At 42.8% G+C, this 288,358-nt stretch overlaps 2 protein-coding genes across 7 annotated transcripts; one reads left to right on the plus strand and one right to left on the minus strand.

Moving 5' to 3' along the window:
- The first annotated feature begins 17,564 nt into the window (after positions 1 to 17,564).
- Positions 17,565 to 150,195, plus strand: NCOA3 (nuclear receptor coactivator 3). Of its 6 annotated transcripts, none has more exons than XM_063091310.1 (23): positions 17,565 to 17,679; positions 45,519 to 45,556; positions 119,642 to 119,742; positions 120,617 to 120,789; positions 121,272 to 121,372; positions 123,918 to 124,092; positions 124,442 to 124,630; positions 124,815 to 124,916; positions 129,301 to 129,441; positions 129,714 to 129,861; positions 130,813 to 131,201; positions 131,381 to 132,249; positions 133,205 to 133,337; positions 134,365 to 134,559; positions 134,990 to 135,247; positions 135,346 to 135,472; positions 136,789 to 136,960; positions 140,821 to 141,114; positions 142,194 to 142,298; positions 143,906 to 144,179; positions 144,936 to 145,110; positions 145,630 to 145,771; positions 146,076 to 150,195. In XM_063091310.1, the coding sequence occupies exons 3-23, from the start codon at positions 119,657 to 119,659 to the stop codon at positions 146,085 to 146,087; spliced, it is 4,260 nt and encodes a 1,419-aa protein (XP_062947380.1). In that variant the 5' UTR covers positions 17,565 to 17,679; positions 45,519 to 45,556; positions 119,642 to 119,656; the 3' UTR covers positions 146,088 to 150,195. The 6 variants fall into 6 exon arrangements, with proteins under 6 accessions (XP_062947380.1, XP_062947362.1, XP_062947388.1 ...); XM_063091292.1 differs by lacking the exon at positions 45,519 to 45,556 and adding an exon at positions 77,974 to 78,055; XM_063091318.1 differs by lacking the exon at positions 45,519 to 45,556 and adding an exon at positions 77,974 to 78,055 and having other exon boundaries at positions 143,909 to 144,179.
- Positions 150,196 to 150,259: 64 nt separating this feature from the next.
- SULF2 (sulfatase 2) lies at positions 150,260 to 240,966 on the minus strand. The gene is made up of 20 exons (XM_063091715.1): positions 240,792 to 240,966; positions 220,081 to 220,320; positions 191,497 to 191,648; positions 178,593 to 178,762; positions 173,110 to 173,260; positions 171,838 to 172,013; positions 168,245 to 168,373; positions 166,656 to 166,712; positions 166,021 to 166,150; positions 163,916 to 164,111; positions 158,540 to 158,741; positions 158,342 to 158,438; positions 157,767 to 157,861; positions 156,754 to 156,813; positions 156,131 to 156,300; positions 155,713 to 155,855; positions 154,478 to 154,601; positions 152,528 to 152,561; positions 152,227 to 152,280; positions 150,260 to 151,165 (listed from the first exon to the last, which is right to left on the minus strand). The coding sequence occupies exons 1-20, from the start codon at positions 240,964 to 240,966 to the stop codon at positions 151,135 to 151,137; spliced, it is 2,586 nt and encodes an 861-aa protein (XP_062947785.1). The 3' UTR covers positions 150,260 to 151,134.
- Positions 240,967 to 288,358: the final 47,392 nt, after the last annotated feature.

Here is a 288,358-nt window from a genome sequence, read left to right on the forward strand (position 1 = left end):
TTTCCAAAGCAGCTGCATTTTACATGGTATCTCATCATATTTTCTGTCTTGGATTAGTTTGGAGCTTTTGGTTGCAAGAAATGAAGACTCACTCAGTCTACTTTTGGAGAGGGTGGGCTTTGGTGAGGAGATTCATAGGAATTTAATGTGTCATCATCCCTTAGAGCAAGTCAGCAACAGCCCAATAAAGAGGCCTTGTGGGAGGAGAATCATAAAAAAATCTCATCTCACCAACTCAGCCATGCTGCTTTCTTTGAATACCCCCAAGTAAATTCCTACCTCTGGGCCTTTGCCCTTGCTGTGCCCTTTCCTTAGATATTTTGAGGGCTTCCGTCTTTTCATCATTCATTTGTCACTTCAAATGTCACCTCCTTTTAGGAGCCTGACCTGACATGCTAAAGTAGTCCCACCAGCCTCCAGACTCTGTTATATAACCCCGTATTATTTCACTCATAGCATTTACTACTCTGGTATGATTTTGTTTATTTATTTGTTAACTTTGGGATTATCTATTTGCCTCTCCCAATCTCTCCATCCCTCCCGAACTTGAGCTCTGTGAGAACAAATCTGTCTTGTTCTCCCTTTCATCTCCTGTCCTATAATAAGTGCCCATGAATATTTACCTTATATGGTAAAAGGGACTTTGAAGATGTAGTTAAACTAAGGATTTTGATATGGAGAGATTATCCAGAATTACTTGGATGGGCCCAAAGTAACCACAAGGATCCTTATAAGAGGGAAGCAGGAGGGTCAGAGTCAGAGGAGATGTCCTAAACATCTAGATGCAGAAGTAGGAGTGATGCAATTGCTGACTTTGAAAATGGAAAGGGGTCATGAGCCAAGGGATATGGGCAGTCTCTAGATGCTGGAAAGGCGAGGAAATGGATTCTCCCTGAGAGCCTCCAAAAGGAATACCTGTAAGACTCAGGCCAGACTTTTGACCTTCACAACTGTAGGAAAATACATTTGCATTGGTTTAAGCCACCAAATTTGTGCAATTTGTTTCAGCAGCAATAGGAAATAAACACAGCACTCAGTAAGTACTTGGCAAGCAGGTGAGTGAACGAAGAAGGCCTTATGGAGACTATAAGGTTGCAGGGAGCTCTGCTGGCCCCGACCAGAAAGCTGCCGCACCAGCAAAGTTAGAGCCCTCAACAGAACTCAGTTACTGTCTCTATTTTTGGTTCTCTATGGGTTTTCTTGTTTCCCTTCCTGCCACCTACCACTTCCCTCAGCCTCTATTCTGCTTGGTTCTTTCTCAAACTTGCTTGGTCTTTTTTTTTTTTTTTTTTTTGTCGTTTTTTCGTGACCGGCACTCAGCCAGTGAGTGCACTGGTCAGTCCTATATAGGATCCGAACCCGCGGCGGGAGCGTTGCCGCGCTCCCAGCGCAGCACTCTACCAAGTGCGCCACAGGTTCGGCCCTGCTTGGTCTTTTTTTTTTTTTTTTTTTTTTTTGATAACATATTATTCCTTTCTCATATTTTGGCACCTTCCTTAGTGTCTTTAATAATTATAAGCCTACCTCTTTGATGGTTCTCATCCAAACATCCTATCATCTGAAATTCTAAAGGTCTAATCCTACCTTTGCTTGATCAGCTGACTCCTAGCTCTGGGGGAACTGTTTCTTTGTTGTCATTTCAGGTTGTAGGAGTCCAAGTCCTCATTTCCTGTCTTTGCGTTTGCATTTCAACCCAAGATCCTTGCTTTCTGAGACACTTGACACCACCTCTTCTGACAGTTATAGTATCAGTTCATATTTACTTGTTTGATTTTCAGTTCCACTTCCCTTTTTTGGCATCTGGGGATTTCCCTTACTTTCTTGTGAACTCAGTTATTCTCATGAAAGAATATTTGTTGTCTTATTACCCAGAATTTCCAGATGTTTTTGTGAAGGGGTAGCGTCTTTCAGATTATCTAATCTGCTCTATTGCTGGAAAATGGACTGCCATTCCTTCTCTTTTTTTTTTATTATCAGCACCACACTCTCCCGAGTGAGCCACGAGCCAGCCCCTATTCCTTCTCTTTTTTAGTGTATTTTCTCTACCTCCTAGCTCTGAACATTCACAGTGGCTGTTATTTCATGTCTCATCCCAGTCCCTCCTATCTCATATATCCTTTATCCCTTTAGCTTCAATGTTTTTTGTTTGTTTGTTTGTTTGTTTTGTTTTTAACTAGCTGATGCACTCTACAGTTTCTAACTTAAATTCACCCCAAATGGAAATCTGACAGGGCAGCCCGGTTCCTATTTGGCCAGATACTTTCGTGCCCAGCTATCTCATAAATCAATGACCAGTTATACACTGTCTGCCCGTGGGGCTGATGTCCACATCCTACACAGTCAGCTGTGGTATGATTAAAACTGGCCAGTCACGTGGCACCAAAGATAGTGACTTCTGCCCTTCCTTTGGAAGGGCCCGTGGGTGGGACAGATATCATGGCTGATATGTACAGTAACTTATCCTTAACAAGCTCTGCAATGTAGTTGATTGATTATAGCCAGAGGGTTTTTCTTTTAGAGCTAGAATCTTAACTTATACATTTACCCCTGGCATAGATATTATTTTCATGCCCGAACACCTCCCCTTCTCTGATGTTCCTACTCTATAATTACTAAATAATTGGAAGAGGGTTTATCCGTTTAAATAAGCTCACTGTCATCACTTTAAAACCCAACTTCATTTGAAAAAGAAGGAACTGTGTAATTTCAGGACTGGGGTCAGCCAACCTTTTAAAAGCCCCAAGACACTAAATGATGGGATGTCAAGCAGCCAATAAAACCTAATGAAGCTGTTCAACATGTACCAGTATGATAAAAATTCCCAGATATTTTAAGTAAAAAAAAAAAGGGGCAAAGCAGGGTGTATGGTACGCCATTATTTGTGTTACAAAAATTTATATATGGATATGTGTGTGTTTATTTGTAAATATGTCTCAACACCTAAGAAACTGGCAATACTGTCTTCCTCTAGAGGAGGAAGAGGGTGGCTGAGGGACTTACATTGAATAACCTTTGTGGAATTTAAAAAGAAAGGAAGAAAAAGAAGACAAAAAAAAATTTTTTTAAAGAAAGGAAAAAAGGAAAGAAAGAAGGAAAAGAATAGGAAGGGAAAGAAAATGTAAAAAAAGCCCCCAAGCCAAGGTGGGGAGATTTTGCTGAAGAATAGCTAGTCCTCACATTTCTCTTTGTAGGAGAAGAGTAAGAATTAAAGTAGTTCCTCGAAGCTACCACCTTACAAACCACCGCCTTCCCGCTGGCAGTATGTTTCACTTCTCACTTCAGTTTGTACTTGGGGGTATTGGGTTCTCAGTTATATAGACTAAGCCTGGCAAAAAGATTTGAGGTTATGAAAAAGAATGTGAAGGCCAGCAAGTCACCCTCCTACCTCAGTGTCTTAAAACCTTTGACTGTGAATCCCAGTGACAAATATGTTTTGCATCGTGATTCAGTATTCACACTTTTATTCTATATATACTTGGGATAACAATTTTAAGAACCCACTGTATTTGGTAAAATTCTATTATAGTTTTTAAAACTAGTAGACAAGGACCAGCCCGTGGCTCACTTGGTAGAGTGTGATGCTGATAACACCAAGGCATGGGTTCGGATCCCTATATAGGGATGGCTGGTTAGCTCACCTGGGAGAGCGTGGTGCTGACAACACCAAGTCAAGGGTTAAGATCCCCTTACCAGTCATCTTTAAAAAAAAAGAAAAAAAAAATCCCTTTACCAGTCATCTTTTTTTAAAAAAAAGTTTCTTTTAAGAGAAAGGTAAAAGAAATTCATTGTAATAGAATCGAAAAAGGAAAGACACAACCTGAATGTCTACTAATAAATATGGTTAAATTATGGTACGTTCAGATACTTAACAACAGTTCTTCAAAAAAAAGCAGGACGGCTCTCTATGTACTTTATCCTAAGACCCATACAGTCCTTGTGCAACAGTTTCCATGATATATTATTAAGGATAAAATAAGAGGCAGAACTTTATGAGTAGTATGTGCTTGTTCGTATAAGAAGCAACACACATGTAGGCATAGAATATCTCTGGAAAGACAAGTAAGAAACTGGTGACAGCGGTATCCCTGGAAACAGAGGATCTGGGAACCTGGGTGGTGAGAGACATATGTTTTACTGTTTACTATTTTATACCTCTTGAGTTTTGACCATTACTTTTTAAATTTTGATTTCACAATTGCAAGAGCTACAATGGACACTTAAAAAAAAATAGCTTTATTGAGATATGATTCAGAAAATTTTATGATTCATTAAATTCACCCTTTTAAAGTGTATATTTGAGTGATTTTTTGAGCATATCCAGAGTTGCACAACCATCATCACTATCTAAGTTTAGAACATTCTCATCACCCCCAAAAGAAACCTTGCATATTCCACCCCTGGCCTCCAGTCCTTTATCTTCCCATCCCCTGGCAACCACTAATCTATTTTCTCTTTCTATAGGTTTGCCTATTCTGGATGTTTTATATAAATGGAATCATGGAATATGTGTCTGGCTTCTTTCACTTAGCATAATGTTTTCAGGGTTTACCCATGTTATAGCATATATCAGTACTTCATTCCTTTTTATTGCCTAATAATATTCCATTAAATGAATATACCAGTTGTGTTTAACCATTCATCAGTTGATGGTCATTTATGCTGTTACAACTTTATGGCTATTATGAATAATGTTGCTATAAATATTTCTGTGCAGGTTTTTATGTAGACATTTGTTTTCAATTCTCTTGGGTATATACGTAAGAGTGGAATTGCGGGGTCATATGGCAACTCTATGCTTAACACTTTGAAGAGTTGCCCAAATATTTTCCAAAATGGCTGCACCATTTTACAGTGCCACCAACAATGTTTGAAAGTTCCAATTTCTCCACATCCTTGTCAGTACTTGTTTTTTATTTTAGTCATCCTATAATGGGTACTCTTTAAGCATTTGATAGTAAATGATTTGTTCCCAAAGCAAATACATTTAATATGTAAGTCCCAGAAATAAAAATAAAAATAATGAGTTGGGCTTCAAATTTTTCCAGCTGTGGAAGCTGTGTTCCAGAGTCATTTGCAGGTTGTGGGGTAGGATAAGTCTGTTGCAGCCAGCCCAGGTGCCAATTCTAACTAGCTCATGTGCCATTTCTGGTACAAAAATCACAGGTTGCCAAACCCTGATCTGGATTTAAAGGAAGAGGCACAAAGAAGGTTACTCTAAGTGTAAGGTTTAGGCTGCTCTTTACTACCAAAAATCTGCCTTACATATGATTGTTCTCAGAGGTATTCCCCCCCTCCTTTTAAGCAAAACAGCAAATAAAGTGTTCATTGGCCATACATTGTGTCTGTCTGTCTCTCTGCCTCTCTCCCTCAACTGTGTGTCTTACCATGGGAGTGAAGTGGTTCAGAGTACAGCCTGGGGGTGAAGCCTGGGCTGGTGCCAGCTCATTTTCAGATTAGATATTTCTTTTTTTTTTTTTTTTTTTTAAAAATATGACCGGTAAGGGGATCTTAACCCTTGACTTGGTGTTGTCAGCACCACGCTCACCCAGTGAGCAAACCGGCCATCACCTATATGGGATCCGAACCCGCGGCCTTGGCGCTCCCAGCGCCACACTCTCCCGAGTGAGCCACGGGCTCAGCCCTCAGATTAGATATTTCAAAACAGAGTTTAGGCATGTGTAGGGCTCAGGCGTCTATTCAAGCTATCTATTTTCACTTGCAGGGAAATTTCAGACTGTAATAACTATAACAAGGCAAAATGGGGGTAAAAAGTAGAAAATTGTTTCTAACCATTGGATGTTAACCCCTGCAAACTCCAAGTTTGGAGCTGCCATACATAATCATTATTCACTTTTGCTGAGTGTATACTTAGTGCTTGACATCATCCTTAGGGTTTTCACTATAGCTTTTGCTTAGCAGCTCATAACTTTGGGCAAATTACTTCCTTGTTCACTGCCTCCATTTACTCACCTGTAAAAAGGAGATAATAAGAGACTCACTGCTCAAGCTTATTGTAAGAGTTAAGTGAACTAACACATGTAAAGGACTTCAAAAAGTACCTGGTAAGTATAAGGCTCTATGAGTTCTGACTAGTACCAATTTTTTTTTCTGCCATAAGTTTTTTTCCCCCAGCTTTTTATTTTGCAAATTTTGAAGTCTACAGAAAACTTGAAAGAATAATACAATAAACACCTGTGTGTCCTAAACCTAGATCTTCTAATTGATCACATTTTGCCACATTTGCTCACATGCACTCTGTGTATTTTTTTTCTCCCTGAATCATTTGAGAGTAAGTTGCAGGCAGGTTAGTTGGCATTATTACTGGTCTGATAGTCTGTGATATGTTGCATATGACATGTGATACAAGCTAGATCAATTGAACAAATTCCTCTTTGAAATTTGAATCTTGGAATGGGGTGATGGGAAGACAGGATGAAATGACTAATCTCAGATAAGATGTTTAAGTATCTTCTCTTCCCTTGGTGCTGTGGGTCAAAACAGTCCCCCAAAAGTTCATTTATTGGGAACATGACCCAATTTTAACAATGTTAAGAGGCAGCGGAAATCGGATTATGGTATTTGAAAGGTGGGGTACTTGAGAGGTGATTGGATCCGTGAGCACTGTGCCCTCAAGAATGGATTAATCCATTCATGGAGTAATGAGCTATCATGGGTGTGGACTTGTGGCTTTGTAAAGAGCACATGAGAGAGCTCTTGCTATTCTCACCATGTGACACCCCGCATCACTGTAGAGAGTCAGCACCGAGAAGAAGCCCTTACCAGATGTGTCCCCTGGACCGTGGACTTCCCATCCTCCAAGACGGTAAAAAATAAATTTTGTTTCTTCATAAATGACCCAGTTTCAGGTATTCTGTTATAAACAACAGAAACAGACTAATACACTTGATTTCTGACATTTCTGAGACTGGTCCTCTAGCCTTCCCTTTGATCCTGTGAGTTCTTTCATATCATTTTGCTACGATCCAGAGTCTATTGCTGTTGCTTGCAACCCAGAACCCTTACTAGCAGCCCTCAAGGAAGTGAATACCCATCCTGGGAGCATGCAAGCAGAGACTTCGTACAATCAGAAATGTTGTGGGCAGGATCTCTTCATTTTTGGAGGGCTTGAGCTAGGTGACCTTCTAATTCTATCCTCAGAGAGTTCATACTTCTGGGTCTCCTTGGCCCAGCCAATTTTATTGAGGTACTTTCAGAATTCAAAACTATGCTGGCTGCCTATTGAAAGTTCTCAAACACAGTTCAGCAACAGTCCACACTTATAGAATGTTTCAGTTATCCATTGCTGTGTAACAAGCCACTGCAAAGTTTAGTGGCTTAAAGAACAACCATTTAGTTATTGCCCATGGTTCTGTAGGTTGATTGGGCTCAGTGGGGTGGTCCTTCTTTTCCAGATCTTCTTGGTCAGGGTTGTAGTCACTGGGGCTTCTTAGGACTGGAATGTAGGAGAAGGCTGACTCATGTGGCTGTCAGTTGCTGCTGGCTCTCTTGCCTGGGATCTCAGCTGGGGCTGTCAAGTGGAGTGCCTCAATTTGGCTCAATGTGGCTTGGGCTTCCCATAGCATGGCAGCTGGTTTCCAAGAAGAAGGAAGTGGAAGCTGCCAATCTTCTGAAGGCCTAGGCTTAAAAGCCCCTCCACAATGGGCCGGCCCGTGGCTCACTTGGGATAGTGTGGTGCTGATAACACCAATTCAAGGGTTAAGAGCCCCTTACCCGTCATCTTTTTTTAAAAAAAAAAAAGTCCCACCACATTACTTCCACCATTTCCATGGGTCAAACAGTCCCAGAGCCAATCCAAACTCAAGGAAGAAGAGATAAAGTCTACCTCTTGAGGGAGGAGTGGCCTATGCAAACAGGAAGGAAAGAACAGTGGCAGGCACTTTCACAGAATATCTGAAGTGTGTCACTCAGTTGGCTTAGATTTTGAATCTAGGATAGTGTTTCCCAGATGTCACTCACTATGGATCACCTACAGGTTCCATCAAACCCTGCCAAAGTCAGCACAGAAGTTGTTTCTTCCTGGAAGCCTTCTCTGGGAAGCCTCCTCTTCAGTTAGAGGTCTATTGTTGGTGGTTTTCAAACAACTCGTACATATGTTTTATTGTTAGTATCAATTTACTTTCTGTGAACATATGTATGTTTGAATATGTGCATATGAGTATCTATATTTTAATCAATAAATCAGTTTCCTTCCTTCTTTCCTTTCTTTTTTTTCCCCTTCCTTTTCTTCCTCTCTCCTTTCTTCTTTCTTTTCTTCCTCAAGTATTAAGTACCTACTGTAGGCCAGATGCTAATCTAGGTGCTGGAGAGACTGTGGTGAAGTAAACAAATTTTGTGCCCTCATGGGTCTTGTAGTCTAGAGTGGGAGATGAACAAATAAAAAAAATTCAGATGGTGTTGATCATTATGAAGATAATAAAGCAAAAAATGGGAACCAAAAGGAGACGAAAATATGTGGGAAGTACTAAACGAACCTAGCACTTCTGAATGTTGGCATGTGGTAAGGCTCACTCGTCTCACCCCAATTCCTCAATACTGGTTATAAAATCTATCATTACAAGAGACAGCCCATATCGGGGGGACCAGTCAGTACCTTCTTTTTACAAAAAACATTATAATTTATGCTAACATCCTGTTTCACATAAGACACAATATCTCTGAAGAACAATGGTCAAAAGCTAAAGAAATTATATCAAATAAAAAAGTGGCTTTTACTTATTTAAAAAAATAATAGACCTCTCTGCTTCCACCATCTGGCAATGTGAGACCCCTGGGTCACTGTCACCACCACCAGATGCACTTTGGACTTCTCAGCCACAGAAACTATCCCCTGGGTCACTGTCACCACCACCAGATGGACCTTGGACTTCCCAGGTCAGAAATTGTTATTCTTCAATGTTTGGATTGGACTCAGAAAAGCCAGAGGGCACAGTAACCACAGGTTTGTTCTCTCCTTCTGGAAGTTCAAGATATTATTGTGGACTTCCGGTCAAGATGGCGGAATAGATGGTCCCTAGCATCACTCTCTCCCACAAATCAACCGATTTAAACTATAAAAACATAACATCAAGTGCATATGAAATGGGGAGATGTCCAGCAGGAGAGACAGAAGCTCCATGGAGACCACATGCCCTGCGGGGCTGTGGTCGCATGATCCGGCAGATAGGCTTCACCACCACCACTGGGCTCCATTCCTAGCCCAGCCCAGTGCACACAGAGTGGGGAGACATCCGGCAGGGGAGGTGGAGGCTCTGCAGAAACCACACACCCTATGCCGCTGCCACTGCGTGATCCAGCATGTAGGCTTCACTGCCGCTACCTGGCTCCATTCCCAGCCCAGCCCAGTGCGCACAGAGCGGGAAGACATCCGGCAGGGGAGGCGGGAACTCCAAGGGGTCTACGCTGATGCCGTGCAATCCAGCAGCCCGTCCCAATGTGTACGGAGCACAGAGTCATCCAGCAAGGAAGATAGAAGCTCCGTAGAGTCCACACACCCTGTTGGGGGGCCGCCGCCACGTGATCCGGCAGCAGGTAGGCTTCACTGCTGCCACCCGCCTCCATCCCAAGCCCGGCCTAGCGTGCACAGAGCAGGGAGACATCCTACAGGGGAAGGGGAAGCTCTGCAGACACCACACGCTCTGCGGTGCCTTGGGGCATCCCAGCAGCCTGGGCCAGAGTGCACGGAACAGGGAGAAGTCCAGCACAGGACGTGGAAGCTCAGCAGACACCACACACCCTGCGGTACCGCCCTGTGACCCAGCAGCCCGGCAGAGTCCAAGCTGACCAGAGAGGTGGCTCCCCGGAGAGGCCCAAGACCTGAGACAACCACACACGCAAGGCACTAGTGGCCAACTGAGTAGTCACTGAGGTAGCCATACCAAATTGGCAACCACAGCAACATCTTAGTCAGTCAATAGTGTCAAACCTGTGGACTGTGAAACCCCCTGCCACAATGAATAAACATCAAAGAAAAGATACCAGAAATACGAAAAATCAAGAAAGTACACCACCGAAAGATAATAAATCTCAAGCTCTAGATCCTACAGAACAAGAAGCCCTTGAAATGACTGACAAGGAATTTCGAGTGATAATTCTAAGGAAACTGAATGAGATACAAGAAAACTCAGCTAGACATCATGATGAAATGAGGAAAAGTATACAGGACCTGAAAGAGGAAATGTACGAGGAAATCAATGCCCTGAAAAAAAATGTAGCAGAACTTGCCAAACTGAAGAAGTTATTCAGTGAAATAAAAAACACAACAGGGAGTTTAACCAGCAGGCTTGTGGAAGTTGAAGAGAGAACCTCTGAACTTGAAGATGGGCTATTTGAAATAACACAAGCAGACAAAAAAAAAAAGAAAAAGAAAAAAGAATCAAAGGCATTGAAAAAAATCTGAGAGAGATATCAGACAACCTTAAGCGCTCAAATATCCGAGTAATGGGTATTCCAGAAGGGGAGGAAAAAGGAGATTGCATTGAAAATATATTCAACAAAATAGTGGCAGAAAACTTCCCAGGTATAGGAAAAATCACAGATCTTCAGATCCAGGAAGCTCAACGATCTCCAAACGTATTCAACCCAAAAGGCCCTCTCCAAGACATGTTATAGTCAAATTGACAAAACTCAAAGACAAAGAGAGAATCTTAAAAGCTGCAAGAGAGAAGCGTCAAATCACCTATAAGGGAGCCCTAATCAGGCTAACATCAGACTTTTCATCACAAACCCTAAAAGCCAGAAAGGAATGGGATGATATATTCAAAATACTAAAACACAGAGATCGTCAGTCAAGAATCCTCTACCCTGCAATGCTATCCTTCCGAAATGAAGGGCAAATAGTATATTTCTCAGACAAACAAAAACTGCGGGAGTTCACCACCACGCGACCACCCTTACAAGAAATTCTCAAGGGAGTACTGGGTTTGGTTCCTGAAAAATAACTACCACTGCCATAAAAACCCAAGAAAAATCAAAACCCACTAGTATAATAAAAATGGCATTCATGAAGAGAAAACAAACAAACAAAAATGCTATCTACAACCTAAGGAACCAACAAACACAGAAAACAAACAGTAAATCAGAAAGCAAGGAACAAAAGACACCTAAGACAACCAAACAACAATCAACAAAATGCTAGGAATAAATCAACACTATTCAATAACAACTCTTAATGTAAAAGGCTTAAATTCCCCAATCAAAAGACACAGACTTGCTGACTGGATTAAAAAGGAGGACCCAACTATATGCTGCCTTCAAGAGACCCACCTCACCCATAAAGACTCACATAGACTAAGAGTGAAAGGATGGAAAAAGATTTACCATGCAAACAGAAAAGAAAAACGAGCTGGAGTAGCTATTCTTATATCTGACAAAGTAGACTTTAAACTAAAAACCATAAAAAGAGACAATGAGGGACACTACGTAATGATAAAAGGACTGATCCATCAAGAAGACATAACAATCATAAATATGTACGCACCCAATGTTGGAGCAGCCAGATTTATAAAACAAACTCTATTAGACCTAAAGAAGGAAATAGACACTAATACCATAATAGCAGGGGACCTGAACACCCCACTGTTAATATTGGGCAGATCATCTATGCAAAGAATCAGCAGAGAAACACAAGATCTAAACAATACTCTTGACCAATTGGACTTGGCAGATATCTACAGAACATTCCATCCAACAACCTCAGAATATTCATTCTTCTCATCAGCACACGGATCATTCTCCAGGATAGATCACATATTAGGTCACAAATCAAGTCTCAACAAATTCAAAAAAATTGGAATTATCCCATGTATTTTCTCAGACCATAATGGATTAAAACTAGAAATCAATAACAAACGAAATTCTGGAAACTATACAAACACATGGAAATTAAACAGCATTCTACTTAATGACATATGGGTCCAAGAAGAAATCAAGCAGGAAATAAAAAATTTATTGAAACTAATGAAAATAATGATATATCATACCAAAACCTGTGGGATACTGCGAAAGCAGTATTAAGGGGGAAATTTATTGCATTAAATGCTCACCTCAGAAGAATGGAAAGATGGCAAGTGAACTACCTAACACTTCACCTTAAAGATCTAGAAAAACAAGAACAATCCAAACCTAAAGTTAGCAGACGGAAAGAAATCATTAAGATCAGAGCAGAACTGAATGAAATTGAAACGCCCCAAACAGTACAAAAGATCAATGAATCAAAAAGTTGGTTTTTTGGGCCGAGCCTGTGGCGCACTAGGGAGAGTGCGGCGCTGGGAGTGCAGCGACGCTCCCACCGCAGGTTCGGATCCTATATAGGAATGGCCGGTGCACTCACTGGCTGAGTGCCGGTCACGAAAAAGACAAAAAAAAAAAAAAAAAAAAAAAAGTTGGTTTTTTGAAAAGATAAATAAAATTGAGAAACCATTAGCATGGCTAACAAAAAAAAGAAGGGAGAAGATTCAAATAACAAAAATTAGAAATGAAAAAGGCGATATTACAACTGATTCATCTGAAATACAAGGAATCATTCAAGACTACTACAAACAACTATACGCCAACAAGTTTGAAAATCTGGAGGAAATGGATAAATTTCTGGACACACGCAAGTTCCCAAAATTGACCCATGAAGACGTAGAAAATCTGAACAGATCAATAACAATAAAGGAGATTGAAGCTGTTATCAGAAAGCTGCCAACAAAGCAAAGCCCAGGACCAGACGGATTCACAGCAGAATTTTACTAAACATTCAAAGAGGAATTGACACCGATTCTTTACAAACTATTCCAAAAGATTGAAACAGACGCAAATCTCCCAAACTCATTCTATGAAGCAAACATCATCCTGATACCAAAACCAGGTAAAGATATAACCAAAAAAGAAAACTACAGGCCGATATCCTTGATGAATATAGATGCAAAAATCCTCACTAAATACCTAGCAAATAGAATACAGCAACACATATGTAAAATTATTCACCACGATCAAGTGGGATTCATCCCAGGGATGCAAGGTTGGTTCAACATACGCAAATCAATAAATGTGGTACAGCATATTAATAAAATCAAACACAAGGACCATATGATCATCTCTATAGATGCCGAAAAAGCATTTGATAAAATTCAACACTCATTCATGACAAAGACCCTCTATAAGTTAGGTATAGAGGGAAAGTATCTCAACATAATTAAAGCCATATATGACAAACCCACTGCTAACATCATCCTGAATGGGGAAAAGCTGAAAGCTTTTCTTTTAAGAACAGGAACTAGACAAGGATGCCCACTCTCACCACCCCTATTCAACATAGTGTTGGAAGTACTAGCCAGAGCAATCAGAGATGAGAAGGAAATAAAGGGCATCCAGATTGGAAAAGATGAAGTCAAACTGTCCCTGTTTGCAGATGACATGATCCTATATATCGAACAGCCTAAAGCCTCTAAAAAAAAACTCTTGGAGGTGATAAATGATTTCAGCACAGTAGCAGGATACAAAATCAGCACACAAAAATCCATAGCATTTCTATTCTCCAATAGTGAACATGCAGAAAGAGAAATCAAGAAAGCCTGCCCATTTACAATAGCCACCAAAAAAAAAAAAAAAAAAAAAACTTAGGAATTGAGTTAACCAAGGATGTGAAAAATCTCTATAATGAGAACTGCAAACCACTGCTGAGAGAAATTAGAGAGGATACAAGAAGATGGAAAGATATCCCATGCTCTTGGATTGGAAGAATCAACAGAGTGAACATGTCCATACTACCCAAAGTGATATACAAATTTAATGCAATCCCCATCAAAATTCCAATGACATTTTTCCCAGAAGTGGAAAGAACTATTCAGACATTTATATGGAATAACAAAAGACCATGCATAGCCAAAGCAACGCTGAGCAAAAAAAATAAAGCTGGAGGCATAACACTACCTGACTTTAAACTATACTACAAAGCTATAATAACCAGAACAGTATGGTACTGGCATAAAAACAGACACACTGATCAATGGAATAGAATAGAGAATCCAGAAATCAACCCACACACCTACAGCCATCTGATCTTTGACAAAGGCACCAAGCCTATACACTGGGGAAGAGACTGCCTCTTTAGCAAATGGTGCTGGGATAACTGGATATCAATATGCAGGAGAATGAAACTAGACCCATACCTTTCAGCATACACTAAAGTCAACTCAAAATGGATTAAGGAATTAAATACACACCATGAAACAATAAAACTTCTTAAAGAAAACGTAGGAGAGACACTTCAGGAAATAGGACTGGACACAGACTTCGTGAACATGACCCCAAAAGCACGGGCAACCAAAGGAAAAATAAACAAATGGGATTGTATCAAAGTAAAGAGCTTCTGCACAGCAAAAGAAACAATTAACAGAGCTAAAAGACAACCAACAGAGTGGGAGAAAATATTTGCAAAATATACATCTGACAAAGGATTAATATCCAGAATATACAATGAACTCAAACAACTTTACAAGAAAAAAACAAGCAACCCAATTAAAAAATGGGCAAAAGAGCTAAGTAGGCATTTCTCTAAGGAAGATATACAAATGGCCAAAAGACATATGAAAAAATGCTCAACATCACTTAGCATCCGGGAAATGTAAATCAAAACCACACTGAGATACCATCTCACCCCAGTTACAATGGCTAAAATCCAAAAGACTCTGAACGATAAATGTTGGCGAGGTTGCGGAGAAAAAGGAACTCTCATACATTGTTGGTGGGACTGCAAAATGGTGCAACCTCTATGGAAAATGGTATGGAGGTTCCTCAAACAATTGCAGATAGATCTGCCGTATGACCCAGCTATCCCACTGCTGGGAATATACCCAGACAAATGGAAATCATCAAGTCGAAGGTATACCTGTTCCCCAATGTTCATCGCAGCACTCTTTACAATAGCTAAGAGTTGGAACCAGCCCAAATGTCCATCATCGGATGAGTGGTTAAGGAAAATGTGGTATAGCTACACAATGGAATACTACTCAGCTATAAAAACGAATGAAATACTGCCATTTGCAACAACATGGATGGACCCTGAGAGAATTATATGAAGAGAAACAAGTCAGGCACAGAAAGAGAAATACCACATGTTCTCACTTATTGGTGGGAGCTAAAAATAAATAAATAAATTCACACACACACACACACACACACACACACACACACACACACACACTCACAAAACCGGGGGGTGGGGGGAAGAAGACAGAACAGCTACAATTCCTTGAAGTTGATACGACAAGCAAGCAGAAAGGACATTGTTGGGTGGGAAAGGGGAGAGGGAGGAGGGAGGGAGATTTCGGTCATGGGCCACAATAATCAACCAAATTGTTTATCGACAAAATAAAATTAAGAAAAAAAAAGAAAATAGAAAAAAAAGAAAGGATGATGTGACTGTGTGTGCATGTGTGCGTGTGTGCACGTGCACCGATGTTTAGTGCTTTAGAAGTTCTACCTGAGGAGGAGACATTGCAGCAGAGATCTGAATACAATAGAGAGCAAGCTGGGAAGAAAGAAAATTCCAGAAAAGTGAACAGCAAGTGCAAAGGTCCTGAGGCAGGAATGTGCTTGGCATGTTCAGGAATATTAGTGTCTGGCATGGGGTGAGAAATGAGGAGAGATATATTTATTGAGATCAGAGAGAGAAGCACAGACCAAATCAGTTAGGGTTTAGGTTTTATCCCACATGCAATAGGGTGCTATTGAAAGGTGTTCAGGTTGGAAGTGGCATGATTTAATATATGATTTTTCAAAGATCCCTCTGGTTACTCTCTGGGGAGTGGCTGTAGAGAGCCAATGGGACAAACGAGGAAAGCAGCTGGGAGACGGCTGCAGCTGTTCAGAGGAAAGACCATGCAGGTCTTAGTGTGCCATTCCTGGATTCTCAGCATCTAACACAGTATTTATTATTCATTGTTGGATGACAGAGTGAATTCATCTGTGCAGCAAATATTGAGTGAGTACATGCTATTGCTAAGCTCTGTAGTGGGCGCTGAGGATACATCAAGGAACAAATGAGACAAGACCTTAACTTCATGGAGCTTTTCATTCTTGTGAGGAAAAGAGACAACAAAATACCAAGTAAACAAAAATACGTGGTGTAGTGTTTCCAAAGATAAAAAGTGCTTTGTAGAGAAATGAAACAGGGAAGAAGGATAGGGAAAGCTGGGATCAGAGCAGGCAGGAACTTGAAATAGAGACATTAGAAAAAGCCTCACTGAAGAAGTGACGTTTGGACAATGACCACAGAGTGGGTTATTTGAATTTTCTGGGAAAAAAGTGTTCTAGGCAGAGGAAACAGCAAATGCAAGGTTTCTGAGGCCGGATTATGCTAAGCATGCTGGAGGCATCCAAGGAATCCAGTGTACCTGGACAACAGCAGTGAGTGGAAGAGAAGTGGGTTATGAGCTTTAAGAGGTAAGAGGAGGGTGAGAGGCAGGTTGTGTGGGGCTTTCCAGGTTACTGCAAGGATTTTGGAAGGGACCGAAACTGACTTGGTTTTTACCAGGATCCCTCTGGCTGCTGTGTTGAAAATAGACAGCAGGAAGAACAGTGAAGAGGCTATTGCAATAGTCCAGGTGGGAAATGATGGTGGTGACATTGGAGCTAGTAAGTAGTTGGATTATTTTATTTTATTCACATTCAGGACATTTAATTCTGATTCAATATTATTATCTAATATAAAGTCCACAAATAAATCCCCATTTTTTAAATATGAAAAATTATCCTAGATTCAGTCGAGTCTCACCTATTGTATTTGGTTTTCACTTCTTTCATGTTTCGGTATTTTTAAGAGTCCAGGCTAGTTTTGTAGAATGTTCCACATTCTAGATTTGTCTGATTATTTTTTCCATGGTTGGATTCATGTTAGCTATGTTTTTTTTTTTTTTTTGGCGAGAATAGTAGAGGTGGCATAATGCCTTCCCCATCGCGTCGTTATCAGGATCCATCCATCACTTGGTAAAGGTGGCGTCTGCCAAATCTCTACATTGTACGAGTAAAGCAAGCTGTTCCCTGTTGTAAGTCATAAATACTCCGTGGGATGATACTTCAAGGCTGAATATACTGTGAATATACTGTTGCCCAACAACCTCTCACCCAGTGACTTTAGCATCTAATGAACAGCTTCGTGGCTTCTGACCTTGTGCCTCAGTTTGCTCATACGGAAAATGAGGATGATCACTGTCCCTAAAGGATGCTTGTTTTGAGGATCCGTGCTGGGCATACAATAAACACTCCATGAATGTTGGATATTACTGGACGAAGGCAAGGATGAAAAAAATTAAAGGCAGGGCTAGGAATGCATTCCAGTTCTCCGGACCCCGCAGCGGTTCTCAGGTGGTGGGGAGAGAAGGCGGCCGGAGGGTCCCGCGTGGCCGCACCCTCCGCCACGGAAGCCGGGGTCTAGGCGCTGGAACCCTCGGCCGGCCGCGCAAGGCCCCCTGGGACCGGTAGTGCTGGGCGTGGCCACGGGACTACATATCCCAGTGGCCCCCGCGCCGCGGCTTCAGCCGCTGCCGCCTTAGCCCCTCCACAGCGACAGCGGCGGCTGCGGCTGAGTCGGTGGTGGCGGCGGCGGTGGCGGCTGTGAGCTGAGCGGCGAGTTTCCGACTTAAAGCTGAGCTGCGAGGAAAATGGCGGCGGGCGGTGAGTGGAGATAAAGGAGGAGGCGGCGGCGGGCAAGGGGGTGGAGTGCGAGGCGGGGGGAAGAGGGCCAGTCCCCGGGGCTGCCGCGAGCCAGCGGCTTCGGCTCCGCCGTGGCGCTGAGGGGCGCGCCGGGCGGGGGGCACGCTGAGGTACTTTTGGGGTGTCGGGGCCGCGCAGCTTCCCTGCAGTCTGGGGGCGTCCGCGGCCGGAGGAGGAAAGCCGAGGTCGGGCGGCAACAGGCACGTATGTCCGAGAGGGTCCCTGCGCGGAGGGGTCACCCGAGGAGTTTGGGGGGAAAACCTCCGGGGCCCACTTTCCCCTGCTGTCCCTAAAGTTTTATCTTCCTCCTACCTCCCTCAGCCCTCGGGGCTGCTTTTGAGAGCTCCCCGCGTCCCCTTTCTCCGGCTGCCTTGGGTCCTTTGCAGTTATTCGGAAGGATTGGGGGGGGGGGAAAGCCGCTCGGACCCCCACCTTAGCCGCCAAGCCTTGCTCAGAATCGGGTTGGATTTTGTTGCTGTGCTTCTTCCTGCACTTGGGCATTTAAAAAATATTTTAACACGAATTAACTGCAGGATTTCCATTTTGGGCTCGGGTAGATTCTCAGCAGTTTTCTCAATAAAAAGGCATTTTACTACCTCTGGTGTGAAGGCTGGGAAATAGCAAGTGGGAAGTTGGATTAGATTTGGGGTTTGGCCGTCTTTATTATTACTGTTTTATTTTGCCTTCCCCATTTCTAATCATCTTACGTACATTGATTCAATTTGTGATGATTTAAATTGTTTGCCTTGCGCGTGCCTTAAAAAAAAAAAAAAAAAAAGAGCCACGAGTGGTTGGGAGGCTCAGTTTCTTCCTAGGCAGTTTGAGGGTGTCTAGGTGGAAAAGTTAACCAAAAGAGCAGTTGTGAGAAGGAGAGAGCATCGTTTTGGAATCTCGCTGGCAAGAGATCGGGATTCCCAATTGGAATGACACGAAAGGCATGAGATTGCTTCGAAGTCGAAACTTTTTTCTCCCTCCCGAATGTGAAGACTTCCTTTTTGCAGTTTTTGAGCAGCGCTTTAAAGCCAACCTATTTTTGTTATTAAGCTTGTACTGTAAAGAAACAGGAAGGCTAGTACCAGCTGTCTCGCTGCAGTGGTTTTAAATGGAGTTGAATGAGATGAGTGAGAGGAGTAGTCGTATCGCGTGAGATTGCTGCATCTCCTTGATTTAAATGCCTCTCCTCGGATCCACCTAACCGATCCATGGCTGCAAGGAAGCTTCAGTATTTGTTGCAGCAGGTTGTTTAGTGGATGATTGGGGGGAAAAATCGTAGGTCTTTATTTTAGCAAATGCTGCGTAAGCTAAAATGTCAATGGAAACTCGTAAGTTCGTGAACTGTTGTTTGTTCTTGAAAAAATTTCATATTATTGTTTATTTAGAATTCCATATGATAGCCAATTGGAAAGGTACAAAAACCTTTAAAAATGAATCTTCCACTCCAAACCCTCCAATTTCTCCTTCTCAGAGGTAACGACTGTTAATGGTTTATAGAGTATCCTTGGTCTTTGGAATAATTATTTTAAGATTTTCATTTGTAACACACCCCTGTTGGATACTAAAAGCAGGGTAATAATATGAATAGAAGAAAGGGAAAATGTGGTGGGAATACTGTTTTCTTTTTACTGTCTTAAAAAAAAATGTTGGTAGGTATTAGAATAGCTCGTCTTAACTTATTGGTTTGTTGCCTTATCTATTGACACCCTTAAAGAAATAACAATCTGGGGCTTTAGGATGAAGAATCCTGCCAGGGTTCATTGTTTGTAGGTAAGATGAAGCCTCTGTTTGTAACATGTAAAATGATATTGAACACTATAGCTCCTGTCACTGGAGGTTGCTTCAGGTTCTGCATTTAAATGAGCGGTAATCTAAATTGCCTGTGATCCCAAATTACAGGGGTATTTTATGTATCGATAGAAATGACTTAATTGTCCAATCAGCATTGAAAAAAGAAAAAAGGCGTGTGCTAGCCTTTGGTATATTTGACATATAGAAGTACATTTTGGAGATGGGGATTGTGGATTAAATGGAAGGTTGTAACGTTTCTACAGCAGTTATAGGAAATGTTTCAATCATAAAATATTCCTTAACTACAGAGGCTTTGAAAATGCAAAACGGTTTCAGCATAATCAACAAGGTTTCCATTTTTCTAAGTCTTAGAATAGTTGTTTTAAAAAACAGTTCACTAAAAATTCAGTGATATTAGAGGTGGATTATTAGAGATTATATAAAAATAACTTCACTATATTTTGAAAGTGATTGTACTGTGCATCCCCTCCCCCATGTAAAAATTATTTCTGTAAGCACCCCCAACCCCCTAAGCAGATAAGTTAGCATTCACTCAGTAAGGAGTGAGTGTACTGTTGGACCCTGGACCCTTTTTCTAGGAGATTTGTAAATAAAAAGTTGTTCTTGAAATGGTTGCTTAGTGTTTTCTTGACTGATCTTTTGAAAAAAGCTTCCTTGCTATGTCAGGGACATTACATTAAAGAGAAAAAGTTTTTTTTTTTTTTTTTTTTTTTTAAGAATTTAGTCTTTTGTGCATTACAGTATGGTTTTAGAGTAGTTCTGTTTAACTTGAAGATTACTATGTTTTTGAGAAGTTTTTTTTTTTTTTTTCTTAAAAGATGACCGGTAAGGGGCTCTTAACCCTCGACTTGGTGTTGTCAGCACCACGCTCACCCAGTGAGCAAACCGGCCATCCCCATATGGGATCCGAACCCGTGGCCTTGGTGTTATCAGCACCGCACTCTCCCGAGTGAGCCACAGGCCGGCCCCTTGAGAAGTCTTTTTAAGAGTAATTTAAAAATATCTTTTAGTTTGGACAATAGTGTAAGATTTAAAAAACAAAACAAAACTAAAAAACCCTACTATTGTCCTGTCCCTCATTTGTTGTTAAAATAAATGGCTTTAGGGTTTCTTTTTGCAATGTTTTAGACCATATAATTTTAAATCTTGGCCAGAGGATGTAGGGTACTTTTGAAAACTTAATTTGTTGTAAGTCTAAAATGAGTATAGCCTCCAGTGGCTGATTGTCTACAGAGCAAATTGGCCACAATTAAATACAATTGTTACTGTTAATGCTACCTAGTACTAGAAAAACAGGAGAGTTGTTGATCATGATTGAAGAAGTACTATAGTTTCTCATAGGTTAAATCAGATTACCTGTACCAGTTTGTTTTGAATTTATTATACTTCATGGTACAGAATACTTCTTTTTTGCATTATTAAGCTCTGGGAGCAGAAAATTAGTATTGGAAATGTATGTTAACTTTTTCTTCTTTTTTTTCTCATAGTTCAACAGATCGAGAGAAAAAGGTGACGTATGTTAGCTTAGATTCTCGGGGATAGTTTTGAGATTTGAGTGCTGAAGTAAAATATAGACATTTTCTCCCATTTTAGAAGTGCTTTTTGGAGTGGGGGAGGGGATTACAAAGTGAACATCTCACAAAGTGGAGGAGGCTTTTGTAATGAGGCTTATTCCATTAGTTTGTTAGTATTTGCTGGGTAAATTCATTTGGTCCATTGTTTTTTCTGAGAGGGTCTCTGGGAAAAGATGATTTTGGGGTTAGAATATAATTTATCCACAGCCTAACCTTATTTTCAGCCCTCTAACATATGATGGAATTGACTTGAATTTAATTGTCTTTCCCTCTCCTTCCTTCTGGTGGAGAGTTGTTAAATGAACAGGAAAATGGCCAGAAGATACACAGCAGGAGCAGATAGGAAGACCTACAGTATCGAGAAGGCAGATTTATCCACAAACTGGATAATTTTCTTAGAATGTATACTGCCAGTTCCTAACTTTGTCAACATTAATTCAGTTTGGTAGGTACTGCTGGCCTAGGTCAATTTACAGTGGGAGCGGTAATAAAGGTTTATTTAACTAATTGTGTAGTAAGCTTTGCGGCCTAGAGGCAGAGGAGAGGAGTCTGACCTGACTGTCAAAAAGGTTTTACCTATTTAAAATAATGTTCTAAGAGCAAATGGATTATTAGTGCCTTTTCTTTTCTTTTTTTTAAAGATGACTGTTAAGGGGATCTTAACCCTTGACTTGGTGTTGTCAGCACCATGCTCACCCAGTGCCTAACCGGCCATCTCTGTATAGGGATCCAAACCCATGGTCTTGGTGTTATCAGCACCACACTCTCCTAAGTGAGCCATGGGCCGGCCCTAGTGTCTTTTCTATTTAGCTTTTTTTAAAAAATTTTTTGTTAGGAACATCTGTGTCGTATTTTTTCTTTTCTGTTAATTTTTTGATATGTTCTAGGAAAGGATGTGACTTTATTTGTCTGCTGTTCTTATGAAGGTATTCTGTTGAAATGTTTCATTTCCTTGGTTAGAGGCTGTGAGTGAAGGTTATGAAGCTTCACTTTTTGGAAATCAGCTGATTAGATTACTAAATTTAACTCTTGATTTTCCACATAATGCTGACAAGGGAGTATTGGCTTGGGTATCACAGAGTAATGGATAATCTGCTCCCTGGGGCTTTGCTTTTGGTAGCTATGGCAGCTAAATTGGAGTGGTAGATGGATAGATGGGAAAGGACTGCAGAAGTCAGCATAATCCTCAATTAGGATAAGCCTTATGGTTAATTGAATGTTGAGTGTACAGGTTAAATCCCATTATAACAAACTCCAGGGGACTAGCTAAATTGTTGTACTGGGATTAGGCTTTATTAAATTTTGTTTAAAATTGGTCTTTTTGTTTTTGTTAGAGGTGTTAGAGTTGTTGGAAAATTTTCTATTTATTGTAACAATTTGACAAGTTGTTACTCATGAACCTTCTGTTTTTAATGCTTTTGCCTTTAAGAAGAAAAGAACCCATGTTGAGCTAGGCAGTTGATTTATACCTCCCTCCCCCCAGTGTCTTGAATAGCTGCATTGGTTTATCTCAACAACCTGATAAGTTTATTAGTAAGTACTGCCACCATCAAAGTGTGTCAGAGGAAATGGGAAATTCCCCAGGTTTTCAGGTGACTACTGCTGATAATTTTTTTTTGTCCCCAACAACGTTTAAATATAAATGAATATATTTCATTTTAGTATGAAATTTTCTTACAGTAGTAGCAGACTTGGCCCTTTTCAGCTCAATGTAGTTTTAAACCTTTATGTCTCTAAATGGTATTGTTAAAAGAAAAAAGTGATGGTAATATTGTAGTCTTTAACTTTGAGACACTCTATATAAATATGGAATTTTTCAGAAACAGGTTTAATTTATACATATGATAAAAAAAAAACAACTGTTCTTATGCTTGGTCAGAAATATACTCGTACTTCTTTCTTTTTGTCCTATGCTTTTAGATTGGTGCCAAACCAAACCAAACTTCAGGCATTTACATCCCGCTTTCATATCTAAGGCTAGCATTTTTAGTTTGCTTAGAGAATTTTGATTGGGTGCATCAAGAGATTTTCGAAGTCATTCTTGTAAATAGAAGTTCCATGAAGGAGGAAAAATCTGAAAGAGGGAATTTCAAAGCAACCCAAGCAGTGTTTTGAAAGTTCTCAAGTCTTAAGAATAATGACTGCAGGAAGCCTTCAGTTGTATTGTGGTATTGTTCCTCCATCTCATGCATTTGAGAACTTTAGTACAAAAGAGGAGAAAGCATGGGGAGGGGGAAGAAAGGGTTTTAACAAAAACCAAAAACAAGTGGGGGACTTTTAGAGTAAATATTCTTTGCTCTTCTGTTTAAGTGAAATCTAAAACCAAATTATCTTTACTTTGAGAACAAATGTTTATCATAATCTAAGTGTCCGCTGCTGACATTTTTATAAGTGAAAGTTAATTGTTGTTAGTAGGAAAAGCAGCATGATCGTATGCTGAGTTTAAAACAGAACTTTAAGTTAAAAAAATAATCTGCATGTGAAAACCTTTAAATATTTTTTTTCCTTTTGGTATCTGATCAATACTAGGTGTTAGCTTGTTACTTTGCAAAGAATACTTACCAGTAAAGAGACTAATTTGTAAGCTTGTACTGTAAGCTTTGGGCAAATCAATCTCTCTAGGTCTGTATTTTAAAAAAATTTATTATAAAATAAAGGAGTGCACTGTATGATCTTCCAAGGTTCCTTACCTTAGAAAATTCTATAAACTTATGGCATTATATAGATATGTAGAATGGCCTTTTATTTAAATTTTTTTGATCAGACATTAAATGAATTAAGCTGTTTATACCAGAGAATGGTGTAAAGTCAGATGCAGCTTCAGTGCTGACTCATCATAAAGAGTTTGGGGACAGGGTGACTTTGAACTACAGATTTCACCATAGTGTGTGCTATAAGTGGGAAGGGCACGTGTGTGTGTGTGTGTGTGTGTGTGTGTGTGTGTGTGTGTGTGTGTGTGTGTAATTTTCGATCTCCTCCTCTGGTGTAAGAAATTAAAATATTTTCTTTATTCAGTAAAGCTGTCACCAGTGAAATGGATTATTGAATTTAATCAATAAATTAGAGTAGCTATAGAGTAGGTATATCAGCTTGATTTTGTTTTGAGACTGAAATTTGACAACCCACCAAAAAAAAAAAAATTAAAATTAATTTTTGGTGGCTGGCTGGTATGGGGATCCAAACCCTTGGTGTTATAACACCACAGCTATCCAAATGAGCTAACCAGCTAGCCCCATGACAACTTTATTTGAAAATGTTTTAAAAATTACTCAGTATCTTCACCAAATTGTCTTTAGATTACACATCCTCTGCTCCATCCAGTCTCATCTCTTTCCTCTTTACCTGCTTGTTGGTAGCTGTGTTTTATGACAATACTGTTTGTTTATTTTTGCTTTTTGGTGGCTGGCTGGTTAGATCTGTCAGTTTTTTAATGTGGTGTTATAGGGCCGGCCTGTGGCTCACTTGGGGGAGTGCGGTGCTGATAACATCAAGGCCGTGGGTTCGGATCCCATATAGAGATGTCCGGTTAGCTCACTGGGTGAGTGTGGTGCTAACAACACCAAGTCAAGGGTTAAGATCCCCTTACCGGTCATCTTTAAAAAAAAAAAAAAAATAATGTGGTGTTATAATACCAAGGTCAAGGGTTCGGTTCCCCTCACAAGCCTATGACAATATTTTTATCTCAGTCAAGGTTGTTGTCTCCACTGCTGTTGGAGCAGGTATTTAGTTGCATCTAGAAAAATGTGTCCACCAGTGAGGAAAAAGAACTCATACATTTTTTGCATCCATTGGAGGGTCAGCGGTGTCTTCTTCATATAAGAAGACAGTATATTATTGTGCTGCTTTAGAAATAATTTAATCAGGAATTAATAAAATAGAATTTAGGAAGCTACTTTCAAGGTACAGAACCACATTTAGAATGGTGAAAGCCATAGGTGTATGGATCCCAAGTTAGGTAAACCTGTCATCTCAAATTTGTCCAGTAACCTCCAGTCTCTCTTTTCTTTCCCCCAAAGTACAAAATAACTCCCACATGTGACTCTTTTTTTAAACTGAATTTCCCTACCACCATTCTCTAGCTGTGAGTCCTTAAACTTCAGTCACCTTTAATTGCTACTGCTTGGCTGCTGCCCACTCCCTCCGCCCCCCTCATATTTAATGAGTGTTAAGATTTTTCTATTTAATGCACTATGAGAGTTAATAAGATTTTTTACCTCCAAGTTGAACACAATCAGGTACTAGCATCACTCTAGTACAGGGCAACCTGTGATAAGTCAATTTTGCCTGTAGAGATTGTAGAGAAGTTCAGAGGAGGAAAGGGACTACTTCTGACCAGGTGATCAGGGTGCAGGACTTTGAAAAGTAAGATTTTAATATGGAGAGAGTACATTTGTTGTTTGTGGGAATCGTTAGCAAAGGCACAGCAAGATTTCACGACTGGATCCTTTAAATATTCAGTGAATGCTAAGTGAGTTGATGGTATTGAATAAACTGGTTTTGTTTTTGTAGAATTTTATTGATGTATTTTTCTTAAAAATATTTTCCTGAAACTCTAGTTCAGGCACTTTATTTCTGGATTATCATAATAGCTTTCAAATTAGTCTCTACTTTTTCCTTAGTTCTCTCCATACTTTTGCCAGTTTAATCTTATTAAGAACCATTTTGATTACATTTTTGCTTAAAAACCTGTGGAAGGGTCGGCCTGTGGCTCGCTTGGGAGAGTGTGGTGCTGATAACACCAAGGCCATGGGTTTGGATACCTATATTTTGATGGCCAGTTGGCTTACTTGCGAGAGCGTGGTGCTAACAACACCAAGTCAAGAGTTAAGATGCCCTACTGGTCATCTTTAAAAAAAACCCAAAAAAACAAAAACCTGTGGAATACAATCCAAATTCCTTAACCTAATATTCAGTTCATATCACAGTCTTTTTGTCAGTCTTTCTGACTTATTTGCCCTTGTTTCAGTCATGCTGATTTTTTTTCTGCCTCTTCTCCCTTTCTATCTAGTCTAGTTATTAAGGGCTCATCTCAGATCCCATCTCATAAGTACATTTACCAGACCAACACAACTATGTTATATAATATGAATATTTCCTGATATGAATCTTAATTATCTGTTCACGTGCATATGAGTCAGTATTTATTGATTGGTGGGGCAGATTCTTGAAGGTATTCCTTCAAGTCATCCATTCCTTTTGTAAGCTTTTAAAAATCCTCTATTTTCTTTTCAATTATATTAATTTTAGGTCCCCCAAAATACTGGGTGTTTGAATGTGACAAGTTATTAGAATTCAACTCTCAAGTCAGTTTTTCTGCCTGTAAATTGAGGTAAAATTAAAGAGTCTTAAGGATTTGCTTGAGACCTAGGTCTGCCTCATTGAGTTATCCCAGATATGTCATGTCTGGGCCTTAAAAGTACATTCCACATTTTCCCAATTGCCTGGGATTGGACAGTTCTTCTTTAAGTAGTTCATATGTTTTTATTTAGTACCACTGTTTTTCTTTTATTGAAACATAGTTGATTGTATGTATCTGTGGGGTTCAGTACTACTGTTTTTCAAAGAATTGTGCATCACTTGGGCATTAGAATCCCTTTGTGATCTAGGAGTTTATAATCTAGTTGAGAAACAGTATAATTGAAAAACATAGTTGCATCAACTTAAATAACTGGTTCAGAAGTTCAGAAGAAGAAAAGGACATTTTGAACTGTGGTTGTTAGGGAAAACTTCATGGAAGAGATGGAGTAGACTTAGGGAGAATTAATTGCTGCTTCTATCTCTTCTTTGTCCCATGTCTCTTATTCAGTAGTGCTTAGTTATAGTAAAAAATATATAAAAATTAATATTTTTTGAATTGTAAAGAAAGCATACACATGGTAAAGTCTAGACTGTACAAAAAGGTATACTGTGGAAAATAAGGTCTTTGGTCTTTGGGAGGGGTAGCTAAAGGTTGTTGGTCTTTATAGTTATCTGTCTCTAAGGTTATTACTATTAGAGGATATTCTATACATATGATCATGTATCTCTCTCTTCTATTTCTTTTTCCCTTTTCTCTCCCCCTCTCTCACTATTATTTTTTTGGCAGCTGGCTGGTACGGGAATCCAAATCCTTCACCTTGGTGTTACCAATACCGTGCTCTAACCAAGTGAGCTTGTTGGCCAGCCTTCACGCTTTATTTTTAATGAGCAAATGGTAGCATAGTGGGCTCCCACTATTTCCACTTAACAGAAGAAACAGAAGAACGTGGAGAGTCTTCTCTACTTCACATTTGTAAAAGGCCATATACTTAATCCATTCTTTTTTTTTTTTTTTTTTGGGCTGCTGACTGGTTCGGGGATCCAAACCTGTGACCTTGGTGTTAATACTAATCCATTCTATGAATGGATTTGGTAGAACTTATTTAATGAGTTTTTCATTGCTGTTTCCAGTTTTTCACTTTTTTGAATGCTGCTGCAGTGAACTGTATGTAGATCTGAGTCCTGGTGTGAGTATATCTTAGTACAAAAATCTTGGAAGTGAAATTTATGAATCAAAGGAAATGTATACTTAAAACTTTAATGGCTCTTTTCCAGTTGCCTACAAAGAGGTTACAGTAGTCCCCCCCTTGATCCATGGTTTCAATTATCCTTGGTCAGTTGTGGTCCGAAAATATTACATGGAAAATTCCAGAAGTAAACAATTTAAAGTTTTAAATTGTGCACCGTTCTGAGTAGCATGATGAAATCTTGCTCTGTCCTGCTCTGTCCCTGCTCTGTCCTGTCCAGATGTGAATCATCCCTTTGTCCAGCGAATCCACGCTGTAGATGCTAGTTGTAGATGCTACCCACCCGTTAGTTATCAACATTGTCTGCTCCTGGCATCCAGCCATTGACATCATCCTGACGATGGTCCGGGACCCACCTGAAGCAGATGATCCTTCTTCTGACATAGAAAGTCAATAGTAGCCATTGTGGCACTGTGTCACAATGCGTACATCAGCCACCTCACTTCATCTCATTATGCAGGCATTTGATTATCTTAAATCCTCACAACAAGGAGGAGTACAGTACAATAAGATATTTTGCAAGAAAGACCACATTCACATAACTTTTATTATAGTATATTGTTATAATCGTTCTATTTTATTATTGTTGTTAATCTCTTACTCTTCCTGTTTTTTTTTTTTTTTTTTTTTTGGCACTGGCCTGTAAGAGGTTCTGAACCCCTGACTTTGGTGTTACAAGGTGGCACTCTAACCAACTGAGCTCACTGGCCAGCCCTAATTTGTTAATTAAATTTTATTATGTGTATGTAGGAGGATACTTCACATTCATCATGGAAAGATTCATATTATCTTCCCATTCTGTTTTTCCACAAACCTTTTGAAGTATCCTCTATTGTATAGGAAAAAACAGTATACAGTGTGGTAATATCCACTGTTTCAGACATCCACTGGGGGTCTTGGAATGCAACCTCTGCAGATAAGTGGGGGGGTGCTACTGTGTACTAAATTTATGTCTCATTGTTCATGAGAGTGCCAGTTTCTCCTTTATTTATCTTTTAAAAACTTATCCCTTCATTTGCTTGAACTGCTTGAAGGCTTGAAACCTTCCATTGTTCTTCATTGTCTAAGAGTTTGAAACTGCTTTCCATGGAGCTCCCAAAAACTTTCATAATTTGACTCTATATTTCCACCATCATGTCCTTAGTTATATCTGTATAGCTTATACTTCCATTGCTGTTAAGTCTCCCTTGCTCTGACTTCCACCCTCTTATCTCCAACAAAATTCTCTTCCCTGTGTTCTGATTTATATTCTGGTTCATATTCTTATGTGTAAATGATAAAAGCTATCATTTATTGATAATATTGATAATAAAAGCCCCATTTATTGAATGCCTGTGTGCCTGGACAGTGTTGTATGCTTAATGTACATTATTTCATTTAATTGAGTTTTTCAAACTTACGTGCTGTATAACCTTTTTCAAAAAAATGAATCTCGTGCAAACCTTATTCAAAATAGGAAAGATGGTTCTGTTATAAATCTGTTTTCTCAGTTGAAATTTATACTGTTTACCAGTTATAAAGGCAGTGAGAATAAGACTGTTGTGTTATATATAAAATTTGAAATTGGGTTATGAAGAACTATTGTGGACCTAAATCCATCTCTGCTTCTTCTTTATTTCTATAGTAAGAAAACCTAGACTCATTCAAAGATACAGCCGCAAATGGTCTCAGTTAAAAAATATTTTTGAAATATATAACAGGTGCACATGGGACAGATTCAAAAGGTACCAAAGGGTATAGAGTGGAAAGTAAGCCATCCTTCCTTAACTGTCTTCCAGTCACCTCTCCCTCCCCTGAGCAGAGGCAACCATTGTTACCTGAGTCTAGGGATATGTATACGCATACACTTAACAGCTTTTAAGTCTAATGCATTTTCCCCACATTTTTTGGTAAACTTTATATTGATGTATGACATACATTCAGAGAAGCGCACAAGTACAGCCTGATAAATTATAAAATTAACACGCTTGTGTAACTGGCAGTCAGAAACCCTATTCTGGGGCTGGCCAGTTATCTCACTTGGGAGAGCGTGGTGCTGGTAACACCAAAGTCATAGGTTTGGATCCTGTACTGGCCAGCTGCCCCCGCAAAACAAGCAGCAAACAAACAAACAAACAAAAGACTTATTCTAGACTGTATATACTTTCTAAATGATCTTGGAGAAGGTTTCATATCTGTATGATTTATAGCTGCCTAGAACTTTCTAATGGTTACACGGTATTTCATTGTATGGATATATCATAATTTATCCAGTTTCATATCACTACAAGCAAAGCTGTAAGTAAATATTCTCATACATATTTCCTTCCAATGTTTTGTTATAAAGTATATGATTTTTTTTGGAAGTATAATGCTGAGTCAAAGAGTATGAATTTAAAAAGATATTACAGCTTGCTCCCAGTAGGGGTTATATTAGTTTATAAATCCACCAACAGAGTATGGAAGTGGAATGCACTGTTTTCCTAATCCTGAAGTAATATCAAATTTTTTGATCTGATGAATTAAAAAAACCCTTTCATGTGTTTTTTTTAATGCTTTTTTATCTTTTTTAACATAAAATAAAACAAAAAAACTAACCACAAACCAGTTAGGATGTCAAATTGCTGGTTAGCATTGGTTAATGAGGTGGTAAACTATAATATGTTGTGACTATATATATATTTATTCCTTTTAGTGTGTTTAAAGAACTTTAAATGTACCTGTATAAAATTTAGGTATGTATTTTTTAATTTCTAAAAATCTTTACTGTGGTATAATTTACTAATGATAAAATTCAACCATTTTAAGTGTGCAGTTTGAATTTTGACAGATTTAAACAGTTGTGTTATCACCACCACAATCATGAAACAGAACATTTCCATTACCCTAGAAGGTTCCTTCTTGCCCCTTTGTAGTCAATTCCCGTCTTGCCCCAGGCAATCACTATCTGCTTTCTATCACTATATTTCCCGCCCCCCCAACTTTATTGAGGTATAATCGACACACAATTAACTGTATGTATTTAAGTTGTACATTTTGAGCTTAGACATGTATTCAGCCATGAATTCATCACCACAGTTGCAATGATGGAAATATCCATTACCTCCAAATATCCATATCCAAAAGTTCCCTTGTATTCCTTTATAATCCATCCCTTCCTCATCTCCAGGCAAATACTGCTATGCATTGTGTCACCAAAGATTAGCTTGCATTTTTTAGATTTTTTTTTTTTTTTGCTTAGTACTATTCCATTTTATGGGTATATTACAATTTATTTATTCAGTTACCTATCAATGAACGTTTGTGTTGTTTCCAGTTTTGGTTATCAAAAAAGGAAGTTTTCTGCCTATTTGTGTACGAGGCTTTGTGTGGAAATATCCTGGCATTTCTCTTAAGTAGAACCCAGGAGTGGAAAGGTTATATGCTTAAGTGTATGTTCAGTATTTAAAAGTTAAGAAACTGCCAGCTGTTTCTCAAAGGGGTTGTACCATTTTACATTTCTTCCAGCAATGTGTAATAATTCCAGTTGTTCTATGTCCTCACCAACACTTGGTATGGTTAGTCTTTTTAATGTTAGCTATTTTAATGGGTGTGCATTGGTATCTCATTGTGGGTTTAATTTAATTTAATTTAATTTAATTTTATTTTTTGTGTGTGTTTTTCGTGACCGGCACTCAGCCAGTGAGTGCACTGGCCATTCCTATATAGGATCCGAACCCGCGGTGGGAGCGTCGCTGCGCTCCCAGCACTCCCAGCGCCGCACTCTCCCGAGTGTGCCACGGGCTCAGCCCTTAATTTTAGCTTTTCTAATGGCTGATGTTGAGTGTCTTTTCTCTTCTTTTTCTTTTTTTTAAAAGATGAGTGTAAAGGGATCTTACCCCTTGACTTGGTGTTGTCAGCACCATGCTCTCCCAAGTGAGCTAACCGGCCATCCCTAATTGGGATCCGAACCTGTGGCCTTGATGTTATCAGCACCACACTCTCCTGAGTGAGCAACGGGCTGGCCCTCTTTTCTTGTACTTATTTGCCATTGGTATGCCTTTTTTTGTGAAGTGTCTGTTTATAACTTTGCCTGTTTTTTAGTTGGATTGTTTATCTTCTTACTGAGATTTAAGAGTTCTTTCTTTTAGTTGCAAAACTTTGTTTGGATATATGTCTTACAAATAATTTGAGTCTGTGGCCTGTCTTCTCATTTTCATAAGTGTTTTTGGAAGAGCAAATGTTTTAATGTTATTAGAATTAACTGATTTATTTTTTCTTTTATTGTTCATGCTTTTTGTGTTGCATTTAAGTAATCTTTGCCAAACCCAAGGTCATTAAGATTTTCTCGTGTTGTAACACCAGTGTCAAGGGTTCAGATCCCCAAACTGGCCAACTGCCCAAAAAAAAAAAAAAAAAAAATTTCTCTTATGCTTTCTTGTAGAAGTTTTATAATTTTAGCTCTTAATTTTAGGCCTGTGATTTATTTGTGTTAATTTTTGTATATGGTATGAGGTAAGGGTTGAGGTTCATGTTTTGGTATATAGCTATCAAATTTTTCCAGCATAATTTGTTGAAAAGATTATACATTGCCTATTGAATTGACTTGGCACCCTTGTTGAAAATCAATTAACCATGTATAGGTAGGTCTATTTTTAGACTTTCTTCTATTCCATCTATCTGTCTAGATATAGATCTGTCTATATTGGTAGATCTATCTATATATGCAAATGTATCAGTATCTGTCTCTACCCCAGTACCATACTGTCTAGATTATTGAAGTCTTGAAATCAGGTAGTCTTTCAACTTTGTTCTTTTTCAAATGGTTTTGCCTATTTTAGGTTCTTTGTGTTTCCATGTAATTGTTAGAATCAACTTATTGATGTCTGTAAGATCTCTGTTGGGATTTTGACTGTGATTTTATTGAATGAACTGGTCAATATGGAGAGAATTGACATCTTAACAATACTGTGCCTTTTGTTCCATGAAGACATTATATATATTTCCACTTATTTAGGTCTTTAATATGTTTCAGCAGTGTTTTGTAGTTATCAATGTTCAGATCTTATACACCATTTGTCAGATTTATCACTAACTTCCATAATTTTGAATGTGACTGTAAATAGTGCTGCTTTTAAGTTTCAATTTCCAATAATTTGTTGCTAGTATATAGAAATAGAATTGATTTTTGAAGAGTGCAATCTTGTAAGAGCAAGGTCAAAGGTTTGGATCCCTACACCCACCAGCTGCCAAAAGAAAAAAAAATTGATTTTTGTGTATTCACCTATTATTTTGTAACCTTGCTGAACTCATTTATTTTAGTAGCTTTTATGTAGTTTTCTTAGGGTTGTATATATAGGTGATCATGTTGCCTGTGATAAAAGACAATTTTATTTTTTCCTTTGTATTCAGTATGCCACTTCTTTTTCTTGCTTTATTGTGATGGCTAGCACCCCCAGTACAACACTGAGTAGGTATCTTTGTCTTGTTCTTAATCTTAGGGAGTAAACATTAAGTAAGATGTTAGTTATAGGTCTGCTGATCTGCTTTGTATCAATATAGCTTTAGCTTCTCTAGAATTTCATATAAATCTCATATAATTGGAATCATATACTGTGATGTGTCAGGCTTCTTTGCATAGCCTAATTCTGTGAGATTCATTCATGTTTTTGTATATATCAGGAGTTCTATTCTTTTTATTGCTGAGTATTGTATATATACAATACTGTATATTGATAATATATGACAGTTTGTTTATCCACTTAGCAGTTGAGCAACATTTGTGTTGTTTCTAGTTTTTGACTATTATGAATAGAGTTACTATAAACATTTGAATACAAGTCTTAGTGTAGACATAAGTTTTCGTTTTCTTGGACAAATCAGGAGGTGGGATTGCTGAGTCATATGATAAATACATGTTTAACTTCATAAGAAACTGTGAAACTGTTCACCTTCGTGGCTATACCATTTTGTGTTCTCACCTGCAGTGTCTCCAAGTTCCAGTTTTGCATTCTCACTGGCACTTAGTACTAACATTCTTTTTTTAGCCATTCTGGTAGATATGCAGTGGTATCTCATTGTGATTTTAATTTGAAATTCCTTTCACTTTCTTTGATGAAGTGTCATTCAAATTTTTGCCCCCCTTTTCTCCCCCCCCTTTTTTTTAAAGAAAAGATAACGGTAAGGGGATCTTAACCCTTGACTTTGGTGTTGTCAGCACCACGCTCTCCCAAGTGAGCTAACCTGCCATCCCTATATAGGGATCTGAACCCATGGCCTTGGTGTTATCAGCACCACACTCTCCCAAGTGAGCCATGGGCCGGCCCTCTTCCCCTCCCTCTTTTTACATTAGGTTGCCTTTTTGTCACTGAGTTGTAAGAGTTTTGATTTGTTGTTTTAAAAATACGTATTGTATATATGTCTTTGGTCATATGTAATTTGGGTAATAACAAGTGTTTTAAAGCTTGAATAACAGTTATGTAAACATGTACTATAGACCTCATTCTTTAATCCATATAAGTGGGAAGAAAAAATTATTTATCAGTTCTTAAACATAGTAAATTGTTTTCTACTCCATTTAATTTTAAGTGTCTGGGACTTAATCTTTTTTATTTCTTTAATAAAAATGAACCATAAGTCCTTGTCTGTTTCTTTCTTTATTATTAAAAATTAAAATGAAAAACTTTGACTACGTTAGTCTGGTATTCTCCTACTGAAAAGGTGCTGAAAACCTAACTGAAAACACTGAATCTTGCCTGTGAGCTTTTGTCATTATTCTGTCTTCTAACCCTCACTGAAATACCCAATCTTTATGGCTTACCTCTATTAGTATAGAATATGTGAGAGTACTTCAAAAAGTTCATGGAAAAATTGAATCAAGAGATAATACAAATCTTGCCATGAATTTTTTAAGACCCCTTGTACTCGTTTTGCTCTGTGCACATGTACATACATACGTCTTTTTTCATGTGGTTTCTATGCTTAACTATTCTACGGACTTGTATTAGTTTTTGAATGCCTGCAGTATAAGCTAATGAGAAAATATCAGCTTCACAGTGTGCCTATTAATTATTTAATATGAATACATTCAGTATTTAACCTTAAATTGCCTAAGTATCTCCCTCAGAAATACTGTTTCTTACTTAGAAAGGGTGACACTTACCTTGTTTCTTACTAATCTCCTCACTCTAATTTGGAGATATATATTTTAATTCTTTTCTGAGTTATTATTTCTGTTATGCTGGAATTTTGAAATATTTTGCAATTTATATTTGAGAAGGCTAGTTTAAAAAAAAAAACAGTGGAAATTTCCAGCTTTAAAAAATTTTGACTACTGGTCTAATAACTGCTTTGCAGGAAGAAAGAAATATGAAAAAGAACCGCAGACATTCTGGATGTCAGCCTGTGAAATTTTCCACTATTTCCCATAATAACATGTAGGCGCGCTTATAGTGCTGGATTCAGTGCAACTGCATTTGCACTGTGAATGGAATTTGAAGCTACTCTATCAATGATAAAATGGCATCTAGCCAGCTTTTAGAGAGTAGTGCATAAATTCGCACATGTAAAGTACTGTACGTTTTATTTCTGCCTGAATAGTGTGGCCATGAACACTGAAATTCCAAAATTATTTAAAAGTCTTCTGATTCCAAAATTTCTGTTTTAAATGATTTTGACTTTTTTGTTTTATTTAATTTATTAGGAGTCTGAGAGGATATATAATCATTCTTTTACTGTGCTGTGTAAATAAAATGTTATAGGATTCCATATTGTGCAGAAGAATTAAAACAGGATTTTAAAAAGATTTGCATAAGCTTAATATTCATTTGATGTGATTCAAGAAACATTTAACATTTTAACTATTTCAGATATCTGTTAATCTTTTAAAAGCTCAATAGACTATATTAAAACTGGTATTGTGTTTTTGTTTGGTTTTTTCAAATTTAAAGGCAAACAGTACTCCTGTTATCCCATTTTCCTAATGATGCAAGTCCAGGTTGCCTAGTTCTGTTAAATTGGCAGAGTAGAACAATGAAGAGTAGATTGAGGAATTCAGGTTCTATGAATTAACCTTTTCAACTCTTATGCATTTCTGCAATGAGGAATTTGAGGGTTCAAAGCAATACAACAAATGTACATGTCTTTCTGTGTTTTAACGCTCCTAAGTCACATTCTGGCAATAAAGCCATATTATTGCATAAGTATATCATTTTTCTGTTATGTCTTAGGAACAGTGTTGTGACATAACAATGTCCTCCACTCCTTCCCTGTGATTTGCTACCCTTTTGTACAGTCTCATTCTTCCTCTTGACCTTTCCCGTACTGTAACTCTTTTCTTGACCTCTTCATGCACTTCCTTTCTCAGCCCTCATTCTATCTCCAACTATTTTATTCCTTCCCTCACAGTTTAAATTTCCTCTGGCCTATAGCCTTTTTTCCCCTGTCGAGTTTCCATTCTTCAGTTCCTTCACTTTTTCTAGTTGTTCATAGTTAACCAAGCTTCTTTGCTGTGGGTGTTCTCTGCTCCTGTCAGATTGATTTTCTTTTGGTCTTGACCCCTCAAACACGCACATCCTCACACCTCAAATCCTTTAACTCTCATTTCTGCCTACATGTTTTAATTTATTCAACAAAGATTCATTGAGTGCTAGCCATGTGTTGGCTAATCTTCTGATGTTAGGGATATGCCATTGACCAGAATGGCTATGGAAGTAAAACAAAACCATGTAAAGGGATTGGGGACTGGGATGTGTGTGTTTGGGGTTTACGTTTTAGATGGGTAATTATGGTAAGTTTTGCTGAGAAAGTAACATTTGAGCAGAGTCCAGGAAGTAAGCCTTGTGAATATTGGGGAGTAGGGTTGGGGATGGAGAGCATTCTGTGTAGAGAGAATAGCCAGTGCAAAGGCCCTTTGGTAGGAACATTCTTAGTGTATTTGAAGAACAGCAGTCTGCTGGAGCATAATGAACAGAGGGATAAATAGTAAGAGAAGAAATGAGTGTCGTAGGCAGTTGTAAGGACTTTGAGCAAAATGGAGAACTCTTGCAGATTTTTATTTTTTTTAATTAAAAAAATTTTTTCTGGTGATTGGTTGGTACAGGGATCGAAAGCTGGACTTGAATTGCAGGTTTTAAATTGTATTTTTGTTTATTCCAAAAAGATCATTGATATTTTTCTTTTCAATTCAAGCATTAAAAAAAAAATTGTAAAAGTTATTAAGTCACATCCATGTGGAAAACACAGAAAAGTACAAAGAAGAAAATAAGGATTAACAGTAACTTCATCCATTATTTAAGATTTTGTATGTATATCTTTCCAGTCTCTATTTTTTTGGTGCTTGTACATATAAACACTGCCTCATGCACTGTAGGGTTTTAGCAGAGAGCAAATAAGCTGAATTAGGCTTTAAAGAGATCCTTCCAGCTGCTTTGTAAGGAGTATCCTATAAGAGCACAAGGGTGTAGAAGTTGGGAGACCTATTAGAAGGCTATTATTACAGTAATCCAGGGTAAGACATGATGTTGGCTTAGACAATGGGTATGGCAGTGTAGGTAAGTGCTCAGATTCTGTGTATATTTTGAAGGTAGAGCCAACAGAACTTTGTGTTGGATTTGATTAGAGGTGTGTGGAGAAGAATTAAGGGTGATTCAAAAGTTTTTGGCCTGAGCAACTAGAAACATTTGGCTTCATTTTTCTTTATTGTCAACTACCCATCCAAAGTTCAGTTCTGGTTCTTTTATTCTTCCTGTTCACTTGAACTTGTGATTATTTCTTTCAGCAAGGTTTTTGTACTGTCCAACTTGGCACTTGGTATCACCGCAAAATGCTATATATAATAAATGTTTCATTAGTATTAGTCCTCCTAAGTAGTGAACATCCTTTTACTGGATCATGCCGTGTTTGAGTCTGTTCAGGGACTAATAACTGAGTACATTGTGGGCATTCCATAAACGTTGATTAATTGTGCACTCCTCAGGGCCTGAGAATAAGATATGAAAAAACCTCAAAGTAAATGCCTACTTCAGTTTTACTTTGGATTACCAGCATCTTTTGAGAATGAGTTGTTTTGGATAGTTATTTTCCTCAGTTATTATTGGTATGAAAACCGTTAAGTACTTTTTATTTCCATAATATGTTATATATTTCCTTCAATTCTGCAGCAGCATGAAGACTTACTGCTTGCCTGGTATATACAAAGCTTCCTTGTAGATACAAAGTTGAGTGAGAAATGGTCCGTGCCCAGAAATGATATCTGAGGAAAGGGTCTGGGAAGGCCTAGTAGCTGACCTCAACTCACCCCGTCCTTTAGCAGGTTCTTGACTCCACCACAGAAAAGAATTCAGGAGCAGAGTCATAGCACAAAGTGAAAATAGGTTTAATGTAATGGATAAGAAGTATAGGCTTCACAGAGAAAGTGTGACGTACCTCTAGAGACTGAGCAGAGCCTGCACCAAGTTTAGTACAAAAGAGCAAGAAATGCACACTTACAGTTTAGAACATAATGTAGGCTGGCTCAAGAGAGTGAGCAGCTGCCCATTAGAAATAAGTTTAACACAAAAGTAAAGTATACACACCTCTCCTGGCAAAGTGCAGGTGGGCTCTAGTAAAGCGAGCAACCAACCACAGCAAGTTTAATACAAAAGTAAGAAATACACATTTACAAAGAGCAGGCTGGCCCCAGAGTGAACAGCAGCCTGCTAAAGGCAAATTTGATACAGTAAGAAAGAAATACACACCTCAGGTGAAGTGCGGGCTGCCTCTAGAGTGAGCAGCAGCCTCGCCCTCTACTGTGATTCAACTTTTGTAGGTTTGCTATCTAATACATATTCATGATATTTAACGAATATTTAACTACGGGAGTGGTTCCCAGTTATGTAACATAGTCTTGTGCATGCCCAGTTGGTCTCTTTTAGAGCATGCATATTGGTTAAATTCCATCACATGCATCAAATTCACCCAGAATATTCTAGGTGCTCTCTAGTGCCTTTGGTGGAAGATCCAGTAGAAGTTTATTCAAAGGATAAATTCCTCTGCTGAGGATACTCTGCCACTGGGGTTATATAATTCCTTTTTTACTGGGCATGCTCAGCCATTGGAGTGATACAAATCTGCCTCTCCTGGTCTCAATTTCCCCATGTTAATACTGAAGATAAGTGCAATTAGCAACAGAATCTCTCCTCTAAGGAAGGACTTAGAGGAGGGGCCTGAGACTTTGGGGAATGGCTCGAAACTCAGAAGAGTGTCTTGAGACCTGAACCTAGGGAAAGTTCAGAAAGAAGTTTTTTCTTTGGTAGATAATATAACATATACACAAATATGTCCATTTTATGAATATAACATTGTATAATGACTTGATGCAAAACAAGTAATAACAATTGTTATAATGCCCTTGGCATTTCAAAGGTTATATAGGTTCTTTGCCTCTTTATTAAATGATTGACATGTGCTTTAAGTTCTTATTTTTTTATTTTTATATTTTTAAAGATGACTGGTAAGGGGATCTTAACCCTTGACTTGGTATTGTCAGCACCAGGCTCTCCCAAGTGAGCTAACTGGCCATCCCTATATAGGGACCCAAACCCTTGGCCTTGCTGTTATCAGCATCACACTCTCCCAAGTGAGCCATGGGCTGACCCTTAAGTTCTTATTTTTTGAAGTAGTTTTTCAGACTTATTCTTAATTGTTGCTATTTGCTGATGTCAAATATGCCTGCCCTCTCCCTCCCCCACTTTGCTATTACTTGCATGAGATTTCTTTGGACCCTTATTTTACATCAATATTTTTTTCTTTTCTTTATTAAATATTCTTTTCTTTATGCTACTTATACTTTCACTGCCTTGTATAGGAGCACTGGCTTTCCTTTCTCTTTTAAACTTTACTCTTACCTCTCCAATTCTTAACCTTCCTATTTTTAATTTCTGTAATACATTCAGGATTTTGAAACACACATGACATCTGCAGAAATTTTTATGTAGGAACATTGTTCTACTATTTTAAGCAAGCAAAGTAGTTCTTCGAATAGTCATTTATTAGGTGCTGTCTGGATTAGGGGATATGCTATCTATCTGTAACCAAGTTCTCATCTGGATAGTGAGAAAGTTAGTTGGTGAAAGTAGTGCTTTTCAGTTAATTTATTTACTTGAGTTGTGGCTGTCACTTAATTTTGCCTGTGGTCCTCATTTCTACATGGTAATGGAGTATTTTTCTTTAGAAAGATTATAGAATGTAACTCATGCATATTTTCACAATAATCTAGTTAGTTAAACAAGTGACTACACATAAAAACCAAGAGGATTAAAATATTCTATTTATTTGACTAAGTTGATTTGACACAAATTTTTGGGTCTGGGAAACACTATAGTAATTCATGTTGTGATTTTTAGGCATGTCTTTAGAAACAAAAAAAATATGTAATATTCGTTTATTTGGGTTGGAGAGCAGTGGTGAACCTGAGCTTTTGCATTCTCTCCAAGAGAATCTGATGTTTGGATTTTTAATTGCAATTGTAAGAGCTTTGGGAAAATGACTTGTGGACATGTATTGTAAGACAGTTTTTAAAAATATAATTTGCTCTGCCTCCTGAGAGAAGCTTGTGTTTCATAAATAACCAAAATTGTTATTTCTCTTTCAAATGAATTCTAATATATGCTCTGGATACTAAAGGTGATGTTACTCTCCTCTCCTTTTTTTTTTTTTTAACTGTCAGCATCTATTCTGGTTGTTTTACTTTTCCCCATACCTTTATTTAGAGCAAAAAAAGCTTGGATGCCCTGGTTCCAGGACTTTGCTTTGCCTTTTGGTAAGGTTTTCTGTAATGGTTTGCCTAGGTTGTTGTGTTTTAGTATCTTTTTTTGGGTTGTGTATTAGTCTGTTACTGTTGCTTATACCAGAAATACATGAAACTGGGTAATTGACAAAGAAACAATATTTATTGCTTACAGTTTTGCAGACTGGGAAGGCCAAAGTCCAGGGAACACATCTGGTGAGAGACCTTGTTCTGGCTGATAATTCTGCAGTGACACCAGGTATCACAACGGCAGGAGCAGAGAGACTCCTCCCTCCTCCTTTTAAAGCCCTCACAACCATGCCTGTGACCACCATTAAACCATCAGTGGATTAATCCATTTACCTGGGCATGGTCCTCACAATCTAATCACCTTTTCAAGGCCCCACCTTTCAATTACCATAATAGGATTTCCCACCCTCTTAACACTGTCACAGGGTGCATTATGTTTGGCGTTTTCAACCTTTGGGACAATCTGTTGAGTTGGTCGTGAATTTAGACTTTTCCTTTTTGGGCCATAGAAATGATATGTGCTAATAGAACATAAACTCTCTGAGGACTGGGAGTTACCTGTTTTGTTTACTGCTGTATCCCCAGTGCTCAGTATGGTAGCAGGTACATTGTAGGTGCTCATATATTAAGTAGCAGCAACAGTTCCCATTTATTGAGCACATGCTGTATGGCAAGGTGTTAAACACTTTGAATGGATTTGGTAGTATTTCCATTTTACAGACGAATGAGTTGTTTTCTGCCCATGTGATAGTATATGAATGGGTATGAGGGAGGAAGGAGGAGATGAAACTAGTATTTGCTGAAAATGCTGCCAGCTGTCACCAAATTTTATGAAGCTTAAGATGCCATCAGCTATAAAATATATTATTAGTTTATGTAACACTAGAAAAGAAAATGTAAAACTGACAAATAAACTATGGGATACTATCCATAGCATGACATATTCTAATTTCAACGCTGTAAAAATGAGAAAAAAAATCCAGAAATCTCTAAAATAAGGAATATCAATAGTTTTACATAAACTCTCGTTTAATAGTCATAAAACTTTCTAGAGGTCATTTTGGAGATGAAGAAATTGAAGTTCATGGGTTAAGTTCACAGGCTATCAAGACAGATGATCCAAATTGAGGTCTCTTAGATTTCATAGGCCATGTACTTTTCACCATCCCACAGTACTTTAGGAGTCAGGGGAACAATTCTGGCTTGAAGATTCTTAGTTGGCGTGACATTAAACATTTTCTTAATGGAACTAATTTTTTCCTTTTTTTAAAAATCAACAAACATCTTTGTATTTACTATGTGCTAGTGACTCTTGTGTGTCTGTGTATACAAAATAATGTAAAGTCTTATCTCTTCCTCTCAAAGAATTCATAGTCTATTTGGGGAGATGAAAATAAACAGGAAAGTTAGATAACTAGAGGAGATATAAAAAACATTTCAGAGACTAATGAAAAAGATTTAACAAGCATTGGAGGATTAATTGCCAAATAAATTGTGCAAATAATTGCTTTTGGAGTTCAGAGGAAGGAGAGATTGCTTGAGACTGGGGTAATCTAGGGAAGGATTTAAATGAATTCCTGGGAGATATTTTCAGTTAGTGAGATTATTTACTTTAAAAGTCATATTCATGTTTGTTACGGATGGAACTGCAAACTGTTTGAACATGAAGAACTGTTGTACCTTAACTTTTTTCTCTCTGTAGGAACTATCACCCCCTAGAAAAGAAGTAGTAATGTTTTCTATGTGTATTTGCTTCTGTGGTATCAAGTAGATGGGGGAAGTATTCATTTTTAGAAAAAAGGCCTTTGGGTGAAAAGAAAGGGGAACTCCACTAACTGCCCGAGTGCCACTCTTGTCACATTTACGGTCAATTGGACTTTGTGAGCCATTGGCAAGGTTACTTTTGTGGCTCTTAGCATTCGTGATGAATGTCTAAAGATTGGAAACAAGCATTAACCCCCTTTACGTGACTAATGTCTTCTGTATTTCGAAATATAGAACTATAAAGATACACAGCAAAGAATCATGTTTCAGGAAGATGTGATTGACGGTGTTTCAGACTACATTTCCTGACTCAGACACTCAGAACTCAATGCTGGATTATAACGTGTGTTGCTTGTTTTACAGACCAGCAACTAATAAAGGGTTGGGAAGTGGGAGAACTGCATTTTGGACCTAGCTGGGTAATCTGGGGCATTTTATTTAACCTTCTTGGAGATATCTGAATTAGATCACACCTAAGGTTCTTCCTTTTTTTTTTTTAAAGCAATTTTTTTCTTTCTTACTTTTTAAAATTGATAATGGGACTAACTGGTTGGCTCAGTTGGTTAGAATGCAGCGTTATAACACCAGGGTTAAGGATTTGGATCCCGGTACTGATCAGCTGTGAAAAAAAACGAAAAAATAAAAATAAAAAAAGAATAAAAATTGATAATGTACATGTCTAATAAAAATTCAGACACTAAAATGTTATAAAGTTCAGGTTTTCTTCCCACTTTATTTTTTGTTTTCTAGGTCCTTCTTTAGAGGCAGTTGCTGTTGTTATTTTCTTTTGTGTGTATTTACAAGTATATCTATATACTTGCGTAATCCACATATATATACTTACTCCCTTTTTTTATAACCACAGATTGTAGCATATTAAAAACATTGTTTTGCACCTTGTTACATTTACCTGTATATCTTAAATGGTTTGATATCAATATGTACAGATCTGTCTCCTATTTTTAAGGAGATAGTCATTTTATTTATTTAACCAGTTTCTAATTGATGGACACAACTTATTTCCAGCATGTTGCCATACAACAAGAGTGTGCTGTAGTGAATTTTCTTATACATTTTATTGTAGTTTTAATTTGCATTTTTGGTGTTAGGAATGAAATTAAAATTTTTTTCCCCAAAATATTTAAAAAGGTATTTGTATTTCCTTATTCAGTAAACTCTTTATATCTCTTGTATACTTTGCTTTTGGGTTATTGATCTTTTTCTTCCTGATTATTTTCATATAATAAAATAAATTTTATATATTTTGAAAAGGCATTTGCCTTTCAAAAATATCTGTTGCAAATACCTTCTTTGCCATTAATTTTTTTCTGGTAAGATCTGGCTTTGTTTTTGACAAAAATTGCATGTATTTGCAGTGTACATTGTGATTTTTTTTTTTCACAATGTGAAATGATCAAATCAGGCTAATTAACATATCCTTCACCTCACATACCATTTTTTTGTGGTAAGAACATTTAAGATCTAATCTTAGCAATTTTCAAGTATGCAATACATTATTATAGTCACCATGCTGTGTAGTAAATCTTCTTCAGAACTTATTGGTCCTATGTAAATGAATCTTTGTGCCCTTTAACCAACATCTCCCTCTCGCCGTCCCCCCATGACTTTTTTAATGGTAAGGAAATTGTACTTCCTTGGCTGATAAATATTGCTTAATTTTACATTACAATGCTGAATTTTTCGCTTTTTTTTGTGGCTGGCTGGTACAGGGATCTGATCTTGGGTGTTAAGTTCTTTATAGTTCATCTTGTACATTGTTATACAAGTTGAAGTTATGTTTCTTTTTATACATTTTGTATGCAGTGTACCTAGTGTGTTTTAAAATTTTTTTTATTATAGTGAAATATACATCACATAAAATTAAGTATAAAATTCATTGGCATTAAGTACATTTACAGTGTTGTGCAGTCATCACCACTATCCATTTCCAGAATGTTTTCATCATCCCAAACCTAATATGTTTTTAGGTGGCAATTTCAATTTATGGCTTAATAACTACCTTTTGTATCTAAAAGGATACATGTAAACTCTTAATCCAGAGACACAGAACTTTACATCCTTGCTTGAAGGAGAGGTTTTGAGAAAGGGACATAACGATAATTGGGTAAAAGTCTGTTGTAGTCTGAAGATTCTCTTCTGATGCTTACCTCCAGTTTAAGTTGTCATTTTCTTGATCCTCTTTCAGCAATACTCTTCTTCCTTCTGCTTTTTGTTACGGAAATTTCAAACATGGAAAGTAGAATGGTATATCGATGCCCATGTACTACCTCACTCAGGTTCACCAGTTACCAGTTTGTGGCTAATCTTGTTTTAATCCATTTACTTCTTTCCCCCCATATTGTTTTGAAGTGAATACCAGATAACATATACTTTCCTTAAGTTTCTATAAAAGATGAAGACTGTCTCTCATACACACGCAAAAAAGGATAACCACAATACCATTATTACGTCTAGAAAAATTATGTTAATTCCCTACTAGCATAAAATGAAGTCACCATTCAGTTTTCCATTTCTCTCTTGCTTCTCCTTATTTAATTTTCAGTTTGTTTGAGTCAGATCCAAATGAGACCCACACATGGCAATTTGGTTGTTATGTATCTCAAGTCTCTTTTAATATAGGTTCTCTCTCCATCTCTTTTTTTCTCTCAATTTGTTTTTTGTCCTATAGAGTTTCTTACTGTTTAGATTTCTTTTTTCTTTTGAAAAGATGACTGGTAAGGGGATCTTAACCTTTGACTTGGTGTTGTCAGCACCACACTCTCCCAAGTGAACTAACCAGCCATCCCTATATAGGGATCCGAACCTGTGGCCTTGGTATCAGCACCACACTCTCCCAAGTGGAGCCATGGGCCGGCCCTTACTGTTTAGATTTTGCTGAGAATATCCTTATTGATGGTGTTTAAATCGATCCTCTGTGTTGTTTTTTTATAAATGGTAGCTGGCTCTCAAGACTTAATCAGATTTGGTATCAGTTATTATTTTTGGCAAGTGTATTAGTTATCTATTGCTGTGTAATAAGTTATCCCAAAACATGCCACCTTAAGACAGCATTTATTATCCTTCATAGTTTCTGAAGGTTAGGACTCTGGGAGGAGCCTAGCTCTGGGTGGTTGCAGCTTGAGGTCTGTCATGGGTTGCAGTCATCTGAAGGTTTGACAGGGGCTGTAGAATCTGCTTTTAAGGTAGCTCACTCAGTGGCCATTGGCAGGAGGTTTCAGTTTTTTGCCTGAGGGTACTGAAAGCACTCTGCCATAGCAAGTAATCAAAGAGGGAGGGGGAAGCTGCAGTGCCTTTTATGATCCCAGAAATGACAATACTTTTCTTTTGGTCACACAGAACAACCCTGATACTGTGTGGAAGAGGACTACTTAAGGGTATGAATATCAGCAGATGTGGTGATTACTGCAGGCCATCTTGGAAACTGGCTACTACAGTGAGACTACTTCATATGTAATATGACTTATCAGGAGACACATGATGTCTGGTTCTCTTTATTTTTATTATACTAGCAGCTATTGATGAGCAGTACCCTACATCTGTTAATTTATTAGGGGTGGCAGAATGCTAATATTCTAATTTGTGCCCCTTTCACTTAATTGCTGTAAAATTTCCATAAACAGAAACTTCTTTTAATCAACTATTTGGTTACCCAGTGTGAGTACAATTCACATAGGAAAGCTGGGATAGATGGTCTCTGTCTCTTTACTTACTAGTACAGTCATGCATTGCTTAAAGATGGGAATATATTCTGAGAAATGCCTTGTTAGGTTATTTTGTTGCTATGCAAATATCGTAGAGTATATTTACACAAACCTAGATAGGACAGCCTACTACAAATGGTATAGCCATTACAATCCAATGCGACCTCCATGTGCATGTGGTCTGTCGTTGATTGAAATGTCGTTAATGAGGCACATGACTGTATTTAAAATAACAAGTTGGTTTACTAGCATTCTCCAGTGGTAAAATACATTTTTTTCTCAAAGTTTAAAAAAACTTTATTTTGAAATAATTTGTCTTACAGGAATGTTGCAGAAATAGTAGTGTTCCTGTATATTCTTCACACAGGTTGCCCTAATGTTAACAACTTAAATAAGATCAGCAGTAAGAGATTAACATTGGTATAATATTGTTAACTAAAAGATACATATTACCAAATTTCCTACTATTGTCTTTTTTACTGTGACAGAATCAAATCCTACTCCCTTTTGCCTTTTTTGGGTTTATTTTTGTAGTTTTTTTTTCTTAGGTAGGTATGGGGGTGTCTGTAACAATATATATTTCTTTGCCTTTTATAAAATCCATCTTGTCTTTTTTTTAATTATAAAGTTTATATTTTCTAGTTATTGTCTTTATATTAAAACCTTTATGTAATAGACTTAGTGCCGCTAGCTTTTTTTGGTTATTGTATGTTCCTTTCTTACTTTAAGTACTATTGAAATTACCTAATAACTTCTTTCTCTTCACTGGCATTTGATTTAAAGTAATATTCTTTTACTTTCAATTAATATTTATTAAAGCAATCAATCAGCTTATTATAGTTTTTCTGTTTGTTTGTTTTCTGCAGTTGGTCAGTATGGGGATCTTGAATCCTATACCTTGGTGTTATCAGCACCACACTCTAACCAAGTGAGCTAACCAGCCAGCCCTTAGCCCTTATTATAGTATTTTTTTTTAAGAGAAAATGTAATTTTATTAATATTATTTTATACATGCTAGGATGATGTTGTGGAGCAGTTGGGAGGGAGGGGGAGAGGGGAAAGGGGAAGGAAACAGGATGGAGGAAGGGAGGAGTGGTGGGATTGAGGCCTGTAGAACCCTCCTCATTCCCACAGGGGAGACAGGGGGCTTCCAGCAGTGGCTTGGTCATTGTTTGGCTGGGTGCTGACTTCAGTGGGGTGTGGCAAAAGCCCTCACCCCCCACCATCCCAGCTCGGGAACCTGGGGCCCTTCTTGCTGAAGCTCGGTGGTCATTGCTGGGCTGGTTGCACATGTTGGGGCTGTGTGGCTGAGGCCCTTGGTCCCCCACCACCCTGGCTCAAGAGAGCCCAGGGTACTTCCTGCAGCAGCTCAGTGGTCACTGCTGGGCTGGCTGCATGTGTTGGGGGGGCATGACAGAGACCGTTGTCCCCCACCCTCGGGATTGGTTGCAGGTATTGGGCATTGCTGAGACCCCTGGCCCTCTGCCCTTTCTGGCTTGGTAGCTCAGGGGACTTCCAGTCCTTCTAGGTGTTATAGATGTTCTTTGGTGAAATGAGATCTTTTCTAGTTAATATAAAACTTTGTTTCTGGTTGTGGGCACTTTGTTTTTTCTTTCAGTTCTATGTTGGATTATTTGCTGTTCCCACCACTTACACTCTGTGCTGGAACTAATTTGTTGTCCTTTGCTTACTTCTAAAATGGGGGAACTTCCTGTGGGGACCAGTACTTGAGCTGTGTGGTTTAGATAAATTGCTGCTTTGCTGCTGATTCTCTGGGGAAGGCTTTTTGTGCAGCTCAGGTGTTAATGGTTGTTTTTATAAGTACTTCTGGCTCTCGAGAGATCCAGTGCACCTGGGTTGTGTAGAAACTCTGGTTTGGGCCTTTAGTCTTTCCATCAAACTTCACCCCATGCAATTCTATATTCCTGACCAGTCTCCTCTGAGTGGTCCTTTGCTGATTGTGGTGCAGATCAGTTGTCCTTGCTGTGCCCCAGTGTTCTCCTGGTGGGCCTTGTCTCCCTCACTGCCCATGCTGCAAACACTTCCCATGGGACAGACCTTGCGCTGGTCCCTTGCACTGACTCACTGGCCTCTGAGTGGCTCCTTTTTCTCAGTTGTTGTGGCTCCTCACTCCTGAGTGGGTCCATGGGAACACTATTAGTGGTCTTGCTGGCCTTGGGGGCCACCAAGGCCCTCTTCTTCCCTGCCGCCTCCAAGCAACTTCATCTGAAGGGCACAGCTGTTGCTTTTGTCAGCTCCTGCTCTGAGCACTTAGCAGCTCCAGCCTGGATGCGGTTGGGACTCGAAACTGTCAGAGCGGCTTTTTCTTTCTCTCTTCGTGGCTTCTCCCGCCTTCATGCACTCCGTAGGTCTCTCCACCTCTTCCCCTGAGCTCTAGTGGTCCCAGCTTGGCTGTTGTTGCTTTTTTATATTTGTAAATTGGTTGATTTGTGGGAGAGAGTGACCCTGGGGACCATCTATTCTGCCATCTTGACCTGAAGTCCATTATTATAGTTTTTATCTCTCCTTACTTTCCCCTCATTTTTTGATAGTTGTGCTGTATGTACATTGTCAAAGCATATCCCTACTAGATATATTATAGCCTGTCCCTCATAGCAGCCATCAGTCAGTTTTTTACAGATAAAAATGCTGGTGGAAAGTCCACTTGATGTGGATGTTCTAGTTATTTGGATTGTCTGAAATTCATTTTCTGTTATAAATTCCTTGGGAAGATCTTATGGGAACAGTATTTCTTTCTTTCTTTCTTTTTTTTTTTTTAAAGATTACTGGTAAGGGGATCTTAACCCTTGTCTTGGTGTTGTCAGCACCACGCTCAGCCAGTGAGCGAACCAGCCATCCCTATATAGGATCTGAACCCATGGCCTTGGTGTTATCAGCACCACCCTCTGCTGAGTGAGCCATAGGCTGGCTCCTAGAACAGTATTTCTTGAGTTCCACTGTGTTTGAAAAGTTTTTCTGCAGCTTTAATACTTGAAATCTGGTTTGGCTAAAAATTCTCTTCCATAGTATCTGAAATACATTATTGCATTGTCTTCTGGCATAAAGCATAGATGTTACAGCCTGATGTCAGTCTGTTTTTATGAGTGACTTAGCTTTTTTGTCTTTATCTAGATATTAAAGGACTTTTTTTGGTAGTAGTTTCATTTTTAATTTTTTTAATATGGTTTTTTATTGAAGCATAATTAATTATACATATTTTTTGGGTACAAATTGACTACCATCATCATGTGATGATCCAGTCAACGTTATTAGTATATTCATTATCACAAATTCTAATTATTCTTTGTGCATATAGTGGATTGAATTATGTCCCCCCAAAACTTCCTGAAACTTGAATTGTGTCCCCCAAGTTTTATGTACTAGAAACTTAGCTCTACTGTGACTGTTAAGAAGGTGGGAAATCCTGTTCTTGTAATTGAAAGGTGGAGCCCTGAAGAGGTGATTGGACTGTAGCACCACACAGTAGTGAATGGATTAAAAATGGTGGTGAGGGATGTGGTTCTGAGGGCTTTAAAAGAAGAGGAGAGTCTGTCTCTCTGCTCTCTCTGCTTCCACCATCTTGCAATGTGAGATCCCTGGGTCACTGTTGGCACCACTAGATGGATTTGGACTTCCCAGTTTTAGAAACTGTAAGCAAATAAATTTCATTTTCTTTATAAAATACCCAGTTCCACGTATTTTGTTATAAACAACACAAACGGACTAATACAGTGCCCCTCCTAGTAGTTTTAGTTCATAGTGTTGGTTGATCTGACTCATTTTTGGTGGGGGTGGAGTGGGGGTGGGTGGAACACAGTAAGTTCTTTCAATGTGTAGTTTCAGGCCTTTTCCACCCCAACCCCCTTACCCTCCTTCCTCTTTTTCCCTCTTGCTGTCTCTCAGTATTGGGAAGGTTTTCTTGACTTTTAGATTTTTGTTGGTTTGCTTTTTGTTTTTGTTGTTTCACTGCCTTTGTTTTCTTCTTTGTGGTTCCTACTATACATATATTGGATCTTCTTTGTATACTGTTTATGTGAGATAAACCTCTTTATTTCCGCACTTGTATATCTGTCTTCTCAACCTTTTCATTTGGATTTCTAACACACATCTCAAACCCAACATGTCCAAAGCTAAATTCTGATCTTCCTTGTTAGTTCTTCTTCACCAGAAGCCTTCTTTTTCTCATTTGTTGGGAACTCCATTTTTCCAGTTGCTCATGCCTAGTAACTTTGACTCCTCTTTCTCTTACCTCTATATTTCTGTCTTTAAGATTTATCTTGAATCTGGCCACATCTCAACACTTCCACTGAGCTAACATCTTCTGTGAGTTACTGTAATAACATCCTAGTAGGTCTTACTGCTTTTTACCCATTCCTTTTTACAGTCTGTTAGTAACATAACAGCTGGATGGATCTTTTAAAATCTTGAGCCAGTTTGTCATTTCTCTTCTCAAGATTCTGCAGGGATTCCTCTTTTTACTCAGAGTAAAAACCAAAGTCCTTTCCTTGGTCTGTGAGGGCCTGTGTAACTTGCCCCTGATATATCTCTGATCTCACCTGCCATTCTTTTCTCCCTTGCTCACTCTTGATCCAGTGCTGTTCTTCATCCAAGGCAGACACATTCCTGCCTTTGGGTGTGCCCTCTCTGTGGAATGCTCTTTCTGTCATGTGTCTGACTAACTCCCTTATCTTTTAAAAAAATCTCAAATCTCACCCTTTCTGTTAGGCCCCACTCTTACCACCCTGTTTAATACTGGAACCTCTCCCCTCATGGTGCTAATTCTCTAACATACCAATAATTTACTTATTTATTATGTTTAATGGTCATATGATGTATTAGTCTGTTTTCTGTTGCTATAACAGAATACCTGAAGCTGGGTAATTTAGAAAGAAAACAAAATTTATTGCTTACAGTTTGTGAGGCTGAGAAGTCCAAAGTCCATCTGGTGGTGACAACAATGACCCAGGAGTCTCACAATGCAAGGTGTTGGAAGCAGAGAGAGCAGAGACAGACAGACTCTTTTCTTCTTTTAAAGCCCTCAGAACCATGTCCCTCACCATCATTTTTAATCCATTCACTGCTGCTTGGTGCTACAATCCAGTCACCTCTTCAGGGATCTACTTTTTGATTACCATAATAGGATTTCCTACCCTCTTGACAGTCACAGTGGGGCCTAACTTTCTAATACATAAAACTTTGGGGACACAATTCAAGCTTCAGTGAGTTTTGTGGGGACATAATTCAATCTACTAGATATGGTTTTCCCTGATAAAGTAAAAGCTCCACAAGGATAGTAATCTTAGTCCCTCTTGCTCACTGATATATCTCAAACACTTAGACAAGTGCCTGGCACATTGTAGATGTTCATTATTCATTTGTTGAGTGAATAAATATGCCCTGTGTTTCTTGAAAGGATGATGTCCTTCCCTTTCAAACAATTCTCCCACCCCTGTCTGTGGCATTAAGACATTTTTCCAGGTTGTAGCATATCTTTCATTTTCAAATCCTGTGGTATTGCATTAAGGAAGTCTCTATTTTTTGTTGGTTTTATTTTACCTCCTGGTCTATTTAGGCTGGAACTGTTTCTAGAAATCCAGTCAAAATGGAAGTTGAGTCTGGAATTGGTTAAAGATAAGGGTGGTCTGTTAATATGGAGGAATTGTGAGTAGTTAACCATCTATACAAGGGAATTCCTTTTTTATTTTCTTATTCTGCAAGCCTAATAATAAAGGGTTTCTTTTTACTGAATTTCTTTTTACTACATTTTCAATGGCAGTTTGAGAAGAAGGAGGTGATAGGTATAGACATCAATATGTAATTGAAAATTGCTTTTATGGGGCCGGCCCATGGCTCACTTGGGAGAGTGTGGTGCTGATAACACCAAGGCCAAGAGGTCGGATACCTATATAGGGATGGTTGGTTAGCTCACTTGGGAGAGTGTGGTGCTGACAACACCAAGTCAAGGGTTAAGATCCCTTTACAGGTCATCTTTAAAAAAAAAAATTGCTTTAAAAAAAGTATATATATATGTATTATGTCTTTCCAATGTTTTTGTAATTCTCTTTTGGTAAATCAAGAGAGTTGCAGTAATCCAGAAAGGATTGTATTATGACAGTTTATTTAGCAGTCTCCCCAAGAAAGACCACTCTGTTCTGCACACTGCTGTCAGGTACAAGATGTAGGATATAGCACTGAGGGCTTCAGTTGGTGATTATGATAAAATCAATTTGTGTTATCTCTTAAAAAATACCATTTAGTGAGTTTTAAAAATTATTAATTATTACTGAGAACGTTTATTTAATTACTATTAATATTCTCTTTTGGATTGGATGTAATGCATAAAAAACTTAAAAGATGTTGTAAAACTTCTCATTACAAAATTAATACATGTTCTCTATAGGTGATAGAAAATTTAAATGTTAAAAAACAAACCCAGTAAAGATCATTTTGGTGTACACCTTTTCAGTCTTTTTATAACAGTACATAAGAAACAGAAATGGGATCATATTATAAATCATAATATTGTGAACATTTTTAGAGACTGTACAAGGGTACTTCAGAAAGTTCATGGAAAATGGCGTTAAAGGATAATACGAGTCTTTCTATAAATTTTTTGATGTACCCTTGTGTAGAAATTCATGGTATGGATATATCATAACTTATGTAGTCAATTTTCTAATGTTGCTCATTTAGGTTATCTTTTTTTTTTCTAGTATGAAATAGAATTGCAGTAAAAATGTCTACTTGATGTAGATGCTTGATGTCTTAATTTAGTTGAAGTGAACTCTTTCATGTGGATGTTTAAGTCCTCTCTATTTTCTAGAGGCTTGAACACAGATCAGTCAAAGGGACTCAATTTCCAGATTCATAAGCATTTGTTCTCTTTAATTCTTAAGTTGGATCATCTGAGAAAGCATGCAGAGTCTAATTCTCCAGATGTCTCCTTTCAAAATTGTTCTTCTAGTTGCCAAAAGAAAGGGATGACTTTCTCCTTACTGTGGTGCATTGCAACTGGGCAGGGGGGAAAAAAACCTAGGGTTTGAAACACACGGACAATTAAAAATATTGCTGTCAGAATTTAAAAGTTGAATGACTCTAATGGCTGGTCAGCAAACTCAGGTGGTTTCTGAGTTTGTTTTCATCAAAACTGATGGGGGAGTTAATCAAATTGTTCTCTGAGAAAGATCATGAAAAAATAATTTTTGATAGTTCACCGAGATTTTTGTCATGTCATTAAGATTTCATTGAAAGAAATGAGTGACATTGCTTTCACATAACTACTTTCACTTTTAAAAAATCTACTTGTCAGCTCATTTTATTTATAATTTTACAAACAAAAAAGGAATGCACTGTGGCAGGGAAAGGGAGGGGAGGGATGGACACACTTGCCCATGTAGCTGAACAGATTTACTTAAAGTAAAATGTACATAAAAAGTCCATTTTTTAAATCAAAATTTGTAATATACTTATGGTTTGAACAATTATGTCCCAATAACGATTATAGTAATAACTTAGAATAAAATGCTTTTCAGCACTTAGAGCCTATGATCAGATAGAATTTAATTTATTATTGCAGAGATGGGATGATCAATAAAATACTTTCAAGCATAAAATGATATTTCATTATGATCAAATAACATGGGAGAAGAGGAATAGAAATTTGTATTCCAGGAGAAAGGAACAGTTATAAAATTTCTGACTTAGTGAGGGATTATGGTAATCTAGGTTCCTTTGAGTATGTAAGAGAGAGGTAACAGTTTATAAAAGATATTAATACTTATGATATCTTTAAAATTAATGTTTTGTATCTAGTTAAATTGATGAAAAAATTTAAACGCCAACTTACAAATGTTCTGGGATACGTAGTTTTTCAAGGTTTTTTTGGTACGTACATGAACAAAAAGTTTGAAGTCCTTTGGGACTTATTTGGTGTTAGGCTTTGTGTTGGGTGTGTTGGTGATTAAATGACTAAAGTGTCACATTGCTGGATGTGAAGGTGTAGACTCTAGAAAAAAATACTTTTCAATTTATGTCTGCAGCAAAGACATAACTGTAAAAACATGAAATGTAAAGGTCTTAATGTGTATAAACAGAATTGCAAAAGCATATTTTATATTTGGAATTTTAAGTTAACCCCCTCCCCTCATGTTTTCTTTATCAAAGTGCAGGCTGGAAAAGAAATGTTGTTATTAAGGTGAATGATTCTTTTTGACAGTGATTAAAAGAAGATTAGAATAGTAGTGATTTTGTTGAAAGATTTTAAGCATGCATTTTTAAAAAATAAAAAAACTATTATTTGTTTATATCTTAGCAATTAATTTTGCCCATGTAGGAAATAAAAACAAAACAGAGAAAGAATTTTTGCATGGCTTAATGTTTCACCTTTAAGATAACTTAATGTCTGTGTCCCCCTCCATGAAAAATAAATAGGAAGGCTAAAATAAAAATGTAAAATGTAAACATTTTTTAAAACTTATTTTTTAGGTTTTTGTTTTTGCTTTTTTGGCTTGAAGGGAGCTGTATTTCTCTAGGTTTTTAATTTCTGATGTACCAGGTTGGTTCTTTTTCTGAGGATGAGGCACTTTTGTGGTAGTGTTGCTATGGTGATCGCCTTCCAAGTGTTGTCTCAAGGTCACTCATCACTCATAGCTCTGAATACTTGGATTTTGTTACAGGAAAATATCAACACGAATTGGATAAAATGAAGTTAATTATCATATCACATCACTCAAGCAGATCTAACAAAATAATTATAAACTATTTTGTGTTAATGGTATTGATAAACTATTTTCTTTGAATATTGAATTTTAACCTTCCAGATTAGAAGGCTAATGGTAAATCTGTAAATTTGCCATAGCCATGTATTGCAATATTTTGATTTTATTCCATTTGAGACTTTTTTTAATGCAACAACTTTATTTTATTGCATTTATGTTTGAGGATGTCTGAACCTTTCTCCCTCAATATTCGTTTTTTGGTATGAGACAGGAACAAAGATTTCTTAGCATTTTTTTTCCTTTTGGTAAACTTAACTTGAAATTACTAGTTGCTTTAGCCTTTGTTCATATAAACACAGGATAATCATTATATTTTTCCTGAACTAGGTTTCAGAGATCTATTGTCTACCTGGCTTTTCTATTTCGTGTACTCTTTGTCTCACACTGTTGTTTATTTTCCTTGTCCCTACTTTCTCAATTTTTATCTTTTAGTTAAATGTAGATGTTATACTGGAAAAATTGTTTGTTAAAGGTTTTCATATATTGCTGTCAAACCAGCTTTCAATGAAGGAAAGGATGAAAAGAAATGCCCCTTGCATTAGTTTTTGTTTTCTTTAGTCTGGTTCTAAGGAGAGGAGAATCAGAGATGTGTGCCTCCATTAGGCTGGAAGGTGACTTTGAAATGAGAGATGAGAAACATTCCTGTAAAAAGGAAAGTGCTAATGAAACAAACAATGCTAGTCAAACATATATGGCTAGAAAATTTGGTCTTTTAGTTAATTAGAATCTAACTCGTTGCTCTACTTCTAGGGAATTGGATGAATTGGTTTTCATAAAGCATTTTCATATTCTGCTTCTGCAGAGCAGACACCTTTGCAATGTCTGATCAAGATATTTTTACATGCTTGAAATCTCAATGAATGCAGAGTTTTGTTGATAGTATTGCAAATATGCCAGGTAGTATATGCCAGTTAACGTTTGTTTCTTTTATGCATATTTATGAAGCCAAGTATGTTATCTGATGCTATTTTTACTAATTTATTTGGAAACAGGAGTTGATTTAAAACTGTGTAAGCTATGATGTGAGGCCAACATGATCTAGAAAAAAGAATATTAGACTGTGAGGTCAGGGACTTGCACTGATCCTCCATCTGTCTGAGGTGTGATCTTGGTCAAGTCACTTGCTGTGCTTAATTTTCCTCATCTATAAAACAAGGTGGTCCCATTTGCCTTGTGACCTTATGTGACTCCAGCGTCTGTACTGTTCTTTAAAAACAATTTCATTGTAGTAAAATTTTATCTTAAATTTTATTGTTGTAAAATTTAGATTTCTTCATTAATGGAGGGGAAAATTATAGTTCATACTAATCTGAAATGCTGAATCTTTTAAACTGATTTGTCTCATGCAGATTTATTTGATGTCTCTTTACATAGTGTTAAAGTGATTTTGTATTCTAGGTGCATATTTAACTAGGCCATTTTGAAAGGAGAGGAGGAAGAGTTTAAGAGTGTGACTGGTTATGTGGCAAATAGCAATTTAAAAAATGTTTTGTGATGAACTCCACAAGATTAGAATTGCAGTAGAAATAGAAACTGAAAGGCTGGCTGGTTAGCTCAGTTGGTTAGAGCATGGTATTAACACCAAAATCAAGTGTTCGGATCTGCATACTGGCCAGCCACAAAAAAAAAAAAAAGAAGAAAAACTGAATGAATATCAAATAGATATTGAAATTGATTTGGAATGTCTTGAACATGGCTTAATGTAGATTTTAGACTTTTTCCCATTGGAAAGGAAGGGTTAATGTGCAATGTGTTTTTCTTTGAAGTTTTCTTTAACATGTCTCATTCTGTAGTACAGGAAAGCATTGATCTCAAAAGATGGTGCACATCTGTGTTTATTTTTTATTTGAAAAAATATGAGTTTTAAAAAGTTTACAGAGTAGAATATATGAGTGAAAAGTAAGAGCTATTTATATTTTAGAATTATATCCTTTCATACCTATTTCATGCACATGTAAACACACAGTTTTGACTTTGTCAGATCATATTATGCTTATTCTGCCATTGCTATCTTTTTGTCATTATGTGGATATCTACTTCATTTAAAAAATAATGGCAAATATGGATCTGTAGTCTAATAATAAGCCAGCCCTCTATTGATTGGCTGTTAAAACAGTGCCACAAAGAACATCCATTTCTTCTGTCTTTAACCACTTGTGCAAATATTTCCATAGAACAGATTCTTCAAAATTAATTTCTGAGTCTTTGGATATCCAAGGGATATCCTTCATGTTTGGGTAGATATTTCAAAATTGCCTTTCAGAAAACTTTAATAGTTTATAGCTCTGTTAACAGTGACACCTACTTTTCATGAATGTTTTCTTCAATTGATGATCTTATCATAGCTACTGTTTATTGAGTGCCCACCTTGTGTTAGGAAATGTGCTAGATGCCTAACTTGGCTCTCTCTAATCCTGATAATCCTGTAAGATATTATTTTCATACCCATTTACAATTGACAAATTTGAGGGTCAGAGAGGTGAAATAACTTACTTAAGGCCACAAAAAGTAAATGGTAACTTTGGTGTTTAAATCCCCCATCTGTCTAATTCCAAAGTCTGTATCCCTTCTGTCTAAAACCATTGTCTCTAATACTGCTCAGGGTGAGAGGACCATCTTTGATAGGTGCATATATACAATTAGAATATACATATTTTCCTTCAAAATAAGTGATATGATACGTAAAATGTCAATAGTGCTTCAGATCAGCCATAGCCCAAATAGTATAGATAATGCATTTTACTGAAAAATATGTATATGATATATATTTTATGACTCTGGCTTCAGATTATTATTATTATTTTTTTAAAGCATAAGGATTTTTTTTTTTTGGGGCAGCTGGCTGGTATGGGTATCTGAACCCTTGACATCAACTTGGTGTTAGAAGGCTGCACTCTAACCAACTGAGCTAACCAGCCAGCCCCAGCATAAAGATTTTTTAATTACTCTACATAGTTATTGTTACACTGAGTCAGCTAGAAACTTCATTCATTTTCAAAAAGAAGCACAATATATTTCTAAATAAATATTTATAGCTCCAGCAATACTCTATTAGTTTAATAAAGTATACCAACAAAAGCAAGTTGATTGTGTTCTGCCCTTAATAGTATGCTCCTATACTAATTAGGTGTTTGATTGACTTTGCAAATGTCTCAGTGGTGTCGAGATTAACTTGAGGAACCAATGGCTATTCCTAGAAATATACTGCTAGTCTATAAACCCAATCTAGTTTTAGAAAGAGTAGGCTATGGGTTTGTTAGGGCTGATGTAATACAGGGCCACAGAGAGAGTGACTCAAACCACAGGAATTTATTTTCTCACATTTCTGGAGGCTAGAAGTCCAAAATCAAGATGTCAGCAGAGTTGCTTTCTTGTGAAGCCTCTTTCCTTGACTTGTATATGGCTGGCTTCTTTCTCTCTGCTTCTTTATGTGGTTTTCCCTGTGCACATGTCTGTGTCCAAATTTCCTCTTTTTAAAAGGACACCATCATATTGGATTAGGGCCTGCCCTAATGACTTCATTTTAACTTAATTACCTCTTTAAAGTCCCTGTTTCCAAATATTGTCACATTCTGAGGTACTGGGGTTAGGACTTCAACATATGATATTTGGAGGGCTGGCCCATGACTCACTTGGGAAAGTGTGGTGTTGACAACACCAAGTCAAGGGTTAAGAGCCCCTTACCGGTCATCTTTAAAAAAAAAATAAAGAAATTTTGGGGGATGCAATTCAGCCCCTAACACAGGGCATATTATATTTTGTCTTTAATATTTTAAAGTTTTGGATGCTTTATGTTTGTAATTTTTTGGGGGGTGGGGGTGGTGCAGCTGGCCAGTGTGGGGATCTGAACACTTGACCTTGGTATTACAAGGCTGTACTATAACCAACTGAGCTAAAGTAGCTAGCCCTGTAATGTTTGAATATGTGATTTTTAAATGCCTGTTAGACATTTGAGATTACTTTGAATTAGCATTCTGAAAATATTTATTACTTAATACATTTTTGCTCTACTAAATGTCTGTATTACAATTAATTTTTATAGGAAAACAATTTTGGGGGGAGGGCGAGGCAATTTAGAAGTATTTATTGTCAGAACGTTAAGCTAAGGGAATGAGGAACAGTTAGAGAAAGAAGAAAGCCTTAATTCTCAGAATATAATTTTTGCTACCTGGATCTTTGTTTTCTAAGATTCTTCTTTCATAAAATAGTGTCAATAGTTACCATTTATTGAGCACTTGGTACATGTATCAGGATCTGAGTATTTTAAAGTGCTTCATGTAATTCATATAAGCATCACAACAACTCCATAAGGTGTTTTTTAATGTTCATTTTAGGATGAGGCTCTCAACTAGACAGACTGTCTATATCCAAAGTTTGTAATCTTTAGAATACTGCTGTCTCATTTTCTACTTACTTTAGATTTGTCATTTTATGACAGATTTCTCTATGATATTATACACAATTTCATCTTTTCTGGACAGGCTAGTTTCCTCACATACTGCAAAACATAGAGTCAGAGGTTTTCTCCTGTTTAGCAGAATTCCAGACACCATTCCTGGAACAGAAAACTGAAGACATTTGGTGTTTTATAGCATGACATTAATTTATAAGTGTGTACATACGTGTTTTAAATTCCAGAAACCTGTAGCAGCTGTGTTGGCATCTTTTAACTGTATTTTAGCCTCTTGAATCCAAGAGATTTATACCAATACCACAAATTATTTGATGGCAAACTTCTTCTTTTTCAATAGTGTTTCACTTTCCTTTCCTTTGTGCTTGTAACCAAGGAGATAATCTTATGTATTATAAAAAATATTTTTCAGAGAATTTATCAAATATTAATGCGATTATATGTAAAACCTTCTTATATATTGTTAAGCAGCACCCAGATGTTTTGACCTCTGGATGCTGAATGATTCTTTCCTCCAACATCTCTGGGGATCTTGTATATTCACTGTATGTATCTCCCCCTCCCCCCATTTAATTAACAAAGTTTTGTGTGCTTGCTGTGTGTTAGGCACTGTAGCTAAACCAATGCAAGAGAGGCAGTTACCAGGTGATAAGCACGAGGATGTATAGGTGTTATGCAGCTTGTTGGAAGAGTGTATAATTGACCCATGGACGATGCAGGGGTTAGGGGCGCCAACCGTGTATAACTTTTGACTCCCCCAAAACTTAACTACTAATAGCCTACCAGAAGCCTTACCAATAACATAGTCAATTAACATATATTTTGTATATATATTATATACTGTAATCTTACAATAAAGTAGGTTAGAGATGAGAAAATTATAAGGAAGAGAAAACCTCAAGAGGTCACTTTTTACTACAATATGCAGTTTACTGGAGAGACAAACTGCTCATGCAGAATGACTAGTGTCACATGTTGTTTAAAGTGGGATACTCACAATTCTTGAGCTCGCTGCAGTAACAATAGGAGGTGGCTACAAAATTATTACAGTGTTGCGGTATGTATCACAGTTAATTTTATGCAGTTATGATTTAATACTGCATCTTTATGTTTGGGGTTAATTGAAAAAATTGGTTGTAACTTTCAGAAGTAATCATGGAACAGATTGAGAATCTCAATGAGCAAGCAGGAAGGATGGACGTGTTCTTCAGATTGAAATATGTGGGATCTATCAGAATATTTGCTCTAGTCTGCTGCTACTCAGAAGTGTAGTCTCCTTTCCTGCAGTATCTGTATCATCTGGGTGATGTGAGAAGTTCAAATTTGTGGGTTTTACCCCAGGCCTGCTGATTTGCAATCTCTGGAGTTGGGGCCCAGGAACTTGTTTAACATGATCCCAGGTGACCTGCTCCCAAAAGTTTGAGAAGCACTATTCTAAACTAGACTATAGGGAAGGAGGATTAACTCAGTTTCTCCCTTTTAGAAATATGATTAAACCCCTATGTTTAGGAGCCTGTGTGTCCTCGGGCAGTCCTAAAAAGTCAGGTTTCCTCTATAGGAGTGGTTTTCAAACTTTAGAAGACACCACAGTCACACAGATGGTTAAATCAGACTGCTGGGCACCCCCTTTAGCATTTCTGCTTGTGGTATGGAGTTCAAGAATTTGCATTTCTAAGTTTCCTGGTGATGCTGATGCTTCTGGTCTGGGGACCACAATTGTACAACCATTGCTATGTGACAAATGCAGTGATAAAGAGAAGTTCAGTGAGCAAGGAGTGAGGAGAGGGAGATTCTGATTCTGGCAGGATCTTGTCACCAGCTACTGATTTTCTAGACCCAAGGTTCCTTAATGTAAGTAGGGGATGGGACTAGACTTCTGTATTAGTCTGTTTTTGTTGCTTATTCCAAAATATTTGGAACTGGGTACTTTGTAAGAAGACAATTTATTGCTTATGGTTTCAGAGGCTGGGAAGTCCGAAGTCCAGGGAACATATCTGGTGAAGGCCTTGGTGGTGACTCACATGGCAGATTGGCAGAACAGAGAGAGACTCATGTGCTCTCCTTTTAAAGCTCTTAGAACTACATCCATGACCGCCATTATTAATCCATTCATTAGGGCATGATCCTCAGAATCTAATCACCTCTTCAAGGCCCCACCTTTCAATTACCTTAATAAGATTTCCCACCCTTTTAACAGTCAAAGTGGGGATCAAGCTTCTAGTACATAAAACTTGGGAGAATCCAAGTTCAATCCATATCAACTTCTGATATTTCCTAGTTACCTATTGGAAAAGCTTGATGTTAGACAGTTGCTGGGTGCCAGTTTTCCTGCCTGTGGCTCTCCCTTTCCCCCCATTGCAAAATAGTTGCTATTGGGTAATTTTAGAATTGAAATTTATATAATCACAGTGATTAGTACAATTAAAATTAAAGGGGGGGATAGTACAAAAAGCATGAATGTGGAATTCAGGCTGTTCTGAGTTCTAATTAATCACTGTTGAGAGGCCTTGAACAAGTTATTCTAATATAGCTATTTTAGTTTGCTCATCCATGGCCGATGAAATGTTGTATACCTTAGGAATTTAATAAATGTTTGCTCATTTCCTTCTCTTTATGTTAAGATCTAGTTTAAAATAATTTAAACAATTTGTTTCCCTGGGTTCAAAAATAGCGAATGAAAATAATTGGAGTGACAAAAGGGGTAGAATTTTTTGGGACTAATTGTATATAAAACAGTATTTTAAGACCGGCCCATGGCTCACTTGGGAGACTGTGGTGCTGATGGCACCACACCAAGGCCACGGGTTTGGATCCCTGTGTAGGGATGGCCGGTTAGCTCACTTGGGAGAGCGTGGTGCTGACAACACCAAGTCAAGAGTTAAAATCCCCTTACCGGTCATCTTTTTAAAAACAAAACAAGACAAAACAAAAACAGTATTTTGTCTCATAAAAATGTTAATATGTGGTGCTAACTAGGTTTTCTTAATCTAAATTTCAGTCTAAGGCATTTTAGGGAAACACTGAATAAATCCTTTTGGGCACGTAATGCATCCCCATATTGTTTTTATGAATATAAGCTGGAAGATATAATCTAACAAAGTGGTTCTGGTTAAAAAAAAAAATGGTTTAAGCTTTTTAGTAAATGATGTAGTTGCTGAAAAGATTTTAGCCATTTTAAATTAGATATCATAAAAAATTTTAAATATAAGGATAAACAAATATTATTAGGGGATTTGAAAGGATGCAAGTTCATTTTGGGCTATTCTGAGTTAGGGGATATGTTAGATGCTAAGTAATTGTACTTGTTTGGTATCATTGACCTCAAGGTTGTCTTATTTTTGAATATTATTATTTCTTGGTTTTCATTGATTGGTTATTTTTGAAAAGGAGGATTCTGATTAGAAAATTGTTTATAAGTGGCTTTTATTGACCACGTTTATTTCTGTTTAAAATGTTATTATAGAACTTACGGAATTGAGTTTTTCCTGGGTTTTTACCTGAATGAGTGTAATTATTGGCTCCAGTGTAGCTAAATAGCTTGGTTGGCATAAATCTGCTTAGAATATTTTTGTTATGTAATGATCTACCACTTATCATAGATGGAATCTTAGCATATTTGAGGGTGTGCTCCATCAGAGTGAACAGTCACAGTTTCTGGAGGTCTTCCTTATGTGTGAAATGAGATACTTTCCTGATAAGTTAATGCGTATTATTATTGTAAGTAACAATTTTATAGTACTGTAAAAATACTGTTTGCCATATTTTGGAAATTTTAAGTTCTAATGTGAGATTTATCAGTGTCTTTCTTTTGAAAGTCTGAAGATACTTTCCTGTTCTAGTGCTTGGAAGAACTATGTGCAAGTTTTTCTATTCCCCCAAATCTGTGGTAAAAGTGGCATTTACTGTTTGTGTATGTATCTGAAAAGATATTGGTGTAATAAGCAGCAGTACCTTAAGTACTTACTTAGTAGGTGCACACTTTGTCATTAGAAGTTGTCAAGGTCATTATTGCTTTCCTTCCATGTGAATCTACTCAGCTACTGTTCTGTTAGGTTATCAATGGGAATAAGGAGCTACCTGTGAAACTGGTTTAAAATATTTTCTCCTCTGATTCTTGATATTGAGGTATTGATTCATCCTTTTTATATTTAATCCCAAAATATCAAAGTATTTCATAATTTTACAAGTTAAATTACTTATTGGTAGGATGACTCTGAGGTTTTTGTGTATATCGCTAACACTCTGTAATTTTGTAACATGTTTTGGTAATATTTGAAGTTTGTGTATTTTCTCACTACTTAACAGTCCTCAAAGCAATTCTTATTGGAAGAGATTTTCATTGAATAATCAGATCAGTTTCCTTGACAAGACAAAAACTATCTTATTACAGTGTATATAGCTTGGTTACATAGGCATTTGATAAATGTGTTTGAATTAGTGAAAAAAAATCTTCGAATTTTCTATTATGCGGATGAATTGCAAAGCCTTAGGGGCCAGTCGTATGAGAATTTTAAAGAAAAGTGTAACATATTGATTAAGGTTTAAAAAGAACAAGTTTAAATTTATCATTGAGAGCCAACATATTTGGCCTAATAACCCAGAGATTGCATTAAGTCTTTGAAGAAATTTCATGTTACTTTTCCTCTTCTGTTCCTTTTTCCATTTGTTACTTTTCCAAATACATCGGGTGGCATTAGATATTAGAGGCAAGCATATGGTATAGAAATTCTGCATCCTTATTTTTCAAAGTTTTATGAAACTGAGTCATAAAAAAATTACAAAACTTGATTGCTTAATTTGTGTTACATACTACATTATCAACTTCATTTTTTTGCAAGTAATAAACCAAAAAAACCTTAAAATAATAAATTTTATTTTTTCGAACAGTTTTGTATTTACAGAAAAATTGAGGAGATGGTACACAGAATTTCCATTTCTCCCCCCTTTCCTATTTCCCCTATTAACAGTTTGTGTTAGTGTGGTACATGATACATTATTATAATTAGTGAACCAATATTAATACAATGTTATTAACTAAATCTATAATTTACATTAAGGTACACTGTGTTACAGTTCTGTGGGTTTTGACAGATGTGTAGTGAATATTATATGTCCACCATTACAGTATCATACAGGATAGTTTCACGTCTCTAAAAGTTACCTGTGCCTCACCTATTTATTCCTCCTTCCTTCCTCCCGAAACCCTGGCAAGGACTGGCCTTTTTAATGTCTCTATAGCTTTGGCTCTTCCAGAGCGTAGTATGCAGTCACATGCTGTATGATTACATTTTGGTCAATGAAGGGCTGCATATAGAACGGTGGTCAGAGCAGTAGGCTATACCATATAGCTTAGGCATGTAGTAGGCTATACTATTTAGGTTTGTGCAAGAACACACTGTGATGTTTGCACAATGATGAAATTGCCTAATGACACATTTCTTAGAACATACCCCTGTCATTAAGCAACACATGACTAGTTGAAATCATACAGTATATAGACTGGCTTTTTCATTTAGCAATTTGTGTTTGAGGTTATTCCATGAACGTTTTATTTAAGATTCTTCCATGAAGAAGCATTTTCAGACTGGCTTCTTTTATTTAGCAATTTGCATTTAAGGTTCTTCCATGTCTTGTCTTGGTTTGATCACACATTTCTATTTATTGCTGAATAATATTCCCTTGTATGGATGTACCACAGTTCATCCATTCACGTATTGAAGGACATCTTGGTTGCTTCCAGTTTTGGGGTGATTATAAGTAAAGCTGCTATAAATCGTGTATAGGTTTTTGTGTAGACATGTTTTCAACTCAATTGGGTAAATACTTATGTGATTAGTATAGGTAATACTGGATCATATGGTATGACTATGTTTAGTTTTGTGAGAATCTGCTAAACTGTGTTTGAAAGTGGTTGCACCATTTTGCATTCTCACCAGTAATGAATGGATGAGAGAGTTCTTGTTCCCCTGCATCCTCACCAGCATTTCGTTTGTCAGTTTTTTTTAGATTTTAGCCATTCTAATAGGTGTTTAGTAGTATCACATTGTTAATTTGCAATTTCCTATTGACATATATTGTTCAGCATCTTTTCATATGCTTATTTGCCATTTGTGTATCTTCTTTGGTGAGGCGTATAGATCTTTTCCCCATTTTAAGTCAGTTGTTTTCTTGTGTCGATTATTATTGTTTCCTGTTATTTGAGTTTTTTGAATATTTTGGATATAAGTCTTTTATCAGGTATGTGTTTTGCAAATATTTTTCTCCCAGTCTGTGGCTTATTTTGATTTTTTAAAATAGACTTTACTTTTTAGAACATTTTTGTTTCACAGCAAGATTGAGAGGAAGGTACAAAGATTTCCCACATGTGCATATTCTCCCCCATTATCGACATTCCCTACCAGAGTAATGTGTTTATTAAAGTTGATGAACATACACTGACATTTCATTATCACTCAAAGTTCATAGTTTAAATTAAGGATAATTCATAGAATGCTGTACATTCTGTGGGTAGTATCATGAATGTAGAGTAGTTTCACTGTCTTAAAATCCTCCATGCTCCACCTATTCATCCCTTTCCCCAAACTCTGTGGCAACCACTGATCTTTTTACTATCTCCATAGTTTTGCTTTTTCTAGAATGTCATATAGTTGGAGATGTAGAGCCTTTTCAGATTAGCTTATTTTGCTTAGTAGTATGCTTTTAAGCTTCCTTCACGTCTTTTTATGGCTTGATAGCATATTTCTTTGTAGTGCTAATAATATTCCATTTTCTGGACGTACCACAATTTGTTTATCCATTCACCTACTGAAGGACATGTTGGTTGCTTCCAAGTTTTGGTAATTGTAAATTAAAGATGTAAATATTGGTGTGCAAGTTTTTGTGTGGATATAAGTTTTCATTTCCTTTGGGAGTGCAGTTGCTGGATCGTATGGTAAGACTATGTTTAGTTTTGTAAGAAACTGCCAGGGATGGGCTGATTCATTCATTCAGTTAAAGAGCAGTCTTGTAATGCCAAGGTCAAGGGTTTGGATCCCTGTATGGGCCAGCTGCCCCCCCCCCCAAAAAAAACCGTCAAACTGTCTTCCAAAGTGACTATTCCATTTTGCTTTCCCACCAGTAATCCGTAAGAGTTTCCGTTGATGCATGTCTTCTCCAGTATTTGTTGTTATCAGTATTCTGGATTTTGGCCATTCTAACGGCTTTGTAGGAGTAAGTATCTCATTGTTTCAATTTGTGTTTCTGTGATGACTTATGATGTGGAGCATCTTTTCATATGCTTATTTGCCATCTGTCTTGATTTCTTTCTTTTTTTTTTAGATTTGTTGGTAAACAAGGGCCAGAAATTGGATTTGAGATCTAGCTTAGGTAAGGAGTTAGGATTTTTTTTTTTTTTTAATGATTTGATGGATTTATTTATTTATTTATTTTGTCTTTTTGTGACCAGCTGCACCATGCTCAGCCAGTGAGCGCACCGGCCATCCTTATGTAGGATCCGAACCCGTGGCGGGAGCACTGCTGCGCTCCCAGCGCCGCACTCTCCCGAGTGCGCCACGGGGTCGGCCTAGGAGTTAGGATTTTGTATTTCAAGTGTAAAAAAGTTTAGGAATGTTTATATATAAAGTCTCAACCTTGCTACATCCTCTTTATTAATTTGGTATTATAGAAGCGTAACCAGCTAATTTTCGAAAATTTGGGGCAATTTCAAAGTGGGAAAAAGTACTAGTAATCTTGGGGATTAACATTTTGGGGAGCACAGTGTGTTTATCTGTTCACCAATTGATGGTTATTTGGGTTGCAATGTACATGTCTCAGATCCCTGTATAGGCCAGCCCCAAAAAACCCCACAAAACATTTTGGTGCATTTCCTAAATTTTTCCTCTCTCTCCTTTGTGTATATTTTCTATATTTTTCTTGATCTTTCTTTAACACGTAATTGTGCAGAACTTTTAATAATCTTAAAGGCTACTTCCATTTTATGATTATTAAAAGTAATGTTTATGTGAGCATTTGGCACCACAAGTTCTGTCTGCATTTCTAATAATTCCTTTTGATTAGATTCCTGGAAGTAGATTCTAGATGAAAGATTTTTAAACTTTTACAAATGGATGTTACTAATTGTTTTCCTAATCTGTTCTTTTTATATTGCATTAAGAAGTTTAACATTTTGTACCTTTAAATAATTTTTGATGGCATTGTCTTTAAATTTTTTATTTAAAAATACTGTTCACACAAAGTTATTTGTAATCTTACTGCTGTAAAAAAAAAATACAGTAATTTTGGTGATAATCATGTGTCAGTATAGGTTCATCAGTTGTAACAAATGTTCTACTCTGGTAGAACATTGTCTGTTGATAATGGGGGAGGATATGCATGTGTGGGGCTAGGGATTATATCGGCTATCTGTGCCATCCTCTCAATTTTGCTAATTAAAATTGCTCTAAAATTTTTTTAAAAAGTACATTAATTACAGTATTTCCTCAATTCAGTTGCTTATCTAAATTGTATATAACGTTCTCTGTTTTTCTCAAGTATTAGCAGATATGTCTATGTAGATATGTTCTATGTAGACATGTTCTATGTAGACACATTAATACAATCATGTTATGTTGCTTGCAAGTTTTTTTTGTTATTGTTTCAAGAAAATCTTTTTAAGCGATTATACAAGGGCACTTCAAAAAGTTTGTAGAAAAATAGAATTAAAAGATAGTACAAATCTTTCCATGAGCTTTTTGAAATACCCTGTATATGAAAATCTACTGCATTCTTTTCAGTGGTTATATAATATTCTATTGTTAGATGCCCTTTGTTTAACCATTTATATATTAATTTAGCAAATAGGTGTAGAGTACCTGTCATGTGCCAGTTACTGGATTATTTATTTCCCCTCCCTTACTTTGTTCTTATGTAGGATGTTATATCAAATGTTGTTATTATTTATCTTCTATATGGTGATGTACTTGTACTATATTCCTAGCCATGGGCTCGTTAAGCCTAAAGGTTACAAGCATTTAAAATTACTAATTTTTGCCACTGGCACCATTTTCTTTCATTGTTTGTTTTACATTTCTCTAACCCTCAGTTGTGCATATTTACATGTGTTTATTGGTCATTTGTACTACTGTGAATTTCCTAGTCTGATTCTTTGCTCATTTTTTCTATTAGGTTGTCTTTTCCTACTTTTTTGTGTGTGTGTGTTAAAAAAATTAAATCTTCAGAGGTGGACGTTCTTCAGTGTATTCGAACTTCTTCCTTTAAAGCAATGCACTAAGTATTTTTAATCTTTTTTGATTCAGGACATGAGGAACATTATTATTACTTTTTTTTCCACTGTGGGTGACACCTCTTGTACCTCCTGAGTTAAACAGGATTATTTCTTTATAGGCTGAATGACTCTTAGTCTAGATCTCTATAATTTTAAGAGTTTTTGTATTTGTTATTTTTTTCTATTTTCTTCACAGTTATTTGCCAGGCAATCAGCTGTACTTTCTTGCTGTTGTCAATACTTCATTGCTTCTGATAGTTTCTTCCTCCTAATTTGTTGTGAGGTTGGGAAACCAGATACACACAATTCTAATAAGCTGGGTTTAAATAAGGCAGATCAAGAGAGAGGCCCTGGGAATCTCTTAAAGAATGGATGGGCTGTATGTTTTTCTTCACCCAGAGACGTGGCTTTCGCTGATCTAGAGGCAGTTTTGATGGTAGTGAGGGCCTTAGTCATTCAGACTTCATAACTGCCATTTGAAACAGGTAGCAGAAGAGATGCTATTCTTATTTTATAGAGGAAGAAACTGAGGAGGAGGTGGGGTACATAGCTAGTAATTAGGAAAGCTGGAATTTGAATCTCTTCCCTTTTAGCAGTACTCCAGTGGCTATCCACTAACTTGTTCTGATACTTCCTAGAAAGCTATGTTATATACTGGCTTTAAGTATGATTCTTTTATTGACTTTATGAAGCTTAAGTTTTAAAGTGAAGCACATTACGGCTGGCCCGTGGTTCACTTGGGAGAGTGGTGCTGACAACACCAAGTCAAGGTTTAAGATCCCCCTTACCGGTCATCTTTAAAAAAAAAAAAAAAGTGAAGCACATTACTTTTTAGGCAGATTATGTAGCACATAATTTTCAAGTTCCTATATGTCTACAGTCTGGGTGCCAGACTGGAAGTGGGAAGAAGGTTGGAGCTATTGTACTTAATAATCATTATTATTAATGGTAATAATATAGATAAACACTAATAGATAATGAAATTAATTATTATATACAGTGCCATCTGTCTGGAACACTATACATGGTTGGTTCCTTTTAGCTGTCAGATTAAATGTTGCATCCTCAGAGAACCCTTCTCTGACTTGAAATTACCTCCTTCTCCCTACCCTCTCACCCTTTCTATATAATATCACCCTATTTATTTCCTTTATGGCACTTATCACTTTCTGTGGAAATATCTATTTGTTATTTTGATTTTATCCTTTGTTCATCTTTAGGGTTTATCCCATCTCAGGAGCATGTAATTAGGTCTTTTTGAACTCCACTGAGCCTTTTCACTTGAGAGGTACGGTTGAGGTTTATAGTCTAATGTGCTTTATTGATTGATTGCAGCTGGGGGCTATGGGGATTTGAACCCTTGCCTTTGGTGTTATTACACTAATGTGCTTTTAAAAGAGTAAGCATATGACACACATGATTACTGAGTAGTAATAACAGTTTACATGGTATAGTACTTTGCATTTTCTTAAACACAAATTTTCAGTTGTGGGATAGGCAACCTATCCAGTTTGATGCCATAGGAAATATTTTAATGTCTTTTTTTTTCCCTTTTAAACCCACTCTGGCAGAGCTGGGAGGTGTGTAGGCCACTATTTTTTTTGCTCTTCTTTTATAGTCAATATTTTTTTTCAGTTTTTATTTTTGGCGCAGAAGCTGAACTGGTCCAGGAAGAAGACCAGGCATCAAGCTGCTGTGGCCCCAGTTTAGTTTATCTTGCTTGCCAAGTGTGGAATGCACTGGGTACTTGCATAAAATGAGGGGGAGAAGAATGACTTAGTTGGAGATGTGAGGAAATGATTGCACTTCCTTTATCCTGGTCTATGGTGAGAAGCTAGCTAGCTACTGCTACTGAACTCTATGATTTGTTCTGTGTTATGTTTGGAATAATTCCCATGGTGGAAAAAAAGAAAATACAGGCCAGGAGAGATTGAAGAAAAATTCATCTTCCTACACTGCTCAACAAGGCGTCTTGGGAAAAGGAAGTATGAATAACTAATTTAATTTTACACTTTGTCTGTCTTTCGGATTTGTCCCATTTCAAAGGCATGTGACCAGATCTTGTTGAACTTTTCTGGGTGTCTTTCTTAGCCATACCCAGGGATTAAGGTCTCTCAATTTAGGGTCTTGTCACAGTATGTTTTTACTTGGTTGCCTTCTTTCTTTCAAATTGATTTAAAAAGTCCTTTGCATATACAGAAAGCTCTGTGCCCATTAAATAGCAGTCATTTCCTGCCAGTCATTGAAAGGTAAAAGACTTAAGAAAAAGCCCCCCCAAAAACCCAAGCCTATCAATTTGACCGTGAGCATCTAACATCATTTGTTTAAAAAATTTTTTTTTTTGAAGTTATTGAACCAAGCTTCAGTCAGAAAAAGGGTGGAGAGGACAAGGGAGGGTCAAAATTATATTCTCAATTTATGTAGAAAATAGAAATAATGCCTTGTGAACATACTGAAAAAATAACAGAAGGCCAGGTTTTGTGTTTATTATACAACCATTCAAAAAGGTGCTTTGCTGATAATATGTCTCTGTGGAATATCATGGTTCAAGTGATAACCCCCATTAGATAGGTAGGAAAAATGAGGCACACAAAATCTAATTTATCCAAGGTTACATATAGAAAATTATAAGGAGCATATAGATTTCCTGACTCTTACCTAATATTTTATCCAATTAGTTGAAATGTGTAAAGAATGACAGAGGGTACAAAGTATTTAGTATAGTTTTCTAGCTATGCATAGTAACTGCTCAATAAATTGTTCAGGGAGAGGATTTGTTCTAGTTGCTGATAATACATATTTTGATTTTTTTTTGAGCACAGAATAATATGTATTAATGTTGGTAAGATGAAATTAAGTTGAATTTCAGAACAAAACTTTATCAAATACTTTCTGATATAGTCTTTTGTATTTTATATTTCTACCTTCTTGACTTTTAGGCCACCCTTGGTTTTATTTAGATAAAAGAAATTTGAATCTGATTCTGTTTTCTTCAAGGGCTTCTATCTACCTTCGTGGGAGCTTTGCATAGCAAGTACAGGTTGTAGTTTGTGTTGTGTTGAATGCTAAATTTACTTCAATGTCTGGCATTAACTGATTTTATATAGTATTAAGTAAAATGTTTTTATACATGGTAGCAGTGAGGATATCTTTGATGTAATTTTGACATGAGTGTTATATATTGAATTAAATTTGTTTTTAAATATTAAGGAATGGAAATATTTTAATCTTAATATATCAGGAAGTCTGAGATTCCCCTCCCACCCTCCAAATCTGCTGGTGGAGTGAAATCCCATCTGAGTGTTAATAAATGCCATCACCCGTTCCCTTCCCCCAGCCTTACATGAGAGCCTAGTTTGCCTGCAGCTGCAGTGGTAGGCATCTTTCAGGAAGTGACCTTGGCTTGTATTAATCAAATTCAGAACACACAAAAAAGCTTCTCGCTAACATGCTGACTTGATGTAAAATTTTATCGCATCCATTTTCTTTCAAGATGAGGCCATCTTGTAAAAAGAAGATATACCGAAGACTGCTTTAATTTAATACATATAAAGCTTCTGTAAGCCATATTAAAAAGAAACTAAGTCTATTTTAAACTTATAGGCTTTTAATTGCCAAATATGTATAAACTTAAATCATAAAGGATTGGGAGTTGTTACTAGAAAATTACTTGTTTTAACACTAAATTAAGAAAAAACTGTATCAACATAAGTTTATTTACTATCTTAACAACAGACATTAAATTGCTGTTCAGACTTTATATGTTTTGAAGTTATTTTGGACCCTTTGTTTAGTAAAGCACTTTTGTATGTTGGTTACTTTTGGGTTTTCAGAAATGACAGTGGTGTTTTACCTTCCTTTGGATAAAAACTAATATCCTACATGAAATCATTTTCTTAGGCAGTGGTGGTGCCTACAGGGGCTTCTAAATATAAGCTTAAATTTAAGTCAATAAGACTGTTAAAATTTAACCACCTATTGTATCAGTAAGAGAAATACTGCTAACTATAAATTCACTATCAGCTTATTTAGGATTTAACTGATCATTTTGATAGGAGAGCAAAATGTTTTGCTTTTACTCTGTAGTGCTTCAAAGAAATCTAGTTTTTAAATGTAGTACAGTTAAGGTGTATATAGTAGACGTCTTCATTTTAGCCTTGCTCAGTGTTAAATATAGAATATTGAAAGTATTATTTAATGGGTTAACTTATTGATTTCTGCATTGGAGGCAATTTACATAAATTAATTAGGGAACAGTCATATCTATTGCCAAAAGTTTCACTCCTGAATTTATTCTATAGAGGATTACTCCTGGTTACTATAGTGTTTGGAGAGGAGAAATACAGGAAAAGAAAACTTAAACCTTAGCTCTACCTGCATTTCGGTAGATCCACAGAATGAAATGGATAGGCACCTTGTATATTCATATTCATGATTTGGTGAGAGGGTGGAAAATCTGCAAATAAAGAAATTGGGGTGTAGATAAATACTTTATTTAAATGTTCTCATTATCTGAGTTATTTTTAAAGCATTTACTGGAAACACAACCAGTGTTATCTTTTATCACATTGTAAATTGTTCTTAGAATTGCAGCTTCATGGAGGTAGATCTGTCTACTTAACCTGCCTAAATTCATTCTTTGTCTTGATACTAGCATTAATGATTGGATAAAGAAACTGCAGGATAAAGAAACTCTCCTTTCAAAGAGAAAATTGAAAATTACTGGATCATTTTTCTCCCCAAGCTGTTTAAAATACATGGTCTTAAGTAAAATTGTCACCTTGAACTTAAGATGTTCTTTGCCTTCTCCATCCCTTTCTCTTCTTAATAAAAGGAAAAAGGAAAGCCGTACAATAAAAGGAATATATGCAGTCCTGGTAGCCAATGAGTTAATGTTCATTTGCAGCCTGAGGGGTCAGCATGCAGTCTCTGTTTCCTGATTGGCTGCTAAAAGGTGAAATTGAAACCACTGTAAACTTTTGACCCTGTAGCAATTCTTGTGGAACGCCTTGCACTGGTGGAGCCCAGAGAGCTTTGCTCACCTCCCCACCCAACCCTTCCACCCTTTTCCTGTATTTATTTTGTGTGATCGTGCAGCACTGCATGCAGTTTTTCCAAGAGAGGGGGGAGAGGGAGGCAGAACAAGCACCAGCAAGTGGCTAGCTTGCATGCCTATTTTGGTAACCATATCATTACTAACTTCAACTCAGCTAAAGATATGGGGCCTGTAAATAAACTGGTCTGTCAACTGGATGTTTTAGTTTTCTTCTTAATCTCAAGGGAATTGAAAAAAAAAAAGAAAATACTTCAGTGCTATTGTTCATCAGTGGGAGAGTATTGTTGTGTAAGCAAGATGTATGACACAATTTCCTTGATACGTTGAGTTAAAAATAGCTTTCATTTTCAGCTATCCTTACAACACCCCATTTATATTTCCTATGTCCCATGTAATTTTTACACAAATCATCAACATTTTCCAAAAGTTTTTTCTCCGTTGCCTTTTATTATAAAGAAACTCAAATGGAGTTTTGGTTATGATAACTCCGGACAGTAATTGCAGAAATTGTACATGCTAATTTCATAAATCCCACCACCTCCCCACTTTTTTCCCCTGAAATAAATGGCTTTGGATTTGTCTTGCTTTCACATCTAAATAGTGCTGTACAGTTACCACAACGATCCTATGAAAAAGGCAGAGCAGTTTTTCTCTAGTCTTTTGGTTAATAGTATCATAGGACTCTATGTCTTCACTTTTGGTTTTTTCTTTTATTCCTGGTGGCTATCAGTGTGGCACATTGACGTTCAACAAATGCTTACTGAATGAACATAGTTTTAATTTCAGGAACTTTAGTGGCTCTTTATACCTCTTCTCTTCTCTTCTCCTAATTAATTAATGGCAGGAACCATGATTTGCTTTTATTTCCAAGTGCCAGTGCGGTACCTGGCATCTGATAGATACACAGCAAGCATTTAGTTGAATTAAATGTTTTGCATAAGGTTACATCAAGAAGCTGGGCTTTTATAAAACCTAGGTTTTCTGAAGCTAAGGCTTCTGTTTTTCCTGCATCATTTAAATTTTGATTCCATATAGAACTAAACATTTATTATAATTTATTAAATGACTAGAATAAATTATTACAAGGCAGCTTGATCCTTTCTGGTATATAGATCATAGGATAAGAGGTACAATACATGTCAGTTTTTAAAAATCCAGTCCTTGTTCTACTAGACATGTTTATAATGTAATTTTAAATAATATTCTTCTCCCCCATCAAAAAGGTTATGGTATTTGAAAACGATTGTAATCAGTGTCTTATCAATATTCTCCTGGGTATCAAATACATTTTTACATACTAACTTGAACACATAATAATGGACTAAGTAATAAGTAGTAAAAATTTTTTTTTGCTGAGATAAATGTATACAGCTCTAAAAGTAGCACCTTTTAAAATATAATTTCAAATTTTCATATGATTTTAATTTTACATTTGTTCTTTCTCTTTCAGTATAGCTACAGATTGGTTGCAGTTGATTTTTGCAAGTGAAATCTTGTTAAAATTTTGACAAAGGATATGTTGATCACTCAATAAATAATTCCAACTGCAAAAGAGTGTTAAATTTAACACCAATATTATGCAACCTTAAAGTAACCTGGAATTTAATTGATGAACCAAGTTATCCTGTAATGCTTTGAAGATTAGTGGGCAACAGCTGGCTTTTCCTAAAGGCAGTGATTCCCCATCTCTCTACGATTTTAGGGAAGTGAGAAGGGAGTCCCTGGGAGCAATGCCAACAGCAGCTTGGAAAGAACAATGAGTTTAATGTGATTAATAGTAGAGTTCTTGCCCCTTTCCATGTTCAACAGCAAAAGAAAAACATGTTCATAATATTCAGTGGCTGCTTTTTGTCTTGTTGGTGTTTCCAGGCATCAGCATTGTATAGTTTGGATTTTCCTCTCTATCAATTCCCCTCCCCCAGTTTGATTCTTTGTTCTGGACTGGAGGCACATCTTCTCAGGGTTGCTGTTAACAGAGCTCAGTTCGACCCCCCCCCCCCCCCCACATTAGCTCTGGTGATGCAGGTTTTGATAACGTAAATCTTACCAATAATCTTTCTATTAATTCTAGTAGAAAAATTAATGTTTTCCCCTCATCTTCTTAGATATCTAATTTTTTTGGAAAATATCGTATTCAGTTATGTCATTGTGATTTGGTTTTTGTATTTGGACTAAAGTCCAAATCATGAAAAGAAGTAAGAATAAACTTATTTTTGATAAAGGTAAAAAAATACTGTCCTAAGAAACCTGCTGGGATTGTTGCCTTTGTAGAATCTTGGTTCCAGACAAATTTAATTCATCAGCAGTTTTCCTAACAGTTCCATATTTTACAGGTTCCTGGTATATAGTACTTTTTAGACTATACCCCCTTCCAGGTTCCTGGTAGACAAGCCAATCATTGATCTGTGACCATTTGGGAACCTCTCCAGTCCAGCTATAAACTTCCTGGGAGGGGAGAATTTTGTAGATGACGTGTCTTTGGGTTCAAGGGGTGCAGATCGGTGGAGTCAACATTCCTTTGAGAAAGGAGTATGAAAACCACCAGTATAATACTTGACTATTAATATAGGCTCTCTCACCAGCCTTTCACACTAGGTAACAGTACTTGTTTCCTGGGTCAGTTGTTACGATACTAGGTACTTTCTAATTCAAATTCATTTCCTTGCCTTACCCCTCTTGTTTCTTAGGTGCTAAACGTACCCCAAAGCCCTCCCTTTCCCCCCCAACCCCCCATAATAGAAACAACAACAAAGGAACCATTTCTAAAGTGAAACCTGATTTAAAACCAGGTCAGAAAATCTTGGAAGTTCTTAACTGAAGTTCTGCCTACCTTTTCCCCTCTTCATCTTTTTCTCATTAAATTGGGTAGCATAAAAATTCAAGTTAAAAAGCATGGAATTCACTTAAAAACAAAAACTAATGATTGTGTTTTTTCCTATTTTTTAATTTCAGTGTGCTCGGAAATTCTCAAGTTATATTATGTGTCAACTAGTCTTTCATTTGGCTGATGATACCTTATTTATTGAGCTTATATGTGCCGGGTACTAATAAATAATTTGTACATTTTCACTTGATACTCACAAAAACCTGTAAGTGTGATCTTCATTTTAAAATAAGAAATCTAAGGCCTGAAGAAGTCTTAAGTTGACCAAGGCTGGAGTAAGTGAAAGAGCTGGTAGCTGAGTCTATAACTGGTTGACTCCAAAGCTTCCACTCTTTAATAATATGCCAATAACTAGTTGTATTATTGTAGATTAGAAGATGTATTCCAGGTTCTAAATACAACCAACTTACTTTTGGCACATATCCCAGTTATAAACTGGAGACTGTACTGTGATAATAAATAGGCATTTTAGTGGATATATCAACTCTTTTTACAACTGTTAATTGCATGGCACTGATACCACTACCTGGATTTTTCTCTTTTCCCTTTGTGAACCACATATGATGTGCTTTTCAAAAGTGCAACAGGGCCCGAGCCCGTGGCGCACTCGGGAGAGTGCGGTGCCCGCCGCGGGTTCGGATCCTATATAGGACCGGCCTGGCTGAGTGCTGGTCACGAAAAAGGCAAAAAAAAAAAAAAAAAAAAAAAAAGTGCAACAGACCCATCACATCGTGGAGCTACATTGTGGTTGGCTGTCCCCTGTATACTCCATGTAGACTGGTCATGGCTGTGATATGTTTGTTACTTGGAACTTGTGAATATATTACTTTTTTCCCTCTCTTCCCAGCATACCTGCCAAATTTTAGCATGAATGCTATTAACTTTAGGGTATAGTTATGGTTGTTGTCTTGATGTAGATATCAGTGGAATTAGTGGCAATCAGATTATTGCTTTATTATTACATTTAGAAATTGATAAGGTGAGGTGTAATGTTTTTATTGGCTCACTTTGTTCCACTAGAACCTGCTCCCCATTTCTTCACGTGCAAAAGTCTGCTGTTCATATGTTCATGTATTTTATTGCAGATTATTTTGAAGAACTGCCTCTCATTTCCCAGTTTTAAAATACTTTTTTTTAGTGACCCAAATGCACCCTTTTATAGAGGGCAAGAAAACCTCCGGGCCTTTTTCCTCCTTGCTTGCTTGCTTTATCCATCCATCCCTACCTCCACCCCTCGATCATTTTTGGACTAGGGTATTTAAGCTTTAGCTTCTGCAGGGTATTAATGTTGTCTTTAATTGTTCTCTGAGCATTCATTTTGGACAGGTGAAGACATCCACAGGTTCAGAGTACCTGTCTGTTTTGATCACTTTTCAAGACTTGGAGCTGGTCTCTTCCACCCTTACTTTGCATTATCCACGTGCACAAATTGTGACAAGAGTATATTATATATTGCCGTGCCTGACTTTTAAAGCAGGAGTAGTGATATATGGCAAAATAAGGCATCTGCTTAAATTCCTAGGAAGAGGCATTGTACTTGATAGCTTTTGTGTGTTTGTTTCATATGTCCCAGAAAGGGAAAGATGGGAAGAGTTAATTTGTGTGTGACTAATAATAATGCTTTTATTGAAGAGAAAAAAAAAAGGCTTTAAAATTCAACACCCTCCTTTTTTTTTTTTTTTTTTTTTTTTTGTCCTCAGGATCAAAATACTTGCTGAACAGTGGACTCAGAGACCAATAAAAATAAACTACTAGTTGAACATCATTTGACTGGTTAGCCAGGTAATTGTTTTACTTTAACTTGATCCTTTGTGATATTTTGACCTCAACCTTATGAAGATACACTCTCTTCTCTAATTTACAATTGAATTTAAACTTGATTTATACTTCATGTTTTCTCTTTAGCAATATTAGTTGAATGCATGGGTTTGGAATACTTGAGTAAATACACTTGTACTTATATGTGTATTTGTATATGTGTATATACTTACACAAACATAGTTTTGGGGGAAAGAGGGCAAACTACCATCCCTCCTTTTCCTTATGTGTGAATATTGTAACGGCATTTAATCCATCCTGTGTTTACTATGTTAACCCCTAACAACCTATGTTAACCCATTTTTTTTTAACTTTTAATATTGTATTTTTCCTATTGAAATAGGAAAAATGAGAATAAAAAAAATTGCCTGATAGCAAAGAAATGTTGTTTTGCTTAGTTAGACCGTTTCTGTTAGTAACACCATCATTCTCTTGGTTAGCTAGGCTTGAAATCTGGGTGTCTTTGGATCCCACCCCACCTTTGGTACATTTAGCAAACAGGCCTTATCTGGGTTTCTTTTCTCATGTCTCCTGAGTTTGTTCCATTTTCTCTTTCTAATTTTAGCTTCCTAGGCCAAGACCCTGTAATTTTATGCTTGTATTTGTCCAAGTCCCTTTACTGCTTCCTTATCTACTGTTTCAAGCCACTTGTAATTTTCCTAGAAGATTTTCTTAAATATATCCCATTAGCCAAGCCTCAGTGTGCTCTAAGCTTTGTGCCACCTTTCCCTGGCTTAAAGAAAAAAAGTACAAACTCCCTTTTCTGGCATTTGAAAGGGTCCTTTATCTGGAGAGCTATCTAAGCCAAAAGCCTTAGTTCTTGTGATTTCACTATAAAGTACCTCATGTAATTATGACATATGCCCATTCTGTTCTGAACATAGCAGAGAACTATCTCCATAGTTTTTATTTTTTAAGAAAATTTTTATTTGGAAATAATTTTACATTTACAAAAGTTACAAAAATAGAATATGAAGAACATCTAGATATCCTTTATGCAGATTCACCCACTTGCTTTACTATTTGTATTTGTGTGCTCCTACTCTTTCTCTGCATATATAAGTACACACACACACACACACACACACACACACACACACACACACACACACACACACACACACACACACACTCACTGTCTCTCTCTCTCTCTCTTCTGAACTATTTTAGGGTTACATATGTTGTGCTTCTTTTCCCTAATACTATATTGTATTTCCTGAGAATAGGGTCATTCTTTATATAACCATCGTATGGTTAATGACTTCAAAAATGGACATTGATGTAAATCTGTTGTCCTCATTCCTATTTTATCAGTTGACCTAATAAAGTCTTTTATATCATTTTCCCTGCTTCCTGTATAGAATCCAGTCTGGGGTTAGGCATTACATTTAGCTACCATTTCTCTTTAGCCTCCTTTTGCCTGGGATATTTCCACAGCCTTTCTTTATCTTTTATGACATTGACATTTTTGAAGAATACAACTTCTCCCATCCCCTTCACCCCTTTTAATAGAATGTTTTTCGTTTTATGTTTGTCTGAAGTTTCCTTATGATTAAATTGAGGTTATGTATTCTTGGCTGGATTAGTGCATAGGTGATGTGATACCCAGAGAAAGATGTACAACTTCTGAAGGCACATGAAGCCCTTCTTTCCTTCATTGTGGTTTTAATTTTGATCACTTAGTCAAAGTTTTGCCAGGTTTCTCCACTGTATAGTTTTTTTGTTTTTGTTTTTTTTCCTTTCTCTCTATAGCAAGCAATGAGTCTGTGGGAGGCAATGTGGGAATTCTGATTCTCATCATAGTTTCCCTAGATTTAACATTTGTTGATGATTCTTGTTTGATCCAGTTTTCTACTGTGATGGTTGCAAAATGGTTATTTTCTCATTCCAGTATTCCTTTCACATTTACCAGTCAGCTCTTGGCATTACTCTGTAGTCAAGAGCTCTATCTGTTGGTATGGACTCATGAACTCCTGTTTGTTTACGAATGGTTTATAATTCATTACATATTTTGGAGCTCGAATTGTCCTAGGTTTGATTGGTGAAGCTCTTTTAATTATGCTCCTGTGTCCTTGTGGGGAATAGTATTAGAGACTAAGAATCTCTGGATGGTAGGTGTCCTCATTGCTCCTGGGTTGTCTTCTCATCTTGGAACTTTTATTAAAGAACTAGGAAATATATGCGTGTTTATACACATATATACACATACCTACATACAAGGGTACTTCAAAAAGTTTGTGGAAAATTTAATTAAAAGATAATATGAATCTTTCCACGAACTTTTTGTAGACCCCTCAAATATATACTTGAACATATACACATGTTCATAGAAACATGCATATACATATTTTAGAAATAATGAATTTATATCAATTTGTCCAACTTGACTCCATGTCTACAGGGTTCTTTCTTTGTACCATTTCATAATTTTATGTCTCTTCTTATGCTTTAAGAACCCTGGCTCTCAGCAACATTAGTACATTTACTCATTTTCCCAACCCTACAATTCATCTAAAATAATTTCAGACTTGTTTTGTCCATTTAACACAATAAACAGGGGCTGGCCGGTTAGCTGGTTGGTTAGAGCATAGTGTTTTATATATAACACCAAGGTTAAGGATTTGAATCCCTGGATCCCTGTACAGGCCAGCTGCTAAAACAAACAAACAAACACTACAGTAAACAGACTTAAAATGAGTGGAGAATTTGTAAACCCCCTCCCCCATCCTTTCAAGACTGAGAGTAAATAGTTAAAATTGTGTTCTTAAATTACTTGGATTGTCCCCTTTCCCTCCTTCCCTCTCCATCTCCCCTCCTTCCCTGTCTGTCTCCCCTTCCTCCCTTCCTGCCTCCCTTCTTCCCTTTTCTAGGCTTCCTCCCCTCGCTGCTTTTCTGTCCCACTTTACTTTCTGTATAATCTAGTTATGGTATTAATTTAAAATGAAATTAGATTCATTTATTTGCTTGAGTTTCAAATTTTTTTAATGCCCCCTCCCCTTCTCATTTTATTTTTTTAGTATGTAGAATATTAACATGCTTAAAAACTAAAAACCATATAAAAAGTACACATTCCCTTTGTATCCCTTCCACGCCATTTCCCCCCATACCTGGTAGGTAACCAATTTCAGTGTTTCCTGGTTCATCCTTCTTGTGTTTCTTTTTAAATAAGCAGATAGGTGGATGTTTCCTTTTTCTTTTCTTTTTTTTACCCAAAACATAACATGATATACTCTTTTGTACTTTGCTTTTTTTTCACTTACTGATACCTCCTGGAAATAGTGCCATATTATGCCAAAGAAATCTTTCCCATTCCTTTTATTTTAATTGTGGTAAAATTTTACATAACATAAAACTTTACCATTTTAAGTGTAGTTCTGTGGGATTAAGTATGTTGATGTTGTGTAACCATCACCACCTTCCATCTTCAGAACTGTTTATCTTCCAAAATTGAAACTTGGTACCCATTAAACAGTAACTCATTTTTCCTTCTCCCGGCCCTGCCTCACTCATTTTTATACAAATGTGTGGTTCTTTGAGGTGCACATACCATAGTTTATTCAAGCAATTTCCCTTGTTTGGGTATTATCTAGGTTGTTGCTGATATTTTTTAAGTAAAATAATGCCGCAGTGAATAACCTTTCATATTGTTGGAGTGTGTCTTTGAGATAAATTCCTGGAAATGTCACTGCTGGGTGGAAGGGTAAATGTATATTTTGTTTTTGTGGGAAAATGTCAAATTATACTCCATAGAGGTTGTACCATTTCAGATTCCCATCAGCAGTCATCTCTCATTATGAGAGAGCCTATTTCCCCACAGTCATAATATAACAATTCTTTCACCCAGCATATATTATTTATTTATTTATTTTTAGACTGGTAAGAGGATCGCAACCCTTGGCACGGTGTGGTCCACACCACGCTCAGCCAGTGAGCACACCCGCCATCCCTATATAGGATCCGAACCCGCAGCCTTGGCCCAACGAGCGCCGCACTCTCCTGAGTGAGCCACAGGGCCAGCTCTTTTTTTAAGGATTCATCCATGCTATTGTGTATATTAGTAGTTTCTTTTTATCCTTGAGCAGTGTTCCATTGTGTGAGTATACCACAACTTGTGTTTCTGATTTTTGGCTATTATGAATAAAGCTGCTATGAACATTACAGTAATAAGTCTTTGTGTGGATTTCCCTTTTTTCTCCTCTTGGGTAAATACCCGGGAAGGCAATTGCAGGGTCTTAAGTGTATGCTTATTTTTGTAAGGAATTGTGACGTTTTTCTAAAGTGCCCTCACCATTTTGTATATTCCACCTGCAATATATGAGTTTGATGTCTATATCTTTCACATTCAGTATTGCCAGTCTTTTTACATTTTAGCTATTCTAATGCGGGAGTAGTGGTAGCACATTGTGGCTTTAACTGACATTTCCATGATGACTAATGATATTGGGAATAGTTTTGTATGCCCCCCCCCTTTTTTTTGGTTGGCTGGCCATTATGGGGATCTGAACCCATGACCTTGGTTTCTAAGGGAGTGCTCTAACCCATGGAGCTAACTGTCAGCTCCCTAGTTTTGTTATGCGTGTTAACTTCATTTATCTCTTCTTTTGTTGCATCTGTTCAAATGTTTTTCTCACTTTTTTTTAGTGAGTGGCTTGTTTTTTAATTGAATTATATATTTAAAATAAATTCTGGTTACAAGTCCTTTTCAGATACATCTTTTGAGATTATTTTCTTCCAGAGTGAACTTTATCTTTTAATAAGTTGCTTTCGGGCCGAGCCCATGGCGCACTCGGGAGAGTGCGGCGCTCCAGCGACGCTCCCGCCACGGGTTCGGATCCTATATAGGAATTGCTGGTGCACTCACTGGCTGAGTGCCGGTCACAAAAAAAGACAAAAAAAAAAAAAAAAGTTGCTTTCCTTTTCAATGTTCATGCTATTATGGGTGGGAGTGGGGGTCATGGTAGGGGATGCTACTTAATTAACTTAAACATTGTTAAATTGCAGAAAGTTGAAATTCTTCTACGTAGAAAAATCGTTTTCAGTTGAAGAATTTAAGTATCCCTGAAGTCAGTAATACCACAAACTAATCTTTTTAGATGACATTCCTCCAGCAGTGAAAGTATATGTATGGATATTCAACAGAAAAATTCAATTCTAACCTCAGAAATTTTACTGTAATATCATTCATTATCTTGGAAATTAGCTCTTTGAAGTACAGTCTCTTAGGAGTTGACGGATTTACTTCATGAAGTTTAAGCCAGTTTGTATGTTATCTTGGTTACAATTAGAGCACTGAATAGTTGGATAAAGGAATGAAAACATTTCCAAGACCAGGATAATTATCAAGTGCCTTTATAGATCATTTTCCTAAAATTCTAATTTCTAAAGTTCTGTCATAACTTTATAGAGAATCTTGATATGAATAAAGGTATTACTGGCATAAGAATGGCATTCTGAGTTGTAAGAACTATACAACGGTGCTTCAAAAAGAACATAAAATGTGAACCAAATTCCTTGAAATCTAGTATAGCAGCTTTTACTTAAAAACCAAACAATTTAAATGAAGTGCTTTTAGGTTTATACGAGGTCTTCAAAAAGTTTATGGTAAGACTTATATTATCTTTTAATTCCATTTTTCCACAGACTTTTTGGAATACCCTCGTATTGTCCATATGTAGGAAAATTTGTTACTATTAATTACCTGCCTAGATAGAACAGCTCTCAAATTTAAAGCCAGAAAACAGGCCGCCTAAAATAGCGTTGGCCATGCTACTCTGTTTATTCCCCCATTTATTTTAGCAAGCGACTTGTACAGAAGCAGAATGCATATGTTAAGAGTGGAGGTCAAGATGGCCGAAGAGGAGAGCTGCCTGCTGCTTTTCCGCCACGAGTAGAAGCAGCATGAGGCCCGCGCCAGATGCAGCTGTAGCAGAATCGGCGCAAAGGAACGGCTTCGAAAGGGTGTCTTTACCCTGCCGAGAACTGGGAATCTTCCCCGAACCCGCGTGCGCGACCCGCTGGTGCGCCACAGCCCGCGTCCCAGCCGCATCTGCAGACGTGGAAACATGGAGGCCTGAGCCAGCGTGTGTCACCCCGGGCTGCAACGGTGACTGCAGCTTCTGACTCCCCGCCCCCACCCGCCGACCCTGGAGCTGGAAGTGAATCAACCGGCAGCCGAGACAGGGAGACGTCCAGCGGGAGAGGCAGAAGCTCCGCAGAGACCACACGCCCTGCAGGCCGCCACTGCCTGATCCAACAGGTAGGCTTCACCGCTGCCACCCGGCTTCATGCCCAGCCTAGCCCAGTGCACACAGAGCGGGAGTCGTCCAGCAGGGTAGGCAGGAACTCCACAGGGTCCACGCTGCTGCTGTGCAATCCAGCAGCAGGTGGGCTTCACCGCTGCCATCCGGCTCCATCCCAAGCCCGGCCTAGTGCGCACAGAGCAGGGAGGGAGACATCCTGCAGGGGAAGGGGAAGCTCTGCAGAGACCACACGCTCTGCGGTGCCTCGGTGCATCCCAGCAGCCTGGTCCAGAGCGCAGGGAACAGGGAGTCACTGAGGTAGCCATACCAAATTGGCAACCACAGCAACACCTTAGTCAGTCAATAGTGTCAAACCTGTGGTCTGTGAAACCCCCTGCCACAATGAATAAACATCAAAAAAAAAGATACCAGAAATACAAAAAATCAAGAAAGTACACCACCAAAAGTTAATAAATCTCAAACTCTAGATCCTATAGAACAAGAAGCCCCTTGAAATGACTGACAAGGAATTACGAGTGATAATTCTAAGGAAACTGAATGAGATACAAGAAAACTCAGCTAGACATCATGATGAAAAGAGGAAAAGTATACAGGACCTGAAAGAGGAAATGTACGAGGAAATCAATGCCCTGAAAAAAAATGTAGCAGAACTTGCCGAACTGAAGAAGTTATTCAGTGAAATAAAAAACACAACGGAGAGTTTAACCAAAAGGCTTGTGGAAGTTGAAGAGAGAACCTCTGAACTTGAAGATGGGCTGTTTGAAATAACACAAGCAGACAAAAAAAAGAAAAAAGAATCAAAGGCATTGAAAAAAATCTGAGAGAGATATCAGACAACCTTAAGCGCTCAAATATCTGAGTCATGGGTATTCCAGAAGGGGAGGAAAAAGGAGATTGCATTGAAAACATATTCAACAAAATAGTGGCAGAAAACTTCCAGGTATAGGAAAAATCACAGATCTTCAAATCCAGGAAGCTCAACGATCTCCAAACGTATTCAACCCAAAAAGGTCTTTTCCAAGACATGTTATAGTCAAATTGGCAAAACTCAAAGACAAAGAGAGAATCCTAAAAGCTGCAAGAAAGAAGCGTCAAATCACCTATAAGGGAGCCCTAATCAGGCTAGCATCAGACATTTCATCACAAACCCTAAAAGCCAGAAAGGAATGGGATGATATATTTAAAATACTAAAAGACAGAGATTGTTGGCCAAGAATACTCTACCCTGCAAGGCTATCCTTCCGAAATGAAGGGCAAATAGTATATTTCTCAGACAAACAAAAACTGCGGGAGTTCACCACCACATGACCACCCTTACAAGAAATTCTCAAGGGAGTACTGGGTTTGGTTCCTGAAAAATAAATAAAATTGAGAAACCATTAGCATGGCTAACAAAAAAAAGAAGAGAGAAGATTCAAATAACAAAAATTAGAAATGAAAAAGGCGATATTACAACTGATTCATCTGAAATACAAGGAATCATTCGAGACTACTATAAACAACTATACGCCAACAAGTTTGAAAATCTGGAGGAAATGGATAAATTTCTGGACACACACAAGCTCCCAAAACTGAGCCATGAAGACGTAGAAAATCTGAACAGACCAATAACAATAAAGGAGATTGAAGCTGTTTTCAGAAAGCTCCCAACAAAGCAAAGCCCAGGACCAGATGGATTCACAGGAGAATTTTACCAAACATTCAAAGAGGAATTGACACCGATTCTTTACAAACTATTCCAAAAGATTGAAACAGACGCAAATCTCCCAAACTCTTTCTATGAAGCAAACATCATCCTGATACCAAAACCAGGTAAAGATATAACCAAAAAAGAAAACTACAGGCCGATATCCTTGATGAATATAGATGCAAAAATCCTCACTAAAATACTAACAAACAGAATACAGCAACACATACATAAAATTATTCACCACGATCAAGTGGGATTCATCCCAGGGATGCAAGGTTGGTTCAACATACGCAAATCAATAAATGTGATATACCGTATTAATAAACTCAAACACAAGGACCATTTGATCATCTCTCTAGATGCTGAGAAAGCATTTGATAAAATTCACTCATTCATGACAAAGACCCTCTATAAGTTAGGTATAGAGGGAAAGTATCTCAACATAATTAAAGCCATATGTGACAAACCCACTGCCAATATCATCCTGAATGGGGAAAAGCTGAAAGCTTTTCTTTTAAGAACAGGAACTAGACAAGGATGCCCACTCTCACCACTCCTATTCAACATAGTGTTGGAAGTACTAGCCAGAGGAATCAGAAAAGAGAAGGAAATAAAGGGCATCCAGATTGGAAAAGATGAAGTCAAACTGTCCCTGTTTGCAGATGACATGATCCTATATATCGAACAGCCTAAAGCCTCTAAAAAAAAACTCTTGGAGGTGATAAATGATTTCAGCACAGTAGCAGGATACAAAATCAACACACAAAAATCAGTAGCATTTCTATTCTCCAATAGTGAACATGCAGAAAGAGAAATCAAGAAAGCCTGCCCATTTACAATAGCCACCAAAATAATGAAATACTTAGGAATTGAGTTAACCAAGGATGTGAAAAATCTCTATAATGAGAACTACAAACCACTGCTGAGAGAAATCAGAGAGGATACAAGAAGATGGAAAGATATCCTATGCTCTTGGATTGGAAGAATCAACATAGTAAAAATGTCCATACTACCCAAAGTGATATACAGATTTTATGCATTCCCCATCAAAATTCCAATGTCATTTTTCTCAGAAATGGAAAGAACTATCCAGACATTTATATGGAATAACAAAAGACCACGCATAGCCAAAGCAATGCTGAGTAAAAAAAAATAAAGCTGGAGGCATAACACTACCTGACTTTAAGCTATACTACAAAGCTATAATAACCAAAACAGTATGGTACTGGCATAAAAACAGACACACCGATCAATGGAATAGAATAGAGAATCCAGAAATCAACCCACACACTTACTGCCATCTGATCTTTGACAAAGGCACCAAGCCTACTCACTGGGGAAGGGACTGCCTCTTCAACAAATGGTGCTGGGATAACTGGATATCCATATGCAGGAGAATGAAACTAGACCCATACCTCTCACCATATACTAAAATCAACTCAAAATGGATTAAGGATTTAAATATACACCCTGAAACAATAAAACTTCTTAAAGAAGGGCCGAGCCCATGGCGCACTCGGGAGAGTGCGGCGCTGGGAGTGCGGCGACGCTCCTGCCGCAGGTTCGGATCCTATATGGGAATGGCCCCTGCACTCACTGGCTGAGTGCCGGTCACGAAAAAGACCAAAAAAAAAAAAAAAAAAAAACTTCTTAAAGAAAACATAGGAGAAACACTTCAGGAAATAGGACTGGACAGAGACTTCATGAATATGTCCCGAAAAGCACAGGCAACCAAAGGAAAAATAAAGAAATGGGATTATATCAAACTAAAGAGCTTCTGCACAGCAAAAGAAACAATTAACAGAGTTAAAAGACAACCAACATAGTGGGAGAAAATATTTGCAAAATATACATCTGACAAGGGATTAATATCCAGAATATATAAGGAACTCAAACAACTTTACAAGAAAAAAACAAGCAACCCAACTAAAAAATGGGCAGAAGAGCTAAGTAGGCATTTCTCTAAGGAAGATATACATACGGCCAACAGACATATGAAAAAATGCTCAACATCACTCAGCATCCGGGAAATGCAAATCAAAACCACACTGAGATACCATCTAACCCCAGTTAGGATGGCTAAAATCCAAAAGACTCTGAACGATAAATGCTGGCAAGGTTGCGGAGAAAAAGGAACTCTCACACATTGTTGGTGGGACTGCAAAATGGTGTAGCCTCTATGGAAAATGGTATGGAGGTACCTCAAACAATTGCAGATAGATCTGCCATATGACCCAGCTATTCCACTGCTAGGAATATACCCAGCGGAATGGAAATCATCAAGTCGAAGGTATACCTGTTCCCCAGTGTTCATTGCAGCACTCTTCACGGTAGCTAAGAGTTGGAACCAGCCCAAATGTCCATCATCAGATGAGTGGATACGGAAAATGTGGTATATCTACACAATGGAATACTACTCAGCTATACAAACGAATGAAATACTGCCATTTGCAACAACATGGATGGACCTTGAGAGAATTATATTAAGTGAAACAAGTCAGGTACAGAAAGAGAAATATCACATGTTCTCACTTATTGGTGGGAGCTAAAAATAAATAAATAAATGCACACACACACACACACACACACACACACACACCAAAAAAAAAAAAAAAAACCGGGGGGTGGGGGGAAGAAGACATAACAATTACAATTCCTTGAAGTTGATAAGACAAGCAAACAGAAAGGACATTGTCGGGAGGGAGTGGGGAGAGAGAGGAGGGAGTGGGGAGAGAGAGGAGGGAGGGTGGTATCGGTAATGGGCCACAATAATCCACCACATTGTATATCGATAAAATAAAATTAAGAAAAAATAAAATAAAACAAAATAAAGCCAGAAAACAGGATGTCAGAGTTTTCTAGCATGGAAACTAGGGGGAGTAGTCGTCTCCACCTTGGCATCAGTTTCTTCATAATGATCAGTTCACTCGTTTTACGTATTTCAGGTTCTTTCCAGTTTTAAGTTCCTGTGACTGATGTTACAAAGCTTTTTAGTTAACTGCTAATCTCTTTTCCACCACTCACCATATATGCATAACTAGTCAGATCAGGAGATGAAAGTGTTGGTAAAATAAAGATTTTAAAATTATTTTAAGGACCATCATTTCTCTAATTGTCTCTCTTTTTTTTTTTAAACTGGTGGGAATTTCTTATAGGTGTGGCTGGAAAACAGTAATTTATTTTTGGGAAGTTCAGTTAGACCAGATCTTTTGAAAGTGTTAGAAGAGCTGTAAATGGTGTGGTTATACTGAGAGAGATTCCATGATAAAAAGAGTAAGGCATTTGATGTCATGACATAAGCTTTAAGTTTTCGTTTTATTTTTTTGGTGAGAATGATTGTAAGCTTGGCTCTGAAGTTAGAATGACTTCCATTTAATTTCTATCTCCACCACTTAGTAGATGTTTGACCTTGGGTTGAATTATTTTACCTCTCTGTGTCTCAGTATCCTCGAGGAAAATAGGGATAATTTTGAACTCTACTTGCCTCTAGCCCACTACTCTGCATATCACAGGATGTAATGAGGATTAAGTGGGAGTAATAAATGGAATGCATTTATCATATCTAACTCAAATGTTAGATTATTTACCCATATAATTTTTTTTAAACTTAAAACATTAAAATTATTTAATATTTTATAAAAATGAATATAATATGTGAGTTACGAAGTGTACTTTGAAGGACATTTTGAACTCACTATTTGCACTTAAAAATGGGAATGTCGTTATGTGTACTGGCTCCATGTGTGTTTCTCCCTGAACTCATTCTGCTTCTATCCCAGAAGTAACAGTTATCTTTGAGTTAATAATTCATTTCCTTTTATTTTTTATTTTTTATTTTATTTATTTTTTGTCATTTTATTATTTATTTATTTATTTATTTTCTTTTTTTTAAAAAAATTTTATTTTGTCGATATACATTGTAGCTGATTATTGCTCCCCATCACCAAAACCTCCCTTCATTTCCTTTTAAAAAGTTAATTTTTTTAAACCCTACTTTTTCTTTCTTTTCTTTTTTTTTTTTTTTGGCAGCTGGCATGTATGGGGATCCGAACCCTTGACCTTGGTGTTATAACACTGCACTTTTAACCAACCAAGCAAACTGGCCAGCTCTTAAAAACTTTAAAAACCACATATTTATGTGTTCCTGAAAAATGTTTAGTTTTTGTTTTTTAGCTTTACAAAAATGTAATGACTATGAATGTGCTTGCTTTTTAAAATTAATGATTGCTTCTAATGTTCAATCATATTGTGTTTATTTATTTTTACTATTATTGTAGTCCTTTGTATGGCTTTATTAGAATTTACTTTCCACATCTGTGATTGCTAAACATTAGCATTTCATCTGGCATTTGATGTGTGAACAGTATTGCAATAAACATTTTTGTGTATTATCTCTTGTTGCATCGAATATTTTTATTGCCCTAAAGTTTAAACATAAAATAGTTTTTAACTACTGATATAATAAATTTACTTTCCATGTGGTGGTACTTTTTTAGAAATAATTCTTATTAAAATAACCCTATGTTTTATTAGCTAATTTGTCTTATTTCATGTGATTTATTGTTTATCACAAGATTAGCAATATGTCATTTTTAAGTACTTGATTTATTTTATTATCTTTTTGGTGGCTAGCTGGTACAGGAATCTGAAATGGTGAGCTTGGTGTTACCAGTGCCACAGTCTCCCAAGTGAGCCAACTGGCCAGCCCTAGTACTTGATTTAAATAAATAACTTTTTAAAAGCATAATTTACATAAAATAAAATTCACCTTCCTTAACTTTACAATTTACTGTGTTTTGGCAAATTTAACTGTTCACTACAATCATGATATAAGACATTTCTACCACCTCTAAAGTTCCTTTGTGCCCCTGTGAGATCAGTTCCCTCCACTGGTCCCTGACAACCAGAGGAGGCCTCCAAATGCTCTGCTTTTTGTTACTACAGTTTTGCCTTTTTTTAGAATTTCATATAAATGGTATTCCCATTATGTGTATGTTATTTTTTTGTAATTGTAATTTTTCTTTCTTTTTTCTCTTTGAGTTTCAGTTTTGGAAGTTTGTATTAATATATCTTTAAGCTCACTGATTCCCCTCCCTCCCTCCTCCCCAGCTGTGTTGGTCTACTGCTAAGCCTATCAAAGGCATTCTTTTTTATTACAGTCTTTTTGACTTCTAACATTTCCTTTTGATTCTTTCTTAGCCTTTCCATCTCTCTGCTTATATTAATTACCCTTCTGTTCTTGCATGTTGTCCACTTTCTCCATTAGATCCCTTAGTATTAATCATAGTTAAAATTGCACTATATTTTTCTAGTTTAAAGAAATGTTTTTATTATTATTTTTAAATTTAGGTCCTTTTTTATATCTTCTGTTTCTTTGTTGAGAGTTTCTTTGTTGAGGCTTTCTATTTTTCAAATTTGTTTCAAGTGTGTTTGTAATTGTTTGAAGCATTTTTATCATTGCTACTTTAAAATCCTTGTTAGATCTTTCTAGCATCTATTGATTATGTTTTTAAATTCAGTTTGAGAGTTACCTGGTTCTTAGTATGAGGGGTTCTCAAATAAAACCTGGAGTTTTTCATATTATGTTTTGAGACTCTAGATCTTTGAAACTTTGTTTTTAACTTGGTTTTCTCTCACATCATTCCAGCAGAAAAGAAGGGTTGCCACCTTGTTACTGCCAGTTAGAGGTAAAAGTCCAGATTCCCCATTTGTCCTCCATTGACTCTGGTGCTGCTTGTTACTTTTGGGTGAAGATAGGCATTTTGGCTCCCCACATGGTCTGTAATGACACTGTAGTAGGGGTGGCTTCATTACTTCTGGGCGATGCTGAAAGTCCTGATTCTCCATTTTACCTCCTCAATGGGATATGGGAGGAGTACCTCCCTATATGGTATCCACTCACACTCAAAGAAATGTTTTTAGAGAACATGGTTTTCTTTACTGTTTACTAGAAAACTTTGGAGTTCTCTTTGCATATGCCATCAAAATCTGTTTTCATTTATTAGTGCCCATGATCTCTTATTTAAGAATGTAGATGATTACACAAAAACTTGTACAGAAATGTTCATAGCAACAGTATTTGTAATAGCACAAAAGAAACAATTTTTAAATGTTCATCAACTGATGAATGGATAAATAAAATGTGGTCTATCCACACAATTAAGTATTATAAAGAAATAAAAATAAATTAAGTACTGATATATGCTGCAACATGGATGAATCCAAAAATATTATGCTAAGAAGACATTCACAAAGAACTAAATATTTTATGATTTCATTTCTATGAAAGGTCCAGAATAGGTAAATCCATGAAGAGAAAATGTTGATAATGGTTGCCAAGGGCAGGGGTGAGTGGGTGGTGAGAGTGGTGGGGTAATGTGGGGTGTATGAGGTTGAGGGGTGGGAGTGGTAGGATTGGGGGTATGACAGTGAGGGGTGTATTGGCTTTCTTTTTGGGATAATGAAAATGTTCTGAAATTGATTGTGGTGATAATTGAACAACTCCAAATATACTAAAAGCCAATTACGTACTTTAAGTATATGATATCTCAGTTATATCTCAGTAAAGCTCCTAAGAATGTAGCTGATGTATTCAAGACCACGAAGAGCTCTGGGATGTCATAAAGGAACTCTATGGAAAAATATTACTTTTCTCACCACATTGACCTCAAAAGGTTTGCTATCTATCTCAAACATTGCTAGGTTTCAAAAATAACGTTAAGTGCACTCACCTCAATTATTTTTAAACCTTATTCAGTATTTGTTTTAGAAGGTAACCTGTAAATAAACTAAAAAGAAAAAAAAATCAGAGACAGAAGTAGATTAGAGGTTACTAGAAGTGGGTGTGGGTGGCGGTGGGGAGGAATAATGAGAAGTTACTTCTTAACACGTACAGAGTATGTTTAGAATGATGAAAGAGTTATGGAAATAGATAAAGCTAGTCACACAGCATTGTGAATGTAGTTAACTCCATGCAATTGTATGTTTACAGATGCTTAAAATAGCAATCCTTCTGTTATAAATGTTTTACCACAATTAAAAAAAAAAAAAAGAAGAAAAAAAGTCAACCTGTAATTATAGGGTCAGTAAATTCCAGCAGTGTATCTTTTTCCTGTGTGAAGAGAGTTACATCGAAAAGACTCGTTTTTAAAATTTTTTTTTTTTTTTTTTAAGAATAGAGTCATGCTCACACCTGTCTACACTATTTGTTCATTAAATGTTTGAGAGATACCTATGGCTTTCTTGCACAGTACTTCCAGAAATCAATGTTTGCTATCAAGCTTATAATTAACAACAACAACAACAAAAACCCCCCACAAAAAGCCATAATTTTGATGGATCTGCTATTTATGTCTAATTAAGTAGTACTGTTATAAGTGGAAAAGCCACAGTTATTTTACGAGACACGATCTGATTGCTTAAACTGTCTGCCTCCCCCGGCCCTGTTTTTTTTTTTTTTTTTTAGTTTTAAACTTTTAAGAGTAAAAGTTACTCTTAAAAAAGGGTACTCTTAAAAAGGATATGATATTTAAAATGTGGAGGTAACTGGTTTCTATGACTATATGTAGGTAAATAATGCATTTATAATTTTAAAAGCTTAAATATTTTGAATTTAATGTTGATCATATAGCAGTTTACTTTAAAAGAGTTTTTTCTTTCGGATCATTGGTCACATATTAGGGGATGTTTTCAAATGGAAATTCCTATTGATAGTTGTATTTTATTATTAAAGTCAAAGAACACAGGTTAATAAGCTAGTTTACTTTAACAATGAAGCTTTCAGAATTTGTAGAGAAAACTGTTAAAGTTGTAAAATCAGTCTTTAACATGAACAACAACTACCTAAACTACTTTGTTCATCCAATCACCATTTTCTGGCTTTTGGCAAAAATCGATGGAAATAAGGTTTTAGTAATTCTTTTTTTTTTTTGTCTTTTTCGTGGCCGGCACTCAGCCAGTGAGTGCACTGGCCAGTCCTATATAGGATCCGAACCCGCGGCGGGAGCGTCGCTGTGCTCCCAGCGCCGCACTCTCCCGAGAGCGCCACAGGCTCGGCCCAGGTTTTAGTAATTCTTAACAAAAAGGACAAGTTTTATTGGATGTGGACAAATATAAACATAAAAAAACCATCAGATTGGTCGTAATATAGCTTTTGTAGTACTTAATTTTGTAACTTAATTATGAAATAAATGGCCTAAATATCATTTCAATGATCTAAAAAGTGCACTGCTATACAAATAGCCCAGTTTATAAGTTATAAATGGCCCCATCTCTCATGTGCCAAACTCTTAGAGTAATTACTTTCTTATGATTCTGTTTTTGTTTCCAAAAACTGTTTTGATAAGAATATGTTTTCAAATCTGTGTAATATTTAACATTTAAAGCCTGCATTATTTAGAAGTTGATACTGAAAACCTCTAAACTTCTGACCTTGAATTGAATTTGCTATGCGTAACCATTATATGCAGCTGGTGGATTCACAATTGCCTTTTCTGGGTCTCTGTTTTGTGAAAAATAGTACGTATTGGACATGAGTGCATGACAGCTGACATTTATCAAGGATAACAGGAGCCTTACTCATTTTCACATTTTAAAACAACATTGAAAGCTTTGCATGTGCACACATGCTCAACATATGTTCCTAAGCTTTAAATGTATTTTCTACCATGTATTGCTTGTTATTAATACAAGAAACTAAGTATAAATTTTTAATGAGCTTCATACATTAAACTTATACTCTGAGTACACAAGTATCTGAAGATCAGTGGTGTAGGATATTTAATTCATTTCCATGGAATTTTATCTTTCATAGATTTTTTTTTTTGAACTATTACAAGTGAAAATGTAACACATTCCAGATAGCAAATTTTGTGGGATTTGGCCCTTCTTAAATATCCTTATAAAATTTGGCCCTAATATAGAAAACTGAATTATAGAAATTATATTTTTTCTAAGTCAGTTATTGGTATATTGTTCTCTGTGGAAAGATATATCTTTTAGGGCTAGTTGTTTCATTTTACTGGAGGGTGACATAAATGGAATTGCATAATTTTTAGTCTTGCTTCTTAGCCTTTTAAAATTCTCTTTTAAGTTAGACTGTGATAAGAATTTAAAAAGAATTTTAGAATGAAACTGCAAAGTTCACAATGTGTGGGCAAATTTGTTAATTAAAATAAAGTAACACCTTTTATAGTTGGTGTGGGTTTCAGATAGCGTGACCCTTTGATCTATTGATATGCAGATCACATTGACTTGCTGCAAGGTAACAAGAGACAAGCTTTGACTGCAGAAGATAAATTGGCCCCATGCACAGCTGTAATCCTACTGTCTTTTCACTTCCATAGGAGATTCAGTAGTTTAAGGCTTTGATTCCTAGGCTCTGGGAAGAAAGTTGAAATTTAACTGTGTGTGTGTGTATGAGTTTTTACTTAGATTTTTGGTAAGCTTGCCTTGAGGTGTGAAGGTGTCATGTAAATTGTTGATGGTTCATTACTTAAACAACTCCCTCCTGAGTACTTTTCCTTCCGTTTTCCTTTTGGCAGTGGAAAAGGAAGCCATTTTGTTAAGAATGATGAATATTGAAAGGCATTTTAAATTTAGGCTGGTTAAATTGTTAGTGTCTTCACATTAAAAAAGAAGATCACAGAGCAATCAGTTATAAACATTAACATGAATTTTTGAGGAAGAAATCGTCCTTAGTGACTTGTAACCTAAATGCCCTAATAAAAGTTCTGTTTTTACAAATTCATTTGAAAGATATGTGTAGTATCAGAGAAGTTTTAAGAACATATTTGAAGTGTTTACAGGAGAACCATTCAAAATCACTACCAAAACTTTATTTGTAGATGTTAGCATCTTTGAAAATTTAGTACTTCCCAAGAGACAACACTATAATCCCCTCTTAAGATTTAGACAATTTGCTGAAGTTATTCAGCTAGTATAAGAATTAGATCTTACCGGCCAGCTGCTGGAAAAAAAAATTAGAAAATATGCAAATACGTTGTTTCCTGAATTTATCTGGGTTGTAGACGTAGTTACTTTATAGTTGGAGGTGAAAATCTGCTTTTTAAAATAAACTTTATTCTGTCTAAGTCATAAGATTCTTGAAGGATCCATTTCCAAGAGTCTAGGTTTAGGATTCTGTTCCATTTGCTAGACACTGAGGTCCATATATTTTTTAACATGGTTTTTTAATCCTCTCAACAACCTTGCCCACATTGTAAAGGTGGTGATATATCTATTTTAGAGACACTGAAATTGAGGTTCAGAGATGTAAATTTGGTGATCGTGCTGCAGCTCATGATTTGAAGTCTTTCCCTCTCTTTGCACTATGTTTCATTCTGGTTGTATTCATCAGTTTCTTAGCCAATTCACTGATAGTGTGTGTGTTTACTATATCCAGTCAAGAAATTAACCCTGTTGGGTTTTGGTGTCAGACAACTCTCCCTTGCTAGCCAAATCTATCCAGAGTTTGGCCATTTGGTACTCGGATAATCGGTGATACTACTATCTCTTTTTATTCTTTATAGTTCATAAAAGTTTATAATTCTTTCACATCCATTTATTCTTAATTCTGTTTTTTTCGTATTTTTGTAATGGCCATTGATTCTTTGTATCATTAATGATCATGAACATTTATTTTAAACTCATTTCAAGATTTTATTTTATTGGATAGTGAATTCATCTTTTGGAAATTCTTGGCCATCAGGACACTTTGGAATTTTAGTTTATGGTTTGCGTCTTAAATGTGAAACTAATCTTTCCTTTCTTTTGGTGTCGTCTGTGTGTCCCCCCCACTCCCTGTCACCCATACCTCTATTTTTATTGTCTTCCGTCCATTTCCACCATACCTTCAGTCTAGGTCTAGGATTCTATTCTGAAGTATTATTATATCAGAGATAAGCATGAGCCACATTTTGCATGCAGTACAGGCATACCTTGGAGATGCTGCAGGTTTGATTCAAGACTACCTTAATAAAGCAAATATTGCAGTAGAGCAAGTCACACAAATTTTTGGTTTCTTAGTGCATATAAAAGTTATGTTTACACTATACTGAAGTATGCAGTAGCATTATGTCTAAAAGAACAATGTACATACCTTAATTAAAAAATCCTTTATTGCTAAAAAATGCTAACGATCATCTGAGCCTTCGGCAAGTCATAATCTTTTTGCTGGTGGAGAGTGTTGACTCGATGTTGATGGCTTCTGACTGATCAGAGCAGTGGCTGCTAAAAGTGGGGTGACTGTGGCAGTTTCTTAAAATAAGACATCAGTGAAGTTTGCTGCATTGATCGACTCTTCCTTTCACGAAAGGGTTCTCTGTAGCATGCAATGCTGTTTGATAGCATTTTGCCCACAGTAGAACTTCTTTCAAAACTGGGGTCAGTCCTCAAACCCTGCCGCTCCTTTTCAAGTAAGTTTATGTAATATTCTAAATTCTTTGTTATTTCAATAGTGTTCACAGCATCTTTACCAAGAGTAGATCTGTCTCAAGAAACTACTTTCTTTGCCTGTTCATAAGAAGCAACTCCTCATCCATTGAAGTTTTAACATGAGATTGCTGCAATTCAGTCACATCTTCAAGCTCTACTTGTAATTCTAGTTCTCCTGCTATTTCCACTACATCCATAGTTACTTCCTCCATCACAGTCATCCATGAGGGCTGTAATCAGCTTCTTCCAAACTCCTGTTAATGTTGATATTTTGACCTCTTCCCATGAATCACTAATGTTCTTAATGGCATGGTAAATCCTTTCCAGAAGGTTTTCAACTTACTTTGCCCAGATCCATCAGAAAAATCACTTAAGGCAGCTACAGCCTTAAGAAATGTATTCCTTAAATAATAATAAGACTTGAAAGCCGAAATTATTCCTTGATCCATGGGCTGCAGAATGTATGTTGTGTAAGCAGGCATGAAAACAACATTAATCCCTTTGTACATCTCTGTCAGAGCTCTTGGATGCCCAGGTGCATTGTCAGTGAGCAGTGATATTTTGGAAGGAATGTATTTTTCTGAGCAGTAGGTCTCAACAGTGGGCTTAAAATATTCGCTAAAGTATGCTGTAAACAGATGTGCTGTCTTCCAGGCTTTGTTCCTTTTATGGAGCACAGGCAGAGAAGATTCAGCGTAATGCTTAAGGTCCCTAGGATTTTTAGAATGGTAAATGGACATTGGCCTCAACTTAAAGTCACCAGCTGCATTAGTCCCTAACAAGAGAGTCTTTTGAAGCTTTGAAGCTAGGCGTTGAGTTCTCCTCCCTATGAAAGTCCTAGATGGCATCTTTTTGCTGTATAAGGCTGTTTGGTCTACCTTGAAAATCTGTTGTTCAGTGTAGCCAGCTTCTTCAGTTATCTTAGCTAGATCTTCTGAATGACTCGCTGTAGCTTTTACATCAGCACGTGCTGCTTCACCTGCACTTTTATGTTATGGAGACGGCTTCTTTCCTTAAACCCAATGAACTAACCTCTGTGAGCTTCAGACTTTTCTTCTGAAGCTTCCTCACCTCTCTCAGCCTTCATAGGATTTAATAGAACCAGGCCTTGCTCTGGTATAGGCTTTGGCTGAAGGGAATATTGTGGCTGATTTGATCTTCTGTCCACACCATTGAAACTTTGTCCATATCAGCAATAAAGTTGTTTCACTTTCTTATCATTCGAGTGTTCACTGGAGTAACAGTTTCCTTCAAGAACTTTTCCTTTGCATTCACAACTTGGCTGTTCTGCACAAGAGGCCTCGCTTTTGGCCTGTCCTGGCTTTCAACACGCCTTCGTCACTGAGCTTCATATTTCTAGCTTTGAGTTTAAAGTCAGAGACGTGTGACTCCTCCTTTCACTTGAACGCTTAGAGGCCATTGTAAGTTATTAATTGGCCCAATTTCAGTATGGTTGTGTCTCAGGGAATAGGGAGGCTGGAGGAGAGGGAGAGAAATGGGGGAACCACTGGTTAGTGGAGCAGTCAGAACACACACACACCGTTTATTAAGTTTGCTGTCTTATACAGGTGTGGTTTGTGCCAGCCCAAACCAATTACAACAGTAACATCACAGATCACAAATACAATAATAAGGAAAAAGTTTGAAATAAGAATTACCAAAATGTGACACACAAAGACAGGAAGTGAGCACATGTTGTTGGAAAAACGGTGTTGGGTTGGCCAGTTAGGTCAGTTGGTTAGAGCGCAGCCTTCTAACACTAAAGTCATGCGTTTGGATCCCTGTACTGGCCAGACACACACACACACACACACACACACACACACAGCCACAAACCTTCAATTTCTAAAATATGCAGTATCTGGGAAGTGCAGTAAAGTGCAGCACCAGTAAAAATGAGTTATGCTTATACCTTTTCTTCTACAATTGCAGGGAGAATTTGATATAATCAGTAACTGTAGCTATTGATCTGAGCTTTTTTTCACTTTTGAGGAATTTTTGGTTTGGTTTCTAGTTTTGAGACTTGCTTTTGGTTCTATTATGTTGTGCATAACTTGATTTCCTGCCTGCCTTTACTTATTTCTGGTCTTGGATCTCAGCAAGTTCATGGAGTTATCAATTCATTGTGTTATATTTGCTCTTTGTCTTGGTTCACAGATCTATTTGTCATGTTTCAGGATGGCTGTGTCTTTTGAAATTAATAAGAAATGCATTTGATTTGTCATTATATTTGGAGCATGGCAGGGAGGTATTGTTTGTTGAAAATAATAATGCACCAACTATGTCTTATGAGTAAGTTCCCATGTTTTTTTGATCTCACAAAGTGTCTTTTTTATATAGGCCTCCAGATAGTAGATACTAAATTTAAAAAAAATTTTTTGGGCCACTGGCCTGTATGGGGATCTGAACCCATGACCTTGGTGTTGTCAGCACCACACTCTCCCAAGTGAGCTAACTGGCCAGTCTCCTGTGTTATTTCTTTAATGAATGTGTAGGTATCTTGGAGAAGCCAGACCAGTTTCAAACTCTCAGCCCCAACCTTAATCTAGTATGTGGATCTCAATGTGTGGTTAGAGCATCCCTGAGAACCTTTTAGGGGTGCACATAGTTAAAACTATTTTTATAATAGTACTAATAAGTTATTTGCTGTTTTCATCTTGTTAATGCTTGCACTGATGGTGCAAAAGCAATGGTGTGTAAAACTGCTGGCACCTTAGCATGAATTGAGGCAGTGGTAGTGGACTCTACTAGTAGTCATTATGTTTTTCACTTCCATGTGATCATAGGTGTAGTGGATTGAATTATGTCCCCCCAAAACTCCCTGAAGCTTGGACCGAGCAGGTAGGCCTTACCGCCACCGAATTCCATCCCCAGCCCAGACAAGTGTGTGCCAACCAGAGAGGCGCCACGCTGGAGAGGCCCGAGATCTGCGGAGACCATGCACCTTGTGGTGCCAGTGTGTGACCGAGCAGGTAGGCCTCACCGCCGCCGGACTCCATCCCCAGCCCGGCAGAGTGTGCACCGACCAGAGAGGTGCCTCTCCAGAGAGGCCCAAGACCTGAGACACCAGTGGGCGACCGAGCAGACACTGAGGCAGCCGTGCCAAATTGGCAGCCCCAGCAGCATCCTAGCCAGACAATAGTGTCGAACCAGTGGACTGTGAAATCCCTTGCCACAATGACTAACCATCAAAAGAAAGATACCAGAAATATGAAAAATCAAGAAAGTACACCACTAAAGGGTAATAACTCTCAAGCTCTCGATCCTATAGAACAAGAAGCCCTTGAAATGACTGACAAGGAATTATGAGTGATAATTCTAAGGAAACTAAATGAGATAGAAGAAAACTCAGCTAGACAACATGATGAAACGAGGAAAAGTATACAGGACCTGAAAGAGGAAATGTACAAGGAAATCAATGCCCTGAAAAAGAATGTAGCAGAGCTTGCTGAGCTGAAGAATTAATTCAATGAAATAAAAAACACAACAGAGAGTTTAACCGGCAGGCTTGCAGAAGCAGAAGAGAGAACTTCTGACCTTGAAGATGGGCAGTTTGAAATAACACAAGCAGACCAAAAAATAAATAAATAAATAAATAAATAAATAAATAAAAACATTGAAGAAAATCTAAGAGAGATATCAGACAACCCTAAGTGCTCAAATATCTGAGTCATGGGTATTCCAGAAGGGGAAGAAAAAGGAGATTGCATTGAAAACATATTCAACAAAATAGTGGCAGGAAACTTCCCAGGTATAGGAAAAGACACAGATCTTCAGATTCAGGAAGCTCAAAGATCTTCAACTGTATTCAACCCAAAAAAGTCTTCTCCAAGACATGTTATAGTCAAATTGGCAATCTCAAAGACAGAGAATCTTAAAAGCTGCAAGAGAGAAGCATCAAATCACCTATAAGGGAGCCTGAATCAGACTAACATCAGACTTTTCATCACAAGCCCTAAAAACCAGAAAGGAATGGGATGATATATTCAAAATACTAAAAGACAGAGATTGCTAGCCAAGAATACTCTATCCCACAAGGCTATCCTTCCAAAATGAAGGGCAAATAGTATATTTCTCAGACAAACAAAAACTGTGGCGGTTCACTACCACACGACCACCCTTACAAGAAATTCTCAAGGGAGTACTGGGTTTGGTACCTGAAAAATAACTACCACTGCCACAAAAACTCAAGAAAAATCAAAACCCACTAGTAAATTAAAAATGCCAACAGTGAAGAAAAAAAAGTTTATCTATAACTCCAGGAACCAACAAATACAGAAGACAAACAGTAAATCAGAAAGAAAGGAACAAAACACACTTAAGACATCCAAACAAAAATCAGTAAAATACTAGGAGTAAATCAACACTTTTCAGTAACAACTCTTAATGTAAAAGGATTAAATCCCCCAATTAAAAGACACAGACTGGCTGACTGGATTAAAAAGGAGGACCCAACTATATGCTGCCTTCAAGAGACCCACCTCACCTCTAAAGACTCACATAGACTAAGAGTGAAAGGATGGAAAAAGATTTACCATGCAAACAGAAAAGAAAAACGAGCTGGAGTAGCTATTCTTATATCTGATAAAATAGACTTTAAACTAAAAACCATAAAAAGAGACAACGAGGGACACTACTTAATGATAAAAGGACTGATGCATCAAGAAGACATAACAATCATGAATATGTACTCACCCAATGTTGGAGCAGCCGGATTTATAAAACAAACTCTATTAGAACTAAAGAAGGAAATAGACACTAATACCATAATAGCAGGGGACCTGAACACCCCACTGTCAATATTGGACAGATCATCTAGGCAAAGAATCAGCAGAGAAACACAAGATCTAAACAACACTCTAGACCAATTGGACTTGGCAGATATCTATAGAACATTCCATCCAACAACCTCAGAATATTCATTCTTCCCATCAGCACATGGATCATTCTCCAGGATAGATCACATATTAGGTCACAAATCAAGTCTCAACAAATTAAAAAAAATTGGAATTATCCCATGTATTTTTTCAGACCACAATGGATTAAAATTACAAATCAATAACAAATGGAATTCTGGAAACTATACAAACACAGGGAAATTAAACAGCATTCTACTTAATGACATATGGGTCCAAGAAGAAATCAAAGAAAATCAAAAAATTTCTTGAAACTAATGAAAACAATGGTACATGATACCAAAACCTGTGGGTACTGCAAAACCAGTACTAAGGAGGAAATTTATCACATTAAAGGCTTAATTAAGAAGAATGGAAAGATGGCAGATAAATAACCTAACACATCACCTTAGAGATCTAGAAAAACAAGAACAATCCAAATCCAAAGATAGCGGACGGAAAGAAATCATTAAGATCAGAGCAGAACTTAATAAAATTGAAACCCCAAAAACGATAAAAAGATCAATGAATGAAAAAGTTGGTTTTTTGAAAAGATGAATTGACAAACCATTAGTAGCATGGCTAACTAAAAAAAGAAGAGAGAAGGCCCAAATAACAAAAATTAGAAATGAAAAAGCTGACATTAGAAGTGATGCCTCTGAAATACAAGAAATCATTAGAGTCTACCATAAACAACTATATGCCAACAAATTTGAAAATCTGGAGGAAATGGATAAATTTCTGGATACACACAAACTACCAACATTAAGCCAAGAAGATGTAGAAAATCTGAACAGACCAATAACAATAAAAGAGATTGAAGCTGTTTTCAGAAGGCTCCCAACAAAGAAAAATCCAGGACCAGATGGATTCACAGCAGAATTCTACCCAACATTCAAAGAGGAATTGACACCAATTCTCTACAAGCTATTCCAAAAGATTGAAACAGAGGCAATTCTCCCAAACTCATTCTGTGAAGCAAACATCACCCTGATACCAAAACCAGGTAAAGATACAACTAAAAAAGAAAACTACAGTCCAATATCCTTGATGATTATAGACTCAAAAATCCTCAGTAAAATACTAGCTAACAGAATACGGCAACACACACACAAAACTATACACCGTGATCAAGTGGAATTCATCCCAGGGATGCAAGGTTGGTCCAACATATGCAAATCAATAAATGTGATACACCATATCAATAAAATCAAACACAAGGACCATATGATCATCTCTATAGATGCTGAAAAAGCATTTGATAAAATTCAACACTCATTCATGATAAAGATTCTCTACAAATTAGGTATAGAGGGAAAGTATCTCAACATAATTAAAGCCATATATGATAAACCCATTGCCAATATCATTCTGCATGGGGAAAAGTTGAAAGCTTTTCCTTTAAGAACAGGAAGTAGACAAGGATGCCCACTCTCACCACCCCTATTCAACATAGTGTAGGAAGTACTAGCCAGAGCAATCAGAGAAGAGAAAGAGATAAAGGGCATCCAGATTGGAAAAGATGAAGTCAAACTCCCTGTTTGCAGATAACATGATCCTATATATTAAACAGCCTAAAGCCTCTACAAAAAAACTCTTGGAGTTGATAAATGATTTCAGCAAAGTTGTAGGATACAAAATCAACACACAAAAATCAGTAGCATTTCTATTCTCCAATAGTGAACATGCAGAAAGAGAAATCAAGAAAGCCTGCCCATTTACAATAGCCACCAAAAAAATAAAATACTTAGGAATAGAGTTAATCAAGGATGTGAAAAATGTCCATAATGAGAACTACAAACCACTGCTGAGAGAAATCAGAGAGGATACAAGAAGATGGAAAGATATCCCATGCTCTTGGATTGAAAGAATCAACATTGTGAAAATGTCCATACTACCCAAAGTGATATACAAATTCAGTGCAATCCCCATCAAAATTCCAATGACATTTTTCCCAGAAGTGGAAAAACTATCTTAACATTTATATGAAATAACAAAAGACCATGCATAGCCAAAGCAATTCTGAGCAAGCAAAAAAAAAAAAAAAAAAGCTGGAGGCATAACATTACCTGACTTTATACTATACTACAAAGCTATAATAACCAAAACAGCATGGTACTGGCATAAAAACAGTGGAATAGAATAGAGAATCCAGAAATCAACCCACACACCTACAGCCATCCGATCTTTGACAAAGGCACACTGGGGAAGAGACTGCCTCTTCAGCAAATGGTTCTGGCATAACTGTATATCCATATGCAGGAGAATGAAACTAGATCCATACCTCTCACCATATACTAAAATCAACTCAAAATGGATTAAAGAATTAAATATACACCCTTAACAATAAAACTTCTTAAAGAAAACATAGGAGAAACACTTTAGGAAGTAGGACTGGGCACAGACTTTAAGAATATGACCCAAAAGCACAGGCAACCAAAGGAAAAATAAATAAATGGTATTATATCAAACTAAAAAGCTTCTGCACAGCAAAAGAAACAATTAACAGAGTTAAAAGACAACCAACAGAGTGGGAGAAAATATTTGCAAAATATACTTCTGACAAAGAGTTAATATCCAGAATATACAAGGAACTGAAACAACTTTACAACAGAAAAACAAGTAACCCAATTAAAAAATGGGCAAAAGATCTAAATTGGCATTTCTCAAAGGAAGATATATGAATGGCTAACAGACATATGAAAAAATGCTCAACATCACTCAGCATTTGGGAAATGCAAATCAAAACCACACTGAGATATGATCTCACCCTAGTTACGATGGCTAATATCCAAAAGACTGTGAACGATAAATGTTGGCGAGGTTGTGGAGCAAAAGGAACTCTCATACATTGTTGGTGGGACTGCAAAATGGTGCAGCCTCTATGGAAAATGGTATGGAGTTTCCTCAATCAGTTGCAGATAGATCTACCATGAGACCCAGCTATCCCACTGCTGGGAATATACCCAGAGGAATGGCAATCATCAAGTCGAAGGTATACCTGTTCTCCAGTGTTCATTGCAGCAGTCTTTACAATAGCTAAGAGTTGGAACCAGCCCAAATGTCCATCATCAGATGAGTGGATATGTAAAATGTGGTATATCTACACAATGGAATACTAGCGTGCTATAAAAAAGAATGAATACTGCCATTTGCAACAACATGGATGTATCTAGAGAGAATTATATTAAGTGAAACGAGTCAGGCACAAAAAGAGAAATATCACATGTTCTCACTTATTTGTGGGAGCTAAAAATAAATAAATAAATACACAAACTGTGGTGGGGGGAAGAAGATACAACAATTACAATTCCTTGAAGTTGATACAACAAGGAAACACATATGAGGCTGTTGGGTGAGAGGGGGGAGAGGGAGGAGGGAGGGAGGTTTTGGTAGTGAGCCACAATAATCAATCACGTTGTATATTGACAAAATAAAATAAAATTAAGAACAAAACCAAACAAAACTCCCTGAAGCTTGAATTGTGTCCTCCAAGTTTTACGTGTTAGAATCAGCCCACAATGTGACTGTTAAGAGGGTGCGAAATCCTATTACGGTAATCAGAAGGTGAAGCCTTGAAGAGGTGATTGGATTGTAGGACCATGCGTAGTGAATGAATTAAAAATGGTGGTCAGAGGCATGTTTCTGAGGGCTTTAAAAGGTGAGTCTGTCTCTCTCTCTGCTTCCACCATCTTGCAATGTGAGACCCCTGAGTCGCTGTCATCACCACCAGGTGGACTTCGGACTTTTCAGCTTCAGAAACTGTAAGCAATAAATGTCGTTTTTCTTTCTAAATTATCCCGTGTCAGTATTCTGTTATAGTTACACAAATGGACTAATACAATAGGTAAAGAAGAAAAACAACAGCATCCCACTTAGGATATTCTTTGATGAAGTAGCAGAACTTGTTTCATTAAATCTGTACCCTTGAAATACTGTCTTTTTAATATTCTGCGTGATGAGAATGGAAAATGTGCACAAAGTATTTATACTTACCAAAGTATAATAGTTGTTTGAGGAAAAGCATTTGTGCAATTGTTTGGGTTGTGAACTGAACTAGCCACTTTTTTTCATGGAATACCATTTTTACTTGAAAGAATGATTGATAAACTTACGAATATTGAAACTTAGGTATTTGGAGACATTGTCTTGAAATGGAGTGGGGTGAACCTATCACTTTAGGGAAAGAATCTCATGGTATTGGTTGATAGTGATGAAACTTGAGCTTTCAAGTGAAAATTACAATGATGGTAAACTTGAATCTGGTGCCATGAGCGCAACAGCTTCTCATTAAAGACTTTTCTGATGAGATGGGTGGTGATATTAATTAATCTGCATTAAAAAAATAATTGTATAATGAACTGTATCAGTATTTGAAAGATCTGCTTAACTCAGTGAACCAGTATTATCCAAATGACCAGTGTTTGATATTACAAAATCCTGCATGGGTAAAAGTTATGTTCAAAGTATGAGTTATGTCAATGCATTTTAATGTAACAGCATGAAAATTCATTGATATGGTTTCAGATGCCACTTTGCAACTGTAGGATTATATGCCATCCCAAAAGATGACTCTAGGAGACTAGAATACCCCTTCCCAAAATATGCCTTTTTGGCGCAAGGATTATTTTGAGAAAAGAGACACAGGAGAAGCTCTGAAAACAGAGAAGTTACTCTTTTATAAGGGGAAACATACCTATAAAGGTAATATCCGTTTGTAACATTGTCTGATCTTTACCAGGAAGAGAAGGATGACTAAATCACTAGAGTCTTATCAGTGGAGAAGGCACCAACTTAAATCTGCCTAACACACCTTACAAACCATACTCAGGTTTACCGTGCTTTTCCTGGTCACCTTCAAATAACTACCTCCCTCTGCCCCTTGTTTCTTGTTACAGCTGAAGATGGTATTTAAGTCCAAGTTCTAAGCCACCTCTTTTAAGATTTACTCATTTCTGTGGATATCTACCATATATATGTATATGAGGTATACATGTTAAAAAATGTTTGGTTTTTCTCTTGTTAATCTGTTTTTTGTTACAGAGGTCTGTCCCATCTAAGAACATAGATAGAGGGAAAGTTTTTTCCTTGTCTACACACTTCACTTTTGAGAAACTATCATTTGTCAAATCTCAGTAAATATCAAGGGAAGAATATCCATAATTCTTTGTAAAAGGCTATGAATATAATCCTTCCTTTTACAACTACATGTCTTTGTGAGCCTGGATATTCTTCATATACTTTAATCATAATAACATACTGCAAAAGATTTAATGCAGAAGTAACTGTCTTCTATTAAGCCAGACATGATTTGCAAAAGTATTAAAACAGTGCCACTCCTCTCACTGAATTGTTTTGTTTCAAAAAAATTATTTTTCATAAAAATTTTTATTTATGTTATTGTATCGTGGGTTTTAAAAATCGATTAGTGTTTTAAATGTTTCTAAGTTTTAATTTCTAGTATGGGAAATATTGATAGATATAACCTGCAAAGCATAAGTTCTTTGGTGTTCCTAGTTTTTAAGAGGTAAAGAAATTCTGGAACCAAAAAACCTGAGAATCACTGATCTAGTGAATTCAATCGGAATTCTAGAAGCATTTGACTTAAACCTCTCACTTTGCTTTATTTGGTGCCTTGTAGCACATCCCGTTCCTGCTACAGTTGCCTCTATTCTGCCCTACTTAAAACATGAAGGAGGTCTGAGCTAACCAGTGAAGTTTGGCCAGTTTCAAGGTGTTGGGAAAATAGAATAATTTAATCAGGCCCCCTCGACTTGGGACAGGTTGGGGGTGGTGCAGCATTCTTTGTGGGCTGGTTGTGTGTGGGTGGAGTTACCTGCACTGCGCCATGATGGCTGGCGTTTTACTGCCTCTGGCGGCCACTGTGCGTGCAGCCATGCTTTCCAACCTGCGGCTTCCAAGGACCTGTTTGCTGGTTACCTAGCTCATAGACCTGCGTGTAATGGGTCTGGGTACCCAGCCTGGCATGTGTGGGGTCTACTGACCCAGCCTGGCGTGTGAAGGGTTTGTGACCCAGTCTGTGAACGGGCTTGAGGGGTCTGTGAGCTCCAGACCCAGCCCTAGCTCAACAATCGGCCCACTTGGCAGGTTTAGGGGTGGGTAAAAGAGCCCGACAACTGACATAGTTGAGTAGCTTTACAAGTGGCCTCACGAACAGGATTCCGACATTAGCCCGAGCGGAGCACCACCATTGGCTAAGTTGGCAGGATTCCGACAAGAGCCAGAGCACAACACAAGGGCATTTAGTTGTCATTAATCTGAATCTATATTATAGTAGTAAGAATCAGATTTACTGTGGAGATTTATGCCTTGACTTTGAACGGCTATGTAATATTGTGTGCTGTGTCTGGTAATCAGTTGTTGCTGCTTTTGAATCATAGGTCAGCCGTTAATGTTCAGTAAAGACCTTTTAAAGTAAGTAGTACAATTTGTAATCACTAGTACTAACTGGTTTGTTGATCCCTGACACCGGGTCATCAGCTCCTTGTATGTTTTCATTAACAATTCATCGCAAGCACATAGCATGGGGAATAATATTTCTTTTGTCTATGTGGACAACACCCAATTTGTTGAATAATGACCACTCTAAAATAGTTGCTGAAGTGGGTTTTGGTTTTAAAGTTTAGGTATATGAGTGATTTTATAGAAGTTCATAACTAAATTTTTTTTTGCCTAGGGCCAGCCTGTGGCTCACTTGGGAGAGCGAGGTGCTGACAACAACAACACCCAAGTCAAGGGTTATTGGTCTTTTAAAAAAAAAAAATTTTTTTTTTTTTGCCTCAATTATTTTCTAACAATAATGAAGTCCTTTCCCACTCCCCTTCATTTACTAGACAAGCATAGGCAGGCTTTGTGAATTATACAAAGAAGCTCTTTAAAGTCATCAATCATGCAGCTGACCTTTGAATAGCAACATAGAAATATATCAAATTTGAAATATATCAAATTATTTGAGTGGTGTGCTTTTTGTCCTATTTTAAGTATTTTATATTTTGTTTGCTCCAGATTTCTTCCCTGGAACAATTGTGACTCAGTAGTACAGATTTTTAGCTCCACATAATATAGCAGCTATTTTTTGGAGTGATATGGGGAGGTGGTCAAGGTTTTTGTTGAATTAAGTTCTGATAGCTTTTAACAGTTGTACCAGTGCTGAGACAGAGTAAGGCTAGGCCTGTGAACCAAACTGACTCCATTTTCCTTGCAGAGGACACTTTGTTACTTTTCCACTCCAATGTCATGAGACCCCCCCCCCCCAGGGCACATGATTATCCCAGGGCCCTCCCTGATAAAGTAAATTGAGATAAAAGGGGAACAGATATTCACTGAGTTGCGGAAACCCCTCCCCAAGTCTTGTTTACTGTAATTGTAGAAATTAAGTTACCGATTAACCTTAAGACCCCTTTAGGAATTCCCACATGCTCACAAAAGCTTCAAGATGACTGCTACAATGACCCTTCTGGGGTGACAATAATGAACACCACCACCATCTTGGACCTAACTGAGAAGGCGCAAGGACCAAAGCCTTAACTGAGCATGTGCCCATGATGCAACCAGGAAGAACAGAATGGGCCACCTCCAGTGACGCTGGCTTGCACCACTTAACTCCTTTCTCTATAAAGACCATGAACAGCTCCTCTTGAGGGTCTAGCTTTATTGTAGCTAACCCCTTATGCCTGTTTGTCTCCTCTTTTAATAAAACATTGCTTGCTTTACTGCTGGGTACATTGTTCATTTCTATGACTTTGGGACCCAAGAGCCTAATTCGGTAATAGTGCTGCCCCACTCTCTAGTAGTTAAATGATGTTGAGTGCTTTCTTATTTTCTTTTTGAACTTTTTTTGATATATATGCTGTCATTCATTATTTGTATTATTGTCACCCTGAGATGGATAATGAGTTTAGAGATTTATTTGAAAAGATAAAAATTATGTTATTAGACCTGTAACTTCTAGGGATATAGAAACATTATTTTATAAAAAATGATTCTTTTAAATTTAAAGTTTAAAGAGTTACAGTCTTCAAGGTCGGGGGTGGGGGTGGGGGAAAGACAATGGAAACAGCAAGGTCTCAGCCCCAGATTAATCAGCAAAGATGATGACCCATCCAGGAAGTCTTATGAGTCAGACTTGCCATGTTGTATTGGTAGAGTTAGAGATCATCTGCTCCAACCTCTTTGCTTTATAGAGAAAGCAGTCTAGCTAAGAAATCTAGCTAATCTAATCTAGCTCTTCCACCTTCAGTACTTTTCTTTGAAAAATTAACTCAGTGTACTATCGGCTCTGCAGCATTTTGTTGAATTTCTGTAATGTGAGTGTCACAGGAATACCCGTTATAATTTCTTTATATTTTTTATATTGGTGGACCGTGCTAACTTCAGTACTATAAGGGAAAGTGTGCTGTTACTTTGGTGTTTACATAGGCACTTCTGTTTAGGAATATCTGTCTTGTGATTGACCACAGTTACCATTCTGTCTTTATTGTTTGCTTAGTGCCACTTTCCATACCAGCCTTGCTGCTCTCAGCTGTTTGGTTATCAAGTGGCTAATGTTGTCAACTCTTAAATTTTAACTTTTCATCCTCAATATCATCTTTTCTTCTGTGTGACAGATAGAAAGGACAGGTTAGGAGAGAATGGGGCACATGCTGTGATAATCTCTCCTTCACATTTTTATTGCTTATTAATTAAATCTATATCAGATTTTATTTCTCTTCTGTGCTCATATTCCCTCTTCCTCCACACTACTTCTCTTCATCCTGCTCTTTACCATTTACCACAAGGGGGCTAAAATCTTTGATTTCTGTTTCTCTCTTGTTTCTCTGCTGCTTTCATTTTCATTATGTGTCAAAACGACAACTTTAGGGATAAATAATACTTTTGATGTAGGGATATTTATGTCTGTCAAAGAAAAATTAAACCACAAATCTAGAGGTAAAAAGATTTTTGAAAAAACCCCAGCACTGGGTACTGTATCAAGTACCTTTGAAGATAACTTGGATGTCCTCTTCAGAATCTTCTAAAGGGTATGTATTCTTTAATTATACCTGTTTATCTTAAGAACACAGATTTTTTGAGATATTTTTGGTTTATTCTATTTTCATGGCTGTATGTTAGTTATAGCTATATATGTAAGTTAGTTATAGTTATATATGTAAGTTGAGGATAGCCTGAATAGTTCTGGTTAATTTATTTGTCTGAATCTTTTTAATTGGTTGCCATATGGAATAATTTGTAGCTGTTTGTTTTTCAAATGAGAGCTAAATTAGTGTTGCTGAACATACATCTTTGTTCATGGCATTGTGTACCTTGGAGGGATCACTGTAATTCCCAATGCCAGTTGCTTTGCTGTGTATTGCTTTTTACCCTTACAATAAACATGAATATGTAAGAAATGATTATCCCCAGTTTTTACAGGTGATAAGCTCTTACAGATGATAAGCCTTTATAGGTGACAAAAGTTACTTTTAGTGCAGTGATAAAATTGGGATTGATCTCTCAAGTTTGATCTCAACAAAGGTCCATTGTCTTTGTATGATAGTAAATCAGCTGAAGGATTCAAACCCTTGAGTTTCATTTTATAGGCAGCTTGAAGCCACTATATTTTTGGAATGGGAATACCTGAAAGAAAAATGACATGTCCGAAAGAAGCAAAAGCAAAAGTTCTACAAAGTATTTAACAACCCTACCCCTGCCCACCATGAAACTTTTCTGTATTTTAGGAAGCTGTGGAGTTTCTCAAAGTACAGTTGATGTACTCCTTGCAAAGGAGAACTGGAGTTGGAAAAAGGATCAAGGGGGATGGTGATAGTGTTAGTGAGAAAGAGGAGTTTATGGAAAAATAGTCTTATACAAGTTTTTATAATAATTTACAGCTTATGATGTGTAAAGTGGAGACCAATGAACAGAAGTAGAGAGTAGTTTGTAAAATGTTATAATAATAGTATTAAAAGTGCATTAAGATAAAGAAGGGAAAACTTTCTCGAATTGGGGATGGTTTCACCAGAGGTTACAGTTGAGCTTGACATTAGAGTAGGGATATTCTAGATAGAAGAAGGATGTATGTGGGAGAGATTTAAAAAGAAATGAATGATTTAAGGTTAAAAACAAAATAGGAAATGTTTCAGTGATCATTCTTTGTTAAAAACTCTTTAGTACATTTTGGTGGTTGCTTCTGGTGGTGGTGGTGGTGATGATGAGGAAGAAGTATGACATCATATGTTGTTTAAAATGAAGCTGAATTCAAGTATCTGGAGCTCAGATTTAGGGCTCTTGTTATGTATGAGACAGATTCAGTGTATTAAACTGTAGCAGTCAGTGTAACCTTTAAAACACAAAAGAGTTAACTCAGCTGGTTAGTATGCTGCCAGGAGAGGGTAATTTGATTTAGATGGAATTGGCTTGCTTAACTCCCTCTGCACAGTGTATATCTGTGAACTTCAACTCCTGTTCATGTAGAGGTTGAGAAGTCTCTTGGCAACAAGCTTCCAGTTGCAACTAACACCTGCGTTGGCTAATTGCTATGCCCAGTTCTGGTACTAGAGCCTCTGGGGAGTTTGTGTTTGAATTCAACCTCATTGGGTTTAAATCAGAGCGTAAATGTGAAGGAGCTTTGCTATCAGCCTCCTGATTAAGAATGAAAAGGTGAGACATACAGAGGGAAAAGAGAGAATGAAACCTTGTGCATAAAATTGTTAATTTACATTCAGATGCTTTTCTGTTTTATGTATATATTAAATATAGGATGTTTTACTTTATTACTCTTTGCTAGCCCCTTTTCCAATATGCTGGCATTATAAACTAAAGATAGAGGAAAATAAATTACGAGGACCTGAAGTTATACCATTTTCTTGCATATGTCTCCATCAAGGTAGTTTATTGTGGACATCATGTATATGCTTTTTCTCTTTTTAAAAACTGTAGGCTGGGGGCTGACCCCGTGGCTCACTCGGGAGAGTGTGGTGCTGGGAGCGCAGCAGCGCTGGGAGCGCCGAGGCCGCGGGTTCCGATCCTATATAGGGATGGCCGGTGTGCTCACTGGCTGAGCGCGGTGCGGGTGACACCAAGCCAAGAGTTGCGATCCCCTTACCGGTCACAAAACAAAACTGTAGGCTGGTAGTTTTCCTATTGGCTGTGTTCCTGTGGTACTTCTTACAGTGCCTTCATTTTAATAGCAAATTATAGTTGCTTATATGGTTTCCTTTTTTGCTAGCCTGAGAGTTCTAGCAGTTTGTGGTGTCATTCATTTCTAACTCCTGGGCCTACAGTGGTTTGGAGTATACAAGTGTTTGAGCTGAAATGGAATTAAATTGAAAAATGGATTGCCTTAGGTGGTTCATACTGTATCCTACTAAACGTAACAGGTTATCAGCATGAAGACAAAAGATATTGCCTTTAAAAAAAAATTCAAAAATTTCCCACTCTTTTCCCTCCTACTTGTCTCCTCAGACTCCTTATCAAAGGTTGGAAACGTTCACTGGGTGTCATCCAGTTGATGAGGAAGCTTTCATAATGGCTTCATTTTTTTTTTTTTTTTTTTGACCGGTAAGGGGATCACAACCCTCTGTACGGTGTGGTCCGCACCGTGCTCAGCCAGTGAGTGCACCGGCCATCCCTATATAGGATCCAAACCTGCAGCCTTGGTGCTACCTGAGTGAGCCACAAGGCCGGCCCATAATGGCTTCATCTTTATGGACTTGTCTCCTTCCCTGCCTCCCCCTGCCCCTTAAACACATACACATGTTATATTTCTCTTCAGTTTTTCCCTTCATGGTACCAGTTCTCTTGGAGCTGTACTTATTTTATTAGAAAGAGTATGAACAACAGATTGGGGGGAAAAACACCTCTTAATTCGATATTTTGGAAAACGTAATCTTGTAGGATTAAGCCCTTACATTAATTAGTGGTGACTATCTACTAAATTGTCTGAGTAGGAGTGTCAATTTGGAACTTGAGTGTTGGGTAGAGTCTTTATTTATGAATGTCTCAAATTTTTCCCCAAGAGCATTTTCCCCCCTAATTGGCTTGAGCATTCTCTAATTTTGTATAGTGCTTGAAGCAGTTTTCAGTAAATCAATTCAAATCCACAGCTGTTGTTTAAAAAATTTCCTTAAGTTACTATGATTCTCAAGAGACATCCAAAAACTCTCCCTAATTAGTGTATTTAATCATACCTTGTATAAGTCAGGCAAACAAGTCTGACAGATAAACTAAATTACTGCTGGGATAGTCAAGAGCTCTTGGCCCCAGCGTTTAATTTTAGTAAACTGAAGAGTAAAAATCTGTGACAGGCTATTTTAGGGTATAGTTTGTACTTTTCTGATCTCAAGTTTTCTTCTTGCTGTGTCAGCCACTGACTGTTTATCTCAAGTGAAAATAAGGGACATGGTTAATATTAAACCACCACAGAGGGCAGTTTATTCAGTTACTTGGAGAATAATGATTAGATTCAGGAGCTTGAAGGGAAGAGCAGCATTAATACCCACTGAGCATGAGCACTCATTGCCTCTGTCCATAATACTGCATGTCCCTCCCCTAAACTGTGGATGTCACCACCTCTCACTGTTTTTACTGAGCTGAGAATTTTTTGTGGAACTGATTGGAGGTGGTGTGATTCAATGGTATAAATGGTTTATTTTGGTGGTGGTGGAAATAAAATGCCCGAGAAACATTTGATACCTATTTTGTTGGTTATAAAGTCTGAAAAAATATTGTAGTCCCAGTTCTGCCGTCCAGTATCTCCTTGTGATCTAGTGGCAAGTTACTTCACCATTTTCCAGTCTGTAAAGTGGGAATAATAATATATATCTTGGAGGGTCATTGTGAGTAATTACCCAGTATGTGTGAAATGCCTGGAACTGCATTGCCACAAAAGTTATCTCTTTCCCTTTCCCTTTCCCTTCTTAATTTAGAAAAATTAAATTTAGTGCGTCTGTATGCCAGTTTAGGTTTACTGGGTAACTTATCTTCTCCTATTCTGGCACAGCATGGCTTTTCTTAGGTCTCCCAAATAACTTCTTGCTTGCCTGATAAACACTGGTATTGTTGATTGATATCGTTTCCTTTTGGACAGGAAGTACTTCCTATATCTTTGTCCTTCTGTCTAATTTGATGTAATGTATCAAGCTTTTGATTACATACAATGTATGTAATCAAGCTTTTCCCTCCTGTCTTAACCCCAAATAACCAAAAGGAAACCTGGTTAATGTTGCTAAACTGTACCCCAAAATTTTCATGGTTTTTGAGCTAGCAAGTATGATTTTCGCTGCTTTTTAGCCTCAATTAGAATTATCCCATGAATGTTCACTTTCTAACAATTTATTCTTTGGGAGCTTCAACATGCTCCATAGCTTGATTCTTAGTCATAGAAAGGCCTGTAGAATTTGTATGAAACATTCTGTCCAGTAGCTTCAAGAGTCTTGCCTATTAAAATCTTATCATGGATATTCTTCTGTCTTTTCTGAATAATACAGGAATAGTGTTAAATTTGATAGCACTGAAAGGTATTCTAAATCACTGCTATTCTATATTTGAAGTAATTGCATGGAATATCTTACTTAAATATAATCCTAAATTATGCATGTTATATTTAATATATTTAAGCAATATAGTATAGAACTCTTTTCAGTAGAAACTTCTAGGTAAGGAAAATAATTGTAAAAATGGCTCAAGAATCTGGATGGTGGAGTTCACATTGAAAGATTAAATTCCTATTGAGCCTTTGAATTCTGATTCAATGAACAGTGCTCCACTCTAATCCTTTTCTATACTGTGGTGTCAGAGACTTGAAAAGACTTCTGTGATTGAATTGTGTTCTACCTGGAAGTTCATTAGACAGGCATTTCCAGCTTAAAAATAAATTGGGGGACATCTCTTCATTGCAAACTTCAAAATAATATGTATACATCTCATTGGATTTATGACATGATTTCAAGAGCACAGATTACTTGGGGGGTAAGTATTTATTGTGGTCCTGATTTTTTTTCTATTCAACTGTGTAGGTGATGATCTTTAATTGTAGGGAGTCAGTATTTAAAAGGGGCTCAATATTAATAGACTTTTCTTATAATCAAGCATACTATGAGACTATTGTGTTGTATTATTTCCCCGCTGAAGATGGATTTTACCAACTCTATATATTCTCTAAACTTAGATGGGTTGTAATTTAAGATGTAAAAATGTAAGCCATCTGGTTACTGGTCTGTTTCTTAACTTTTAGAACTTTATGGTTCTGGTACGTAATGCATTCTCCTCTCTCATCCCCATTCTTGACTACTGATTGAAATTGGTCTAGATTTAGTGTGTATATACTAGGCATTTACGTTTTATACCTTAACAAGAGTAATCTACCGAACTAGATAGTATGAGGGTGCTTCAAAAAGTTGATGAAAAGACTTGTGTTATGTCTCAATTCTGTTTTTCTGTGAACTTTTTGAAGTACCCTCATATATATCCTCCCTGAGAAGGCAAGTAAAACAAATGCTGTTTGGAATTTTTTATGTTATGACGAAGATTAATATCAACTGCAGAAGTAAAAATTTAAAAAGTTTAAAGGAATAGGATTGCGTTGAATGATTATATAGATTAGAATGAAGGAAATTCTAAAATATGATTTAGTATGTTGACTATTCCATTTATTTAATCAGCATTTATTCAAGGCACTCATTGACCACCTATTTTAAGCTTGGCACCTTATACTGTACTGAGGATTCAGCTTATATTTAACAGCTAAGTAAAGAAATAATATTGAGACTATAGACTAAAGAATGTCTTTCAAATTAAAGAAATGCTGTTGTTCACGGAATAGTTTTTCTACTCAGTTTTGGGGATTCAACTTATAAACATAAGCCAAAGTAAGGAAAAAATATCTAGAATGTGGATTAAATTACATCTTTAAAATAAAGAAATGTTATTACTTAGTGGATAGCTTGCCACTCAGTTTAAAAATAACCTTTGAATGAAACAAATATGAATATAAAACCAATTATTGAGATGTATCTAGATTATTGAAACAAATACGAACATAAAACCAATTATTGAGATGTAGCTATTTTTGTACTTAAGGAATCACTATTCTTTTTAAATATGAAAATTGGAAAGTTAAAACTGTGAACACGCTTTTGAAACTTAATTTGGAAATAATTTAAAACTTAAAGCAAAATTGCAAGAAAGAGAATAAATAGTACAAAGAATTTTAAGGTTTCTCTCCCATCAAGATTCACCCAATGTCAACATTTGCCCTACTCTCTTCCATATTCCTCCCCTCCCTTTTCCTTCCCCCGCTTCTCTTCCTGTTCCCTGGTTTATTTTTTATATATACCCCTCTCCCCAATTTGAGGGTTATTTGCATAGGTAATGGCTCCTTAAGCCTAAATACTAAGTATATTTATAGTCTCTTAAATAACTGTAGTTTATATATCAAGTTGAGTAAATTTAACATTGATAAAATACTTTGATCTCTTATCCATATTCCAGTTTTGTGAGTTGATCCAATAATATTCTTTATAACATTTTTCTCTCCTCTAGCACAAGATTTAGTTTAGGATCAAATAATTGCATTTAATTGTTACTTCTCTTTAACTTCCTTTAATCTGGACTGTGTACACAGACTTTGTTTTTTATGACTTTGACATTTTTGGAAGGCAGCTATGCTCACCACTATACCACCAACGCGCTCTGACTTTGACATTTTTGAAAATACAGTATTCATGAGATTGTTTGATCCGATTATGCTTTTAAAATCATGATATTAAGCCACTATTTCTTCCCTAATATCCTCACTTGCCTTTATATTGAGCCACTAATACCAAGGTTATTTCAAGTTCTTTTCTCTCCTTTATTTAAATTTATGTCGTGGAAAAACAACAATAAATCTTTAGAACATCTCAGCTTTTTAGTCTTTATATTTTACTACCAAAATTATAGAATGAGGGCCGAGCCCGTGGCGCACTTGGTAGAGTGCGGCGCTGGGAGCTCTGCGACGCTCCCGCCGCGGGTTCGGATCCTATATAGGACTGGCCGGTGCACTCACTGGCTGAGTGCCGGTCACGAAAAGGACAGAAAAAAAAAAAAAAAAAAAATTATAGAATGAGTTTTGTTGGTATTTAATTCATACCTAGTACAACTGTAAGGATGGTGTTGTAATACAGAATTCCTGATTAATGATCATGTGATTTTGATTTTTTAAAAAGATACATTTTAAGTTTGATAAGCATCTTGCATAAATTTTTACTAATTTGTCTTCCTTCTTGGTAGTATTGTGCCACCTAGTGGAAATTTATTTCCTTTAGTAAATGTCTCAGCATCTAGCTAGAATGCAAGATGCATATTAACCTATTGAAAAAATAGTTTAGAATGTTTGAACTTTGTTGTTTGACATGGAATTCTTTGGAAAATGATTGTCTTTTCTAAACAAGAGTTAGTACAGAAAAAATTCTTAGTAAATGCAGGTTTAGTAGATGTCAAATAATTAGCTACAGAATATTAAAATCTGCTCTTTCTCAACAAGAAATACCCTTCACTTATTATCTTCTTCATCAAAGAAAGTTTAACCAAGTCATATTGTTTTTTTATCAGTCACTATTATAATTATTATTGCTATGAGATCAATGTCAAAATTTCCCCCCACTCCCCAAGAGTTTTATTGTTTCGCATCTACTTTCCAAGCAGAATGTACTGGATTTTTATAATGCCATTCACACAATCTAGATTTATTTTGAAACAACAGAAGAAAAACACATTGGATAAATAAACATTGGGTAAATAATAAATATTATTGAAATGGTTCAAAGGAAAAAAGTGCTACCTTGGAAACAGCCTGAATGATTTAGGCTTTTATCATTTGAAGACTTGTTACCAATTTATAAGATAAGCTTTTATTTGTCCTTTACTTGGGTATAAATAAAATTTAGGATTTTGTCAATATTGGAGACTTGGCAGTCTCATTTTCATATTATTATAATATATTCATATTTAATGTTATTATAAGATGATGACTTATTTTTTGTGAGATTCAATATGCACATTATTAGTAGGACTTGGGAAACATTTCTTTCTTGGGGTTGGATATTCTACATAATTAAACTGGATTATGAACTCTGAGGTTGTTTTCAGTAAACTCATTTATGATAAAGAATATTGAGAATTATCCAGCCGTTCAGAGAAAGTAGTTCTGAATTACAAGATGCAGTCATCCAATCACAGAACTCCTTCATAGAGTCATGGGTATTTTAAAATGTTTTTATCTTATTATTCTTAGTTGCTGATATTCAAGATGAGTGGATTAGGAGAAAACTCCTTGGATCCACTGGCCACTGATTCACGAAAGCGCAAATTGCCATGTGATACTCCAGGACAAAGGTAGGTGATTTATTTCCAGATGTTTCACCATATCCTCCCCCCACCCCACCCCCGTTTTGTTTTAAGGAAGACATTTCAACTTCCTGTTACTTACATTCTCTGCTTAGGTTTTTTGTTTTTGCTTTAATGTGATTTTGCTTCGTAGTAAGTAGAATGTTACTGATGAGATGGACATTCTTATGATGTAACAGGAGTTTTTTTTATTGCTGATTCAGGTAGAAGGTAGAATGTTATGTTAACAGTATTATAAGAGTTTCTGAAGGGAAGGGGTAGGAGTTAGGAATACATGACCAAGATTATTATAAGTAAGAATCTTTGATATCTTTTAAGAATGTAAGTTGATATTTTGACATTTGTGAGGTTTCATCATTCTTTCCCTGAGTGATATTAGAAGTTTAAAAACCAGAAAACAAAATACTGTAATTCATGTAATGCTACTCTGTACCTTTTTAAGTACTGGCCAAGGTCAGTGTCGTTTGAATTTTAATGTGTCATTTGAATTTTAATGTGATAGTTGAACACTAAAAAAAAATCTACAATGAATAAAATCTCATAATTAATAAGTAGCTACCACTGTTTTTTCTATTATTTAATTTTTATCCCTATTAGGTAAAAATTATTTATCCCTATTTTCTAGATGAAAGAACTGACGATTACTCTGCCCAAGGCCACCTGACTTAACAAAAAGGTGGAATTGAATTTAGGTTTGCATGAATTTCTACTATGTTGTACTACTTCTGCAAGACAATGTTTTGATAGTTGCTGTTGACTGAGTTTAGTTTGTTATATGAAAGTAATGGTGGTGTTCAGGGGCTGATTCTGTTCACAGCTCTTTTGTGATTAGTTTGTCATGGCTTTAACCCCTCCTTCTTAGTCTTCCCTGCAGTGGTGAAAAGTGGAGACGGGAGCAGGAGAGTAAATATATTGAAGAATTGGCTGAACTGATATCTGCTAATCTTAGTGATATTGACAATTTCAATGTCAAACCAGATAAATGTGTGATTTTAAAGGAAACAGTAAGACAGATCCGTCAAATAAAAGAGCAAGGTAATACAAAGTAAGAAAAACACTCAAGTCTTTTAGAAGGAGCTTGTGTTACTGTGTTTACATTTGCCTTTTTGCCGCCTTGTTTAGGTAGGGACTGCCACTGATTGAGGCTAGCTAGTATGGAAATAAGACAAATAAGTTGACCAGCTTTCTCTTCAGGAGACAGTTAACAGAGAACTGGAAGAAGGCCAGTGTTGCTCACTCTGTCACATGTTAGTTCCCTTTCAGGAAGCCATGGGATAGTACATTTAGTAGTGAAAGAGAATTTAGGGTATCTTCTGCCTTTCTGGGTAACTATGAAGTTTAATTTTAATATTGTAAAATTGTATTATTCTCTTATCAGGAAATGTATGTTCACATGCATGCGTGTGTGTGTGTCTGTATTTTTGTGTATCTTTTTGTTTGTTCTGGGGACTGTTTTTAGGTGGGTTAAATTCATAAACGATATGTGCTATTTGTAGTAGTATCTTCTGTCTTTTCAGGAAAAGCTATTTCCAGTGATGATGATGTTCAGAAAGCTGATGTATCTTCTACAGGACAGGGAGTTATTGATAAAGACTCATTAGGACCACTTTTACTTCAGGCAAGTATACAAGTTTTAGCTCTTCAGTAAGCTGTGTTGCACTTTGGTTATATTACAAAGTGATTAAAAAAATGGATGGGGGCTGGCCAGTGGCTCACTTGGGAGAGCAAGGTGCTAACAACACTAAGATCAAGGGTTTGGATCCCCATACAGGCCAGCTACCAGGAAAAACAAAAACAAAAACAAAAACATAATAATAGAAAACTGATGAAATTTTGGTTAGGAAATGAGAACAAAAAGAAAATGTTTCTTTCTATGAGACAGAACTCAGTATTCTGAATATTATGGTAAAATGCTCTTATATTTACAGTATACATAACTCAGGAGGCCCTGCACCCCTAATAAAAATAAAGTTGCAAACTGAGAAAGCACACATACACAAATTTAAAAATATAAGAAGCAGGAGGGAAAAGACAACCCATAATTTCACAAAGGTAACCCAAATTATATAGAAGTATTAGTATATTCTAGTTCAGACTTTTTTGTGCATTTTTGCATGATTGATCATATGGCATAGTACAGTTTTATATTGGGGAATTTTTAGGTGAACTTGTCAACTTGTTTTTGTTTTAGCTAGTTTGTTCCAGCTACCTTTACGCTGGTCAGTTTTTTAATTCCTCTTTGTAAATTCTTTTAAAGGAATAATGTAATAGTTTCTGTAGCTTGAGTTTGCATCAAATGGAAAATTGGAAAGAGCTAAGGATGATTTTCTTATTTTTTAAAAGCTCCTTTGAATTTGGTTAGGGGCCCCATCCATATAACCTCATTTATTCTTAATTACCTCCTTGAAGGCCTTATTTTCAGTCTCAGCAAGGCTTAGGGCATCAACGTAAGAATTGTGGCAGGGGCTGGGGCGGGAATACAGTTTTTGTTCATAACAGCCTGTTTTCCCATCAAAATTCCAAAGACATTTTTCTCAGAAATGGAAAAAACTATTCAGACATTTATATGGAACAATAAAAGACCACGAATAGCCAAAGCAATGCTGAGCAAAAAAAAATAAAGCTGGAGGCATAACACTACCTGACTTTAAGCTATACTACAAAGCTATAATAACCAAAACAGTATGGTACTGGCATAAAAACAGACACACTGACCAATGGAATAGAATAGAGAATCCAGAAATCAACCCACACACTTACTGCCATCTGATCTTTGACAAAGGCACCAAGCCTATTCACTGGGGAAGGGACTGCCTCTTCAGCAAGTGGTGCTGGGATAACTGGATATCGATATGCAGGAGAATGAAACTAGATCCATACCTCTCACCGTATACTAAAATCAACTCAAAATGGATTAAGGATTTAAATATACACCCTGAGACAATAAAACTTCTTAAAGAAAACATAGGGGAAACACTTCAGGAAATAGGACTGGGCACAGACTTCATGAATACGACCCCAAAAGCACGGGCAACCAAAGGAAAAATAAACAAATGGGATTATATCAAACTAAAAAGCTTCTGCACAGCAAAAGAAACAATTAAAAGAGTTAAAAGACAACCAACAGAGTGGGAGAAAATATTTGCAAAATATACATCTGACAAAGGATTAATATCCAGAATATATAAGGAACTCAAACAACTTTACAAGAAGAAAACAAGCAACCCAATTAAAAAATGGGCAAAAGAGCTAAGTAGGCATTTCTCTAAGGAAGATATCCAAATGGCCAACAGACATATGAAAAAATGCTCAACATCACTCAGCATCCGGGAAATGCAAATCAAAACCACATTGAGATACCATCTAACCCCAGTTAGGATGGCTAAAATCCAAAAGACTATGAACGATAAATGCTGGCGAGGCTGCGGAGAAAAAGGAACTCTCATACATTGTTGGTGGGACTGCAAAATGGTGCAGCCTCTATGGAAAATGGTATGGAGGTTCCTTAAACAATTGCAAATAGATCTACCATACGACCCAGCCATCCCACTGTTGGGAATATACCCAGAGGAATGGAAATCATCAAGTCGAAGGTATACCTGTTCCCCAATGTTCATCGCAGCACTCTTTACAATAGCCAAGAGTTGGAACCAGCCCAAATGCCCATCATCAGATGAGTGGATACGGAAAATGTGGTACATCTACACAATGGAATACTACTCAGCTATAAAAACGAATGAAATACTGCCATTTGCAACAACATGGATGGACCTTGAGAGAATTATATTAAGTGAAACAAGTCAGGCACAGAAAGAGAAATACCACATGTTCTCACTTATTGGAGGGAGCTAAAAATTAATATATAAATTCACACACACACATACACACATACACACACAAACCGGGGGGGGGGGGGGAGGAAGAAGATATAACAACCACAATTATTTGAAGTTGATACAACAAACAAAAGAAAGGACATTGTTGGGGGGGAGGGGGGGAGGGAGAAGGGAGGGAGGTTTTGGTGATGGGGAGCATTAATCAGCTACAATGTATATCTACAAAATAAAATTAAAAAAAAAAAAAAAGAATAAAGACATGGCTTAAAATTAAAAAAAAAAAAAAAAAAAAAAATAACAGCCTGTTTTAACATTATCCCATTTTAGGCATTGGATGGTTTCCTGTTTGTAGTGAATCGAGATGGAAACATTGTATTTGTGTCAGAAAATGTCACACAGTACCTACAGTATAAGCAGGAGGACCTGGTTAACACAAGTGTCTACAATATCTTGCATGAAGAGGACAGAAAGGATTTTCTTAAAAACTTACCAAAATCTACAGGTAGGCTCTTAATGTGTATTTCCTGAATGCATTAAAAAAATTTCTTTTTCCTTGACCATTAGAAAAGCAAGTGGTTAATAGCAAAATTTTCTAATATGGTCTTGGTGAATTCAAAGTTTGGTATACATTTTAAGGGGCCAAAATATACGAGTTACAAAATATACAGTAGGGTTTCTGTTGAAGTTGAAATTATTCAGATGTTTTATATATTGCCATTTTGAAATGTTGCCATAGATATGACCATGGAAAACACAGGAAAAACATGAGAAAGTAGAGCTTGAATTCTTGATGATGGTCATAGACTGAGTTTTCAGCTTTTTAAAACATCATTTCAATTTGTTTTCCAAAGTTAATGGTGTTTCCTGGACAAATGAGACCCAGAGACAAAAAAGCCATACATTTAATTGCCGTATGTTGATGAAATCTCCACATGATGTTCTGGAAGACATAAACACCAGTCCTGAAATGCGCCCGAGATATGAAACAATGCAGTGCTTTGCCTTGTCACAGCCACGAGCTATGATGGAGGAAGGAGAAGGTAAGAGCATGTTTATAATAAACATGCTTGTGATGTTTATGAAAGAAATAGCAGCCAAACTTGTAGTTCTATAACTTCCGTTGTTGTAACTCTTGTTACTGAGTTCTGTGTCCTTACTTGCCTATTGCACAGACATTTCCAAAAGTTAAATGTAATCTTTATCTGGTTAAATTTTTTATTGTAGATCTGCAATCCTGTATGATCTGTGTGGCACGTCGCATTACTACAGGAGAAAGAGCATTTCCATCAAACCCTGAGAGCTTTATTACTAGACATGATCTTTCAGGTAAAAACTTTGTGTGTGTACATTTTCATTTTGGAAATTTTTATAAAAGTTAACAATTTCTATAGTCTGCACTATTGTTTAAGTGCCTACACCCACTGCAATGAATGCTTTATATATATTATTTTTTATGTTTCTTATACAGCCCTAAAAGAATTTCACTAAAACCTTTGGCATTTGAGTTGGGTATATATGGCACTTAAAATCCCCCAAATAAATAACAAAATGTAGAGGAAACTGGCTTTCTCTCCAGATAGCATTTTGTATCAGAATTTAGTATTGTTTTTCTTCTAACTTCAAACCCATTTAACATGAAGTTTTCAAAAATACAGGTAATTTAATGAGAATTACTGGGATTAATTATTAACACCAACATGAACTTCAATCTTGGTCTGCCGTTTTTTTGACCACAGGAATAAAGAATTAAAGATGTTGCAGATGATAAGGCACATTGTTGAAATTAAATGCTGTGGCAATATTGTATTCACCTTCAGGGTTGCTCTTGTGATCATCTAACCCTAATTGGTAATGCCAAGGGTTTGTCACATATGCTCCATCTCAGAGATGAAGAAACAGAGAGATGGTGACAGACTGAGTCATTGTGCAACACCATGGCTAATAAGAGAATTTGCATCTGTGTCTGTCTGATTTAAAAGCCTGTACTCTTTGTTTTGTATAATTTTACACACAATATGGACCCTCAATAAGTGATTTGATAAAATGAAGTAGGGAAAAATAAAACATAGCTATTAGCTATTATGTGTATGTGTATATATTTAATATATATGTAATATGTGTATATAATATGCATATTACATAATATGTTGTTATTAAAAATATGTTTTCACAGACATTTAATCATTTCATGCAAAGACAATTACCTGTCGAGGCATTTTGAGATTTTTACAGATGAAAAAAAGTCAAAAAGTACTTTGATAATTCAAGATACAACCTGTTTACCTGTATGGATATTACTTTATATTGGAAAATTTTCTCTGTATTTACTCACCTTTGGATAAACACAGTGACTGAAATTTTTATGTGATATTTTATCCTTTTAGAGTGGGTCTTTCTCTGCACCTGTTATGATTTGGCAGTCTTGATTTCCTCCTAAATTACAATGCTTTACATTTGCTACTGAAAATACCAAATAAAACATCCTTACGTAAGCAGTCTAGTGAGTAGCATCTTTAAAAATTATCTCATTAATGTTTTCCCTTATTACAAAAGCAGTACATATTTACTATAAAAGCTAGAAATTACCAATCAAGAAAAATAAAATGCTTTTGTCTTGTTAATACCATCATTTAAGACTGAGAGCCATCTTACCATAGTAATAGTTGTGCCTTCCAGTTGCTAACTGTTGTTTTATAGGAGGTTTGTTGCATTTAACACATTCCTTTTTTTGGGCCTCTGGAGAGATTTCATTCTCTGTCCCTGGTGTGTTTCATTCAGTAAACTTTTTCTAAGTATCAATTTTGTGTTTGTCATGTGGCTCAGGGCTAAACTCAGGGGATGCGGTTGAGAACAGATCCTCCCTATTCTGGGCATAGTGCATGAGTGTTTACTTGTTTCTGGAATGTATTTGTCCCTTCTCCCTAGTCATTTTTTCCCACTAATAAAAATTTTTATTTGTCATCATTAAAAGTCTGAATTTAAGAAGGTTCTTGGACTGGTGGCTCATCTCCATCAGCTCACTGAACATTAGTGCCTTTTTCATTTCCAGTGGCTTTTCCAGAGCTACCTTTCACTATGAAGTTTGATGAGTTTTCACAGTCCAAACTTGTTTTCTTTAGCATTTTTACTTTTCTAGCAAATGTACCATGACAGTCCTTTCTTATCTTTCCCAACCTGTCTGGAATCAGTTTATTGATCACTTCTTTCAATTCATTTGTACCTCTTTGGTTGTGATTTTCATCATCTTTGGGATTTGGCAGACCTGTTGATATTGAGTATAAGAGGTCCTCTGGATCTGAGTATTGCATTTTTTTTTTTTTTTTTTTTGTCTTTTTGTGACCGGTAAGGGGGTCGCAACCCTTGGCTTGGTGTCGCCCGCACGGTGCTCAGCCAGTGAGCGCACCGGCCATTCCTATATAGGATCCGAACCCGCGGTGGGCGCCGCTGCGCTCCCAAGCGCTGCACTCTCCCGAGTGCGCCACGGGGCCGGCCCCTGAGTATTGCATTTTTAAGTAAAATCTACACAGAACAGATAAAACAAATAATGATTGGTAGTCTTGACATCAACATGAACTTCAGTCATAGTCTGCCATTTTTTGACCTTGGAGCACGTTTTGTCACAGGCAAGATTCATGCCATGGGAGGTAGTCACAGATTTTGCTCTGGTCATCCTCAGTAATTAGTTTTAATTTTCTAAATGCAACTTTATTGTGCAGATCAGCAAAGCTCACTTTTTTGGGGGGGGTGGGATGGGCGACTGTCGGCTGACTGGTATGGGTAACCAAACCCTTGACCTTGGTGTTACAAGGCTGTGCTCTTAACTAACTTAGCTAACCAGCCAGCCCTGCAAGGCTCACTTTACAAACACAACTCTTGAGGCTATCAGGTACAATTTTGGTTCCTTGAGTCCTTGTGATTAGTGTGTTCCTAGTTGAACATAGATCAGTAAGATGTGAAAATACCAGCTCTCTTACAAAATGGATCAACCACTTCCTTCTTAGCTCCCTTTGTGCCACTTTTGTAAGGTACTTGTTCTTGTCAGCTGCCTTGGTGCTGCTCACAGTGTGAAAAGGCCTGGCTTGTTTTTAAGGAGCACCTTTATGAAACCTTTTATTTCATAGCACTTTGAGTATTAAAATATATTAAAATATATTTTAATACTCATATTTGGTGTCTCCAGTGTTTTTGATGTTAGCAGTATATTTGACATTAAGCAAATTTGTCAGAAACTTCCAGAATTGTGAAAACAAGTATTTGATTAATCCTCTCAGTTTAGAGTGTAAGTATACAAAAATTCAGCCACCACTCAGATGGAAAGAATTGTCCCTGTTAGCTGTTTAGGCAGGTGTTTTCTCTTCATAGTTGCAGGGACAGCATATCTTCAGCCAAACAATTTTACTGGAAGGTGCTTTTTTTTTTCTTTAAATGAGAATGATCTTTGGGTTATCTGGGCATATTATATTCTTTGTGTTCAGAAAGGAAAAGGAGTTAATGTGATACACTCTTATATTTTATACAGTATCTGGGAATACACTTCCTCTACACTTATACAACACTTCTGACACCAGTTGTGTGGATCCCCCCTCCCCCAAACACACACAAACCAGTTTTCCTACACCAGCAGGGTGTCCTACAATTTGATTCTGTTCTAACACAATCTACCTGCAGTTAGTATCAGGTCGCACAAATTAGAGGGCTCATTCCCACAAGACTGCCCTTAGATGCCAATCAAAAGTCTGGGCCCTCCATACTTCTGACTGACTGGTTATAAATTGGTCATGCCTATGACCCCCTCCTCAGGCTTAATGATTTGCTAGAATGTTTACTGGTTTATTATCATACTTCTGACTGACTGGTTATAAATTGGTCATGCCTATGACCCCCTCCTCAGGCTTAATGATTTGCTAGAATGTTTACTGGTTTATTATGAAGGATACAACTCAGGAATAGCCAGATGGAAGAGGTGTGTAGGGCAAGGTATTGGGGATGGCTGGGTGGTTGGGTCTTGGACTTCCTATACCTTCTCTGGGCTTGCAGCCCTCCCAGCACCTCCATGTGTTCACCAACCCAGAAGCTCATCGTATTTCTTGTTTAAGAGTTCTTATAGAGCTTACTTCCAGGTTGTATCCTCCTCCTCCTTTCCTGGAGGTCAGTGGGTGGGGCTGAAAGGTCCACCTTTCTGATCACTTGGTCTTTCTGGTGACCAGCCCCATCCTAAGGCTACCTAGGCGCCCCACCCTAAATCAACTCATATGTATAAACTCAGGTGTGATGGAAAGGGACTCTTTATGAGAAACTAAAGATACTCTTATCATTCAGGACTGTTTTAGGAGCTCTGCACCAGGAACCTGGAGGAAGACCAAATATATTATTGTACCCTACAGCAGAACATGTAGATGTAAGAATATCATGCAAGTGCTGGTTGGTTAGCTCAGTTGGTTAGAACATGGCCTTACAACACTGAGGTCAAGGGTTTGAATCCCCATACAGGCAAGCCAAAAACAAAACAAAACAAAAATAATAGCAACAAAAGAGATCTTGCAGGACTATGTCCTTAAGAAGAAAAGCTCTGGAGTATGCAGAAATTTGGGTCAGAGAAGGTGGAGCAAAGATTTAGTATCTTTTATTTTATTCTTCAGTGCTAAACCATGTGTAGACAGCCAGTAATTACTTGTGGGTTACATTTAAATCTTTATTTTCTGTTTAATAGGAAAGGTTGTCAATATAGATACAAATTCACTGAGATCCTCCATGAGGCCTGGCTTTGAAGATATAATCCGAAGGTGTATTCAGAGATTTTTTAGTCTTAATGATGGGCAGTCATGGTCCCAGAAACGTCACTATCAAGAAGGTAAAGAAGTTGTGGGTTGAATCTTCATCTTGTTAGTCATTGTGTTGGTATGCTATAAAATACTAACTGTACATATAACTGTAGTTGTTATTTTGTGGGTTTGGGGTAGAAAATGCATTCTTTCTTTAGCCTGTTCGTAATTTTGATGCAGGTCTAGTCTTTCATTGGATTTGGAAAATGTTGTACTTGAAGTATATTTCCTTCTTCTCCTCTCCTATATGTATTCGTTTTGCTAATTGTAGTTACCAGTAATGGGATATTTTCCCCAACAGCTTATATCCACGGCCACGCAGAAACTCCAGTATATCGCTTCTCGTTGGCAGATGGAACGATAGTGACTGCACAAACAAAAAGCAAACTCTTCCGAAATCCTGTAACAAATGATCGTCATGGCTTTGTCTCAACCCACTTTCTTCAGAGGTAATTATAGATTACCTTGTATTATCATATTTAATGTAACATCGTTTTCAAAAATGCTTTATTAGTAAAGTAAAAAGGAGGCTGGCTGGGTAGCTCAGTTGGTTAGAGTGTGGTGCTGATAACACCAAAGTCAAGGGTTTCATCCCTGTTCTGGTCAGCTGCCAAAATAAAAAAAAAAGGGGGTGGTGGTGGAGGGTAATTTAGCAAGAGAAAAAGCAGAAAGGTTGTTGGGTTTGGTGAAGTCAGTTTAGATTCCTGGATTATGATATGTTTTCTTTAAGGTTATATTTTTATGTGAAAATGAGTATTTGTTTATTAAATAATTTCTGGGAAAGTGGTGGGGAGGTGGGAAGGCTAGTGGATAAAAGAGCATATAAAATCTGATTACCTGTTACCTTTCATTTCTAATGATGTATTACTTTGTTTTAGGGGCTGAATCTAAGATTTGAAGGTACACTTTAAGAATAAAGGATAGTGACTATTGGTGTTGCTGATGGTGAATAAGTAACACATGAAGGAGGATATTCACTCATTAGTTTATCTTGAGTTTAGTTATAACCCCAAAGTCAAGGGTTTGGATCTGTACTGGCCAGCTGCCAAAAAAATTGTTTTAAAATCTCGAGTTATTTGCAGATACTTCCAGGTTAGTCCATAAATATGTGGCAAGTCTAGTAAAGCCCTGCCGAGATTCCAGTTAATATGAATATGGCTGTTACTCCCTCACAGTGCTGTGGTGGTGTCACTCATTTAGATTCTGTGGCTTATTAAAAAAATATGTTGTTAGGTGAATAATTGATCAATGTTTAGATCGGAATTGTCACTAGGTATTGGAATGGTGCCTAAGAAGTTAAGTTCCTGAGTTATTCGTGCTTTTTAAAAAAATTCTGATTCACGGCCTTAATGTATGCCTATAATTTTTTAGTAAAAGTTCGATGTTCTGTTTCTTTGCAGAGAACAGAACGGGTATAGGCCAAACCCAAATCCTGTTGGACAAGGCATTAGACCTTCTGTGGCTGGATGCAACAATTCGGTAGGCGGCATGAGTATGTCGCCAAACCAAGGCTTACAAATGCTGAACAGCAGGGCCTATGGCTTGGCAGACCCCAGCACCACAGGGCAGATGAGTGGAGCTAGGTATGGGGGTTCCAGTAACATAGCTTCACTAACCCCTGGGCCAGGCATGCAGTCACCATCTTCCTACCAGAGCAACAACTATGGGCTCAACATGAGTAGCCCCCCTCATGGGAGTCCTGGTCTTGGCTCCAATCAGAATATCATGATTTCTCCTCGTAATCGTGGGAGTCCAAAGATGGCCTCACATCAGTTTTCTCCTGTTGCAGGTATTCATGTTGGCATTTCCTTTTTTTGTATTTTTTCTTTAAATAATTCTTTTCTTTTCATGCCACTGTAATTCTTGTAAAATTAATTCATTTTATTATAGAAACTTTGAAGAAGTAAGTGGTGCTTCATTATAGTGTTTGATAGTCTAATTATTTTCCTAACTTTTCTCCAAATCCAGGTGTGCACTCTCCCATGGGATCTTCTGGCAATACAGGGAGCCACAGCTTTTCCAGCAGCTCTCTCAGTGCCCTGCAAGCTATCAGTGAGGGTGTGGGAACTTCTCTTTTATCTACTCTGTCTTCACCAGGTCCCAAATTGGATAACTCTCCCAACATGAATATAACCCAACCAAGTAAAGTGAGCAGTCAGGATTCCAAGAGTCCCCTAGGCTTGTATTGTGACCAGAATCCAGTTGAGAGTTCAGTATGTCAGTCAAATAGCAGAGATCATCTCAATGACAAAGAAAGCAAGGAGAGCAGTGTTGAAGGGTCAGAGAATCAAAGAGGTCCTTTGGAAAGCAAAGGTCATAAAAAGTTACTGCAGTTACTTACCTGTTCTTCTGATGACCGGGGTCATTCCTCCTTGACCAACTCCCCCCTGGATTCAAGTTGTAAAGACTCTTCTATTAGTGTCACCAGCCCCTCTGGAGTCTCTTCCTCAACATCTGGAGGAGTGTCCTCCACATCCAATATGCATGGGTCATTGTTGCAAGAAAAGCACCGGATTTTGCACAAGCTACTGCAGAATGGGAATTCACCAGCTGAAGTAGCCAAGATTACTGCAGAAGCCACCGGGAAAGACACCAGCAGTACAACCTCTTGTGGGGAAGGAAATGTCAAGCAGGAGCAGCTAAGTCCTAAGAAGAAGGAAAATAATGCACTTCTTAGATATTTGCTGGACAGGGATGATCCTAGTGATACACTTTCTAAAGAACTACAGCCCCAAGTGGAAGGAGTGGATAATAAAATGAGTCAGTGCAGCACCTCCACTATTCCTAGCTCAAGTCAAGAGAAAGACCCTAAAATTAAGAAGGAAACAAGTGAAGAGGTAATTTGTATTCTGTATATTTCAGCTTAGTCATTGTGTTTTCATCATTTCATTTCTGTGTTAGAAAGATGATGTGTTATACACAAATTCTTACCTTCTATTTTAGGTTTATTTAATAGAACTTAAACTTGGGCTTTTGTTTCTTTATAATTATTTTGGGCATCAGTAAAGTATATTATGGTGCAGTTTAGAACTCTTTAGTAATCAATTTGGAATTTTTTCATGGAGGTTTTTATTGTTGGAATGAACTGATTGGGTCGTTAAGGGTATGGTAGAAGTAATTAGGGGAAGAAACACAACTTTTGTATTAAGCAATATAATTTTGATTTTTACCTAAAAATCAAGTGTCATGTACAGGATCACATTCTATATAAGCATTTCTGAAACTCCACTTGAGGAACACTTACTGTTCTAGGAGATGTTAACATGTACCTGAACAAATGAAAGGCTTAGAGAAGTCTTAGAGTTAAGATGTGGGTTAAACTTTGTTTAACCTAGTACTTGCCAAATTTATTGACCAGAGGTCTTTTTAGAGCATGGCTATGAATATCTTGTTTAATGTCAGCTTGTCACTGTTATTGTTAATCACACTTGTTTTCAGAAGGTATGTGTAGACGCATACATCTCTGTCAGCTAATGATCGATGCACTGCTAGTAACTGTTGTTAGCTGAAAAATATCCTACAGTATGAGAATTAAGTGTCTAATGTAAATTTTAAAATGCCCCTTTGAAAACACCAAATCCAGTGATTTATCTCAGTAGTTTACTGTTCTTACTTTTAAGGAGGAAGATTAGGGATGGGGGTCATATAAACCAGCCTTTAAGTTGGGCATTATCATTTCAGGTAACTATTGTATTTTACTTGTTTCCATTTCATATATTTTCTTCTGATGAATATGTTTATACTTATGTATCTCGTAATACACACAGGTTAATTTTTAAAATTTTATTTCAGGGATCTGGAGACTTGGATAATCTGGATGCTATTCTTGGTGATCTTACTAGTTCTGACTTTTACAATAATTCCATATCCACAAATGGTAGTCATCTGGGGACCAAGCAACAGATGTTTCAAGGAAATTCTCTGGGTAAGAAAGAACTAGGTTTTGTTTTTGCTGCCTTTGAAACTTTTCTGCACACTTGTGTGCACTCTTACACTAAAGCCAGGATTAAACTAGCACTTACAACTTCAGAACACATATTCTGCCTCTGTTTCTTATACTAATTTATAATATATATGTTTTTAAAAAGCTTTTTGGACATTTTCTTGCTTTTTAAAAATATTTTAAAAAATATTTCCCATTTTGAACTAATATGCCAGTAATCATGTCACTTATAGGAAAATGTTCATCTTTGATTATTCCAGATGATTAGTAGGTGCTAGGGCGTATATTTTTCTCAGCCACGGAGAACTGGATTGAAAAGCAACCAAAACTATAGATTAAAACTTGAGCTCTGGTGCTTATAGAATCTTGTTATTTAACCATGAGCATTTTCTTCTTTGATGTTTGCTGGTTCTTATATGTGTTTACTCATTCATCAGTTTAACAAGAGTGTATTGTGTGTATCATTTGAAAAGGAATAATTCACAGTTATCCACAGTGGTCAATAGTCATTTTTAATGGTATTACTTCCTAAACTGAAACGAATAGGTCAATCAAATAGATTGGAAAAAGAAAAGGGGGGCGGGGGGAAGAAAGATTAGGAAATTTTACATTTTATTCCTTGTTTGATTAGCAAGCAACTTATCTGGTGGCGTTTATTGTAAAATTATAAACTATATACTTAATAACTACACATGTGGAAGAATCTCCAGGAGTTTGAAACATTGGTAAATTTTTCAATATTAAATGAAGCAGAATATGAATGGTCATTTCAGCTTATAGAAGAATGCCCAGTATTTCAGCTAACACTGAGATTGTTTCTACTTTATTTGGAATATGAGGCTTTTTTTTGGGTGGGGCTTAGTATTTATTTTGTAAAAGAAGACAGTGTTGTTTTCATAAGAAGGACATTCTTGGGTAGGGAGTGGTGGTATTTATATCTTGTACTTGATTATTTATGTATTAAATCATCAGGGGATATTTATGTATTATGCTTCTATGTTTTCAACAGGTTTGAGAAGTCCACAGTCTGTGCAGTCCATTCGTCCTCCATATAACCGAGCAGTGTCTCTAGATAGCCCTGTTTCGGTTGGCTCAAGTCCTCCAGTAAAGAGTATCAGTGCTTTCCCCATGTTACCAAAGCAACCCATGTTGAGTGGGAATCCAAGAATAATGGATAGTCAGGAAAATTATGGTTCAAATATGGGTATGTTATTTCTAATTAGTATTTATGGTTAAAATTTTTCTTTTGGGAGCTGGGGGTATAGAAGGGAAAATTTTTTCTTTTGGGAAAGGCAAATTTAAGATGCTTAAAGGCATTTGAATAATTGGGATTGAGTAATAAGTTTTTGAATAACATTAGCATAATGTTTCTTTTCACAAGTGTTCTTCACTTTATTCTGTGTCTTGATTTTTGAAACTCTTTGTCTTTTGGCCTAAGACATTTTCTAACCTATAATGAATAAATGGGAATACTGGCCTATTGAAACTGTTTTCACAGTTGGCTAGCCCTATTCTTAGAATGACAAAGCACTTTTTTGTCAAGGCTGATGTTGTGTATAATGGCTATACCTATATGATATAAGAAGGATTTTATTATAGTATGGAAAAGACCTAATCATTTCTACCTGTTATAGGTGGACCAAACAGAAATGTGACTGTGAATCAGACTCCTTCTTCAGGAGACTGGGGCTTACCAAACTCAAAGGCCAGCAGAATGGAACCTATGAGTGCAAACTCCATGGGAAGACCAGGAGATTACAATGCTTCTTTACCCAGACCTGCAGTGGGTGGCTCTATGCCCACCTTGCCTCTTCGGTCTAATAGCATACCAGGTGCAAGACCAGTGTTGCAGCAGCAGCAACAACAAGGGCAGCAGCAGATGCTTCAAATGAGTAAGTGTCCCCTTCATAAAAAAAGAAATTTAGGTGTTTTAAGGTGATTTTTGCTACTGACTTATTTGAAAATTTAAACTTTCTTTTTGCTCCCCCAGGGCCTGGTGAGATTCCCATGGGAATGGGGGTCAATCCCTATGGCCAAGCAGCACCTTCTAACCAACCAGGTTCCTGGCCAGATGGCATGTTGTCTATGGAACAGGGCCCTCATGGGACTCCAAATAGGTGGGGCTTTATTTTATGACTAGAAAGTATTAGCGATGGATTGTATAGACAAGAGTTGTAGCACAGGAACAAACCTGAAAGAGAATGGGAAAAATTCTCTATAACTGAGGTGCTTGGTTGCTATCTGGGCATATCTAAGATAATTGTGTGTGAAAATGAGTCTGAGGCAGCAAGCAGTGGCGTTCATGGGAGAGGGAGGGGTCAGAACTGTAGTGTTTGGCTGTCAGGACTGATCAGTGGTCAAAGCTGTAAGAGCCTCTCTGTGAGATGATTGTCTCTCATAAAGTGAATCCCATGAGGAGGGGGATAAGTTAGCACTAGTCTGACAAGATAAATACATGTTCCCAGTGGTTTTATCATTGGCATTCAGAGGATAAACCTTAGTTTTCCAGGAAATTCATTTTTAAGGATTAGATAGTTCTTTTCTAAAATTACTTAAAACATTTCAAGTGATGATGGTAAAAGTGAACCATAGCACTCTTCTTCATTTTTGTGAAGGAAAGATTGGATTAAGTCTATATTTCATTTTTATTTAGCTTACTAACTTATTTGCATGCAAGAGGCCACTGTCAGAGTCAACTCTAACCTGAACTCTAGTAAATTAAGCAAAAAAAAATGACTTATCTATTGAGTAGACAGCAATGTAACTTACATGAGTTTATTAACTTAAGTGCTTTTCCACCCAGTAGACAACAAATAGTTTCAAGTTCACAGAGCTTTTCTGTGTCTGGATGAATGTCTAGCTTCATGCCCTTTTATGTGTTGGAGAACTGTGGTACCTTGCTGTGGGAGTATGGCGTTTGTTTCACACTTGTCAATATGAGCTCTGTGGGCCAAGTAGAACAGAAAGAAATTTTGGCAGTTCTTGAGACTCAAATTGTCATTAGCTCAACATTTCTATTTTTTCTTCTGTTCTTCAGTTGATTTTCTCAATTTTCAAGTATCATAACTACTACCACCTCTATTCTTGTCTTGAAAACAGCACTGCCTCCTACCCCTCCCAACTTCCCTCCCCCCAATCTCTGCTATCCCCAAATGCCTAGGATTTGGCAGTTACATTTTGGTGGTGGGATTTGGAGAAGGAGAGTGTAAGCTGTATGTAATAGTCTAAGCTGGCCTGGTGAAATTTAAAAATTGTGGGCCTTAAATTTAAATTGATGCCAGTCATTCTTCTGTACTACTTGGTTTAATCATATTTGTACTTGTAGTATGTGAATTGATTGTGCGTTAAAAATATTGTGCATGTTACTCTGATCTATTATCTTTTTTTTAAAGAGAAAAAGCACCATTGAAATTGATTGCAAGTTTCTTCCTAGGCCCCTTCTTAGGAATTCCCTGGATGATCTCCTAGGGCCACCTTCAAACCTGGAAGGACAGAGTGATGAAAGAGCATTATTGGACCAGCTGCACACTCTCTTGAGCAACACAGATGCTACAGGCCTGGAAGAAATTGACAGAGCTTTAGGCATCCCTGAACTTGTAAATCAGGTAGGTCGCATTAACACGGAATAGAGAAGTATGTGTGCGCATGTGCACATTCACGCAGCCATGCACAAGACCGCCTCTGTGTGTGTGTTTTCCTAGCACTTGTGTCATATCACTACATTTCATGGATACCAGCATTAAATTGCAAAATTATGATTGTGGTGTTACTTCTAGCAACCTAATATTTTATAAAGATGTCAGATATTTAGGCAACTATAGAAATGATCCAGTGAGACTACTATACCATTTTAAAATGCTACTTTTTGTTAGTTGAGCTTCCATTTTTGTAACTGCCTTTCTCTACTGCCTAACCAATCAGTGTGTACTCTGAGGGGGCAAGTTTTTCTATGTTAAACACAACTCATTTACAGTGATAAATCTGAACATCCCAGTATCATCACCTTCTGTCCCTATTGATATACCCAGCCTTATGAAAATAATGCCATTACACAAGTCTGTATTTCTGAAACAGATTTTTTAGTGGCTGTCTTTATTTACTTAAAGGATGCATGGGGGCACTGTATAGGTCTGTACATTCAACAATGAGCAGGAGAGATAATCAGGAGGCTCTCAGTCTTTGTTGGGGAGATAGACATGCTCATAAGGAATTATACTACAATTGACAAACACTGTCATGGAACTTTTTAAAGGGCTAGTGGGAAACACTTAGCAGTCCTGATAGGCACCTCCAGGGGTACCAATGACATATGATCTTGGCACTGAGGAACTGTGTCTAACTGTGTGGGATGTGTGTGAGGGTTACGCAGAGACTGAGAAGCTTGAATGACCATTTAAAATTTTAATTTAAGCTGGAAATTGCTTTCTTTGTCCTGATGTTAAAATAGTGGTCACTATGTAAAATTCTGACAATTGCAGAATGTATATAAAAAATTTTTTGAGTCCTCTGTAATAGTGGCACAGAGAGAATCATTACCAACTTCCTGGCATATAATGCTTTTAGATTTTAAAAGGGCACATATGCAAATATTCATGAGAGTATATTTTTTGAAAAATGGTAGTAGACTTTAAGACACTTTTGTAACTGGTTTTACTTTTGAGTCGTTGTCAGTCATCTTTTTATGTTTAATATATACATCTTTAATTTTATGGCCAAATACTATCTATTATACTGAACACAATTTATATAACCAGTCCTCTATTGCTGAAAATTTAAATCGTGCCTCAGTGTTCTTTATATAAACAATTCCATGAAATTACTCATGTCTCATTCAGTTATTCTGCTTCCTTAGATACAATCCAAGAATGGGTCAGAGTCATCTTAAAGGTTTTGCTACTTATTTTCAGGTTGTTTTCCTGAAAGATTATACTAGCTACTTTTCTGCAAGAATATGATACTACTAGTTCTTCATGTTTTTACCAGTGTTTTGCTGATGTGGCTTGAGTCGATTAAAGAACACACACAGTGTGAATGAGCAAGTGACTAAACACGTACTGAACATGATTATTTAAAAAAAATCTTGGCCAATCTGATAGGCAAAGAAAAAAAAAATTCTTATTTTAGATTATATTTCTCTGATTTGCAAGATTGAACAGCTTTTGTGTTTCTTGGCCATTTGTATGTGTTTTTATAGTTTTTGGAGGGCTTTTAATTTTTTTGATTTGCATGAGTACTTTATATATAGTTATTGATTTACTTGTTTCTTTGTTCAACAAATGTTTGTCTTCTGTGCGCCAATCAGTCTTTTATTAGAGGCTGAGGGAAAAATAGTGAGCAAATTAGTTCCTGCTCCCAAACCTCAGATCCCACTGGACAAGACAAACATCAGGCAAATAATCACACAGATAGAAGTAGACATGGTGTAATAGATGTTATGAGGAAAGGCATTTGGTACTTTGAGACTGGTTATTAAAGGGCGATCTGTTAGATGGGGTGGAGGGGAGGGGTTGCCAATTTTTCTCTAAAAATGTCATGATTGAGTTGCAATTTTAAGGATGGCTATTAACTGTTCTAATATATTGCAAATAGTTTTCTCAGTTTCCTTTTTGGTGGGGGCTTAATTTTAGTTTTGTCCCGAATGACTGGTGACTTAACTGAGTGGTCAGGAAAGCTCTTTTTGAGATGACATTTAAACTGACTCCTGAAGTCAGTTGGTTAGAGTGTGGTGCCGAAAACTAGCACCTGAAGGATGAGAAGGAGCCAGTTATGCTGAGAGCCAGGGGAAGAACATTCCCGAAGAGGTACTACAAACTCAAAAGTCCTTCATCTTTGCTAGAACTTGAGGGTTCTAGGAGGTGGCTGAAAATCAGTGGGGTGTGTGATATAAAATGATGTTGGAGAGGTGAATGGAAGCCAGGTTCCACAAAGCCTTCTTGAGGAGCCTGGAATTTTTCTGCTATGTTGGGAAAACAAGGAAGGATTTTAAGCAGGGTGATGATGAGACTGGCTTTCCTTTTTTTGTTATAATTAATTTTTATTTTTAGCAAAGTAATCTATGTTTGTAACTGAAAAATAAAATGATATGGAAATATTTTTATTGAAGAACCACTGTCATTTGCCCCACTCAGTTCTTTATTTTGGTAATACCTTTACGTAACATGCTTATGCAGCTGTTATCAACTTCAGTCTATATCTATTCCTGATATGACAGTCAACTACACATTCATGGTGCCTTATCTGAGAACCTTGGGTCAGATATATTTGGGAATTCTGGGGTTTTTGGATTTTAAAAAGATAGAATGGTGCATATTACACAATACCCCTAGTAGAGTTTCTTTTCTTTTTTTGTTTTTTGGTGCTGACTGGTACAGGGGTCAAACCCTGGACTGTGGTGTTATCAACCCCACACTGTAACCAACTGAGCTAACTGGCCAGCCCTCCCTGGTTGAGTTTCAGGCAATAGTACAGTTTTGGACAGTAGTCTGTGATCATCCAAGTAAATATGTTATGTAGGTATTTTGCATAAACAAAATTAAGAGTTCAGAGACATTTGGGCTGGGGGCAAAAATTTGATAGTTATGATAGTGGATGAGAGTGCCTAAGTAGAAAGTCTAGTGAGAGAAAATAAGAGAGCCTAGGACTGAACCCTGATGAACTCATAACATTCATCCAAGAAAAGGCCAGAGAGGTGGGAGTGTGTGTTGCTCAAGTACAATGGATGGAGTATGCTTTGTTAAGGGTGTCGACTGCATGCTTGGCATTCCATGCCCATGAATGAGAAGATAAAGGCAAATGCAGTACCTGACAGGCTCTTCCTTCCTTTAGAGTATTTTTACTTACTGTTCTGTCACCTGCTGGATGTTATTTTATACATATCCTTAACATGTAGAGAAGTGATGCCTGGCACACTAACAAGCATTTAATGAATATTTGTTGAATGAATGGTTTTCTTTTTTCTCCCCACGTATGAGTAGTGGTGGATGTACACTCCAGGGGATGTGAATGTTAGTTGAGTTACCTGTCTCTACTGAAATCACCTCTTGCTACCTTCAGAAACATTCTTGTGCAAATTACATGAGAATTCATTGATTACAGTGATTTTAATTGATTTATTTTATACTTGGCTTGGAAGTCTGTGTTTGTTGGTACAGAAATCTGTTCTGGAACAAATAGTATGTCTCCAAGTGTTTTAATACATTGTAGATATTTGGCTTAGAAAATACTTGAGTGTCTGTCTGAGTGAGAGCCTGTGTGATGCTCTAGGACAAGGCTGTGAACAGATAGGGTATAGTCTGTGTTCTCATGGAACTTTAGGCAATAAGACAACAAACATGATTTTGTTTTTGGAATTCTGAACATCATTGTTCACGTATATTTACTTTAATTTTCACCTTCTTTAGAGCATTTGATTGCTGTTGCTTTCATAGATGTACTTCACTGTTCACTTATGTGTTTGATGTTTAAGGGACAAGCTTTGGAGCCCAAACAGGATGTTTTCCAAGGCCAAGAAGCAGCAGTGATGATGGATCAGAAGGCAGCATTATATGGGCGGACATACCCAGCACAGGGGCCTCCAATGCAAGGAGGCTTTAATCTTCAGGGACAATCACCATCTTTTAATTCTATGATGAATCAGATGAACCAGCAAGGCAATTTTCCTCTCCAGGGAGTGCACCCTAGGGCTAACATCATGAGACCTCGGACAAACACCCCCAAGCAACTTAGGATGCAGCTTCAGCAGAGGCTGCAGGGCCAGCAGGTAAGCACCCACATGCCGTGCTTTGGCCCACGATGGTTTCCCTTTGCCCTCTCCTCCAATTTGATGTCAGGCTGTGTTCCTCAGAGCTCTAACCACTGGCTCTCCATCCCTTGTCCATTAAAGAAATTCCTTTTGTTTTCACTTCCACATAAAATTTTATTTGTTCCAATGGCTCCTTGTTAAGGGAGTGATTGTGCTGGAATTGGATACTTTTCTCTAAGAATATTGAAAAGTTAAAAATGTCAGAGAGGATTGCTTTTGGGGGGGGGGTGTGTTCCTTGGTGACATTTAGACTTAAAGGTAGATAATTCCTGTTTTTTAAAGTCCTTAATACTAATAACCAAATGTCTAAGCCTTCATGATTTCAACATTTTTAAATGTGGAACCTTTGCTTTCTAGATGTTTTATAAAACTGGAGCTCTTTTAATATTTGAAGATAAGACTTCTTTTCGTTGTGTCCTTAATGCCCAGCAAATTTTAAAATTATTTCTATTTTTTGTGTCTTGAGTGAGCTGAGGTATTAAATGTGGCGAAACTGAACCATATAAGCAGACGAATGAGTGAGTTTAGAGTCCAATGAGCCAGACACTCTCCAGTCTATGCATACTCCTAAAAGTCAGTTTAGGTACTCAGGAAAGCTGTGTTAATGTGTTCATAGTATTTTACTTTTTACCATTTCTTTCCACTAAAAGTTACTTAGGAAAAGGTAACAGAGGAGTTAGTTTATTCAGTATTACTCTGATCAAGTTAAAGCTGTTTCCCCAAGTGCCTGAATAATCCTAGAGAAAACCTTACTTTATAAATCCTTTGAATTCAATTCTTTAAGCCGCAAAGTTACACTTTTACTTTTTCTCCTAATACCAAACAATAAAGCTTTATAATGCTAGCCAAGGACTTTCCAGCATTAACCTTTTTTCAGTGTGAAAGTGAACTGGTTTAGTTTAGATGTAACTTAGAATAAAGTTAGTGGGTTTGTAGATATCATCATGACCTCACTGGGTGGTGCTAAGGGTTTGGAAAGCTGTTTTGGGCTTATTAACATGCTCCACTTGCATCTTAACCAATCTGTCTCATTTCAGTTTTTGAATCAGAGCCGGCAGGCACTTGAAATGAAAATGGAAAACCCTACTGCTGGCAGTGCTGCGGTGATGAGGCCCATGATGCAGCCCCAGGTGAGCTCCCAGGTGAGGATGACAACCTCTCCATGTTCCCTGCCATGTCACCAGCACAGGGCTTGGCCCATGCTTGGCTCTCAGTAAATGTTTGTTAAACAAATAGAAGTAATTTCAAATTTCTTTCTTTCTTTTTTTTTTTGGCAACTTGCCACTATGGGGATCTGAACCTGTGACCTTGGTATTATAAGGCTGTGCTCTAACTCAAATTTCTTGCCTAAGAAACCATTTCATGGTTCCATCACACTTTTCCTCTTCCATTCTTTTCTCGCTGATGACTGGGGGGAATCAGAGGAGGAGGGGTTCCTTCATTAAATAACCACTGATTAGAGTTTTTTTTTAATTTAAAAAAGATGACCGGTAAGGGGATCTTAACCCTTGACTTGGGAGAGCGTAGTGCTGACAACACCAAGTGAGCTAACCGGCCATCCCTATATAGAGATCTGAACCTGTGGCTTTGGTGTTATCAGCACCACACTCTCCTGAGTGAGCCACAGGGCCAGCCCTGATGAGTGTTTTTAAAATTAATCCCCTTTGTGATAAATTGCTGTGTTGTGAGAACAGCTATCACTTGGCTTTTTAGGAATTTAAAATAATAAATCTTTAAACGTTTCTGTGTTCCTGGATTATGAAACCACATACCTACTGGGTAAAATTTTGAATTTATAAGTATAAAGAAGAAAGTAAATAATACATAATCAAAATTTCAATAACAGCCTTTGAGAGGACCTGTTTCCCACAGTAGGAGGGGATATTAAAACTCTTACCTTCAGCTAGTGGTAGAGACAGTGTTAAGGTATTTTCTTAATGTGCATAAGGCAGATGACTGCATCCTTTACTGTGATTTGAAATATTGTTCATGATTGTTTTAAACCCGAAATGCCTGATTTTCACTGACTTACACTTATTTGGAAGTACTGATGTGTATATTTTCTTGATAGATGTCCTGTATAAGCTGAGCCAGGATGCCCTCCAGAAAGATGATAAAAGTTTGCTTTTTGGAGATGATCTTCCTCAGCTGGTAGAACCCAAATCAGCTTCTTTGTTTAGTACCTTGATTATGTAACCTCTTTAACCTCCACACAGCTTCCTGCCCTTCACCCCTCCTTTGAGAAGATTTTAAAGAGACTGCAAGACCTTCTGAAGTGGGTCCTTGCTTACCTGAGTATAATCTCATTTGCCCTCCCCTCCCCTTTTTAGGCTTCTCTTCTTGTACCATCTCCCCACTGCCCCAGCAAACTCTCAGTCCTGCCCTTTTTTTCTTGTAGTATTTACTTCATAGTTCCTGAAAAGTTTGTCCTTATATTCTGTCCCTAACTGTTCTCTCATGTTGAGGAATATTTCTAGCTATGTTAAAGCTTGACAACTTGTCTACTTTTGTCTCCTAGCCCCAAATAATTTGTAGGTCCCTCTTCTGCAGTATCTCCCCCACCTACCCCCAATAGTCAGAAAAGTTTTTATCATAAAGAATTGTTCATTTTCTCTTCTCCTTAATTATAAAGAAAGGCACTGGGTGTTTTTTCCCTCTCTGATACCTAATGTATTGTAGGAGTACTGTATATATGAAGCTGATTGGTTCTTACTATACATGTGTAAATGCATTCTTTCTTGGGTGTTAGCAGGGATTTCTTAATGCCCAGATGGTTGCCCAGCGCAGCAGAGAGCTGCTAAGTCATCACTTCCGACAGCAGAGGGTGGCGATGATGATGCAGCAGCAGCAGCAGCAGCAGCAGCAGCAGCAACAGCAGCAGCAGCAGCAGCAGCAGCAGCAGCAGCCCCAGGCCTTCAGCCCCCCCCCTAATGTGACCGCATCCCCTAGCATGGATGGGGTGTTGGCAGGACCTGTGATACCACAAGCTCCACCACAGCAGTTTCCATATCCACCAAATTATGGTAAAATTTGACAGGGAAAATATGCCCTCCCCAAAGTAATATTACTAAGGACATGACTGTCACTAGATCTGTTGCACATGAAAAACAAACAAAAATACTATTCACTTCTTGTTACTTCATAAGAAAATGAAATAACTTAATAATGAAAACAAAATGTCTTGCAGCGCACAGGTAATTGAGGCCCCTTCTTACGTGTTCCAGTAGAGTAGAACTCTCTAATCTCTGTACACTTGGTCAAGTCAGTGAAAAGAATGCACCGTGTAGGCTTTTAAGTTCCTTTTCTTGGTTGGTGATTTGGACTTAGCATTAGTTACAATAATGCAGATGCCTCTTCAGTTTAGCCTTTGAGAGGTTCCAGGAACATCATGGGGTAGAGGTGTTTATTGGGGAGCTTACATTTTAGGCTGCAGCCCTGCCATCTGGGAACAATAACTCCTCTGCCTGCTAAAGAGGGACAGAGGAGTAAGTAGTGTGATATGGAGTCCCTTTTATACAGAAAGCCCATTGAAGCAACTGTCCTTCAAGTAATCTAGGTAGCATGCCTGTCTGTAGTAAGCCTGTTATCTCCAGTTGTCATTTTGGTTAGACACAAGAATAACTGCTTTCCAGTTATTGTAGCACTTTATGTCTTGTACTTGTCTCCTCCCCCCTGACCCCCTTTTTAAAAAAAGAACAAAATTACTACAGAAAACTGATACTCTTAAGGAGGTACCATTTGAGCATTATAATGTCTTCTTTTTTCTTTCTTTATATAAGGAATGGGACAACAACCAGATCCAGCCTTTGGTCGCGTGTCTAGTCCTCCTAATGCAATGATGTCATCAAGAATGGGCCCTTCCCAGAATCCCATGATGCAGCACCCTCAGACTGCACCCATGTATCAGTCGGCAGAAATGAAGGGCTGGCCATCAGGAAACTTGGTCAGGAATAGGTAAAGAACAGTGACTTTAAAAGTCATTCATGATCCTAGTGCCAGAAGCCCAGGAAATTAATCTCTGCATTTTTCAGTCAAGCCTGTGTAGATGGAGAGATCAAAAGGCCTGGGTTCATATTAGAAAATGTGTCATTTGGCTTGTACATTTATTTTTGGACCGGTAAGGGGATCGCAACCCTTGGCACGGGGTGGTCTGCACCACGCTCAGCTAGTGAGCGCACCGGCCGTCCCTATATAGGATCCGAATCCGCGGCCTCAGCGCTCCCAGCGCCGCATTCACCCGAGTGAGCCACGGGGCCGGCCCTGTACATTTTAAGTATGCTTCATAGCATGCACATATCCATTAGGGTATTGGGTACGACAACTATGAAAAATGGATGGCAGGCTTTCAGGGAATTTTCTCTCTGATGTTCCCTGCTTAAGAACAATGATACTTGACAAAATTGTGATAGTCTCTGTGTGCCTACCCTGTGTTGCTAAAATGACTCTGGAGATGTAATCATGCTTTCTTTACAGCTCCTTTTCCCAGCAGCAGTTTGCCCACCAAGGGAATCCTGCAGCGTATAGTATGGTGCACATGAATGGTAGCAGTGGTCACATGGGACAGATGAACGTGAACTCTATGCCCATGTCTGGCATGCCCATGGGTCCTGATCAGGTATGGGGATCTACCTTTTTCAAAAAGTTTTTCTCGTTCTGTGGGGAAAACCAAAGCCTCAACTATAATATAAAGGTCCTAGGTAAATTTTAACTTGGATATATAATTAAAAAATATAGTAATTGAAAAACTTTTGGTTTGAAGGCATTGGGCCATTTGATACTTTTGGTAATATGGGATCTAAGGAATCTGAATCCATCAGCCAGAGCTACATTGCAAGCCATGAGTGTAGACGGGTATTTTCTTGTGTTGTCCTTGTACAAAGCACATGTTTTACTCATGTTTTTTTTCTGGTTGCTAACAGAAATACTGCTGACATCTCTACACCAGGACCTCTAAGGAAATCACTGTACAAATGATACTGCACTAGAATTTTTGGAAAGTAAAGAATCAGTGTTCTAGGCATCCAGCTTTGAAGAAAGGACCAGCTTCAATCTCTGTCAAGGGTATTCCAAGTCTTTTGAACAGGACTGGGTTAAGCTGAAGCGCAATATCTACCTGTTTTTTCCCCCTCCTTCTGTGTATCATGGTGTTCTGAACAGTTGAAAAATATTTTTGGTATTCCACTTCCTAGGAATGTGATTTTGGAGATATGGAGTGTTACCGATCACAAAACTCTCCTGTGTCACTTTTTTTCTACCTTACTAGCCAAAGTCTTTCAAATAAATGTAGGTGGGCCAGAGAACATTGAAGAAATCAAGAGATTAGAATGTTTGGTTTCTCTAGTTGGAGTATTGGACAAAGAACATAGTCCTACCCTTCAGATGTTTTTGTCATGACCAAGTAGTTCTTGACCCTTTGTCTAGTGGAATTGGCATTTCTGAGTTCTTGTCTTTTATTGATGGTATTGAGTTGCTCTCTCCCTATTCTTTGCTGTCCTAAGCTTTCTCCTAATGGAGGTTTTCACTTGTCCTTAATATCCTGTAATACTTCACCTCCAGGAATTGTCATTGATGTCAAATGGCTTTGCAGAAGGGAAAATGAGATGACAGTATTTAATTGCAGCAGTAGCAAATTTTTCACATGCTTATGTGCAGCCGAGTGCACTTTATTTAAAAAGTAATGGATAAATGCAATATTCTTGAGGTCTTGAGGAATGGTGAATCACATTCCTGGTTTTTGTCTACACTAATCTGTTGGACAAGAACTATGATTTTTTTTTTTTTTTAAAGTACACTTGTCACCCTTTGCCTATATGGTAGAGCAATAATGCTTTTTGAAAATAAACTTCTGAAAACCCAAGGCCAGGTACTGCATTCTGAATCAGAATTTTGCAGTGTTTCTGTGAATAATTTTTTTTGTAAATAGGACCTTTAAGATATTGTATTATGTAAAATATGTATATACCTTTTTTGTAGGTCATGACAGCTCATTTTTACAGAGTTTGTGAAGCTAAATATTTAACACTGTTGATTTCAGTAAGCTCATTGTGGTGAGGCTACAAACAGAAGAGACATCCCCTGAATTCCATGGCCTGGGGGAGGGACAGTGGTCCATAGCTTTTTCTCCCTCCCAGCCTTAGATGCCTCACTCTTTTCAATCTCGTAATCTAAATGCTTTTAAAAGAGATCATTTGTTTAGATGTAGGCATTTAAAATTTTTTTTTTTAGTTTCTCTATCAGAACTAAGCACTTTGTTAATTTGGGGGGAAAGAATAGATAATGGGGAAATAAACTTTAAAAAACAAAAAAACAAAAAAAGGATATGAGGAATTAAAAAAAAGTCAAGCAGTTTGATTAAAAAAAAATCTTTTGGATTTGAAGCAGTCCGTAAATTAAATAGCAGTTTATGATTTGTTTTGTTTTGTACTTAAATTATGTTGCCTTTTCATCCATTTAGGAGTGCTCTAAGATTTTGGTTGCTAGGACCTGAATCCACATTGAGATCCCAGTAGAGTCCTTGGTGTGTGGTTTCTGGTGTCTGCTCAGCAGTCTTGTGATTCTGCTAATGAGATGTTTTCACTATGTCCCCATGAATTAGAATAGTGTCATTGTTCTTAAGGAGCTTGGTACCCAGAACAGCCAATTTTGCTGTGGTTCAGAGCTACAGCCTGAGCGTGCCTTTGCACCTCCTCCTCCTCCTGTCCAGTGCCACTTTCTGCTGTTACCCCTCCTTGACACCTGTTCTAGACAGTTGGGAGTAGGGGAAAAAAATCAAATTTAATTCCCTTTATCTGGGTTACATTATTAGATTGAAACAGCTGAATGAAATTGGATTTTTGGAATATCTGAATTTCAAATGTCTCTGCTAGCCTTGGTGTCATTTTCTAGCAAAAACTGGGAGTTGTTACTTTTTAAAAAATTTCACATTTAGCCAGTCTTTCTAGATGTCTCTGAAGGTAAAGTCATTTAATTTTTTTGACATGCTTATGAATAAGTGAAGCCTGATATTTCCAGAACCACCACTAGAGTAGATTTTATTTTCCCAACAGTGTGTAGACAATTTTGAGTTTGCCCCTCTTACTCCACCCTCTTCACACCTGCTCCCCTAGGTTCACAATATATCTAGGATCGTAAATCTGTAAACTTCCATCATAGTAGTGTGTACTTTTCAGATAACATAGTCTGTTTGGAGACAGGCACAGCTGAATAAGTCTCTGTCTTTTTTGACTCAGTTGTGTCAGGTGTGCCTGAGCCTTCCCTATTTAAGTTGAGTGTGGGGAGAAACAGAATGGTGCTCTTACCTTTCTTGACTTTTAAAAATTATTAGAAAAACAAAAAAGTAAAGTTTTGTGATTTTTTCCTCTGTCCTGACTCCAGACTAACTGGAAGGCAGCACCCCTTTTTATATGGGAAAAAAATGAAGTTTTATTATTATAAGTTTTTATATTTTCTACTTGTTCCTTTTATTGGTGCAAACTCAAGATTTTGATTTTCTTTTAATAGATGCAGTCTTTGAGGTAATTTGTTGTTTTTACCTTTATTGGCTTGTTTCCCCCTCTTCTTTTCTTTTTTTGGATAATTATCTTTGTATTTCCACTGCCTACCTCTCCTCACACTAATCCATCCCCCTCTTTTTTGAACTTTGGTATCTGTTGGGTGAATAGTATAAGTAAACTTTTCATCTGCTTTTAGAATGTGGGATATTTCCAGTACCTACTTTTTTGCTAAATCCAAAGATATATAAATATAAAAATATATATTTTATAAAGATCAAAATCATATAAAGGAGATACATGTTTCTTCCTTTAAAAAATAAATAGAAGTTGCATCATTAATATTCATATTATGATGCCACTTTTCTAAATTGTGCATTGGGATCTAAAGGTGTAAATATCAATACTTATCTTAGTTTATCAGTATTTAATATCTAAGGTGAAATGTGGGATACTACAGAAGATAATTGGCTTGATGTCTTAGAAGTTTTTTGATCCAAAGGTAGATGCAGCTGGAAAATAAACTGAATGGATTGCCAGTTATTCATATGCCTGTCCAGTTCCCTTTTTATTTGCAGAAGCCATGAGTTTTGTTCACAAGTAGGAAATTCATAGGAGCAGAATCTCTAGGATAGATGAAATTTTCCCCCTGCTACAAAGGAACAAGGGTTGTTTTCAAATCTAAGGTAAACTATTTAATAATGAGCAGAGTGTTTTCTTTTTCTTTCCTCCTTTCTCTTTTTCTCCAATATTATAGAATTTTGAAGAAGGTGGAAATGTCATTCTGAGAGCAATATTTAAATTCTCAGGAATTGACATATAGTATTGAGAATAAATTCAGTTTCAATCAAGTTTACATTAAGTGTTGCTTAAAAAAATTAAATCATTCTTTACGCTGCAAAGAATTGAAACCACATGGGATGACGTGAGATGGGGTGGTGAGCTGTGACTGTTTTGCTGACCATGTTGGATGTCATTGTAAATAAAGGTTTCTATTTAAAATTGGAGCCTAAAGAACTTAAAAAAAAAAAAAATCCCTATTGGATTAAGGGTAAAAGAGAAGGTTAAGAAAGTCTATTTCAAATAATGATAGCAGTTTCTGTGAAGTTAAAAGAAAACCACAACTTTTGCTAGGGAGCCTTGGCCTATTTGGGGCATTGAAAAGCATGACACTGTTTTTACAAAATGTAGGTGCCTAGGGGCCTTCTCTGTTATCTGTTAAATGAGAAATGGGTTGGACTGGTGGTGGCTGAAGTCCCACCTACTTCCCTGTTCTGGAATTCTGACAGCTACCTGCACTTGCTTACACCAGTACATGAAGGGTTGGCTAAGGTGAACTGCTTTGCACTTGATCAGTAGTTTGGAAAAATGAAGTCTCAAAGCTGGTGTAATATGAGACTTACCTGTGAGGTCTCCTGAAGTATGGTAAATTTTGGTCATTAACCTACAACCATCTACTCCCAAAATCCTCTGAACCCAAGGCATGTCTTCCCAAAAAGGTGTTGACTGGTAGTATCTTGAATTCATTTTTAAAAAACCAAACACACCAAAAAAACTCCCAAGCATGGCCTTTTACAAAATGTCAAAGGTTTTTTCATACCAACTGCTGGTCACTGGCTGTGGTTTTGAACATCATATGACAATACTTGTACTACAAAATTTCTTTACAAATACAATTTCGTTAAAACTTGGGACATACATCAACTTCATTTCTTTTCAGTACCTTAAAAAAAATCGTCAGTCCTGGGGTAGATAACAAAGGGAGAAATGATATCTGGGCAGGAATAGAAATGTCCACAACTGCAAGGGATTTTCTTTTACACTGGCCACTGAGCGTTTATTGACACCACCACTCTTGAAAATTGGGATTTCTTATTAGTCAGATGCCCCTAAAGTTCCCATGTTGGTTACATGTAAATAGTCACATATATACAGTGAAGTCAGTTTCTTCGGAGGCAACCAGGGCTATAGTGCTAGGTAAATGTCACTTCTTTTGTGCTATTGACTCACTCTCAAACTCTGGGCACTGTTTTCAGCCTCTCCAAGTTGCCTCTGTCTTGCTTCTTAGTTCCTTCTTTGTGACGAACCAAAAGAAATGAGGATTTAAAACAGGGTTGTTTTCCCCTATGATTTTAATAAATTCCAGTGACTTTCACTCTTGGGGGAGATTTCCAAGAAAATCTTTCTGTTCTTTTTCCCATGTGAACCTCTCAGGGAGGGTTAGTGGTGACTATTTGATATGAAAATGCATTTTGTGCAGCTGGTGAGGTATAATCCAAAGCAAAAGCAGGGGCAAAAATGGACTTCCTGAAGTTCTCTCTGCTCTGATGGTTATCCTCCAGAATTTTCCGGTTGACTGAAGCAAGTTCTGTCTCTTTCAGGCCTCCTGGCCTACAGCCTAGGTCTGCTGGAAATCACATTTGGTTCTTCACTGCCTGCACAGTCAGGTGGTAACTCTCTGTTTTTGGAGGTCCACCTCTGTTGCTTCTTAACCTTCCCAGCCTTCCCATAGTTGTCCCCTACAGAACAAAACAAACTAATCTTAGCATTTGATTATTGTGCTGCTTAGGATTTCTTAATCAGTCCTACAACTGAGTAAGCTTTGCTTCAGGGATGTGGCTGCTGAGAGAATATTTCTAGGTCACTTAGAAAGGGATTGCTATCACTTAATCATTTCAGTTTTTCAGTTGCTCACTTACACATTCAATGGCAGGCAAAGATGACATTTAAGGATCAGGGCAGAACATGAGGGTATTTCAAAAAGTTCATGGAAAGATTTGTATTATCTTTCAACTCTATTTTTTCCACGAACTTTCTGGAGTACCTTTGTAGTGGCTAAGGAGAATGTGAGATGTAGAGATTCTATGCCTTAGTTCTGGAATTAACAAATGCTAAGCTGGTCTATTGTTATTGTCCTGTTAAAGTCACATAGGTTTATATGCATATAAAGAAAGAAATGAGGAGCCCAGAGATTGCAAATGGCAGCCAGAGGGTCTTGTTTGTCAAATTAGTTGCCAGTGTTAAAAAAGAATTCTCACGCATATCTGCATTTTTGGATTTCTTTGAAGAATGAGATCTGGCAAACTACATCCCATTCCTACAGGGAACAAACTAGCTGCTCCCTTTAGACTAAAGGTGAAATTTCCAGGTTGCCACACTCTCCAGTTAGCCTGCTGTCAGTCTGTATTGGCACTGGAGTGAGAGTTCATAGCATGGGCTTTTTGGAAATCACTTAATGAAGTCACTCTACTGCTGACATTGTGGACCAGTTAGCACTTCTGTAGCCACAGCCTTCAACATGTCTGGCAATTGTACTTTTAAGTGGTTTTCAACCTCTAAGTAGTAGCTCAAGTTTATCAAGCACAGATTATTGTAGAGACAAGAACGGTGTACTAGACAAGATATTCATCTAGAACATGAAATGTATTCAGGTAGGTTATCTTACAGGAAAGACTCACATTACTGCTTCCCCTCTCAAAGGAGGATAGTAAATGAGAAATGGCATGCACATAGAACAGCCTTGGCAGAATGAAGGAAGTCAGAACCAGATCTCTGTTCATAAGCTGGTTCCTCAACTCACAGTGATTTGGAAGAAGGTCTCTTCATTTCTGGCCACTTTCGACGCTGAAACTGCCTAAGTTTTCAGGTGTCAAAAGGAGAATGAGTGTTAACCATCACCAAGAAAGAAAAAGTCATCCTCAAAGAACTATACAAAGATGGTCTCCTAGGTGACACCCATCACTGGGGGATGATCCAGGCCCCTGGCAGGCCAGAGAAAGGGCATTCTTGGAACATAACAGGTGCACCCGCACGGAGATGAGACTAAAGCATGGGCCAAGATAGGGGAACTTTCCTCAGGCTCTAATAACAAAACAGAGTACCTGTACTGCTCATAGCTTCCTCCATCTTTAAGTCCTAATGGGGAGAAATGAACAAAGTAAGAACAGGCAGTTTAGGGCAGAAGTGGCAAACTTTATAATTGCTTTATAAAGAAAAAACCCCAGAAAAACCATCTTAGGCTTTTTGTCAGAATCCTATGATGTTGATAGTGTTCCCTAGTCAGAGTGGGCTGAATTATGAGGTGAACTTGCCCTAAGTCTCCTAGGTAGGAAGGAGGCCATCCTTGTAGATGGCCCATAATCCACTGTCACTGTGTCAATCTTAGGACCCTGATGCCTTAGGCATGGTGGGGGAGGTGGACATAGGCATGAACACCTGTGTCGTAGAGGATAGAAAGCCAGGGGCCCTGAGAAAGGTGGGGTGGGAGGGAGGTCTCGGGAGGTTTCCTGAGGATATGGCAGCGACATCAAGTTTTGGAGTCAGCCCACCTGTTCATCCTGGTTCACTTTACTTGCCCATTAAAATGAAGATAGGAAGATGTGCCTTGGATAGTTCTCATAAGGATTATCAGCTAATGCACGTAAAACACTCAGCACAGTGCCCGGCACATAGTGATTAATGCACGGTGGCACTTTGATCATTAGTGGATGTTAGGAAGCCATTGGTGGGAATGCGGATATCAGACCCCTTATCAGGCAGCATTATTGCCACATCTTCTATAAACACATTTGCTTTCCTTTCCTCATAGCCACAGCTGACTGTAGCATCTGCCGTCTTCCTCCTAAGTGTGCAGCCATTTTCCTGACGTGAACTTTAGGTGTCTTACTAGACATAGGTAAGAACTCCTCAAGGGCCTGCAAATACCAAAGGTTTTTAGGCTGCTCTCTGCCTTTTGTTTTGGCTAGTACATGAATGGCTTCCTTTTAGCTTTTTCATCTTAAACTATCTAGTTGGCATCCTAAATTTAGAATTGTTGGTTTTGTCTCACCCCCCACAAAGCCCAAGTGTTCTCTACGACTCCTAATTTTCTGGTACCACCCCGCCCCCACATCATCATGTGCTGCGGGCTTCACCACCTGAACCTGAATTCCATCATCTTCTCTGCTCCTACCCCTAGTCCCAGCACCACCATCTCTCCCTGGGTAACAGCCACTCTTCACTGTTCTCCCTATAAAATCCCATCCTCCACTTAGCAAAGTGAGGGTCCTTTTTAAATGTAGCTGTTTCAGTGCCAAGGTTAAAACCCTTCGTTGGCTTCCTGATACACCTAGAAGGAAATCTAAACTCTCTACCAAGGTCTATAAAGCCCCCAACAGGATGGCCCTCTGACACCCTCCTGTCAGTCTCCACTGCCTTCACTTGCTGCCTTCCACCATGCTGGGCTGCTTTCTGCTGCTCACACCTGAGAGTTTGTTTCCCTCTCAAATCTCCTCGGATGCCAGCCTCCAAGTTTCCTGAGAGGTTGGCCGCTTCTCATTCTTTAGGGCTAAGTTCAAAGGTTTGACCTGTGCTCTTTCTGGGGTGCTCCCTGCCATGGTCACACTGTGTTACAGCATCCTCTTTGACTCCCTCCGTACAAGCCAGAGGCCTTCCTGTATAGACCACTGTCCCTAGTAGACTGTCAGCTACACATGGGGTCAGGGGGTATGGTCATTTTCTTGCTTTCCAGTAACTGGCACGGTCCAGGTTTAAATTCTCAGTAAATGTGGGATGAATAAATGAGTGAATGAACAAAAGGGAGGAAAATGAGAGAGAGTGCCATGTGTTTCCTCTGAGGATGCTCCTCTCTCAGGAAGCACAATTCATTGAAAGCCACCTGCCTGCCGTGGGCAGGGGACATCCACACCCTCTAGATGATTTGTCTTGAATTGAATCTCCCCCTCCTCCCAATTCCAGTGATTCTGGGCTCACTCTTGGGGTAGACATGACCTCCTAAGTTCCTTCCTCTGGTTACCCCGCCCTCCACATGCCCCATGTTCAAGCCTACTCACCCAGGTCCATGTTTCGAGTCCGGGGGTTACACTGCTTGTAACCCTTGCAGCTCCTCAGCTCCATGAGCTGTACGTGTAACTGATTGAGGACATCCCTGTCCAGTGTGTTCACTGCATTCATCAGCTGGTTGGAAAAAAGGTCCACAAGGTGAGTAAGGGACACCCCCTCCCCATTCCTCTTCTACAAACGAGGGGACTTATTTCAAACAGGTTGGGAGTGGAAGGTGCTGCGGCATGGTGTCCTGTTCACCCCAATCTCCACTTCTGCAAGAGTGACTTTTTGGCTTCTAGTCCCACCAAGTCCTCTCTTAATGAGAATGAAAACTTATGAGAATAAAAATCACGTGTGTGTACTTAATGTTCAACTCCCGGAGCCACTGGTCAGGAAACTTACCAAGCTTGGAAAGAAGCCCTTCCAAGCCTTGGATTTTTCAGCAGCCTTCATTCGCAGTCCCTCAGTTCCTTCTTGATTGGAAAGCAGCCATTTGGTGAGAGGATGGGTAAGTGACCTGGATCCTTGCCTACCTAGTCTGGGAGCTTCTAGTGTCTGACTAACCTACATCTTCTGCCACTCCCTTTTGTAAATTATGGTGGTGAACCTATCTCAGGAGGAAGACTGGCAGCCTGCATGGTAATTAAAGCAAAGCAGTTGAGCTGCCGGTATTTAAGAATCAACCTTAAAAGGCTGAAGGTTGGCCTATACCAAGGCCACACTACACAAAAGTTCTAGGGCTGAAGCTCAGTAGTGACTGTCCCTTTACAAGGGCTCACATGTTCCAATTACCAGACACTTGGCTGCTCCTTTTCACCCATCACATTATGTGTTTGGATGACTTAATACATGGAATACTTAAAGTGCTTGACATATAGTAAATGCTGGGTGAGCGATACTTATTGTTACATTAGTTGTCGGGTCCCTGTAGGCCCCAGAATGGGCATTATTTAGCCTGACCCTGTAGTTCTAAACTAGTTCCTGTAGAGCCAATTGAAGGCTGGCAGATGCCTCAGAGGGAAGAAGCTATACGATGTATTACTGATGCAGGAAGGTGGAGGCAGAAAAGGGCTGATTGAACATTGCGTCATTGAAGATTCTCGGTGGCTTCGTATCTCACTCATACTGTCTGAAGGACTCAGTGGGACTTGGAAAATTTATCATCACTTCCCCAGGGTTGGGGGCCTGACTGGCAGCACCTGTGTACCCACACCCCCATTTCTCCAGCTTGTGCTGTCTGTACCTGGTATGGGTCTGTGTTGAGATCAAAGTACTCTAGGAAGCCAGTTGCAAATTCACAGAAGAGGAAATTGTGGGTCTCGTTGATCGTCCTCATGCACCAGTATGTGTTATTGTTGGCGCTGGTACAGGCACAGAAAGGCCCCACTGCCAAGGGAAGAGAGAGTGTGCTTGAGTGCCTGTAGGAAGAAGCCCAGCCTGCCAACACTGCTGTCAGAGACAGAACCCCAGGGCCAGTTCCTCTGATGCCAAGTGACAGTCTGGAGCACTTGTGGACCCCTGATGTCAGGCAACCTGCTTCTGAGAGACATAAAGAGTCTGGCAACGAAGTCCCCACAAACTTGGGGAAGGTGGGTCACTGTGTGAAGTGGAGAAGTCCCTCTGGGCCCCAACCTGCCCGTCCTTGCTCTGGGCTCGCTCACGTGTCCAGAGAGGTGCCGTCTGCCAGTGCTGGTTGTCGTGGGTGAAGCACGTGAGGCCGGGCATGCTGCACGTGTCGTTGTTCTGCAGTCGCTTGAGCAGCTTGCGAAGTTTCTTCTTGCGCTTCTGCTCCCGCAACAGCCACACCTTGTCCTTCTCCTGCAGACCCTTCCTATGGGCATGCAGGGCCACACACACTTTGGGCCTCCGAGGGATCAATGACCCTGAGCCTCCGCTCTTCCTGTCCATCCTAGAGGCTGGGCTGAGACTTCCCAGCGGAGAACCATGGGCATAGCAATTGAAGATTCCAAGTCCCACTGCTGGTCCAAGGCAGCGCTGGGACCAGAACACGGGTCTCCTCCCACCCTGTAGCCTACTTTAGCTCCCAAGGCAGCACAAAGGCAGGAAGGGAGTTAGGTGGCACTTGGACTCCTATTCACACCTTGATCCCCTCCTTCCTGCTTGGTGGGGTTGCAGCAATCCCATGTAGCCACCAGCGGGCGTGTGGAGACCTGCTCAGTGTTGATTTGGGAGGAAGACCTCTCTAAGGAGGCTTCTCAGGGAAAGGATAGGATTTCTTTCCTTTCTTTGTTTGTTCTTCCCCTGGGCCAAAAGCTGCCCTTACCTGAAAGGATGCAGACTGGAGCCTTTGTGCTTGAGGCGGCCTTTGTGCTGGGTTTGGTAACTGAAACAGACCCCCCACCCCAGGTTTCAGAAACGGCTTACAGGGCTACTCTGGCAGGTGCAAATAAGGTTCCTGGGACTCCCATATGTTGCTGCTGCCCCACCCCTGTCCTTCTTGGGGTAGTGGTGGTATGGGTACTGTCCCTACAGCAGTAGCTCTCTGCCCGGCTGGCTCAGTTCTCTAAGCCTGAGCTGGGAGCCCCTGGCTAAAGACCTCAGTCCATTAGAAGGTTGGGGCAGGTGGAATTTAGCCAAGATGAGAAGCTGGGCCTGGCTTCAGCCTGTGCACCTCAAGGTTGGTTCCCCTATCATCCACCCACCTCATGCTTGGTCAGGGCCAGCACTGGGGGAACCAACATTTTGCAAGCCTTTCTGGGAAGGTAGAAGAAAATCTACTGCTGTGCTGCCCAGTACTATAGCCACTAGCCACATGTGGCATTTCACTTAAGTAAGCTTAAAAATTCAGCTCCTCAGTTACACTAGCCACATTTCAAGTGCACAATAGCTACACTGGTTAGTGGCTCCCATATTGGATAGTGCAGATATAGCCCATTTCTATCAGCACGGAAAGTCCCATTAGATAGTGCTGCTCTGGAGTTCAGTCCCTTGGGCCAGGGGCCCCCTGAGCTGGTAAATGGGACCTTGAGCCACATGGGCCATTTCTAAAAAGGCACTCAGCAGAGGTTGCCTTCCTGCCTGGAGCCAACTCTCCATTGCAAGAGCCTGCCTCTTGTTCCAGTGCATAAGTCCAGGTGTTGGCCTGGCTGCCTGAGGGCTGGTCCTGTGTGCCCAATTGCCTGATAATGGGGATATGAATTTTTACTGTTTTTTTTTTTTTTTACCCAAAGAGAGAAGATTGGGGTAAAAAAAGGGCCCAGTGATAAGGGTTGCTGTGTCTCCATGCCCTGTAGGAGAGCTAGGGGCCTGGAGGGGGCCCCTCTGCCACCTCCTCACCTGATTTTGTGGCAGTCACATTCTTCTGGTCGCTTCTTCTTCAGGTGACCTCGGACTTCCCTTAGGTTCTTAATTTTGTTCTGAAGAGTTTCGATCTGAGAGAAGGAGTAGGGGCTGGGCAAGAAGGGCATGGCCTGATGGCTCTCCCGGCTCTGCCTCGTCCATGCTAAGCAGCAGCAGCTGCCACCGCCTGCATCACGGGTGCCAAGGAGGTGCTTGGTTCCATCTGCTGAAGGAAGCCTTCCTGGCCCTCCCCTCCCGCCAGGCTCTGGCAAAGGTACCAAGTCCCTCTCCTGTCCTGGCCTGCCCGAGAAACAGTTGAGCCCGCCAAGGGCTTGAATCTCTCCCTCAAAGGACTAACTGTAGTGTGGACACCTTGTAAGTCAAAAAGGGGGACAGTATGACTGAGAACCTGCGTGGGATAGCTGGCCGTCTCATGCTAGGACTGATGCTCCTGTCCCTGGGTTGTGGATTCCATGGAAACCTCCCTTCGCCTGTCTGCTTCCCTTTGGGAATGGTGGGCCCTGCTGTGCCCATGGTGCCCGAGCACACGCTCCCGCCCACATTCTGCTCACCTCGTGGTCAATGTGCAGCTTGTGGTCTTTCCAGGCCTGCAGGGATTTGTACAGGTCCAGATCACACTGGACCGTGTCATTCTCTAGGATGTAGCACCTGCTCGAAGAAACGGGTCACGTGTGGCCCTGAGAGGGTGAGAGGGACCAGCCCAGGGCCAGCCTTCCCCCTTCACCCTCAGCCTCTGCCTGGACTCTCACCGATGTGTCACTTTAATGGGGTTGGGGGCTGCGTAGTCTGGAAGGCCTCCAGTACCACTGAAGTCCCCACCGTCCTTGTCATCTTGGTCCTCAGGGGCCCCTGGCCAATGCCGTTTGGTAAGGTTGCGGGGCTGGGATGTGTCATCCACCTGGATGGCCACTGAGCGGATGGAGCGGTTACGGGCATAGCTGGCCTTGTACTCTGTGGATGTCAGAGAGGGTGGCTGTGTTAGTGAGGCCGTGAGAGGCTGGTCAGGCTCCCCAGGCAGCAGGGCCTTAATCAAGACAGGGCCAGACTCCTGAGCACGAGGCTTAGTGTTCCCTGAGACTTAAGGGCTCACGAGATCTACCCACCCCAGAAGCAGGTCCTGGAGCCCAGGGAGACTGAAGTCCTAGAGCCAAGAAGCAACTGGCCCAAACGAATTTCAAGAAGGAGCTGTGCGTGGATAAACAGATTGCAGTACATCCGAACAATGGAATATTCAGCCATAAAAAGAATGAAGTCAGTCCTGATTCATGCTAAGTGTGGCTGAATGTCAAAGGCATTGCGCTAACTGAAAGAAGCCAGACACACAAGGTCATGTATCATTCTATTTATATAAACTACCCAGCGTAGGTAAATCTATAGAGGCAGACGGCAGATTAGTGGTTGCCCAGGGATGGAGGGGGGCGGGTATTGAGGGGTGACTGATTCAAGGTCACGTGTTTCCTTTTGGGGTGATGAAAACATTTTGGAACTAGATAGAGGTGGTGGTCGCACAATACTGTGAATATACTCAGTGCTTCTGATTCATATAAAACTGTGAAAATGGTAAGTTCTTTGTTTTGTGAACTTTACCTCAATGAAAAAAATAAAAATAAAGCAGATATAAAGATGTCGATTTGAATTGGAAAATCAAAGTGCTCTGCAGGACATTCCTCTGCATAGAAGAGGGCGAGGCTGGGGCAAGTCGCTGAGCTTCTCTGAGTGTCAGGTTCCCCAGCAGCGAGCTGGTCTCCACTGGGAGTGGGATGGTGGGTGTGAGACGAGGCTGAGGTGCTTTTGCACAAGCTTTGAGTAAGATTTTGAACACTGACGGCACGTGGGCTAATGTCAGACCCTGGATATCTTGTATCTTCTATATATTAAAGAACAAATTTGATTAAGTTGCTAATGTTAAGAAAAAGGGTGGTGATGGTCATGTAGGAGTCCAGATTTCTGACTTCCGAAAAGAAAATGGAAGATGTACAGGGCCCCACAGGTCCCTCTGGACAGGAGGTGATGTACTGTCCCTTCAGTCAGGGCGATGTGATCTGCAGGCAGCCACACTCCCTACCACTCCTTCCTGTTTTAAAACTCTGCCCACTTGACTCATGACTGGCTCTGGCATGCACTGAAGTTTCTTATCCCTCTCTAAATACATGTTGTTTAAAGAGAAGGGCTTGGAGCCAGGTACGGATGTGTCCAGGTTTCTGTTGGGTCCTCAGTGACCACTAGATGGCGACCAAGGCAGTGTGGCTGGAGGCCCATGGTTGGCGGCACCTAAGGTGGCAGAAGAGGGGAGAAACGGACCCCCTTTCCCATATGCCAAGGTGCTAGGGCTCCAGGATCAGGTCTTGCAGCCCCCACTCTGTGGCACATGTTTGGTATCTTTCAGCTCTCAGACTCCTTGTGTCCAAGTGCCCAGGAGAGGCTTCTCTTCTGCAAAACCTCAGGCCTTTTCTAGCCCCTTGGCTTTTTTCCTCTCTGAGTTCAGTCTCCTGGCTGCACTAAGTGTGGAGTAACTCCCCCACGCTGAGCGGGTCATGTCTGGCCAAAGGGGTCAAGAAACAGACCCGCCACATTCTTTCCACTCCTTTGGTCTCCCTTGGCCCAGCAGTCAGCTGCTTTGCATCTTCCCACCCTCCGTCTGCCAGCGATAGACCCATGGGCCCCGAAACTGTGGACTAAGGGCCCAATCTGGCCCTCTACCTGGTTTTGTAACTATGGTTTTACTGGAACGCAGCTACCCTCATTCGTTTATGTTACCACAATGACAGAGCGGAGTAGCTGAGACAGACTGTCCAGCTCTACAGCAAAGGTCTGCCTCTCCTGTGTAAACCTTGCTCTGCACTGAAGCCACACCACTTGCCCTCTCCTCTCACTCTCATGTCTTTGTTTCCTGCCACACAAATGGGGAGTGGGGTGAGGATGGGATGGACTTCACAACCCAGCAGCCAACAGCGTAGGCTCTGGAGTCGGATTGTTCGGGTGCAAATGCTGACCTTGAAGTTCCTCTTCCCCTTTAGAATACTCACTGTCTGGCTGCTCACAAGGCCTGTTCCTTCTCTGTACTCAGCTCTCACTTAAATGTCAACCGACCACCCATTCAAGAGCTGCCATCTGCCTCCACCTGTCACTCCACTGTTGCATTTCCTTCATGTGCTCTTCACCGTGGGAAGTGATCTTCGTGAACTTGCTGATGTCTCGTCTCATCCTTGAGACCCGTAAAGTCCAAGTCAGCGTCTGTGTTGTTCAACTCTGTAACCTCAGCATCTGGCACATAGTATTGCTCGCAGATTTGTTGGGAGGATAAATGAATGAACATCAGCCACCTGTGCCTGTCCCTGGCAACCTCATCTCCTCCTGGTCCTGGGCACCTCCTGCTCTGGGCTGGCTGGCTCTGCCTGGCTTCCCCATGCCTCGGCCAGAATCCCATGGTCAAGGCGGGCCGGGGGCTAAGGCGCTCTAGGCCAGGGCTTCAATCTCAGCACTGTTGACATCTGGGGCCACATAAATCTCTGTAGTGGGGCTGTCCTGTGCATCCCTGAGCCTTTACCCACTAGATGTCAGTAGCACCCCCCCACCCCGATCACACAATTGTGACAGTCAAAAATGTCTCCAGACACTGTTCAGCCTGCTCTAGCCTGACTGCTCAGAAAGGAGGGACAGTCTCTTGCTGGCAGGCACTTGCGGGAGGAAGAATGTTGAGCAGGAGATGGGGCTGGAGTCCCCAAATCAGCCATGTGACCCAGTCAGTCTTTCCCGTTGTCATAGTGATCAGCCATGCCCTGCTGTCGGGCTGCTGGGAGGTGCACTGTGAGGGCTTTGACATCACCCTGCCCTCACACAAGGATGTATTATGGTGGTAGAGCTGAGTCTCAGCTACTTAAGTGTGTTTTTCTTTCCTCTAAGCATTTATGAGGGGAGAAAAGCTTAACTGAGTCGCAAGTTCTCCTATTATTTAAAGATTATCTACTGTGCTGTGTACTGAAGCAAGGAGATACTAGCTGTGTAATTCAATCTGGAAACTAATCGCTTTATTCAGCTAAAAAAAATTAGTAGTTATTAACTAATCAGCTTGTGAGGAAATATAAGGGGGTCATGAACTGGGAAGCATTGTTTGTGGCAGGAGCTGGGTGGGTATGGAGAGGGACCATCTGTGTTTGCCACCTGGCCAAGCCGACCAGAGGAGCCTGGGAGGCCACTGAGCCCACCACAGGACCCCCAGGTCTCTAATTAGCCTACAATGCAGTATTACTCAGTCTTAAAAAGGAAGGAAATTCTGACACAAGCTTCAACAGGGATGAACCTTGAGGACATTATGCTGAGTGAGATAAGCCAGTCACAGACAGACAAATACTGTGTGATTCCACTTATGTGAGGAACCTAGAGCAGACGGGAAGTAGGAGGGTAGTTCCTGGAGGCTGGGGAAGAGGGAATGGAGAGGCAGTGTTTAATGGGTGCAGAGTTTCAGTTTTGCAGAACAGTCCTGGAGATTGGTTGCGCAACAATGTGAATATACTTAATACTGCTGAACTGGATAATTAAAAGTGGTTAAGATAGTAAATTTTATGTTATGCATGTGCATTTTACCACAATTTAAAAAACCCTCAGAGCTAAAATCTCTAATTAGGCTTTAGCTGTCCTTGGGTCAGGGGTCCAGAGAAATGGGCCACATGGGCAATTGCCCAGCTCTGGAGCAGACACCTCTCGCCAGCTGACCAGGCACCCAGGGGCCTTTCACGCAATTTCAAAGCACAGCTTCACAGCCATTTCCTGCTGTTTTCTGAGGGGGAGCTGAGCCTCTGCATGGGGGAAATGTCTAGTCCAGGAGGTGGTAGAGCCTCCAGCAGGTCTGGAAGAGTCCTACCTTCCACGGTCTCCACCCTCTGCCTTTCTAATTGCCAGTTCTCTCCTCCACCCCGCTGAGAGGGAGGCAGGAAGCCTTGGGCAGCTTCACTTGGGTAGGGCTCTTCCCCACTCATCCCAAGTATCATCTATTCTCATTATTCACGGTAGTTTGGTTCCATAAAGTCACCGCAAACATGGAATTAGCGAATACTGAACCGCTGTTCCTAGGGGGAGTAGAGGGTTAGGTTCCCCCGAGCCTCTGGTCATGACATTTTAATCAACTGATTGATACAAAACCTCACGGTACATGTGCTTCTGATTAAAGGCACCTTCTTTCATACATGTTGTGGATCCATTACCATCGAACTCAGCACTGCAACTCATGCCTGGAGGAAGCGCCTCTAACATGCGTGCTTTCTCTGGAAGGCACATCAGAGGCTTCCCGTGCTCAGGAATGCCAGCCAACACTGAAGTGCTGTGCCTGGGGGCAACGTAAACAGTAAAATCACGAAAACAAAAAGGGACAAAAATGTGGAAAGCATGGCATTAAACAGACTGGAAAGGATGCTTGTTTACAGTATGAGAGCTGAAACAAGAAGGCCTGTTCTACCTCAGCTGGGAACAGGGGTCGAGCCACTCAAAACATGTTCCGAATGACTCGAAAGTGCCACAGGGATTGATTTGGGGGCTACCAATCAATTTTAGGAGCAAGTGAATTTGCAAACATGGAATCCATGAATAATAATCAACTGTGTCACACATCCTGCTGGCTGTCCCTTCAGATCACACCCAGAGCCCCACCGCTTCTTCCTTTGATTCTATGGCCTGTCCGAGTCTCCGAGGCTTCTGCTGGGTCTCCCCACCAGAATGGTCTTCTGCTTCTGCCCCTGCCCTCTGACAGCCCACTGAGATGGCAGCTGGAGGGATCCTTGCAGAACACAGATCTGATCTTGTCTCCTCTGCTTAGACCCTCCAGACAAGAGGCTTCTTGTGTGGGAGTGGAATGCCACAGTGCTGAGGCCCATGTGACCCGGCTCCTTCCCTCCTGAATCCTCTTTCCTGCCTACCCCAAAGCTCACCATACCATCTAATGATCTTATTTCGTTATTACCGCTGTTCCCCACTAGAGTGGGTGGCTTATGAGGGGTCTGGCTGTGCCACCAGCTCCTAGACTGCCTGGCATTAGCGACATGTCTGTGGAATTATTTGAATGAATGAATGGGGCTCCCCAGACACAATCTCTCTCCCCTCCTGTCCCATCCGGCCCAGGCCATGACACTTACTCTTCTTGAAGAACTTTTTCTGGCGTCCGGCTAGGCTGAGCCTGTAGTCCCCGCCGTCACAGGTGCAGGCCTCGCTGCCCTGCCCGTAGTACTTGGGCACCAGGTTGGAGAGGGCTCTACTGCTGCCCGGCCGCACGGGGCCCTTGCACTTGTGCAGCTGCAGCTTCCCCGCGGCGTCCTCCACACACTGCCACTTCTGCAGGACACGGCCGGGGCCTCAGACTCCCAGGCTTCGGCCAGCCTGCTCATCTGCCTCCCCAAATCTGCCTGTTCCCACTGTCCCCATCTACCCTGCACACTTCCCTCCACTGCCACTGCTCGACCTTGCATGGAGCCACCGTCATCCTCAGCAAGATGCCTGCAACAGCCTCCACTCCCCTGTGTACCTGCTTCCGTCTGTTCCCAGCATCCTTTGCATGTCTGCTAGAGGAACCTTTTTAAAGGGCAAGTTGGATCATGTCACTCCCCTCCTTAAAATCCTCCAATTGCTTCCGCCGTCTTTAGGATAAGAGGCAAGCTCCTGATCCTGGTCTTTGATGTCTTGCTGACCCCCCAGACCTGTCTGTCTCCTGCTGCTCTCCTGGCCTTGCTCCTCTTCAGCCCCAGTGCTCTCTTCCAATATCCCAAATGTGCTGCTGCCCCGGGGCCTTTGCCTTGCTGGTCCTTCTGTCTACAATGCTTTTCTCCAGCTCTTCATGTGGCTGGAGTCTTCTCATCCTTTGGGTCTCTGCTCCAATGTCACCTCTTTGAGGAGGCTTTCCCTTACCACCTCATTTAAAATCCCCTCTCCCCACGTCACCAAGGACTAGATAAATAATGTATATCAGAGTGTACATGCACATTCAACTCAAGGCATTTGGTCAAAAAATTAAATACAGATAGATACAATCGTTTTCTAGGTCTCTCTTGTATTGAACTTAATTCTTTTTCCCAGTTCCAGCCTCCTGGATCCCCTCATTGGATCTTGCAACAACCTCCTAACAGGATTCTCTTCCCTCCTGTCTTAACTTGCTCTGAGACCCATTGATCAAATGATCAGCTAGGGCCTATTTTGTACCAAAGAGATCTTCCCAAGACATGAACCTGGCCTGTTATGTTTAGCGAGCACTTACCACATGCCAAGCACTGGGTGATGTGTATTAATTTGTTTAGTGCAACTTGCACTACCCTGTAAGGCAGGTACTGTCACCATCCCCACTTCAAGATGAGGCACAGAGAGGTAGAGGGACTTGCCCCAGGTCATACAGCTGGGGAGGAGCTGGAACTACATGGGAACTGTGGATTTTTGCTTCGCCCTCACCTGCTAGCCAAGACCCTGCTGACTTTCACCTGCTCACCTCACCCCTCCCTGCCATTCCATTCTCATCTGGAGGTAGGATTGATCACGTTCACGGATCTCTGCTGCCTTCCCACACCCCCAGTGTGGGCCAGGTGGCACGTCACCTTCTGCCTGTCTCCCTCTTCCAATGCTCTGAGCCTTGCACCCACTCAGGTCATCCCTGTTTATGGGGCCCTGTCCCATCCCTGGTCCTCTGCAGAGCCGGCATTGGCTATCCAGGCCCCAGAGAAGCCTAGCTCAGGCGCTCCCAAACATCAGTTGGTTTCTGCTATCTCTAAATACTACCCAGATTATAATTTCCTTCATATTTCTAGCAATCAATTCACTTTAAAAACTTAAACTTATTTAAAAGGCCATTTCCTGTTACTCTCATAAATGGAAAACCAGCCACAAAGAGGACACTGTGAAAGTAAATACAGTGAAAATTAAGTTATTTAACTCCTGTGACTGCCTGCTGGGGCCTTTGTGTGACAGGGCTTGGTAAGGGCTGGAGGGGAGCCAAAGACATGCTCATGCCCCTGGGACACTTTTCCCCTGACCTCTCACGAGCCCGACAGCTGAGAGAGAATCACCTCCTGTGAGCGTCACTGTGTACCCGCTAGTGGAACTTGGGGTATCACATGGCAGTCAGGGACCACAGCTTGGGTGGCACTGGCCTTGCTGGCTCAGTGGGTCTCAGGGCTGGAGCAGGCCTGGGTGGCAGTGTGGAGGGGGAGCCCTTGGGAGGGGACAGAAGAGGGGAGGGGCAGCGGCCGAGCCCCCTCACCTGTCCCAGTTGTTCGCACGCCGTCTGATACTCGGCGCGCTGACACAGGTCCTTCACGCGCTGGTACTTGGGCAGGAAGTTCTCCTCCTGGGCATCCACCTTGTCGTTGTCCCGCTTGTGGAGCAGTTTGCTGTAGGCGGAGACGCGGGGCTGGCCTCAGCCCTGGAGGAGCCCTGGTGGCACGTGTGCCCCCACTTAGCTCTGCTCCATCCTCACAGTGGAGGACACAGGGCCGGCCTGACCACGTTTCCTGATTTTATGACACTTAATAAATGAGAATGTTATAGGAAACTTCCCAGATTGCATGAGCTGACAATAAATTGAAAAACACTGAAGATATGGTACAGGCTGGACAAAACACGTTGAAGGGGTACAGGTGGCCTCCCGATGCCAACTCTGTATCATCCACAGGAACTGCAAACGGGCTTTGCTTGTGTCTCAGAGGATTTGGGATTGGGGCAGCTTCTAAGTCACTGTTGGGAGGTGTAATAATAGCACTGTTCTGCCCCTGGCAGGGAGATCTTTACTACCCCGAATGCAGGTGGGGCTGCGGGAGCTTCCTGGACAGGGGTGCCTGGGTGCTGCTTAGCTCAAAGGCCATGGGGGGGGGGGTTCTCCCAGGACCCTGCACTCACCCTCTCTCCACCAGGAAGGAGTCCCGCCAGACCCTCATCTTCCTTTTCAAGTGAAACCTGGAAGAAAAGCACATCTCCAGCTTCTCATCCATGTGGGGGCCGTTCTCACCCATTCTCCCAGGAGCAGGGATGGTGCCCAGAGCCAGCCTTGTCCCCAGTCCTAACCACATGGGTCTAAGAGGGGGGTCTCCAAGAGTCAGGAGCTGGGTTTCTCAAGCCCCCCATCCCAACCCAGAACTGCGGGGGCCTGGACGGCAGTCGTGGTGAGTGGCCTGGTTGGGCACCGGAAAGGCTCCACCACCCTCCTAAACAGAGCATTCCCCACAGACTTAGCTCTGAAGGCACACGGGGCAGAAATGACCAAGGTCAAGGTCACTCTAAGTCACATGCTCAGTGCCTCCCAGGAAGTCCCACAATCCCCTCAATGCTGGAAGAGATGGCACTCTCTTCAGTTCAGCCCCAGCTGCATGGTTGTCCTGACTTCAGGTTAGTTACATTGTGTTTTGGGGGATGTTTTCTCTGATCCTTTATAGTTGGGTTTGTGTAATTTGAGTGTTGTGCATTTCGTGAAGTGTCACTCTATCATTTCCCTGTCCTAGGCTGAGAGAGGAAACTTCCACCCTGCAGTTGACTCCCAGGTGTCCTGGCTCCCAAGCCAGTGTCCCATCTCTAAACCCGTCCATTCCAAATGCTTATAGCCCACCCAGCCTCAGAGACCAGGGCAGGAGGGTGAGGGGAGGCAGTCCCCTCTACAGGGCAGCCAGAAGTGGACAGACGATGCCTATCAGGGCTGGAGGCCACTGAGGAGGGGTTCAGCTGCAGGAAGCGCAGGCCGGGGAGGGGCGAAACAGCACCTTGGGGCCAGGAACACGGTGGGTAGTTACTGCGCTGGCCACCAGATGTCGCTACGGCCACACTAGTGGCTGCGTCCCCTTCTTTCCTGTCCCTGCCCTGACTCAACCCTCCTTCCACCTGCCTATTTTTTGCTCCCCACCACTGTTCCCTTTTCTGCCTCCCAGGACACTTAGGAATGTGTTCCTGTCACACCATCTGGCATTAAAGCCATGCAGTGTGGTGAGTCAGAGTCTGAATTCCTGGAGTCACGCCCACACTTGCTCTGAGACCTGGACAAGTCACTTAACCTCTCTGGGATCCAAATTCCGAACTGGTAAAATGGGGATAATAATAACGTCTACCTCACTGGGTTACTGTGAGGACCACAGTGATACGATACCCTGCAAAGTACTTAGAACAAGAATTAATGCTAGTACACAATAAATGCTCAATTAATGCAAACTTCTAAGATTACTGCTATTGGTATTGTTATTATTTCAAGCTTTAAATAATTTTAACTCTGAGAGGATCCTCAGCTGGTCACTTAACTACATTCCAGATGGGAAGATGGAATCTTAGAGAAGGGACTGTACTTCTCTGCCACAGCAGTTAAGTGGTTGGGATGGGGGGTCCTGAGAAACCCAGCTCCTGACTCTTGGAGACCCCCCTCTTAGACCCATGTGGTTAGGCCCTAAGTTTTTGAAGGTAGGGGAGTCACATCCCTCCCCCTGGACCCCACCTTGCGCCCTCCTCACCGATTCACCGGCCGCTCCGTGTCCAGCAGCTTGAGGATAGATTTCCCATCCATATCCGTGGGGATGTCCAGGCCTGCGATGTCCAGGATGGTGGGGGCCAGGTCGATGTTGAGGACAATGTGGGGATTCCTGGGAGAGGCAGGGAGAATGGGCACTAAGCCACCTGGGCAGTGGATGGGGGCAGCTGGAGGGATACAGGTCACCAGGGGCTGATGCCTGAAGGTCATGTCACCCTCTGGCACCTCAACGCTCAAGAGCTACTCTCTGCGGCCAAATGCAGCCAGACCCCATCCTCCGCTCAGACCCTTCCTTCTGTACCTGCAGACATGCCACGGAGTGCTGGCTGACAGCCCCACCCTTCCTCCCCCTCCACCTCTGCTTCTGCTGCGAATGCCCCCCTGCCCCCACTACCTCTAAGGGTAGTGGAGCAAGGGCCACCACCTCTAAGAGCCACCCCAAACCCTGAACCTTCCTGGACTTTTCCCCTGGACCTCTGAGGCAAACACTGGCTCCCTTGCTGTTGGCCCGAGGGCCTTTGCCTGCTGTCTCCAGAGATCAGTGTGGCATCATCCCTCACCCCTTTGGTTCTCTGCTCAACTATTACTAAGGAGGTCAGTGACAGGCTCCAAGTGGCCCCCTGGATTTCAACCCCCTGGTGATCACACTCTGGTGTGATCCCCACACTCGAGAGTGGCCAAGTCTGGACTCACTGCCAACCAATGGAACATGGTGAAGGTGACAGACAGGCTGTCACTCCCTTGGTTATATTATGTGATATTCAACTCTGCCTTGCTAGCAGTCCTATCTGTCTCTTTTCTCCCCTTGCTGGCTTTGAAGAAGCTGCCACAGGTCCACCAAGCAAAGGTGCCTGTGAATAGTCTGGGAGGCAGGTGTGTGTTTTCAAGTCCTCTACTTGCACTTGAGCAACACTGTGAGTGGGAAGTGGGCACTTCCCCAGTTGAGCCTCCACTGAGACTGCAGCCCTGGCCAGCACCTTGATTTCAGCTTAAGCTGAGGACCCTGTGAAGCTGGGCCCTGACTTCGGACCCAGAGACATGTGTTTCAAGCTACTGACTCTGTGGCAATTTGTTGTGCCGCATAAATACCTGATCCAAGTCCCTTCATGAGGACCCTATTTAGAATGGCACCCTCCCGCACTCCCAACTCCTCCTTTGTCTTTCTCCTGAAGCCCTGACACCCTGCCATATACTATCTATTTTACTTATTTATCTGGTTTGTTGTCTGTTGCCCAGTTAGAATCACAGCTGCAGGAAGGCCAACACTTTTGCTCATTTCTGTATCTGCAGCACTTATACACTTAGAACACACTGTAGGTACCCAATAAATGTTAGCTAACTGAATCACCATACACCTGCCACTTCTCCTGTCTCCTCTCTCTACTTGGTGGTGTCCCCAGTGTAGTGGTAAGTGACACTAGGGATGTGCCCAGCACGGACGATGGACACATTCTCCATCCAGGTAATTTGGCGTCTCCCCCTGCCCTGCCTCTGGTTCCCTGAAAACAAGTGGCAAGTCCTGGGTCCCAGGGTTTCAGTCATCCTTGACTCTTTCCCTCTCCCTAGCCCAGCACCTTGTGAACATCGAACAGGTAGCTAAGCATGCTGGTGGGTTGGGGGATGGGGGGTGGTGAGGCTGGGAAAGGTTGCTGGACGGAGCTGGGCTGTCCACGGTCCTACTTCTCCAGGCTGGATGGGAGGGACGATGACTCTTTTCCCAGCCAGCATCCACGCCTTGCTCTGTGGCAACAGCTTCTATTTCTGGAGGAACCTGCCCCATTCAGATTCCTCTACCTGATGTACTCAGCCTGGTCACTCAAGGTTTTCTCTCACCCCTGGCCACTGTGATTGGTTCAAGGATGGACCCATGGCCCAAGCCAGGTCAGTGAGACCAGCCTCGGAGCTTCTGTTCAAACCACTGTTAGGTTTTCTAAGCTGGATGGCTGAAAGTCATCTTTCCTAAGCTGAAAGTCTGGAGCTGTTGACCCTGCCACCAGGAGAGAGAAGTCTGCCTGCCAGTGAAGCCAATTCTGAGGAAGCAGGGCTGAGATGGAAAACGAGAGCTTCCTGGTGGCATCGCAGGACTGCTGGATCCAGCCATACCTGAAGTGAGATCTATCCTCACACTCTGCAGTTACTTTAGATACTGCATTCATTCCTTTTATCTTATTTGCCTCATCTGGATTGAAGGTCATTTCTATTTGCAACCACAGGGGTCCTGGTTGACAGATATACTATGTGTCTTCAGTCCCAGGCCTGACATTAGCACACTTTCTCTTGTTCTTGCGGGGTGTGGGTTTGGGTCCTATGAACCAGATCACAGACTCCCAGACTGACCAAACCCACAGTGTTGTGTTTGTAGAGCCCTTAGTAGGTCAAACTCTGTTCACAGGGGCAGGTCAAGGTTTCTGAGAGGCATGTGGTGTGGTGGATGGGAACAGAGACTTCTGGCTTCAAATATTCCTCTTACCCTTACTTGCTGTGTGAATTCAGGCAACATAACCTCCCTGTGCCTCAGTGTCCTTAGGTATAAAATGGGTAATAACAGCATCTATCTCATAGGTGGTTTTGATGTTTAAATGAATTTTATGGCTATAAAGTGCTCAGACCATGGCCTAAGAATAAGAGCTAAATAAGCACGAGCTATTATTAATATAGCTATTAATCACGTGGGGATTAGTGTGTAATCATGTGGGGACTCCGATGTCCAGAGACAGGGAGTGATTTGTTGAGGTCAACAGAAGCATCACTCTCTCTGGCCTTGCCTCCTGGAATTTTGACCAAACGTCCAAGGCAGTGGGAACATGTCAGTCTGCAATTCCGTACCCCACTGTCAATGCCTTTTCAGGAGGAATTCTGCAGCAAGTGCATCAGTGCCTGCATCGTCTGGGTGTGATGGAAGTCAGAGCAAACGACAGTCTCAATAGCAATGTATCTGCCTTTCAAAAAGGCACTTGAGCTGGCCTCCACAATATCCCATCTGATCCAAGGCAGTTGCTGCTATGATTGCTGGCCTTTCTACACTCTCCCCTGCCCAGACGTAGCATTTCTGCTACCAGAATGTGTCATCTCAAAGGTTAACCCAAGGAGAATGGCTGGCCGAGGGCTGCGGCGCATGTGGTGCTGAGGAAGGATGGGAGGGAGGCTGTTTCCCTCTGTGCCGCCGCCAGGAGCTGGCTCAGCTGATCTCAGCTGATAAGTGGCTGCTGACCAAGGGCCAGGTGCCTCCCTGACAACCACCGGTTCCAGGGACTGCGTAGCCCAGAACAGAAATCTGAGCGCTGCTGGCTCGCACCCGCCGACAATGCACGCACACAGCCCCTGGACGTCCCAGCCCACAGCCCCGTTCTCACAGGTGCTAGCCGCTGCTGGCCTCTGCTTCCCCAGCACAGGGGTGTAAAATGTGTCAGAATCCACCCCGGGTGACACCATTGCTGTTTCAGTTGGCACTGAGGTTCACCTGCCAAAATTGTGTGTGGCACAGGGTGTGGCTCAGGCCTGGGCTGCAGGGTTGAGGCACCCAGCTGAGCCTGGAGACCTCCCTGGGACCCGTCGGGGAGGGGGCGACGCACTTACAGAGAGCCAGCCTCCACGTTGGGGCCCCTCACGTAAAACGGGACCCTGATGTCGAACTCGTACGGCATGGACTTCCCTTTCACCAGGCCAAACTGGCCGATGTGGTAGCCGTGGTCAGCGGTGTACACGATGTAGGTGTTTTCCAGCTCGCCCGTCTCCACCAGCATGTTGTAAATCTGAAACACAGGCGAGGGGGTGAGGCCAGAGGGGACCGTGTGACCTGCCTGCCTGACCCAGGGGTGATGAGGTGCTGGAGATCTCAGGCCCCCCTCCTTCAGGTCTTTGCTCAGCTGCCCGTCACCTCTCAGTGTGGCCCCTGGGACTGCCTGTCCCATTTGTAACTGCAGCCTCCCCCACTCCTGTTACTTCCTGCCACCCTCTCCCCTCTACTGGTCTTCACAGCACACCTCGCCTTCTCTCTTTCCCTTATTTGTGGATTGTCTGTCCCCCTGCATTGGAATGTAGGTTTCATCAGAGCAGGGATGTTTGTCATTTTGTCCCCTGTCCTCTCTATCCCAGGTACACTGGCACTCAATAAATGCTGTCAAATGAATGAAGGATGGAAGGAAGGTGGCCTGTGGCCAGAGTTTGTGACCTAGAACACTGCTGTCCAACAGGACTCTGTGGCCTGCACTGTCCCCATGGCAGCTACCAGCTTCATGGAACCACTGAGCAGGCGGAACATGGCTGGTGTGGACCAAGGTACTGGATTTTAAGTTTTATTGTATTTTAATTAATTTAAATGTAAACAGCCATGGATAAATCCAACGTGTGTTACTATATCCATGCATTGGAATATTATTCAGTCACAAAAATGAATGAAGTGCTGACACGTGCTCCTCCACGGGGAACCCTGACAACACGTGCTAAGAGAAAGAAGTCAGTTGTGAAAGGCCACATACTTGATGATTTCATTGTTGTGAAATGTCCAGAATACCAAATCCACAGAGACAAGAAAAAGATTACTAGTTGCCCAGGGCTGGGGGGTGGGGGGATTTGGAGGGAGGGATTTGGATTTGGATTTGGGGGATTTGGATTTGGCGACCATAGTAGGCAGCACAGATCTTGAATTTAAATTTCATAAAGGCAGAGGTGGTCTGGATTGCTCAGAGCTGGTTACCCAGGCCTGGATCAGTGCCTTTTCTCTCCGCCTTCAGGTTCCATTCCTCTCCAGTGGGACCCTTGAGGGCAGGAAGGTTTCAGCCCTGGCCTGGCTGTGCAGTCAGAGCCATGTCCGGGAGGATGTGTGTGCAGGTGGCAGAGGACACCTACCGTCTCCATGGAGTCATCCACGGACATGAGGGTCTGCAGGCGCTTCCGCTGCAGCATGTTGGTGAATTCCATGTGGATGGGCTTCATGGGGCCCGTGTAGCGCATGATCCAGTGCTTGTCCGGGTTGGGTGCGTAGTTGTAGCTCGGTGTGCTGGCGGGCAAACACATGCGGGCGGTCAGCCCCCGCCAGACATGCTGCCCCATGCGTGTCCGCAGCCCGGGGCGAAACCTGCTCCACTTGGGGGGAAGTGGACACTGCCGTATCAGGGGCTCTGCTAAACATTATTTCGGCATTTCTCCACGTGTGACGTGTGCCTAGGAGATGCCTGCAGGAGGCACAGCATTAAATGACCCAGAGCCACCAAGTGAGAAGGGCAGTCACACTCCCTTTCCCGCTCTCTCAGGCCAAAGTCCCAGTTTGGTGCTAGTCTTTCTTTAACACCCCTCTGGAATTGCTCATCTCCCTTAAAGAGGCTCCAGTCCAGAGCCTTCAGCAGGCACCAGCACCCAGCTCTATCTTGTTTTTGTTTTTCTTTTTTGGTGGCTGACTGTTATGGGGATCTGAACCCTTGACCTTGGTGTTGTAACACTGTGCTCTAACCAGCTGACTAACTGGCCAGTCCCTATTCTAACTGAATAGGACTGCTCTGTGTGCACTGTATTTATTTTTCAGTTACCACTGGTAGATAGCAAGTGACAGTTATTGTGGTTAAGGCAAGACTATAGAATACCCTTTTGCAACAGATTTGGTTTTAAAAAAAGGAAATTGATTTAAAAATTAAGAAAGTGATAGTTAAGCATAGATGGCCAAAATTGTGCAGATGGCCCGCAAATGTGCACATTTAGGATGCACTGCATTCTTTAATTTAGTTGTCACAATTATTCTTCCAGTTTTGGCTCAATCTCCCATCTAAGTTTAAATCCCATTAAAGAGGAAACGGAGGGTCAGAGAAGATTGGGGACCTGGCCACGGTCTCACTGGGTGAGTGGTGGAGCCACAGAGCTCTATGACTTCTGCTGTGGGATCCACTGTGATTACTAATGATAAATGAACAGGTAAGTGATATTAGCTACTGAGCAGTGATCCCGTGCTTGGCCCGGTTCCAAGGGCTCACCTTATATCGTCTCATTTAATACAACAGTCCTAGGAGGTGGAGCTATTCTTACTTTCCTTGGGTGAAAAATGAGAAAACTGAGGCTCAGGGAGGAGAACTATCTTGCCAAAGGCAGAACTGGGATTCAAACTCCAGCAGCTGACGAGGCCAGCCACATCACATGCCACCTCATCATAAATGCCTCCTGGGCACATGGGGTCTGCCTGGGGTCCCGATAGGTGCTTGTGCAAAACTCTGACCAAGACACTCCTGCTGGAGGATTCATCAGTGAAAACACACTGTGGTTAATTCAGTGCACAGCCTCAGGAAGTCACCCTATCTCAAACCAAGAGCATTTCCTGTCACCTCAGCTTATGCCAGACCCCAAGATCTGAGTCACTGAAAACCCCACCACCATGTGGGGTATCCTGGGTGGGCTACACCATGGATAGATAGTAAGCACTTGGTTTAACACTCCACAGAATGTGGGCGTCCTTCAAACTGCATCAGATGATATTCGATGGCGAGGTTCCCCTCAAATCTACCCCAATCCCAGTCAAAGCTGAAAATAAAGGCTGAGTCTCCACTGTTTGAAGACAAAAGGCTTTTCAGAATGGGGTTAAAGGGGCAAGGGGTTGCGGGGGTGGGGGAGGGTGGAACAGGCCATGTCAGAGAGGGGCAAAACTCTCTTTCTGGTCGCCTGCCACAGTAGGAACTTGGTGGCAGCTTGAATATCAAAATGGTCTCAGGGTAGAAATAAGGACACTGTGGCTTTCAGTAGCCTGACAGTTACGGAGACCGTTGCTATGTAGAGTGGGAGGTGAGTCTCGGCTCCGAGACTCCTTCTGGACACTGCTTTCAAATGGCTGAGCTGCAGCCTCCTGCCGCTAAATCCATCCAGGGCCCACGCTTCCTTTGATTAGGGAAAACGCTGCTCTCTCCGGTGGGCCGGCTTTGCCAGTCTTAGGGCCTGACCCGCTTGTAGAACATTCCCATGAACAAGCCCACTTCCCCCTCTCCTGAGGAATTGAAAGAGGGTAGCTGGGGGCAGCAGTCTACGAACAGAGGCTCTCCGAGCAGTGCTGCGATGCAGGGTGACTGTTCTCGCAGGCCCAAAGGCCCGGATTCCAGATGCGATTATTAGCAATCATCTCTGAACCTATTAGAAGTTCGTGAAGGATGAGTTTGTCAAGAGTCTGGGGCAGGACAACTTCTGCAGCCCTTTCTCAGAGAGACCTCTTTTGGAGAAGGACATTGGGGCCAGAGGATGCAGGGCCAGATCCTGCTTGGGGCCGAGGTGGGCTGGCTGATCACTTGTGCCAGGCCAGGCTCCCCCTGGAAGGGTGTCGGCATTTTCCCATGAACTCAGTGCCTGTGGAACAAAGATTTTGAAACCCTCCCCTCCTCAAGCATCTGAGGAATGTCTGGTGTGCTCACAAAAGGGCCTGGAGAACATCCCCTTTCCCTTCCGTGGGGGGAACGGGGGTGGGGGGAGGGTAGCTGGGCCATCACGTGTGTCTGCAGGCCATCAGCAGGGCCATGACACCCATCACCCCAAGGCTGTCAACTGTGGCCCGGCTCCTAGGGGGTTAGAAAAGGAGAGACTTCTGAACCCACAATCAGATGCCACACTTTGAAAGGAAGCTCTGGGGCTGATGGGTGTTTTTGTGTCTGTGTGTATTTGTGTGTCTGTGTTTCTTTGTGTGTGTGTGTGTATCTGTCTGTGAGTACCTGTGTGTATGTTTGTGTTTATATGTGTTTGTGTCTGCATGTGTGTATATATCTGCATGTACATGTGTGTCTGTGTGGGTCTGCGTGTGTGTGTTTGTATATATCTGTGTGTACGTGTGTGTGTCTCTGTGTGTGTGTGTGTGGAGTGGGGAGGGTGAATGGGGCCCTGGGTTGGTGGAGTGGGCGGATGGGAGATGGCACCAGCATCAGGCAGCCACGGTGGGAACCCACCAGGCCTGCCCGTAGAACAGGGTACAAGGTGGGCCTGCTGGAGACGAAGAGTTCTCACAGGAGACTCCCAGTGGAAAGATCCAGCACTCTGACTGTACGTGCATGACTCTGGCCCCTCTTCACCTCTCCTGGACTGTCATAATTAAACATTCCAGCTGCAGAACTTTTTTTTTTTTCTTGGTTTTGTTTTTGAAATGATTATACCCCAGAGATAAGAGAGCCTTTCAAACACACCCCTAATAAGGCGAAAGGGGATTCTCTGGATAAGTAATCTCAGGCATTGCTCATTTTCAATTTCTGTGATTTTCATTTCAAAGGGAAAATAAACGAGCAGGCAATGTCAAACAATTTCATCAGGAAACTCCAGAGCTGAAACTGCAGGGCTGCTGGGGTGAAGTCGCGCCTCTTTTAAAGGAGATGGTGTGGAAACAAAGTGAGCTCCCCCTGCCCTCACAGAGGAGCTGTCAGCAGGGGTATGGTGGGGTGGAGGGCTGGGGGTGGCTGGCCTCCTGGGGTGTCAAGGAGTGGGTTTGGAGGGGGAGCCAGGCGTCCGATGGGCAATACTGGCATCTTGGGGTGAGGGCGGCTGCAGACCCTGGAATGCAGTTCCTCAACTGTCAAATCCTCCCCAAAGACCAGGGGATCGAAAGGTTAACTTGCTGCCCTTATCCTCTCTGAGCCACTTCGAAGAGTAATTACAGCAAGCGATGATGACGAGGGCAATCTATTCTGATTGTAATGAAAATTAAACACCCTGAATATTCAGGCAGACTCCAAATTGCCCTGTCCTTGTAGCCCTGGAATGTCATAGCAAGGGCTGCTGAGTACCCTGCTGAGCAGGAGGTGGTCTGAGGCAGAGAAAAGCAGAACTTTCCAGAAAGATTTACCAGCCAGCTGGATAGAGGACTGAAGGGATGCGCAGAGATAGGAAGTGTGAGTGGGGGCTGAATTTGAATCCTGGTTCTGCCATTTGGCAGCCAGGTGACCTCAGGTAAGTTACTTCATCTCTCTGTGCCTCAGTTTCCTGATCTGCAAAATGGAAATACCAAGTGTGATAGGCAGCTTCCAATATGGCCCTCAATGATCCCCACTTCCTAGTCTTCACACTCCCGTGTAGTCCCTCCCACACTGCAGGACTGGTCTATGTGGCAGATAGAATATGGCAGAGTGATGGTGTGTTACTTCCAAGATAAGGTTATAAAAAACTGTGGCTTCCATCTTGGCCTTGCTTCCTCTCTGATCATTTGCTCTGGAGGAAGGCAGCTACCATGTTGTGAGGACATTCAAGCAGCCCTATTGCTATGGTTTGAATGTCCCCCCAGAACCCACTGAAGTTTGATCCCCACTGTAATAGTGTCAAGAGGGTGGGAAATCAGATTATGGTATTTGAAAGGTGAGGCCTTTAAGAGATGATTGGTTCATGAAGACTATATCCTCATGAATGGATTAATCCATTCATGGATTAATGGGTTGATGGTTTAATGGGTTATCAGGGGGCTTTATAAGGAGAGAAAAAAGCATGTGGAAATGCTCTTGCTCAGCCCTATGTGATACCCTTTGTCACCCCAGGACTCTGTATAGAGTCCCCACCAAGAGGAAGGCCCTCACCAGATGCACCCTTTGACCCTTGGACTTCCCAGCCTCCAAAACTGTAAGAAATAAATTTCATTTGCTTATAAATTACCCAGTTTCAGGTATTCTGTTATAAGCAAGAGAAAATGGACGAATACACCAGTGGAGTGGCCTATGCAGTGAGGACCAGCCATGTGAGTGAGCCCACCAAGCCTCAGATGACTGCAGCCCCAGCTGACACCTTGATTGAAACCTTGGGAGACCCTTAGCCAGAACCTCAGACAAGCCACTCCCAGATTCCTGATTCACAGACACTGTGAAATAATACGTGTTTGCTGTTTTAAGCTGCAAAATTTTGGGGTAATTTGTTATGCAGCAATAGATAACTGATACACCAAGGATCACTGTGAGTATTCAGAGATTTGATGCACTGTAAAGGGCTTAGCATAGAGCTTGCCACATAGTCAATAGCTCAATAAATGTTGACAATAAATGTAGTCTGGTGAAACTATAAACCCCTTCTCAGAAGAATGTTTTTAAATGTATGAAATAAAATACACAGGATTACAAAGGAAACCTATTATTTGCAGTTCCATCCACAGACCTCTTGGTGGGATGACCTGGATCCCAAGTTAAAAACCTCTGTCTCCTGCTTTGGTTTGTTAGTCAGGCTGGCTAGATTTGTATCCCAGTTTCACCATAGACAAGCAGTGTGTTCTTCTTGAGTTCTTTAAACCAGGAGGATTAGAGAGAAGGCACGGCTATGCCATTGTTGTTACATTACTGTTACTACAGCCTGACCCTCCCACCTTCATGCTAATCCGGGGCTCTGCCAGGCAAGGTGCTGAGGCTTACATGTGCTGGGATGCATTGGGGAAGAGGCGTGAGTATTGAGGGGCTGAGTCCTCAGGGCCGTGGGGGGCTGCATGGCTGATGACCATTAGGACCGGCCTGTGTGGGTACATCTTCTTGGACGTGCGGAAGAAGCTCACACTGTCATTGGTGATGAGGTCTGTGAGGTAATCCTGGAGGGTGGGGAGAGACAGGAGAACGGGTGAGGAGCTGTGCATTTTTACTGAGTGCCCACTATGTGCCAGGCACTGTGCTAGGCATTGGGGACACAGCAGTGAACAAAAGAGACAATCCCTGCCCTTGTGGAGCTCACAGTCTAGGGGACAGACAGACAATAAACCAGCAAATAAAATATGCAGAACATCAAATGGTGCTAAGCTCAAAGGAGAAAAAGAAAGAAGAGTAAGAGGTTAGCAAGGACAAGGGAAAAATTGTAATTTATCATTCATTCATGATAGATATTAAAAGAGTAAAAGGTAATACTATTGAACTGTTGTGTGTTTACTTTTACTAGCTAATTTAATTCTTATATAACCATAGAGAGTAGGTATGATGACAATCTTTATATTCAAGAACAGAAAATTAAGGCACAGAGAAGTTATGTGAATTGCCCAATGTCACACAGTTGATAAATGTTGAAGCCAGGACTCCTGAGTCTTGGTTCCTAAGTCTAAAGTCTTTTCAGGCATCTTGAGATACTGTCGTGCAGGGTAGGTATGTTTCTGTGTTCCTGGAGTGGCTATGCTGGGGGCAGGAGCAGAAAAACATGTAAATAAAGAACCAAGATAGTTACAATATGTGACAATGAAGGAAATAAGACCAGGAGGTGTAACAATGAGTAACTGGGAACTGGGGGTGGGGGGGTGGGAATATACTTTAGCTGGGACAGTCAGGGAGGACCTCTCTGAGATGACATTTAAGTTGAGACTTGAATGATGAGAAGGAGCTGGGCATGGGAAAATCCACATCACTGGATTTCAATCTCAGTTCCTTGGTGAGCTTTACTGATGCCTGAGCCCACCCCCAGAGATTCTGATTTGATTGGCCTATGGTTCAGCCCAGGTATTGCACTTTTTAAAAGCTCCCCAGGGGATTCCAATGTGCAGTCAGGATTGAGAATCCCTGATCTAAAGGAAGAGTTTCAGGCAGAGGAAACAGCAAATGCAAGGGCTCTGAAGCAGAAATGAGATTGCCACGTGTTCTAGGAGCAGAAAAGAGAGCAGGATGGCAACTGGCTCCTTGGAAAGAGGATAAAATGTCAGCAGGCAAAATATGAAGATGATATAAGGAGTAGCACAAACAAAGGCATGCAGTGATATCTCTAGAAAAATGAGGGAGCTGGCTTACATATTGGGCAGGAGGAGAGAAGAATTGGAGGAAAAGTAAATGGCCAGAAACTGGGGGCTTTAAAAGCTCAGCTAAGAAGTTGAGATTTTCCTAAGCCTTTTTTTTTTTTTGGCAGCTGTCTAGTATGGGGATCTGAACCCATGACCTTGATGTTATAAGCCTGCACTCTAACCAACTGAGCTAAGTGGCCAGCCCATAAACTCTTCTTGAACTTATAAATCTTTAGTTGCTAATCTCTCTTGAAGGTAATGAGTTCTTGAAATTTACCCTCTGCTTTCTGGAAAGCAGCTTTGCCTAAAACTATCACTTTCAAAAAGAGATATTATTTTAGAAAAATAAAGGTAAAGGGGCTACAGCTTGCACCCTGAAGCATAAAACATATGTACATACTATGGTATATTCATACATCTACAGACATACTCCTTCAGGTATACTCATCAACTATATGAGGGTATTTCAAAAAGTTCATGGAGAAACAGAGTTAAAAGGTAACACGAACTTTTCCATGAACTTTTTCAAGACCCCTAGTATCTATACGCACAAGGACAGTCACTGCAGTATTGTTTATAAAGCAAAAACATACTATAGTGACCAACAGTAGTAGGTGATTAACTTACATTGCTTTCATACTGTACAATGCTGTGCAGACATTAAAAAGGCAGCAGATATAGAAAGTTGTCTAAGACAAACTGTTAAGGAAAACAACAAGCTACAGAGTCAAACCAAAGAAGATTCTATTTTTCTATTTTTTATTTTTGGGTGAAGGGAGGAGGCAGGGTGAAGAGAAGCCAAACCCCTAACCTCATATATTTTTGAGCATCAAGGGGAAAATCTAGAAGGATAGATATCCAAGTGCTAATTGAGGACTGGGAAAAGGAGACAAAAGGGAGGAAAGTCACTTGCTGCTTTATAGACTTTTCCTTGAATACTTTTTAGAGATTAATTTTTGGAAGTAAGGAAGGTTTTATAAGGGGACTCTGTAGAACCTATTACATAAAAATAATATTATATATCACATAAATAAAAAAGCTGCTTTTATAGTCATGGAACACGAAATAAAGGTATTAGAAAAGTCCTTAAAATGACAAAGGTAACTAACAGTGGATCTAAAAATGGTGCAAAGCTTTCTTGGAGGAAAAGGGATCCAGTCAATGCCTCAAGGGGATGAGTCAGGAAATGGCAGTGAGAATGTGGTGGGTCCACTAATTGAAACTTGCTGCCTCTGGCCAGAGGGGCAGAAGGTAAAAAGAACTGTTGCTCTTCAAAATCAACCAATCTTCACTATTTGATCCAACTGTGATTAAACATTTTTCTTATAAAGCTACCATTACCCTTCATTCCCAGGAGAGGACATACAATAGGATTATACAGCATTGAAAAAGAATACAATAGAGCTACATGGATCAACACAGATCAAACGAAGACACATCTTACGATGAATACATCTTACACTGGTATACTGGGTGAAAAGAGCAGATTGTGTAAGGATATGTATGATACAACATCATTTATACAAAGTTGAAGAACACACACAACAACATTATACACTGTTTGACATAGCTGCCTATGGAAAAAAAAAAAAAATGAAAGCACGTGTGAAAACGGTAAGCACCAGACTCAGGGTACTGGTAACTTCCAGGGGAGGGGAGGGGAGAATGGGATTTGGGAAGGGTAACCCAGCAGCTCCTAGAGACTCTGGGATGTTTTATGTTTGGAGGTGTGTGTGGGGGATTATGTTCTCCTCAAGGCTGGGCCAGTGGGTTTAAAGTGCTTATAGCTGTTAAACCCTTACTGCAGTGCCCGCACACAGTCGACTCTCCACAAGAGTCAGCTAATAATGAAGACTGTCTTGGCAGATTTTCTGCACATCTAAGAGCTACCCATCCTTATCAGTCCTCCTCAAAGGCCACTCCTTGTAGTGGGTTAGAAATCTTGATTCTCCTTTGATCTTAGAATAGGATTTTTAAGTAATGCATGAATGAGCCAAAAGGCTCTTGAGTAGGGGACAAAAGTCCACAGATAAGTTTAGCAAAAGCCATCTAATCAATTTTAATCACTGTTTCGGGATGGGATTGTGTACTTTGACTGTTTTAGGTTGCTGGTTTGATTCTGGCTTGAATGACTATTGACTTTTTAACCTACTGATTGTTCTTAAGATATGTTAAGGAAACTGCTTGAATGCTATTTAAATATACTAAGGAAATTGCTGTAGGAAGTATGTGGAAAAGAAAATGTTTACTAAGGACAAGCTGTTTGTTGGTGAATTAACCTAGCTTTTTACAAATTACATTCTGGAATGTCACATTGTTAATTTACTTCTGTTACTAGTTTTACACCTCCTATTTTTATGTCCTTCTTTGATGATTGAATCAACTAATTTTTCTTGTGAAACTTCCTTGTCTTGTCAATAAAAAGAAAGGCTGATTTTGGGAGGCCAATGCCTTATCCATTAGGCCACCAGGGCGAGAAAGGCTGATTTTGGATTGGGGCTGCTGCTCCCCTGATGGGTGGCAGTCCCTCCAGGCCTCATTGATGGTACTTTGAGTGAATTCTTTCTTTCTCTTTTTTCTGTCTTGGTTACACAGAGAAAAGTGTAACAACTCCTTTGCTAAGTCTTCCTGCTAGCTCCATGGGATGTCTGCAATGACGTGACACTCACACCTGTGGCCCACCCACCCATCCCTCAATGTGAATTGGGTGGGACAAAACTACTCTGACTCTACCCGTGGGCAATTAGCTCCCGGCTGGCCCATGAGCACCAGCCATCCCTCTGGCCACAGCTTGAATCAAGTCCAGGCGTGAGGGTAAAAGACAGGGGGCCTGGACAGGTGGTGGGGGTGGTGTCCCGGGACGTCCAGGGAGACAGGCAGGACACAGCGATTGACTGGAGGTGCATGATAGGGGGCAGGTGGCCCTCACCCCCACTGGTGTCTGGCGTGGGCAGTTGGGAGAAGGGTACAAAGACGGGGCCCAGGAGAACGAGAACACCGAGGGCAGGGGAAATGCCCAGTTCAGAGCTGGATAAGCTTAGTTTGCGGCATCAGGGGTGAGCCAGGAGGAAGGGCTTAGGGCCTCCAGGTGTGTCTTCTAGAACCACGTGCCTGCACAGGTGGCGGTGGTGCCACGTTTGGGGACTTGGTTCTCATCCAGGTGTAGATGCTGGAGTTGGCCAGGCAAGGGGCGCTGAGTGGACATCTCTTGTAAGCATCTCCCAGCCTTGGGGGCTTCCCTGTGGGCATCCCTGATCTCCATCAACTAAGGGCAATGCCCCTGAGGAGACTGCTGGGCATTGACTCTGGGCAAAAGCATGTTTTCCTCAAGGAGTCAACAGTCCACGAGAGGCAGGGCCTGAGGGCAGCCATGTGCAATCCGCGCATGTGCAGCCCAGGGGCGGAGCCTCACGACCCACGCATGCGTGGGCAACGTTAAGGTGTGGGCCACAGTGGGGCCCTCCCACCTCCTTCCTCCAACTAGGCCCTTGCCAACTGCTTTAGTTGCAGAAATGGTTATTTATGCATTCACTTAGGGAGTATTTGTGGGTGCCTGTTCCCAGGGGAGCTAGGCACCCTGTTGAGGGCAGGGGATGTGCCCACGGGTCCTTGTCCTCATGGCGCACAGTCTTGTGCAGGACATGGAGAAGCTTTCCCGTAGAGATGGATGAGAACGAAGCAGGGGAATGGGGCAGGGAGGGGAGGTTTTTGCTCACTTATGATCCCTCTGGCTGCTGGGGGTTGGAGAGATGGAAGAGCTGTGTCCAGGGAGCCGCCCAGGAGTTGCCACACATTTGCCCCATGGAAACCCGTTTCCCTAGTTTGAACTTGGGTGAGATAAGTCAATTCACCCCAAATCTCACAGCACATCTCCCCAAATCTCCTGGTTTTCAGGGCTAGTTCAATTTTCAGCTTGGGGAGCCTCAGCTGAGCACCACTGGGTAAATTGTCTGGCCTGGATTCCAATAGCTTTGCTCCCCCAAACTAGTTTGAGGGGTGGAGGGGGGAGGGGACGTTGCCCCTGCCCCAGACAGAGGGCAGCCCCCAAACCCACCACTTGATAATTTCCTCGCTTGGCAAGTCAGTCTTGAATAATGGAGGGTCTCCCTTTCCTGAGTGTGGACCTCCCCGGGCAGCAGATTTTTCTAACTCATTCCAAATGTGATGCTGATCCCTTATCCTGGGGGGTTCTACAGCAGTATATGTTTACAGAGAGATTCACATCCCTTCAAGGAGCAATAATATTTCATTAAGAGGGCTCTGGAGTCAACTGGGTTTGAACCCCAGCTTTATCACCTGTTCACTGTGTGCTCTTGGGACCACTTTTAGACACCCAGACTTTCTGCACCTAAAAATGGGCCTAATTAACAGTCTCTTCTGCAGGTGGTGGCGTAAGTACTTGATTAGAACTTACTAAGAGAGTAAAGCACTTAATAAGAGCCTGGCACCCAGAAAGCCCATAATGAACTCAGGCTCTTGTTGTTATCATACATTAGCTCTACTGACTTTCATAGCACCTTTGAGAAATGGACATAATATCCATTTTACAGATGGGGAAACTGAGGTCACAAAGCTAATAAGCAACGCATCTACAGCTAGGGCCGAGTCCTTTGAATTTTTTGTCTGGTTCACCCCCCCCATGAACAAAATTATTATTATTTTAAAAATTTATTTATTGATATTATTTTTTTACATTCTAAAATGCTGTGGAAAAGTTGAGGGGCGGGGGAGAGGAGAAGAGGGAAGGAAATAGGGTGGGAGAAGGAGGAAGGAGGGGGCATGGTACCCTCTCATTCTTGCAGGGAAGACCAGACGGCTTCCAGTGGCCACTCGGTTGTTGCTGGGCTGGATGCAGATGTCACGGGGTGTGGCTGAAGCCCTCAGTCCCCGACTGCCCTGGCTCAGGAGCCCAGAGTGCACAAACAAAATTATTAATGAGAGGGAGTATCTGGTGGTTTAGAGCAGGTATAAACAAACTTTTCATGTAAAGAGGCCAGATAGTGAATATTTTAGGATCTGCAGGCCGTACGTCTCAGTTGCAACTACTCATCACTGTCTCTGTAGCCTGAGAGCAGCCATTGGGTACATGAATGGGTAGGTATGTCTATGCTCCAGTAAAGCTTTAAATGTGGACACTAAAATTTTAACTTCATTTATTTTTCACATGTCATGAAAATTACTTTTTATAGCATATCTACCCTCTTAACAAAATTTTAAGTGTACAGTACAGTATTGTTAACTATTAGCACAATGTATAGCAGGTCTCTAGAACCTTTTCATTTTGTATAACTGGAACTTTATACCTGTTGAATAGCAACTTCCTGTCTCACCCTACACTGGGCCCATTCTCCTTTCTGCTTCTATGGGTTTGACTGCTCTAGACACTTCCTATAAGTGAAATCATGCAGTATTTGTCCTTCTGTGCCTGACTTATTTCATTTAGCATAATGTCCTCAAGGTACATTCACAGTGTTGCATATGATAGGATTTCCTTCTTTTTAAAGGCTGAATAACATTCCATTGTATGAATAACACATGAAAATTATTCTTTGCTTGATTTTTTTTTTAACTTGTTGAAAATGTAAAAACCATTCTTAGCTCAAGGGCTATACAAAGACTTGCAGGCTGCACAGGGCCCACAGGCGCAGTTTAGAGCATGGACTTTGAAGGTGGATGGGCTGGGTTCGAATCCTGACTTCACCACTTACTAGCTGTGTGGCCTGGTTAAGTTACTTAGCCTCTTAGTGCCTCAGTTTTCTCATCTCTTGGTTGAGAATAGTAACAGATATACCTCACAAGCTGTGGTGAGCAATGCATGGTAGAATGACTCAAACAGTATCTGGTACATAGAATGTCTAAATGAGTGTTGGTCATTATTCCTCACAAACCACACGTCTGCATTTTCCTTGTGAAAACTGAAATAGCATAAACAACATGGAAGTCCCCTTTGATTACCCCTCCTTCCCCACTCCCAACCTTGGCCCCTTTTGTCCCCTACTGACATGTATATTATAGTATTGCTTTCTGCATCTTTTTACATTAATTGCATCATTCATTCACTCATCCAACAAATACAGCAGTGAACAAAGCAAATGAACAGTCCTGCCTTCTTGGGACTTGTATTTATTTATTTATTTATTTATTCATGATTTGTATTCATCTTTCAAGTTTTTCTTTTTTTTTTTTTAATTTTATTTTGTCGATATACATTGTGGTTGATTATTGTTGCCCCTTACCAAAACCTCCCTCCCTCCTCCCTCTCCTTCCTCCCCCCCAACAATGTCCTTTCTGTTTGCTTGTCATATCAACTTCAAGTAATTGTGGTTGTTATATCTTCTTCCCCCCTGCCCCGGATTTTTTTGTGTGTGTGAATTTATATATTAATTTTTAGCTCCCACCAATAAGTGAGAACATGTGGTATTTCTCTTTCTGTGCCTGACTCGTTTCACTTAATATAATTCTCTCAAGGTCCATCCATGTTGTTGCAAATGGCAGTATTTCATTTGTTTTTATAGCTGAGTAGTATTCCATTGTGTAGATGTACCACATTTTCCGTATCCACTCATCCAATGATGGACATTTCGGCTGGTTCCAACTCTTGGCTATTGTAAAGAGTGCTGCAATGAACACTGGGGAACAGGTATACCTTCGACTTGATGATTTCCATTCCTCTGGGTATATTCCCAGCAGTGGGATAGCTGGGTCATATGGCAGATCTATCTGCAATTGTTTGAGGAACCTCCATACCATTTTCCATAGAGGTTGCACCATTTTGCAGTCCCACCAACAATGTATGAGAGTTCCTTTTTCTCCGCAACCTCGCCAGCATTTATCGTTCAGAGTCTTTTGGATTTTAGCCATCCTAACTGGGGTTAGATGGTATCTCAGTGTGGTTTTGATTTGCATTTCCCGGATGCTGAGTGATGTTGAGCATTTTTTCATATGTCTGTTGGCCATTTGTATACCTTCCTTAGAGAAATGCCTACTTAGCTCTTTTGCCCATTTTTTAATTGGGTTGCTTGTTTTTTTCTTGTAAAGTTGTTTGAGTTCCTTATATATTCTGGATATTAATCCTTTGTCAGATGTATATTTTGCAAATATTTTCTCCCACTCTGTTGGTTGTCTTTTACCTCTGTTAATTGTTTCTTTTGCTGTGCAGAAGCTTTTTAGTTTGATATAATCCCATTTGTTTATTTTTCCTTTGGTTGCCCGTGCTTTTGGGGTTGTATTCATGAAGTCTGTGTCCAGTCCTATTTCCTGAAGTGTTTCTCCTATGTTTTCTTTAAGAAGTTTTATTGTTTCAGGGTGTATATTTAAATCCTTAATCCATTTTGAGTTGATTTTAGTATACGGTGAGAGGTATGGGTCTAGTTTCATTCTCCTGCATATGGATATCCAGTTATCCCAGCACCATTTGCTGAAGAGGCAGTTTGGGACTTGTATTTAATGAGAGCAGACAGGTAGCTGATGGATGAGTCAGTCATATCACATGGTGTGACGTGGCAGATGGTCATCAGTGTGGTGAGGAGGGTGTGTGGGTGCTGTTCATACAGGCTGATCCTGGGAGGGTGCAGCAAGGTGACCTTGGAGTAAGGACTAAAGGAGTCCTGCAACTTGCATTTTCCATTCAGCCTTGTTCTCAGCCCTTCTGATGGCTTTTCACACAGATGCCCCAGGGCTTTTTTCCAGGGTCCTTCAGGGTAGGAATGCTTCATGGTCATTTAGTCATTTCCTGCATTGGTGGAATCTGTGGATTTCTTGCTAACAACTGCTCAGCATGCCATCTCCTGCATATGGCTTCTCCAGAGAGACAGGCAGAAGTGACGTGCTGGGTAAAAGGGTCAAGTTCATAGATCTGCCAGGTCGCCCCCCAGACTGGCTGTGACTTGCCATCATTTCCTTGGAGCCTCCCACATCCGGGCTGTCTTCTACCAGCTATCTAGAAGCTCCTTTAGACGACTCAACTCTAGGTCAGTCCTATTTCCCCTCCCGCTAACAACTGTCCCACCTTCTCCAACTCTCTTCGGCCATTAGCACTTGTTCTACATCACTCTTTTCTCATAGCTGCTGCCTCTCTTTCCACCCCTGCCAGCAGGACCCCTTTGTGGCCTCTGCCTGTGTTTGGGATTGGTGACTTGGGACAGCGTCCTCAGAGGGCCTGCTGGGGGGAGCTTGGGAAGGGCTGCCACTTCCTCCCCACCTGGGCCTCCTTGAGGCCAGCAATGATGTTCTGCCCTGCCAGAGGCATCTGGAAACCCTGGGCTCACTCCTGTTCCCTCGGGTGCTCTGGCCTCGCTGTCCACTGCTGCCCTCGGAATTGGAACTTGAGCCAGTTCTGACTCCAAAGCTCCCCATCGCCATCCCCGTTCTAATGCCTCTGTGCCCAGGCCCCATAACTAGGGCCCAGGAACCCTTCCTCGTACCTCTGTCCTGGGGGCTCTTCTCACTCATTGGGGTGGGTGTGTGTGGGGCAGGAAATGGGACAAAGGAGCAGACGTTCTAGGTCCCCATCCTCAGCCCCAAGAGGATCCTGAGAATCCCTGGATAACCTGATTATTGGGCTGCTCTGAGGCAAAGTGTGGACGTGGTGAGGAATTTTAAAAAGGAGGGAGTGTAGTTTTCGGGATGAAAACTGAGGTTGCATTGAGGTTGGGAGGAGTGAAACAGCATGTTCAGCCCTGAGGCTGTAATTTATATTTCTAATGAGTCCAGCAGGGTTGCTAAATTTCCTCACCAGGACTCTGGAATTAATTTACTTGGGAGGTAATGGAGGCCTACTATGTGCAGAGTGAGACACAGGTGGGGGATGGGGTGGGTGCCTCCTGGGACTGTGCCCACCCGACGTGCCTACAGGAAGCCTATACATCAGTCGCGATTACTGTCAAAGGTAGGAGGGACCTCCAAATTTGCTAGTGTTTCTAGAAAAGGAGCCAGATAGGGTGTGTTTTGCCTGTTGAGCATCTAGTCGACTTCTCTTGGTGGAAACTCTCCATCTTCATTTAGGACTCTGTTCTCAGCCAGTGCTCTGGGTAGGGCTCCTGCTACCCCTGCCTCTGGCTCGGGAAACATGTTCTTGCTCAGCCCTCACCGTGTGATACCCTGCACCACCACAGGAGTCTGCAGAGAGTTCCCACCACCAAGAAGGCCCTCACCAGATGCACCCCTAGACCTTGGACTTCCCAGCCTCCAAAACTGTAAGAAATAAATTTTGTTTTCTTATAAATTACCCAGTTTTGGGTATTCTGTTATCAGCAACAGAAAATGAACTAATACAATTAGTTTCCGTATTTTTTTTTTAATGGAAAGTTTGGATGGAACATCACTGTCAGTCTCTCCTCTTCCTCCTCATTATCACCATCACCATCACCATCATCATCTAAGCCAGAGGCCAGCAAACTGCAGCCGATGGGCCAAGTCAGGCCCACTGCCTGTTTTTGTAAATAAAATTTCACTGGAACACAGCCATGCTTATGTGTTTACATATAAGGGTATTTCAAAAAGTTCATGGAAAAATAGAATTGGAAGATAACACGAATCTTTCCATGAGCTTTTCAAAGTACCCTTGTATTATCTATGGCTGCTTTCTTTCATTTCCTTTTTTTTTTTTTAAAAGATGACTGGTAAGGGGATCTTAACCCTTGACTTGGTGTTGTCAGCACTACGCTCTCCCAAGTGAGCTAACAGGCCATCCCTATATAGGGATCCGAACCCATGGCCTCGGTGTCATCAGCACCACACTCTCCCAAGTGAGCCACGGGCCAGCCCTGTCTATGGCTGCTTTCATACTACAGTGGCAGACTTGAGTGGCTGTGACAGAGACTGTATGGCCTGTAGAACCTAAAATATTTAGTATCTGGCCCATTACAGAAACTGTTTGCTGCCCTGATCTAAGCTAATATGTATTGAGTATGTATTATGTGCAAGGGGGCTCTTCTAACATTCTACATGTATTAACTCAAGTGACCATCAACAACCTTTTGGCAAACCCCCAGTGAAGTACCATGGCACCCCCAGCAAAAAGTCTCTGATAAAAAAGACAACAGTAAGCGTTGATGAGGAATGTGGAGCAACTGGAACCCTTGTACATTTCTGGCTGGGAGTGGAATTGGCTCAACCCATTAATGTATCCTGTGTCCCAGCAATTCTACGTCGGGTATATAATAAAAAGAAATGGGTGCCTATGTGCACTAAAAACCATGTATAAGGATGTTCACAGCAGCTTAATTTATAGTTGACTCCAACTGGAGACAGCCAAAATGTTCATCAAGATATTTATTCATTGAATGGATAAATATCTTGTCATCTATTTATACAACAAGAGACAGAAAGTAGAAGCTGCTGCTATGTGCCACAGCATGGATGAGTCTCATAGATGTCACCTAAGTGAAAAAAGCCAGACATGAAAGAGCACATACTATAGGAGCCCATTTATGTCAAGTTCTAGAACAGGTGAAAACAACCCATGCTGACAGAGTCAGAGCAGAAGTTATCTCTGGGTGGGGGTTGTGCCTGCCAAGGGGGTCCAAGGGAGCTTTCAGAGGGCTGGAAAAGCTGTACATCGGTCTGGGTGGTGGTTAACCAGATGTACACATGTGTGAAAATGCATACAGCTGTTGGCTTACGGTTTGTGCACTTTACCTTCTGTCGGTTACACTTAAATTAGAAAGAGAAAAACTACACAGAGGGACAGCCACTTCAGCTAGCACTTCAGCTGTCCCTGAACATGCACGCGCTGATGCCCAGCAGTTCTGTGCTTAGGGATGTATATAACAAAAATGAGTCCGTATGTTCACCGAAAGATTAGCTTAGCAAAAGACCAAAAGAATAGACTGTTCTTAGCAGGACTGTTTGTAATAGCCCCAAACCAGAAATACCAAAGTGCCCAGTGACAGCAGAATGGATTAATTAACTGTGTATAACCGCATAATGGAATGCGATACAAGAATGAACTCAGCATAATGTCAAGCAAAAGAAGCCAGCTGCAGAGCTAATCTATAATGCAAGAAGTCTGAACAATGGTTATCCTTGTGGGAGGCCTGTTTAGTGGAAGGAGTTACCTGAGGGGATTTCTAGGGGTGGCGATGACATTTGCTTCTTGGCTTACCTGGGTGCTGGTGTGAAAATCCATCGAACTGTACACTCTATATATGTGCTTCTTGTAAGAATATTCTGCTTCAGCAAAATGTTAAAAAACTAGGGCCGGCCCGTGGCTCACTCGGGAGAGTGCGGTGCTGATAACACCAAGGCCCCGGGTTCGGATCCCATATACGGATGGCCGGTTCACTCACTGGCTGAGTGTGGTGCTGACAACACCAAGTCAAGGGTTAAGATCCCCTTACCGGTCATCTTTAAAAAAAAAAAAAAATGTTAAAAAACTAAACTCTCAGAAACAGAGACTGTTCTTTGAGACGTGGAAAAACTGAGAAGCAGGGGGTGTAAATGAACTGCTCAAGGTCACACATTTAAGTAAGTATGAGTCACGCCTGGAACCCAGGTGGTCCAGCTCCCGAGGGGAGCTCCTAAGTGCTGGCCCTGTCACCCCTCCCAGGCCAGGAGAGGCCTCAACTTACCCGGGAGTAGTCGGAGCCGTGCTTCTCCTTCACTCCGTTGCGGCACAGCGTGTAGTTATAAAAGCGGGAGTTTTTGAGGAGTCCGACCCACTCCTTCCAGCCAGGCGGCACATAGGAGCCATTGTACTCATTAAGATACTTCCCGAAGAAAGCTGGAGGGGGAGAAGGACCAGGAGGCCGCGTGAGAAAGCACCCAGCACTGTCCGTTAAACCACTGTGTGCCCCAGGCCTGAAAACAAACCCCCCATGTCATGGAGCCCTTTTCAAACATTTCCACACGTGTGAGGTAAAGATATATAGGATTATGGAGAAAATCAACTACTTTGAAATACGGTTATCAAAATACTGAAAGAATTTGCGATATAATAATGTGTCCTTTAAAAAATTAACATATTAAAATCAAGAGTTGAAGAAAGTGATAATTTCAAAGAAGTGATGAGTGAAAATGTCTTATTTTGTGATAACTGCAGCAACTGCCATGGGACATCAAACTATTGGTGATTTCCATGGATGACAGAGTTACAGATTCTGCCGTGCTGTGGTCTGTGGCTTACATTCCTATGGAAACAAATGCTGAGTTTTAGATGTAGCTTAGTGTGAATAAGAGCATAATTTTTTCCCATTTAAGTTTATGGAGCCCTTAAATTCTACCAGAATGGCTAACGTGAAAAAAAACTGACAATGGCAGGTGTCGGTGGGGATGGGGAGCAAATGGAATGCTCCAGAACTGCTGGGGGGTGGGCCGACTGGTACAACCACTGGAGAAAACTCTGAACACATTTATATCTCCTGACTTGAATCTTGGGTATTCACCCAACACACAAGCAGTGTCATACATTCACCAAAAGTCATGTACAGGATATGCTCACGAAATGAAGTTGTTGCAATTTGTATAATGGAAAATCACCTAGAAATGAGATTGAAGGACGGAGTGCTACATTTGAGAATGTGGATGCATCTCAACAATGCAATAATATTAAGAGAAATAAACCTGATATAAAATAAAACATGCCGTTTGATCCCATTTATATGACATTCAAAAATTGGCAAAACTGACAGAGGGTTGGAAATGAAAAGTGATGATCCTGGATGCAGGGAGGAGCACGGGGGGCTTCTTGGGTGATAGTCTTGCTCTAGTTCTTGCTGGAACATGGGTTGTTCATTTGGCGGAACCTCACTGACCTGGACATTTGGGAGTGGTGCACTTTTCCATGAGCATGCTTTACATCAACAACGAAGCTTGCTTTAAAAAAAATCACCCTCGGGCCGGCCCATGGCTCTCTCGGGAGAGCGTGGTGCTGACAACACCAAGTCAAGGGTTAAGATCCCCTTACCGGTCATCTTTAAAAAAAAAAAAATCCCTAATTCATCTGGAAGGGGACATACCACAACTCTGAGATGAGGACACAGACAAGATCTTCTTCGTGATCCCTTTCTGTCTTTTTACCCCCAGTAAATGTACAATTTTTAAGAATTATAACCTATAAAGCCATTTTTAAGAAATGGGAAAATTAGTGAGACTTTCTCTGGAAACAGAGGTCCTACTGCAGCCCTCGCTTTCCAGATGAGGACACGGGGCTCCAAGACCCTCCACGACCATTGTTGAGAGCACAAGAATCCAAGTGTTCGAGGTGGCTGCAGGGATGTAGGGAGATCTTGTGAGCAGAGGGCCCGGCTGTGCCTTGTGCACAGTGTGCTCCGTGGGTGTCAGAACCCAGGATGGGGAGAAAGAGATGGGGAGCTGCACGTCCACAGAGGAGGGAGGAGAGGGGCCAGGGCAGGGCTCTGATGACTGCCCACGGAGGGTAAGATGGGCCCCTCCACCTGGGACAGCTGCTGGCCCAGAGAAGGGGCACCTGGGCCAGGAGAGGCTGTGACGGAGCTGGATCCCTCTAGGGGCTTTCCTGGAGACGCGACAGATGGCTGGTGCTGCCCAGGAGCAGGAAGACCCCTTAGGAACCCCAGCAGCTGGATTCCCAAATCCCCAAGGTACCCCCAGTTACGAGGCAAAGGGAAATATCTCCATGGACTGCCTCGCCTGCCAGGGGGCCAGGAAATGAGTTCCGGAGGGAGGGACTGGTGACACACCTCCTGGAAGGATCTGGGCACGAAGGAGAGGCGGAAATAAAAGGAGGCTCCCCAGCCGCCTCAGGCCCAGGGTGGGAGGACGGAGCGAAAATGAACAGGAGGAACCCAGCGTTCTGGGGAGGAGGCGGTGGGGGAACCGGCGGCACATCTCTGAGTCCTGAGTCACATCCAGTATTTAAAGAGTGAAAATGTAATTAGGTGGTGGGCGCCTAATTAGACAGCGACTGAGTGTCCCTGGCTGGGTGTCGGGAGTAACTGAGACACAGGCTGGAGGAGGAGGCAGCACTGGAGTGCCAGGCAAGCGGGTGGCCTGTGTTTCTCTTTCTCTAGAATGTGTGGCACCTTCAACATGCCCGGCTGCTCCAGGCCCTTGAAGCAGTGGCTCTTGGCCAGGGGAGACTTTGGCCCCCAGGAGACACATGGTAATGTCTCGAGACATTTTTGGTTTTGTCACAACTTGGAGTGCTACTGGCATCTAGTGGGTGGTGACCAGGGATGTTGCTAAATACCCTCCAATGCACAGGGCAGCTCTCATACTACACAGAATGATCCAGAACAAAATGTCAGCAGTGCCAAAGCTGAAAAACCCTGATCTTATTTAAATAACTCCATCCATCATCTGGCCCTCTCTGGCAGCCTCCTCCTGGTTCTTTTGAACCACACTGTGAGAGTTGAAAAGAGATGAAGTATAGCTCAGGAAACAAGATTTACTAAACCCCAATGACCCTACGCCCCACCTCTGCCGCCGCCCTCCATGTAGGGAGCTCTGCCCCCGTACACTCCTGGCCTCTCTCCACTCCCTCCTGCTCCTCCTCCATGAAGCAGAATGACATACAGCAGGGGTCAGCAAACCCTTCCGATGAAGGGCCAGAAGGTCTCTGTGGCAACTACTCAACTCTGTCTTTGTAGAAAACAGTTAAGACAATACATAAACAAGCAAATGTGACTCTGTATCAACAAAACTTTATTTACAAAAACAGGTGGAGGGCCAAATTTGGTTGTGGGCTGCACTTTGCCAACTCCTAGCATAGATGACTGGTGGGTTTGGAGAGGCAAATTGGGCCTGTAAAAGCCAATTCTTCCCTTGTTTTTCCTTTGGGGCATGAGCTGCCCTAGAGAGTGCTAGTTTTAAGGAGGCTCGATCTCTCTGGGCGGGGAGGAGAGAGGTGAGGGCCAGCTTCAGTGGGAAGTCTGACTCTGGAGTTTAGTCAGGAAGCCCGAATGCCCTCAGAAAAAAGCACTGCCCTCAAATCTAGCCTTTATCAGATTCATCAAAGTGCTATGTTAGCTTCCATCTATGGACTCCTTAGTTTTTATTTCTCAGCTGGTTTAGAACCTCAACAAGGAAGAGCATGAAATTTAATGCCCCCTCATAGAGCTCCAACACTTTCTGTTCATGACAGATAATATTGGTGGTGATGTATGTTTACTGAAATCAAGAGCGAAACAATTTAGGGAAAAACGTTCAGTAAATAATAGAATCAGCGTACCCCAGGCATGGTAAAAAATATGGCGGCACATGAAACTGCCGAATTTGGGGTAACACTGCCCTAGGGCATGTACGCATTCATCTGTCCATTCAACAACTATTTATTAAACCCTATGGTATGCTAGGGGCTGTCCTAGGCATTGCACACACAGCAGTGAACAAGACCACCAGGATCCCCGCCCTTGGGGGGCTGACATTCTGGTGGGGGACTATGACAAGTGAGGATGAGGTCGGTGGCAATAACAGTGATGAAGCAATAAGGGAGAACGACATGAAAGAACAACAAGACATGGCACCACTGGGCCGAGTGGTCAGGGAGGCCTCTTTGAGGAATGATGAGACTGAGTCAGGAGGGAATACAGGGATCCTGGTCCAGGCAGAGAGAGCTGCATGGTGCAGAGGTCCTGAGGCAGGAACAAGCTTGGGGGCATGTGAGGAGCCCAAGAGGACAGTGAGGGGACGACATCACAGGGAAGAGGGGCCAGATCACACAGGGTCCTGAAGGCCACAGTGAGGACAGCAACAGGAAACACGACGGGGAACCTTAGAGGGGCCACACATCCCTGAAATACCGCACACAGGATTGTGCATTTTATGTGCACATTCCTGGGAAAAGGGCCACAGCTTTTGGCACATTTTGAAAGGAATCCTAGACCACAAGTTTAAGAAGCACAGAATTTCACCCCCTCAGTTTGCAGAAGAGTGAGTGAAAACCCAGAGAAAAAGGTTCACTGAATTCCCCGCTGGGGAACTGGGTTCTCTCCCAGGTCTCCGGAGTCCCCGGCTAGCGATCCTACGGGTTTGTCCCTGAAGATCTGGGCCAAGGTCTTTCTGATGAACGTGCAGCTTGGAATGCTAAAGAGCTTAAATTCTTGGCCCAGCTGGTGGGATAAGTATTTCTTGGGGGGACTGTGTGTGTGTGTGTGTGGGGGGGTCCCTCCCCTGCCTTTGGAAGCCCACCCTGCCATTATTGTTCAATGCTGCGGATGTCACAGAGTCCCGAGCTATTTCCTCTGCTAGAATCTCCTCTGTCACATCTCTTTCCTCTCTCCAACCCCCAACCCTTAAAAAAGTCAGAAAGAGTTTATTATTCAGCCTCCACAAGGCCCTAGAAAACAGGGCTTCAGTCAGAGGCTTTTAGTGCCAAATTAGATTTTGCTCTCATTTGATTAGATTTCCCCAAGGCAGTTTTTAAAATGGTTATTCCAGCACCAGTTGAGGTGGGAGAGGCAAATTAGCATGGGCCCTGGGGCTCCGGCACTGGGAGATACAGCTAGGAGAATGAGCTGGAATTGAAACCAAGATGAAAAGTACAGTCCAAATCATCGTGGCTGGAGCCCAGCAAGCCTGGATTCACTGAGCTTTCGCGGCCGCCCGTGGGACAGTACGAGAGGTGGGGCACGCTGGGGGCTAGGGCGGGGGTCCAGCAACTTGGCAGGAACATGAAGACAAATTAATGCAGTCCAGGAAAGGCAAATGACAATGAGCTGGCTGATGGCTGCCCTAGGAAGCAGAGCTGGCATCCATTGAAAGGATGGGGCACTCACTGTCTCCTGTATGCCAGGCATTGGGTGGAAATCTTACGCCTGGCACTGGACACTTTTGTTTGGTCTGCCAGGTTCTGACTGTGGTCCTTTGGGTGCCACCACTTCCTTCCTTAAGCACATGTGGGCTGACCTTAACTCCTGACTCCAGGGGAGTGTGAATAATCCTTTACTGCCCTGCCCAACCACAGCAGTCCAAGTTCAGGGATAGGCACGAGGCCCAAGTGGGGCCAACTGGGGAGAGTCAGCTCTGGGATTCTTAGGAGCTTCTGGAAAAGAGAAGCTCTTCTTCTCTGAGGCGTGAAGCTGGCGGGATTCAAATCTGAGGCTGCTGGCAGCCATCCTGCCACCAAGAGGGAACAGAATCTGAAGCAATATGGAAAAAAGCAGAGGGGAGAGGGAGAGAGACAGAGACAGAGAGAGAGAGAGACAGAGAGAGAGAGAGAGAGAGAGAGAGAGAGAGAGAGAGAGAGAGACTGATTCTAGTTTGAGCTGCTGGGTCCACTCTTACCTGAACCACGTCTAATGCTAGCATTTTCAGTTATATCTGTGGTTTTCAATTAGGGAGAACACTGGGCAATGGAGACATTTTTGGTTGTCACAACCGGGTGGAGCAGGGCTACCAGCATCTAGTAGGCAGAGGCCAGGGATGCTGGTAAACATCCTACGATGCAGAGAACGGTCCCCATAACAGAGAATAACCCAGGCCCAAATGCCAGCAGCACTGCGGCTGAGAAACACTGAGGTATGTACACCAATAAATCCCACAGCTCTACTTTTTTGTTTTGTTTGCTTAATTTGGGTTCAGTTCTTTCATGTGCAATGAAAAGACACAAGATGCTTAGTGTAAAACAGGGCTTGGCAAACCAAATCTGGCCTGTCACCTGTTTTTATAAAGTTTTATTGGAACACAGCAACACCCATTGCTTACACACCACTGTGGCTGCATTCACACTACAGTGGCAGAGTGGAGCTGAGTTGCTGCAACACAGACCGGGTGGCCGAAGGTCTAAAATATTTACTATTTGGCCCTTTGCAGAAAAAGTTTGCCAACCCTTGGTGTAGAGTTAAATTCCCTGTGTGAGGTAAAGGATCCCTTTGGGATTTAAAATAGAGTTGTCACCTACAGGAAGTGACGATGATGAAGCAGAGGTAGACTCTGAACTGAACCCCACTTTGTGTGGTTCTGAAATGAACAGACTTTAGTTTCCATGGTTTAGTTAAATAATTTCAGCACCCCCCACACAGTTCAAACCTAGTTACCACCATATAGTAAAAGTGAGTGACTGCAGAAAGCACAAACTTTGCTGCTAGTTCTTCACTGCACAGACTGCGGTGTGTATGACAGAGGCACATCACGATCAATGGCCAATCACGTCACTGCCTGCCAAGCCCATCAGTGATTGCTCACTGCGTCTGGGCTACTCAGTTCATGCCCAGACGGCAAATGTGTGGCTGTGTCACCTCCTGTCTCCCGGTGATAAATCTGCAAGACATTTTATAAACATGGATTATCAAAGGAGGGGGTTGGCCAACAGAGATGAGAGTGCAGCAAAGAAAGGAAAAGTTATAATGCCGAAACTGAACCTGGAAAGTAACGGATGTAGAGAACAAATGGGAGCTGACCATGGGGATGCTGAGAACGTCACCAATAGAGGGACTCTACACAGAACTTAGTTGAAGGCAAACTTAAATGGCATAAATGAAGAAAAGTGGTTTTATGATGAGGATGAAGATGTCCACAGAAAACCCTACTTCATAGTAAAGGAACTCTTGGAGATACCTCAAAATATTGAAAGCTGTGTGCCCTCAGGCAAGTCTTTTAACCTCTTTTAAAAAAATTTTAATATAATCCTTTACAGCTAAACCTCTTTTTTTTTTTTTTTTAAACAACACCTTAGGATCATCAGGAGTTCGGCTGGTTAGAGCTCAGCCTTATAACATCAAGGTCATGGGTTCGGATCCCCGTACTGACCAGCGGCAAAAAAAAAAAAATCGGGTGCAGCTAAGCTTCTTGATACCTCAGTTTCTCCATCTATAAAAGGGGGATAATAGTTTCTACCTCATGGGGTATCTGTGAGAACTAATACATGCATGCACACTGCTTAGAACTGGCACAGAACCAGGGCTATGCCACTAACGGTTACACTTTCCTGTCACCACAGGGTTGGTCCCCTGTTCTAGCCAAGTTCTTGCTCTGATAGCCCTGGTTGAATGCAGTCCCTGCAGAAACAGCTGTCAGGATCCACCCTCTCCCGTTCTCCACTTCAAGGGGATCACCAACCCCTGAGTCCTGCCTGTAACCCCATGTCAGGGCCCCACAGGCCTGCCCGTCCTCACAGGCTTGCACATCCCGCTGGGCAGCTCAGCCCTGGAAGGCTGCGGTGGCTGCTTCCCCACAGCTGCCGCTCTCTCCATCTGCTGAGTTAAGAGCTGCTGGGGAACCATTCAGAGCCTGATGGGACAATCAGCCCTTCTGTTATCCTTCCCAGCCCCAAAGCTAACTGAAACTGCCCCATAATAACTGCATTAGTGGTCTGTAAAAGCTGGGCCTCGCCGCAAGTGGGACTGAGATCAGCTGGCGGTCAACCTGGAGCAGGAGGGCACCCGGAGGTATCATTTTGGTACCAAGAGAGCCAAAGGCAACTGGAAACTAACAGGCACCGCAGGGTCATCTCTCCCTGCTGGGAAGTGGGTCATGCAGGCGTGGGGGACACTGTTGTTTTGTACCTCTGGGCATCCATTCCCCTTTTCTCCAGTAACAGAGGAGTTGACATGGCAGGGTGGCCAAGAGTGTCCCTGCATCCAGACTGTCTCGGTTTGAACCCTGGATCTACCACCAACTGTGGGACCCACACAAGTGACTTCACTCCTCTGTGCTTCAGTTGGCAGTGATGACAGTGCACCATGGCCTGCTGCTGTGTGGGTAGATGAGCCAGAATGCTTACAAAAGGTGACAGAGTGCCCGTTGCATCTGCAGGGCCTAGCAAGTGGCAGCTAACAGGACTTAAAGCACCCATTGCCTCTGGAGAACTTTCTCTCCACCCTCCTGGGCCATCTGGGTGGAACTATCAACAGCACTGTTTTAAGGACATTGGCGACTTTTGGCATGTGGCCATCCCACACATCTCCACTCACAGGCTATATTAAGAGCTGAAACTTTCCAGAGTTGACTCACTGAATCATGCTACATGTGGTTGACATTTCATTAAATATTTATTCACTTTGATTTGGCAGTGTCCCCTCATATTTTGGAACCACTATACACACACATACACACATGCATGAATATGCAACACACACATAGACACATGCATGAATATGCAATACACACATAGACACATGCATAGATACACACACAGACACATGCATAAATACACACATACATGTATTTTTTCACTTTGTCATTTTTCCCTAGGTAACCCCTGGGGAGCCACAGTTACTGCACCCCTGGTGCCTCCTGGATATAAAGGTCCCAACTGTCAAGCAAGGTGCCCTTCTCCACCCAAGGGGCAGGTGTGTGACCGAGCCTGGCCAATCAGACTCTACCCAGGGCCTCTGTATCTGGGGCTTGGAGACACAAAGGCAGGAAGATGGGCTGGAGTCCCCGGTGAGATGGCTGCTCAGAAGCTGCGGCCTGGGTCCTCACCCCGCCAGCTCCTGGTCCTTCTGAGCCCCCGTGTCTGGGAAGCCAGATGAAAGCAGCAGCCCACCAGGGTGAGGAGGTCCAAAAAGAGACAGACACACGTCCTGCTCCTCCATCCTCATTTCCCTGTGCACAGCGAGACGGCCTCTGCCTGGACTCTGCCTCCACTTTTGCCTTCTTGTAACGCAGTTGCCCCCATACGGCCAGAAGGGCCTTCTGAACCTGTGTCCTCTCATTTCCTTCAGGGACTGGCCCACCTGCCTGCTGCCCTCGCCTGCCCTTGGCTTACTCTGCTCCACTCGCTCCAGGCCTCCTGCTCCACAGATGCAAGCCCTCTGCCCCCTCAGGGCCTTTGCACTTGCTCTTCTCTCTGCCTTGGACACCTGCCTCCCCGCTTCTCACATGGACTGGCCTTCTCACTGTGACATCTCAGGTCAGATGTCACCTCCCCTGCTAAGCTGTCCCTGATCACCCAATCCCTCTATTCTCCCCAGGCTATTTCTTTTCTCCACAGTACTCTGCACTCTCTGCAATTAACCTACAGATGTATTTGTTTGCTTGTTTATTCTCATCTCCCCACCTAGGATGTTGGGTCCATGTTGGTGCTGTTGCACCAGCTCAGGACTTGGCCAAAGAGTGGCACAGGGTGAAGAGCGGCTAACAAGGGTGGCAGAGGTACACAGGCTGGGCAAAGTGACCTCTCTCGAGTGCCTGAGCCTCACAGGGAGGGCAGGAGGGCTGGAGGTGCGCAATTACCTGTCTTAATAAAAGGGATTTCTATTTAGTATCTGTAGAAGAGTGAGCTACATGTTGGAAAAATGGTCAACCAAGGGAGTGGAGCTGTCAACCCAAAGCATGTCTGCGTGTGGAATACACTGAACATGTATTAGGTCAACCGGATGCAATTTCCATGTCCCCCCCCCCCCCGGGGATGCTGGACAATGTCACAACTGGGGAGTGTGCTATTGGCATCTAGTGTGTAGAGGCCAGGATACTAAACATCCTACAATGCCCAGGACAGTCCCCCACAGCAAGGAATGATCCAGCCCCAAAGTGTCAGTAGTGCTGAGACTGGAAAAAACCATGTTAGGCACATGGTTTCAAAAGTTGTGCACGTATGTCAGGAATGGAGCAGGGTGCAGTGTGGCTTTGAAGAGCCTGGTTTCCAGAGTCAAAGGCTCAGAGTTCGAGCTCTACCTCCTTGAGCAAGAGAGTGCTCCTGTCCCAGCCTCAGTGACCTCATCTGTAAAATGGGCACAGCAACAAACGAGATCATGCCCTGCACAGAGTAAGTCCTCCTAGAAAGGAGCTATGAGTTCCCCAATACAGCCCATCTTTCGTTTTCAGGCAGGGGGATGAAAGCTCAGGTCTTTGGAGAAATAAAAATGGTTGTTAGACACCAGATGCGACACCGTTTTAGAAGATTGCAAGGCCCCTCAAGACTCCAGTAATGAGTGTGGGGAAGGATGTTTACGCTGCATGAAGCAGTCAGCTGAGCACAACACACATCCATGAGCAAAGCGTGGATCTGAGCCAATGACAATAAACAATGCTTGCCAAAGCCATCCAGAAAGGTCAGCGACAAATGAAGTCAAACACTTTGGAAAGTCCATCCTTCCCAAAACAAACCACTTTGTTTCACACGCAAGGAGAGTGGGAAAACAAAAAGGGATCTTTGCCCTTCGTGGCATCGCCTAAACTCCTGTTGCCCATGCGCCTCTTTCACACAATCTCCCATTTTTAGGCATCACTGGCTGTTGCATACAGAATATTTTTCTTCAAATCAGTTCATTTGGTGTCAGGCCCTTCAAACTGGCCTCTTGATCTATCACCTGAATCCTGCTTCTCCCCTATCAGCGAATGCCAGCTGCTCAGGCCACGCTCTGTGGGGCCATCAGCATGTTGGAGCAACTCTGCCCTCAGCACAGACCCAGCTTTCACCTCCCACCATCTCTCTGTCACCAGCTCGGTCCAAGCCACAACCTCCTCCTTCCAAACTACAGTCCAACCTGCATGGCACCCAGAAGGATCTTGTTAAATCACACATCAAATCAAGCCACCACTCTACTCCAAACCCTTCAATGGTTCCACATCACACTTGAACTAAAATCCTTGTCATGCCCTACACGGTCCCATGTGATTGGCCTTCTGCCCCCCTCCCTGGCCTCATCTCCCCCCACTTTCCCCAGGGCCCACTCTGCTCCAGCCATAGCAGTCCCCTCCTGTCCTCCACACCCCACCCCCTCCAGCTCATTCCTGCCCCAGGGCCTTTGCCCTCGCCTCTCCTTCTGAAGGAGCCACAGGTGCTTGCATGGGCTGCTTCTGCAGCTCTCCCAGGAATTTGCTCAAATGTTACCTTACTGGGTTACATCCCTGACCATCCTACTCAACCAGCTCTCCCCTCCCCTGGGCTCTCCCTTTTCCTGACCTGGTTTCTCCACACTGTTTATCACCACCACCTGACACATATATGTCTTCTGATTTTTATCATCTGCTTCCCCAAGGAGAAAATCAGCCCCATGAAGGCAGGGGTTTCTGCGGGCCTTGTCCTTGCCTCTGACCCTGTATCTAGAACAGAGCTCGGCAAGCAGCAAGGCTTCCATTGACCTCTGTGGAACGCCTGGGCAACCACATGGCCTGGCTATGGAGGCCTGTGGGGACCACAGCTGACCGAGGGACTGCAGAATCTAGTCACTCGTCACCTAGCGCACACCCTTTTTGAGTGGAAAGTGGGTAGAATTGTTAAATTGTTTTCTATTTGATTTTGTGGAGTCTGATAGGCTCAGTCTGGATCTATTTAACCTATTTAATCTATTGGAGGTGACTTCAGTCTGTGGGTGTGCTTTGTAAAACTGAACTACGCCAACAGCAGTAGTTCTCAAACGTTTTGGTATTGGGGGTCCTTTACACTCTTAAAAACGACAATGGAACCAAAGAGCCTTGTTTATGTTGGTGATATCTAGTGACAGTTACCGAAATGAAAAGTGAGATTCAGAACATATTTGTTAATTCATTTAAAATAATAATAATAAATCCACTGCATATTAGCATACACTAAAAAAATTGATAAATAACAATGTTTTCCCCAAACAAGACAAAACTAGTGGGAGGAGTTGCATTGTTTTGCATTTTTGCAAATCTCTTTCATGTCTCTTTAATGGGGGACAGCTGAACTCTCCTTTCTGCTTCTGTGGCCAGTCCGTTGCTATATGCTGTTCTGGTTGTGAGGAAAAAGGCAGTATTTTAATACCCTTTTAAGATAACTGTGGATACATTATGTACCTCCAAGAAAACTCCACTGTACACCTGCAAGAAAATGAGGGTGAAAGGCAAAAATTGTCTTGGTATTATCATGAAAATAGTTCTGGGTCCAGGATCCTGGGACCACTGTTAAAAACACTTCGAGATCCACTGGTTTAGATGACGATGATGACACAGGCCCAATTAAGCAGATACTTTTTTACCCCCATTTTACAATTGGAGAAACTGAGGCACAGAGAGTCGAAGTGCCTTTTTTGCCCAACGTCCCACAGCTGATAAATGACAGAGTCAAGACTCAAACACAGGTGGCCTGTCTCCAATCTGGCTTTTGGCTATTATCTTGTCCTGCCTCTTGGCAGGTCTCTAGTTCCTGGAGCCTTTCCCGTCCACTGGGGATGCAGAGAGGTGGGAAACCCTTGAGGGAAAAGCAAATGGCAAGTGGACTGTCCATGGCCAATGGCAGAGACATGGGTAACCTTCCTGCTGCTCGAGGGGCTCAAACTATCCCCAAAGTCCTTTCTGCCAGAATTCTGGGCAGAAGGGAGATTCCACACTGAGGTCATCTCCCATTGCTGCATCCTTCCAAGGTTCATCTGGTGTGCGCTCTCAAGGGAAGGCCATTCCCAGAACTGGAGCTCTTTGCCTTTCTGGAAGCATCAGCACGGAACACGGGTAGGAGCCGTAAACATCATGCAGATCAGTCTTTCCACAAGTGTGAGGGTTCGAGAGATGGTTTTTATCCTGGCAGGCAGTCAGGCACGGGGGTGCTGGAACTGATGGCCTGGGTTTAAGTCCATCTACTTCTACCTACCAGCTTGGTTTTCTCCCCTGGAAAATGGGGATAATAATATGCCTAGCTGACAATGTTACTGGGAAAGAGTCAATGAGAAAATGTAGGTAAACTGCCCCCAAGATGCTGATTACTATTTTTATTAAAATGTTGTTTATCAGGGTATTATACTTTCCCTCACTGATTCATTCAATAACGATTAGAGGGGCACTCCTATCTGCCAGGCATGGGGGATTAACAAAGAAGCAAAAAACTGCACCCTGCTGGCGCTTGTGCTCTAGGGTTGAGAACAGTCTGAGTCAGGGAGGTGGAATGCTTGGAGGGTCTCAGTAACTCAGGAGAGGGACAGTGATGGTTCTAACCAGGTGGGGGCAGAAGGGCTTGGCTGTTTCGGGCTATTTTTGAAGATGGAAGCAACAGGATTTGCTGATGTGATGTGATGGCAATGAGAGGAGGCCAGCCTAATTCAAAGCTCTGGCCTGAGCAACAGGACAGATTGGCCATTACCCAGGAAGGGGCACTGTGGAAGGGGCAGGTTTTGGGGTGGGGGACACGTTAACCTTGTGATGCTAGTTAAACATCCAGGTGGAGACAGGGCAGGCGGCTGGAGATATGGGACCTGGGTTAAGGGATAGGCCTGTGCTGGGAGTAGAAATTTGGGAGTTGTAAGCATTTAGATGACATTTAATGCCACGGAATCGAATCAGATCACCTAAGGAAGGGGTTCTTACTCTGCTATCTGGAGACAGAATTCAGTCAGTCCATGAACTTGGATGGGAAAAGTACATGTTTATTTATTTTCATTAATCTCAAGTAGTATCCCCCTCACTAGTGAATGAGGCAACGGAACCACAGTAACAGCTGTGCCTGTGACTTTGTCACCAGTGGAAATCAGGGATATTTTCATATCACGTTACAGTTAACACAGGTATCTCAAAATACTATTTAACCCAGCAATACTTAGAAATCACGGATGTTATCTGACCTATCAGTTACCAGTTAAATAACCACTACATCATGTCATTTTGTGTGTAAAGAAGGATACGTCACAGTTTGTAAAATATTTTGATAAATGTATTTTGATATAATTGGTTTCCTTTGTAATTCTGGGTATTTTCTTCTATGTACTGGAGTGGTGCATGGGTGCCTGTGACTTCTGGTTATGCCCCTATAGGAAGTGGGTGTGTTTCCCCTGTTATCTTCCACTTCCTTCTGGCTGGATGTGGACACGGTGGGGACAAGGGCAATCACCCAAGATGGCGGGACATCATCACCAAAGGAGCCTCGCAGCCAACACCGTGTCTGCCATATCATCCCTGGGCTCTGTATGCCCAAATCATCAAACAAGAAAGAAATAAGTGACTATCATCTCTTAACTACTGCTATTGGGGACTGAAGTGCCCTCAGTTCTGTCTACATCCTAAGAAATACAGAGGGTAGCCATGACACAAATCCAGCTGGCTAGTGCCACCTAGAATGGGTCAGCAAACTTTTTCTGCAAATGGCCGTAAATATTTTCAGTTTTGCAGCCGTAAGGTCTCTGTTGCAATTACTCAACTCTGCCACCATAAAGTGAAAGCACAATACATAAATTAACAGGCATGGCTGTGTTGCAATAAAACTTTATTTATAAAAACAGGTGGCAGACACCCATGGGCTGTAGTTTACTGACCCCTCTCTTGCAGGAATGTTGCCAATATTGGCAAGATCATCATTGTCGTCTTCTCTCTTTTTTTATTTTTATTTTTTTGGTGGCTAGCTGGTATGAGGATCCTCTTTCTTTTCTTAGAAAAGCTTAGAATCTGGATTTTTGAGTGAAATTTCCAGATTTTAAAAAGCACCTTACAACTCATACATAACATATTTGGGGTTGGAATGTGAACCCAGGCTGTTGGCTGCCATTTTGCAAAATCCAAATTTGGTCCCAAGAGCACAAAATAGAAGCTGAGCTGGTTCAGGCTGAGTTTCGATCCCATCCCTGCCACCAGTAGAAGGGCTCTGAATTGGGTGACTTTCACCAGCTGGCATTTGGTTTCTTGGGGCTCCTGGTCTGGGCAGCAGAGAACAATCCCACACAACTTCTAACAGCGTAGCTGGGGTCTTCTGAGGAGCAGTGATAAATGAGAAGGAAGCCCTTTTGCAAACTCTAGAATACTATAAATATTAGATGTGAAATGCCACAAGACTGAAGTCTTTGTTTTTTTGGCAAACTGGCTGAGGAGGCAGGGCTGGGAAGAAATGCATTAAATAAACCCACAGCCCCAAAGCTCTCAGGGCTGGGGCATTTGTGATGTTCTGTAACTGGATCCTTTTAACTTTGAGTTGCTTGCAAGGTTACAATATGAATCTCTTTCTTCTGCTTTTGAAAAGACACCAAACACCAACTGCTGCACAAAGTGATAAATCAACGCCGTAGAAATTCTGGACGCCAGAGATGGGATCTCGCTGAACTGAGAACTGTGGGAGAGTGGACGACTGCGCGGGAAGGAGGCCTCTTGTGCTGGAAGCAGAGAGGGCTGGGGGCTGGGGGCTGGGGGCTAGGCCTCCTCCCACACGCCCCTTGAGGGGAAGCTGCATTTGGGTTTCTGTAGCGGTCATCCGTTTTATTTCCCTGTCCAGTATCCCTTCTCTTGTCTTTTCATAACTGTGTCTTCAGTTACCAAAGAGAGGGAACCAGTTTTTCCCCTCTCTCAGCCTTACCTGTTCTGGTGAGGTTGTTCCCAGCTAGGCACATGATCTTGGCCTGGCCAGTCAGGGTATCCCATCTCCCTTGGCCTCTGTGATTGGTAAAGGAAAGACATGTGACTGTTGCTGAGCCAATGAAAACCTCCCCTGGGACTTTTGCTGGAGCCACTCTTGACAGGCCTCTCTTTCAGCTGGGGTCACTACACTGGTGAGATGGGACCTGTGGGAGCATCTTGCCATCACAAAGAGGAACCTTCCTAAGAATAAAGCCAACCCAAATGAAAGAAAATCCAAGAAGCTGAAAGACAGGGTTCTGATGACAGCACTTGAGCACTGGGACCTGGCAAAGCTTGCCTGAACTAATTTCTATTATGTTTCTTGATGCTGGACAAGTGAGACAGTAATTCAAATTTCATTTTGTTTTCATTTTCTGCTTACTATAAGCCTAAGGCTTAAGAATCATCCATTCATTCAAATCTTTATTGAGTACCCAATACCCACCAGGCACTGCTCTTGGATAAGCAGCAAACAAAACAGTTAAGAAATAAGTTCACAAACACCTAAGATAATTTCAAGGGGGTGATAAGTCCTAAGAAGCACATAAAGCAAGGGTGTCACAGTGGAGAATGACAGGGGGTGAGGAGTGCTAATTGACACAGGAGGTCAGGGAAGAAGAGGGGATGGATCAGGGAAGTTTTCCCCACAAGGGCAAAGGCCCCTGGGTAGGAATGACCTTGGAATGTCTGAGGAACAGCAAAGAGGCCAGGTGGCCTGAGTGTTGTCAGAAAGGAAGGGACAGAGATGGGAGATGTGGACAGAGAGGTGAGCAGGTCCAGGCTGTGCAAGGCCTGGCAATCCTGGCGACAAGTTGTGAGTTTATCTGAAAAGCAGTGGGCAGCCAGGAGAGCATTTGAAGCAGAGAGTGACGTGGTTCGACTTCCATTATGCAAAGTGTCCCCAAAGTGGGTGGGGAGGAAGAATGGCTAATTGCTGGGGAGAAGCAGGGTTGAGCAGAAAACCAGGGTAAGGGCGGAAGGTGGGTCCTTGTCATGTCCCTTCACATACTCTTGTTTTCTGCCTGCCTGTTTTTGGTGAGGCGCTTGCTGTCAAGAAGTGGGCTGCAGGTGACCCTGAGGCCACGGCTGAATGGCCACAGCAGGCCCAGGCTGAGCTGTTGGCGATAGTGGCATGGAGGGCGGGCTGCCTGGCATCTAATTAAATGCTGGCCTCAGCCACCAGCTCCCTGCGAGGATCATGCAGCTCCAGCAAATGAGGACAGGGCCCATTCATTTCCTGGAAACTCAATTAGCTGGGTATGGAGGGCCCTCCCCAGCTTTAGTGACAGGTTTTATTCCGGGCTGAGTCATCATCAGGATGAGCTGTAGCTTAAACCCCTTTTTAAGTGTGGTTTTGTCCAGAAGGATGAAACAGAGAAAAGAGAGAAAACCCACAACAGACCCTTAGAACCAGGCCTGAGAAGACTGTCAATCAATGGATATTTAATTATCACCTCAGAGGAATCTGACACTAACCTGATCCTTCAGAGCTATTCTCAATGCCATTAGCCTGATGTCCCACTTCTATGACAAATATTTTGTAAAGCTCCCTTATTTTCCTGAAAGGAAATTTATAGGAAACAAAATCTACCTATGCACATCATTTCCAAAAAATCAATATAATGCTCTAACTGCAATCTACAAGAAAAATAAAAGGAAAGTAATTTATAATAAAGAAAAATTTCAATATGAAATTTCTTGACCACATCCTTCAAGAAGACATGATGGAGTAGTTAGATGCTTGCACCTAGACACAGATTCACTGCAAGTGTGACGGCTACAAATGTGGCTGGGTGGGCATGTGACATTTGCAATTCAATTACCTTGGGTGGCACTGCCATCAGGGATGGCATTTTCAGAAATAAAGAATAACTCTTGGAAAAGTTTTGCATTCAAGTATATCTCCATTTTCTTACTGTGTACATTCCCTGAGAAATTCAGGGTATATTAAAACTGCAAAGGGCCGGCCCCGTGGCTCACTCAGGAGAGTGTGGCGCTGGTAGCGCCGAGGCCGTGGGTTCGGATCCTATATGGGGATGGCTGGTGCGCTCACTGGCTGAGCGTGGTGTGGACACCGAGCCAAGGGTTGTGATCCCCTTACTAGTCAAAAAAAACCCCCCCCAAAACTGCAAAAAAATGTTCAGTATTTATATATAAAATAGACTTAGGTCAAGGCTCAGATAACAGTAAACGTAAAATAATTCACCCATATGAATGATTTAGCAGAAAGCCCAGGAGCAACATGGAATGCAAGGCAATTGGGGTAGTGTGCAGAGCAACACATGAAAGTCCCTGTCCCCAGAGAGCCAGATGTATCCCCCAACCTTTACCACCACCAGAAACGCTTCACAGATTTTAACCCCTAGAGGGCGGTATGCTCCCTTGAGAACCTGAGAGGTCAGAGAAAAGCTTGCAAATCCATGGTCCATGGGCTGAATCCATCCCACAGGTGTTTGCTGTAGCATGCTTTGTGTTTTCGGTTACATATTTTTAGAGAGTAGAGTTAATAGTCCACATTTGAAAACTGGGCCCCCTTTCCTGCTCAGCTTTGCCCCTCTGCTGCCTGTCACCTGCCTGGCATGGCTCATATTCGAGCTGGGTGTCCCTAGGCTAGAAAAGGGTCACATGGGCAGGGCAGAGAACAAGACCCCCCTTGCCTGCCTTCTCTCATCTCCCCTGCGATGGCATCCATGGATTCTGAAAGTGCTTGCCGTGTGATCTCCTGGCTGAAGGGATGGTGCTGGATGCTCAGAGAACGGGCACCTGTCTGCAGACAGGCCCCAGAATGGCTCCTGTGTAGCTGCCCCTGGATCCCGAGACCCTGACTCAAGACCCTGGATGATTGGGAAGGTTTGGGAAGACAGATCAAGGTGCTGGGGGCTGTGAGGGGGAATAAACACAGGAATAATGAGGGGGAGCAGACCCACCACTAGGATTAAATAAGACAAATCACGTAAAGCACTCGGCACATAGTCTGGTGCATGGTAAAAACTTGATAATAATAACCAGCATTTTTATCACTGTCGTTATTAGTTTGTTCCCAGAGGTTTATGTGCACCCCACCAAAAAAACCCAGATTTCGCTTGAATTAGGCTCTGTTCTCACGCTATTCAGCAGACCCTTCTGCAAGCATTCTGTATCTGCACCATCCAATACGGTACCCATGTGTGCTTGTTGAATACTTGAAATGTAGCTAGTGCGCCTGAGAAACTGATATTTTAATTTGATTTAATTTTAATTAATTTAAGTTAAATAGCTCCCCGTGGCTAGCGACAATCATACCCTGCGCCTCTAGTCTAACCCCTGCCAGAATGTTCAGGGGAGCCGCAGCTAGCACCCAGGAGAGGACTGCAAAGGATCACACTTACCCTTAAAACTCCCTCAAAGCCTCCTGAGCCTGGTTGATAGGGTTTATGTACTTACCCATCACACTCTTCCCCTCACTTTTATTCTAACCCCCACAGTCATTCTAATGCCCACTGATGTTAGATGTTCTCTGAGTGAAGCCAACACTTGGAGTGGGAAGAGTCTCACGGGGCTGATGGCTGGGTGGCCATGCGGTTCCACACTTAGGACCACAACCCAGGCAGTGGAGGGGGAGGGCGCTGGTCTGCTCAGTTCCTGCTGCCTGCGGGGTTTGCTCCCGTTTAACATCAAGGCTCTGCAGCCTTATTGGAAGTTAATGCATGTAAGAACCCAAGTGCTGTGGGCTGAATTGTGTCCCCTTAAATTTATGATCAAGTTCTTACCCCAGGTACCTGTGAATGTGACCTTATTTGAAATACGGTCTTTGTAATCGAGTTCAGATCAGGTCATACTGAATTAGGTTGTACTCCAATCCGTGACTGGTGTCCTTATAAGAGGGAAATCTGGGCACAGACTCACAGAGAGAGGACCACGTGAAGAGAGGGACACACACGGGAAGAAGGCCACATGAAGGCGGAGGCCAAGATTTCCAGCAAGCCACTAGATGCTGGAAGGGGCAGGAAGGATTCTCCCTTGGAGCCTTCAGAAAAAGCCTGGCCCTGCTGACACTTGATGCTGGGCTTCTGACCTCCAGAAGTGTCAGAGATTAAGTGACTTTTAAGCCACCTGGCCTGTGGTACTTTGTCACTGCTGCCCTAAGACATGAATATACCATCTAAGGGGCTGGGACAGAGAGGGTGCTGGCTGGATACCAATAGGAGTCTTGCCCCATCAGCCCACACCCAGTGCTGAAAAGGCGGGGAGAGCACCCCCAGCCTGCTTCCTCTCTGCAAGTGGCCACTTCCTCTCACTGCCCAGGGAACCTCTCCTCCCGGGCTGTGGGCACTGGACCCATGACCCTCAGGGTGGTGTCTTATCTTGAGCATTGGGTAATTCATGCATAGGTGTTGCAATACTGCTGGAGAGATGGGGAAACTAAGGCCCAGAGAGGGCAGGGTCTCGGCTCAAGGTCACAAGGGAGCTAGAAGCAGAGCCTAATTCTCTGGACTCCTGCTCAAAACATGTGCCGCACTTACTTTGAAACTTGAAGGTCTCGGAGAAAAGGACAGATGATTAAATTAGAGTTTAAAGACATTCAGCTTGAAGATATACCTGGAAGTGACAAATCTGAGCTTCTTGAGGACGCCCTGGGCCAGCCTGGGCCCTGCGTGGGGCTGCGCAACCCCAGCCCACGACTGGACTTCCATGGTGGGGAAGGGCGCGCCCTCGGAGCAGACAGAGGGACGGGAAGGCCCATGCTGCTGGAGGTGGCCATATCCACGGGGTGAATGGAGATGTTGCTGTCACATCACACCCATGGGCCGCTGAGGGGCAGGCAGATGGGCGGATGAGGGGCAGCTGGACCGAGGGAAGAAGGGAGCCGTGTGTGTGTGCGCTCTTATGTGCACAAGGGGAGAGGAGGAGGGCAGGCGGCAGAACCAGGAGAAAGGCCAAGCCAAGAGAAGGCCGCCATTGTAAAAGCAGGGACAGCTGCATCAGGGGTCCGGGGAAGGTGACCCAGAAATAAGTCCTCTCCTCCGTGTGTGCGGAAGGGACAAGGTGGTGGGGGCAGAGAGAAAGGAGGACAGAGAAGCGGGGGCAGGTGGGCTGCTGGCCCTGGAGGGATGGTGCCGATTCATCCCCTCATCCTGTGAAGATGAGCACATAATAGGCACGGGGACACAGGAGGGGACAGAACAAACGAGCAGCATTTTAGAAGTGAGACAATCAGCAAGATCAATGGGCGGACATATGGTCAGGGGTGGAATGGGCCAGAGATGGATAAAGAAAGTACGAACCAGGGTAAGGAGCACAGGGAGGGGGAGCCAGAGACATAATTTATCTAACACGGGAGGATGAACAATCAGCAAATAGGCAGACACATGCCAAGTGGCAACAAGGACTCTGAAGGAAAATACAGTGGGTAAGAGATAGTGGGGCAATGGGATAGTAAAAGAAGGCTTCTCTGAGGAGGTGATGTTGGAGCGAAGACCCGAGCAAAGTAAGCTGGCAGGTCTCGCAGGTGTGGAGAAGTTTCCAGAGAAGAAAGAGCAGGTGCAAAGGCCCCCGGGTGGGCACGTGCCAGGCATTGCTGATTGTTCAAGAAACAGGAGCCGCTGTGGCTGGGTGGAGTGACCGAGGGGAGAACGGGAGGCCAGGAGGCCAAGAGGGGATGGATGGAAGGGACAGATCACTGGGACCCAGAGGTGGCTGTGGGGCTTCTACCCTGAATAGGTGGGAGCCACAGAGGGCTCTGTGCAGAGGAGAAACAGCATCCGATGTAGGTTTTGACAGGTCCCCTCTTGCCGCTGTGCTGAGGACAGACCACGGTGGGCGAGGGTTGAAGATGGGAGACCAGGAGAAAACTGGACCAGTGCAGGCAGGGACAGTGGCGGTGGAGGTGAAAGTGGTGGCCACTGAGAGGGACTGTGGGCATATTTTGAAGGTAGAGCTGACGGGGTTTAAGGATGTATTGATCACGGTGCATGAAAGGAAGGAAAAAAATCAAGAATGACGCCAGGGTTTTTGCCTAAGTGACTAGAAAATTGTAGTCACCAAGAGAAAGCCTGTCAGAGGCACCGGAGGGGAGAGACAAGATTGGGAAGTCGGGTTGAACATGCGGGGGAGACCTGAGAGGAGATATCAAGTCAGCAGCGGCTGCGGGGTTCAGGGCAAGGGGCTAAGAGCAGATCCAGAGTGGCAGGGAAAGAGGGGGTGCGAGGCTGAGGTCCTGGAACTTCCAGAGGAAAGCGACTTGAGCAGAGCCTTTGTGTCCTTGAAACCACTCTGGGCGTGGGGAGGGAACAAATCGCGTGCACCCCCCGCCCCCCTTCCGTGGCTTCCACTGACACCCCACGTGTCCTGCCATGGCAGGCGTCAGGACCCAGAGCCCCCATCCCCTAGAGAGGTGGTTGCCCCAGGTTGATGGCCAAGTCCAGGTCCTCAGCTGATTTCCCTCCCCAGCTCTGTGTGAGAAGAAGAGTGAAAATAATTGGGGTGCTCAGGGCTAGATCCCCAAACAGGCTGCAGCTGGGAGCCCTGGCAGAGCCCGGGCTTGTACTGAGGGGAGTGCTCCTCACACCCCCAGCACATTCTAGAACATGATGAAAAGGCTCACCACCACCTCTACAAAAGTCTGTACCAGATGCCAGAAACTGGGCAGGGAAACCACCTCAGAACTGCCACATTTGGATGGCAACGTGGAATGAGAAAGGTGTCACCCCGATGAGAAGAAAATGGGCACTCCAGCCCAATTCACCAGAGAGGGCTGGAAACGGTTGTGTTTTGTTTATTCATTTTGTCAAAAGTGGTGTGGTGCAAATTTGTGATTGCCACTCCCGTATTCTTTTCCTCCTTATCCTTCCCAACAGCCCTCGATTTCTGTTTGGGGATCCAGATGGTGGTGGTGGTGGGGAAGAGACTGCACCTGCTGCTCCAGGAACAGGTGACCCAAGCTAAGCTAATTAGTGCAGTCCACGTGCTCTCCATGGTGACTGCTTCATGGGCTGGCATGTGACTTGAGCTGGTCCAATCAGAAAGAATCTCACGACTTTAGTATTCTGGGAAAAGATGTTCTCTCGCCTCTGCTGGATATGCACGAAGAGGCACAGAACCCCTGGAAGAGCCAGCCACCACCTTGAGACCTGGAGCCTTACGATACAATCGTGACACTGTTAAACCATGGAATCTGACTTTGCCTAAAACTCCCCTGTATATCTTTTCAATTTAGGGAGCAAAAATTTCAATGTCCTGTCAAAACCAGTTGCATTGGAGTTTCTGTCCCTTGGATCTGAAGGCAGTCACTGGCTACGAGTATCACACATCTTCATGAGCAAACAGGGTGGCCGGGTAGTGCCCTCCCTTGCTCAAGCAGAACTTACCTATCACCTCAGAATTGAGGCGTACGGAGCTACAGTAGAATTGCCAAATGGAAGGAGATGCACATTTTCAGCTTTGCCAGAAATGGCAAATTGCTCTTCAAGGTGGAGGGGCCAATTTGCATTCCTACCACTACTGCATGTGACCTCCTGTTTTCCCATATCCTCACCAACATTTGGTGTGAGGGATCTCTTGTATTTGCTGTGGTAACGGGTGAGACAGGACAGTGCACTGATGGCGTCCATCTGCATTTTGCATTTTGCTGATTACCAGAGAAGTTGAGCATGGCTGCCATGCTTTGACCCATGTGTGCTACTTACTGTGACATTCACCAGAACGCTGGCCTGAGGAGGGCTGTGTGATGCTATGCTACTTGTGCAAATCATTATCACCGTCATCACCATCATCACTAAATTGCTTATGGGCTTAGAACCAGACACTGTTCTAACATATTTAATCTTCACAAAATCGTATGAGCTAAGTAATATTATTATCCGTGGTTGAGGTAACCAAGACACAGAAGTTAAATAACTTGTCCAAGTTCACCCAACCAGAAAGTAGCAGAGTCCAGATTCGAACCTAGGCAAAGGTCATGCTCTCAACCACTCTGCAAAGAGCCAGGAGGTGATTCATTCTGATAACACTATATAACTTTGACTTGTGGGTTTATAAGTGAGCACAGTTAGGGCACCAGGCAGTTTCAACTGCTGAAATATGTTACAGGATGACTAAGTACATTTTATAAAAACCTAGCATGCAATTTATCATTTCAGGGGTATTCATATCTGAGCTCCAAGTCCCCAAAGTTATAAGAAGCCATACATAGAAATATCCATTAACAAATTGATATTTATCCTGCTTAAACTTAGCATCTCTCACTTCATCCTTTGTCAATCTCTATTGCAAACACGAGGCAAACAAAGCAGGATGATTGCAAGTGAAAAGGCAAAGCTTTTAAGAGATGCAGGGGTTTGTGGAATTAATTACAGTGATGCTGCAGGACAGCTTGAAACACACACAAATCCACTGATAAATAATAATCTGGTCTAGGAGACAACTGAAGAAGAGACTACTGAAGGATGATAGAATAATAAGCACTTCACAGGAGAAGTCAAAAGATTAAAAGAGGCCCTTAGAAAAATTGATCAAATCCTCAAATACTTTTGCAAAAATGACCTTTTATGAATGTGCTATGAAAATTAAAGGTGAAGTAAAGGATCTCACACTGGACTATCATTTAAATTGTTGGGCAAATTGTACTCCTTCCAATTGTACTCGCTGGTAGAGTGTGGTGCTGATAACACCAAGGTCAAGGGTTCGGATTCCCATACCAGCCAGCTGTCCAAAAAACAAACAAAATAACCCCTTGGTTACAATTATAACATAACCTTTGTTGAATATGTTTAGATGTAACATAAAGTAACATTATTAAAAAAAAATTGTAGTTTCATTTTTCAGGATAAAATACCTAACTAAATACATTAAAAGTACTCTTTATTTCATCATGAACTGTTTTTTTTTTTTTTTTTTTTTTTTTTAAAAAAAGCACTATTTAGGGTTTCTGGTCAAGATGGTGGAATAGACAGTCCCCAGTGTCACTCTCTCCCACAAATCAACAAATTTACAACTATAAAAAAGCAACAACAGCCAAGTTGGGGCCACCTGAGCTCAGGGGAAGGGGAGGAGAGACCTGTGGAGTGCATGAACGCAGGAGAAGCCACGATGAAAGAGAAAACCGCTCTGACCATTTAGTGCTGTGGTCACTTTAAGGTTGGAGCTGCTGAGTGCATGGAGCAGGAGCCAGCAAAAGCCACAGCCCTGCCCTTCGGATGAAGTTGCTTGGAGGCAGCAGGGGAGAAGAGGGCCTTGGTGGCCCCCAGGCCAGCAAGACCACTTATAGGGCTCCCATGGACCATATAGGAGCAAGGAGCCACAACAACTGAAAAAAAGGAGCCACTCAGAGGCCAGTGAGTCATTGCAAGGGACCAGTGCACAGCCTGTCCCATGAGAAGTGTTTGCAGCACGGGTGGTGGGGGAGATGGGCCCACTGGGGGAACACTGGGGCACAGCAAGGACAGCTGATTGGCATCTCAACCAGCGAAGGACCACTCAGAGGAGACTGGTCAGGAATACAGAATTGCATGGGGTGCAGTTTGATGAAAAGACTTGGGCCCAGATCAGAGTTTCTACACAACCCAGGTACACTGGGTCTCAGAATAGCCAGAAGTACCTAAAAGTCAACCATTAAAACCTGAGCTGCACAAAAAGCCTTCCCTAGGGAATCAGCAGCAAAGCAGCAATTTAGCTCAACCACAGAGCTCAAGTACTGGTCCCCACAGGAAGTGCTCCCATTTTGGAAGTAAGCAAAGGGTAAAAAATTAGTTCCAGCCCTGGCACACCTCCAGTGCCTTGGGGCCTGCCTGGGGACCTGGGGCATTGAGTCGGGGACCAGACACCTCACCCACATCCAGGCACACCGCCAACACCAAGGAGCATGCCAAAAACATCACCTCCAGGTGGGAGGCCCACCACAGCCACCAGAATAACCATGGCTGCCACAAAAGCGGCTAGATGCCACGACCACCATGCAGATGGTCCACCAGCCACTGGAGTGCATTGACACAAGGGGAGTCACCAGCAGAGACCACAAAGCCCATTCCAGAGTGACAGAAGAAGTATCTGCTCTACGATAATATTGGGGGACCTGAACACACCTCTCATTATTGGACAGATCATCTAGGCAACAAATCAACAGAGTAAACATTACTCTTTCAGAAGGAGAGAAGAAATCTAGGGTAGTTGGTGGCGGGGGGAGGGAGAGGGGATGGGGAGAGATTGGACAAGGGGCATAGAGAATAAGTACGATTTGTAACAATATATTTGCTAGTAATATTGATTTGATCAACATATGTCAACGTTGAACCCCCAAAATATGTATAATCAGTTATGATTCAATAAAAATTTTTTAAAAAAGCACTATTTATTACAAAATGTTGGCCCATTTCAGTAACGTTTTTTCCAGTAAGTCTTCCTCAGTTCAGGCTGACCTCCTGTATCCAAAAGGGTATCACAAATGCAAATGGCTAAGAAATTGTTACTGTGGTTGAGATTTAATTTCCCCTCAGTATCTGTTTTCTTCTCCCATAGTAAAGTAATTTTCAGTTGGGGAAATGACCACCCAGAATAAAGACTACATTTCCCAGGCTCCTTTGCGACCATGTGACTTGTTTCTCACCAATGGGAAATAAGGAGAAATAGAGTCAGTGTCTAACCAATTCATGGAGCTGGGCCACCAAAGCAGCATGGAATTTTAATTGACGGAGTAATAAACAGTTGATATCTTGGGTATCTCACATACATAGCAAATCTTAAATCCAACTCAACCAGCTTCCCTAGATGCACACATGGATATATGGTTTAATGTGGCTTAAGACCCAGCAGGAGCCAATGACCTTAGGTCCTTGGGGATTAAAAATTTACTATCTATATATTCTAATATGTGTTATACAAATGGAATTAATCTAAAAGGGATTCTGAATTCACTGTAGTGTTTTTGGTCATCTTCTTAATCAATTGACACCAATTAGTATAACTAATATCATGCAGTGGGATCTTTAAAATGTTTTTACTTTAAATAGCAATTTAATACATGCTCAAATCTGAGCTTCCTAGCTGCCAGGGCAAAGAGGGAAAGTATGAAGGTTTGCAGCTCTTGTTATTTAATACCCAGGAACAGATAAGTTCATCAGAGTAAAGAGATGTTTTCAGGATCCTCAGTTCTGAAAATAAGGTTGGAATGGGATTTCTTGAAGAGAGGAACATTCTAAATATAATGTATAAAATTCTCAATGGCAGTTTTACAAAATATATAAATGGTCTGTGTGTATGGCTATTCACATTTGACATTATGCTTCCAATCTTCATTGAGGGTATAATAATTAAGCATAATTGAATGAAATTTCTTTGGGGAGACCGATTTTCAGTGATTTGTGTAAATTCAAGGATACAGTTTGAGCAATCAGTTTTGAGATGGCTCCTTTTCTTGTGTCCCCTATATGATTTTGAAACTCTAGGCTTTAGCTCTCACTTTGAGCCCCAAAATGTCAATTTGAGTGACACGATTTCCATGCCCCCTCTTAATTCCCATGGTCTTGGTTCCCATTTGGATTATGCCACAGTCACCTTATTTTACGACTCTGGGAAAAATCTCCTTTTTGGGTTGCAATTGCCTTGGCTGTCAAATAAGGGGGTTGATGAGAACACTTTAAGGGTCCTCCTTTGGCACTCAAGCTAATGGTTTCTATACAGACCTATCAGCCAGAGGCGGTAAAAGGGGATCTGTAAGCCACACCCAGCCCTCAGACAAATTTGAGTTTTGCCAGCATTTTTAAAAATCAGGAGATTTCACCTAAAAATTCAGATTTAAAAACATTTGAAGGTTGGCAACTCCGAGCAGGCATGGTTATACTTTCTGGACCTGCTGGAGGTACCACTGGTCCTGCTTCCGCCAGCGACATCCAGGCCCGCCTAACCATCTAGGGTGGTGGCCCACGGTAACTTCTGACACACGTGGCTTTCTGCAGAGACCCAGGAACCACCAGGGTTATGCTTTCACACAATGGCATGCCTGATGAACTGCCCGTGTATTGGAACGAGGCTTTCCTAGCTCTCTGGGCCCACTTTCTAGGGGATTCGGGCAGTGGGTGAGTCTGTAAGAAGACACGCCTTACCAGCATGCTCCAAAGTGCCTTTGCCAGCCCACACTGTGTCTCTGAGAGCAAGCTGCCCAGCTGTGAACCAAGCTGAAGGAGGCATCTGTCCGTCCTTTCCTTGTCACTCCCCTCCCCCGAACAAACCCATAGTCACTTGGATGCAACTTCCTGGGGTTGCAACATCTAAGCCACAATATTTCATTTCACAACTGCCTCCACTCCTTCCCCAAGGTGGGTAGTATTTATTTATTTATTTTTAATGAGAGAGTTAAATTAATTGAATTTGGAGGATTTTGCAATGGTGCTGGAGACAGCGACTGTACTGGAATTTCATCTCTCCTTCAGGCAACCAGCCTGGCAGGTGAGCCTTCAGAACCCACCAAAGGACCTGCAGCAAGATAAACACACAGGAACCGGGCTGGCTCTCCACCCAGGCTGCGACACTGCCAACACCGCCCGCAGTCCACGCCATCTCAACCACTGCCCCATCCTGGTTACTGCCATGTAGAGAGCGGCCATACAGTCCCCACATCTGTTCCCTCTCCATTTCCACACCCATATTAATTCCCATCCCCCACCCCAATGTTCTTCTGGAACCTTCTGCCCTGTCGCTGGTCCAAAGTCAACAAAACAGTCCTCAGTGGCTTTAATAACAGTTAACAGAGAACACAAACTCAGGCTTGGGTCCACTGTGGCCTCTCTGTATTATAAGTCGCATCTGAAATGGATTCACTTTTTTCGGATAACTCATATTCCTTCGAAAAGTTCACTTTATATGGATACTCTCGGCACATAAGTCTGCATTTTTCAAATACACCTGGAAATAAACGCACAAGTCTGCAGTTATGCTACGCACTACCTGGCATCACCGTGGGCACCCCCGCCGCGTGGACCACACCTAGAGATGCTCAGGCGAGGACAGCAGCTGGCACTAGCGGGGGCCCCGGGCCCACCCCGGCCGCCCCTCACCTGTGCGGTAGCCGGTGCTGTTGAGGTACACGGCGAAGGTGCGGCCCTCGTGCTGCGCCTGCCAGGAGGGCGAGGAGCAGTTCTCGTTGTTGGTGTAGGTGTTGTGGTTGTGGACGTACTTGCCGGTGAGGATGGAGGAACGTGAGGGGCAGCACATGGGCGTGGTCACGAAGGCGTTGACGAAGTGCGCCCCGCCCTGCTCCATGATGCGCCGGGTCTTGTTCATCACCTGCATGGAACCTGCAAGCACAGGCGGGGTGAGCCGCGGCCGGGAGGCCCCGCAGGGACCCACACCCAGTGGTTCTCAACAGGCGGCACCATGCCCGGAGCTGGGCACGCTTTAGAAATCTATGGGAGGATACGGGGGGGGGGGGATGGGGCACTGATGGCATTCGTGGGCAGGGGCCACCACTGCACTGCGGAATGGTCCTGCACAATCTGGAAGTATCCCCCCACTGGACACTCACATGGGGGTAGTAAAAACCTGTTCATAAATGATCTGAGCCCAGAATCAAAGTGTTTTACATATAAACAGAAGGACTTCTTTGCAGGGCACTGATGTTACTGATTTTTTAATTTTTTTGGAAAGCAACCACCATGTAAACTGAGAGAGGATTAGACTTTGTTTTGTTTTGAACATTCCCAAGAATTGTTCACTCTCATTGAAATCTGGTCCTGCCACCCCCAGCCAGCCTTCTCTTGAGCACTTCTCAGCCAGGATGCTCTGAAGTGGCATGAGCCGCCTTGCCTTCTTTGTCCACTCTGTTCTGCAAGCTTGGAACGTACTTCCCACCTCCCCCCAGATCTAACCCATTGGTCTAGCCGCAGCTCTTCTGGGAGCCTCCTGGGATCATCTGGCTTCTGGTTCTCCTGAGCGCTTATCGCTCCGGCTGCATGTGTTGTGAGGACTTAAGCTACACACCAGCTAGCACGGCTTCCTTGTTTCTCCATGATGCTAGATGCAGACTAAGGCACTTACGAAGGAAGGCAACGAATGGGTGTGGGAGCCCTACTGCGTGTGGGGGACACAAGGGCAAAGCCGCAGGCTTTGCTCAATGCTGAACCTGTGGCATCATCAGAGCTGTGACACACAGTAGGTATTCAACAAATGTGTGGGGAGGCGTTGCATAATTGCACACTATGGTCAGTACCCAAACACTTAGGAGGCTTAATGGAAATATTCCATGGAAGTCCTGTTTCTCTTCTTTCTATGGCCATCCTGTTTTTTCCCTTTTCCTTGTAGTTCTTAGGGTCTGTAGTGGGTTGAATGGTGCTCCTGCCCCGCAAAAAGACATGACCATGTCCTAACCCCTGGAACCTGTGAATGTGACCTTATTTGGAAAAAAGGTCTTTGCAGATATAATTAAATTAAGGATTTTGAGATGAGATCATTCTGGATTACTTGGGTGTGCCCTAAATCCAATGACAAGTGTCCATACAGGAAACAGAAGATAAGACACACAGACACGGAGGTGAAGGCCATGTTCAGAGAGAGGCAGAGACTGGGGTGATCCATCTACACGCATCCTGGAGCCTTCCAGATGCTGGAAAAGGCAGGGATGGATTCTCCCCCAGAATATTCAGAGGAAGCACAGCCCTGCCTTCACCTTGATTTTGGACTTCTGGCCTCCAGAACTGTGAGAAAGTAAACCTGTTGTTTTAAGCCACCCAGTTTGTGGTCATTCGTTAGGACAGCAGCAGGAAACCAATACTGGGTCTAACAGGCATTTGAGGTTCTTGCCCAAAAGCTGCAATCCCAGTCACCTAGCAACCCCCTGGAGATGGGAAAACAACTAATCAGACCACCTTAGCTTCTGTCCCTAAGGGCTAAGAATGAAAAGGAGATTTATATGGCTCTTTTATCCCATCTTTCTGCCAAATAGAGCTGGAGATTCCCCAAGGCAAACATAGATCATACCTCTTCACTGCTTAAAATCATTCAGTAGTTTCCCATTGCACTCAGAATAAAACCCACATTCCTTCCTGCGGCCTGAAAGACTGTTCACGACCTTCTCCCACCAAACCAGCTCCCTGTCTCACCTCATCCTACTCACCTCGGTTTGCCTACAGTGGCCTTGTCATTTCTCAGATATTCCAAGCTCATTCCTGCCCCAGGATCTTTGCACTTGCTATCACCTCTGCCTGGGATTGTCTTCCCAAGACTCTGCTTTGTTTGGTAGGCCAAGCCCATCATTCAGATCTCGAATCCCAGGTCACTTCCTCAGGCAGGCCTGGCCGATCTCCAGATCTGGAGGAACCCCTGCTTGACTGACTTCCTTCTGAAATGATCTCATTTTTGGGTTCGCTTGTCCATGGTCTGCCTCTCCGTCTGGACTGAGAGCTATGGTCAATCCAGGAGGCATTCCCTCCAAAGGACATTTCATGGCTGCTCTGTAAAAACTTACTGGAGGAGGTGGCTGGTTAGCTCAGTTGGTTAGAGCGTAGCATTATAACACTAAGGTCAAGGGTTCGGATCCCCATACCAGCCAGCCAGCAAAAACCGAAAAGCAAAACAAAAAAACCCTCACTGAATGACTGAAGGAAATGGAGCCTGCCCTTGTGAACCCAGCACTCAGGCAGTCTTACAAGTGATTTCCTCCTGGAACCTGGTGTGCTTCCTGAGCCTCCTGGCCAAGGCTGCCCATGGCAAGTGGAGGAGAGAACAGGTTTTGTGTTATGAATTGAGCAGGAATCCTCAGGTCCCAGAACTCTGAGAACATCTGTCATGGAGGCCACACACCCTCCTGAGAAGTCTGCCGGAGTCCAGCTGTAACTGCTGGGCAACTTTAGGGTTTCTGCCAGGTGCAAAGCCTCCCTCTGGCGGGGTGGAGGAGGTGGGCTTAGGAGGACTCCCTTCACCAGCTGGCACTAACTCAGCAGAGCTTGCACAGTGAGCTGTGGCATGGTCTCAGGGTCGGGCAGAACTGGGTGCCTCATCAGCCTCGGGTCATTCTTGGAGAACTGGTCCCATGTGATCCCAGGTAGACCTTCTGCTCACCCATCAGCTCCTTGTACCTTGAGGTTTTACCCCAAGTTCAGATGTCAAGGTCATGCCTTTGAGGCCCCAGGACTGAACACTGGCCACCCTCCTGCCTCCCGACCTTTGCCGTGCCCCTGCCTGGGATGCTCTCACTGCTCCGATCACAGCCCCCTCGCCCCTCCTTCAGGTCACTGATCAGATTTCACCCTCTCAGAGAGGCCTTCCATGGCCCCCTGTTGAAACTGCTTCATTTCTCTCCATAGCAGTTACTATTCTTGCATGTAAAGGTCATTTTTATTTCGCGTATTGACATGCTGCCCACTGCCCTCACTGTGACAGCTCCTCCAGGGCAGGGATTCCATCTGCCTTGTTCACTGTCGTATTCCTGAGCCTAGCACTGTGCCTGGCATAGTGGGTGCTCAACAAGTATCTGCTAAATTAACAACAAAATATCATCTTACTCTATTAGGTCTACATATAACTCAGGAGCCCAGACTGGTTTGTGTCCACAGATATGTGTGTGTGTGTGTGTGTGTGTGTGTGTGTGTGCTTTGTGCAGTGGATTTTTAAAAGTTGACTTTAAATAGCATTAAGCAGACCATGCGTTCTCTAGTTTGCCACACTCCCTACCACTCCCTACAGTCTTATACCAACTTTGCCTACTCGTATTACCTACCAGGCCTCCGAAGGTATTGGTGTCCCAATCTCCTAACATATCTGAGTAGTTGACACAGCTCCAACTTATCCCTGGGGTAGAGGCACTATATGTAGTTATGGCTTGAATGTGTCCCGCAAAGTTCACATGTTGGAAACTTAATCCCCAGTGCAACAGTGTTCAGAGGTGGGACCTTTAAGAGATGATTAGGTCATAAGGTCTTTGTCGTCATGAATAGATTAATGTCATTATTGCTAGAGTGGGTCTGTTATAAAAGCAAGTTCAGTCTCTCTGTCTCTCTGTCTGTCTCTTTCACTCACTATGTGATGCCTTCGACCATGGTATGACGCAGCATGAAGGCCCTCACCATATGTGGCCCCTTGATCTGGACTTCCCAGCCTCCAGAACCTGAGCCAAATATATTTCTGTTCATTATAAAACATCCAGTCTGTGGAATTCTGTTACAGAAGCACAAAATGGAGTAAGACATATGTCAATAATAGCCATGATAATTACTAATAGTGGTGACTGTCATTGGGTGGTATATGACATGTATCATTGCTGGATATATGACATGTATCATTTAATTCTTCTAATGGCCCATTTTACAGAAGAGGGAACCGAGCTCGGGGACTTGAATGACTGTTGGTCAAGGCTGCATAGCTGGCAAGGTGGCATGTGAGGACTCAAACCCGGGCTTGTCCAACGAAGAGTCAGAGTGTTAAGTTTCATGCTCACAAATTGTTCCAGTTATACCACATAGGAGGTGGTGACAATGTCCTGAGGAAGTGCATAGAGGTCCCTATGCCCTTGGTTGGCTCTTGGCTTCAGTGAGGCTCAGAATGGTCCCCTGGTGACCCAGAAGTGTGTTACCTAGTGATCTGAGAAGTGACTTTACTGGGCACTCCAGAGACAGGGGTGGCACAGGGTCTCATCACCAAACACTAGGGATGCCACTGGTGTGAAAGGGATTCCCTTTCATATCTTCTGATAAACTCCAGGAGAAAGTCCTGAATACCACCAGTCCCCTACATCCCCAGGGAGTGGATCTGCCACCTGCTCGGAACTCTGGGCAGGTGGCGGTATTGGCTTAGATTTAGTTGTACGGTTTAGTTTCCTTCTACTCAGGGCAAGTGACCTCAGCTTCTCCTTTAGGGTAGTGGAAATCCTGTTCTTTTTAAAAATATAACTACTGCTGATTAAAAAAAAGTAAACGATAGTACAGGTGGCACACAGCTATGGTGAAAACTGCAGAGGGGTGAGGGAAGGACTGGAATTTGGCAAACCCTGGTTTTGTATAACCCACAACTGTCCCCCCAATGACGTCACCTGGCTCTCTAATAGACCCCTCTAGTGCCACACCCACATCTGAGCTCCACCCCCTCCTGCTCCTCCCAAAGCCCCTCCGCTTTCCTCTGGTGACTTAGGCAATAATCTTAGCTACTCCTTGGTCCCATCTTTCAGTTCCCACACCCGATCCATCAGCACATCAGCAAAGTCTGCTGCTCTCACTTCAAAGTACATCCACCATCAGACCTCTGCTCCCTCTTCCCCGGGCCAGGCCATCCTCCTCTCTCCCCCACATCAGGGCAGCTGCCTCTGGACTGGACTCCGACCATTCTCTCTCCGCTGTGCAGCAGGTCCCTCCTCTCCGAGCACTCTCCATGGTTCCTGCTCACCCGGATAAGCCGACAACGTCCTTGTGATCCTCTGCAAGGTGCTGCGGGATCCAGTCTCTCCCCCTCCCTACCCGCTCTCTGCAGCCACAGGGGCCTCCTCTGCCAGCAGACGCGCAAGCCTGCTCCGACCTCAGAGCCTGTGCCCACGCTGTTCCTTCTGCTTGGAACGCCTTTCCCTGCACCCACATGTCCTGTGCCCTCAGCCCCTTTTTGCCTTGATTCAAAAGTTCCCTTCTCTATGAAGACTTCTCTGGCCACCATATCCAAAATTTTACTCCTGTGTCCCCAATACTTCATATTCTTTTCCTTGTTTTCCTTTCCAACTCTGTACTTACTACCTAACATGCTATCTACTTGTATGAATTCATATATTTATCTTGTTTGTTGTCCCCTGCAGCTCTAGAATGTTCATGCCAAGAAGACTGGGATTACTGACTATACTCCACAGCTCTAGCCCCAAAGCCTAGAACAGTGTCTGGCACATAGCAGGTGCTAAAAAAATATTTCTCGAACGCATGAATCCTGGGCACTGCAGGTGGAACCGACCCTTTGGCCCCTGTTCACAGCTCTGCGGGGAGAGGACACAGCAGCTGGCAGTGAGAACTCAGCCTTGCTCAGTCTCTGCAGACCAGAAAGGACGAAAGCTGGCTGCTCATCTGACAGCTGGTCAGACCCTTCTATGGGAACACAGAGGGGGCCATCACCTGGTGAATAATTCACCTGCCATCAGCAGCCCTGAATGCTGCATTGGCAAAATGCAAAGAGCCTGTGGGACCGTTTCTTATTTTTAATGGGCTCAAAACCAGGGTCTGGAAGCCTTTACATCTCCTTCCTCATTCAGAGGGAATGAGCTGTTGGGTGCACCTGACCAGTAGCCCCCTGTGCGTGTCTGCTTAGCGCACATCCCCTTCCCAAGTAAGCCAGCTGAAGGAGGGAGTGTCAGTCGCTATTTTGGCATGAGTCAACGATGCCCAAGGACGGTGGCATCTATGCATAAGCAGCACTACAAGCTAAGCCTCCCCTTGGGGAGATTAACCTGCTTTAAAACAGCCACAGTGGCAAGGCCCTACAAATCCACATCTGTAACACACAAACATATGATCTAATGCTCTTGGCTAGCTCCAGCCCTGATGCTGACGGATAGCTCTGGTGGATGGGAAGAACCTGGAACACGTGCGTGGCCACACAGAAATAAAAAAGCCAGTTTTCAATATTTTAAATGAAGCCAGGCCAGCCAATGCAAACTTATTTTGTCCAACATAAATCTAGGGACCTGTACACAAAAACAGACCTGGTTTCTTTCCGTGACCAAACCTTCCCACTGCGCTGGGCTGGGGTGAAGTCACCTTGACACCTTGGTCTGTGACTGATTGGCTGGGGAGTCCCCATCCCCCATCCTGACTGATGGGACTTACATTCTGGGGCTGAAACGACCCGACTGCAAGAACTCAGTGTTGCCCTGTGACCCCCATCTGCTCTCTCTGTTGGGATTGCTTTTGTGAGAGGTGGTGGTATTTATTTGATATTTTTCTATAAAGTCACTTAAAAAACAACCATTAATCTCAACCCAAGTAACTATGTGAAATTATGGATTTAATATGCTAGAAACGTATTTTTTGATGCACGATGTAAATGGTAAAGTCAATGTCTGTTGAGCTCCCACCTAAAATGGTCTCCTGCATGGCCTGGGTCAGAGCAGCTGCTATCAGTGGGGACTTAGTAGGTGCCAGGAACTTTCAAGATTCAAATGCGGCCCAAACTTTGCCACTGCAGGGGCTTAGGTGGTTCCTATCTGCTTTCTGCCCTAGAGACCTGCGGCAGCTGGGAGCAGAGGCACACTGGGCTCCTAGAAGACAAAATTCTGCAGCCCCCAACGTGGGTGGCACATGAGACACTGGTTTTGATAGATAACTAACAAGATAATGCCCTCCTATGTTTTTCTTGAAATTACAGGTAAATAATTAAAGCCTGGGATATCAGGGCCTCCTTGGGAAAGTACTGGGGGGTAGACTGAGGCAGGGGGAAAAAATGAAGCTGGAGTCAGTAATCTCACGGCATTGACTTAAGTCTGCATCTTACCACCATCGCCTCTTGCCTGGACTGCTACCGTAGCCTCCTAAATTGTCTTCCCTTTCCACCCTTTTCCCCTATGCTGTTTTCCATTCAGTGGCTAAAGGGCTCCTTTGAACATATTAAGTCATATCACCATCTTCCTTTGCTCAAACTCTTCCAGTGATTTCCATCTTGCTCAGAATAAAGCTACAGTCCGCCTTTGGCCTAAAAGGCCCTGTGTGATCTGGACGCTCATTTTCCCCAGCCGCAATTCCTGCCTCTCTCTGTCGCTCTCCTCTGCTCTGGCTGGCCATGTTGGCCCCCTTGCTGCTCCTCGGACATGCCAGGCATGCTCCTGCCTCAGGACCTTTGCACATGGGCTCCTCAGCCTAGACTCAATCCCTCATTGCACTCAGGTCTCTGCAAAACACCACCTCTTCAGCGAGGCTTTCTCTAGACTTCATTGAGTAAGATCCTTCCATCCCCTCTTTTTGCTTTTTACTGCTCTTCTTGGTTCTTTGTGTGAGTAAATGAAGAGAAAACGTTCTTAGGGGAGACACCACAGCAGATGGCTGCTCTGGGGTGAGCACTGTGAGTGGTGGATAGGGAGTAAAGGGCTATCTTTGCTCTGAATTATTTGAATATTTTAAAGTGAAACAGTTTGACTCATGTAATTTTAAATACTTTGGAGATGTTGGGAGAAAAAAAAACCTGACTGGAAACAGGCTAAGAGTGAAAGCTTCACAATGCATGCGGCCTTTGCACCTGTGCCTTTTATCTGGCAAACAGATCATACAGCATGGAATGTTCTAGTGGAGGCCTTTAGGCAAGGCCCCCCAATCTCTGCAGAGACCACGGGTGCCTTTGAATACTATAAAACAGGTCATAGTCAGAAGGTCTACAGGCTGGACTTGCCCACAGAAGTGTTGAATTATTTTTTTCAGGGCATAAAGAATGCGCTTGCCCATATTTTAAAAATTAGGACATTTTTCTGGGGCTGTATTAGAACTTTCACGGCCTCTTTGCTTTCATGGGCTCCTTCCTCTGTAAAAAAATACTAACAACTATATTTTATGACTGTGTTGATATGAAGATGAATAGAGATGGTCTCTGGCTTATGATGGTTCGGCTTATGATTTTTCAACTTTACCACAGTCACGCATTCAGTAGAAACTGTATTTTGAGCACCCATACGACCATTCTGTTTCTCACTTCCAGTACAGTATTTAATAAATTACATGGGATATTCAGCATTTTATTATAAAACAGGCTTTGTGTAACATGATTTTGCCCAACTGTTGGCTAATGTAAATGTTCTGAGCACATTTAAGGTAGGCCAGGCTAAGCTATGATGTTCGGAAGGTTAGATGTATTACAGTATTTTCAACTTACTATGGTCTGATTGGGATGTAACCCTATCATAAGTATATTAATATCCTATATCAAAACTTTTTCTGCTTACTTACAGTTTATTTTTTCTTCTGATTTTAAAAGGACTTAAGATATTTTCATGGGCCACTAAAAAGATCGTGGATCCCCAGCACTGTACCTTCTGAGCATAATGGAGAAGTTAGCCCTGGATTTTCCATAAAGATTTATATATCTAGCTTCTCTTGGAAAAAAGGTGGGAAATCTGTCCGCACTGGCATGATCGTCTAGCGCTGGGACACAGTTGCCCCTTTAGAGGGTGCCTGGGCTCCCCAGCTCACTGCAGACCCCACCACCCCCATGATCCTTAATACTCAAGCTGGTGTCCCTGTCATTTATCCACCACACATGCTGTTCTTTTTCTACCTACAGAGTTAAAGAAAAAGGTGAAATATATTTTATATTCATATCTCTATTAGAAACGGAGCTGGGAAGGCCACAGGTTTCTAGGAAAATGGGAGCGAGCAGGATTTGGCTTCCCCGGCTGTGTCTGCAGGACTGCTGTTTGCCACCCCCATGTGAGGCAGGCCCTGGGATTTAGGGAGAAGAAGGCAGCACAGATGCTTTTCTACACATGACCCAGAAACACAGAGCCTCTCTGACTTGGCCCACGTGTCACCTGCTACACTGCACCTGGCTCTGCTCCTGGGGTTCCCAAGCTATGCCTTCTCTCCCGGGGTTGAGGAGCGGGACCTTGAGGAAGGGCCACCTGGTCTGGGGGCAGGGTGAGGAGGAAGGGGACAGACACTTCTCCTGAGTGATTCCTCTCCTACCTGTTTAGTTTTGTATGTTAAAAGGGTTCGGCCACTAAATATGTATGTGGGTGTGTAGTCCTTTCTCATCTCTAGGCTTTGGATACCAAAGAGCACAGAATCGAGAGGCCAAAGAATAAGGAGTGAGCTGCCTTAAATCACCTACTTTCTTTGGGCTTCTGTTTCCCTCCCTAGATAACTTTAGGTATAAGGTTTCTTTTGACTATGAAATTGTGGGACAATTGTATAATATTCTTGGTCACCATTCCCAGCAGGAAGGGAAGGGCTCTAGAGGCAGAAGGCCTGGGTTCGAATCCTGATTTTGCTACTTCCTCTTCACCAGGGACCTTGGGCAAATGATTTAACCCCCTGGACCTCAGTTTCCTTATCTGCAGAGTGGGGAGAATAACAGTGGCTTCTTCCCAGGACTGTTCTGAATTTTAATTAAGAGGAATATAAAGCTTTTAGTTCAATGCTCGGCATACAGAAAGCACTTAATATGTGTTAGCTTTGAAACATTTTATTATTGTAGTACCTAAGTATCATCTAACAGAGTTCACAAACTGAGCCCCACTGGACTGAATCCTGTTTGCATGTGTGTTTGAGTTAGGTCTGCCCAAAAATATTTGAAAAATAATTGCTAACTTTTTTTTTTTTTTAATTGGGAGATTGTACCTCAATTCAGCTTTTTGGCTTTGCTTGAAAAATACAAAGATCTGGCCTTGACGGGCCCATGGTTGGGTGGACCTGAGTTTTGAGGGCCCACTTTAGAAGGGTCCCCTCCAGTTCTCCACGGCCCCTGCCATGCCCACTTCCTCCTTTGCAGTACCTGCCTGGCCCTGTAGGCACTGAGTTTGCAACCCTTAGCCAATTCTACTCTAGCTGAAGGGACCGGCTAAAGAAACCTGCAAAGGTAACACTCTACTGTGGTGCTCAGCAGGGGAAGAGAGGCTGTGGGTCTGGGTATGGGCTGGAGCAGAGCTGAGACCTGGACAGGCAGGGGGTTGAGGGCCGTGAGCTCAGGCCACAGGCGGGGAAGCACCTGTATCCTGCACAGTCCTCCGGCTGCTGGTGTCTGTCCACCAGGCTGGAATTCACTTGGCAGCCCTTGTCCAGCCCTCAAGTGTCCCTGGAATGTCTGTGATGCCACAGGATCAGCTGGGAGCTGCCTGACCATACCTATGGCAGCACCCGTTTAATGGCCACAGCAGGCTGGGCCCATCTGACCCAATCAACTGCCCCAGAATAGCTCTGGATGCATCTGGGCAGAGGGACTCCCTTGTTCTGCAGTAACTTGCTCTCTGCAGCTGGTGCCAACTTTTGCTATGCCTGTAACTCAATCCAGAATAATTACACTGGGTTTCCGGGACCTGCTTCTCAGATGAGGTTTCCTCCCCACGGTGCAAAGGTGAACCATTCCTGACTCTTGGATATTACAAAGTTAAGCCAAATGTTATTGCTGGTTTTAGCTATGAAAAGTCAAGTTCTAAAAATTGGTTCCTAAACCCCAAATCAATTAAGCAGATGTTGAGGAGCAGTATTGGAATTTCATTAATAAGCACTGAGCTGTCATGCAGTTAGTTTTTTCTCCTCTGCCTTCTGCTGACTCTGGTTGCACAGCTGCTAGGATAAAATTCTGATATGGTCATTGTCAATGGAGGGGAGGTGACAGAGTGGTCCCTGGGAAAGGGCGGGACATGGGTATAATCAATGGGACTCAGCAGTCACTGGTCATTTCCTCTCTGGGAAGCTCTACCCAGAAAGTCCTCTAACTTGTAATTCTACAATTCTCCCTCCTTGGCAGAGGAGATTTATTCAATGAGGTGGGGCTTCCAGGGTGTTTTCCCCACTTTTCAGTGGGGCTACACAGAGCCAGTCATCCAGCCAATGGCCCGGCAAGTGATATTTGCAAAGCAGCTTAATGTCTGTCCTAAGCCAGAAATCCCATTCCTCCTGACCCAGCCTTCCTGTCTCTGTACACGGCACCACCATCTGCCCAACTGCTCAGCCAAAAACCTAGGAGTCATCCTGATTCTCCTCCCTCCCCTCCACCAGAATCCATCAAGAAGCCCTGCCAACCTTCCAAACAGGCCTGGAATCCACCCACCTCTCTCCCTCTGCAGTGCCCCTGCCCTGCCCCTCGCCACCAGCATCTCCCCCTGGATCATGGCAACCACTAACTGGTCCCCCGGTTTCCACTCTTGTCCCTGGGCTACCACTCTCCACCACAGCCAGTGTGAGTCTTTGAAAACATCAACCGTGCCTACCTGACCTGCTCAGGTTTCAGTGACCTTCCATTGGCCACGCAATTAAACCCAGCAATTAAACCCAGACTCGCTTGCTCGGCCTCCCAAAGCCCGCGTGATCTCCCACATCTCCTCTCTGTCTGCACCCACATTGTTCTCCCCTCTGTCCCTGGTTCTTGGCAGGCCTGTTCCTGCCACAGTGCCCCTGCACTTGCCATCCGTCTGCCTGTCACGTTCCTTCCCCAGGATTCCAAGTCTCCTCACCATGCAGGTCTCACCCATGTCCATCCATACAACTACACACCCATGCTAGAGGCGCTGCCCCTCACTGGGACCCTTGGTGCTGATTTCTGGTGTGGCTGAGACCCCGGGTTTCTCACCAATATCTGTTTCCCCTTCCTCCTTAACAGGCCCTGATTTTATTTCCCCATGCACCTGGCTAGGTGACTACATTTCCCAGACTCTCTTGCAGCTAAACATGCCAGCAGTCCTCCCTTCTGTCTTCCAGACTCCTTTCTGCCCAGCTGTCTGTTCCAGGGAGCTGGCCAGGATTAGGGTACACCAACAAGCTCCCTTACCCTCCAGCTTTGACCTGGGTTTGGCCTGTGGGGAGCCCTGGCCGGAGATCACTGAAAGAAGTAAGGTTGGGGTATGGATTCCTCCATCTTCCTCCCTGTGGCGTCAACAGAGGGTGACAGCTCCTGTAGGGTGGCCCTCTGTCTCCAGGTTCCCCTCATCTCTCAGTCTTGGGGTACAGAGGACCCCACTATTACTAACTAGCCTTGGGGCACTGAACTATCCCTGGTGGTTTCACTACACTTGCTCACACCTTAGCAAAAAAACAGTTAATCCCTCCTTGACTAATCCAAATTTACATGTGCCCCATGTTTCTTGCTGAGACTATGTGACTAAGTAAATAAGTTCTGCCCATGTTGCATGTGACTTCTAGAATGAGATCCTTAAAGGAGGTTGACTTAACTGGGAGATCCACCCTTTCTGCCCTTCTGCTTCTTCCTTCCTATCTGGAATGTGGCTGTGACAGCTGGAGCTCCTGCAGCCATTCTGAACCACAAAGTGACTTTGAAGATGGAAGCTCACAGTAAGTACAATAGAATGGAAAGGGAAAGAAGGAGCTTGGGTCCCTGAAAACGTTGAAGCCACCATGCCAATGCTGGACTGCTAACCTTATACATTTTTACGTGAGTGAGAAGCAAAATCTGTCTTGTTTAAGCCACTGTTATTGTACATTTTTTTGTGCATGCAGCTAAACCTAATCCTGACACACTTAGCTTCCAGAATTCAAGTAATCTCCCAAGTGTTGTTGAATTGTAAGAAAAAATCTTGCAGGAATGTGCTTGGCAAATTGAATACGAGGGTGGGTCCAAGTGAGCCTTCTTCCTGAGATAAGCTACGTCCACATGTTTTTCTTCCTCTAATGAGCAGTGGCAGGAATGTCAGAAGGTGAGATCTCAGAGAGGCTGAGGTGGAAGTTACCACTGCTCTCTGGTGTCTGGAATCTGGGCATGCTGTTCTGGGCTTCCAGCCATTTGGCCCCTATAGAGTACTTGAGCCTGTGGTTTAGAATCGATCTCCTGGATATCAGTCCGCAGCACAGGGTGTGGTTTCCTGGTTTTCACAGATGGAAAGTGGAAAACAGGGGACTGGCCTGAACCCTCCCAGGCCTTTCTCTCAAATGCCTGCCTCTCCCACAAGGCAGGCCTCTGAGCTGGGGGCTGGCAACTTTCAGGATCACAGACTCCTCTGAGAATCTGGTGAAGGTCTCAGATCCAGGAAAGCACAAACAAGTACACAATTTGCACACAATTTCCACCCTCCCCCACCCCAGGGCCATCCAGGCCTGGGCCCTTCCCACACTTCTGACTCTCATGTAGCTGCCTACTGGACAGCTCCTCTTGGCTTTCCACAGGCACCTGCAACTTCCCAGGCGCAGAACTGAGCTTTCCCCATCTCTGTAAACAGAAAACCCATCCAAGGCCAAGCCCTGCAGTCGTTCTCCACTCTTCTTTCCTACTCCACTTCAGATCCATCAGCACATCTCATCAGCTCTACCTCTGAATATGTGCAGCATCTGACTGCACCTTCGTCACACTGGTCTGAGCCTCCATCATCTTGTGCCTGGATTGTTGCAGTAGACTCCTCACCAGACTCCTTACCCTCCTTTTAATATACTGCTTTAGTCTATACTCTAGATAGTAGCCAGAGGGGTCATATTAAAACATAAATCAGATGATGTCCCTCTTCTGCTCAGTGTCCTGCACTGGTGTCCATCTCACTCAGAGAGCCAAAGTCCTCCTCCTGTTTCAAAGATTCATGCCCTGCATGATGTACCCTACCACCACCACCCCATTACTTCTTGGACCTCACTCTTCCTGTCCCCGTTACTCACACTGCTCTGCCACTCTGCTCTGGCCTCTTGGCTGCTCTGTGAGCCTGCTGGGACAGCTTCTGCCTCAGGGCTTTTGCATGTATACTATTCCCTGGAATGCTCTTCCCCAGGGATATCCTTGACCGGTTCCCTGACCTTCTTTACTCAAATTTCCCTTCTCAGTGAGGCCACCCAACATAAGATCACAGTTGTCCCTTTCCCCACTCCTCCCCTGGAGTGATCCCCTGACCACTTTTCACTAAGTTTTACAGGTTTTACATGCCTTGCTAACTGACTCTTGCACTAGAATGTAAGACCCGTCTATTTGGTTTGCTGTCAGATCCCTTTTGGCACACAGTAGGTGCTTAATAAATACCCGATGAAGGAATGAGTCGGCCATAATTTGAGCACACTGGTTCAGAGACAGCCATGTGAGGGTGTCGTGGGCATCTCTCTGACTTGACTGCACAGCAGCTATTCTGCCGCCTTCTGGCACCAGCTCTTGAATTTTCTTTTACAGAACCCCCCCCACCCAAGGACTCATAGTTCAAGTGCAGTTGGCCCCATCTCTGGCTGCAAGAAAGTGCATTATGACTCAGTCCAGCCAACCATTGTGTTCCATCCCCCGGAATAGTTCATGCTTGACCAGATGTCATACAGAGTGCCAGCCCCAAGACACTCAATTTGGGGAATTTTATTATGGGATGGCTTGGAGTACTGTTAACATAGGTCTGGTGATAGCAGGAGTGCCATATGGAGAGCTTGCCTGAGAGTGAAGCCAACTTGGTGGACAGCTGAGATCAGGGAGATGGAGAGACAGACGACAGGCAGAGATAGAGCTCCTGGATCCAACCATACCTGAAGCTCAAAATATACTTGGAATTTTTATTTACATGTGCCAAATAAATTCTCCTTTTGTTCACTCATTCCTGCTTGCATTGGGTGTCTGTCACGTGTAACTGAGAATCCGGACTGACAGAGAGTGGTTGTGATACATGAGTTTTTACAGCCATTGGAATACTAGTTCCCATGGCATTTTTGCAGCCTCTCCACTTGGGTGTTCTTTTGCCAGCTATGATAGTGCAACTCTGTTCACCAGAACATGCAATAATGGCAGAAGAACCCACGGCAGACTTTGCTGACAAGTGTCACTCAAACTTGGGAGATGTCAGTACACCAGGCTCACACACGTGGCAGAGTGTGTGCCTGGGCCCGGCCAGCTCATCCTGGAGGAGTGTGGCCAGCAGGCTCACTCCACTGTGTCAGCTGGAAGGAGACTTGATAGTAACCCTGCTGTTCACTGCTATGAGACACTTAGATTTAAAAATAATTTTTAAATGTAAAAATTGCTGGAGGCCAACAGTACTCTGTGGCATTGGCCCAGGCTGTGCTAAAGGAGGGTGGCTGTAACAATCAGAGTGGGAGCAAACCGTTACACATATGTAACATGTGCCAGGTATTTAGTCCTAACAGGTAGACAGATTGTCCCCATTTTATAGATGAGTAAACTGAAGCACAGAGAGGTCAAGTAACTTTCCCAAGGCTACACAGTCAGGGGCAGAGTGAGGATTGAACCCCTGACTAGACAACTCTCACCCTTGCACCTTAACTGGGAGTATTTTCATTTAAAGATGTTCGGAAAGGCAAAGAATTCTTTTGTGATGCAAATGTTTGCTCCAGTCATGGAGGGAGGCATATTTGAAATCTGACAATCTGAAGTGATCTCTAAAAGGCAACCTATTTCTACCTGGTGTGGACCCTCTGGAAAATAAGCAGTAGAAAATCCACCTCTGATATTCTGGGGCTTGGGGTCTAGCTGTTTCTTTGACCCTCCGACACAAGAGCCACTGTCACGAGGCGCCCATTTAAGTAGGACCCCAACTGGAGAAAGTTCTTCCCTTTTCCAATCTCTATGCTGCTGATCAGGTCAGGAGAAAGTCTCAGGTGGGTGCTACTTGCAGCTAATGGCCTTGTGGGAGGCAGCATCTTGCTGAAATTTAAAACACTGCTCCATTTTTATTGTATGTGGTTTCGCAGTGGCCTTTTACCTAAGGCAATGGATATTGGTTTTTCATTTAGAGTCAGAATTTAAAGCTTCCTTTTAAAGTAATATTTAAGCTTCAAAAAGCAAGTCCAGTGTTTTAGTCTGTTTTGTGTTGCTATAACAGAATTACCTGAGGCTGGGTAATTTATGAGGAAAAGAGGTTTATTTGGCTTAAGATTCTGGGACGGCTGCATCTGGTGTGGGCCTCAGGCTGCTTCTACTTGTGGCAGAAAGTGGCAGGTACAAGCAGATCACATGGCGAGAGGAAGCAAGAGAGAGAAGAGGTGCCAGGGTCCTATAAACAACCAGCTCTCATGGGAACTAATAGAGCGAGAACTCACTCAGGCCCCCTGACCCCCAGAGAAAGCATTAATCCATTCGTCAGGGATCCACCCCTGTGACTCAATCAGTTTCCAACACTGCCACATCAGGGATCAAATTTCCACATGAGTTCTGGAGGGGACAACATATCCAAACTCTATCATCCAGTTATAGAAAATCTCAAGTAACAGAACAAACTGGGATGCTGCAAAAATTCTCTCGCTCTAGACAAGGACCATGTCTTATGCCTCTTGGTGTTTCAGAGCCTGTTGAACCCCAAAGGTTTGTCTGAATTGACTTAAACCAGTAAACCCTGGTAGAGTCCACTGGTTCCATGGCCTCCCTGAACACAGGACACAGTCCAAACAAGGCCTTGGCTTCTGTGTACTTCTCTCTTACCCTCCCACGGAAGAGGCCAGCAAAGAGCCTGATGGCCTCCAAGGATAATCTAAACACAGAGATTTTCCCAATTGCTTTGAAAATGTATTGATGATTGAGGTCTTTTACTGACTAATATGCTCCTGGAACCAGTTCCCCAGGGCATCTGACATTTCCAACTGACAACTCAGGGAGTCAAGTGCATGCAGGGAAGAAAAAATAAATATACAAAGTGCAGCCCCCACCCCCCATCTTGCAATTAGGAAGAAAGTATGAGCCCCTCATCTTGCGTGTCCTGCACTGGTCCTCTCAGCCAGACCCTAATTAGGATGGACGGCCATTCTCCGCCCTGGGACTGGAAGAAAGCCTGGGATTATCTTAGTTGAGAAGTCTCCAGCCCAGAGAACTGTCAGAACTGCCGCATGGATGAGCAGAAAATAGCAGATGATAAATTTTTTAGGACCACCCTCTGCTTGCCAGTTGTAGCAGACTGTGAGCTAATGTGTTGGGCTTTTTTGGAACATTCATTATTGATCCGGGTCTGTCTAGTGGTTTATAAAAAGCCCATCATCCCCCCCACTACCACCTTCCCATCCTTCACCTCCTGAAAGAAGCTCAGCCTCCTTCAAAAGCCAGTTTGACTGATGGAGGAAGGTCTGGCTCATTTGTGGAGGGGAAGACTTGTAGGCACTGATCTGTGCTATTTAGTGCAGCTGTGTGGGAGCTGACAGATGCCACCGAGCATGAGGGGCTCTAAACCCACCATGTTCACTTCCTGGAATTTATCTTTCAGAAACACTCGCTCATGTGTGCAAAAATGTATATATAAAGACATCCCCAGCAACAGTATTTGTAACAGTGACAAACTAACAAACACACTAACAATCTGGAAACAACTCAGTATCCATCCTAGGAGACTGGCTAAGAAGAGCAGTGGTTGAGTCCATGGCTCTGGTTCAAGTCCTGTTAAACTACATTCTTGCTGTGTGACCTTGGACAAGTAGCTTAACTTCTCTGTGCCTCAGCTTCTCTATTTGGTAGGATGGAGAGAATGAATCTTTATATTTTAAGTCAGCCATAGTTTTCTTTGTTCTCTTTCTCCCCTGTCCTCATCACACCCATAGCTCTTTTCCTCATGTTTCTATATTCTGTTGGTTTTATTCAAGAGTCACCGATGCTAAATTACAATCAAATTCAGACATGAGGCTTAGCTAGATCAAATTGCTTCAGTAAAAATGTACTGTTTCTAAGAACAGGAATTCAATTACTCACCTGCAGGTTCAGGCCCCAAATCTAAAGGCTGCCCTTGATTCTTCTCTTTTCCTCAACTCCCACATTTAACTCATCCATCATTTTATTTCCCAAACATAAACCAAGTGGGGACATGTCTCACCAGCTCCACTGCTCCCGCCCTGGTCCGGGCTTCCATCATCACCTGCCAGTTACTGCAGTGGTTCCCTCATGGGTCTTCCTGTTTCTGCTCCTGCTCCCTGCAACCTAATTTCATCATGACAGCAGAGGGGTCCTATTGGAACCTAAGTGAGGTCACGGTCACCCTCTGCTTAAGACTTCTAATCCATGTCTGTTTCACTAAGAATAGCACTCAAAACCCTCACCACAGCCACAGGCCCCACATGGCCTGGCCCCAGTCAACTGACTCCCTGGCTTCCTCTCTCTCCAGTCACAGGCCGGCTCATTCCACACTGGCCTCTTTCTGCTCCAGGACACTGTAAGGCTCATTTTTATCTTGGTGTCTTTGAATTTCCTGTTCTGTCCATCTGGAATGATCCTCCCCCAGTTCTTCAGCTCCTGGCACAGTGTGCACTGCACAGAGCAGATGCTTAATAAACATCTGCTGGATGAATGAATGAATGTCTAGGACATCTCAAGTTCCCAGGCACAACTACGAATGAAATAGCTTGAGGGGCCACATGAGGTGAGACCGAGGAGTTGAGGTCCAGGTGCTGCCTGCAAGTCCTCTGCAAAATTCTGCCAGCAGCAAAACTCACACCCCTGTGGCCACAGTCTGTAGACTCCCCACAATGAGGTTATCAAATGCGGCTCATTCTAAATGCTGCCAGGGAGATAGGTATCATAGGTGTCAAATTGTCAATAAAAGCTCTGGGCTCTGATTGCTTCTTGGCTGCAAATTTTTTTTGCACTGATAAGCTCCTTGAGAAAAAGCTATATTTGTGATCATTAATACAAATCATTGCAAGAAGTGACTTGGTTTTATATAAATCACCTTATCTTGGTAGCTAAAAGACTGATTTAGGTTGCAAAGGCTGACCTAGTAAACCGTTACATTTGTTGCCACCAACAATAATCTGTTGTCTTCTGAAAGTCAGCAGAGGCTGAGGGCTGACCCCTCACTGAGCAACGAGATCGGTATATCCCTACCCACAAAAGCCTCCAAGATCTGGCTCCATTCTCTCTCTCCAGTCTCCTATTTTACTTCCCCTCTCCAGACTCCAGCCACATCTGCCTTCTTGATCCTGCCTCAGGACCTTTACATATGCTGTTCTCTCTACCTTGGGTGCTTTTCACCAGATTTTCACAATGCACAGTATCACTGATGGTGAAAGGAGAAATCTAATTTATACAAGAAGGGAAATGCACAAGGCGTGGGCTGTCCAGTACTGTAGCCACAAGCCACAGGTGCCTACTGAGGACCTGAAAGGTGGTTAGTCCTAATTGAGATGCACTCTAAGTGTAAAAATACATGCCAGATATCAAAAACAATATAAAAAAAGGAAAGTATCTCGTAATTGATTTCTTATACTGATTACAAGTTGAGATGATAAAAGTTTGGATATACTGAGTTAAAATGTTATTAAAATTAATTTCTCCAGTTTCAACTTTTAAAAAAGTTGTAGCTACTAGAACATGTAAAGTTACACATGTCATCTGCATTTAGGGCTCCCATTCTATTTCCATAGGACAGCACTGCTGTAGGGTTTAATGAGGAGAAATGGAATCTGCCAGAGGGCGGGTCACACAGTGAGCCAAAGATGGGGACCAGGGGGGCTTGGGTGGGGAATGCAGGGAGCATACTGGCACTATGGTCTGGGGACACCTTGGGCACATAGCCATGAGCGCCCATCATGCCTGCTCTGGGTGTACATGGGCTAAACCTTGGAAAGGGCCCCTGTCCACACCTGCTCTCCCAGGGGCCTGCAGCAGTGTGAGGGGTGGAAGTTTAGGGGATTCACCCCACCCACCCCCTGCCACAAGCTGGCTCCTTCTTTTGTTCAGTGTCAACTCAAATATCACTCCCTCTGTGAGCCCCTCCCTCACGGCCAATCAACAGTAGCTCCCAACTCCACCACTACCCTGTGCACGGCCCTACTCAATTTTCATAGTGGCATTTGTCCTTCCGTGAAATTATCTTCTAACTTGACTTGCTGTCGTGTGGCTATCTGTCTCCCTTACTCTCTGACAATAGGGATCGTGCGTGTCTTACTCATTAGTGAAGTCCAGGCCCTAGAAGATGGCCTGGTACATACTAAATCCTCAATAGAAACTGGGTGAAAATAACGACCTGGTCTCAGCATCTCTTCTTAAGACCCTGGAGAAGTCCAGGAATGGTTCTGCTTTGGGAAGGTTAAAAACCCCTAACCTCGAGGATCCAGCTTTGAGCCCACATGAGTGAGGCAACCCCTGTGTCTTGGTTGAAATCCACTTAGAAGTGAACTCTCTGTGTCTACACAACCACTTTGCCTCAGGAGCCTCAGCCCGGTGGCCCTGCGGGGACAATGCACCTCCTTGGGGCCCTGCTGGGGACGCTTACCCAGCTCCACATCCTGGTCGTCCGTCAGCACCAGGATGATGTTGGGGCGGATGTTCCTGCGGTCCCTCTGAAACCTGCCCTTCAGGCGGGGGTGCGACAGGAATGCCGAGCTGCCCTCCAGCAGTGACAGCACGGTCGCAGACAGCAAGCCAAGCAGGAGGCCGTGGGGGGCCATTTTCTTTCTTTGCAGACCCGTGGCTTCTTGAGGGTTGCAGGAGTCTGGAGTCGTGTGTTGTGGTTGCTTTTCCTTCTTCCCTCTCTACACACGGATCTAAAGCAGGAGGAAAAGAATCAGGTCAGTACATATGTCAAGCTACCCCCTGCTCGCGCCTGCATGACTGTCCCAGGCTGCTGTGATGACGAGATCGTCTTTGAACAGGAGCAGCTATGGTGGAGCAAAAAGCTAACTCTGCTCAAGTTAGAAAAACATTTCCTCTGCTGAGTCGATAGAAATAGCAGACAAAAGGCTTCTGCGACCACTTCTGCAGACAGCATTTCTCCCCTGGAACCAGCGATCCTTTGGATGTGTTGGTGGCAGCCCAAGAACCAAGTCAGAGAATCAGCCTGTCTCTGGACAGTCCAGCCGATTTAACAGACCATCCCAGAAAGAGGAAGAGCAGTGGCCCATCTGAGGGAGCAGACACTTCTGGTCACTCGTATCTGCGGCACCGCGGGCACATGTGAGCAGATGAAGTTTCAGCTCTCAAGCCGCGGGGGACTCACAGGGGTTAGGATGAGCCCTTGGGGACTGGAGATGGTGTCCACTTTGGGCTGGACAGCTCATGGGGTTCAGTCCCAGACCTCCCACTTGCTGGCTCAGTGTCCTCATGAACAAGCCAGTGAGGGATACCTCAGTTTCCCCATAAGTAAAGTGAGGGAGATGAGGCCATTACAAGAACTCAGTCCAGTGGAGAGGTCTGTAAAAGCCCCTTGTCAGTGAGCCCATAGCTGGGTGAAAGGCGTTCATACTAGCTTTAAGTGGCAGAATACACCAAATGACAAAGGAGAAAATCGAAGGCTAAAGAGGAAGAATTGTCATATCCCACCGTGACCTCGGTCAGCCCCTTGACCCCAGGTCAGTCAGGTCACAGATGTAGGTGGGTGGGACAAGGAATCTTGGCTTGAACAGATCTCTGTGAACAAGCCAGTGAGGGGGCCTCAGTTTCCCCACAAATAAGCCAGTGAGGGGCCTCAGTTTCCTCACGAACGAGCCAGAGAGAGACCTCAGTTTCCTCACCTATAAAATGGGGAGATGTGGCTGTTATAAGAACTCAGTCCAGCGGTGATATGTATGAAAGTCCCTTGTCAATAGATCTCATAACAAAATTTGTTCTTATAATAATAAACGAAATGATAAAAAAGAGGACTGAGGAGCTAAAAGGGTTAGGGGAAGGAACTGTCACCTTCTGCTGTGACATCTGATCCAGGAGAAAGGGTGGGTGAGGGGGCAGGATGGGGACTCTTGGATCGAGCAGGTCCCTGATCTCGCTCTGCTCTTCACTCTGCGGTCATTTTTCTACTTCACGAGGAAATGAGCCTTCGAGTCCTGTCCAGATATAGACTTCTGCTCTCATTTATTTCAGACGAGACACAGAGGTGTTGGGAGGAAACCAAGTGCCCTGCAGTCAGACTGCGTCCCTGTGACCTTGAAGGAGTCTGTTGTTCTCTCCTGTCTGTGGGGGAAACCCCGGCCACCGCCCCAAAGTCATGGCTCAGGGACTCAGCTGGGGCTCCAGGGGGATGTGCTGCCCCCGCCCCCACCCTCCATCCCCCCAGGGCAGCTGCAGGTTCCTCCTAAATACAAATCAGATGACATGACTCAGGAGGGCCCAGAACTGGAGGGGCTCCGCTCCAGGCTGTGCAAGTGCGCACACTGGGCTCACCTCGGTGCCGGTCCTGTACCCACTGCTCGACTTCTCCCCGCTTCTCACCACTCTCAGAGTAAAAGGCAGACGCCCTGCAGGGCCTGGCATGACCTAGCCCTTGCCCACCTCGCCCCCTTCCCCCCAATTGCTCTCCAGCCCTGCTGGCTTCTTTCTGTTGCTCAAGCAAGTCAAGCTTGTTTCTGCCCCAGAGCCTTTGCATTTGCTATTTCTTATAACTGTAAGAGTTTTTCCTCAGGGTTTGTGATGGGTTCATTCTCCTCCGCTAGGTTGAGGCACAAATGTTACGTCCTCACAGAGGCCTGCCCTGACTACCCTATTTGAAGTGGGGGCCCCACCCCAAGCCCTCTCTGTATTTTATAACCTGTTTTTTTCCCCCTCCTAATCACTACTACAACCTGCAATTAACTTATTTATTGCCCGTTCTCCCCACTGGAGGGTCAGCTCCACAAGGGCAGACATGGGGTTTGTACTGTTCACAGCTCTGTCCCCAGCACCTTGTGCAGCACCTGGCACAAATAAATATCTAGATAAATAGAGAAATGCAGAATCTGTTAAGCTCCTTTGAGTTCTGCAGTGAGGGGTGCTATGTCTATGTGGCTCAGAGGCCAGCAAGGAGTCAGCTACTCTGAGTCCTCTGGGCAGTGCTGTCATTGAAAAGTCTCCAGGAAGGATCCTGGATGGGAAACACTGTTTGTCCCTTCTAATCCTGTCTCTGCCCTGCTCAGTGCCTGAGGAGGCCCACCTTTGCACGTCCCTGCTCTCTGGCTTCTGGCAGGGAGGCTGCAGGGCAGGAGGAGGGGGGAATGATTCAGGAGGTGCTCAGTTTCCCTGGGCTTGGGTTTCAGGACATGCCTCTGGGTTTCCAGCCACTCCCTGAGTTCTCAGGCCCCTACGCTAAGCCCTCCCCTAGAGGAAAGTTACCATTGCCAGTTAGACCTATTTTTAGCACCAGCTCGGGGAAAATGAGACCACTAAGGGCTGGCTTATGCAAATCCGGTGGCTGAGCATGCTCAGTAGAGAACGGCCAGGCTATGTAAGTCTGGTAGCTGAACGATCTTCCACTCCAGGTGCTAGAGAGCACAGAATATTCTTGAATATGCGTGGTGCCTGTGACAGGCCTTGGCCAATGAACATGCTCCGGGAAGAGACCAACTGAGCATGTGCAAGACTACGTTACATACCTTAAGTGAATATTCATTAGGTAGTAAAACTATAAAAGCCGAATCCCAGCCAAAGGCAGGGTTGTTGCTTGCTCTCCTGGAAGCAACCCGCACTTTGCTGGCTGAGGTGTGTATACTTTACTTTGTACTTACTTTCAGCAAGCTGCTCACTCTCTTGAGCCAGCCTCTGTGCTGAGTTTTAAGTGTGTATTTCTTGGTCTTGCGTTCAACTCGGTGTGGGCCCTGCTCAGTCTCTGGAGCTATGCTGCACTCTCTGTGGAACCTGTATTTCTTTTCTGTGACATTAAACTTGTTCTCACTGTCTACTGTGACTCTGCCTTTGAATTCTTTCCTGTGGTGGAGTCAAGAACTTGGTAAGAGGACAGGGTAGGTTGAGGCCGACTATTGGGCCCCCTGGACCCTATCTCCGACATCAGGAAATCAATGTGTTTATTCTCCTCTGCTCTCTCCCTAGCATGCAGTAGCTCCCCAGTGCCCTTGTCTCTCTAGAATGGCCACAGCTCCTGTCCTGCCAGCTCTAGCTTTCTCTAGTCCTGGGTCCACTTCTCCCTCCCCTTGCCCCATCACGTCTAGGGGTGGTTGTGGCCCCTATCTATTGCTAGATCCCAGGTGTTGCGTCATTCCTTGTTTGTGCCCTTCACCCCACCTGCCCTCTGAAGATAGCGTCTTCAGTCACCTCCTCCAGCTGCCCCCATGAGTGCCCTGGTTCGCCTCCCTTAGCGACCTAACACAGTCCTTGTGTCCCGTGTTAGGCTGGTCAGGACAGCACGTCTCCCTTCTGGCATCTCCCCCAGCCCTAGGGGAGGCTGGGAGCAGGCCCCACACAGGACATGTACGCAGAGAGCCGAGGTGAGAGTCACAATATCAGGGAAGCCAGGGATGCACCGATGTAGTCTGACATGAGAACTGTGACTTTCATGGGACCAGCTGACTTTCTTCTCAGTCTCTTCTGCAAAACATGCATCTTGGGACAGCCAGCGTCACCGCAGCAACTGTGTACTGGGTACCTGCTTTGTGCCACATTGTGTGATGGTAAAGAGCATGAACTTTGGATTTAGTTGCTGAGACCCTGGGCTAGTAACTTAATGCCTTGGTGCCTCAGTTTTCTCATCTATAAAATGGGTGTGAAGGATTTATTGAGTTAATATAGAGCACTGAGACAAGAGCTTGGTGCACGGGATTAACTAGAACATAACTCACAGTGTAAACCATTCTCAGATTATTATTACTATTCTTGCAGCTGTGTCCTACATTAGGCACTCTGTTTGCAGAATCTCCTTCAATCTCCCAACACTCCTCTCCCGCAGGTAGTATTATCATCCCCATTTTACAGTAGAGAAAACTGAGGCTTCATCACTGTCCTTAGAGCCAAGAGAGAAGATGGCAGAGATGGGATTTGACTCTGCTCTCCCTGACTGCTTGGTGCGGGCTCCTCCTCACCACCGAACTCACCTTTCCCAGCTTCTTCCCCATAACTACCCCACTTTTGATTTCTGTTGTATTTGCACAGCCTTGCAACGATTATTTGCTTAATGTGCCTTAAAAAAAAAAAAAAAAAAAAAGATGACCAGTAAGGGGATCTTAACCCTTGGCTTGGTGTTGTCAGCACCATGCTCTCCCAAGTGAGCTAACCGGCAATCCCTATATAGGATCTGAACCCGTGGCCTAGCTGTTATCAGCACCACACTCTCCCAAGTGAGCCACAGGCTGGCCCTTAATGTGTCTCTTTAACTGGCCTCATTTTACAATGAAAACACAAACACATATTTTGGAAGAAAAAAAACCAAACCAAAAAAAAAAAAAAAAAAAGCACAACCTTTCTATCCAAAGATAAATGGAAAATGAGTATCCCTTCCCTGCAGAGCTAATTACACAAATAAAGTCAGAGAAGGCTGAAACAGTGTAACTCAACTTGAACAGCTAGATTAGCAGGTGTTGAAAGGAGCCAAGGCACATTAGCGCCATCCTGAGACTTTCTGCTGGAGGTAATGGGAGGCCATGGGAAGGAAAGAAAGGGGAAATGCTCTGGCCGTGTAATTGGTCCCTGAACTACCCCAAACCATACAGCAGTCCTCAAACCAGGCTATTTCTCAGTGGTCCATGTCCCTCCTTGGGAAACACTACGGGGTGCTTTGAACTTGAAACTGTGGGTGCACCAACTAGCACACTAAAGTGCACATTCGTGTTCCTTCAGACGGACAGACATGGAGTAATAAAATAATACTGAGACAATTTCCAAGGGATGCCCTACAAAAACAGTAATTCTCTTAAACCAGAACGAACGATAGCAAGTGCTTGCTGAGAGCCTGCCACGCTCCAACCTTGGCACTGAGCATTCTACAGGTGTCAACTCATTTCATATGCATATTCATCCATTGCTACTGTACCCATTTTATGGACAAGAAAGCTGAGGCTCAGAAAGTTAAAATCGCTTTCCCATGGTCACATGGCTGCATAAGTGGCAGAGAAGGGTTTCAAAAACAGTCTGGCTAGATTTGGCCTGATCAACCAGAACTCCCTGGAAGTGGATCTCTGAGCAAGTTCCTAAGGGTCTCCCAGACTCAGTTTCCTCATTTGCCCAGTGACACAGCAGGTGGCCAGGTGCCCTCTGAGGGCCTTTCTGGCTCTGAGCCTGTGAGGCAGGGTGCAGGGGGGCCGGGAGATGCAGCCTGCACTGGGAGCCCTGGGCCAGGTGGGGATGGAGCTGGGGGACAAGGTCAGCTGGACTCTGTTCCTGGCTCCTGTGTTGGTCTCTGAGCATCCCCCCCACCCCTGGGCAGCTGTAACCCGCCAGCCAGGATGCTTGTCCCCTGGATGGAAGTCAAAGCTCTGCAACCAGAGGCTAGAGAATAACAGGAGCTAATTATTTCATCAGATCAAGTCATCAGTGGGTCGATTTTTCCTGACTTCCCCTGGCTCAGACTTCTCCTGGCCTTGTGCCAGCCTCCCTCCAGATGCTGAGGAAGTCAATGAAAAATGACATAAGGGATTCTGCCTCCACTTTTTTCCCTTCTTGGTAAAATATTCAAAGTGACTGAAGCGAGAGTATCCAGTGAATCCGAGCTGCACCAGCTGACCAACACTGGGTGCATACTGCGGACATGACCTCTCATTCCCACCAGCTCATTTCGAGGTCCTTGTGTTCACTTCTCGTTGTCCTGCCTCTTCTCACAGATCTTGGCAAAGGCTCCCCAGCCCACGAAGATGTCTCTGGAAATACCTAATGTCCCAAGCATTCAGAAAGATCACTCCCTCTTCTGGATTTATCTGCTGATCTGCAAAAAAGATTGGGTCTTGGGATGATTAACAACCCCCAGTCCTGCACACCATAACTGGGGAGAAATGTCCAAGACTCTTCCAGGTCTGTCTGGAAAGACCTGGTGGGCTGTTTTCCTCTGAGGATCCCTAAATCCAAGAGGAGCAGAGAGAAGTTTGGGAACGAGCAGGTAGCTGAGATGGTGGGAGAGGAAGGCACTGGTCAGTCCCATGAAAGACGAGAAGATAGAAAATCATGGGGTGTGCAGAGATGCCCTGTGTGCTGAGGCCAGAGTTCCATCACAGACCTGGGGATCCTTCCCAGTAGTCCAGAGAGCCAGACCATTTATTTCTTCCATCATCTACTTTAAAAATATTTATTAAGGGTGTCCTATGTGTGAGGCACAGAGTTCAGTGGCAGGATTATCCTGCCTGTATTATAACAACAGTCTCCTAATTGGCTTCCCAGCTCCCACACTCACCCCCTTCCATCAAGTAGCCAGAAGGATCCTGTTAAAACAAAAGCAAGAGCCTGTCTTCCTCCACTGAAAAGCTTCCAAGGGCTCCCATCTCATGCAGAGTAAAACCCCAAAACCCTCCAAAGGGCCTAAAAGACCCCACACAATCTGCCCTGTCACCTCTCTGACCTTCTCACCTCTCTCTTTCTCTCTCCTTTGGCTCTAGCCAATGGCCTCTGTACTGCTCCTGGAACACGGCAGGCACACCCCATCCCAAGACCTTTGCACTTGCTGCTCCCTCTGCCTGCAGCCTCCATCCAGATATCCTCTCAGCCCCTTCCTCACTTCCGGCAGGTCTTTTCTTAAATCTCATCTTTGTAGGTTAAAAGTGAGATCTCTGCCACCCTCAAGAGTGCTTACCACCTCTGACTGCTAATTATCTAACATTTCTTTGTGGATCTCCCCAACCAGAATGTCAGTGCCCCGAGGGCATAGATTTTGTCAGCTTTGTGCACATCTGCATCCCTAACACCTAAAAGAGTGCTTGGGACATAGCAGGCACTCAAAATATTTATTGACTTAGCAAAGAATGTTCTCCCTCCCTCTCAGTTCAGCTGTGTCTGGAGGCTACCGTTGCGCTCTGCTCCCCCTTATATACAATTTGACTGCAGGGTAGAACACGTGGCTGGGTAGAGCCAATCGGCACATTCCATCTCTCCAGCTCCATTGATTAGCCCAGAGACAGACATGTGACCCAGGTCTGGCCAACGAGAGAGGGAGTCCCAGAGCCTATAGGATGGCTGCTCTGTGTGCTGGGAGGTGTGAATCATGCTGATGGTGGCCACTCATTGGATGGAGCCTGGGCAAGCATGCTGGCAACACTGGGCTGAACCAAGTTGCACCTCGTAGCCAGTTTCAGGCTCAAATAAGTGCCCTTTGTTGCTTAAGTTAGTCCGAGTTAGGGTGCTCATTTGCAACAGGAAGCACCCAGGCCAACACAGTAAGCACCCTAAAAGAATAATGACAAATAATAACTACAATGTATTGTGTGCTTATCAAGGCCGCACAATTCTGAGCATGTCTCCTGGGTTAAGTCATGTCACCCTACAACAACATGATGAGTCAGGAGCTCCATTTGCAGATGAGGAGCTGAGGCACGCAGAGGTTCTAGAACTTATCCAAGGTCATGGAGTTTGGGTGCTGAATACCGTCCCTTTGGCTATTCCCATTCTTTCTCTACTCTTTCCTGTGCCCTGGGAGGGTCACTTGGACACCCAATATCAATGCGCTCTGTGTTCTCTGGCTTCTAGTTGGATTTGGCAAGATAGACACTGACAGGGGAAGGGAGGGTGGGAGGAGAGAGGTCGGGGTACTTCTCAGGTGCCCTGCCAGGTTGCTGGGAACTAACCACATCCCTCCACAGCTCTACTGAGGGCTGCAGCTCCTGTGTGCGACCCTCTCCAGGTCCCAGCAAATGCTCCCCACTGTCACCATCCTCAGGGATCTGTATCATTTATTTTCCTACGCTCCGCTCATACCTTTGCTGCGGGGCCCTGGACTGAAAAAGGAAGCAGGCAGCATGGCTGAGATTTGTACCCAGACATTTTGATCCCAGAGCCTATTCCCTTGACTCCTATGCTCACTTGGAAATGAGCAAATGATACAGGGGACCGAGATTAAGTGTGCTGCACAAACAGGAAGAAAAAGGGGAAACTGCTGGCCTACGGACGTAAAGAGGGCTGCCTGGAGCAGTCCTTACAGAGTCAAGTTTGAGAAGCCTATTGGAGCAAAGTACAGAAGAATCCACAGGATGTCAATAGACCCTGAAGGAGAGGGCAGAGGACAAATGTGCTTCAAGCAGGGCAAACAGCCTGAGCAAAGAGCAGGCAGAAGGAACAGAGAAAGGCCAAGCATGAGGGATGGGAATGGGTGGTCCCGAGCCCCACAAGCCCAGAAGTTGTCTAGACAGGGGATGACACACAGACTTCTGTAAACTTTACACTCTCCTGGAGTCTCCCCTTCTTCCTGGTCACAGGCTTTCTCTTACCTTTTCTCCTCCTCTCTAGGGCTGTCAAAGGATGGGAGGTCCTGTAACCTACAGTCCTCAGCCTCTCCCTGTCTCTTCTCCTAGATCCGGGTCATCTCTGTGCTTGTGCTTGGAATTCCAGCTGGAGGCAGAGAACCAAGCCAGCTCTCAAGAGCAGGAAAGGGGACAAGAGAAGGGTCTTTCAGATTAAGAAAGGAAAGATCAGGTTTCAAGACAAGGGCTCAGGATCTGGAAAGGAAATTAGGGCGTAAAGAGAAGGGTATAAAGTAGGCCAAAAACTCAGGGCTTAGCAACCCAGTTGTCTGCATAACCATTCATGCAATAAGAAATTCTTGAAGGCTATGTGCCAGGCATAGTTCTTGGCATTGTGGATAAAGCAGTGGGGGGAAAAAAAAGTCCCTGCCCTCATGGAACTGACATTTGAAGGAGTCAACATATCAAAAGTTGGTGTTCAAAGACTCCAGCTAAAGATGAGAGGAGTCAAAAAACAGAATTGGAAATAACAGCAAACCAGAGGTGAACTGTTAGAAAGGGGTCACAGATCACAGTTAGAGCTCAAAGAAAGTTTAGCAACAATACATTCCAAGTCTTAGGAAGCTCAGCATCAAATGTTTTGTGAATAGATGTTTGAGAGGTCATATAATTCATACACTCAAATACCTGAGCACCTGCTATATGCCCAGGACTGTTTCATGATCAGTGAAAAAAAAAAAAAAAAAAAAGAGCGGAGTCTCTACTCTCCTGGAACTCACAGAGTGGACAAAGGCAAAAATCGACCTGTCTGTAGCAGGAGGGCCACGCTGGGTGCGGGTGAGAGGGGAGCCGGACGGCCTGGGTTTGAATCCCAGCTCCACCACTGACCGGATGCTGTGCAAGTCCCTGAATCTCTTACGGCCTCAGTGTCTTCATCTGCAACGTAGGGACAATACTAGCACTGACTTTACAGTTGTGAAGAGGAAAGGGCTTAACACTGTGGAGCTTTTAGAACAGACACATGTACAGCTAGTGCCCAGTAAATGCTGGCTAGTGGTATTTGCTGGGTTTGCCAGCATGACCTCAGCCTCCTTCCTATAACCACTCCCAGTTTGCACTGGAGGATCCTCTTCTCCCCGTCCTTGGTCCATAAGGTTCACATCAGGCCCCAGCCCTGGAGATCCAGGGCTAGACCATGGGATCCATGAGCCGATCACAGCCTTGCCCGCCCCACCTCTGTGACTGGCCAGGGTAACAGATGCGATGGCCTGACTGGTCAGGAAGAGGTGCCCACTCCTTCCAGCTGGCCGACTTGTCCTTGTCACTCCAACGTGAGCACAGGGAAGACTCCGACACCACCTTGCCCCTTGCAGAGTCAGGAATGAAGCCCGCACACAGAAGACAGCTGTGAACCTGGGTCTTAACACTTGAGACCCAGATCCAGCTAAGCCTGAAAGAGGAAGATTTACCTCTGTGTGCTTTGTTTTGGGCCCAATAAATTCCTCTTTCTCTTTCAATTAGCATGAGCTGTTTTCTTTCTTTTTAGGTCAACTTCCTCACGCTTTGACTCTTTAGAGATCTGGGTCAAATTTTCTCTTTTTCTTAGGTTGATCCCAGTTACTTTTTCTGTCACTTGCAACCAAGTGAGCCCAAATGGTGGACCAAGTTGGAGGCAGAGTTGACTCAGGTGGCTTCCCAGACACCTTCGGCCTGTGTGCAGAGACCCAACGGCACGGGTGGCCCACCACAGCCAGGCCTCCTGGGCTTGTGCCCAACGCTCGCCTTATCACAGGCAAACTTTCCTCATCCTTATTTGTTAACTGATAAGAGAAGGTGGTGCGGAGAAGCGGAAGGAACGTGGGCGTGGGAGTCATAAATTCTGGTCCTGGCTCGGCCACTCTGACTCAGGCCTCAGTTTCCTCATCTGCCAAGGAAAACAGACTGTTGTCTGGGCACAGCCTCGAAGGCTGGGATGGGTGGTGTCTGGGGAGGGGGAGAGAAGACCCTCTCTGGCCTCCTTCCCTGAAGCAGGCCTCCCTCTGTCTCTCCCACCCTTAGCTAGAGGGTTGATCTCTTCAGAGCACTTACCACAAATTGTGAATCCTGTACTTACTCTTCTGATCAGCTGTTTATTGTATAGGGGACTGCTCTCCCACTGGAAGCTCCACATGGGCCAGGGCTGTCTCTTTCTTGTTTAATCCTATATCCCCAGCCCTGGGCACACAACTAGGTGCTAATTCTTCCAGTTAGTCACAACTATTTCCTGAGCGCCTACTATGCACCAGGCTCTACTCTAAGTGATGGGGATCCAGAAAAACAATGCTTCATGGATCAGACACCAAAATAAATTGCATGGCACAGGAGGCGATGAGTCCTAAAGAGATCAAGCAGGGGAGGGTTAGAAGTGCCGGGGGAGGTGTGTGTGTAACTTTAAATAGAGTGGTCAGTGCAGGGTTCCCTGAAAGAAGACATTCAGGCACAGCCCTGAAGGAGGTGATGGAATTTGCCTGTGGATATTTGGGGCAACAGTATTCTGGGCATAGGGAACAGAGTGCAAATACCCTGGGGTAGAACATGCCTGGGGTGTTGGAGCAACATGAAATGGGCAAGAACAGCTGGATGCAGCTGAGAGGGGACTGGACATTCCAGCCCGGGGGGGGATGTGATCTGATGTCGGTTTTAACATGATCCTTCTGGCTGTGTGAGAACAGACTGTAGGCCATGAGGGTGGATGCAGGGAGGTCAGAGATGATGGCCACGGTCTAGGCAAGAGGTGATGGCACTTGGATCAGGTGGGGGCAGTGCAGGGGTGACAGGTAGAAAGATTCTGGGTGTTGTTCAATAAATAAATGAATGGGTGATTGCCTGGTGGGGAGACTGATGTATGTCAAATGTTCCAGTTACTAAACTGTGTAACAATTTGCCCTAGAACGTAGCAGTGAAATAAAATCTTTTTTTAATGCTCAGAGACTTGTGATCAAGATATTGAACAGGACACAGTGGGAATGGCAGGTCTCTGCTTTATAATGTAAAGGCCATAGCCAAAAAGATGCAACAGCTGGGGACTCGACCATCTGGTGGCGGTTGATTGGGAGCTCAGGAGGGGCTGCCATGTGAGTACCTCCATGTGGCCCCTCGGTGCAGCCTGGGCTTCCTCACAACATGGTGGCTTCAGGGCTGGGTAAGCAAGAGTCCCAGTGATCTAGGCAGAGCTGCCTCAGCTTTTCTGCGGTCCACCCCACAGCTCTTTCCACCACATTCTCTTGGTTACGAGTGATACACAAGCCTGGCCAGATTTAAGGGGAGGGGACGCAGCCCTACCTCTCAGTGGAGGGGCATCAAGGTCACACTGTGAATGAGCATGCGGGGTGAGATGGCGGCGGCCGTGTCACCATCCCTGCTAGAAAGCAAGACACAATCTGAGTCAGACTCCACCTGCCCGTGTCTGCCAAGGTTGGGGGCCCGCGCCCGTGCCCACTTCAAAGATTCCCCGAGACTCAGAAAGTCCTGGGGTGACCTGAAGGCTCCTTGGCTTCACACTTCCTTCTTATATGACCCAAAGGGGCTAAAGCCACGATGTTGGGGTCCAGAGGGTTCTTAGGGGAGCAGGAGCAGAAAGAAGGACTTGCCCTGAGTGTGGGACTTACAGCAATGACCTCTCCTCTTTACTTCAGAGAACGCATTTTCCTACTTACATCGGCACTGAAAACATTTATTTCTTCCCACTTTTTTTTTTAAAACTCCTTCCTCATTTTTAAGTAGAAAGAAACCACCTAAAAAACTCAGAAAACCAAACAGGACATGACCTGACTTGGGAACTGGCCCTAACTTCCCCCGAGCCCTTCCCTTCTGCTGATGCAAGAAATGACTAAACTCAGGCTTGGGCCCTTTATCCCCATGAGCTCAGGGCCACTGTCAACATGGAAGCTGTCCAGGAGTCCTGGAGGGGAGGCTGCTGTCCCCAGCCACCCGTCTTAGTGTGAAAGAACCGGTCTCCTCAGGCAGGTGGCGGGCTTGTCCGCGGCAGGGTGGGGTCATGAGGTGCTGGAGACTTAAAAGTGGGGGTGCGGGGCTGGGGCCCCAGGGCTGGGCCTGGGGAGGACGTTAGCAATGCCTGGCTGGGCAGGAGACCTGGAAACATCTCCCAACCTGCCAGAACTCAGCTTGAGACAACACAGCATCTCCACCTGGCCCAGAATCAACCACTGGAGTTTTTATAGGCAGCTCCCAGGAAGTTTCTGGCAAGACGGCAGCTTGCAGGACCGGGGTGTGCACCCTACCCCTACGTCAGGGTCTCGGAAGTTCTGCTTGTCCACCTGCGTTCTCACTTGTGCTGGATTTATCTTTCATGTCACTCCCTTTCTTATTTCGGTAACTTTATTTAAAACAAAAAGTCTCTCTCTTCCAGAGAGAAGGAACACTGTGTGCCCTAAACCAGGGTCTCTCAACGTCGGCACTGCTGACATTTGGGATGGATCATTCTTCATTGTGGTCTGTGCTGTGCATCATAGGACATTTAGCAGCAGCCCCGGCCTCTATCACTTGGATGTCAGTAGCATCTACCCTCAGTTGTGGCAATTAAAAATGTCTCCAGGCATTGCCAAATGTCCCCTAGGGGGCAAAATAGCCCCCAGTTGAGACTCACCGCCATCACTGGATGGCAACACTAAAAAATGAACAATGACATTGTGGTTAAATGCTTGCTTGCCAAGGCCTTGGAGCTTTATCTTACAAGAGTGTGCCTCCTTGAAGACCACGAAGGAGGGGTTAATGGGACTCTCTCCTTGATGACTCAGAAGGCTTGAAGGAGAGCAGAAAAAGGAATGGCCTGCTTATGATGAGAGTCAATATCATTTACGCCCCATGCACGAAGAGCTGCAGAAGGAGAGCGGGTCAAGCAGAAGCCGGGGTGGGGGACACTAGTTGGAGAGGCAGCAAAGGAGGTGAGAGAATGGGTCTGCTGGGCCCCTCGGACACACCCTGGGGGCCCAGCCCATCCTTTGGTCTGGCTCATGAGGGCCTGGAGCTACCTGCTTCCCTGAAAGGTAAAGCCAAAGACCGAACGGCTGATATGACGATCGCTGTGTCCCACCCATTGGGAACCACACCTCAATCCAGTCAATAGGACCGGGTTGTCGGAATCCAGCAGGCTGGCCCATGGGCTTGCAGGAAATCTGGATGTTTTCTAGTTACCTTTAGAGAGAGACACCTATCTGCAGTAGCTTTTGTCTGAAGGAGGATACCAATTCAAATGCCTACAGGGGCCAGGCAGGAGACTTGGGTGAGTCAATGGCTTTACATTTAGGATAAAAGGTAGGGGTGAGGCCTGGACCACAGTGGAGATGCCATTTCCAAAGTAAAAACATTCGAACCATTTCAAACACTGAGCAAGCCAAACAAAGCCCCTCTGGAGCTTGGCTGGGGGCTATCTGCAACCCTTCAAAGATATCTGATCTTTTCTGTGCACCTACTATGTGTCAGGCACCGTGCAGGAGGATATTGGGCAACAGTAGTAAACGTGAGCCAGGCCAGGCGTCTGTTCTCAAGGAGCTAACATTCTGGTGGGGAGACAGATAACTAACAAATAAAGATCAATTTCAGATTGTCTTAAGAGCTTTGAAGGAAGCTGTCAGGGTGAGAGAGGAGAGAGTTAATTGAGCGGAGACTAGAAGGTGGGTGAGAGGCCAGATACAGGCAAAATGCTTTCTAAGCAAAGGAAAAAGCAAGTGCAAAGGCCCTGTGGTGGGAATGGGCAGAATAAGGACCAGCGTGGCAGGAACAGGGAGCGAGAGTGGCAGCCGGGCACACGTGGGGCTGGACTGCACTCTACTCCAGTCCACACCTTCTGGGCAGGCCACACCTGCTGTCATTCTGGGTGTTTAGGGGAAATGGGAATCAGATCCAGAAATTCCCACCTCTGTTCTTTGTTCCTTCGTCTCAGCTGTGGACAAATCTTCCCTGGCAAGGAGTTACAAAGTTGTTTCTGCAAAAGGCCTTTGGCCAAAAGCAATAAAGTTGGACTTGAACAGAGTCATTATTCACGCCCAACTGTGGGCTGGTTTTCAGAGTAGACGGCCATAATGGGACTGGCAATTCCAGTCCCCCCCCGCCCCCCATTTTTTAACTCCACACTTTCTCAGCCCTGTTTACCCCCAAAGAACATGGATTTACATTTCTAGAGACTGTAGTTTCCTTTGAGATCATAAAAGGGATTAAAGGGTATTTCGACTGCCCAGTATTAATAATCCAATTATTTCTTCCCTTTCCACCCAATCTACAGCCACGTGCAATGTTCTCACCCTTCGTGCCCTGCCATTAGCAGAGAAGCTTCTCGTTAGCTCACGTGGAAATGGCCTGATGCTTACAATTATTTGAGAAGCTTGTACTCACAGGTGGGGGGAGTCGGAAGCAATTTTTACCAAATAACCTGCTACATTTAGAGACAGGTGGAGAGCATTTGGAATGACAGGTATTCTTCCAACCCTGGTGAGCTGTGCAATCTAATCAGCAGCTGGAAGTGGACAGCCAAGTGGGAGGAAAGCTGTAGGTCAGGGGTTCTGTAAGCTGGGATCAGTTTCTCCAACTGGTGGCCTTGCTGCTGCTAGGGAATTCACTGTATGTCCCCAGGTGTGGGAGGTGGGCTGCCAGAAGTCCACAGCGGGGTGGGGCCTGGGGAGGCAGGAAGGGGTCTGATGGGGCTGGTGGGTCTCTCATTACTGCTCATGCTCTCCCTTCTGGGGGCCAGTGCAAACCACCCCATCTTCCAGATGAGGACGCTGAGGCATGGCAGGGGTTCTGGGAGTTGGCTTTATTTTTTTAAAGTGAAGCCAGACCCCCAGCAGTACCTGAACTGTGGGGCCTGACCTAGAAAAGCTGCCACACAGATTTGGGCATCCTACTTTTACCAGACTTTGAAAAATCCACCCATCCATCCACTCATCCATTTAAAAATGTTAACTGCTCCTCCAGGGGGAGGGTTACCTAGGCAGGGGCCATGCAGAGATTTCTAACTTTTTGTCCATCTAGCATGTAGTCCTGTTTTTTGAAAACAGTACTCCAATTTCCTTTTGAGGACTCTCTCTGCCAAGATGGCCACCCTCTCCTGTCAAGGGTTGATCACGTGACCACGGCCAACAGATCATTTTCTCTCAGTCTCAAATGAAAGGGCAGAAAGAAAAAGCAGGGTGCATCTGATCCATCAGATGGGACCCCTTCCAGGGTACTGCCAGCAACTACTGCTCTGAGGTCTCCAGAACTCCCCTCAGCCCTGTCTTGTCCTTTCCCAAGCCTGGTTCCCCAGCCTTTATATTGATTCCCTGAGCCCCCCAATATTCTCCCAATAAGTCCTGTTTCAGCCGAAGGTAGTGAGAACTGGTCTTTGCTGCTGGCAATCTGTGGCAAACTGTTACTTTGGTGGACCCCAAAGACCACACTGCCTGGTGTTCACACCCTTATGTAGCCTCCACCCCATGAAACTGAGCTGGCTCTGTGGCCTGTTTTGACCAAGAGAAGCTGGCAGAAATGACGCTGTGCAGTTCGGTGGGTAAACCTTAAGAAGGCCTGGCAGCTTTCATTTTTACACTCTGAGACCACCATGCTGTGAGGAAGCCCAAGCAGCCACGGGACGAGGCCATGTGGAGGGGAATATCTGAGCTCCCATCTGGGGACCAGCACGGGCTGCCAGCTGTGTGAGTGGAGCCATTCTGGACCTTCCTGCTGATACCACATGAAGCAAAAGAACCACCTGATCAACCTATGTTATCATTAGAAATAAATTCTTATTACTTTATTTTTTAATTTTATTTATTTTTTATTTTTTGGCAGCTGGTCGATACGGGGATCAGAACCTTTGACCTTTGTGTTATAACACTGCGCTCTACACAACTGAGCTAACTGGCCAGCTATTGTTACTTTAAACCACTGAGTTTGGAGTGATTTGTCACACAGCAGAAACACAACCAAAGAACCCCGAAAGACACTGTTTAGAGCCCATTTCTCTAGCTGGAATGTCACAAATGACCTATAATGAGTCAAGACTTTTGGTCTCCTGGGCCGATGAACACTTGGAGAACATCATTCATTCATTCCTTCAATCATTCATTCAGAAGGCCAGCAAGCCGAGTGATAATGTTACAAAGAGGAACAAGCTTAAGGAGCTCTTGTCCTAGTGGGGGCATCACACACCATGCCTCAGTTTCCTCACTTATAAAATGGCAATGATAGCAGGCCCTGCTTGAATGGGTTACTATAATGATTAAATGCCTGGCAGAATTATTCAGTAGATACTAGATTTTATTATCATTACACACAGACTTGCAACATGTTGTCCCTGGAAGTGTGGTCATTGGTATGAACAAAGTATTGGAACAGGAGACAAACTCAAACGCCTTATGGGCCAGGCAGTTCACATAAGCGTGTAGAATGGGCCCATTATGAGAAAATCCACACCTCCCTTCTCTCCAGCTCTCGTTTTACAGTGTTTGATACAGGTGAAAGAAGAGAAATATTACTCCACAACAAGAAAAACAGCAGGGTGAGCGCTGACATTAACAAATGTCAAAGGAGTTTGTTCATGACCTCAGGCAATACGGAATGGTAGGGTCTGTGGCAAACAGGAGAACACGTGACCAGTGGGAATGGTGCCCAGTGTGGCCAGATATGGCTCATGTCTCCCTATTTTCAGAAGAAGCAGAAAACCCTAATTTTTAAAATGCAATATCTCACAATTGTTAAAAATCTGATGACTTTCTAAAAGGTTCAAGAGTATATAAGTCACACTAAACATTTCTGTGAGCTGAATAAAGCCCCTGGTTAGCCAGCCCGTGACGTCCTGTTCTAACAGGACGGCAGAGCAAGGAGAGACTTCTTTGTGCCTTACTTTCCTCATCTGTAAAATGGGGACAGAATACCCCCGCATCACAGGGTTGTCATGTGATCACGTGAGCCGGCACTAGAAAGTGCTCGGTAAATGTGAGCTTTTAGGAGTGTGGGTTGGGGAGAGAGGTGACAGGTAAGCTCCTGAGTTGTGATAGCTGCTTTTTCAGGAGGGGACAGCTTAAGGGAGGGGAGCCGTCTTTCTGAGGGTACAAGCAGAAATCTTTGACCCAAGAGCTGGCATTATAATGTCACACGACTTATCGCAAAGATTAACTTTCACATCCCAAGTGGCCCAAGAGTAACCAGAAATGGAATGACATTCTGCCAGCGCTTCTGCAGGGCCTGATGTCTTTGCTGTGACATAAAGGGGATCCTCCCTCCTTTGCAAGCTTCAATGACACCTGAAAAAGGAGGTGGGTGCGGGTAGTGGGGAGTGGGACATGGTGTAGTAAAAGCACTTTGGCTCAGGGAGCTGCAGATCCAACTCTAAGCCCAATCACACCTTCAATCTGCTGCCACCTCTCTGAGCTGGACCTTCCTCGAGTGTAAGAGGAAGACCAATGGCCTTCCTGATCGGCAGAGTGGTTAAAAGACCAAGCAGGATGCTAGGTGCAAAGGCACTTCAAAAAGCTCAAAAGGATCTACAAATGGGAGCAATAACAACTATAATGGCAATGACGCCTGCCTTTCTGAAGCAATTTCCATGTGTCTACGCACTGTTCTAGTGTTTCACCATAAGTCATTTTACAGAGGAGGGAATGGACACTCAGAGAGGTTAAATGACTTGCCCAGCTCCACACAGCTCAGTGGCCAAGCTGAGATTTGAACCCTGGCAGTCAGGTTCTGGAGTCCACGCTCTTAGCCATTATGACACACCGACTCTCAGGGATGTCCCTTATGCCCAGTTTTCTATACTGTCTTCATCTCCTGCCCAGGGAGATGAAGCCACTGATACCTAATTAACCCAAGAACTCATAAACCCATTCACTGGATTTGTTTCACCACCTGGACCAGGGCATTTTAGAAACATGTCAACAAGGAGGGTGATGAATGGGAGGAGCTTGGGGGCACTTCTGAGGCACAAATTGCGGTGACCCACTCGATGGTCATTCCCTTTTCTTCCTCAGTTTAAAGGACCCCAACTTTGCTCAGGAGGTGCACCCTAACCCGTCCTAGCATTAAACCTGCATTCGTCCAAGAATGTGGTTCTCAGAGGGGGAAACCTCTCCCTACCTAAAGGGGTATCTTGGCAATTTTGTGAGGGTTTTTTGGTTGTCACCATGACTGGGGGATGCTACTGGCATCTGGTTGGGGATGTGGGGATGTTGGGTAATTTTTAATGCCCCACACAGGGAAGAACTGCCCATTTCCAGCACAATTTTCTAATGTCTCACCAGACATTCACATAGATGAAAAGCTGATTACAATTACCCGAGCTTAGCAATAAACTCTATTTCACATGTAAACACAAAAGATCCTGCGCATGATTTTACCCTACACCGAATTTTCCAGGAATATGACCTTTAAGTAAACTGAGGGAAGACTGCACTTTGTTTCATTTAGAAATTCCAGTAAATTGTTCACTATTTTGGAAAATTACATTGTTTATAGCCATACCACATGTGGTATTTGAGCTGCCAAAACCACGCACCTGTATCCATCCAACTGCATTTACAGCTGTCAGATTTATGTGATTCTACACTAGTGTGAGCATCAAACTGCTTCATTATGTCTTCTAATGTTGCGTCTAAGCATTTATATACGGTAATACATATTTTTAATTAGAAATAACTTTCCTTTTAGTTTTCTTTCAAATTGGTAAGGGTATTTTATTGATTTAAAAATATGTGTAGTAGAGAAGTATATTATCTATGAGTTTATTTCAAATAAACCTGGTAAAAATATTTGCCATAGGAAGAGACTGTTTGATCTGCTGATTTGGAGAACAGTTAAGTCAAACATCAAAATCCATTTCTCCTTCCCAGCATTTGGTTTAGAGGTGAGTATAAAACCCAGCCCTGGGCTAATGAGACATAAAGCAAAGTTTGCTGGAGTGTGGGTGTTCTTAGAAGGATTTTGCTCTCTGATTAAAAGAGAGACAGAAAGGAGGACTTTACCTGCTGATTAAAAGAGAGACAGTGAGGAATCTTGCCCTATATTCCCATTTTGTAGAGGGATGTGATGTCTGGAGTTGTGGCAGCCACACTGAGACCATAAGGCAACAAGGCCAGAGACATGGTAAGGACAGAGGGACAGAGGATAGTAATAGTTTGGGCCCTTGATGACATTGCTTTACTGACAGCAAGCCCCTGAACTCCCCTGCTTCAGACTTCTTGTTATGTGAGAATCAAATGTTCCTATTGCATAAGCCACTCTCAGCCAGGAATTCGATTACTTGCAATGAGTGATCTTGATTCACATTCAAATGATTAGGACTCCAAGCCACTAAGAATCTTAGTGGGCTTTCTTGTTTTCTGAAATATCCAAATAAGTAGCCTACATTCAGAAGTCTGTGCAAGAGTGTCTGTCTCTAGAGCAGGCTAGAAATGTAGCTTTTGAATGATCTGATTTTCACTGAGTGTGAACATCTCCTGAACTTCTGTGGGCTAATAGTTTTTTCAATTTCTTTTCAAAAAGCCCCACTTGTCTGGTTACTGAGGTGGGTCAAGTCACTTACTGGGTCTCTGACCGCGAGCCAATAAGAAAAGCTGTTGGCAACATTTTTTCTCTAACACATCTGGCTTCCACCTGGCCAAACACATTGTGGGTACTGTTTGTGGTCCTGGGGATGGACCTTCCTACCACGTCACACACACAAGACCTCCTTATACTGACTCTGAGTTTGGAACAGAATTTATCTAAGCTTCAAGCAGGACCCAGGTGTGCAAAGGAACGGGCCAGGCCTTTCATAAGACGAAGATATATGTCAGAGGCCAGGGCCACTGGGCAACGTGTATTTTGGAATCATATTACGAGACTGTGGAGAATTCAAAACACTCTGGTTAGAGAGAATTCCACGAAATCCTGGGCTGGAGGAGAAGCTCTGAAGGCCATGCCAACAGCAGTTCTACCAAGAAAGCATCCTGCTGCCTGCGAGGCCCGAGATCCCGCACGACCTGAAGCAATTTCCCAAGGGCATCTGCTGCAGAGTGAAGAATACCGAGTTCCATCTGCTAATCACTGAGCAATGAGGGCCCGGACAAGGGGAGGCTTAGCTTGAGCCTTCAGGAATTTCTCGGAAATGTCAGAGAGGTAAGCATGTGGGACGTGCTAAAAATATTCATCAAATAGATGTGGGGGGTAGGGAGGAAACCATGCTAGAGAACAAAATAGATTCTTCTTGGATGATCGTGTCCAGTCCCACGGCTTAAAAATAACATCGTTGTGCTGGTGGCTCCTTAATTTAGGTCGCCAGTACCAGCCAGCTGCAGACTTGTACATCTACCACCCACTGAGCATTTAGACATCCAGGCCCAACACCGCCACAACCAAATTCCGGATCACTCCTCCTCCCCAAACCTCCTGTCCTCATCTTCCCCGGTGAGGAATCACCATACACCAGGCTGCCCAGGCATCTTTGATTCCTTGGCACTATGGATATTTGGGGGGATCCTCCTCTGTTGTGAGGGCTGTCCTGTGCATAGTAGGGCATTTAGCAGCATTCTCAGTTTCTACCCACTAGAGGCCAATAGCAACCCTTCCCCGCATGACAACCAAGGAATGTCTCCAGACATTGCTAAGTGTCCCCTGTGCGGCACAATTGCCTCAGCTGAAAACCATGGCTCCTTCCCTCACTCTGAACATCCAGTCCACCAGAAAGTCCTGCTGGCTCTGCCTCCAATCCACCCATTCATTCCCCCTCCAGTGATACCACTGCCATCCGGGCCATGCTCAGCTCCCATCCGACTACTAACAGCCCCTGTCCTGGAGTCCCAGATTCCACGTGTAAAGGATCCTTCTCTCGGCAGCCACCGAGATCTTTTTAAAACACAAATTCTGTCATTTCCTGACTTAAAACTCTCTAATGGCTTTCCATTTCATTTAAAATAAAGCCTAAGTGCCTCACCTCAGACCTCACCTCTCCCCCTCCCCAGCTCACTCGCTACTCTCCACCCCACTCAACTTCTATCTGTCTTGAGCAGGTGTCTCAGACAGGCCCCTCCTCTCCACCTCTGGGCCTCCGCACTGGCTGTTCTCTCTACCAGGGATGCTCTTCCTCCAGATCTTCCTAAGGCTGGCTCCTTCCTAAAATTTAGGTCACAGCTCAAAGGACACATCCTCAGAGAGGCCTCCCCTGGCCACCCCCCTTAAGTTGTCCCGTACCCCCACCCCATCATGCGGTCATTTTCTATTACATCACTATTTTGTTTCCATCATAGAGCATTTTGCTTTCTGTAACAGCTTTGTTTGTGGACTTGTCTGCTTGTGTGTTATCTGTTTTTCATCCTCTGGAATGTAAGTTCCATGAGCACAGGGCTGTCTTTTGTTCATCTCAGTGCCCAGCACAGTGTCTGGCACACAGTAGATGCTCAATAAACGTGTGCACTGATGAATAAAAGGAATGCCCTCTCAATCTGTACCATGGTTTGTTGAATCCTCTTCTATCCTTGGTCTCATTCAGAGCATTTCCTCTGCCTTCTGCATTAGGCAGGAAGACAAGACACCCACACTGCATGGCCCTCTTTCCCAAACCTTCCTGCCGATGTGGAATATACTCATGGCACACTCGCCACTTCCCAGCATCCAGGACCCTTCCTGGCAGTTTGATTCAGCAGGGTCTGGTCTAGAATCTGGACTCTGCATTTTTTAACAAATACTTCCAGATGATTCTCATAGTGGGAGGTTGAGCAAACACTGTCCCTTGCCCCAGAAAGCAGGGGATCAAGGCCAGGCTGTATCCTTCAGATGCTAAGGCAGAAGAGCCAGGCCTCTGACACCTGCTGACCTTAGTGGAGAGGGGTGGGAGGCTACCCACCAGCTTCTGTGGTCCCCCCTTGGCCAATGGAGACAAGTCCACCTGACCATCATTGCTCACATTAGCCTCTAGCCATCAGGCTTCCCTTTCACTGGGGACCCCATGTGTGTGGTTCTCCAGGGGTCTCAGTGGTCAGTTCCCCAGCTCCAGGGCGGAGCCTGTCAGCTTGGCCTAAGCTGACTGCCAGCAACTCATTTCCTTGGCCAGTGACTGGTCTGGAGTGAGCACATGACATAACCAGTCCAATCAAAGAAACCCTGGGGTTTGGGAGGGCATTCCAGTAAAGGGGCTGCTTCTTTTCTTCTGAGCTTAAACCACAGGGGATGAGAGGACAGCTCCTCAGCAGCTGTCTTGACACCTCAATTATGGTAACAGCCGGTGTTTACTGAGGGCTTACCTGTGTCAGACGCTGTGCTAAGCACTTGACACTGATGATCTCATTTCAACCTTTACCACAACTGGGAGATAGGTGCTATGATCATTGTCATTTGTTGGATGAGAACATCAAGGCACAGAAAAGTTAAGTAACACGCTCCAGATCACATTGCTGGGCAGGTGGCCAGGAAGTCTGGCTCTTCTACCAGCGGTGCCACAGCTGCCAGAGCATGAGAGGCAGGGATTCTCATGGCAAAATCTGAGCCCTGAATCCAGCTGTGCCTGATGCTAGAGTCACCCTAGGATATTCTGGTTATGAAATCCAGTAAGTCCCCTTCTTTTCTCCTTAAGCTGGTTTGAGATTTTTTCCCCCTCTTTCTGTTGCTTGCAAGAAAAAGGATCCTGATTACTTCACAGTCCTTCCAGGAAAATGCCCCTAACTGATATTCCATTTGCAACTTGCACACAGCAGCTGCTCAACACACGCCAGCAGATGCAGTGAAGACTACTCTCACTTCCTGCCCATGAACTACAGGGTCTGAACCGTAACACCCAACTGTGGCCGACCCAGTGCCTCTGCCCCTCTAGGCTCCAAGCGAGGTCCAGTTTCCTAGCAACCACCCCAATTAGGCAATCATGCCATTTATCAGGATGCCAATTAATTATAATGATCTTAATGATCTTCCAATTAGATAGCGCCTTGAATCCGGCTGGATCAGAGGCATCTGCAGATTGTCCACAGGAGGCCTAAGGAAGGCAGGTCCCAGGGACACCACCCTTGCCTACAGGTCAGCACTGAAGACACCCCCCTTTCCACATCCACTGGCGACACAGGGTCCAGGCCTGAAACAAAGCACCCTGGACCCTGGGGCCACCCCTCCCGGGGCAGGCCAGTGCAACTCAATCTCCAACCACAAGAGGGCCTCACCTCTAAGAAAATTTTAACTCTCTTGTCATGGTGCTTTCAGTGGGCCAAAATCTTCATCTCAGATCCCATGACTTTTTGCTGTCAGCCACATTTGCTATTTGACTTTGCATTTTGACTGGGGTTGGAGGTGGTGGTGGGGAGGAAGGAGGAGTGCGTGCATACTTGCAGGTGGAAGGAAAAGGCACCAGGCAATCCCAGATACTCTTCAATACAAAAAAATTACAAACCCAAGATTCCCCAAATAGTAGAAGTTTCTGGAGAGGGGAGGGATGACTGAGGGGCTTCCTCCTTTCAGTTTCACGATCTCAGTGTGTTTTCTGCTAAGCATGTGTTTCTTCTTCATTTAGAAAAAAGGCCAAGGTAATGTAGGAGGAGAACCCAGTGGGTCAGAGTGGACCCTGGAGCCTGAAGGGCTGTTTGATCCTGACTCCACCACTGACCAGCTGTCAGCAAGTCACAATCCTCTCTGTTCCTCACAGCAATCATGCTTCCGTGACAATCATGGCATTTATCTCACAGTTTTTCTGTATGGATTAAATGAGTTATTACGTATAAGGGTTTAGGACAGTGCTTGGCTCGCAGAACACTACATAAAGTGTCATCCATCATTTTATGTCTAGACAAAACATTTTCTTTTAACCACAAGTTGGTCAGAAATGCTGATATTCTTCTGCATGACACAGGACTTCTGGTCTCCTTCTGGGGGACAAAGTCTAAGAACAGATAATGGCCAACACTTGACAGAGTGGGTGATATTTCCAGGTCTGGGAACCCAAGAGACCAGAGGCTGCCCCCTTCAGGCAGGTCCAAGCAGATAAGTAGACCAGATCCAGGAAAAGAGAGAGGGAAACATCCTCAAATCAAAAGGTGGACTTCAAACATCAGAGTGGGAAACTGCACATCAACTGGATCTTTGGGAGGACAGCTGAACTGAACTGTTTGGTGGGGGACACATGCATGTGTGTGCACACACACACACACACACAGACACAACGCAGTCGCACACAGCCGTATACAGCTACCTTGTCCTCCTGCAAGACCGGGCTTTTTACAATCAACTCATCGTTCAGCTCTTAAGTTTGAAAACTCAACATGTTATTAGGGTTTAAGAAAAAGCCATAAATTCAAATAAAAAACCCAAAAAATATACACAAAGCCTAAACCCCAAACCCACGCTGACCCTCAGCCACAGCAGTTATGACAATATCATGACTCTGTGTACATAACCTTGGCCGAGGAAGGAAGATCCTTTATGTGCAAACGTCCAGCGTGCCACCAGCCAAGCCTGCCATCACCGCCCTTCAAGGCGCTTGCTAGAACTCAATGACACACCTGCAGAGGTGGTCTCAAGTTTTCTTTCCTCCAAGATGTGGGACAAGCAAAGCTGGGGAGAATGTCGCTTATAGGGTGTGGGGTCTTCAGTGTGTCCTCCCCACCCTCTTTCTATAGTTAATGATTGGCTTTAATTTAATTAGAACCCTCTGGTGGTTCTGTAAGGGGAGGTGGAGACGGGGTAAGAAATCCCCACTGTTACCTACAGGATGAACAGAGCTGGGGAGAGACAGGGGAGTCCTCCAGGGAGAGCCCGGCTCACCTGCTCCCTGTCACCCCAGAGAACCTGCTCCAGAGCAGTCCCCTTTCTCTGCCCAAAGGCAGGGGGGCACTGTGCGAAAGAGGCAGGGGACAGATGGAGGGGCGAGAGGGCGAGTGTCCCAACACGCACAGATGAGCAAATACTCAGATCCAAACGTAAGCTGAATGTAATTACTTGGTTAATTAAATATTGACTTTTAACTCAAAAAGTGATTAAAACAAGCTGCAGGAAAGACTGCCCAGAAAGGGGGCAGGGAATAAATCCGAACTTTCACGAACCGGGAAGCAGAGGAGGAGGGCTGTCACAATGAAGGTCTGTGTTTGCTCTTCCTACTGTGAACAGGCGCCTACTGTGTGCAGGGGGCGTGGTCCTCAGTCTTGGGAAAGGTAGGGCATTGCTGACAGAGGCCACCTTGCAAACTAGGATTTGCGAGTGCCTCCTTACATTTTTCTACCCTCAGACCGCATCGCTCTACCCGGCTGTCCTCCAAGTGAACCGGCAGCTCCTGGTGCACAGGAACTAGACACTGTTCATCCGCATTTCCCTGGGACATAACGCGGTGCCTGGCACGCGGGGTGCTCCGTAAACGCTTGCAGAACGAATGAACAAACTACTAAGAGGAAATCTTTTTTCGACAAAGTGCACTCCAAGAAATCGCTGCAGCTTTACCGCCAGACTTCCGAAACCCTCGGGAGCCCGGGGAGGGGAGCATCTCTCCACAGGACGTTGGAAACTGGTTCTGACCTGGCCTGGGAGGAAGTTTGCCTCTTCAATCCTATTTGTCTTTTCTGCGAGCTCCCAGTCACTCTGAAGATCCGGTCCACCGCTTTCCCGTGTCCTGCCCGGACAAGCCCCACGTGGGCCGGCTTCTAGCCGGTCCTTTGGGTCTAAACCCAAAGGAGTCGACGAGGCCATGCCCCTGCGGCCGGCGGGCCCAGGCGCGCTCCCCCCGGGGCCTCCAGGTCAGGGGCGCGGCGGGAAGTGCACACCGCTCGCCAAGCCCGCCGGCGGGGTCACACGGGTCACCCCCCTGCGGCCGGCCGGCGCCGGAGCCCTCCCGCCTGCCCGCCGGGTCCCACCTCCACGCGCAGCGCTGGGACCGGAGCCGGGCGGTCTGCACCGGCCCCGGCTCACCTGAGCGGCGCTCGCGGCCGTGCTCACCGGGAGTGAGGCTCCGGGCGCCCCCCGCCCCCCCCACCTGCCCCGCGCCCCACTCACCAGCGCGCACGGCCCCGGCGGCCTCACCCGGCGCGCGGCGCTGCCGCCTCTGCCGCAGCCCGGCCGGGCCGCGGGACGCAGGGGACTCCGCGCCGCTGCTGCTGCTGCCGCCGCCGCCGCCGTCGCCGCCGCCGCTGCTGCATCCCCCGGCGAGCGCGGCTGCCGCTCCTCCTCCTCCCCTCCCTCCGCGGCTCCCCGCCCCCCGGCTCCGCCGCCGCCGCCCCCGGCCCCCGCCGCCCCGCCCCGCCCCAGCCAAAGTCCGTCTCCGCGCCCCGCCCGGGCCGCTCTTAAATCGCCCGGGCCGGCCGACCGCGCGGCTGGGTCCCCCGCCTGCCTGCCGGCCGCCGGTCTCCGCGCGGGGGAGGCGGGCGCGCGCCGGGGCGGGGAGCCCGGGGAGCCCGGGGCGCCGGGGATCCGCCGCGGCGCCCTCCTCGCGCCCCCGCGAGCGAGCTCTTTACCTCCGGCTTGGGGACGCGCTGCCCGCCGGCCCGGCCCTGCTGTCCCCGGCGCACGGCCCTTAGCCCCGAAGTCCGGCCCCGGACGGGGCAGCGGGCGGAGAGCGGGGTCCCGGCGGCTACCGGCCTCCCGCCTCCGGACCTGGCTGGCCGCGCTCCCGGCGCCGAGCGCGCACCCTCGCCGGGACACACAGACGCACACTCACTCCCGCTCGCCCTCGGCGGAGAGAGTTGAAACAGATGTGGGATTCGCCCGGGAGCTGGAAGTGAGGGAGGGACGCGAGCCAGAGCCGCGCGCGCCCGCGTGTGTGTGTGTGTGTATACCACACTCACCAGGAGGGCGTCTCTAATAAATCAAATATCGCAATAAAGTCAGGAGGGCCATCGATCAGGTCCTCTTGGCTGTAAACGAAGAATCCTGCCTCTTTTCCGCTTGCTTTTTCTCCCCTCTCGGAGCTGGAAGCAGCCAAGTGTTCCGCAGGGCGTGCGACAGCCCTGGCCCAGGGCTCCCCTTGTAATGACACGTTAATAAATGTTTTCTTTTATCTGTTTTCACAGGGGCTCGCCCCGGTCTGCAAACACCCGACTGCCTTTGCTCAGGGCCCTGCGCTCGCCTCTAACTACACGCATTTGCCCCTGGAGACCCGCAGCTAGAGCGCGGGGTGAACTGCCCGCGCGCCGGGACCTGCAACGCGCCTCGGAAGCTCCCCGAGAAATTAACTTGAGCTCAAGTGAAAATAGAAGCCATTGCCCAGAAATGGCCCGGGAATAAGAAAGAAAGGAGAATCTGGCTTCCTCCGAAAGGGGAGGAATTCGACTGAAGGTGGTGCTGTCTACCGCGGTTTTTACTGTCCCCAGCGCCACAGAAGAGGCCTGAGGGGACGGGGCTGACAGGGGTGGGTGAAGAGTGGGCAGAGAACCAACCAGTAGTTGCAGAAAACACGGCTGAGCTGCTGAGGGTAACAGAGCCTCCTGCAGAAAAGTACTTGTAGGCAATAGCAATTTATTTAAACCTCATAATCATACACCTTCAGTGTTATTATACCCATTTTTCAGATGTGGACACCAAGTCACAGAGAGGTTGAGTAACTGGCCCAAGGTCACGCAATTATAAGGGGTGGACCATTTGAACTTAAGAAGCTTGGCTGCAGAGTTATTCTCTTAAATCCTAGGCTATTGATGCTTTTCAACCAAGCATTTCCTTTCTCTGGTGTGATCTTTCATGCTAGAGCTGTCAGATTTAGTAAATAAAAATGCAGTACATCTATGGGGATATACTTGTACTAAAAAACCTCTTCATTGTTTATCTGAAATTCAAATGGGGTATCCTGATCTGGTTGGGGGCTCTAGACTCCTCTCAGTAATCTCCCTTAGCCACCCAGGTCAATTTAGCATCGAAATAAGTCAGAAATACCTTAAACATGCTTTTCTGAATCAGGTGCTGGCCTCTACCTTTGGCACCACTGAGGTGGCTGATTTACTCTCCTTTGCCTTGGGACAGAATGTTAGGCTTACTTCTTCATCATCAAGGACCAAAAAAATAATGGAGACCCCCCCACCACCACTGCCTCTTCTCTGCAGAAGGAAAGACATATTTATTGCAGTGCTGTCCAGTAGATGTACACAGCAGGCCATATATGTAATTTGAAATTTTCTAGTAGTGGCATTAAAAGGTAAAAAGAGACAGTTGAAATTAATTTTAATAATATGGTTTATTTAACCCAGTATATCCAAATATTATCACTTCAACATGTAATCAATATAAAAATTATTAATGAGATATTTCACATTCTTTTTTCTTACTAAGTCTTTGAAACCCAGTATGTATTCTACACTTATAGCACGTCTCAATTTGGACCAGCCGCATGTGGCTAAGTGTTCTCATACTGGACAGCGCAGCTCTAGTACATTCTGCGATCAACTGCTGATTGTTTCCACCAGGTTATCTCATGTAATCTTCTTAACGCTCTTTCAAGAAAACTGGTGCTCAGGGAGGTAGAGGGTCTGGACCACACTCACAAAGTTGGCAAGTGGGATTTTAACCCATGTGAGGCTGTGTCTGGTTTTGGAATATGTACTCCACTGCAGAAGCAATCTTTTAACTGGGTCCCCAGAGCTGCATGGGGGCTCCTTAGGGGGCTGGAGTGGGGGACAAGGCCCAGAGGTGGGATCTGCCTCTTGCCTGCTTTTTATGTTGGGTTCTGGAGACTATTTCATCGGTAGGGGTTTTCCATTGCAAAAAAGTTCAAAAGCCACTTCATTACCGCACACTGCCTTTCAGGCCTGCAGCTCGTGAACAGGGATCTCTCTTCCCCAAATGGATCCTGTCCACACTTTTTTTTTTATTCCATCCTTCTCTCCTTATCAGGGAACCCCAGTAATGGAGGGGCAGTTCACAATCTCCCTTGTGGGGCTGTGGGCTGGGCTGAGATGGTATCATTTGGTTATCTTTTTGGATATTTATTCTTCCCATTGTTTCTGTTCAAAGACTAAATATGGTAATATCTGTGTTTTGCCCCTTATCTTTCCTTAGGGAGGAGGGCACAGATCTTGTGTGTGAGTGCCTGTGTATGTGTGTTCCTGTCTGTGTACCCGTGTGTGTGTGCATGTGTGTATATGTGTGTGTTCATTGTAGGCAGGTGCTGTGGTCATGTGCTTTAGTCTGGACTTAACTCACCAGCTCAGACCTTTGTGGGGTCAGAGGGTCAGAGACACCCTCTGACCATGTTTCTTTCCCATAATTCCCAGCAAATTCCATGGCCCTCTGAGTCCAAGGCCTCAGCCTGTTTTATGGGTTCCTTCCAGGCAGGTGGAGACTGCTGGCCCCATTTAGGAGATATGAGGGGCCTCAGGGGCTCAGATGTCCCCCAGCTTGGGAAGTCTCTCCACTACGACTCAGCCTGGGGCCTGGGTGGGGCTCAGCAGAATCCTCATGACCCTCCCGGCCTCCTGATCCTCCAGCCCCTGCCACCTCCAACCACATTGTCTGGAACAGCCTGGCTCCTCTCATATCCCTCATCCATGTCATGACATCTCTTGCCGTGATCATCCTGGCTGGAAAATCAGGCCCTTCCAGCTCCTCACGCCACCCAGACTCTCCTCCGTTGTTGGTTTAACCTCAAGGGGACCTTTCTCTTGACAGCTCCACGCCTCGTTTCTTCCGTCTGCAAATTCCTTGGCAGCCCTTTTGTGCAGAATGCCTGCTGCTCCCATCTTCCTTGCAAAACCAGAGCCGCTGTTTTATTTCCTGACTCACATGCAGCAATTAAAAAAAATCATTCTTGCCGTATGTTTCTTTATCTCCATCAAGAGACTGAAACTCCATCTGATTGTCCGAGCACTTCTGGCTGGATCTGGGTTGAAGTAGATGGGATTTTATGAGAGTTGTATAAGTTAAGCTTTTAACATGTCTCACACAGATTGGTGTGTAAAGGAGAAACATTAAAAGAAGGATCCTGGCAGCAGAGAGGAAGCTTGGGAATGCGAGCCACAGACCTGGGGTGTAGGTGGCTTTTTAATAATGACACCAGTTAGGCTGTAACTTGCTTCCACAAGAGCAGAAGAGGCTGCAGAGTCGTTCTCAGGGGGTTGGGATCAAACTTCTCAACTGTTGAGTGGAGACAGTTTGGCATGGGTTTTAAAATGCAAATTCCAGTATCATCAGAACAATATAAAATTCTGATTAATTCTGCTGAATTTTTCACTTAGACCCAAGCTGTGTTGTCAGGAGAAATGCAATTGCATTAGAGAAAAATTGTTTATATTTCTTGAGATATTGTGATAATGAAAAACAGCATCATAAACCCCCATTAAGTAAGAAGAACATTAATTGTATTTCATGTTGCCTCCTGGGCCAGCATGCTGACATAGGCATGCTGTATTTCAGCAAAACATGGCTAATCTTTGCAACACGGTACCCATTCTCCCCTTTAATTACACGTAATTGTATAGTCTAATTTATTCTAACGCCCGACGCCTAAAAGTGCACATTTATGAATCAAGGGTTAGTTTGGGAGGGAGGAGAATTATAAATGGGTATAATTGCAATCTCCTGGGGGTTGCTTATGAGTGATCTCAAAGAGCAATGATGTTTATTCTGAATTCTTACCAGTGAAAGATAGCAGGGCTGCCTCCAGGTAAAACACGGTTCTAAAAACACAGATAGCAGTGACAATCTGTCTAATTGCTTAACACACCAATAGTTGTCTTTTGGATACGCAGGAAAAATTAAATATGTGAATTCCCTGTAATTTGTGATGTGGTGAAACAGAGGCATACAAGCCACAGTAGCAATGTGCGACTGGTTATTAAAATGAGTCATGTGGCCCCGGGCAGCATAGTTGCAGGACTCTATGGACAAGGTGGAGCTTGTGGATCTTTGTTGGATGATAGCTTTCTCAAGGGGATAAGCAGGAACCGTTTGACCATAAGTGGAATTCAGTTTAGGGCTCTCTCTGGGATAGTACATCTAGTTTTACAATCACATTCCAGAAAAATCACTTTTAAACTTTGGTTATAATTAATCACTTAATTAATCAATTATGATTAATGTTGGTGTGATTTAGTAAAAGTGGGATGATGACTTAGTGCTGCCCCAGGGCTGAGGTTTTAACAAACCTGGGCTCTGTCCCCACTGGCTGGCGACTCCTGAGCTGACTTCCCTGGGCCTCAGGTCCCTCATCTTAAGAACGGCGATAGTATCAAGGACATTGCAGTTTGTCATGCGGATTAGGTGAGATTAGTGAAGGTAAAATGCACATACAGTGCCTGGCTCACGGAAAGTTCATGATGACTGTTTACTGAATCAGATCGGAAAAGTGCTGTCACGGGCCCTGAGAGACACCCTCCCATCGCCTGCAAAACCCAACTATGAAAATCAAGGGAAGTTGGGGCGATGCTGCCAAAAAGAACCAGATCATGCCACTTTCAGGCTTAAAATCCCCTCCTCTTAGATGGAAACTACATGATCCTGCCCCTGCCTGCCTCTCCAGCATCTTTCTCTGCTCTCTTGCTTGCATTCTTACTATGAAAATTTCAAGTAGAAAAGTCGAAAGAACAGTACAATGGACACATGTATACCCTTTATCTAGGGTCAACGGTTAATATTTTGCCATGTGTTCTTCATATGTTGCTGAATCATTTGAAAGAAGGTGGCAGACATCATGACACATCACCCTTCATGACTTGGGCTGGCATCTCTTAAAAGAACATGCTGTTTTCCTAGATGACCTCCCCATCATTATCATGCCTATGTAAATTAACAGTAATCTCATAATCACTCCCCAGCTTGCTCACATTAACAGAGCCACAAAGGTGTCCTTCTCTTTGTTCCTTAAGCCTTTTCCTGCCTCAGGGCCTTTGCACTTGCTATGCCCTCTCTCTGGATACTCTTTCCAAATTTTGCTCTGTCAGCTTTTTGTCTCATTCAGGTTTCAACTCAAATATCACTTCCCTGAGAGCTCTCTCCTGTCTGTTTTATCTAAAGATGTTTCCTGATCACTCTCTGTTATCTCTCTGCATTTTATTGTCTTTCTATAACATTCCACTATCTGAAATTCTGTTTTTGTTGTGTGCCTGTGGCCACTGTCTATTTCCCCCCTCCCCATTTCCTCCCCACCCCAGCTGCAGGAGAGCAGGGGCTGTGTTTGTTCACTGTTGTTGCTCCAGTGCCCAGAACATTGTCTAGCACACAGTTGGTATTCAATAGATATTTGTAAAATGAATGCATGAATATCCTGTATGTGATGTTTTCAAACAGAAGAGTTGGTAAAATGGAGTGATTTAGACCACAGTGTTTAGAGACAAATCCACACAGTTTCAATCATAGTGCTACCATTCACCAACTGTATGTTCCTGGGGCCTCTGTCCCTTAAATCACTTGCTAAATGAAGATGACAACAGTCTCTACCTCCTAAGGTTGACATGGGTAATTCATGAATTTATATACAAAGTGCTTAAAACAGTGCCTGGCAAATAACAGCCAACCTTCCTTGAACACTTATATTTAACGTTAAATCAGCCAGCCAAAGGCCCATGATTTTAAGCACCATTGGCCGTATACAGGCTTACTCAGAAACTGTCTCCAAGCATAATGGCCCTGGGAGAACTTCTTGGAAGTACTTATGTGGCCAGATTATTGGCCACATGTTCCCCCGTGAGAGACCAGCCAGGTCAACATTTGTCCTGGAAAGGGCTCTGGTTGTTTACAGAAAGCATCTGGGATGATGGGTTAGAGCCCAAGGTTAAATATTTTGATTCTCACCCCTGAGACCAGCCCTTGAAGGCTCACAAAGGAGCCGAGGCATGGGAACCTGGAGAGGAGGGGACAAATGGACACCCTTCTCCCTGCTGGACAAGTGAACCCAGTGAGTGGTCTGGGCACTGACTCAGTGGGTCCCCTCCCACTCCACTCTGTAGGTAGACTCTGTTGTGAATTTTACTTTATTATTGGCCTATACATTTTTTTTTTGTATAAAATATTTTTTACTATAGCTTAGAGCATGTTAATATTTTTTGTTGGCTGATACATTTTTTAAAAAGGATATTCAGTACTAGAAATCCATATGCAGGGGCATGTAGGTAAAGACATGTTTTGGCCAAAGCTATAATAAAAAATCAGTTAGGAAATCAAGAAGAGTGTTGGAAATTTGGATAATAAAAATCATATTTAACTGGAAGTAAATAAGGCAGTCTGGAGAGAGTGGGTATGTAGTTTAGATGTTTGCTTTTGAGGGGAGGAGGATCAGGGAGGAGCAATCCCAGCATCCATTTGCCCAGTTTTTATAACAGGCACTCTCCTTTGGGGAAACTGCCCCTTCCCTCCTTTCAGTCCCGGAGCCTCTGGTGGAATGACTTTGACCCCTTGCTGCTGATTGGGGCATGTGACTCAGACCTGACCAATGTGCATTCCATGCTCTGGCTAGTGATTGGTCAAACATGGGTACATGATCCATTTCAGGCCAAAGGGAATTGGGTCTAGGATTTTCATTTGAGCTATTGAGTGAGGGAGCTTTCTTTGCCCTGGATTTGAGCTGGTGATAATTGAGAAGTTGCCAGAGGCCACACATGGGTCTGAGATTGAAGCAGAAGGCAGAAGCATGAGTCAGGCAGATGGATCGTGTTGTGGGAGGCAGAATTCCAAGATGGCCCTCAAGATTCCTGCCCCTCCAACCCTCCCTCCACTCCTGGTGTACACAACCTGGAGAATTCCCTCCCCTTGAGTGAGGGCAGAACTGTGGATTTGATTCCACTCCCATGATTAGGTTAAAGTGAACAGATTTGGCAGATGTAATTAAGGACCCAAATCAGTTAACTCTGAATTTATCAAAATGGAGATTATCCTGGTTGGGCCTGACTTAATAAGCAAAAGCCTTCAAGGGGACTGGGTCCACCTGGGATGAGATTCTCCAGCTGGCCTTGAAGGGGCAAGCCACATGGCAGGGAGTGACCCCTGCCTGATAGACAGACAGCAAAAATGCAGGGGTCTTAGTCCCACGACCACAAGGAACAGAATCCTCCCAACAGCCAGGGAGCTTGGAAGAGGACTCTGAGCCTCAGATGCATTCGCAGCCTTGGCTACCTTCAGTCAAGGCTGCTGAAATCAGGCCTCAATTTTAGTCTGCTCTGACCCTGAGCAGAGGGCCCAGTTAACACATAGCCACACTCCTGATCCTGAGAACTGTGAGGTAGTAAATTTGTGTTGGTTTAAGCTGCTAAGTGTGTAGTAATTTATTTTGCAGCAATAGAAAACTAATACTTGTGTTTACACCTAGGTCAAGCTGCACCTGAAGTCAGCCAGATAACACTAGAATTTTCAATTATGTGGGCCAATAAATCTGCCTTTTTCTCTTGAAACTGTTTTTTAGAAGTCCCAAGATAGCATTCTATCAACTGGCTTGTTTCACACAGCTGTCCTTGAACCTGGGGACGTGACACATGGTGCTGTGCTTGGCTCTGTCTGGGTCGTGGGCCTGAGCTGTGAGCTGTGCTTGCGTGACTTGCCGTCATTTCATGTGTGTCATACACCCCAACTCTGAGGACATGGACTTCTGTCCACAACCTCTATATTCTTCCTGGTGCCTCTCTTGGTTGAGAGGCTGTCCAGGTCTGAGAGGCTGTGGAGTATCATGGTTTCAGGCAGAAGTTGGTACACTCCTTATGTAAAGGCACAGGGAGTAAATAGTTTAGGCATTATGGGATGCATATGGTCTTTGTCCAATATTCTTCTTTGTGAGTTTTTTTTTACACCCCTTTAAAAATGGAAAAATCATTCTTAGCTAATGGGTTGTATAAAAGCAGACCAGGTGGGCTGGATCTGGTTTGTGGGCTGCAGTTTGTTGAGTCCTGGTTCAGGGCACACACCGGAGATGGATTGTTGTGCCTAAGTACCGGTTCCTGCCCCTCTGAGTCCCTGGGCGAGGTACTTCACTTCTCTGCACCCAGTTTCCTTACCTGGAAAATGGGGATCAGAAGGGAACCTACCCCATAAGGTTGTTGTGGAATTAGATGAATTTATGTGTAACGCCATCCGACAGAGTTGATGTGTAACACCACAGAGGCTGGGCTGAGAGTTATTATTTTTAGGAATGATCATTAATCATCATTTTCTTCCCCCACCCTGAAAATTTTGCAGCCAGTTGAGAAACAGATGTGGGGGGAGTCAGGTGAAGATCAATAGTGCAGCCTTTTTTCTTGGTAAGGCTGGGTGAGATAACAGAACTGGACCTGCGGGCTTCTCCTGATGCTCACCCCTCTTCCTTGGTGTCTAGGATGTCCCCCAGGGAGTCTCCAAAGCTTAATCTAGACAATTGCCAGAGGCTCCACCACCACGTCACACCTGCACAGTCCCTGTGGTGGCACCAGGAGGGAGATGAGCCTCAGACCTGCTTCTTGGAGGTGGCCCGCGGCCCTGATGGAGGCACAGTCACTCAGGAAGTGGGTAGGAGGAGTCCACACCTGCCAGCTGGATTGACTGGTTTTTTACAATGTTGATTCGGGTCCCATTTACTGGGTTTCTGTCCCCCCGAAATTCATGTCCACCCAGAACCTCAGAATATGACCTTTTTTGGTCCTTGCAGATGTAAATAGTTAAGATGAGATAATACGTGGATTAGGGTAGGCTCTAAGCCAATGACTCATGTCCTTAAAAGAAGAGAAAATGGGGACATAGAGAGACACCCATGGAAGATGGCCATGTGAAGATGCAGGCAGAGACTGGAGCAATGAAGCCACAAGCCAAGGAGCGCCATGGGTTCCAGCGGCCTCCAGAAGCTGGAAGAGCTGAGGAAAGGTCCTGGAGTCTCTGGAGGGAGTGCGGCCCTGCTGACACACCGATTTCAGACTTCTGGCCTCCAGAACTGTGAGAGTAAATTTCAGTTGTTTTAAGCCACCTAGTTTGTGGTCACTGTTATGACAGCTCTGGGAAACTGACATACCAATACAGGGAGGCAGTTGTCTTCCGTTGGGGTGGGTGATGGTGGTGGAAAGAAATGTCCTCATGGTGACAGCAGAGCAGGAATCTCAGCCCAGACTAGAGATTCTGATTTAATGGATCAACAACAGGGTATTTTTAAAACAACTTTATGGAGGTATAATTTACATACCATAAAATCCTCCCATGTTAAGTGTACCATTGAATGATTTTCAAATTTCCCAAGTTGTGCAACCATCACCATAATCCACTCAGAACTTTTTCATTACCCCAATAATTTCCCTTGTGGGCACGAGGTGGTTCTAAAGCTCTCTAGGTGATTCCAACTTGTGGCCTGAGCTGAGAACTCTTGCTCAGGGGGAGGGGCGTGGGAAACAGGAGAGGGGTATAAGATTTCCCCAGAGGGTGCTGAGGACCTCGCTGACCCTGACATAAATGTGTAGGTAATTTTAAACCATGCAAATAAGCACCCACAGAAGCAGTTTGGGTTCTGGGGAGGGCGGGGTGGGTGCGATGGCTGGGGAGAGGGCAGGAGGCTGGGCTGCTGTGATGGGCTCCAGAAGCCCAGGCCCTGGCCTAGAAAGCTCATCTGAGCTATGGAAGTGCTGGGGAGGACGTCAGGAGGAGGGGACGATCCACATTTCCACCTGCCGAGAGTACACTGTGCCCACTCCCTAGTCCACCATCCTACATGTTCTGGAAGTTAGGAGGAGGGGATGGGAGATGGGAACTGGGGTTGGTGTGGGGAGCCAAAGGGCATCAGGGACCCAGCATGACCTCCTGCATGGCCCATGACCAGGCAAGCAGGGTCATATCACCATCCCTGGGAACACAGTGAGGCAGGAGAGAAGAGGACCCAGGGGTTCTGCTCTCTTTTCCCCTTGGCATGGCTTCCTAAGCCTTGGGCAGATTCTGGAGAGGCTGGGCCAGCTTCGTCCTGTTCGGCGTCTGGGGCTGGCCCTGCTGGGGTCTCCCGAAGCGTTTCCTTGCCCTCTTTCCAGCAGGATCTTGCCTTGTGCGCAGGTCTGGCCTATGAGGTACCTCCCGTTAGTCACAGCGCCATCCCCTGTTATGACCTGGTGGAATCTCTGCGCACTTGGCACCTAGGGCCTGTGATTGCTCTTGGGTGACTCATCCATTTGTGTTCATATCCGGCTGTGGCTCTGGCAGGCGCTGGTGCCCACAGGGGCTGGGCTGCTGACCAAGACTGCAGCAGAGGCCCCTGGGATGAGCCTTGGAGAGAGTGACTTAGGAGCATTACAGCTGCCGTTTATTGAACACTCACTGCACGTGTCTGGGAACTTGGTTGCAAAAAATAGACCCACCTTGGCTGGTTAAAGCAGGACAAGGATGTGTTAAAAGATATTAAGTATTCCCAAATCTGTGGGAGGGTCTGGATGCAGGCACTGGAGCTATGCAGAGAAGAAAGGACTGCAGCTACACCATGGGGACCACTTTGGCAACACACCATGGCCATCGTGTCTACCCTGGTGAAACTGGGCCAGCACACTGAAGGCTCAGCCACTGTTGCCTTGGAAGAACCATAAGCCTTTGCCATGGTGCTTTCCAGAAGCTCAGATGACTTGGGCACAGCCACCACCTCACAAGTCTCCATCTGAATCCCTGTCTCACAAGGGCATGCCTGACTGGCAGAGCCTGGGTCGTGTGATGGCACCCAGCTGCAGAGGAGCTCAGGATGCGAGTTTCTGAAACTGGTTAAGGAAGGTGGGCCTTGTCATAGGCCTCATCACGTGGATGTGAGGAAGGTGTTGGGTGGCCACAGCAGGCAGACACCTGCTCACCAACTCCTGCAGTGTGCCGGGCGGGACAGTGCTCAGTGCTTCTCATTCAGTTCTCATCCTTGGGCCCCATTTACATTGACAGATTCATGGATCAGAGAGGAAAAGTGACTTGCCCAAGGTTGCAGGGAGGTCAGGCTCCAGAATGTTCACCACCCTTCCAAAGGCAGGCAGGATAGAAAACAGTGCAGACCTCCCAGCCCCCAGCTGACTGGAGCCCTGAGGTCCTAACCACAGATGAGCCTATTTCTCGTGGCATGTGCAGTCACAGTGCAGGCCCAGTGCGGCTGTTCGTTTAGTCCTCTGATCAAAGCAGGAAATATTGTGTCCGTTCATGAATGGCCAGATCATATAAGATTCATCTTGGCACCCGTGGTCAGAGGACTTAGGCTCTGGTTCCAGCTCCCGGCTGTGTGACCTTGGGCCTGGTTCGCTCTCTGAGCCTCTGTTTCCTCATCTGTAAAATGGGTACCAAAATCTCCCCCGACTTCGCTCCCTCTAGGACTATTGTGTAGATCAAATGTGTGTGTGAATGAGGAAAAGGAGGATAAACCACATACAGGACAGCTCTCTTCTTCATTAATCTTATTCCACACTAGCAACCCTCTAAAAGGCTCCCCTGTGGATAAAGGGATGTGTAATATGTGCAAACTGTCTGCAGCTGCATTCGTTCAGGTTCAGAAAGAATCATAAGCCCGGCTACAGGAGTCCTCAGGTGGTGTCCGTTTAGACAATCAGTGACTCAGGGGCTTGTTTCTTTGACTTCAACAGGGACCACAGCTCAGTGGGCCAATAACAGACTCCATTTGGGACGCAGCTTGTCTGCCTCTACTTGGATGTAGGTAGCAACAAAGCCCATCCCCCTGCCCTGCCCCCCCCAAACAAGAATTGTTCTTAAGTTACCCACAGGCTGAGTTCTGATCCTGCAGTGTCACTTCAGGGCAGGAAGCCAGGACTCCCCTGGAAGGACAAATTGGGAGGGAGGCCACGTGAGCTGCCCCGGAGGAGACCCACCCACTAGGAGAGGGGCTGGCCTGGGCCTTGGAGACCACCTGCTTGACCTCCAGGAATGTGTTTTGATCAGGGTGACCAGAGTGTGCAGCAGCCTTGGATGTCTTTGGTGAGATGCTCATTTATTCATTCATTTGACAAATCTGTTTAAAGGTGCTAGTAATTCCTAGTAAGTGTGTCAGACCCCAGGGCCCACAAAGGTGATATTCATGACCCTTGCTCCCAGGGGCTTAGAGTCTAGTAGGTGAAAAAGATACAAGTGACCTCAATAGAGTTTGTGGCAGAAAATCTTGGTTCTTACCAACATCTACTACCTTTTCCCCTTGCTAATAGAAATTTGATTTTGTTTGGGTGGCCATGTATTCAGCTCAAGGGGAAGGTCAGCTCAGCTTAAGATCGCTTAAGCCAGTGGTTCTAAACGTGTGGTTCCTGGACCAGCAGCATCAGCATTACTTGGGAACTGTGAGCAATGCAAAGTCTTGAGCCCCACCCCAGACTCACTGAATCAGAAACTCTGTGGGTGGGGCCTAGTAATCTCTGTTTTAACAAGCCCCCCAGGTACCTATGATACACATGGGCACATAGCATATGACATGTATCAGCTAGGGGCTTTGGGAATGTAGTTTTCTTCCTGTTAAAAAAGGCAGAGTCTTGGAAGGAGGAGGTCATGCTTCATACCCCCTTCCGGCTGCTCTACCTGTGGTCTTGTGTCCACATATGCCTGGCATTGGAGAGAGTCAGCGTAAGGCTGGGGGGTGATGTCACTGTCATGGTTGGTTGAGTGTGGCAGAACAGAAAAGAGCCTGAACTGCAAACCAGCTCAGGGACTTCTTAACAAAACAGTAAATGTCCTCACAGTGTTGTTGCTTGTAGCTGAGAGTATCCCCAACAGACCCAGGTTCATGAGGTCACTAATGACGTAAGTATGACAACAACATGTCCTTGGCTTGTTATGATGTCCCACAGGTCCTTTTCTTGCTCTGAGCCTTTTTGATATCTGTAATGTTAAGACCTCTTAACCAGCTTACACCCATTAGGATGGCTACTATGAAAAAACCAGAAAGTAACAGTGCTGCTGAGGGTATGGAGAAATGGGAACCCTTGTGCACTGTTGGTGAAAATGTAAACTGGTGTAGCCAGCACGGAAAACAGTGTTCCTTAAAAAATTAAAGATATAATGACCATTTCATAACATACGATCCAGCAACTCCACTTCTGAGTATAGACCCAGAAAAATTGAAAGCAGAGTCTCAAAGAGATATTTGCACATCCACGTTCACAGCAGCATCCTTCATGATAGCCAAGAGGTGGAAGCAACCCGAGTGCCCATACATGGATGTTAGAGAAGGTCAATTTTATGTTATGTGTATTTTACAACAATTAAAAATTATACACACACACTGTTCTCTTAATATCACATCTTTCCCTCACTTACATCTGCAGGCAGGTGGTCTCTGTCGCTCTGGCCTCTCCTCTGAGTGTGGGTCCGGTATATCCAACAGGCATCCTGACATCTCCTGGATGCTTTGAAGGCAGCTCAAGCTCAGTGTGACTGAGTCTGAACTCATGACTTCCTTCCCCAAACCTGCTCCTCTTGCTCTGTTTGTCCTGGGAATGACTGACACTGCTACGTATCATAAGTCAGAAATCACCTCTTCTTCGATATTCTCCCACAACCTAATCCACTACAGATTCCTGGTGATTGCCCTTCCTAAATACCTTCCGAGGGTGGCTACTCCTTCTAATCTCCTCCAGTGTCACCTCTGACAACTGCAATGATGCCAATGCAGCTCCACGTGCACACCCTGGCACTGCCCAAATCCACTTTCCATGGCTGGAGCCAGAGTGAGTTTTTCCAACTGCAGATCTGATTGACTCCATTCTAGTTTCACTCTCAGTAATCAATGCCATATGGAAATATTTCATGGAAAAATCCAGCCCCTCCCTGTATAAATTGCCATGCAGGCTTCTCCTGAGTTGATTTTGCATCTAGTTATAAGAGCCAAGCTGTCTTCTGGGTCTCTCTGCACTGAGTCTCTCAGATTTGGGGTCTGACCTTGGGGATGAGAGTGAGACAAATGTCACTGATGGTTGGTGCCTTAGTTTGGGTTGTCCCAGGTATGGACACTGAGACAAGAATTTGGGAGCAAGTAGTTTATCTGGGAGGACTTCAGGAACTCTGGAAGAGCATTGGCAAGTGAGACAGGGAAGGGAGGATGCCAGTTCAGGGTGCGGTGTTAGCCTGCTGGTACAGAAGACAACTGGAATTCAGTGTCACAGAGAGATGGCAGATGGAGCCAACCACATGCTGCAGATAAATCCTGAGAGCAAGGGAGCTGGGGTATTTATACACCAATTTTTACAAGTCATTCTTTGGGGGTTGCTGGAGAGGGGTGTTAATTCCCTGGCACTTCTTGCCTGCCATGTGTGCGGGCAAAGTGGCCTGCTGAGGTTGTGGAAAGAGCCTTCAGGCAAAGAGAAGCAGATATTGGTGGTTGGAAGTGGGTCTGAGCCCAGTGGAAGTTTCCTGAGCTGTGTGAAGGATGTGGACTGCACCTGCTCCCCCGGGGATGACAACAAGTGTTACTCACTAAGTGACTCAGACCCTTTGACATAACAAGGAGACACATGGTTAGAAAGTCTCCTTTCCCTCAAGGAGAAAAGTCTCAGTTTGGTGCTAATGTGTCTTAGCTCATTTCTAACACTTGATCATCTCCCTTTTGAACCAAGGGAGAGCCAGCCTTGGGCCTAGAGCCTTCCCTGGTCAATTGTATGTACTTAGCTGCCATCAGTAACATTGCTTTGATTTCTAATTTATTTTTCCAATGAAGTTAAGTACATAAAATTTGTGTTAAAAATAAATATACATGTAAAAATAATAATTTGATCTTTAAATGTTAAATACCATCACAGGTTGTGCTCATGGAATAGGTGACAGGTGATGACTACGGCGAGGTACGCAGGCCTAAGGGATGCAGGTAACACTCCGCAGTGGGTGTCTCAGGCCTCCACCATCTGGTGTCCAGCCCCCTCTCTGGACCTGGTTCTTGTTTCTTACTGTCTGCTCTGCCCACCAGAACCTCGTCTCATGCCCGCCAAGCATGTTCTGGTCTCTGGCTTTGTCCAAGCTGTTCCCACCACCCACACCTTCTTCCTTCCTTTCTTTTCAATATCCTGCTCGCTTGTGCTTGGGGACCAGCTCCAACACTGCCTCCCCTGACCCCATCCTACTTCTAGTGGGAGCTGAGCACTTCCTGCTGGGTCGCCCCCAGCCCCCAGGATTATTTCATCCTGCTGCACACTTTGGCTGTTGACAGGAGGGTCACCACCAGTCTGGATACTTTGGGAGAACAGAGTCATGCCCCTTTCTGAGCCCAGGCCCTGCCAGTGTGGCTCTCAGTGCAGCCCAGCCTGCTGATGAGTCAGTGAAACAGCAAGGGAGAGACCACACCTTCTCCTTCCACGTGCTCTTGACCTTTCTCAGGTGACTCTGGCCAAGCAGGGTGCTCAGCAGAGAGAAGGGGTAATTACGGGGTGTGACTGTGGCCCTGCCAGCTCAGCGCTGACCTTCCGTGGCTCAGGCTCACTACGTGGGGCTTGTCCCCTCTTAGCTGCTGCACGGTCCGTCTGTTCCTCTCCGTGGCTACGTGGAGCCTGTGGCGTTCACCTTCTCCCCAGGTTCTGAGCGAGACCAGAGTCCAGCCTGTGCTGTGGCAGTTCCTCCCTGCCTGGGTGCTTGGCGCCCACGACGGGGTGACAACATGGGGTCACTGGGTTGAATTTAGGAAAGAAGCGAGCCCCACAGGGGTTAGCATTTGCTCAGCTCTAAAGGAGCTGAACCTGGACTCTACCCAGGCCACCGGCTCAGGACCCCACGGTAACCATCTTGTTATGTGCCCTCAGCAGGCGGCCGGGACTGGTTATGGTCACAGGGAAGGGCACAAAGCTGGGGGTGGGTGGGGCAGGGAGATGCCTGACCAGCTCATCCAGCCCTTTTATTCTCTCGGCAGAGCAGCGAGTCCCAGCAGGTTCCCCTGGCCGGGGCCTCAGCTGAGTCCTGGCAGTGCAGGCTGCCCCGGGGCCGGGCATCTGGGCAGGGGTGGGGGCTCCGAGGAGGGCCTGGTGCAGAGTTGGCATCGTGGGCTGGGACCCAGAGCCTCAGGGCTAAAGCTTTGGTGTGCACATGCCTCGGGGGCCGAGTGTGTGTGTGTGTGTCTATGAGTGTGTGAGAGTGTGAGTGTATGTGAGTCTGTGTGTGTATGTGTGAGCTTATACATGTGAGTACGTGTGTATGTGTGTGAATCTGCATGTGTGCGAGAGAAAGAGGGGGTCTGGAGGAGGCAGGTGGTGGGCGGATGGGAGCAGAGCCTGCACAGGTGACCTCAGAGGAGAAAAGGGGTCCCGGTGGATGGAGGGACCTGGGAATGTGGCCCAGGGGTTGACGATGGGCACGGGAGGGAAGCAGGAAGGTGAGGACGACCCCTGGCTCTGGTCTCACTTTGTCAGTAACAATCAGAGCAGCTAAAATTCACTGGGTGCTCAGTTGTGTTGGATGCTGGTCTAAGCACTTTAGGTGCATTTTATATATTTCTATCTAACAAGCGCACCTGCAGTATTGCGCTTGCTGTGTGGAGGTGCTGCTTCTGTTGTTTCACGAAAGGGAACAGAAAACACCTAAAGAAACAGCAGAACCCTGTAGTGAGCCCTCACGGCCACCCTGTGCAAGGACACTGCCGGGTCTCAGAGCCAGCGGTGGAGGTGGGTGGGATGGGACCTGCCGTCTGGCTCCAGAGCCGGCTCCTCCCCACTCCTGGTGCCCGGGCTTCATTCATTCATAAAAAGCCAGGGGTCAAGTATGCTTATTGCCCATTCTACAGAAGGAAAAACCGAGTGGCATGGGGATTCGCATTTGCTCATCTCAAAAGATGCTGAGCCTGGACCCAGCCCAGGCCACCAGCTCAGGGCCCAGTGGTAAAGAGCTGGCTGTGCCTCAGTTTCTCCATTTGCCATGTGGGTTCTAGTAGTCCTGCCTGGCTGACTCACAAGGAGGGTGAGAGTGGAATCAGAGCCAAGGCTCCCAGAAACTTCCCTGAGCAAAGTGCCTGGCCTGGGAGGATGCTCATCTTGGCTGGCTCTGCCCTCAATGCCCTTAGTGCTGTGGCCCATCACATCCCCTTGGTGGCCTGCGGTTTCCTCACCTGGAGTGGCAAACTGGATTGTTGGAGACCAGCAGACCTGGGAACCTGGGACTCATTCTGGGAGAGTATGGTCAGTGAGGCTGGTCTTGGTTCTGGCTTCTGAGATGGTCCCTGCGGCCCGAGCTTTGCAGGAAGATCCTTTGTGCTGAGAAGACACAAACATAAGCACTACTTAGGCCCTTAGAGACCCTTCTGGAGGACACTGGACAAGGAGTCTTAGACACTCTGGGCCAGGCCAGCTTTTGTCACTCTCCCTGAGATCTCCATGGAGGTAGCATTCTCAGGAGAGTGCATCATTCATTCATTCAACAAACAGCTCTTTACAGAGCAACTGCCATGTGCCGGGCATCAGGTATGTAGCTGTGAAGGAAAGAGACCAAGGCCCTGTTCTCAGGGAGTTGACGTTCCAGTGGGGGCCGGGGCAGGGCAGTGAACAGTAGGCACATGCCCCCACATGGGGACAGTCGTGTGGACACATGTACATATGTGTGCATGTATACAGTGGAATAGAGAGTGGTGGGGAGGCTATTTAGATTGTGAGGCATAAGCGTTTCTCTGAGGTGTGCCATTTAGAGGCCTGAAGGAATTAAAGGAGTCTTCACGTGCATTTCTGGGGGAAGAATGTTCCAGACAGAGGAAACAGCATATGCAAAGGCCCTGTGTTGTGAGCATGCCTGGTGTGTGGAGGGAGGAAGGGACAGAATAGCCAGAGTTGAGATGAGATAGGGCCTTGTAGGTCATTGCAAAGAAATTTGGGTCATATTCTGAGAGAGATGGGATGTGATTAAAGGGTTTTGCACAGAGCACTTTATGTGATTTTGGTTTCATATTTCAGAAGGATCCCTCTGACTGCCTGTGGAGGAAGGACTGTGCAGGGGTTGGTGCAGGGAGTCAATGCAGGGAGACCAGGGAGGAGGCCACTGCTATAGTCCAGTGAGGGATGCTGGATGCTTGGAGCACAGTACTTGCAGTGGTGTGGAGATGTGATCACATCGTGGCCCTAGTTTGAAGGTAAAGCCAAAAGGTTTGGTTGATGGATTGAATGTGAGGAATAAGATAAAGAGAAGGGTCAAGGCTGACTCCAAGATTTGGCCTAATAACCTGGAAGGATGCAGATGCCTTTTTCCATGGGAGTGACCAGCTTGGAAGGAAGATGAGGAGCGTTAGGAACCTGCAGGAGTGACCTGGGAAGTGTCCCTGCCCTTGGTCCTGGGGGCCTCTGCCCATCTGCAGGAGGGCTCTGAAATACTAACCTTTGATTTAAAACCACAACTCGCTTCCTTCCTCAAATCCCATCTCTAAAGTTGCTCAGGGCAGTCTTAGCTTTCTCTTTTAACGACCCAGCCTGGACTTTATTTTAATGAGTGGGGTCCATTTCTGGTAAAGATGGACAGCTTGGTGGTTAAAGAATGAATGGATGGAGATTTCATGAGGACCCACAGTGCCCCAGGCCACAGAGAAGATGTAGGGGGGCTGCCACCTGTCCAGATGGGTTTGTGGGAAAGTGTTACATCTGTTAAAGGGAGTTAGAGAGGGATATCAATTGCAGGAAAGAAATTACTGAGTCTTCAAATACCATCAACTGGGAAAAAGACGGATGGTACTTTTATAGATGTGTCGTTTGTCCCAATGAAATAAAACATCTTAAAACCCATCTTTACAGGCATCCAAGTACTGCAGTGTTGTCTAATAGAGCAGTTTACATCTCAGTGATGAGTTTTTCTTAAAAACAAAACCAAAACAGTGCTTTTCACCCATCATCCAGCTGTCTAAAGCAAGTGCAATAAAATGCACATTTGTTTGTGCCATAAATCTACAAAGCTCCTACTAAGGGTAGGGCCCTGGACTAAGGAAAAGAGGGATGAATCGGATCTTCTTCTCAGCAGCATACACATGGACGTACACAGCACACAGGGTGCAGCGGGTGGGTGCAGAGAGAAAGGTCCCAGGGTTCTGAGAAGGGGGGAATTGCTTGTTGCTGGGAGGTCAGAGACAGCTTTTGGGGAGAAATTGTATGTGAATGAGCTTGCTTTTGGCTGCATGTAACTGAAACCCCTAACACACCTCGTTTACATGCTAAGATAATTTGTTATCTCTCGTGAGAGAGGTGGACTTCAGGGTGAGTTGATTCAGCAACTATATGACACCACCACCTTTTCTGTTTTGCCATCTGCTGTTGTGGTTTCATTCTCAAGTCGGTTTCCCTCTTGGTCACAACATGGCTGCCCTCTTGGTCACAACATGGCTGCCACCAGCAACCGGGACCACATGTCTCCCTGTTCAGGTCCCCTGGCACTGAGAGAGAAACCTCCATGTTCCCACCACTGGACCACTAACAATCACCAGGGAATTGCTGAATGTTAATAACCACGGACTGATCAGGATGAACCTGGAGCTGAGGACCATGTCAGCATCCCCTGAGCCAAGGGGCTGCAGGGGCATGGGTAAACACCAGAGCAAAATTAGCCTGTGAGGAAAGAGGACCGTGAGAAAAGGTATTGGTTAGGCAGCTGATGGAGCTTGGATGTATTGTCCTCCAAGAACTCATGTGGAAATCTGATCCCCAATGTGGCAGTGTTGGAAGCTGTTTGAGTCACAGGGGTTGATCCCTCATGAATGGATTAATGCTGTCCCTGGGGGAGGGGGACCTGAGTAAGATCTCACTCTATTAGTTCCTGCGAGAGCTGGTTGTTTAAAAGACCCTGGAACCTCCCCTTCCCCCTGCTCTTGCTTCCCCTTGCCATGTGATCTGCTTGTATCCACTGGCTGCCCGGCCAATTTCCACCATGAGTAGAAGCAGCCTGAGGACCGTGCCAGATGCAGCTGTTCCAGAATAATGAGCCAAATAAACCTCTATTCTTTATAAATTGTCCAGTCTCAGGTATTCTGTTATAGCAACACAAAATG

This window comes from Cynocephalus volans, chromosome 1 (assembly GCF_027409185.1).
Source record: "Cynocephalus volans isolate mCynVol1 chromosome 1, mCynVol1.pri, whole genome shotgun sequence".
NCBI classification, from domain to species: Eukaryota; Metazoa; Chordata; class Mammalia; order Dermoptera; family Cynocephalidae; genus Cynocephalus; species Cynocephalus volans.

What these genes read in the sequence shown, in the direction of transcription:
- SULF2 (XM_063091715.1), bottom strand. Translation starts at nt 240,966, where the DNA reads ATGGCCCCCCACGGCCTCCTGCTTGGCTTGCTGTCTGCGACCGTGCTG. An exon ending in ACGGCTCCGACTACTCCCGG is followed by an intron (nt 178,763 to 191,496) that starts GTAAGTTGAGGC and finishes CCCACCCTCCAG; the next exon opens with GATTACCTCACAGACCTCAT. An exon ending in CGTGCGAACAACTGGGACAG is followed by an intron (nt 164,112 to 166,020) that starts GTGAGGGGGCTC and finishes CGTGTCCTGCAG; the next exon opens with AAGTGGCAGTGTGTGGAGGA.
- NCOA3 (XM_063091310.1), top strand. Translation starts at nt 119,657, where the DNA reads ATGAGTGGATTAGGAGAAAACTCCTTGGATCCACTGGCCACTGATTCA. An exon ending in TGTGATACTCCAGGACAAAG is followed by an intron (nt 119,743 to 120,616) that starts GTAGGTGATTTA and finishes CCTCCTTCTTAG; the next exon opens with TCTTCCCTGCAGTGGTGAAA. An exon ending in GCAGCAGATGCTTCAAATGA is followed by an intron (nt 135,248 to 135,345) that starts GTAAGTGTCCCC and finishes TTGCTCCCCCAG; the next exon opens with GGCCTGGTGAGATTCCCATG.